Genomic DNA, 260,272 nt, shown 5'->3' on the forward strand with positions numbered 1-260,272 from the left:
CGTGATTTCCAACAGTAATATACACCTCCTGGTAAAATAAAATTATTTTATTATCCATTCTTCTTATGAACAGAAAATACAATTGTTTGAGCATAAAAGTGCTGACTACAAGTCTGGTTATATAACTTTCCGAGACTTATCTAACCGTCACATGGAAGATCATTAACCTCCAATGTGTGCATATATGGGAATCATGATCCACTGTAAGATTAGAAAAAAGTAATCGTGTAGAGAATTTCGTAAACTCTTTTGCGACAGAGTGTTAGACCTGTACTATTCGATGGCAACTGAGACTTATTGTGGTAATTATATCCAGAAAGGTATTTTCTGTCCTTCCCATCTACTTCAAGATATACTAATTTCGTCTGATACAGATCTAGACAACGTTGATCATAATCCAAGCAGTATATTAGAAATTAGAAAAAATTAGAAAATTCATTTCATGATACCAGTATGACTACGGACATCCATATCATGGTCCACCTATCATGCTTTATGGTTGTCAGATGGGCAGAAACTACTTGCAATGTCTGCCTTTCTATCTCTGTTACACTGTCAATCTATTGCAATGAGACGACATTCACTGGACATTTATCGAAAAGCAGTAAGAAAGCTAAATTGAGGTCAAACTCCCCTTAGGGCTTTGACCAACCATGTTTCAAAGTAGCAGCACTAATACAATGGAACTTGGCCTCGGATGTAGACGTTGGCTCGGATATACCATTTGTGGAAGACAAGTGTGTTTGTATATGCCCACGCTACATCACCCGGTACAGTAGATTCATTCTTGAGGACTTCTCAGTTTACAAAGTCATGTAGAGCACACCATGTTACAGCATGCACACTTTACCGTTTATTGTCAAACACTTACTGCCAGTACATATGTTCGTTGAGTGATGGTAAGAAGATCTAAGGTGGTGTTTGGAAAGATCTAAAGAATCTCAACATTTTACATGATTATGGTATGCTATCCTGCGATTTTAATTGGCAGTATTGGTATTTTTAAGGTTCCCACATGTGAGACTACCTTCTTTGTAAATATAGAACCTATCGCGAAAATTATGTCGTGATTCTTTGTTTTGAATCCCACCAACTATTCACCATGGTGTCAATTCATTAATGCGATGTTCTTTATCTATCGACATCGAATCTAGAAATTCATAAAGCGTTCCTTGACTGTAAACCAGACAGAGAAGAAGTTTAAACTTTTCTTGTATTGCTATTGAGGAAGCCCACCAAAAAGTTAAAGCGTGTGTTAAAACAGATGGTTGTGTTGTTGAATTAAAGCCAAATCCAGGAGCACTTGGTACATCTAAATAAATGTCTGCTAGAGCTTAAAGGAATGCGGTGGGAAATAATCATGAAATATTACTGATTTTTGGTGGATACTAACGAAACTTAGAAATGTGTTTTCAGAGACTTTACTGATATTTCAGTTCATTGATTATAACTTGCTCTATGAACATTGAAATAGAAAGACTGGTTGTGTCAGTTATTGTTTAGAAGGATATGAAATCAGCTTTGGAAACATGGTCCATATATTAAAAATCATTATAAGTACTTCTGAAGATTTTAAAATTCAAATAAAGTGGAAATATTAAATGTAATAAAAGTTAAAGAAGGGTATATTGTGCTTCTGTGTGGTCGGTCTAATTCATTTAATCAAGTGAGTGAATATACAAAAAATCATTCACACGTAAGACAAGAATAATTGACAATGTTCCTCCGACACGAGACGCACTACTATGACATAGGAAACGTGCAGCTTACCAAGTTAGTGATGTTTGAGGTTATTATTGAGTCGGAAATCCTGGTACGCCACCACCAAATTCATCTGGTTGGCATAACTTTATGATACATCAGTGTCATTCTGGTCAGTGCTTGCAAAAACTGCGATGAAATGGTAAGAATGAATCGACTGTACACATGATTGCGAAGGTCATGCAAATGCTTGTAAGTAGCATTAAAATGCAAAGCATTATGTAACCGCTCACCATATTTTGAGAGGGAAACCATTCTAAATTTGATTTCCTACATTTGAATCCTATTTGATCATCAATATTTTGAATGAGTTCTATAAAGTTGGTATACAAAATAATTATTTTTTTAATTTTCGCTCCCATCCATATATAATACTTGTCTTGTATCTTTGAAAGGTTTAAAACATATTTTTTATCGATACATTTTCGGAAGTCGTGTAAATATTAACTAAAACTGAATATTTAGAGCTTGTCAGAGACGCCATGATGTATGGTAGCGGTAATTTTTATAGTTTATGTCAACCTTACATACATATAATTATATATGCCTTGGTATGGGTACCCAAAAAAATCTTTTATTATCCATTGCATATGTTATTTGTGTATCAATCTATACCACATTATTACACACATTTTTCGGGGGGCATTATCCACAGCACCACTTTGAACTTTGTCGCCATTTTGAAAACATGATCTATGATCCCTGGTTAAATTGATTTACTGTAGGCACAAATCTGTTAACTTTCTATTTATCATTGATAGTGAATATATTAATACCTTTAAACTTTAACATTTTTCAAGGCGCCATTTTGAATTTAGACGCCATTTTGATTAATTGCGTATTTAATGAAGTTGAAAAAATATTTATTGACATGTCTTACATTATATTTGTGGTATCTACTGAACTCTTGCATATTGGTAGACTTCCTCAAATGTTTATAGTGTTGTAATCCCTGTACCTTATGTCAGCCATCTTCAATTTGGAAGTCATTTTTTGATTTTGTTCGTAGCTCCATATCTAAATTTTGTTTATACCCCCTAACCTTTCATTGTGCCAAGTTTCATGCTTTTACCATAAAATGATCATTAATTATCATTCTTATATCCGCTGGACCTCATATACATAATTTTAAATCACTCATACCAATCACCTCGTGTACAAGTTTGTGTCTGAAGAAAATATGAATGTTTTGTTTAAGAATTTACAGAAGATGTTTCTTGAAAACGAGAAAGTGCGGGAAAATTAAAGTACCCCGAAATACTGATTTAAAGCGATGAATGAAAAATGGAAGGACTAACTAGCCTGCATGCCTACTGAAAACCTTTTGGCGTTAACTTTAAAGGTTAGTGATCGATCAACATAACCGCGGAAAGTACAGGACACTTGTATGTTTACCTTGCCTGCAAGCCTTTGACTGTTTTTTTACATGCTTTGACGCTTGCAGACATGGAAAAACTACAATTGTCCTGTCCAGGGGCTGTTACTTACTTCCTTATCTTACTTGCAAATTGTAAGTGACTGCATGAGTGACTGTTCATAATGTGTTTTTAAAACAAAATGAAACTCGAATTAATCAATTCAACTAACAGAGAAATAAATTTTCGAATTAATTAAATCATTATATTTAATTTAGAAATTCTGGAGTAGTTGGCATCTAAAATCTATAAATACAATATAATGTAAAGGTTTGTATTATATAATTGTGGAATCCTCAGTGTTACACACATTCAGCATTCAATTTGTCTGAAGATCTCTGAAGTATATATACAGGTCTGTGTAAACTTTCTGAAGAATGCTGTACTACCATGACTACGATAATTGAATATTTTAAAACTATATAAATGTAATAAAGGCCTCGGATTAAGTTTTTATATTTTATATAATATCATATGGTTATATAAATATCAATCAAATCTCCAGTTTCACTTTTGACGAATCAATACTAACAGGAAGATGTTTATGGGTGTGTGATTACATATTTATATATCCAATAAGCTACGTAATGTTTTGATAAGATGTACAATAGTACATAAATATTGTATATATAAGAATATACATAATAAATCTTTGCAGTGGTACTTTGTCAATAGTGGTTTAAATATTTGCCAAACAAACAGGTCAACCTACACATGAATGTAAATTTGTCGATCTATTTTAATATCACATGTAAACATTGGTGTATTTAACATCTATTTATTGTTTTACAACAATACACAGTAAATACTTTAACATGCCATTCATTTATTTCTGTGTAACAATTGACCCATGAAGTTATCGTCTTTGATATTTACGGCGTGTGTCTTTGATTCAACAAATATTGTTCATGCCTGTGGGAAATTGTTTGTGACGTCATCAATATGTTATCGATCATGATGTCTGATAGGTGCAAACTCACAGTGCAATTAAACATCGAAATAAAGCAAATACACCAATTCCAGACTTTTAATCACCTCCCGCCATGTTTGTTTAACGCGTCAAGCGAAAATGAAGTACTTAGAAACATCTGTCAGTTGTATAAAATGTAACCACACCCAACCTTTTACATGAACAGATGACCTATATTTACACGTTAACTACACAATCATATGGTTATAAGTTAGGCCATGATATAGGATGTTATGCATTGAGAAAATTAAAACGGAAGATGAATAGTTGTGTGTGTGTTTATTATTGGGAATTACAATGTATTAAAGTATGGATTATTTAATAATTTCAAACGTGAAATTTTTGTGAAATCATTTTCCTGACGAAATGAATGGTATAAAGAAATCGTCAGGATGTAAGATTTCAAGATCAATGCCGTTTTTAAAATATAATGTGTTCAAATGTGTTAAGAACTAATTGGTTCAGTGCTAAGTTCTTATTCTCATTAATCACTATAGTAAACTGTGCGGTTTTGTGTAGTGGAATTTCACTTTCCGAACTCTACCCCTTCAATTCAACCTATGGAGACCAACTAACACCAACAATTGACGACGGTGGTTCCGATAAAGTTAAATTAAAAAGAACATTCAAATTCTTCGGAAAAAATTACACCAATCTTTACGTAAGTATTAGTATGTGTTTTTGAAGTGGTTGGCACCCACGGTTTTAGTATATTGCATTCTGAGATACACGTGTCAACGCACTGCACGTGGTGCATGATGCAAAATGCAGCATTATACACGAGCAATCTCTTTAGATTGCATATATATATAATGTTGCTCATCCAAGATTGATCCACCTTGCCTTTGAAGTTTATCATTATGGACAGTTATGGACACAACTTTTGTTTCATGGACAAGGAAGCACTTACTGAATATATAAACAAACACGAAACATGAGTCACACGAAATTAACATTTTACGTTATTAAACTGGTTCAATACATTAAAATTCCTCTTATTCAAACACACTATTTGCGTTAATAAAAACTCTTGTTAATAAATTTTCGCAAACAGTAGAACTTTTTTAAAGAATGAGTAGTACAATTTTTCCACAAACTTATGACGACAGGGCATCTTTATACCATAAATTTTGTATGTCCTTTGGAGCTTCCTCTGCTTGTTTAGCTCCTGTTTATCTCTAGAATACCAACCGGTCCAATTATTGGTATTGAATGATCAGACCGGAGCTGCCGAACAATGATTACTTAAAAGATCTTAAAATTGTAATGGAAACGGAGAAAGTTTACGACATGAGTTAAACAAAAGGCTTATTAATCATGGACTAATCACGATTTTAATGACTTTTTATACACGTCAAATACCCTACATACATTCCAGAAAAGGGACATCGTACTCGTGAGTTTGGAACGGTTTTGTTCTGTTTGAATAAATCATTAAAACATGCAACCTGAATGAAAATATTCATGAAACTAATGGAATACGTCAGTATTATTTTAATTGTTTAGAAGTAGTATAATAAACCAAAATAAAGTCACTTCGACCCAGATGTCTATTAATGTACCATTGCATGGTCTTTCGTATCGGACCATATAATGTTGTGAGATGACCGCCCCGAACTTTAAACTACCATATACATGTTCTTTAAGTACCATACATTAGCTGTTAAAACTTTTACTGTATTTATAAGAACGGAATTGTGAAGAGAATTGTGAACTATTTTTCTGGCATTGAAATGTCTGTAGTGTATAGTTATTATCGTCATTATACATTCCACCAGTCAATAACAATCAAATCTAACGTAGGTGTATTAATAATTGCCTACACCTACTAATTTATTTCCTGTCTCAACAATTAATTCATCATGAGTTATTACATGTATTAATAATATACTAAAATCAAATTTAGTGATTATCATAACATCGATTATTTTTTTTATGCTCTAAACCATGCATGTAACTTAATTACTTAAACGTAATGTCTGTCATTGTCTATAAAATGTCTATACATAGGAAATAAGAAAGTTCAAAACGTTGAAGAGCAAATCAAAATTGAAACAAGAAAATATCAAAAAAAGAAACCGATTGCAGATCAGTTCATCTTAGATTTTTTAAACGAATTTTACATAATTTGTAATCGAGCATCGAAATAAAATCATATAATTAGCGACGGAAAAACTGACCTATGATCCTATCTAACTAGTGAAAGAATTTCCTATCAAGCTTACATATATGCTTCCTTCTAAGACTTACTCTTGTAGAGTACCAGGCGTAACACAGACGACTGCATTTTCCGTTTCATCAACTTAATGTTAGTATGGGAACTTGTAATTTCATTATTTGTACACCAAAATGAAAACAAAGTTCCGCTTATGTCGAAAATCAAATGTTTATGATGCTATTGACCAGTCACCTAAGAAATAAGAAGGGAAGATATTTAAATATAAAGAGTCTCGTAAGTGGTGCTCTGAAACGAAACTTTGAAATCCGAAAGTATGGAATATTTGTTATACAATCTACCTAATAAAATGCCTGTACTAAGTCAGGAATATGACAGTTGTTATCCATTCCTTTGATGTGTGTGAGCTTTGGATTTTGCCATTTGATAATGGACTTTTCGTTTTAAATTTTCCTCGGAGTTCAGTATATTTTTGATTTTATTTTTTTTGATATTTTTAAATGATATTTTGTCAAATATTGTTCATTTTTGTAAGATAACGAAGTTAGGTTTTACCCCCTAGAATTTGTTTGAATGTTTGAATAACTGATTCTGAACAATTTCATGTATTTTCAAATTGAAATATTTTCGAAATCAATTTTTTTAAATTCGAAATATTGATTTTGTTACTTTATCCTGGTAAACATAAAAATCACATTGTCATGATTGTATTGTTTAGTAAAAAGTGTGTTCATTTTTTTATAAACTTGTTGAAGATAAAAGGCATACCAATTTGTACGCCAGACTCGTGTTTCGTCTATACAAAAGACTCGACAGTGAAGAACGAGAAGTAAGAAGTTAAAGAGCATTTAACACCTATATTTCCGAAAGGTTTTGCCGCCAAATACAGCTAATGCAGTGTATTGCTAGACTAGAAAATCATTTTTATTTCATTATGTATATTCTAAGCTTTGTAAATAGTTAATTTATAAGTATGACCATAGGCTATGATATACAGTATATGCATGTCAACACATAAGTACTGACTACTAGACAGCTTTCTTCAAGACATATAGCAAAGCAGTCTTCGGCACACTTGTCTTTGTTTACGTATGTATGGTCACAGAAAAGCTTGTCATACTTGACATAGGACAAAATCAAGTTTTGTCCCCCCACAACAACATACAAGACCTTGATGTCTGATTTGAATCAAACACGAGTTTGATAAATCATATGCAATTATGACTACTAAATGACTATTTTATGATGCTTTATTTAAAGAAGCGGGAAAAAGTCATACAAATCTCAATCTTATTAAAATAAGTTCTCATCACTTGCTCCTCGATTTTTTATATCTCACACGGCGACATATAAAAAAATCGAGGAGCAAGTGATGAGACCTTATTTTAATAAGATTGTACAAATCTCAACTTTATTTGAAATCTTTGCCAAAACACTATACTAAATTCCCGTTCGTTTGAAATGTACGGACACTACTGAAACAATATGTTTAAACATATCATTGTGCAAAACAACGACGAAAGGATCCGACACGAGTTTTTTTTTGTGAACGTTTGCAGCTTTATTTACACTATATATAATACCATCACATTTTATGGATATCCTATAGCCATGATAGCTATACATCCATCGTGTTAAACAATACAGTAAGTTCAAATTGATGAAAGACCCCCTCGTAATTTTTTGAAAATTTATCATTTTGTTTTAAGCCATTAACTGAAATATCATGGTGTGAGTTATAGATATCCTATCAGGCTAACTCTAAGGGGCGCATCTATAGTGTATGCTTAAAGATAAAGAAAAAAACATAAAAATTCCACGATACATAATACTACATGTACTAACAATAGTCCAGTGCACGCATGAATCCGGATTTTTTGTTTTGGATTGGTTTAGGCATGTTTCAATACGTCAAATGTTCAAAGTGTGTGGACATATTGGATTGATTGGTGCTTGCTTAAACGTCCAGTGGCAAATACATGTTGGAAGCATTAAAAAAAGAAGGACATCTAATTTTAGCATGGTTAGCTTTTAAATGCTTCGTTTTAAGTACATTTAGATAAGACTGACAATTAAATAATTATAGGGCATCTCATATCAATTATGATCAAACCGTTAAGTACGCTGCATGATACAAATTTCAACACGTGCATTTAAAAATACGCAAATGCAGGAAAAGTCGATTAAAATTACTCTTGCGCGTAATTTTTTACATTGAATTAAAATATTAGATCTTCATGTTCTGATACGTGTTTACAAAGCATCAAAATATGCAATGAAATATTATAAGGTGTATTAATGAATAATGTTGCATGTAAAAAAACAACATTCAAAGCTTTTCGTCTGTAAATGAACTCGTTTACCTTCAAACAAATTTAGTCATAACATATGTACTTTACGCAATTTTAAAGGGGTCATTAACAGTTACTCTTAGGCTTAACGCTGTATGGCTGTATTGTACAAATAGATGAAAACATCGTTATGTTTATTTTTTTATATTGCAATAATAACAGAACATCAACTACGAAATTTCCATCGACGTCATTCAATATTAAAGGGAAATCACACTATTGTTTATACGCATCGCTCTCGGCGCCGCTATAGTGTCGTGACTGTATTATGACGTCGCCGTTTTCGAGTCCGTCGCAAAGGCTGCTAATTTATAAAATAGTGAGCCGCTCAAAGGGACGTTCCACTAAAGCAGGAAAATGATAATGAACATATCATGTTTTTCACAACTGTGATAATTAGATTAAAAATACATTTCCATAAGGAAGGGTCTGATTGTATTGGGGTTTACGGAATACAGAATAATGGTTAATACTGCAGAATAAATTGCAAAAAAAAAGAAGAAAAGATAAGAGAATGATGAGGTGCTAAAATATAAAGAATAAAAAATATTGGTAACACAAACTAAATATTAATAAATGAATGACCCTCTATCCAGACCCTTATGATAAAAAGAACATATCAATTCAAAACACATAATCATCATGCATAATCAACACTAAGAACGTTGGAAATTCATAGCATATTCAATATAATTTAGTACCCTCTCGAACCATTTTCTCGAAAACAAAGTCGGTAACATATACTTTTTTTCGGCAGCGTATCGTCGCGATGCGGTATGTAGGGTTCAGTGTATATTTCCGGGGGGAGGGGAGGGGAGGGGAATATTAATAGATCAAGAGTAACAGCATGTTAGCGTATAGCTTCTGGAATCTGTAGTTTTCTTTTCATCAGAGTGTTGTAAAAAAGAACAATGAGTTTCGACTTTCATTTTTTTTCATATCACATGCCGGAAACGTCATAACTATAGTCTTCTATGCTACATGTATAAATAATTCATCCAAAATCTCATTTCATATTTGTATTTATCTGGCTCAGCCTATCGGGTAAATACAAAGCAGGGTCAAAATTAATATGTTCTAGTTCTGAATATGCATTAAACTTGCCACTGGACGTAAATTATGTTTGAAGTGCTATTTGAAATCGTTATTTATTTCACATGTGACGACAGAAATTATCAAAGTGTCTTCCATCGTTCCCAAATGTTCCTTTGACATCTTACGCCTCTTACTTTTTTTTCTTCTTTTTTTTGTGGGGGGGGGGGGGGAGGGGGAGCATGGAAATGAGTTATTCGTATCTATTAATCATGTCTATTGATATATTAAACGTTAATAAGATAACGCTAGTTGAAAATCATCCAAAACTTTACATCGGTTGCTGGCTGTCGAAGTCAAAGAAAATTTAGCACCGTATTATATTGTACATGTTGCTCAATCTTTCTTTAATGCTTAAAGTTTGTTCAGGCTAACGGCTAACATAATTTTGGCACAAAAATAAATCATATTTTGTTGTATTTCTTTAAACTGTCGTTGACGCACTGTAGGACCAGCAAGTTAAAAATAAGGCCGCTATAGACGTCAAATAATCTGGGAATATCAAACACTATGCCTAGTTTTATATTTTGGTACTATTGATTAACTACAACAACAATAAAATGCTTCACTGAGAGCAGCCTGATACGCCCGCAGATGTTGAACCATGAACAGTTTGGGCACGTTTGGACACAATATTCAAGCTTGATACTGTCTGAGTTTGGATTGTGATCATCAAATTTTTGACATAATAGAGGTTTCTGACACAAAATATATGTGGTCGAAGGTCATAAAAAACTATTGTGCGAAATATGACACCAAAGTTTCATGAGAACTGCTGAAAGCAATATTGAGTTGTTGTCCGAAAACGGAAAATCCCCCTTTTATAATGAATAAAACCCTATAACTCGGAAACATAAAATCTAAAATTCATAAAAAACGAAAGGGAGCTCACGTCAATAGATATAAACAATTCACCAAAGTTTTATGTCAATTGGTTAAAGCGTTCGACATGATGACGACGGACGGGCAGACGGACAACGATATACCATAATATGTCCCGTAAACGAGCGTATACAAATTTAACACGTACTATACATTTGGCTTTAAAAGTCTTAGACTACATCAATAGAAATATTTAACACACACACACACACACATGTATGGGGGGGGGGGGGGGGGGGGGCCATGTATTTATGTAGAGTTACACGTCTTAAGAGTACTGCTAAATAGTAACAAACACATTAATGGTCCGTCTGGTGAAAGAATATTCCACTCATATAGACAAATGTTTTGTGCTGATGTTTATGTAATATTTGCAACTGAAAGTTTGGCAAAATTCAAGAAAACAATGGAGAAAAAGAAAAACCCAAAACAAGTAATAATAGTTCAGATGTAGGTTCGTGTTCAGATCACTTGGCTGTAGACAGTGACACAGTGAGATTGTCGGATTCCGACCATGACTGAAAAGGTCAACCAGTTGTTTTAATACAAAGGTAGCTGATTAGCTCTTGATTCTTCGGTTCTTTTGAGAGAAAAAAAATGCCCAATATGATATAGCAGAGAGTGATTAAATTGGCACACAGATTCAATCAGTTATTTTTAAATTAACTATGATTAATCAGTATTGGCAAAAAAAAGTACATATACCGTAATAAAAGATAAATGTAATAAAAGAATATACATTTAAAGAAAAAGACGTGCACCCACAGAAAACTAGAAACTGCAATCTTAGTAATTTACTCTTAATTTCATCGGATCTCAAAATTTTAACTCTTACCAGAATTTTTACTCTATCTAACAGTATAACTCGGAAGTTTTTAAGTGTAAGTCGAGCTTTGATTAGAACTCGTACTGGAATAAATGTTCGAAATCAAAATAAAACTCGAACTTTAACTCAAAATTTCACTGAAAGTCGAACTTACGTTGGTGCGATTATGGAGCGTTATGTAATTACGGAAATGTTAACCAATTTTAAATTTCTTCCGAAAATGGTGTCGTTAAGGGCTTTTTTTAAAAGTGCCGAGTTTGTCGCTTTTTAATACAGCATTTCAGGTTTTATCTTGTGCGAATGGACAAGTTAGTGATTTTTTTCTGTTTGTAGTCTAAATGGAACGTGTTACTTTTCAGCCCGGATACCCTCAGTATTCTGAAGTAGAAGATTCTAAATCTGTAAATCCGGATCCGTAAATTATTTTTAATACGGCATGAGGCAGACATTCGTTTTCCCTATACAACAAATGCAATTAAAAAATTCAGATGACTTCAACTTTGACAATTACTTTATAATAGACTGTATGTAATGTTAAAACGTTTCATTAGATTGATAAAAATATCAATTAATAATCGAAATACCTTGAAAAAATGTTATTATATTTTGTAGTGAAAAGGTTTAAGTCAACCCAATAGTTCCAAGCATTGCAAGAAATGCTCCTATGTTAGCAACGTCGTTCTCTCAGCGTTTGTTATATAGTTCCCGCCAAAAATCGATAATAAGATTATTTCCGTTTTAGCGGATTTAAAACATCGGTGACCCCCCTTTTTTATTTATGCTTTTAAAATCTCCCCTGAAGCTGCAACTTATGCAGAAGTTTGAAGGAAAAAACATTAGTAGATTTTTTTTATTTCAAGAAAAATCTATAATAAATAGAAATTAAAAATGGCGGGAAATGTTCAAAGGCCTTGAAAAATAAGGAAACTGAGAAAAATAAATGTGCATAAGGTAAAAGTTACAATTGAATGTTTTAGTTTTACCAGTTAAAGATCGTTTTTCAATAATTTCGCCTTCAATTAGCAACTTAGAGCGCTATTTCTATATTTCGTTATAACGCGATTCTTTACTTTTTGATGACGTCATATCTCGATAACAACATCGGTGACCCCAAATTTTTTTCCGCCTAAAATGTTGTAATAAGTATGATCTGTCTGCATGCAAAATTTCAATAAATTATTATTAGTAGTATAAATAGTGTGATTTCCCTTTAAATATCTCTGTGCCAACATCGAAGATGTTTAGAAAGAATCTAAGTAATTGTATTTCCTTATTACCGCTTATTGACGTCAGGCTGCAGGTTCTGCTCCTGAACATAGTTAATAGGAAAATAATGTTACTGCGGAGACGCCCAGAATTAATAGTTACTTATCCGTGGAGAACGAAACAAATGTTTAAATGGTTTAATATGGTCGACCTCCGTAACATTCATATGAATATGAATTTTATGCGAAAAACAAAAAAAAAACAAAACTGATTTTTTAAACAGTAATAAACACTCAGAGTTTTATTAAACATTCAAAGCATGATCATGATGATGTAAAACTATTATAAAAAATTTCCAAAGACAAGTGTTTAAGAAAATGCATCTTCATGACTACATTTACGTAAATAGAAACCATTCATAATTATCAATCAATAAAAAGGGATATACATCAATATAAACACAAAGTGCAAACAATCTCCAAATAACATCACATGCAATCTAACTAACAAAGTGATTTTTAATGATTGAAAAAGGATTAAGAATAAATTTATAAGGGAGTGAGAACCGAATTAATTATGCACAATGGTGCCACAATAATGCTAAGCTGACTCTGTGATAACAGTTACTAAGAAACAAGTCCAGTACCTAGGCTACGAGTTCTAAGTCACTGATAAAAGTACATTTGTACCGACTTGAAAACTAGGTAAGAGTGCATTTCAATTGAAAAAAAAGTCTGAGGTACACTATGGAAGCGTATTTGATTGGCTTAATGTCCAGTGGAAAATAGTTCAAGCAAGCATAACTGATTCAAATTCTGTCGCCAATTACAAACTGGAAATGCATTATAAATGACGCAATTCATCCTCTTGACAACCACAAGATTGCCCTGATGGACTGAATACTCTGTACTTGGAGAAAACAATTTGTGCTCGAACCTTAAAACGAAGTATTTTGATTGGTTGATTTCTTTATCTTGAGAACGTGATCGTTCATTACAATAAAATCGTATCGAAAGAATGACTGGTACTGCTGATTCAGGGTTTTCATTCAAGGCTGCATCTAGTTAAAGACGTTCCAATAGTTTAAAATTTGTCATTTCGGGGTCTTTAATAGCCACCGGCTATGTGGTATAGGATTTGCGCATTGTTTAAGACCCTACTATGACCTACAGTTGTTAACTTCTGCCTCTGGGGGAGAGTTGTCTCATCAGCAATCATAACGCATTTGTATATATTTGTGCATTTTAACATTGATTAGTATCAGTCTGTCTACTTTTTCAAAACGAGCAACCACCTTTCTTAAGACATTTTTGTAACTGTTCACCTGAAATTGACCATCAGATACTATACACATATTTTGTAATTTACCCTGAAGCCGGACATGACAACCGCACTTCTTGACATAGGTGTAACTTCTTAATGCGACAGGAAGTCGGAAAAGGGTGTCATATCTTCGAATCAGTCAGACGGAAAAACTTATCATGCATGTTGTACAAATAAATTTGTGTTCAAGTAATGGGTGGAGTGTTAAAATTAATAAAAATTACAATTTCACATAGTTTTATAATCTTTTTTTGTTTAAAAGAGGGAGCAACTTTTAAATTTTACAAGATCGTTATCAGGGTTATTACAAACAAAATGGATAATTGTATGCTTTCAAATTTCTTGAAATTTTGTTTTACAAGGGTGTGAAAATGTTTGTTTTCATTAAAAAATAATAAAATGTGATTTTTAAGAAATAATCTAATCTTGTTCCTGCAAGCATGGCAAGCATTTATTTATTTTCTTTTTATTAAAGTTAAAACTAAACTATGCCTTCCTTCCACACACACACTCAAATTAAAGATGAATAGTTGGTGCATAACTTGAACTCCCGGAATTTGTGCAGCATTAAAGAAATGCAAATGATTCAAAGTGGACTAGAAGTCTTATAAAAATTACCCAACATGATAATGACAATGTATGATAAATACATAGCCACAACGAGTTAGACCAAATAAAAAAGTAGGCGTGGTTCCAGTTACATCTGAAAAAAAGTTAGGGTAGGTAGGTAGGGATTTTTTTTTCATTTTATGTTTTTTTTTTAACATTGAGTCTATGGGAGCAACATTCTGACTAACAGTGCTTAATGAAGAATGACAATAAAATCTTTAGGGTAGGCTATTTTTAAGCTGAAAAAGTAGGGACGGTAGGGTTACTGGAACCACACATATATTTTTATTTGGCCTTAATAAAGTAGGGCAACGTGTATACCATACTTTAAACTGTCCATAGACTATCATGCTAGTTGAAATAAATGCATTCCAGATTTACAACTAATGTCAATATTTAGAACTCTTTGAATATTAACAAAGAAACCTAAACTTGGTACAAGATAATCTTGATAACTTCTAAATGGTTATAATTAGAAGGCATGTAGGTTAATATTATGTTTTCACTTCAACACATCACAAAGAACTGTTTAAATATGATATAACATAATTAGAATGAATAAAAAGGATGAACATTGTAAATTTGAGCTTATTTTTTAAGCATGCTTTAAACAGCACCATATCCTTACCCATCTTTGACCTCCTTTCGTCAGAGGTTGAAGATTAACAAATTGACGTCGGAATTGCTCAAGGAAAGAACCAAAGCTGTACATATATATACCAAGACCAAAGAACGAGATTTTAAACAAAACGAGACTTTAAGGGACATCACAGAAAGCATATCAATTAAACAAAAAAATAAAAAACCTTTAAAAGCTGTGACGAAATTAGCAAGCAACATTCTATGCTTCGTGGCAAGGTTATTGTTTTCAAAGCATCATATAGATTTGTTTCTTTCGTGACATATGCGGGGTTACCTTTGACTGCTGTTCTTATTTATAGACGGCAGTGGCCCATGTAATAAGCAAATCAGTTCGATTATAATTTTCAATAAGAAGTGGCCTGTCTATTCAAAACTAAATTCACGAAAATATATACATGTCTAAACACTTTTGTAAAACAGATACTATATATATTACATTCATTCGATTACATACGTTGATATATGTCTGATTACACCCTGCCATTAAACATCAAAGATCAATACATAAAATATTCGTTTTGAAATTCTCCAATGTTGTTTTCTCATTATTAATTTATCAGATATTAAGTTGTTTCAACTGATAATGTTGGGCGTTGTCATGTTTGGTACACCTGCTAAGCCGTGCATTAAATACAAATCGATTTCGGGATGAATCCGACAAGCATTTCGTATTGATTAAAATGATCATGGTTTAGGTATATCCAATGATGATAATGATCATGCCATTGTAATATTTCAGAGATTTATTAAAAAATTTCACTCGAGTCATGTAATTTCCGCAGCTTAAAGGATTGTTTAGAATGTTTGTATAATATGATAATTAATCAAAACAGACAATAAATGTTTGAAGACGTACATGCTCCTGATCTGCCTCAAGGTCAACACAAGACGTCTGTACTAAGACATTTGGCGGGAAATCCAGGAAAAAATAAAAACTAATATCATTTGCAAAAACAGACATTTACCAAACTCTAAAATATTTTAGAATTGTAGTTTTCATTAACCAAGATGGCTCATGCGTATGATATTTTTTTGTTTGATTCAAAGCAAGATAAAAATAGATTGTTTATACTGTAATAATCAGAATGAATTCCTTAGTAAATGAAGACACCTGTTCTGCCGTGCTGTGTTCTTACCTTCTATTTTTGATGTTAATATTATGCAACAATACGCACAACAAAGTAGAAGATCTTATTTATAAATTAGGAATAAAAAGCCTGTTCTAAAATACATCCGTGGTATTTTGTTCTTTAAGTTTTAAATATGTTTTGAGAAATTTGACTTGCATTTCAACACTTGAGTAAAATAATTAAATATGTATTCGTCAAAAGTAAGGAGAAGGGAAATCCTATTTAAAGACTCCGCAATGAAGAACAATACAAAATTCGCAAAAATCTAAAAATCAACCATGGGTGTTGTTAAAAAATGCAACACGTTAGATATTAAGCTTCATTTGGTTAGTAATATGGATATGTTTTCCTAATATAAAAATAAGGTTCATTTGGAAAAAAAGTTTGCCTAGTAAAATAATGTGCAACAAATTAGAAATGTGTTAAAATTAAAAGTTTGCTCTAAGAATTTTGATGTCCATGTGTTGCTTCGGCTTAACCAATAGCTTAAGTCAATACAATAAAGTAAAATTTGCGATTCATGCAATATTTTCTTGTTGCACTCTTAGTATACGATCTGGCTATTTGTATTATTAACACATAAGGTGTACAAATTTTGTTTCCCTTCCCCTTATCAGTCTTCACGTTAAACCACAAGTCCTACGGCTTTGTAAAATTGCTCTCTTGCTTGTAAAATTGCACTCTTGCTTGTAAAATTCGACTCTTGCTTCTTCCCTACATGCCATCATAATCCAACTTCAGTTTTTAAATAATTGAGCGTCTGCTTTTTTGGACTCAAAAGTTAAACGTGAAGACTGCATTATGCTTGAATGCCCTGCATTATTATTGTTGATACATGTAAAACATAATTTTGCATGCTTAAGTTCTAATCCGTTACCTGCAGGCATAAAATGCAGAGAAATAATAATATCTCTTACATCATGCAAACTAGATTGAATTTGATAAACTCTAATTAGTTTCTGTCTGTCATTCCGATTATTTTATCAGAAAATAGATCGCGGAATGACTTCCTGTCGCACACGTTTTGTTTAAATTAATGCGACTAATTTGCTGCAAGCAAATGTAATGATTTCTTTGACATGTTAAAGTGACGGGTCAAATGCTACTGTTCTAATATCTATTTGTGTATTGGGCGTTACTCCATCCATAACTTAAAGCAAGTTTATTAATTACCGTATTAGGCGGTTAGTGACCTATAACATTGAGGTAGTAATATTTTCTATTTTGGCAGAATAGTAATTTACATGTTAAGTAATAATGGGTTTAAATGTTTGATAAATGAAAGATTTTTGAGGTAAATGGTATAAAAAGCAACGTTTATTGCAGATTAATGGGTATTATTATGGTGATGTTGATAGTCTTTTCCGATTAATAGGTTAAGGGTTGAATCAACTCACATTTCCTTGCTGAATGTTATACGAATCTAACGAGGAAGCATAAAACGACTAAAATCTTTTGAATGGTATTCAAATGTGACAAGATATATTATTCTAAAGACCTTAATGACATCATCGATTTCTTTTTTTTTTAAATAATATACATTGTAAATGTACGACATTTTAAGACATTAAAATTAAATTACATTTTTTTAGATAGGATATTTACTTCACGAGCAGCAGTGATATAAGTTATTCGACTACATTGAAGCTGTAATGAGAAGTCTGAAGGAGAATGTATTTACTTTTTATTGCTTGACTGTAAAAGATAGAGACCAAATTCCTCTTATAAGGACATTTTCAAAGGCTTCAGTCATTTCTAAGCCTCGCAGTTAAACAGTGTTTGTGTTCTCTAAGATTCTTACAGCATTTTGTGTACAGTATCATGTGTTCTTTAAGATTTTTACAGTATTATGGTCAAATTTTAAACGTCTAAAGACAACAGCCCGAGTCCGTGATTTGGATAGGATTTAGCTATTTCTAAGAAGTTCTGACAACAGACAATGTAAAAGATTATCTTTCTTGACCAGTTCAAAAATTGAATAGGCAATGTTTTGTCTTTTAGATACAAATTAATTATGGCAGACATATAATACAATTATTATATGTCTCTGATTACCATGGTTAACTATGATATGTCCTTGTATGATGATAAAAAAATTACAAAAATAATGTCTTCACCAATTGAATAGCATTTTGATATAAGAATTGTTAAAATCGAATATGATTTTATAAGACGATTTATTATTAAAATCATCCTGTGGAGCCCAATAACTAAGCATGCTACGTGAGTTAGACAAAAGTCATGGGATATATATTGGCTCTACCTCAGAATGAAAAAAACAAACCCCAACACACATTGAATGCGAATTCCACATAAAGTTTTGAATAAAATGAGTTGCGGCATATACTTCAATGATACAGCAACCCTACGAAACGTATATCAAAAAGATATATCTTGTGTTCATTGATTGGCTTGACAAACTAATTATTCAATTTGAAAAAGATATAAAATCCCCATATTAAAAAAAATCGAATATAATGGTTGTTCCTTTAGTATCAGTTTGATTAATTATGATTTAGTGTAGATCCATGTAGTTGAGACAATAAAATTTTAATTTCTTGTCGCTTTTGACATCTTAACTATGTGAAAGAATTTGTTATTTGACATCTCTATTTTTTATTTACCTTGTAGACATTTTATCTATCATATTGAATTGTTATACATCTATGATTTATCAAGTAGACTAAGTTATAATATATTTACTTATATAATTAATAAAGCAAATAAAAATTGGAATACAATGAAAAATATGAATTTTAGTAGTATATCACAAATGGATTTAGTACAGACAATGACCAAAGTCGAGGCTTAATTTATCAAAAGTTATATATGTGTTCATTTAATGAGAAAAGCCAAATAAAACTTGAAATACGATGAAGACTAGAATTTTCAGTAAATTTATATTACTAAAATTGGATCGCATATGGATTTTGTATCGAAGTCGAGGCTAAGTTACTCCACCCATGTTTACATGCGTCGAAGTGCCGTTCGATGTGACGGGCTGTATAGGTTAGATATTTACATAAGCTTGAAATGTAAACAGAAATATTTGGATTAACTGATAATGAGAAATATTACACCAATCAATAAGGTTCAAATACCCAAAATGTGTTAAGAGGTCTAATCTCGTATACCGATGACCTCATCATCTATATACTACACTCAAAAATTATTCAAACATGATAAAAAAAAATTAACAACATGTAATATTCTTAATTAATTATGTAGATGAACAAAGTGCTTGGCTTATTAATGAAATTAAGAATGAACACTTTCTAAAGCTTTTCATCTATTGAATTTATCAAACTGAACATTTTCCAAGTGACGTATTCTTATTATATATATGTGATCGCACAATGAATGAAATTAAAAATGAACAATTTGTACCATCCAAAAGCTTTGCTAATTTAAAATCTTTTCATCGAGATATCAAACAGTAAACATTTTCAGGGTGTCATTTACAGGATTTATTAAAGTGAATTTAAATTGCGTACGAACTATTTATAGATTAGACAATGCTTGGTCATGTTTTATGAAGATTTAAGCCCTAGGCGAAGTTCTAAATCATAACAGAATACTCCGGAACACTTGTGCTTTTATTCGTGTAGTTACTAAGTGAAATAAGATGTACACTAAGAATTTGAGTTTTTTGTTTGGATAAATTGTTATTACAGCTATTCATCGTTTATATCTTCAAAAGTGTTTATTATTCAATACAAATTAAACTTTAAAAATCATATGATAAGTAAATATGAATTTAAATGTACAATAAAATTGTAGAAGTCCATAAAAGTTAAACAAACATATTTAAAAGTAAAATGTTATTATACAGATGGACAGTTTATAGGTTGACTGTTAGACTTTGTATCACATATTTCTAGGTTAGTGTCTTGCTTTTAATTGACAATAAAATATGATTAAAAGGGACTGAGTTGAAAAATGGCCAAACAACACCAAATTGAGCTTATTTTTGTTAAATTTGTCATCCATAATTTTGTGTGTGCAAATTTTGCGTTATTTACTGCTTTCAAATTTTGAATTTGTTTTTGCCTATATGGCAATAAATGTTAGACTGACGGAAAGTTAAAAAATGAATGTTCGGTATCTTTGATAATTCACCTATTCCATACCCAAATTTTATAGAAAGGTAAATTTTAGAATTAGGGCCATTTAGACGAAGAATATAATATTTGAACTTGTGCGGAATTTTTTGAATGTACCACTTTCTGACCAAAGCAGCGTTAAACATCGTAAATATCATGTGTTCTAACACTAGGAGTAAACCATAAAATAGCAATAAATACAGGCGGATACATAACACGTGTTCCTTGTGATGTTTGATTTAGGGGATTACCTTATTTGGTTCACATAAGGGTAAACAAACACAGTGATATAAATGATAGACTGTTTCCGTGAAGAATTGAAATGAATTGTCCATGGGGATGTGGTCAAGGTCTTTAAATGCTTTGCTACATTTTGTTAAAGAATATCCGGTTTAAAATAAAGATAACGGTATTTACTTTTGTATTTCAACATGTTTATATTTCAAATTGAAATAAGTATGTCTTTATTAATGATAACCTTGTGATTCACATGCATTTGTAGTAAAAAAAAGAGGGAACAACAGAAATATGTCATACTAGTATAATCATATAAACCAGCGATACACATGTTTTTAGGATATTATATAAGATTTTGTTTATTTATAAATGTTTTATTTTATTCATATCGATAATATTCACACGTATCTGCACCTTCCTATTTTCGTTTCTATATTCGATAGATATGGAACCAATACTACTCAGAATTAAAAACGTCTTGTGCAGAGAGAAATTAAGACTTTCCATTCATATTTTATGTTCTTTGTAATGCTGTTAGTGCCATAATGACTTTCCCCCCGGTTTACATACTTTAAATTCCGGTTGACTTTTTAAGTAAAGGTCTTCAGTAGTCTAACCAAGCACTAAATACCATATACCAGTATGAAATTATAGCAAAAGGTCAGAATATAGAACGTCAAATTAACCTTTAACCTTGATCTAAATTTTAAGTTAAAAGTTCAAGAATCTCAAATTATAAAGTCACAAGTCCCAAAAATGCATGGTTTGGAAATCATCATTCCAAAAAGTAAAATAACAAAAATACAGACTCTGAGTAAATTCAAAACGGAAAGTCAATAATCAAATGTCAAAATCAAAAGCTCAAACACATCAAACGAATGGGTAACAAATGTCATACTATTATAACAGCTTATTTCAAATATTTAAGGGGAGAACAAAAACTAATATTTAAAGTCACCAGAGCACTTGAACCCAAATGTATTGACGTTGCGTCAGGTCGCAATGTACAATTTGACAAACACATTGTTTCAATAACGTTAATGGTTTCTGATGAGTTTCAAATTTTTAGTATTACCGTGTCCTTGACCTTGGATTTCATTTTCTGCTTCTGGTTCAAGAATCCCATCAAAAGATTCAAGGTCGCTATGATATTATTATATGCATTACACTAGTCCGAGATTACTGCCCAGCTTGTTTGTCAAAACAGACGTTGGAAGTCAGAGTAATCTCGAACTAGAGTTACACCGGCACACCATCTATGTTTTAACCTAGTACGAGATTGTTTTTATTTATGCTGGTCTTTTTGGCGACTTGTTGTCCCCTCCATGATTTTTCCTCATGTATTTTAAAACAAGCTAGGAACATCTAATTTTGTATTTCAGGTGAACAATAACGGAATACTTACTTTTAAAGACAAGTTGGATACATACAAACCACAACCTTTTCCTTCAAAAGAAAACCGATCTATCATTGCGCCATTTTGGGCGGATGTAGATACTGAACACATTGGTGGAACTGTATGGTTCAGAGAAACATTTGAACAAGCTTTTCTTGACAAAGCAACAGTAGAATTAAGAAGCTACTTCCGAGAACAACGTGCGTTTACAGCCAAGTGGATGTTTATCGTCACGTGGGAAAATGTAGGATATTACGGTGCCTCACGCCAGGGCAGAGAGAGAGTAAGTCAGTTTTAATAAGATATTCGGATTCATAAAAACCAAAATACCCAAAAAGTAAAATAAGTATTTCACGTAGCGCCAAATTAATTGTTGAAAGCCTCTGGTAAAATTAGCTTTATTGAAAACAGTGTACTTGGTTCAAATGATACCAATTAAATATATATATATTTATTTAGAAACTACCCCTTTACAACGGGGGCACTTGCAGACGAGGTATCCACAAATGCACCCAGCAACATATATGCAATGAATATATACAGACAAGTAACACACAATATACATAAAACATTTTCAGACTTAAAATTGGTACATTGTAAAATAAGACAACATCTTACATAAGAGAAATAAACATGATGTTACTTTACACTATAAACATATGATCTTAACTAAAAGTAGCGTAAAACAAAAAACATCTATTTATAAAATATAGTGCTAGCATCAAGCAGTGAGATGATACAACAGAATTCTACATTTATTTTGACAAGCAAATTAATACGATTTTGCAGTTTCTAAATTTTATCGAATTGCATTATCAAATACCCGTAAAAATGCGATGGCAGAGTTTTTATAAACTCCGTAAATATATTATTTTACAAGTAAGTGCTAGGCTTATTGTATGGAAATTGTGAAACCACATGTTTGTTAACCATAGTGTCTCTAAATCTATTTTACTGGTGTGTCGTTGGGCTGCTCTTTCTTCATGCTTATTGAACAATATACAAAAATGTAGCCCATATCTTGTTTAATTTATATACATGTACATGTATATGAAGCGAAAGCAATTGTTGTTATTTTTTTTTATTATAATAATCATTATGTTCTGACAAGATGTAAACACTGCGTACTCAAAAAGTCTTGGATGTATTTATTTTGGAAAATTGTGATTGAAAAAATTTGAGTACAATATTTGAAATTCGAACTTTAAAATTTTTGACAACGATTTGTTGCTTTAAAAGTAATTCCTTAGAATGTATGATGTTGAAAGTACAATTTGTATATACATGTAGAGGTCTAACATAGTTCGACACGCGATTATAAAAAAAATAATTATATTTGATAGTATGAACACACCCATTGACACTGGTTTTAGAGATTATATATTGAATAATAAAAGATTAATTATAAATAGTATTTGTGTTAAATGAAAAAAAAAAAAACAAAAAAAAAACCAAAGAAAACCTCGTTAATAATGTAAAAGTACATGACAATGATGACGGCGTCATGATAATATTTCTTTACAGTTAAGTACTATGAAATATGTTTTAATATTTCATATACATTTTTAACAGAAATGTCATTAATTTTACCCGAAAAAAAGAAACATAGTTCACAAACTTTAATGCTTGCTGCTTGTCAAGAGTGTAAATTATGTCACTAAGTTCAAAAGTTTAAAACATTTCTTTGAAATATAGTTTTATCATTCGAATATCATCTGAATAAAAAGCATATCATTATTTTTAAAGATAACAGATTGTCATGTATTAAAATTAATCAAATTATGAAAAACGACATAAGTCAATGTTCATGTTATTTTTTTTAAAAATGCATTAAATGATTTCACGCATTTAACCTCTAAATCAAATATCTAATAAATTAATCTTAATATTTTCTACGAATAAAAAAAATAAATGTGTTATTAAGTGACTTTTTTATGTTTTGATAATATGAAGTATAGATTCAAGGTTATCTGTTTTGACACTATACTATTCATTTATGCAACGTCTTGGTATTCCACATAGCGATAAAACCATATTAGGGGTGATTTGAATTGCATATACCATTTAAAATGTGTAATTTTATATTATAGTTTTAGAAAAATTACACACATCTTACTATAATTGTAATTATTATAACTATGTGACATAAAAAACTAATGTGACGAAGCTATAATAGAAAAAAATGTTTCAAGATTTTCATTTGAAAAACAAATATTTTTCAAAAGTTGTAAAAAAAAAATAGACCAGAAGTGATAATTTTTGCTTATCGTTGAAATGCAATTCAAAAGTAATTCAAATTTCATATGATTACAATAACAAATTATTATTGTAAATCTGATTGAAAAATCGACGAACTTCACACAGTATACATTCATTCCATTTAAAAGTTTGTTTTCGTGTATCGATCGATTGTTTAGATGTACTTATTTTATAGTCCAGTTGCAAGTATTTCATGCATTTTCTAGACAAGAACAAATAAGCTATGCAATATATACATGTACGCCAACATTAAGAGCGGAAAATGCAGACTTCTATTTGAAAATGACGGTATGAGTGATTAGAGTAGAAAGTGTGCTTGCATCAGACCACTAACACCCCACTCACATAGTTGTTGCAAGGGTTCATTAACGTTCAGAGAGCGTGTCACTCTTCCTTCACGAGGTATCACAATTAACATTTCCATTTCCACCGAATGAGATTGCACATTCATACATCTTGCACAGTTACACTCCATTAATAAGAAAGGGATTTTTATGTCTTTGGCCGGAAGAGAGAAGTGCAAGATATTAGTCGCGTTCTTTCATAACTAATGAAATGCAATGGAATTATTTTATTCAATTTATTTTCAGCGCAATACGTTTCAAGCTGTATTGGTAGCTGATGATATACACTCTTTCGTGATATTTAACTACAATAAAATACAGTGGACCACGGGTTCTAACAGTGGAGGGAATACTTTGACAGGACTAGGAGGACAGCCTGCTCAGGTAACGTACTAGAACATTTATGGGAAACTTTTTTGAGATACATCAGATAAGAGACTTATTAAGTAACATGTGATTTGAAATGTCAGGATAATGTGATTGCTTCCATTTGGTTTTACAACTACAAAAATGTACAAGGAATTAAACTACGATTTGATTTTGCTGAACACTTTTCCTTATTTCGATGTCCCTCCATCTGTTATAGTTTTTGCAAAAAAGTAGTGAAATTAGTCCTCCAAGGGCAATTACTCTTATAAGGCGTCGATTGACAAATCGACCATGTTGACCCATTTACAGACCTTATTCTTATGGTTATATTTACTGTTTAAGATTTCAAACTATATAAAAAGTTTTCAAGATAACTTAATAACCAAGCACTACGAAATTTTTTTAACATTGGCAATTCAGGGGCAAAAACTCCAAAATGTACTGAAAATATCGCCGGATCTAACCTACTGATATTTTTCACATAATCATTGATCGTGTCAAGTTTTAAAAAAAAAAAAAACCTGAAATGATACTCCTGTTTAACATAAAAAAAAAGAAATTTAATGTCGCTTCTGCTTTTTCTTTGAATTTATTATTCCCCCATTACCCCGTATTAAAATCAGTAATTTTTTTTATAATACATCATTGGCTTTTATTATGAGGTAATGCAATTCTTTTAAGGCTTAATAAATCCTATGTCGACGAGACCACACAGAACGGAAGTAAGCACTGGGTCAAGTTTATAAAAGTTGTCCGCCCTTACTGCATCCTTGCAACAATATAGTCATGATAGTGCATGCTATATGTATATTATACAGCTGTTCTTATGTTTAGCTATTTTTTTTTTATCAATTTATGTTTTATCTTGTATCGATTCTTATTTCATAAATATATATACATTCATGGCAATTATGCAATGCAACTTAAAGAAATCAAACATACGAAAGAGGTATCATGCGGCAAATTCCTAAACAAATATGTAAATATCGACGATAGAAAAGAACAAATTGTTATTTTCAACTCAGAATTTTCAATTAAATGAAAATGATAAAAAAAATAATATATTTTAAAATTTAGAAAGTGTTAATGAATAGACTTTATAAAACAGAAAGGGCGTTTCAAAATTAACACTCTTCCATCTCAATTGGCAATCAACAAAAGTTAACAACAATGCTCTTGTCACACAATAATATATCACTTAGGACATATTCATACATAATAATGAACTTTTTTTTAACAGTCTTCTTGTTTATCAAACTCTTTCAAAAGCAGTGTAAAGTACACGAACAATACAAGTATTTGTTAAAATGCTCTTTACTATGCAAATAAAACTTGTGCCAACGCCCTTACTAGTTTATGCAAGTCATTACGTCATTATCACGGGACATCTTACCTCCTAGCCTGGTGAATTATAATTTATCTGTTCGGAACAAATTAGTCCCGAACAAAAGCTCCAAGGAGGATCGAAGTAACACCCTTCTTATGTAACAATTCATTTCTTTTTTTAGAGAGTATCGAAATATATAAGTAGTTATTATGTTATCGTCTGGCGTAAAGGCGGGAACTGGAATAATGAGAGGGAATTTCACATTGTTACTATAAAATGATTTCTTCTGTCTATCTCAATTTCCCCTTTTCAAAAAAAGTGTTTGCTTACGTGTAGGTCAATTATGTTTAAAAACCGAACGAGAGTTTGCGGGCAGAATCTGGGAACATTAGTATAATAGTCCCAGGCAGAATACTATTCTTCAATTTGTTATTTATATTTTTTCATGCATTGTTTGTTCAGTACACATATAGCTGTAATTATTGCCAGAATCGGTTCTGTGCAAACACTATTATTTTAATATGTTGTTTCCCTTTGTTTAACATTTCGTTTTACGTACAATGAATGTAATTGAACTTTGTACTATTCATATGAAAAACGCCTTGTGAACATATTTCCGACAATGCTTAATGTTTACATCACATTTATTTTTAGGGAAACCGCATATTTCTTTTTACACTTTACTTGTAAATTCACCATCTTAGGTCATACGGTAAGGACATATTGAAAGCAAACGTTATTCCAGTATTACAAAATCAATTATATTGTCTAAGAAATATTGTAAATTAATCTATGGCAATACCATGCAGTAACAAGGAATAAAAAAAAAACCAAACATACCATACAAAAAAAAAAACCGCCCAAAAAGTACCAAACCCAACAGAATAAACTATGGATTAACAGGAAAAAGCAGTAATTTCGGTGTGTCTGAAACATTACACTTAAAAAGAGTTTTAGTGGAATAAAACTTACAAAATTAGAATTTGACATTGGCAATATTTTTTTCTTCAAATTTTGATATTTCTCTAAAAAAAAATTTTTTTACATTATAGGCTGGATTCAATGCTGGTGATCAGAAAAACTATTACTCGATAGAAGGTGCTCAGACCGATGCTGTTATTAATCTTACTTTAACAAGTAATGTTGGCATACAAGGGAAGTGGGTATTCCAAGTTGATGACGACATAGATGATAAAAAATGTAATAATGTTGGTAAGTGTATTCGATACAATTGCCAAAGTCAGGAAATAACATTGCTCTAATACTATTAGTTACATAGTGTGCTAGTGACCTAATACGGTATATATGAGGTCAGTAAATTCCATATGGGGTGAGAGCGAAGCTCGAATCCCCATATGGAATTTACTGACCCCATATATACCGTATTACGTCACTAGCACACTATGTAACGAATTTATCTTACCGACTATCTTAACGTGTGAAATTAAGACTAGTGATTCTCAAAACGAGCAAGTCTTCAATACTGTTAGCGCTAGGAAAATACTTCCATTAATCCTACAAAAACAGATGCCAACAATAACGACTTGTAAGGTTTAAATGTGTTTTATGAATTTGTTTCAATCTGAATCATCAATTTCTTCGTCTGTTGGAACTTTTAAGATTTTTTCTCAGTACCGTTTTGTTTTTTACAAAGGGACATAACACCATTACTAACCGTGTATTAAATAAGCCCCGCCCCCTTCTTACCTAATAAGGAATATAAAGGGACGTAACTCCACTACTAACCGTGTATGAGATAAACCCCGCCTCCCTACTAACCTAATATCAAATATACACGGTTTGCACGCGGACGCTTTTAACCAATCATATTCCTGGAAATGTATAGGAGGTAAGATAAATTCATTTGCCCTACTTTTCTTCATTCCATTGAATGAGTTGCTTTTACCTAATAACAAACTACATCCAAACATTGGTTACATATCATTTGGTGAATGTCTTAAACTCACAAGGAAACTTATTTTGAACTGAAACAGTCATTTTGATCTAAACTGCTTTTAAAAGTCTGAACAATTAAATGTCAAATTATGTACAATTTTCAGACTTAAGTCAATACGATTAATGCAGTACTGTTCAATATAAACTGTACTTTACCTATACCAAAAAAAGTTACCTTAAGTATTGAGAAAGCTTCTGAAAAGCACTTGTTTGTCTGACAGCCAAACTGTTTTATTCAAGAACGATCGTGCATCAATATATGTCGTTTTAACTAAACTTGAATTATGAAGTATTTTAAATTGTTGTGAACAATTCCATTACTATCAATGAAAACAAATGAATGTTTTTTTGTTATTGCAGAAGGCATTGTGTTATCACCGCCGTTTGGAAACATGCTTGGAGGAAACAAAGTTAACATTACTGGACCATGTGCTTATCAAGAATATAAACCTATGGCATATATTGTGGAAACAAACACTAATGTCACGTGCAAACATGTCTCTGATGATACTGTGGCATGCGTTTTTCCGCCAATATTTAGAACTGGCGAGATAACGATTCTTTATAACCCTTACGAAGAGGGTTGGAACTATTCTGCTTTGTACATGATAAGTAAGTTCGAAAGTAATTATTAGTTGTAAATAGAGTGGTCCGATACTTATGTATGTACTATAGATGTTATGGTTACTGGTTCTTAGAAAAAGAATGTTTGGAATAGGAAATAGCAAAAACCTACAATTCAGGGAAACGAACAAAATACATTAAATACATAAACTCAATTGGAAAACGTAGCTTTAGTTTTCTCGTTGGAATTGTTTTACCCTCCAAGTTTTCTTAAAATGTCCTATACCAAGTCAGAAATATAGCAGTTGCTACCTAATAGTTCGTTTATATGTATGTTGCATTGTTACTTGACTTTTGTTGCACTTCAATGTTCTGTTGTTTCGTTGTTTTTCTCTAGTATAGTTGATGTGTTTTCCTTGGTTTTGATTTGTTTTCTCTCAATCGATTATGTCTTTCGAACAATGGTATACTTCTGTTGACTTTATTTACATTTTTAATTTCGGGGCTCATTGTTGGCGACCGTACGGTGAACTATAATTGTTTATTTTGTAGAGAGTTGTCTCATTGGCAATCATACCACATTGACGAAATGACAAAATGTATAACAATTCAACGAGAAAACTAACGGCTTAATTTATGTACAAAATAATGAACGAAAAACACTTCTGTACAAAGTTACACAGCAACAACAACCGAATTACACACTCCTGACTTGGAAATGAACATACAGAATGTGGCGGGGTTGATCATGATAGCGAGCGCCTAACCCTCCCCTAACATGGGACAGTGGTGTAACTACATCATAGGAGCAAACTATTAAATCAGCTGAAAAAGGCTTAACTCATGTAACTTGTCTGATGAATACAAATAGAAATACATCTCACAAAAACACAGAGTAATCGTGGACGGGTTAATGTGCTTCCCTTTAACAAAAAAGGAACAGTTTCTCATAGTTACTGACAGCTGTAGTTCATGCTAATAACAACCTATGAAAATCATGTATCTCAGACTAAATTATCAATCCGTACACATCCAACATTGAGTGGATTTAGTTTGACGTCACAACCAGTTAAAGAACAAAAAATGACCTTGTGCAATGAAAATATACAGGTATAGACAGATTGTAGAGCCATGAATGTGCAGATGCATATGTGTATATAACAATAATATTGAGTATGCTTTTAATTAACAGATAACAAAATCAACAGTAAAAACAATGAAACAATATTCAAATGTTTATAATGTAGTTATGTCTCTTTCAGCTAACGTAATGAAAAAGCAAAATGATTTAATACGACGAAGTCCAGATGATTGGATTATTGGTGATAGTGTCAATTTATTTTGGAATTTTAGTTTAATTCCGTCCCGGTCTGCACAATTAGATGTTTTATATTATGTAAGTATCATTATACATGTTATAAATTGAAGGGGGTCTGAGAATGTCTTATTAATTGGAATATTCACACATGCATTTCAACCACAATCATACATTGTCATAAGAACTTTTGAATAATTAATTTTCCATTTACGTTCAATTCTACCATGGATATTCAAGTTTGTGCCAACTGTACATTTTGGAAATCTCGCTTACGGTCAGCAACATTTTCAGAGTATTTTGAGAATGATAACACTAATTTCTTTAAGTCGTTTTGCCTGAACACAGCAGAATGTGTTGTCATAACAACAGATTGAACAATAGCATGAATTTGTATTAATTAAACATGTTAAAATATTTTTTTACATTCTTCTACTTCAGTGCATTGTTCTTACAATAAATTTGATTTTGACTTATAACACCAGTACCAATGAAAACCGAAAAGATTATATATATGTACACATCAACAACTTCTCGATCAGTTGTGTATTCCTTAAAGAATGAATGTGTTGTTTTACAATGTGTAATGTAAGAAATAGTAAAGGAGCATGTACTATCTAATTCTACTGATACTGGGATCTAAACATTTAAATATAATGAACCAAAGCACACTAGTTTTGGGAATACAATTTATAGTTTTCAATGCTTTTTATCTTGAGAATTTCTTTGGCCTCAAATGAAGACAACAGTAGTTTACCGCTGTTCAGAAGTCATAAATCGATAGAGAGAAAACAAATCCAGATTACAAACTAAAACCGAGGGAAACAATGTAAAACAGCGATACAAGATGACACTGAAGTGCGACAAAAAAAATAAACAAACGAGAAAGCAATCCACATAGAAACGAACTATTAGATAACAGCTGTCATATTTCTGACTTGGTACAGGATATTTGAAAAAAAGAATGGTCGGTTGAACCTGGCTTTGTGGCTAGCCAAACCGCGCACCTTATGGCATGATAGATATACTGCCAAACTGACAACATTACATAACGGGAATACAGTAAAAAAAAAACATGAACACCCAAGGCAGAGAAATACAAAACTAAATAATATAATAGTACATTTCAACATGTTAACTACAGAATAACAACGAATAACTAAAATTAACTTAGGACAGTACACAAAACTGTTTTTTAATTCGACCAACGCCGAATGTCTTTTATAGAGCAAACACGAATCGTTCTTAATACAATCATACAGGTATAATTGATAAGTTTTATATAACATACATATATACAAATACAGTTTTGGTGCATGCATCACTTAAAAAACAAATGTTATATATTAATTATAGTTTCTACTTTATTCTGTTTCAGTCAAATGAATTTAAGCCAAGTTTGAATACAGTTCAATCTAATGTGATTTATACAAACGATGCCAGAAATGGTGAACATAACTTTGTTTTATCAGAGAGTTTGAGTGATCATTCTCTTGCTATTATTCGTCTTTCATGGAATGAAAGTTCTTCAAACGGACAATTGTAAGTATAAAATTTGCCAGAAAGTAATGGTAGAACTGAACTGCATCTTATTTTTAGCTATTAACTCATATACTAGTATCCTTCTGATGTTTCAAAGGTATGAGTCCATGTGCTCAATTTTAATATTGTGTGTAGGTTTGGTTGGAATGATGTTAGTTTCCCCCCATGTTTTTCTTTATGTCAACGTTGTCGCCTGTAATTCTGACTTATAAATTATTATTTCGCCACCTGAATTTCTTACCTTTTTTAAGAAGATCAATATTAATATTGCACAAAGATCATTTAGACTACACTATCAATAAACAATAAAGAAAGAAATAAAAAAAAGGAACAAGGTATATATTCCTCAATGGTATGATATTTGGAAACCAAGAACCTAGCTTATTACCCTATTTAACATATATTGTTTTTGCAGGATAACTCCTATGATCTGGTCCGACTTTTTCCCAGTACGATGGAAGAATTCTGGAAAGTCTGTATCGTGGTGTAACGCATGGTTAAATGATGAAAAGAAAAGACCAACTCTTACTGACATTTCATCTTCATGTCCGTGTACGTTAACTCAAGCAATGCGCGATGTGGGACGTTATCACGCTGATCCTTTGTGTAATTTAGACAATTTAGAAAGTGTTACAAACTGTATATATCATTCCAATGCTTCTCACTGTATTCGACGGAATTTTAACATGTAAGTTTTGTTATTGTATTAGCTTGGTTTGATAACAATACCATACAACTTATCCATGATAACCAATATATTAATCGCAGTAACCCAGACCAACGTGTGAAATTAAAAGTAAACACAAGATATGTTACTGCATGCAATTAGGCTATTTGATATGCCACTGTGTAAAACCAGAAATCAGCAACATGTTTTGAACAACTGCTAATAAGTTTTACCATCTTTGTTCGTACTGGCTTTGTTTGGTTTTAGAATTATACCCCTTTTGGAGAAAAGTGAATTTAAAACATGGATTCAAGAAACAAAACTTGTACAGTTGACAGAAAGAGGTACATGTGGAAAAAGCCTATTTTACATTTTTAACTAGAGTATGGTTTATAAGCCGAATGATTGCTCTTAAAATCAGATCTACAATTTTTACAATGTTGGAAAATACAATTGCATGTTATTGTAAACGATCTTTGGATATTTGATTCAGGTGAAGCTATTCGAGCTTTTGTTATTTCAAACAGTATATAAAGAAAGCGTCCGATACCGATTTTCGTTTTTGCAATAAGTGTTTTGTAGTACAAGTGGACTAAATAAATATATAAAAAAAAATATATAAAAAGAAAAAAAAAATATTGAACTCCAAGGAAAATTCAAATCGAAAAGTCCCTTAATACATGGCAATATAAAAAGTTCAGACACATCAAACGATTGGAAAACTATTGTCATATAAGTTTGATTAAATGCAATTGTATCGATTAAATGATGGTTGTAATTTATACTTGATCAATTGCCCGTTTGGTCAACAAATACATCTAACAAGTATTTTATTTCAAGTTTATTGTTTTTCAGTCATACATCTACAGGAGAACTGTGTTGCTATGATAAGGAAGGTGAACTATTAGACATTCGGGATAATCCGAGTGGTGGCACACACAATCGATACCACTATCAATCTCAGGGAGATAATATTGTGCCTTATTTTTCATTTTTTACCGAGGATGTGTTGCCTTACTTACATTGTTGCCAGTATTCTAAAAATTCACAAATGTGCCAAAACTTTCAGAAGTCACGACCTCCAACGACGTGTGAATCATACAATCCGCCTGCACCTGGTAAGTACATGTAAGGATATCAGACATGGCAATCTGAGAACAAGGAAAATGATAATTACTTCAAGGTTTTAAGTATTGTTAAGGCAAACGGACAACCTGAAAGCAATAAAAGACATGGTAAATGAGACAAACAACACCATCAATTTCTCCGTCTACTAAAAAAGAACGGAAACACTGAGCACCAGAGGACATCACATGAAACTTAGATAAGGAGTAAAATAAAAATCAGAAAATATGATCTCTATTCTTAAATCTGAGTATAATGAAACTACAGAAAATTTGACCTCAATTCTGGAATTTTTGCAAAAAATGACAAAAAGTAAAATTACAGGAATACTGAAATCTGTGGAAAATTTAAAACGTAACTATGCTAAGACAGAACCACTAAATCATATAATTTATTTGTGCATCAGGAAGTTGCCAATGCAGTATCGACAGAGTTGAAGATTATCTAAATTATTAATTGACAATGTACTGAAGGGTATTTAACCTGGGAACAGACAGTCAAATTGTGATTCAAACGATGAATAGGTCTCTGACTTGAAGAGTACACAGTCAATTGTGATACATAAAAAAAAAGCAGCAGACTCAGTTACATATGAATGAGCATAAGAAAGACAAAAATACGTCAAATAGACAATAACTTAAAAGAAAAGGAAACAAACAGGTCAGAAGGAAAATGGAGCATTGTCAGGTCATTGTCAGCGATCTTAATTATATTGTAAAATCTTCGACGTTACTGAATTTTTAGAGATTCGAACCAATGTTGACATGCACACACAATAAGATGATTTAAATGTGTTATTTTTGTTTTGACTTTTAACGTTTTCCATGTAATACTATCAGTACCCAACGATTATTGACACAAAAGAGCACAAAATTGTTTAAAAAAAAAAGTGAACAGGAAACTTGCTCAAAGGAATATAAATAAGACATAATATCATATTATAACTATCTAAATCAAATACACTTTATTCTTCACAATTACCATTCATCTTGCACAGTTTTGTATCTTTATTTTACCACTTATAATTCATGTTATATATCATGTTTGGTTCTTGTTTTTACAGCTAAAGCAGCTGGTGATCCACATTTAACAACGCTTGATGGATTAGATTATACATTTAATGGTATTAACGATTTTGTATTAGTTGAAGACACAAATGGCAGTGTTGTTATACAAGTGCGAGCTGTTCAAGCAAAAGACCCAAGTGGTAAGAACAGACAATAAAATCTAGGATACAAGACTCAAATAAAACCTTATAACAATAGTGTTGAAGTTCGAAAATAAATTAAGAATATACAAACCAAGAAAAAAACAAAAAACATAAGCGAAAAAACCCCAACAAAAAACATAGGCGAATTGTGTTAGCCATCGACGGAATGAGACCCTTTCTACAACAGAATCGAATGAATTTAGATTTAGAAAAGGGCGTGTTTACCAGGAACCGAGCACATCGGACAAATTATTTTTAACATTAAATATTTTATTTTGATGTGTTAACATACGATCACAAATGCCCTTTAATTAACACAAAATAAATATCTTAAACAGGTACACCACAAAATGCCACTGTGTTTTCTGCAGTAGCTTTTACTGTCCGTGATATGTCTGATAAAGTGGAAGTTTATCAAACAGAAACAGGAGAAGCCAGAATTCTTGTCAATGGTAAAACACACAAAATGGACATTGTATCTACCTCAGAATTAAAAGGTTAGTATTTTCAAAAGTATTGATTCTTATCTGAAACTCTTTCCTGCAGTCACTAGACAGTTATCATAAAAAGTGTAAACTATTTTCTTTACCTGTATTTATGAATACACACATCATAGCGCAGTGAAGTGAACGTTCCATATGAAGGTCATGTCAAGCAATTCATTTATAATATATATGCATACTTTCAATTTACGAAATAATGAGTTTGTGCACCATTATTATCAGGAAAAACATTAGATTAAATATTGCACACTTAACCTTTGAATGGAAACGGGGAATGAGACAAGGAGACAACAATTCGACCAAAGAGCAGAAAACAGCCTAGGACCATCAAATGGTCTTCAACCCACCGAAAATCTTTTGATAAAATTAAGTAAATGTTTTGACAAAGGAGTAGGTTCAGTAAGACCCCTTTTTGGCCCCAAAATATAACAGTTTTACAAAATTGTTAAAATGTAAACCTTTAGTTATTTATTGGACAGTAGAATGCTTCTGCTACATAAATATGGGCTGTTTTTGACAATACAATGGACATATATCCGGTACTAGCACCACTTAAGTCATGCTAAATTACTGAAATCCTCATAATTCTAGCATTTAAGTTAAATTTTAGACGGTTTTCGTGTAAAACGAGAGTGGCCGCATTCGTGTTCATCATTAATATTGAAATGTAGTTGTATTTTATGATAATACATAACATATATAAAGGTTGAGGATGAACACGGATGCGGCCACTTTCATTTTTACCAAAAACCATCTGAAAAGTGACATTTTTCGGCATATTAGGTAGATTTTTCATATTTGAGCTTAAATCGGATCGTTTTTAATGACTAAATCTGTTAAAATCTTTCACATAAACTAATTAATTCAAATAAAATAGACACTTAAGTGTTTAAAAATTGGTCAAAATCTTTCGTCAGATGAACCTGAAATTTGAGGCCAAAATCGGTCCTTACCGGACCTACTCCTTTGTGATATCGTAAACCCTAGCGTCGTGATTTTTTAATCTATCTGTAATTTGTTTAATAAACGACAAAGAGAGGTAACTCAATTCAAAATATTGGCTAAACAGGTTTTGTTGAACCATGCCTTGTAATTTTGATTTAATTTAGTCTAGTCAAAATAGATGAAAAATATGGCCAACCTAAAAAAAATTGCAACAGAATTATTTTTTGTATATTTCAAATCTAAAAGGCTTTCTTTGTAATATACTAAAAGTCTACCAAGATATCTGAGTGGGAAAATGGATTTTTTGGGTGAAAAATAGCAAAATTTGACAAAATAAGTGAAAAACTGGGAAAAGCTTGTTAAACATTCATTTTTGATGATAATAATTTCAAATCAAAAGTTTTACAACAGGTTAAACAGTGTTTATGAAATATTATAATAAAAAAATAGTTTTTGTTTGATAAACATGTAAATTTAGGTGAAAACATCCGATTTTTGTTGGAATTTGAGATCTTCAAAGCTTGCATTGATTACCAACAGGACTGGAAAAATATAAATATTGGTAATAGAGGTTCATTTGATAGTTCAAAAAAGACAAAATCCTTTATTCTAATCATTTTTAAACTTTACAGCAATTTTTGATAGGGTAAATGGTGATTTTGGGTAAAATATAGCAAAATCATCAAAAAATCGTTAAAAACTGGAAAAACACCAATATGGAATTTTAACTGTTTTTGAATCACTCCAAAAATAAAAAAATGCAAATCTTATTAGAATAATAATCAGATCAAACAAAATTCATTGTAAAACTAATTTGAAAATAACTGATTTTGTGTAAAAAAAAAAAAAAGAAGCAAAATTGGCCCAAAATTGACAAAACTAGAAAAAAATTACAAAACTCATAGTTTTTTTCAGAAATCAATTAAGATCTCAGATAACATTAATTTATATTCTTTATATGAAAAAGTGCAATGCTTAGATTCATACTATTTTAACCAACAAGAGATGTTAAGCGAAAATCATAGATGTGTTGACCATGCATAATGAGAGGTAAAAAGTATCATTGACCAAAACGGATGATTTAAAAGTAAATGACAAGATAAATGGAAACATTTTTTTTTAAAGATTATTCCATAGTTTTCTGTATACAACAAATATCTTTTCATCAGTAAAGTCAGATTCAGCAATGGGAACAGTATAAGAAAAACTCAAACCACAACATTCACCGCATCCTACCGACCATTTTGTCTACAGACACATCATTTGGTGTTGCAGTTTTGCTTACATTTGCATCTTACAATGTTAAAACTTTTATCAGTTGCAGGAGGAAGTTCAATCAAAATTGGACGAAGTTTTCCACGTGAAATTTACTAACCATTGTCTGCATGGTCTGTAGGATCTATGTCAACTTCTTCTTACATCCATTTTTGGCACCGATAATACATTCGAAAACTATGTAATTGCCCTGAATCAGATGCTTCTTCTCCTGCGTTGATGATATCTGCTTTAATAAAGCATTATTCATTAAAACTTGACATGCGTTTTCAGATATCCTTGCTGAAGTGTTTTTAAAACATGTCTTTACTTAATTACTTAGTCCTTACTATGCCTTACGGCACATAGGGCAAGGACAAGTTTCCTCCACTCTTCGGGGTTGTTTGCTTTTCTTTCCACTGTGTCCCAGGTATATTATCTTTCCTTTAGCTCATTTTCTATGGTGCGTCTTTATGTTGTTTGAGGTCGGCCTCGTTTTCTTTGTTCCTCTTGTGTCTATCTAAGGGCTAACTTGCGAATTGGTCATGTCATCAGATGTTTTGCATATAACATGACCAAGCCACCACTAGCTTTTTTATATCAGCAAAGTCTCCATGTCTTTGGTATTGGTCATCTCATGTAGGTCTTTGTTGGAGATTTTGTTTGGCCAGAATATTTTCATTATTTTCCTCAGACATTTGTTATAGTGTCTGGAGAGCCTGTTGATATCTTTCTCAGTCATTCTCCAGTACTCTGACCTATATAGGAGTACATAAAGTACACAGCTGTTATAGAGCCTGAGCTTGATCTTCTTTGAAAAGGCTGTTGTTTTCCAGATGTTGCATAGTCTAATGAATGCGGATCTAGCTTTTCCTATTCTGATCTTTATATCTCTTTCAGCACCACCTTCTGTGATTATACAACTGCCTAGATAATTAAATGAATCTACTGTTTCCAGCTGTTTTCCTTCTATAAATATGATAGGGTGTCTTTCTGTATTGAGGTACATTAGCTTTGTCTTTTTGGCATTGATCTCAAGTCCAATCATTTTAGCTGTTTCTTCTAGCTTTTTGGTCTTCTCCTTCATATGATCTTTGGTATGGGATAAAAGTGCTAAATCAACAGCATAGTCTGTGTCCTGTGGTCCATCTCAGTCCATTGTTACTTTCATCTGGGGTTGTTCTCATTACCCAATCAATAGCAATTATGAACAGCACAGATGACATAACACATCCTTGTCTTACTCCTGATTTTACAAGGAAACTAGTGTCAGCTTCAGAGTTGATGGTACTTGAGAAATTTGTATAGAACTGCTTGATGAGATGCTCTATCTTACCTGGTATTCCATAGTTTCTAAGAACTACCCTAAAGACTTTCCCGGAGTAAGCTGTCAAATGCTTTCTCGAAGTGCACAAAATTTACTAGAAGATTCATCTGCCACTCATGACACTGTTCTCAGTTGTTACGTAGGACCAATATGTGGTCTATGCAGCTTCTGCCTTTTCTGAAACCTGCTTGTTCTTGTCGTAGTTTCTTATCAACAGCCTCTATAATTCTTGATATTAAAATTATACAGAAGATCTTACTTGGAATCGAAAGTAAGGTGATTCCTCTCCAAATATTGCAGTAAGTTAAGTCTCCTTGTTTTGGTATTGTTATGATGTTGCCTTCAGACCAACTGTTAGGAATAACAGCTTGCTCCCATATTTTCAGGAATACTGGGTGTACAGAATCCGCTGCTAGCACTGTATCTATCTTAAAAAGTTCTGTATTTAGTTGGTCTATGCCAAGTGACTTTTTGTTTTTCAAGCTTTTAATGGCTGCCTGTATTTCTTGTTTTGAAGGTAGATCTGTGTCTATTTCAAGGTCTAAGGGTGCATCAGGAAACATTGCTAGATGATCTGGTTCTTTTGTATTAAGATCCTCTTGAAAATGTTCCTTCCATCTCAAATATTGATCTCGTTCTGTTGTTAGCATATTGTCGTTTTTGCCTTTAATTGGCATATCAATTTTAGCTTTTTTATCACTTAGTTGTTTAGTTACTGTGAATTCATTTATTTTCGTGGATTGCTGAAAACTTGCATTTTTGTGGATATTTGATTTCATGGTTTTGCTGGTTTCTGCATACAAAGCCCATTGGTATTATGCTATTCGTTGCAAATTTGAATTCGTGGTGCATATGTACCCACGAAACCCATGAAATTAGTTTTCAACGAATTATAATGAATCCACAGTACTTAATAAATCTGTCACATTCTCTGATTCACCCATTCCTCTGCCCCTGGTTAGGCCTCCACAAGATTTGACACTTCTCATCAATATTTTTTCTATAGTCAAATCTGTTGAAAGACCACTCCAAAAAAGGTCTGTTGTATGTAGTATTGATAAAGAAAAAAATCTATTATCCATTACTAAAAAGGAACTTTTCATGTCAAACAGTCAAAACAAACAAGCTCGTTGGTTTTCCCGTTTGAATGGTTTACACTTAGTCTAGTAATTTTGGGGCCCTTTATAGCTTGTTGTTCGGTGTGAGCCAAGGCTCCGTGTTGAAGGCCGTACATTGACCTATAATGGTTTACGTTTATAAATTGTTATTTGGATGGAGAGTTGTCTCATTGGCACTCACACCAGTGACACCACATCTTCCTATATCTTATTAACGTGCTTTGTGACGAGCTAAAAGATAATAACATTAGATGTAAGAATACGACTGGTGATGCAGATTGTGCAGACAGCTTTGGATTGTGCTTTGTCTTTAGTAGTCATAGTAAATGGTGAAGATACGGATCTATTAGTGTTACTTATTCATCATGTTAATCAGCAGTGCAAATGGGTTATTTTTAAATCTGAATAAATGACAATCAACCAAACAAATGAGAATATGGAACATAAAACAGTATTAAAGATTTCTTGTGGATGATGTTTGTAATTTGTTGCTCTTTTTGCTTCTATAACAGGTTGTGACTCATCATCTAAGCTTTTTGGATTAAGCAAAGGATTTCCATTAAGATCATGTTTTCATGCTTAAGGCTTCATTAAAGCAGTTATCATCAAAGCAGGAGAAGAAGTGCTCATATTTTTATATTGAGGACTTCCTCTAGAAGGACTTGACATTCTTCTCTGGAGAAAATTCAAATCTATAGTAATTACTGGAGACACATTGGTTCAGGTGAAAAGTTTACCACCAACATCAGATTCAGGGCAATTGTATAGCCTTCAAGTGTATTATCAGAAGAAGTTGACATAGATCCTACAGACCATGCAGACTATGGTTGGGAAATCAAACATGGAAAACTTTGTCCAATTTAATGGAACTTCCACCTGCTCCTGATAAGCTTCTTAACATTTAAATATTAGATGCAACTGTAAACACACTGTGACACCAAATGATGTGTCTGTTGAAAAAATGGTTTCTGAATAATATAAATAATTTTTTCCAGTTTTTTTCACCTAAAATCAGTTATTTTACTATTGTTTTAAAATAAATTTTGTTTGATCTGATTATAATTATATTAAGATTTCTGTTTTTCTCTTTTGGAGTGATTCAAAAACAGTTAAAACTCCAAATTGGTGTTTTTCCAGTTTTTAACGATTTTTGATTGATTTTACTATATTTTACCCAAAATCATCATTTACCCAATAAGGAAATGCTGTAAAGTTTATGAATGATTAAAATAAAGGTTTTTGTCGTTTTTAAAGAATAAAATTAACTTCTATTATCATTTTTTATATTTTCCTGTCTGTTTTGGTAAACAATTCACACTATGTGAATCTCAAATTCCAACAAAAATTGGACGTTTTCACCTAAAATTTCATGTTTATAAAAAAAAAACTATTTTTTTGCTATTTCATGTCATAACCACTGTATAAACTGTTGTAAAACTTTTGATTTGAAATAATTATCATCAAAAATGAATGGTTTACAAGCTTTTCCCAGTTTTTCGCTATTTTTGACAAATTTTGCTATTTTTCACCCAAAAAATCCATGTTCCCACTCAGATATCTTGGTAGACTTTTGGTATGTTATAAAGAAAGTCATTTTGAATAGAAAAATACCAAAACAAATTCTGTTGCAATTTTTTTTAGGTCAAATGCTATTTTGACTAGACTAATTGTAAAGTGCAATTGTAATTTTGATTTAATTTTAAAGTGCAAGATGAAAACATCGTTACGTCTTTTATGTTCGTTTTGGTCTCATAATAATGCAAGTTCTAAGTTCTTTTTATATCCTTCAGTTGGCTTTCAAAATTTATCGGTTTTACGGTTCCTGATATAATGTTACATGTATCTTAAAAAGCCTTACGAATTTCGGATGCATCAAATTTATGAGTGATTGTTTTATATACCAATAATAAACAGTATATTTTCAGCTGCTATTAAATATTTTACCAGTTCATATTTTGCCATGCAAACTTTTCGTCTCGGACGTTCTTATTGTTTGTTATTTTCGAAATTACCTGCAATTGGGAGCGTATTCAGAACGTTTTTAAAGCAACAAATACCATATACACACTCAGAGCCTATAACAAAATTACAATACTGGATCTATAGTTGTTTTCATTTTCCGACAATGTATATTGCTGAATTCAATACAAAAAATCAGTAAGATGAAAAAGGTATCATTAATGTGTGAATGTTTTATTTCTAGAATGATTCTATCTTTGTTTCAGATGTGACCATATCAAGAAATAAATCAAATGAAGATGTAGATACAATATTGATTGTGTCCGAGGTAATCAATCTGTCTATATCATTGGAAGTATCTGCTGATCTCATTAACATACTAGTCATGATGGGAGAGCAATCATTAAAAGGTAAACTTTATTCAAATTATGTCAGAAAAAAAATTTTTTTATATACTTTTTTCACATTGCTTTCGTTAATTTTCAAATTTTGATTAAAGCAACGAAAATGCAATTATCAAAATTCGATATTCATTTGCTTTTCATAATTTGTACTTCTTATTGGAATGGAATTATCTTGCATTTTATGTTATGTAAAAAAAATCTTTGATTGTAGGTGCGCTTAGAGGTTTATTGGGTAATTTTAATGGTAATTCATCCGACGATTTCATTGCAAGAAATGGATCTTTTATATCATCATCATCTCCAATGGATATTATTCATCATCAGTTTGGAATGACTTGTAAGTATATTGTTAATTGCCATTAAAATACGTTATATTTACCACGTGCACAAGTACAAAGAAATCTCCTTTGCCCTATTATAACAACTAGGACGTTGAAATAGATAAAAAAGATAGAAAATAAATTGAAATTATTAGTTCAAAAAGTGTGAGCAATCTTAGGCTAATCGTAAATGATATATATATAACAATAATAACTGCTACAGCATTACACTTTCCTAAAAGCAACGTTCAATCTTAGTTCTCTATTGAAAAAACTACAAACAGAGTAAGAACACGTACGTCGATAGAATAAACATATTCTTATATGTTTGCAAGAACCGTTGTACGAACTAAGTTACTCTTAAAAGCTATTATTAGAGCCGGGAACATGATCAAATTGAATACAAATCAAAAGCTAGTTTCAGAACCGGGAGCATAAAAAAATCGAATACAAAATCACTATTGAGAACATCTTACAGTATAAATCTGAAATTGTTATGAACTTCATGTAGTAAAATATGTATCAGTACAGAGCTCTATTGAAAATCTGTCTTTATTGTAAGTTTTTTTATGACTATTGAACAGAGGTACATGTATACTATTGTTGCCAATATGTATTGCCTGCATTTGACTTATCTTGCATGCTAAGTTATCATTTTGGTGGATAAAAGATCTGTACACTTGTTTATTTCTATAAATTAATGAGTTGACTTCTTCTTCTAGGGAGCGTAAAAGAAACGGAAAATTTATTTAGTGAGACAGCTCAAGTTCCAGTTACATATGAACCGGTTTTCACTGTAAATAAATCTGATCTAAGACCAGACACAGTAACAATTTGTAAAGACAATCAACAGTGTAAATTTGATCTTCAAGTTACTAATAACTCAAAACTAGCAGCTAGTACACTTGTTTTCGATGAAAAATTCAAACAGATTCAGCAGGATATTGAAAAAGGTAAGAAATTATTATGTTATCACACGATAATAATATGAATTTAATGTTAAAGAATGGTTAAAGTAATGTTCACATCAACCGGCATTAAAGAAATGTTTTTGATCCTGTCAAATCCGTTATCCATTTGTTTAACATTTCCCCCGATTTTCTGAGGCTATTAAATGCAAAGCAGTATGTTAAAAGTCTGTATGTGAATTGCATTCATTGTGTATCATTAGAGAAGTGAGTTAGGATGTCACTGTAATTGAGTTGACTGAAATATATTAACGGATTCATATATTCGTATTGTACCTAAATATGGTGAACCTAAAAATGGGTTGCCTTTTTGCTGTAGAATCCATTACTACAGCAAAACAATTAATTTAAAAATTGTGTTGCAGTTATCCGATGTCCATATCTAGCAACACCGGAGAATGGAAACAAATTAGTAAGCGGACACTCAGTTGGGGATAATGCTACATTTTGGTGTCTACCATCATTTCAAATGCTTTGTTCGTATGGTTACGAGTGTCAGCAGAGGATTTGCCAGGAAGATGGAACTTGGTCTAATGCTGTAATTGTCTGTGCTGAAAAAATCGGTAGGTGAATATTAAATAAGAATATAAACGTTTTGCGTCAAAAATGTATTGCTGGATTCGTTGTATACTTATTTATCTTAGATATAATGTATTCTAAGAAAGGTATTCCAGTCAATAAAGGAAGCAATTTATAGAACGACATAAATGACTATAAACAGAAGATATTTGTGATAGAACCCAACATTTCGTGCTTCTGTTGCATAAATATTACAGTGAGATGCCTATAGGTGTCACTGTAAAATTTTACCTATAGCTCAACCTGTTTTTAAAATTGTCAACACAATAGGGACATTTAAATTGACCAGTTGGTATTGTTAGATTTAAATCTACCTTGATGCTACCTGTAAAAAATTTTATTCACCTAACCAAAAGTTTCAGCATGCTTTTTTCCTGAACTTTTTTTTACCTAGGATTATTCTATTGAGAGATTTTTATTTTACTGTCATTCAAAATCTTATGAGTGATCAAGCCAAACAAGAATGACTATATCATACATGTTATTTTCTTGCAGTTTATTTAAAATTGCATGACCTGAAATGCACTACATTTCATCTAAATGTTTGCATAGCCACTACTAGCAGTGTTTAGTACCCTAAATAATCCAGTCGTAATATTTCACTCACTTTAATGAAACCTCAAAATCATATTTGAATAAACAATTTCATTTATTTTTTTACACTAATATTTGACATCTCATCCAGAATTCCAAAGATTTTAAATAATTCCCAATTTTATTCATTTCTCACTGCTTCACTAGATTTTTTTCTAAATCCATAGTATAAATTCTGATTAACTTCCAATGATATACATCCTAATTTAACAGGTGCAGAATCTATACATAATTCAGAATCATTTCCATTACTATATTCCAAATAGTTATCCTCACTTATATTTTGTAATATTTTATTTATATTTTTACTATATATCACATGATTTTAATATATAACAGGCTATTATTTGAACTTGGAATTATTTCTAATTATGGAATTTGCATAATTTCTTGTGTTTAAATTTTTTTGATCAATTCTATGTTTATTTGGTATTATAATTTTTTGAGTGGTTAATAACACTTTCCATACAATGTATTTTGGTTAGATAGTTTGGTGCGCGGCACAGTACATTCTATTGAAAATATACTATTTTCTTTGTAAAAGATAGTGTTGTGCGCAGCACAGAACATTTTATTACAGAATAAACATGGAATTTATTAAAAAATTCAATAACAAGAAATCAAGCAAATTCCATAATTAAAAATAATTCCAAGTTTAAATAATAGCCTGTTATATCCACAGTAAACATTTTATTTCATTTCCTATAATAAATTTCCAAATCAAACAATATTTGATTCAGAATTTTATAATGACTATTTCCAATTTCACATTCACTTAAAACATTTCCTCATGTTTGGAATATTTTAGAATATTTTACTTTCATTTTCACTTTATCACTAGATTAGACTATATCCACTGCATTACTTCAACATTTTATTTCATTTCCTATAATAATTTCCAAATTAAACAATATTTGATTCAGAATTTTATAATGACTATTTCCAATTTCACATTCACTTTTAAAAAATATTTCCTCACATTAGGAATATTTTAAAAATATTTTACTTTTATTTTTCACTTTATCACTAGATTAGACTATATCCACTGCATTACTTCAACATTTTATTTCATTTCCAAGATCCCATTTAAATAGGGAATCATCTGAAATTTGTAATAGATCCCAAAATTAATAATGAATATTTCAAAAATCACATTTAAAGCCACAGAAACATGTTGGATGAACTCACACTATATCTCCTACTTGAATTCCAGTTTTGAAATTTTTAAATCTTTAACATAAATAAATCCCATCGTATGAAAAATTGAATTTCCTTTAGTGAACACAGCATTTTATGCACAAAACTCCCACTAATATTATAATAGATTTCAAAGAAAAAACACAGCAAGGTATACTCCAAAATTATTTCGAATTTTATGTGTACAACATCATATGTAAGCCCCACAAAACGGTTTGAATTAATTATTTCCTCCTTGATGTCCTTCATGACAATAAAATCTTGAAAGAAACACATCACATTTTAAGAAGCAAAATTGCTATAAAAAGTCTGAGTAGTGAATTCAAATAAAATAAATCCAATATTGTATGCACAATGACACCAAGAGATTTAAAACATTGCAAATAATAATCCAAAATGAGAATCTTGAAGGGTCATGTGAAGAAAAGAACAACATATCCCTCTGAAAATTTAAACTGTAAACACCTGAGCAGCTATTTCTTGTTTCACTGGCAGCTGGACAATACTATGTATAAGGGTTAGAATTTTAAAGAAGCATTTTGGTGTAAAAACAGTTTAAATTTTCAAACATAGTAATACATATTTATTTTAATCTTTTACTGATTTAGAATTTTAGGTAAAAAATAGACAAATCATATATATCAGGGATTTAAAACAATGAAAACCAAAACTATTTTCTTCCCTATCAATTTTTAATAGAATAATCCTAGGTAAGAAAATCTTCAGGAAAAAAGCATGCTGAAACTTTGGGTTAGGTGAATAAAAATCTGTACAGGTAGAATCAAGGTATATTTAAATCTAACAATACCAACTGGTCAATTTAAATGTCCCCATTGTGTTGACAATATTTAAAACAGGTTGAGCTATAGGTAAAATTTTACAGTAACAGTAACAGGCAACTCACTGTAAAAGATACATTTACATGATATTAAATGCTAAACATACATGTATTACAATCTTCACGAGAAAGAAGACAATCGCTTAATTGTTTGAACATAAACGCACAATATAAAACAGTTGCAGAAATACTTTTAATAATGAATGATTGGAAATGAAAAGGTAAATGAAAAGTTACGTAAGTTATTAGAAGGTTCTCAAAAATATTTAGGTTTATGTAAAAATATATGTTTATACAGATATTTATGAAATATAAATTGCCCCTAAATTATCTCTTACATGGCCATATTTATAAATCAACTATTGACAAAACTTTGAATTTTTGAAAAACTAAGGCTTTTCTTCCTCAGGAATAGATTACTTTAGCTGTATTTGGCAAAACTCTTAGGAATTTTGGTCCTCAATGCTATTCAACTTCGTTCATCATTTGGCCTCTTTTACTTTTTTTTATTCAAGCGTCACTGATGAGTCAAATGGACACGTAACACGCGCATGGCGCAAATATTAATTTTCAATCCTGGTATCTAAGATGAGTTTATTTACTTGATTTTTATAGATACTGGAAAAGAACAGGAAATTTTGCCTGTTGCAGCTGGATCTGCAGGTGGAGCAGGAATTGTTCTTATATGTGTTGTAATATTTTGTTTATGTTATCGACGACGAAAGGTGCCAAACCGAGATGAAGAAATGTGAGTAGGATAAATATATTATTTGCTTTTTTATAATCAGTTACTTTATTGTCTTCTGTGATATGAATTGTCAGCTGGTCACTATTATAAAACACCATCAAATATAACATGCATAGCACTGAGATTGACAAACGTGTGTTTTGTGGCGGTCGAAACAAAAAAATGTTTCAATTCGAAGTTGCTGAAGAGTATGAAAAACCATCAATTCTAAAGATTAGCAAAATATGGTTAAGGTCATCCGTGTCTTTTGGTAGAACAATCTGAATTATGTCGAATGACTTCATCAGTTAATGGATACTAATTATACATAAAATACCGCATCAAAGATATTTCATTTTAGCTATATAGTATTGACAAGAGGTGGGTGGTATTATCGGACAGAAACTTGATACACAGTCGTATTCACCATGATGGTTTTTATTAGTCATCAAAGAACAACGGCTTATGGTTTAGCTCGCTTGAAACAAAACAAAATGTGAAACAAAATCATTTATAAAGTTATGTCCGTTTTTCCTGTGGAGTATATAAGCTCATCATAGTAAACAGGATTGAAATTTTGTATCTGCCAAATATGATTAAGCACATGGATTTTGAAATATCTTTTAATTTTTTTCTCTTTTCGGCAGCGCCGAAAAACTAATAGCAATATTACAATACTTATGTATTGATTAACTTCGCAACAGTTTCATTTTCATCATGAGGCTCACAAAGTTTGCACGTGTAATCCTCCACGAAATGATTCAAATGATTTGTTTTGCTTCCAGGTCAACAATGACAGATATTTTACCACTTCCAGACTTTGACATTCCTCCTTCAGATACATCTGTATTTGAAAACCAGGCTTTTATTGATAGGTACGTAATGTCAATTGACAAAAACAAATTATGCTATACAAAGTGTTTTTATTATACAAAAGTTTGAAGTATATACATTATCTTGAACATAATATTTATAAAAACATTTTCAAAAAGTAAGTGTATTTTATTGTTATAATATTCATTTATTCTGCCAATAGATAAATTATGAAATGAGATTTTCTTGAAATAATCAATTTATTTACAATTAAAAGTAAAAGTATATGTATATATCTTATTAAAATGACATTGAAATCATTTATTTTCGTTACAAACTGAAGTAAATATGCAATTGATCTATTAATTTGCCGATTTGGGGAAAATACAAGCACATTGACAAATATAATTTTTTTTATTTTTTTCAAAACTTATTTCATAAAAAAATTTATTTCAAAGGTCTTCAGGCTAATATTAAAAAAAAAAAGATTTCCACAACATTAAGTGGACAACACGCAATGCAAACTACGTCAAATCATTACGAAAAGAAACTCGGATTTGATTTTAAAATATCTTACACTCGAAGCAATGACGTCAGTACACAATAACTAGCGTTTGGGCGCTTAAACTCTTGAAGGACGAGGGGAGGGCTGTGTATGCGTTATTGCAATCTACAAGAAGTGATATAGGTTCAGTTAATATTTAAAATTACATCATAGGTTTTATGCGAGTCAAATTTCGTGGATACTAAAAAAAACCGTTCCATATCATATTTCTCAAGTCGGATTTGAAATGAGGTTATCGGCTAATTATTTATTATGTATTTATTATTATTTTTCAGTTTAAGGCATTTACATGTAGGAGGACCATACAGAATTCCTCGTCCGAATTTTGTGGATCCAGATTTATTTGACGAGTTTTTCTAGTCCGCGAAAGCTACAAAAGTGCTAAATATATGTAAAGAATAATTTTGTTAGATGTGTTGACTTTGAGGTGTGATTCTCATAATGAATGAATGGATTGCTAATTAAACGAATTGGAATTGGACGTGTGTGTGTGTGTGGTAGATGTAGCATTGACGTAAACATGTGTACATATGTGTGTAAATGTGTGTGTGTGTGTGTGTGTGTTTTGTAGATTTAACTGTGAATTTCTAGTCCTGTAATATTCATGAATTGGGATATGTCGTTGATTGAAAATGTGTGTCTTTCTACTATTTGTATATAATATAATGAGGGGATCCAAATTAAATTAAAGTATTTTTTACGTTTGTAATTTAAATATATGTAACTGTGATTCGAATAAACTGTAAATGTATATGATTATGAATATTAAGACTAGCTACAAACATTAGCCAAGAACAAAGAAATCACGTGCAATACATTCTTAGAGCTATGCATTTAGATTGGTGCTTAGGTGTACATCTGTAAGTCTACGTATATATATAAAATAAACAGTTCTAGAATTATATGATGTGTATTTTTGTGATTATAAATTAAAACGTCTACAAGAGTTCATATGACTGTCACATGACTGTAATATATGTTTGTAAAACGATGATACTGTAGTATTTGTTTGTAATTTCTCATCAACCATTTTTATTGAATTCGTTGAAAATAAATTTGATATGAAGATAGATATATAGTGTTTTAAAATCATTTTTCATTTTACAAGTTATTGCATATATGTTGAACCGTCAGAGAACAATGAAATACAGGCTTACACAAAGTAGCACAACTTACGTATGTGTTTTCATTTATTTATGTGGAAGATCACATTCAAGGAAAAAGTGACGTGATTGTGTTTACGTCCATTGGAAAACATCCGTCCTCATCTGTAAAAAAAGATATTCCATAATGGTCAACAAACCCATGATGGCGTCAGTAACGTTTTCTAAGGGATGATTTTTCAATTTCACCACTTGAAACTTTTGCTTCCTTGTAAGCATCGACCTTCTATAAACATGATAAAAGAAATCATAATAGGAAAAGCAAGCCCTGGAATTCGTTTGAACTGAGAGATATATACTCCATATGCATGTGCTGCTGGAATGTAACAACATATACATGGCATGGGAAGCTGACATCATCTGTTTTGTCGTTTGAAAAACACGTCATTTCAACGTAATATTTTATCAAGTAATAAATCAAGCATTTAAATAATGTCAGTTTAGATTACCTTTTGATTGAAACGGAATTTTTTCAAAGTACAATCATTTTGCGGGCCGTTGTTGTCTTAGTCGTGTCGAGTCCAAACGATGACATTTGGAATGACAAGTGTTTCTTTCCATCTGCAGCTTTTTTATTTTCAGTATTATAAACAAACAAAATGAGAAGGAGGTACTCGTTCTGCAAAACCTAACTAAAATTTGTTTAATGTTTTCTTATAATGGTATGCTGCGAAACTATGGAATTTGGTGTCGATATAAAATCAAGTACAACCACACATTGAGTAAATGGTTTGACCAACCATGGGAATATGTCAAATATGAAAAAAGAAGATGTGGTATGATTCAATGAGACAACTATCCACAAAAGACCAAAATGACACAGACATTATCAACAGTTTTAGTACTTTATATTCGCCACACATTTGTCTATAGCTATTTCATGGATAGCGGATGGTAGGACGGTCTATTTGATTATTCCCACTTTGGAACAAACATAACTTATTACCATGCAAAAATGGGTTCACACGTAAGACATGTTAGTGCCTATCTGAAATCCCTGTTGATCGACATGAGTGTACAGTTTACCCAGGCTTGAATTTCATATCATGATTTCCTTAATTGAGGATTGCTGCTCACAAGGAAGCTATTAAACCAAGAGTTCCAAATGGTGAAGTTTAAATCATTCCTTCATAAATTTTACGGACGCCATCACGAGTTGGTTGCCCGTTATGGAATAACTGTTTCACAGATATTGGACATGTTCCTTATGTCGTTACTACAATACCCTTCCCTTTTCACGAATGTGACCTACCGAATTAGACGATTTATCGGATTTGTAATAACATAAGCAACACGACGATAGCCACATGTGGTACAGGATCTGCCAACCCTTCCGGAGCACCTAAGATAACCCCCAGTTTGTGGTGGGGATCGTGTTGCATAGTCTTTAGTTTTCTAAGTTGTGTCCTCTGTTCTATTTATTTTTCTGTTTGTCTTTTTATTTCTTTCTAGTCATGGCGTTGTCAGATTATTTTCATTCTATGAGTTTGACTGTCCCTCTGGTATCTTTTGTCCCTCTTTGAAGACCGGACATAAGGAAAATATAACATCGGGGTATAACAGTACCCCATTTCAACATATATAAATTATTAATGTTGTTTAATCACACGGCTAACTGTATGAGCAAATTTTGTAATCTTATTTTGTAGTATATGATTACAAACCATAGTTGGAATTTTCGAATTTTACCGACTCCTGCGATGTATCACTTATCATGCGAATCAACACTTAGTCAAATCATCACATTAAGGAATATAAAACATTCGGAAAACAATGTAGTGTACGTGTGGACGTTTTCATTTTTTTGTAACAATATGTTGTTAAAACATCAGAGTATATATATAAAGTTGGCTTTGATAAAATTATTATTTTAGCAAACAATGAAATATGTTTCGAAATGATCTAGATATATGAATGCAGATTGAAATAACTTCTTAAATTTTGCTATGAATAAATAACAGTATGACTTAAATTAATTGTAGCAATTTAGAATGTAAGATGACTGCTACAGAGGGGTGCATGTACCTTCGCAAATTTACTGCCTGTCATCCTTTCAGAATTGTGTTGGAACATTATATTTATCAACGGTTGAAGACAAATCAGATTAACATGGTTAAAGGGAAAGTGGTGTCAAACAGTATAGAGGATTGTGTGGGACAGAAGCTGTGTTTATAACAAGTAAGACAAACTGTGATTTTCGGAAGTTTTTGACAAGTAGAAGAAGTCACTACTTTGTTGACTTCATGTGGTGATTTTTACTTTTTTAACATGACGCTTAAAAAAAATCACTATAAGACCCCCTTTTACATCCTTTGGTTACATTATCAGTACATTATGCTTTTAAATGTTAGATGTTTTTAAACTAAACAAAACAATGTATTTGTTATGTTTATATTTTATTCATGTGCAATTTTACGCTTTCCTGCAAAACTAGGTTTTCTGAAAATATGATAAAAATGTAAAATTAAGATATATCGTTAATATAAAGAAACCCATACTCAACAGGTTAAATCACAGTGGTTAGAAAACAAATGAAGCATCTGTTGGTCTTTTTTTAGCTATGCCGTCTTCAGTTTATTTTCTACTTATTATGTCCCTCTGTTATCTTTCGTCTCTCTTTTAAACTGTATTTAACTTTAACAAATACATATTTCTATTTGATATAAATGCGGCAGGATTTATTGACTTGAGTATTTGTTTACCAACCGTACCACAATGATTTTGTTTATACTTATAGTAATCTTGCTCTCTGTGATAACATTTTGTTTAGTTGTCTTGTAGCTGTCCTTTTTGGATAGATTATTGGTTGTGGTCTCATTAACGTCTAACCAACATCTCTTTTTGATAACATCATTTCGTGTGATGATTGTTTGTGTTATACAACTTATCATTTTATAACCCTCTGTGATAAATAGTTATACAAGATGCAATTTGATTTGTTTTAATTAACTGTACTTACCTTCCATACCAAAAACACCAGCACTCCCTATTTCTATGTCCCAAGCATTTTCCTTCAGTAAATCCCCAGTCTTTACAATACCAATTACATCTTCGAGGCCTATGAGGACAAAACTGGTCAAAACCATAATTGCCCATATGCGCCTTTTTAGCATTTAATCCTGAAAATATTGTTCGGTTGAATTGGTATACGTAGTATACAAGGTTGCAAAATTTAAAATACAAAAAATATACTTATAAAGTGGATACCTAAATTGTTAACTTGGGCGTAGAAACTGGATTGTTTTTATCCGGCATTAAAAGTCAATCTGATGGGTTGTCCGATTGGGAAGGCTATTGTATTTAAAAACACATAGTCATATGGTATGCATACGCAGCAGACTGCTTACTCTTTATGGCCGGCAATCAATTCCACCGACGGACCTTTTCCAACCCTTTTTTACACAGGGTATTAAGGGGACATTTATAGCGTACTTGACATAACAAAAAATAGAATACTGTACGTTTTCAACATTTATCAACGCATAGTTGTGAAACTATATTTTGCTAAAGGTAATCAGGTTTGGTTCAGCTTTGTCGAAATAAGCGTAAAAAGATCGGTAATGTATTTTTAATAGTTCAGCTGATTTTAATCTGCATTCATACACACTTTGGTGTTATCCTTAATTGGGAAGGGCTACGCATGGGATAGTTTAGTTACTAGTATAAGATAGCAAAGAATATAAACATTGAAAAGTAACAAGCTTTGCTGTTCATATCCAAATGGCTGTTTCCGATCGAATTTGGTTTCTTAAAACTGTTTAATTGTAATTTATATATCATTTTAGCTTAACGAACTTTCATTCTTGAATTGACTGCAAATTCGGGGCAATTATTTAATTTGGTTAACTTCTAAACTCCGTACCAGTTTTGTAAATTTTCATTGTCATTAATATTTAAATTATTTACCTGCTATGCAAAATGACAGTATCAACACAACGACCAAATACTTCATCTTCTTTGTGAAAACCAACTTTTAGTTAAAAAAAATCTAAAAATAATAATGCAATTTTGCAATTAAAATGTATCATAAATGTATTATCTACTTAAAGCTGTGTATAAGTATATTTATGTTTTCTACAGTTACATTTAACTGTAAGAACGTTTATTTGACGAAAGGTGAACTGAAATTTATGTATCACATGCACATTTCTCTGTTTAGAAATATTAGTACTTGTACTGTCAATTTCATATGAGCAACACTATGCTACTTATCACAAACAATTTTAATGTGGATTCCATTAACAAAAAAAAGTTACTAATCAAATCCGAAATAAGCGCATTCAAATGGAAGTTAAATACAGAGAACCACAATGTAACATTCCAAGCTAAGAGTACTCTCAGATACTCAAAGTACTTCAAATACCAATTAAAACTAATTAATACTAGTAAACGTTTTACAAGACAAACTGATTTATATCATTTTTTTTTAAAGATAGTAAAATCAGCTAGTCAGTATATATACAGCTGATTCAGACAAATTAAAACACACAGAAGGTTTCTTCAGATGACAAAACCGTAACAATCTCAAAACCTGATTAAACAAATCCAAACCTACAACACACCTTGGTGACTTCTTTGCTTGCCGGCAATGTAGATCTTTTTAAAAGAACTTTGACTTACATTCAACATAGTCGGGAAATGTTTTCAACATACGGCCACTTTAACATGAACATTCAAAAGCTTATTGCACATTAAATATACTTACAGTAGATTTGAAACTGTTAATACCTGGGAAGTTATGCTCCAGAAAAGTATTTATATACAGTAACTATAGTTTTTTTTCATGGATGCACAAAGGTTTTAATTGGTCATTCTAAATGATTAAAAATACAGTGCAGTTCGTCATGTGAATAAAGCGACTTTTTACAAAAATTCAAAAAAAAAATCTAATTATCATGGTACGCAATTAAAATGCATTAATCTTTTCATAAATTTATATTTTGAACAGAAGGGGAATTTATTCTTGTTTACGTATTTTCCTAAACCGCATTACATTTATTGTTAAAGTAGTAGCAACTACATATATATTCAAATTATGTATAATAAATATATATATATCTAACATACTTACACCGAGAATGGTTAACATGGCATTAGAAACCCATCATACATCAGGTTTTTCAATTCAATATATGATTAACAAACGCTGAAGAACCCCAACTTAATTATAATTGAAAAACTACCATGTATATTTTCAAACTCGTTCGTTACACTCTATGTGTCTATAGTGATAAGTAAGCGTTTGATGAACGTTATCTATATATATCTTGCAAATCATTGTCAAGGATTTTGGTACCTAAAACTTCTCAAATCTTTTTTTTATAGATAAAAAGATTTCGCTGAAATTTTTGCTGAACGGAAAACAAATTTTAAATGTTAAGGTATCGTTATAGAGCCCGTTTATCCAGATATTATTCACATCAACTTATTGATCCTTTAGATAAACGTTTACTCGCAGTTTTCAAAATAACACTGTAGTTATACATTTTAACATTGTCGCTGTCAGTAATTAAATTGATTTTGTGACTGATAGGTCAAAACATAAGTAAATTTATTATACCTTATGGCAAAATCAATGATTTTGATTGGATAATGCTCTATCTCATGGTTTAGCAGGAAACCATATTGTGAGTACAGACCTATCAAAAATAATCGACAATTGAAAGGACAATAAATACTTTGATATAACATATAAAATAGTATATCTTTATAACACATTTTTTCTGAAATTTTTCTGAAGTTTCCACTGGCCTCAACGACATGGAGGTTTATGTTTAACTGCAAATCGTGGTGAAATTGTTGAGACTCCTAATTTTTGGAATTCAATTATTGCAATGCTTATGTGTTGGTATCTTGTTTTGCCTACTATATGTAGGTTGCTTATGATGATACAGGGTACTCGGTTTTAAAAAACATTTATAATTCTACTATACATTCAAGTGGCAGGGACCATGAAGCAAGGTCCGGGTCCTTTAAAGTTCATATCTAATTTGTTATCGTGGTTGATGATAGACAAGTACATTTCCATAATTCTATTAAGATTCATGTAATGTCATAACAAATCAGTGTAGAAATACATGTAAAGCATACAAAATACAAATTGTCATTTGAATAATAATACTCTATGAGGACACGGTCAAAGTACATGTACATCAGTACAAGTTAAACCTATATGATTGTTACGCCTAGAGTACTTTTAGTCAACTGATAACAAACAAATATACATGTTCCTAAGTTCAAATATAAGTAAAAATAAAGATATTTAAGCGCTTGTTTGCTTTTTGAATTTGTACATTTTGTTTGTAATTTGCATCTTAGCAATTAAATAATTATATGATCAAATGATCAAGACATGTAAAGTATAAAACATAACAAAATATGTATTTTTTAGCTGAAAAACATGTTCTTAAAGCCAGGCTTTAGTAGCAATATAAAATATGATGGTGTATTCCATATTTTACAATAAATTGCGCAAATGAAGTTCGGCATGGTGTATGAAAACATTTACGATGAAACACTGCATGTTAAAAATGAACAATAGATATTTATACAAATAGTTAACAAATAATTAACCAACAACAAGGCCAGACTTACTAGTATAAAACAAAGGATAACTATTAACTTTGAATAATGAAGGACAATTATTTAAAACAAAGAGATTTCCAATGAGACAACTCTCCATCAGAGATCAAATGACGTGGCTAAAATCAACTATAGAATGTCGTACGGGATCAAGCAACGAGTAAAAACATATAGTATAGTAAGGTAATAATTTATACGAAAAAAACAAGTCAAGGTTATTATTAAATGCATATGTATGACGGATATCAAGTAATCAGACATTTACTTTGGACAGGCATTTACGTAATGTAACAGGCTTTTATAATTTACTAGCACACAATACTCTAGTAGCATAGACAGTTGTGTCACTGCACAACATACGAATGACAAGTATAAACAACTTAGCTTATCAAATCCAGGACATAAAACTAAACAGAAAGAACTAACATAAAGACCAAAATTATGAAGTTCAAGTATAAAACTACAATATTATTGAAAGTAAGTTCAATATCAATTCAAACTGCTGTTGCCATAATTTATTGTATCTAGTTTACTATTCAGGACTGTGTGCTGAACTCTAATAAGCTTGGTATATTTTGGGAGTTGCTGTCTCATTGAAGTATATCCTACAGCTGCGATATTTAGAAATGTCTATATATAAAATCTTTCAATGCAAACACATTCTATAGAATGTAATTCCTTGTGTTTGGAAGAAACAAAAATTCCAAAGGTTGCTCGTAATTGAAAGGCGACTAATTCAATTTTAATATGGTGAAGTGATACAAAATCATTTTAAACTACAAAATTATACCTCTGCTGGTGAACAATTAGTCCCCGAGGGTATCACCAGCTCAGTAATAGGTATTACTGTACTGACATGATTTATAACAAAATGTGAAAATGTATGTTTTTGAGTTTTTGAATTCAGTTATATAAAGAAAATATGGTTTCAAATCCAACAGAAAAATTGACCTTATACTAATTTGTTTATTTATTGAGGTCTGTTACGGTCATTTACATAATAAGCTCTTCAATTGTTTTCGTTTTAATACATCCCTGTTTCTAAAGTATTCGTCCTTTAGCGTTCCTTGAGAAAGTAAATCCAGTAAAGCGCTTGGGCCGCATCAAATTTATAACATGTTGTTTTTATGCTGCGTTCACACGTAATTCGAATTCAACTCGCATAAACTAATTCGAATAAGTTTAATTTGCATTCGAAACGTTTTACGTCCAAACGTAAATTCTAATTCAAATAGCAATGCACGTTAAATTTGCTTTACTGTCCGAACAATGTAAACTTCTATTTCATATTAACAAAAAACTATGTTTTGTATAAAAAGAAAGATAATTGGTTTGATTTACATACACACTTTATTCTTACTGTTGTTTTTGTGTAATGTATTAGTTTTTCTGTCCATTCTATCATTTTGACCTGTCACTCAAGAACCCACATTTTAGTTAAGGTCTGCTGCATGCTTTTACTTTTCCAACAAAATCGACACAGATGAACGAATTCAAACTAGAAACTTTGACACATTTGATGATTTCAACTTTTTAATCGTGAGATTTTCATTTCTAAGCAGTAACGTATTCGTAGTTCTTACGTTTAGCTTATAAATAATACAATTAATACGTAACACAAGAACTATTAAAACAGTATTATGTGGAAAAAATGACTGACACCAATGCTACAGAAGTTAATTTCAAAGTTGCAATCGTAGAAGATGCCAAGGACATTTTTTAAAACTTACAAGTCGAAGAGAATTGAGAAAGTAAAACATTCTGTAAAGGTACGGTAAGTCTGGTACGTACGAAATGATACACTATGATACAGTACAGTGTTGTACTGAAAGCACACGTGTGGCAAGGTACACAAAGGTGCAGTATAAAACGGTACGACATATTGTTGTACGGTACGAAATTTACAAGAAGTAAAATCACAAAGATATCAACAACGAGGAAAATTCAAATTTGAATGGCAAAATCAAAAGCATCAAACACATCAAACGAATGGAAAACAACTGTCATATTCCTGATATGTCTTATATAGTTACGGGAATTTAACAATTTGAATTAAGGCAATGTTCACATAGCATCCGGGGGGTTACTTTCTATATATGTTACTTCCTATATATTTTTAGTGGTATGAGTGTGCCACAAAACAGGGGATTTTTTTAACACGGGCGTAACAACCGTCATGGACCTAGAAGTTGGTGCCGACGGTATTTTATCTCCTATAATCCACACTACCTCTGAGGCTACACAATCGTCAAACGAAATTGAGTTATCTAGTACAACTATATGTCCACCAGAACTAGCATTATCAGCAATTGAATCCGCTTTGACACCTCGTATGAAGCGTAAATATGAGAATGCATTTTCCAGCAATACGATGGTTAAAGGTGACGTTGTATTTCATACCTGGAAAAACCTGAAGATCTCATGTACTATGTCTAGTTCTTCAAGCGATTCTAATTTGCCAATTAATGTGTCGAAAGTATAAATTCAATGTCGTCCACATCTCTCAATGTGCAACCATCCTACTGTCCTGAAACATCATCTCATCCTTTAGTTAAAGCTGGACTTATTCCAGACTATCTGGTTTCGGTCTTGGTCGTGCCAAAAACAAAAGATGTAAGTGGTAGAACCAAAAGGAGGAAAGGTGACGGAAAAGCGAGGATTTTATCAACAAAAGAGATTCAAGAAGAGCTCGACTCAAAGGAAAAAAAAAGAAAAAGGAAGACGAGAAAAACAAAATGAAACGAAAGGAGCTTCGAAAGAAAAGAAAAGCAGAGAAAATTATTGAGGAGGAAACAAAAAAGGCTAAACAGGAACAAATGAAAAGATTGAGAGAACTTAAACAAATTAAAAGTAAAACAGCAAAGAATGAGAAACAGTTGAAAAAATCGAAAACATGCGGTGACGTAATCCCATGTTTTGTGTGTCAACATATCGTCACTGAATCCAATGTTCCGTTTATGTGTTGTTTTTGCAGCCGTGTATTCCATGCCAGCTGCATACCAACTTATATCTCTACTGTATCGTGTCCATTTTGCTATTAACTGTTATTACTCAAATTATTGATACATATGACTTTTGACTTTTTATTTTATTTTTGTATTCCAGGACACCAAAATGAAACAGTTCACAATCAGACCATTGTTGGCAGTTGGTATGCATCATTACGGTAGACGGGAACTATCGGTTGGTAGTAATTACCATTTGGAGGCAGAGCCGTTAAACAAATATGACTCTAATGCAGTTGCAATTCATGGTGGCTCTAGAAAGGTTGGAAACTTAAAGAGAGAATATGCTGCAGCTATATCGTCAGTGATGAAACTCAGTCTGGCAAAGTCGCGCTATGTAATTAGACCAATAGAGTCGAGTGAAGTGAAATCAAGAAAAACAGGGCCACAGCAGCTGTGTCATCTAACTTTTAGAGGAGAGGATAACAGTGAGGATAAAATTAGAACAGTAGTCAAGTCCCATCAGTGCGCTTCTATAATTGCTTTATAATTAACTATGATTGTACTTTTTCATGAAAATTGTACTTACTTTGTGAAATATTTGCTTCAAAACTTATTTTGTGAATGATGAACAATAAGAAGAGTTCATTTGATTTTGTGTTGACTATTTTTTTTTAAAAAGAAATGAGTTGACGACCTAAAGACGGGCGGCTAATATTACATGACGACCAATGGACGTGATATGTGACGACTCATAGACGTGACCGTCCGGAAGTCATCTGGCTTTCCCCGGTGTAGTTTAGACGAAAGATAACCATATTTCCGAATGTTTGACGGCCTCATACTAAAGAGATATCGGATTCTGAATATTTTTTCTGTATGATTACCTATTTACATTGCGTCTTAATGTCGTCATGTCATTACTATGTATTAGAAAGTGCGGACCCATGACGACTTCGGGACGTTTTACGTTACAAAGTTGAAGAGCATAGAAGATTCAAAATTCCAAAAATTGTGCTAAATACGGCTAAGTTAATCAATGGCTGGGATAAGAAAATCCTTATTTTTGGAAAAACTAAAGTTTTGTAAACAGGAAATTTATTTTTAAAAAAATGACCACATTATTGATATTTATGTCATTACCGAAGTGTGGATTACTGGGCTGGTGATACCCTCGGGGACGAAACGTCCACCAGCAGTGGCATCGACCCAGTCGTGTAATTAGTTATCAAGGGTACCAGGATTATAATTTAGTACGCCAGACGCGCGTTTCGTCTATAAAAGACTCATCAGTGACGTTCATGTCAAAATATTTATAAAGCCAAACAAGTGCAAAGTTGAAGAGCATTGAGGATCCAAAATTCCATAAAGTTATGCCAAATAAGGCTTAGGTTTAATATGTCGTTTTCCCGAACATTTGTCTCAAACAACATCGTGGGTGTTCGTAACTCGCGTTACATAAACTACTGGATAAATTTATAGGTATTGACAATGCACTAAAACTGAAACTCAACATATACCCCACGACCCTACTGAAGAGGAAATTCTGGATAAGCATAGGTCTGTATATATTTCATTATACCTTGGCCTTTCTTTCCGCTATTTACATGGTCTCTCGCTCAATAATTCAAAATTTTGTAACTATGTTGAATGCATTTATTCCATCGAACTTTAAATAACGTATACAATAGATACAGTTAAGTCTGCCTCATATTTCGAATTACATCTAGAAATTGACAAAGAGGGTCGGTTGAAAACAAATCTTTACGACAAAAGAAATTATGTCAGCTTCCCGACTGTGAATATTCAATTCGTATGAAGCAACATTGTTGACTTACATCTGGAAGTTGACAATGAAATTCGGTTAAAAACAAAACTTAACAAAAGAAATGAGTTCAGCTTCCAAATTGTGAAGTTTCCATTTCTATGTAGCAACATTCCAGAAGTGCCTGCATACGGAATATATATCACCCAACTGATACAATATTCCGGGCTTTTATTATCTATCATGATTATTTTTATAGAGGGTTTTCTGTTTACGAGAAAGCAATCAAACCAAAATTTCCAAATGTTGAAGTCAAAATTATCCCTTCGTGAGTTTAACCGACGCCATCACTAGTTGGTTGGCCGTTATAGAAGATTCGTTCCACTGATAATAACAAATACGTTCCTCATGTCGTAACTACAATTCCGTCTAACTTTTTCGGAGTGTAACCTGTCGAATTAGACTTTTTGCCAGGTTTAAGCACACATTAGAAACACGATGGGTGGAAACTATGGACCAGGATCTGCGTTCCCTTTATGGGCAACTGAGATCAACCCAATGTTTGGTGGGGTTCGTGTTGATCAGTCTTCAGTTTTCTATGTTGTATTTTGTGTATAACTGTCTATTTATCTGTTACTTTTTAAACGATTGGGTTGTCGGTTTATTTTTAACTTATGAATTTGAATGTCCCTCTGATATCTATCGCTTCTTTTTTTTTACAGTGATCTGCATTTATAATTTGGTCAAATATTAGGAATTACAACATGATATGATACGAACATCAACGTTCACATTGTAAGCTTTGCTATTGTTAAGTTAACTTATGAATGGACGTGTTTTTATATATGGACCTGTTGTGAAATAAATTGTGACGACATGTTCTATGTGTTGTATTACTATCACGAATGAATAACTGTATGTACGTCATTCGAAGTTATGATTCCTACATCAGAATCAACTTTAAAATATGAGTGTCAGTTATACGTTGGTTAGCATTGAACAGGTAAATTTATCTATCAGCAACCCTCTTACAATAGTAAATATACATTTATGTTTGATTATGTTAAATTTTGTTTAATTATTTGAAATTTTTGAATTTTTATCCATGCGTTTTTAAATTAAATTCTATACCGTAAGTGACTTTTAATCTTTCTTTTCTATGTCATGTTTGCTTTGTACAGTTCAAATAATATCGATCAACAGTTTTAATTCTTGTAATATTAGAGACAATATGGAATTGATGTATGGAACAAATGTTTTTACAAGCAAACAAAATGTGTGCTTCTTTTGATTTTATTGATTTCGTTTCGACAAGAAATAATAGAAATATCTGGTGTATACTCCATCATTTAAATGTAGTTTCCCCGTTTCAGGATTTCTGATATATCAAAATATGAAATAAGAAATGTAAACATTCAGCAACGGAAAGTCCCTTAAGAAATGGTGAAATCAAAAACTCAAACACATCTTTTAATACTTTTCCTCAATTGTAGGATGTTTTGTGTTCACATTCTTTTATTTTCCAACTTTTCTTTTACCTGCAAGACTAGGCTTTCTGAAATCATACAAAAAACATTTTAATTAATAAAAGCTATTAACGCGAACGTGAACAATAAAAATAATGTATAGATAACTCATGTATAATCGTTGATGCATTTCTATCTATTCTGGTATCAATGGTTTATTCTACAGTATTGTAAAGAATAGTGTTAAGAAAAAAATACCCAAAAGACATTTACATTCGAAAATGGATGTAATAAATCAGATAATAATATATTTATTGTAATAGTCACACTGTGAACGTACTTAAACACAAGGGACTGACACAGAATCTACGTTTTTTTAATTCGGATTTGTCAAACGCGATCTGTCTTATGAATCACATATTAAAATAGATTGAATTCTGAATTTTGCAAAACAAAAATATATTCAATTATAGGACAGATACTTACCTCCCAACGAAATAACACCAGCAGTCGTTGTTTCCTGGTCCTGAGCACGCCCCGCTATCGAATCCCCAGGTCGTACATGCACAGTTACATATGTCACCAGAAAATGGACAAAACAGATCAAATCCCCAGCTACTCATCTTCTGACTTGCACCATGCAATCCTGTGTTATTTAATAAAGGATGTTGTTGATTAACCAGTTGAAGTCATTTGACCAATATTTACACATATATGTGACATTTTAGCAGGATCGTTTATAATCCTAATATTTATTGATATCAAATAGTTTTCCGTGTGACGAAATAATTCTTTCATTCAATGCTCTATGCTCATTTTGACAAGGGTAGGCATTCTATTTGTCAATATCTTTTTTACGTTTGCGTTATGCCTACCCAAGTTAAAATTCACAAAGAGCATGGCATAATCGAATTATTTCGATTATAATAGGGAGTTTTTGAACTTTTGTACTTCATGCTCGAAATGTCGCCATTTTTATTTGAAGATCCAAAATGTTCTAGAAAATCGACTGTTAAGAAAAAAGAACAGACACATTTAAACTTACTTTCATAATGATTTTATTTATAATTTCCTAGCTAGCAACACCAACTAAAATGACTACTTTGATCTTCGGCGTGGTTAAAAATTCATCTGAGGTTGAAATTTCAATTGTGACGTCGATCACGTGCAGCCCATGTTTTATGTAAATGTTTAATATTGAATTTTGGCTGAACTGTTAGGAACACTTATAAGCTACTCAGGTTACGAGTTGGTTTATGTTTTTGGCGAGAGATCCTTCGCAGTGTGATTAATTGTGTGGTTAAACCAATATGAGAGACTGTCAACAAGAGAGCAAAATTACATACAATAAAACCAAAGAATGGCATAAGAAGGCAGCACAAGGTCGACAACTGGACAAGTGTTAATACAACCAGTGAAACTTTTAATCATTCGAAGAGTAGACAAAAATAAACGCATGATAATTGTCCTTATTTCTTTACACTGTAAAAATAGTGCTTAGAATTTAAACGTGTTGCAAGACTTATGTGCTTAGGAAAGTGTTTAATTTCTAAGCATTAAAAACTAAACATGTTTTGGCTCTCAGCACTTCGCACTAAACATGTGTTGGCTCTCAGCACTTTGCAATAAACATGTTGTTGTGCTAAACATGTTTAGCTACATCGTCAAGTATATGAAGCTAAACGTGTTTAAATTCTAAGCACTTTCAATATTTAGACACTTTCCTAAACACGTTTAGAATTACAACACATTTAGGCCGAAGACGGCATGCATACCACGTGCTAATTTTTGAGCGGGAAGAAGAAACAAAGAACCCGAAGTCAAAGGCCACGCTGTTTACTTCTGACCATAACTGACCGTAACTTAACTGTTTCAGAAAGGTAAGGAGTTATAATTATACTGATTTTTATTTTGTACTGCCAATTTTAAATGATTATTGACAGTTATAAGTATTATGTACAAGTACACTACCGTATAGTCAATGCAGGAGAAGAAAAAGGGGGAACCATCACACGAAAGAAGTGCTTGTAAGAGATTTTAGTGTTTAAACTATCTTGTGTAAAGATAAGAGTTGTTTAATGTTCTATCATGCAAGCTAGCACTTATTATATATATATATATATATATATATATATATATATGTTCTTGGAAAGGAGTTCATGAGGACAATTTTCATTTGGTACTCCTCGGCAGATTATAATGGAACATGAAGGGGAAGCGGAATCTGCCGAGTGCATCATTCGTAAAACCAGTGTCATATCGAGTTCATTGTTTTAGTAAGCACTTCCTAAATGCACAATCAACATTTGCTCAAAATAAATAAAAAGATGCTTGTTTTTCTTCAATAGTTATAAGCCGTTGTACTTTCTTATATTTTTATTGATATGTATTGTTTTATTCTAGATGAGAGAAGTGCAGAGGAAATCATTTGTCTTGACATTCTAAAAGAGGAGATAATGCACAGTAGCAACTAAAAATGTATATTGCTAGGTAAGAATCCGAAGTGTATTTGATTTTAAAAAATGTCAATATATATTTGATGAAATGAATGATATTAAGCATGAAAAGAAGTTTTATATTAAAAATATCAATTTACTCATCAGTACATTTATGCTTTTATACCACGGTTCTAATGTTGTTATCTTGATCTTAAATCATGCATTTACTTTTTGGTGTTGTAGTTCGTATACTTATATTTTTAGATTAATTCTACTTAGTTGCTTATCAATATTTTTCTATCTTTCAGGCCAGTGACCAGCAGTTGGGTACTAAGAAAGGAGAAGCTCTTATTGACTTGTAAAATGAAAACAGGACATTTTCAAATTATTTTGATTGGTCAATATTATGTATATGTACGTTGCTATGAATTTATGATTTTATGAGTTTATATTTGATTGTGTTCAATGATTAACTGGAAATAAACAATTACATAAATTCCTTTGTTTCATATCTTGTAATTTTGTTTTTAATCCTAGAATTAGTATAATAATAATTTCATTTCAAAAGTTCTAGACTGTTTAATGAATATTTGAAATGAAGAAAAAATACAATAGTCGAATGTTGACAATTGAATTAAAGAAAATACTCATTCAGATTGAAAAGGTATTAGTCACAATCAATTTGAATTGGAAATTCAAGTTTCTTAGTTTGATGCGTTTCGTTCCTTTTGTGATGGTATGAACACATGTAGTATTGAAAGCTATCATACGTTTTACAGTCTAGCCTTCCGGAGTATTAGTTTATTTGGGGTCTAATGAAGTAACTGCTTATCGCACTAAAACGATAAACATGTTTCTTCACGACCCTTTATGGTCTAAACATGTTTACATTCAAAACACTTCACAGCTAAACATGTTTCCTGACAAAACACTTTAGAACTAAACATGTTTCCAGATACAACACTTTACAACTAAACATGTTTACAGTCTAAGCACATTTTAGCAAAACATGTTTCTAGTCTAAACACTTTACATCTAAACATGTTTACAGTGTAAGCACTTTATAGCTTGACACGTTTAGGCTGTTAGCACATTAAATATTAAACATGTTTAGATTTAAAACATGTCAAAAATCGGTTTCACAAATGTGTTTAGGAAAGTGTTTAGGCTCTAAACACAATTTTTAGAGTGTAGTTGATTTGTCATAACATGCTACGTTAATATAGTACTGAGTTTTGTTTTGTTTTATTGGTTTAATTTCTGATTCAATATTTTGATTAACTTGTATTACTGAGCTATTTTCTTATATTAACAAATAGTATTATTTAAAATTTGATAAAAAAAGCACTGACGAAGGCTATGTGTTCAGTCAAAATATTCAACACGATTACATAACATGCTCTTCGTATATTACAGACTGATATTAGAACTGCTACGCAAATAGTTGGACTTTTATCATATTTAATCTTATCTGCGCAGTATTCGAGACAATCTGGTACATTTTAAATTTGCTGGTTGTTCTTTATTTTAGAATTCACAGCAAGGTTTTTGCTTCACCAAAATTAACAGATCTGCCATGTTGGGCTGATATTTCTTGATAAGCCTTGTAAAACCACAACTGGTGCTCCGATGAATAAAATCTGTCGTAGAGTTGTCACTGGTTCAAACTTACTTATAATTATATGATTAATTCTGTGACTGCATCCTAAATTAAAGCTTTATTTTGTAGAGACATCCTGGTCAAGGTGTCTAGCGCGTCTGGCATAATGCAAGGCAATTTTGTACCACGATATCTCAGTAGCATGAGTTCAAATCCCAGCCAGGGAAGAACAAAATATATTCTAAAAAAAAACAAGATCTAACATTGTATGGCTGATATTTAAAGGAACTATCTATTTATATATAATGGCCAAAACGTATGGAAAATTGTGATACAGTTTTTATTATATACACATTAATATATATATTTACCTGCAATACAGAGTGATAGCACCAAAATAGCTGCGAAGTACTTCATGTTTTGTTGCTATAACAATGGTGAGTGACAAATACCTGGAATATAATATAATAATGAAATTATAAAAAAAAGAAGCAAACGCAGTATTCTGGGCCCAGTTTCACGAAGCTGTCTTAGGACTAAGACATGTCTTAGGACTAAGACATGTCTTAGGATGGTCTTACGACATATCTTAGTCCTAAGTGGGTTTCACAAAGCGGTCCTAAATTAGGACATCTCTTAAAGTTGGTCATAAAGTTAGGACAACACGAGAGGTGTCTTATGATGGTCTTAGGATAGTTATACGTTTATTTATATAAATTACACTTATTTTTTATATTAATTTTGAAAAAAAAAATCTTATTATTATCTAATTATCTATTTTCCTGTTCCTGCTTAAAACATATACATTGACGGATTATCAGGATTTGTCAACAATGAAAATTCGATGTATTGATATAAAAATGGCACGATTTTATCTCTTTACCTTTTATAACCAATAAAGTCGAAATTGAATTCAACTCACTTGTACCAAAACAATGTCATAATTTTATATTCTTTTTTCTTAATTTTGCATTGAAAATTTCATATTTATATTGATGTATTGTTTAAAGATAATAATTACTTTTATTTTTTTATATTTATTTTGCAAATCATGTCATTATATTAATCAATACGTTTAGAATAATTTATGGTAAGACATACTACATTAACATGATTTTTTTCCGTAGATCATATTTATATTTGAAAATTTAAAGAACTTGCGACAGGTTTAGGATGTCTTAGCTAAGATGATCCTAAGACAGCTTCGAGACGAGGCATTGAAAAGATGGTACCTCAAGTTTTCGACATGGTTTAGTGAATTGAGAGTAGATGACCGTGAAGAGGAACACTGTGGGATTATGAAATTAGTTTAGATTTAAAGGAAAATATTCACTGAATCGATTCATATAAGGTAGGGATTTTTAGCGTTAAGTTGAAGGGTAGAAAAAGCGTCCGAAGCGGAGGCTGTCGTGACCTAAAAAACAATTCGTTAGCCACCTTCTTCTATTTATATGGATAGTCGACCTTCCTATGGATAGAAACAAGTGCCTGTGGTTTAAAAAATTGCTGTTAAGGTCTGTTTGACTTTTAATTTTTGTTTTGTTTAAAAAACAGTTTTTGTTCTATAGGTACTGTCATTTACACGTATAAGATTATTCTCATAGAATTATACAATGCAATAGATGTACACATATACTGTCCAAAGTTACAGTATTTATTCAAATTTTTTTTCAATCATTTACATGTAGTTCTGAATTGTTTCTAATTTTTGTAATTATATTTTGTAGATTGTTCAGGCTGTTGATCATACTTCTCGTGAAGAGAGTGTGATAAGGACGTTTTTTGCGAAACGCCTGTCATTCTAAATTGTTGTTCACATGACTGTTGTTATTATGTTCCGAATGTATAAAATAATTATTAAAAGACTGGATGCTGCAAACCTACATCCCATAGTATATTTGTGTTTTGTGTATTAAGCCTTGTATAGAAAAGAAATGCTTTGTATTCGGTTGAACCCGTGAAAAAGAACATAAATCTAAAATAAGATTAATATAAATACGGTATTCCAAGGAAAATACTAAAGTGGTAATAGGTCCATTAAAAGTGACAAGGTCAAACGTTAAGCGTTCAACCAACAAAATAAATAACAAAAACGTTCTTACTCCTAACCTTTGAACAAACATTTTCTAAAAAATGGAGAATAAGCCTGGTTTTACCTATAGATAAGCATCCCACATCATGGCACATGTCTAAGAGTAGTTTATATACTAGTAACGTTCTTTAGAGTTGTTAAATGCATTAAAATAAGGAGAATATACAAAAGGAAAAAGTATATTTTGACAATAATAGGACACTCGTTAAATTTTGATAAGCAGTTTTCAGCAATGACTTTGGCATTGATGTTTTTTTATATACATTCTGTTAGAAGTTTAAACGATTAATATAAACAGATGAAAGTTTAAAATTCTTGAAATTGCTAATTAATGAAGCTAGATTACACCACGGAAAAATTTCAAGATTGATGAAAAGAAGATGATGCGAATTTAAAAAAAAACAAGTTATAGTTATTGACCAAGCAAGTCGGTATATGGGATTTAATCTGCACAGCACGAGATGACCCAATAACCCGAACGACGTAGGAGTTCGGGTTATTGGGTCATCTCGTGCTGTGCAGATTAAATTCCATATACCGATTTGATTGGCCAATAACTGTTTTAACACATGACGCAATCAATTTACGTGAACGTTTTAGAAATGTTGACGTCATTCCGCAATCCACGGATCCTAGGAAAATTTCTTGTAGGGTAAAGCAAGGCGAAAATACGACTTTGGTAAGTTTAAAATTTATAATTTTTTTCATATTTAGACTCATTCTAAAATTGGGATTTAATGGTATATTTTTTTTATCGTTTCCACAGGCGCTTGGGTATATGATAAAAAAAAATGTTTTGTTGATTAAAATATTTCCGTTAAATTTATTCCCCATTTTCATTTAATTGGTGACGATTAAGACTTTCACAAACTGTGTACTTTCGGTGTATGAATAAAAAAAAAAACATAACTGCAAGGGTTATTGAGTTTAAATCAGAATAATTGCTTTTGAATTTCTCAATGATATGCTTAGAGAGAAAAAGAAACGAGGAAGATATTATATTACCTAAATTTAAAATGTATAATAAACAGAAAATACGTTTCTCTTTCAAAACCTTTTACTCCCCGCAACCCCGTCCCCCCCCCCCCCCCCCCCCCAATCTCTTTTTATCTTCTGTATTGCTTTTTAAGACACGTCAGTCTAAATGAAGTCTGATTGATCTCCAGCTAATCCCCCTGTTTTAAAACAAACTGAAATATGGTCCTCATTAAATTCGATCCAAAAATAGTTCCTTTATATTCGGATATTCAAAAAGTCGTTATAAATTCCATTGAGTCTGAAACTAATCTAAATCAGATTGATTTATTTATATTCGGATATTCTTAGATACAATTCTTTTTGGGCAGAAATTAACAAAAAATATTTTAACTTTCTTTTTTACTTTAAAACACTGATATAGATTTACGTTGTACACAAAATATAATAAAATAGTTTATGTCCCAGCTTTAAGATAAAAAAAAATTGAAGGAATGAGAAACATTTCTTTTTCCTATTTTGAAACTACGATGTTTGCACGAAGTTTATCTTTGTCGTAATTTCAAGGCAGATGGCAGACTCGGGGGTGGGGGCGAACAGGTCGTTAACCCTTGGATTTGACAAAGTATCGTGTTTTAGCTTCAAAACGTCAATATTGTCTTTAGTCTCGCTACACTCTGGGATTTTTTTTTTAATTTGATAGAATAACGCCCCTTTCAAAATCCAAGAACCGCCCCTAAAGGTAAAAATAGATTTGAACTGTGCAGTTATCTGAGGTAGTTAATGCACACCTTAGCTGTGCATTATCCAGATTATACCACAGTAAGAACAAAGAGATTTTACTCTTGCCATGTGTTAACTCTTGATAATACATTAAAGCAAATGTAAGCAGTTACCAAATATCTTTTTAAACCTTATTACAGTTGTAGATGTACTTACAATAAAATTGAAATGGTTGATGCCTTTTAGATATTACTGAAATTCATAATCATTTAAATACCATTCTACTTATGTTTCCCAGGATGCACACACGTTTTTATTGGTCAATAACCAAATGAAGTAAAACGCAGTAGGAATTTTCAATGATAAATTATATTTTACAAAACATTTAAAAATGAAATTTATTTATTATGTTACATAACACAAAGCGATGAATTGCAATTATTATTTGAAAAATTAATATTTTTTTTACAAAAGGGGATTTTTATAATTGTTTACGTTTTTTCGCATCCTGTATTGTTTGTAAGGCCAAATATAAGTTACGAAAACAACCCTATAAGCTAATGTTTTAACATTATATTGGTGCATTTTGTATGGTTTAAATCAAATAGGATAGCGATGTTGTGAGCGGAGTATATTAAAGGCATAAGATACTACATGTAGTTGGAAAAAATGTTTCTGGTGAATATAAATTAGTGAACCAATATAATATGCATATATACAAAGTTACATCCTCTTTGCCAGTATAATACACTTATAAAACAATCTATGCATCCACACTATTTTATTAGGTTATTGTTAATTAAACAATGTTGCTGCTTATCAAGTTTTGATATTTGTTGTCGAGATTTACCGATCGTGACCTAAATAAAGAGTTTAACACAGAATCATGTAGCATGTTAAGAAATTTGGACATGGTAGAGCGATGTGTATCTGGTTTTATGTGGTACATTTTTATGCAGTTAATCTGCATTATGCGAGCACCCTAGATTTGTGGTCTACCCAAAAAATGCTGAAATACTTGCCATTGTTATTATCTAGCTGGCTACTATGTTATATATAACTAATTGAACACTTTTTTAATACTTTTTATTCTAGAATATAAAAAATATTACCATAAAAACGTTAAATGGTCGTCGATTTTCCCAAAAGTTTTGAAGTTGCACATAGGAAGTAGTGCTCATTAGGAATTCTTATGTAGTTTATTATCGCCTGTGCTTTTGGCTAAGATGTCAAAAAACAGTTGTACGAAATATTTAATCGCCGCCAATCTTTTAAGACAAGTAGTTAAGATTTCCCAAATGGCAAAAGTCGTAGGAATATTGTTTGTCGTCAATACGTAGTACAACTACGTCAGTAGTCTATTATATAATAAGTTCAACTGTTCATGCTGTTGGCGGCAATTTCAAATTAGAAGACGAAATTCGTATCTTTTCAATTTGGAGGCAGGGGTTCAAATTAGCGGTGGTCCGAGGTCCGCGACCTTCCACATTCGAATTGGTTACTAGCCACGCCCGACGGGCCTTCCACTCTGAGACAACTATATCACAGTTATAGTAGTCTCAGTTCTACTTGAAAGAAAATAAAAAATAGCTTTGCAAACCTTTTCGCCAAAGTCTCCAAATAAACGATCTCAAAACTTATTTTAAACATTATTATTCATGACAGCGATGTCAATTTTGTTCAATCGCTAGCTATATACAGCAAATCGCCGACAAACAATGTGTCAATACGAGTAAAATCGTATCTGACTGACAAAAACAACATTGGAACACAATGACAATGGCTGCCGTGAAAAAGACAATATTACAATTTCGGATCCGATTCCGGTAGCGGATAAGGATAATTCCGGGTTTTTGGCGAATCCAGGCAGGTGACAAAATACATCTATGCATGGTAAATGAATATAAACACTAGAATTGAAAACCAAAAGATATATGTAAAAGAAAGAAAAAGCAGAAAATATTTTAAACAGAAACTCAAAATTACTTTTGACAAATTTTAATGTCAAAATCTAATACAATGTGACAGCTGGGAACAGTATATCTAACAATCTATATGTTCCTGGTCACAGTTTAAATTTTCTTTATCAGTGATAAATGTTGATAATGCATGTAAGAAGCTTTTAAAGTGTAAACATATAACTGCAATTTTGAAGGGGTATTTTTTTTCTCTCTCAATTTTGAAGGATCAGTTAAAGTAACTGGAAGATTCTTACTTTATTTTCACAAATAACTACCTGAATGTAGGCAAATCATATGATATATAGGTGGCATCCTTTGGGCCACTCTACCCCTCCTGTTTGATAACTTGAAACGGACTAATCAAATGAAATATAAGGGGAGTCCATGGGGTGACCCACCCCCTCCTGTTTGGGAACTTACGAAACGGTCGAGATCCCCACCCTAAACAATATATATTCATGTATGGGTCAATATAACTAATTAAATGAAATATAGGGGGAGTCCCCCTACCCCCTCCTGTTTGAGAACTTGGAAACCGATGAGATCCCCACCCCTAAACCATATATATTCATGTATGGGACAATATAACAAATCAAATGAAATATAGGGGAAGTCCCTAGGGTCACCCTACCCCTTCCTGTTTGAGAACTTGAAAACCCTCGAGATCCCCACCCCTAAACCATATATATTCATGTATGGGACAATATAACAAATCATTTACATTTACTATGGGCAGGTCAGTCAGACCTCACCTTTGATCCTTGTAGTAGTGAACATTTGTCTGATTTGTGTTGCATAACTATTGTACTATAGAACACATACTCAGTTTTCTTTACAGGGAAACCAGTCCATTCATACGATTACATTTTCGTACTAAGTCAACACGTACTACTAACAGTCAACTGAACTAAAACCAACGTTAACTACCAATTAGAACAACTACAATCATTGCGAACTTGTACCACTGCAGACTCACCATAAAAAATATACATTTATATATTCATTGCTATTGAAACCTTGATAACATATAAATTATTTGCCTTAATAATAATTAATTCATTAGATAAACATAAATGTACAATATATGAATGTTTAATGCCACATCAGAGGCGGATTTAGAGGGTTTTTCAGTGCCCCCTTTCCATTTTTGAGAAAAAATTTGGTTGATTATATAGGGAATCACTGAAGCATGACTGGAGCAGGTCCCCTGTTAGGCAGTCAGTGGGCCCCCACTTATGAAAATTTCTGGATCCGCCACTGCACATAATTACGTTTGCCTGGTTTTTGGTTAACTGCCTTCAGCGCTTACAGCGCTTTGATTTTCATGCGTTATCACTTCATTATGCGTTATGCGTTCATTAATATAAAAAAAAGAAGATGTGGTATGATTGCCAATGACACAACTCTCCAAAAGAGACCAAATGACACAGAAATTAACATCTATAGATCACCATACGGTCTCCAACAATGAGCAAAGGCCTTACCGCATAGTAAGTTATAAAAGACCCCGAAATAAAAAATGTAAAACAATTCAAACGGCAAAAATTAACGGCCTAATTTATATACAACAAATGAAACAATTTATGAAAAACAAATATGTAACACACCAACAAACGACAACCACTCAATAACAGACTCCTGACCTAGGACAGTCACATACATACAGAATGTGGCTGAGTTAAACATGGTAGCGGGATCGTAAACTGTTTAATTTGTGTTAACGGTATTGATTATTCTTGATTTTTATATGATGAAAACATGAATTAGTAATCAGTGTCATTGAGGGTTGAAGCTGGCACGTCAGTAACTGCTAGTAGTCCTTTGGTAATGTATGTATAATTGTCATTTTGCTTAATTGCTTTTGTTACTTATTCTGACATCGGACTCGAACTTATGTTGAGCTGATTTTAACTGTGCGTATTGCTGTATGTTCGTTTACTCTAGTATAGAGGTATAGGGGGAGGGTTGACATTTCAAAAACAAGTTCAACCCCGCTGGATGTCTACGCCTTTCTCTAGTCAGGAACCTCTGGCATTTGTTAGTCTTGTATATATTTTGAATTGCAGTACATGTATATGTTTTGGAGTTTAATATGACGTCCATTTAAAAAAAATACTAGTACACATTTTGATAAGGTGACAACTGAAGCCCGCATCCGTGTGCAGGATTTCTCTCTCTGTGTTGAAGACCTACTGGTGGCTTTCAGCTGTTTTCTGTCCCTTTGTATAGTCATCTCTTTTACACATTCCCCATTTTCATTCTCAATTTCAATTTGTTCTTTTTGTCATTACAAAGTCTATGTACGCGTGTTAATAATTACATTTCAATATAACCAATTAAAATGTTCAAGTAAATAAAACATAGTCATATTTTATTTTCTAAATTTGAAGTATCCTATTACCCTAGAAGTTAAAAAGACAGTTAAAAACAATTAAATTGCATGTGAGATTTGAATAAAAACAAAACATGCAAGTTATACTGAAACTAATAGTAAATTAAAACACATGTAAGTATGTCCTTTAGGTCATATGTTAAAAGCGTTAAAGATTACTTAGTATTAAAACGTAGAATGGTCCTTAGGACTGATGCAATCTTCACAATACAATACAATTATTTTTTCTTTTTTGTGTAAAGCTTTATAATGCAGAAAAAAGGTAGAAGACCGGGGTGCTTCATACAGTTTATGCATATATCTTATGTTACTAAGTTTCCATCTGCCATATGTCCTCTGTTCTTGACCTTATTTTCATGGTTCGTTTAGCAACATTGTTTTGTAACATGGAGTGCTCACTTATTATGATATGAGTGTAATGATAACTAAATTTGGCATACCAATTCTGCAAGGGTCTCATGTATCAGTGATTAAAGTGATTTTGTTGCTAAGTCCGTATTATCGTATACCAAAGACTATAAGCAGTCATAGTTTAATTACATTTTGAGTATAGAATGATTGTACGTGCTATTTTTTTTTTATCTTACCTTGAACTTAAGTTCATGGTTCATTGATCAATATTTATTTATAGTGATTTGGTCTCTTTTTCGGGTACTGTAAGTGATAGGGCCACTATGTTTAAGTAAGTAAAGATGTAATAGTTATACACCGAGGGAAAAGTGTGTCTGGATAAGAAACCCCGTCGGCCGGAGGCCGGAACGGTTTCTGATCCAGACACGCCGTATACCGAGGTGTATGACTAACTTACACTCCATTCTCAACTCTATATTGTTAACATTGATTATTAAATGAAAAAAAAACAACAAAAACGATAGCATATATTTTATTGACAATATCAAACCATGATTTATACTGAAGATTTTTTTTTTATTACATGCAACACCACTAGTAACCTTTTTTGGTTGTCTTTTGTTCAAACTTTGACAAGTGAGTATATTTTACCAATGTCAAGGTTGTTTTGTATATTCCAAATAAATCCTTGTGTTATACCGCAGTCCTACTAGGCAACGATCGCACTACGATCTGTGAGAAAAATGCAAAATTTTGATGATCGTAGTGCGATCATGTAGATCGCAGTAAGGTCGTAATACGGTTCCAGGTGAGGTCTTCAAAATCGTTATAAGCGTGGCCAACTTTGAACATTTTTAAAACAATCGTGGTGCGGTCGTGACGAAATCAGGTCGTAGTAGAAGCGTAGTGAGAGCGTAGTAAGGTCGTGGTAAGATCGCAAAGGTCGCTGTACCATTGTAGCGAAAGCGTAGCGAAAGCGTGTTTCTATTTGTAGAGACTGCGCTACGGTCTCACAGCGCCATAACTACGACTTCACTACGACCATCACGTTCTCACTGCGACCAATCTACCTTCCACTACGACTATACGACGTTTACACCACACTAATCAATACCACAGTACGATTCTAGCACGCCCATGCCGTCCTCAGCACTCTCTTCCTTCGACCTGACTACGTTCATACTACGATCATAAAGCTAGGTTCACACTGCCAATCAGACCAACTCGATCAATCTCGATCAAGAAAAATTAAGCGATCGGGAGACTGGTCTGTCTCAATTGACAAGAGTGTTCGGGTTGGTCTACCTTGGTCGTCATCGATCTGACTTTCTACCCAAAAGTTTTTGACATGTCAAAACATTCGAGTAATGATCGAGAAGCCAGTCACTCGAGAAGAGATGGAGAAATCGTCGAGTAGCGTTCGAATTGATCGGAAAGGATCGTGTAGAGATGGAGTTTGGTCGGAATACAAATAGTTTACCGATCAGTACTCAATCATTTCGATCTTTGCTCGACTAATTTCCGATCAATTCCCGATCAACGACAACCTGTACGCTATGTGATAAAGCTTAAATGCCCGATTGCTTCATGATCACTGCGACTTCTATACATTTTTCATCCCAGATAAACTCGACCAATACCCGATCTCTACGCGACTACATTCGACCACTCTTCGATCTCTCCTCGGTCATACACGAGTATACATGACTGCTACACGATTCTCTAAAAATGTGTGCAGCTCTGATTAACTCTCATAACTTTGCTTCTGCAAATATATCTTGGTTCTATTTAATTTTAACTGTACACAAATTCCTCTATGTACTGTACGCGTCTGTACTTTTTTAAAAGTTTAAAAGAGAGAACACAAATACGAAAGTTACAATCAAACCGAAAGCTCAAACCGACACAGCGATAGTAAAAAACGAAAGCCGACGAGAAGACAAATAGAAGTGAACATCACACAACACAACACACACACACACACAAATAAGAACATAGCAACACGAAACCCAATAAAACCTGGGATGATATCAGGTGTTTTGGAAGGGAAGTATATTCTGCATGTTTGCCACAGAGGATTTTTCAAAATATGAAAGAACTCGAGCATTTAAATTCATTATTAGACAGCTGATGACTAATTTAGCCTTCGAAGTTAGTTTTTGGGCTAATCGGCTCTTTTTGTTTGATTGTTTCTATTTTCCGTATGTCCAGACATTTGTGTAGTACAAAAATAAGAAGATGTGGTATAATTTCCAATGAGACAACTCTCCACAACCATCGCACTTTAGAGTGAGACACCATCGTACTTTAGCGTAGACCATCGCACTTTCGCGTGACCATCGCACTTTAGAGTACCATCGCACTTTAGAGTCCTACAGATATATGTAAACTGTTTCAGAAAAGGTATCCTCAAGGGGATTGAAATTCTATTTTTGGTCAAATTTTGGGAAATATGTGACATCTTTGCCCCTGTTTTGCAATATTTTAAGTAGAAAAAAAAGGCAGATTGTTGCCAAGGATACACCAAATAGTTATCAAAAGTACCAGGATTATATTTTTATACGTCAGACGCGCTTTTCGTCTACATAAGACTCATCAGTGACGCTCAGATCAAAATAGTTAAAAAAAAAAAGCCAAATAAATACAAAGCTGAAGAGCATTGAGGACCCAAAATTCCAAAAAGTTGTGCCAAATACGGCTAAGGTAATCTACTCCTGGGGTAAGAAAATTCTTAGTTTTTCGAAAAATTCAAAGTTTTGTAAACAAAAATAGATATCTTGAACCATTCAACTACTGGGTATCCGATCTATGGAAAATTCTGATTACATACATATGCACATAAATGACACAAATAGTAGGCTTAATTTTTAAGAAAGCAAGGAAAAGGGGATGGTACTATTTATATATATTGCTATCTTACATCAGTACTTATCCAGTGACAAATCTCATTTTGAAGAAAAGAGCAGTAAAACTCCTATAACAAATCAGCGTCCCATACTACTTCCAGGAAGTTTTTATAACCATTGGGGTCCTCTTTGTTCAGCTCCTGCAATTCTTTCATACTTATGGTTTTGCCATTTGATTAAGGACTTTCCATTTTAAGTTTTTCCTCTGAGTTCAATATTTTTGTGATTACTTATAATACTGCTCACACAATGGTCGCCTTGCCAGCCACTGCATATCTGGATTTTTCGGCACCCTTTGCCGCCTACCCCTTTTTAATTGTTTTCTACGCTCTCTTCAAGCTCCGTCACAGCTATTAACCTGTCTATCTGAGCCCTAACCACCTGTCCATACAATCCAACTGCTTGATTTCCATATAGATAATTATTTTAAATGTAAAATTTTACTCAGACCTTCTGTGAATTACTGAATCTAACCAAATAAACGGGGAACGTGTCCATTGGACACATATAATGCCCCAGCTTGCATATAATGTTATAAAGAGTCAATACTCAAGAATGGTAAAAGTGACGCCACCCAAATTCGCACTTGATCTGTGTATTATGGTATTGCCTTTCATAAAATTTGGTTGAGGCAAAATAATATTGGAGAACGGAAACTATTTGTTGGAAGGTTCGTATCCGTACTCACGGACGGACAGGGGTAACACTTAATGCCTACTCCGCTGCAGTGCCCGGGGTGATATAAAACAAATTCAGATGTTTTTTATACTAAAATTGTACATACCCGTCCAATGCCCGACTATTTGTACGACCCCTACACGATCAAGTCGATCTAGTCTGGCCGAGATAGGATGAAATCGAGTATAGTCGATTTGGTCTAGCTAGTCGAGTAAAGATCGTGTAAAGATCGTAAATTGGTCGGAATTATCGAATATGCATTCAATTAGTGGTCGAGTTTGAGTGGTGATTGAGTCGTTAAGGGGTCGTAAATGGTCAGGTTAAGGTCGTGTACAGTTGGATAGCAGTCGGATAGAAGTTGTAAACAGGACAGACCAAGAATTTGGTCACGCTTGGTAGTGAAAATTTGGACAATCGGGATCATCGAGTTGATCTGATCTTCAGTGGGAACCTAGCTTTATGCTCATTGTCATTTTCACTTGAAATATATAGAAGCTTTCCCTGTTTTGTTTGTCTGTATGCAATTTGAACCTCTTGTCTTTTTTTTCTCCAACGGTTCAACCATTCTTGACACATCTGTGTCATACCTGCTTTCGTTTATTAAAACTTCGTCATTTGAGCTTGATGAACCAGCAGTAGGTTGTGATTCAGGTTGCAGTGGTCGTTCCAACATCTCTGCTAGATCAGGATTCGTTACTATTAGAGCTCCCTCTGCCTCTACATCTACTCCTACTACCAAGCCCACATGTTCTGGTAGATTGTGGTAGCATGACTGTGTTGTTTCCGAGAAATCTACGTATTAATCAGAAATAAAAGGAATGGAACAGTATTGATATGGAACACGATGTTGACGTTATTACTGAGAACGTAGTAAGATCATGGTATGAACGTAGTATAATCTTGGTAAGAACGTGCTTTAATCGCAGTAGAAGCGAAGTAAGATCGTGTTGCAATCGGATAACTCGTAGTATGGTCGTAGTGAGAACGTGATGAGCGCAGAAAGATCTTGATAATGCGGGGTTCACACATTGCAGATTATTGCTCCAGTTTGAAATCAGACAGCGATAAGACATGAATGGTGAAAAAGTCGGGTTACTATCCTCAATTATCTTGAATGTCCTATCATTGTCTGAACGCAGTCGTTTAAGTTCTTAACAGATTCATACGGGTCAAGAATGGTCTGGATAGTTCGGCGAAGCACCCCGACAGTTAGGTGCGCCCCGTAACATTCGGGGAAACTCAGCCGATTTTGTCTAGTCGGACTACAAGCGTGACTATGTCGTTACATATTCTGCTATATTGGATCAAAATTCTAACAATGTTCTGTATATTCTGGACGGTGTCCTGTGGAACAGGAATGACCTGGAGAAAATTTTCATTGCTGTTTTCTGACGATTGATTCCAGATTGCATTCAGATCTTGTCGATTGCGAACCGTTTTTGCAGAAACCGTTTTGGAACAGTCCTGTTAATAATACCAAATTCGTAAATGATACCCACGTCAGAGTCCCAACAATTACAGAATACAATACGAATGAGACCAGAAAAAGTCGTTTGCAATGCGATAGAGCGGACCATGATAGGATTACGTTCCGACAGTACCTGATCATTCCGAGTATGCCGACAGTTTTCAAACGGATAACTTCCGTCAGCGTCGGTTCACTGTCTGCTCACTGTCTGATCTCTGTCGGATTACATTCGGTAGAATCGGGACGCAGTCGTGACAGACTCGGTCGAATTTTACCATGCGAAAGATACAAATCGGATTAGAATCGACTGAGAACGGGATTAAAGGGACAAATTCGTTTGGAAACGGTTGAATATCGATGCTTCCTGAACAATATTTGATTGTTGTCGTTATTAAATATTTTGTTTTTTACAAATTTTGATTAAAGTTTGAATTTCCATCCACGATTCACAGGATCTTGATCAGACTTTTGACAAATGTTAATCGGGAATTGTCCTATTAATTATAAGACGGCAGTAAAAATCGTGAATGTGTGACCCCAGCTAAAGTGTACAGAAGTGAGGTCACAGAATAAGCGCGATGAGAACTTGGTCTAATCGTAGTGGGGTCGTTGTGGAAGCGTAATGAGGACGAAGTAGCATCGTAAAATCGACGAAATACATTTTTTATGTCGCTCATTCCGCGACCTCACCATGATATTTTTTTTATCTTACGGTTTTATAAAAAAAAGCCCCCCTCTTCTCGAGAATAAATAAACATTCATATTCGGATCTACAAAGGGATAAGTGTGTCTGCAATAGAAACCCGACTACCAGACACGCTCAGCATACAAATATACAAATTATTTTTCGTAACTCCCTCTTTTGGGGGGCAGGGGCTGATCCTGCTTTGGTTCCAACCCAACAGACAGGGGGTGGGGTTACAATCAGTCAAATACATTCATCTTTTAAATCGGGTCCAACCCGCGGAATCCATAACCCGGATCGGCCAATGGATAACGAAAGGGGTCCAAGATTGAGAATCCACCTTTTTTAAATAGAAACATATGATTGGATAAAAAATATTACTTTCAGCTAAGGAGTAATTAAAAGATTTTTTTGTATTCAAAATAGATGCTTAATTTTTTTTTCGCTATTGGAGTTTCTTCAAGTGAACACTTTTAGTAATTTCTTATGGTCATGCTATTTAAAGAATTATCAATTTCTATTGATGCGAATTAAAATCGACTTTGTATGCGGGATGTAGAAGCAGGGGTTTCCAGAAACCCCGCTTGTCACAGCGTGTGGTCAACTCTATTGTTATTCTTAACAGATCTATTCAACTTACACTTGTTTCAAGAATAGAAACTATGAAATATAACAATAGAACTGGGGTGTAATGTTAGGTGTACATATCCATTGGCAAATTTTATTTGATCTTGAGCTTATCTTTATTGTTCATGGGTCAATATCTAGTGTTTGTGTTATTTTTTTTTTTGTCCCTCTAGCATCTGATCATGATCGTGTTTTAAGTGCATTGATAATGTTGAGTTTGAGATATTTGTAATTTATCCTTCGTATAACAAATAATCAACGTTAATTTAATCATAAGTAAAGCATTCGAAATATTTCAATGCGCATTTTTATTTTCACTTTCAGAATAAATCCGGCCATGATAATTTTTCTTTCTTTTTTTGAGACTTTCAAATTTCGTAACCACTTTAATGCTTCTATATATTTTTGACTTTTCTCATTGAGAAAGCAGAACGATGACCTTTTGTAGTTTACATCCTTGTTTTTTTTTAATTTTATTTGTGTGGTCACAGAATCAATAATAACACTTTGCCTTATTGTTTTATCTTTATGAATTTGTTTCTTCTGGCCAGTTATTGATAATTGTTGCGCCGATATGAAATCAGGAATGATCATAGGTGCGTAGGTTTTTGTTATCCAAAGATATAAGATATTTCACCCAGTTAAGAATATAGGAACATGTATATCATGTTCCAGTTGGTTTTTCGTATAAAATTTCAAATAAAAAGTAAGGTTGGACAGGTAGATGATACCTGTTTTTCGGTGGTTGTCGTTTGTTGGTGTAGTTCATAGGAGTTTCCCTTTTTTTCATATAAATTTCCCTGATTACTTTTTTTGAACCAGTTATTGTGGGGACGTTTATAGCAGCTTGTTGATCGCTGTGAGCCAGTTAATCATCTTAATGCTCCGTGTTGAATATTTACTTTGACTTATAGTTGTAAATTTTGTATATATTGTGACTTGGATGGAAAGTAGTATAATTGACACTCATGCTACAACTTCTCATTTATAATAATAAATTTATATTTTCAATACTTTATTCATTTTATAAAGTGTCAATTTTTTTTGGCAATTGCTGACTTTCCTTGAAGACTAGGTTTTCTGTAAATAAAAATAATAATTTACTAAACCTATAAACATATAGCTGTAAAACTGAACGACATGTCATATGTAACCAAATTGAATAATTACTAGTATATTTGAAATCACAAAATACTGATTAATTCTGCAGTACTGTAACACTCTCTCATTATAAACCTCTTAGACGGAAAGAATGAGTTATTCAACAATATTTCATAGAAAATCTTAACCAATCTTATATATACTTGTCTTAATTTGGGAAAGGGAAACATACCTAGTAAAAAACTCAACCAAAATGGAAACTTGCATTATATATATTTATTTTAGTGATACAATTCTGTTATGTTTGAAGGATGAGTTTTATAACAATTCATTGGCATTCCCATGTAAACCAATTGTGCTCCTCGTCTTGCGGACTTGTTCCTTTGATCGTATTATGCAGACTTCATACAGGAATTTCTCAAGAGGAATGCACAGAAGATAGCGTATCCTTTAATTTCGCGTTTATTTCCGCTAACTGAATGATTAAGAGTTTCGTGACTGTGTTAATCGCATATGAAACCTAACATAAGTGTAATCTGCTTCAATATCTTTACTACCATATAGATTGAGAGCTTCACAAACAGGCGGTTAATTTTAAAGTTATCATTGTGAATTTTGCATTTCAATGTCACGAAATCCAAGCTACACCTGCATGTTAATTATATATCTCCAAGTTCATAACCTATTCCGGGATTTGTGTTTCCGTTCATTATTTCCGTTAATCATGTTAATACAAGGTTGTTGCTTTCAATGAAACTATTTAAGAAATGGCTCCTTATGATTATGTTAAAGTCACAAATGATCACAGATATGCTTTATTTGTCGTACCCACTATGCTGTTTTTTTACTCAACTGTATTCTTACCGAAATATCAGTGAATGTTTATTTGCCATCAGCGTCATGTGAGGTACCACTTGTATAGCAGGAATTGCCATACATCTCATCCCTTCCCGATTTTCCGTGTATTGTAATAAGTGTTTTTGACTGTCGTTTATCTAAAATTATTTGTAGTTTTGGGTAAAAAAAACATGTTATCAGTCATATCCTATCTATTTTTCATTACGTATGCACTACTTACGTTATATACCAGTAACACCAACACTGCCGACGTCGAAGGCCTTCACATCTTCCTTCATCAAAACCCCAGTCTAAACAAAACCTATGACAACTTTTTGGGTCAAGAGGACAAAACTGGTCAAAATTAAATCTGCCCATATGCTGCTTTTTAGCAGCATGCAATCCTGAAAATATGATTGTTTATTTAATTTCTTGGAAATTTGATATTATTGGAAAAAAGATAATTCGTTTGTTTTGCCTAAGGACAATTTTGAGAAAGAAATTTTGTGTAGGGTCTTTATTTTGATTTTATTGTATTGAAAATAGAGTAAGGAAAATTCCTTCATTATCGTTATTTTTATTTTAATGCATCACGGCCAGGAAGTTCATGTATTTTTAATAAAGAAAAAAAAATTAATAAGCTACGTATACATTGAAATCATTGTATCGATATAGAATGTACTAACATTTCATTTTACAATTTTAATTAATTTGATATAATCTATCGAAAATGCATGTTGAGGTTCGTCTTCAAACATGTATTTGATTACTTGAAAAAAAAACCCACGAAATCATGTTGTTCAAACCTCAAACCTCGAGCCAGTATACACTGAGAACAGATGTCGTTGTGTTTATTCCGACTTAAGTGGAGATTGAAATTTGCACCTCTTGAAAATTGTCCCTTTTTAGCTCACCTGGCCCGAAGTGCCAAGTGAGCTTTTCTTATCACTTTGCGTCCGTCGTCCGTCGTCGTCGTCGTCGTCGTCGTCGTCGTCTGTTAACATTTACAAAAACCTTCTCCTCTTAAACTGCTTGGCCAAATTAAACAAAACTTGGTTACAATCATCATTGGGGTATCTAGTTTAAAAACTGTGTCCGGTGACCCAGCCAACCAACCAAGATGGCCGCCATGGCTAAAAATAGAACATAGGGGTAAAATGCAGTTTTGGTTTATATCTCAAAAACCAAAACATTTAAAGCAAATCTGAAATGGGGTAAAATTGCTTATTAGGTCAAGTTCTATCTGCCCTGAAATTTTCAGATGAATCGGACAAACCGTTGTTAGGTTGCTGCCCCTGAATTGGTAATTTTAAGGAAATTTTGCCGTTTTAGGTTATTATCTTGAATATTATTATAGATAGAGATAAACTGTAAACAGCGATAATGTTCAGCAAAATAAGATTTACAAATAAGTCAACAAGATCAAAATGGTCAGTTGACCCCTTAAGGAGTTATTGCCCTTTATAGTCAATTTTTATCAATTTTTGTTAATCTTAGTAATCTTTTACAAAAATCTTCTCCTCTGAAACTAATGAACCAAACTTGGCTACAATCATCATTGTGGTATCTAGTTTAAAAAATGTGTCCAGTGATCTGGCCAACTAACCAAGATGGCCGCCATGACTTAAAATAGAACATAGGGGTAAAATGCAGTTTTATGGCTTATATCTCAAAAACCAAAGCATTTAGAGCAAATCTGACAAGGTATAGAATTGTTTATCAGGTCAATATCTATCTGCCCTGAAATTTGCAGATGAATCGTACAACCTGTTGTTAGGTTGCTGCCCCTGAATTGGTAATTTTAAAGAAATTTTGCCGTTTTTGGTTTTTATCTTGAATATTATTATAGATAAACTGTAAACAGCAATAATATACAGCAAAGTAAGACCTAAAAATAAGTCAACATGACCAAAATAGTCAATTGTCTCCCTAAGGAGTTATTGTCCTTTATAGTCAATTTTTAACAATTTTCATAAAATTTGTAAATTTTTATAACTTTTTCCACTGTAACTACTTGGCCAAGTTTATTATAGAAAGAGATAATTGTAAGCAGCAAGAATGTTCAGTAAAGTAAGATCTACAAACACATCACCATCACCAAAACACAATTTTGTCATGAATCCATCTGTGTCCTTTGTGTAATATTCACATAGACCAAGGTGAGCGACACAGGCTCTTTAGATCCTTTCGAGGAACTTCACCTCCTTTTTATGACTAGATTTAACATTTCGAAAATTAGTCATAACTTCATGTTTTAAAATGTGTTAAAAAAATTACGGAGATGTGGTTTGGTATCAAATAAGACAACTATGCACTAAAGATGAAAGAATGTAAATTTACTGGGCACTATTTCGCCCTAACTATGAGCATATATATATATATATATAGAAAAGGTGATCGGCGTTACATAATGTTCAAAACTTGAAATAAAACAACGACATATACATGATAAAAACTGAAGAAAACAAAACCACAAAAACCATCAAATAAAACAGACAACACCCAATAACGGGCGCTGAATTACATGACCCAGCATTGCAACAGACACGCATAAATGTTTAACATGTTGTAAGCACTAAACACCCCCTTTCTGGGACAGTGTGCTGAAATCACATCAAACGAAAGAATGTTAAAATCAATAAACTGGAGAAGACTCGACTTTTCAGATCGGCACTGAAAACAAACAAAAACTCGAAAAAGAGGGACGAAAGATACCAGAGGGACAGTCAAACTCATAAATGGAAAATAAACTGACAACGCCATGGCTAAAAATGAAAAGGACAAACAGACAAACAAAAGTAAAAAAAACTAAAGAATTAACAACACGAACCCCACCAAAAACTAGGGGTGATCTCAGGTGCTCCGGAAGGGTAAGCAGATCCTGCTCCACAGGTGGCACCCGTCGTGTTGCTTATGAGATAACAAATCCGGTAAGTAGTCTAATTCGGTTATGAAAGGGAAGAGGGAAAAGGTTTGATCTCTAATTTCAACTAATTTTAAAACTATTTTTTGTATTTGAAATGTATCTGTGTAAACAAATGAACATTGAAGTACACATGTTAAAAGCCTTCATCATCACTAATTTGTGCAGAAGTACTCTAGTATATCAGTACCGTACACACGCAAGCTCATTTGAAGTAAAAACTGTATTTGAACAGCAAAATAATTGATATCTAAACATTTTACCTGCAATGCAGAGTGAAAGTACCAATACAGCGAAGAAATACTTCATGTTATTTGTTATAACCAGGGATTAATGATAAATATCTGAAAAATAAAAAAAATAAATTCTTACTTACAAAAATTGATAAAAAATAATTTAGTTCGCTCTAAATGCAGCTTCCAGTGTATAGCTCTCTATTCATTACTCTTTTTTTTCAGCAGGGTATTTTCCAGAAGCAGTAATGGAAACACAATACAACAATATAAGTCCATTTCTTTGTCAAAATGAATTATTTTCATAGTGACAAATTTCGTACAATTACACAACACTATTGGCTTGTTTACATTGTGAATAACTATCGTAAAAATAAAGATACAATGACCGTATGAATGCATCCATAAACAAAGATGAGACATACTCAAAATTTCACAGCGGCTCAATGATAATCTTGCAAAGAACGCATCTATTGAATGTATTGACATTTGTTCTGGAAAATATGATTATCATTTTCTTTGATATTATAGATATTTAAAAATTAAGATATAGATCTAAACTTCAAAGTATACTATATTGTAATATTTGTTTACTTTTTTGGTGTTCACGTGAACTACAGTAATTAATATAGAAAAGTTCTATCTAGCTATCGGCATAAGTATTTCAAAATTTAACTTTCATTTAAGTCAGCTGTGGATGGATGTATTGTGTTTCCAAAACGTCTTGCAATGTATGATACTTCACGTGAAATGTTCCATTTTATACCGGCATCATCCAATCTGTTTCTAGCTACGATTGAATTGTTTTTCTATAAACGATATCCTTTGCACGAGATATGTTACTGTCCTTTACTGGAAAATTTGTCAACTATGCGTTCCTTTATAACACCACTTACCAGATAGAGGGGATCGTCTGTATATCTGCACTATTAAAATTTATCAAGCGTCCTTGTTATTGCATTATGCAGGACAAAGAAGAGCTAATGTTTGTTCCGTAGCTTCTTAAAGGTACGAATGATGTTCATTATAAAAAAAAAGTACGGGATTGCTACGAACTCAAAAATGGTATATTTGTCTTTCCTAGTTTTCCATTTAAAATTTTGGTGTTCAGTACCAGGAAAATGGGTCTGCTAAGATTTTAGTTAATATTCAACCTAGCAATTGCTTAGAGTTGAAATCTTATTTTCAATTCTTTAGTTTAAGTATACTTACAGTTGATTTGACAAATTAACTCTCCTTAAGTTTCCTGCACAGCAGAACAGTATTTATATACTCTCACTGTTGTATTCTCAATGACGCAAAATCATTTTGATTGGCCATTGAAAATGTTTTAATTAATAAAACGCAATAAAATTTCGCAATATCAACCGACATAAAAAAAAACTACTCATCTAAACATTAAATTCTGATTTTTTTCTATACATACATACATGTACATGTATTATGAATTTAAAGACTGTTACGCGACCGGATGCGGTCTTTGTTTGATATATAACGTAACTGTATTTCCTGTAATGTTAAATTGTATCTTTCAAAGTAGTTACCTTTACAATAATAAGAAAGTCAGCGGATCAGTTAGTATGTGACGAATGCAATTGTACCCAAATTTTATATCCAATTGAGCATTGTATGCTATATTTAACCAAAAGCCTAAAAAACAATATAATTTGATAAACTTGTTTCTTAGTAAGATTTTGTCAAAATGAAAAAAAGATCGGTTAGCATCCTTCAGTTTTTTTGGTTTCAACTGAACAACATTTCGTTTTATAAATATGTCAAAACAGGTTTTCCATAACTTTGGACATAACATCTTATGTGTGTCACCATACATTAAGAATATTTCATGAAGCTAAAGTGTGCAATGAATTTGTTAAAATAATTTCAACCGATTATTGGTTTAATGAGTTTACAAAAGTGATTCGTTAAGTCTTTGGTGCACGGATACATGGGACTGCACTGTCAATATTTTCACCACGTACATGTACTGGTTATACCATTTTACTTGTCCTACTGCTCTGTTACTAAACAAGAGGATCTCAAAAGCTTGGATTGCTCACCTGTTATTTTTGCTTTTCAATATTTATTAATGAATGGCTTAAGAATGCCATTTAAATGTTCATTGTATCTGTCATATTTTTTTCAAACGCAAAAAAATGCATTTCACCCATGTGTTTCATTTTAGCCATAGTGTCTATGTTTCTTCACGTACAAGGAAATGAAATACAAAATGTATACTAGATTCATTTTGGTCATATAAAAATGTTTTTGAAGATCTTACTTTGCTGAACATTTTTGCTTTTTACAGTTTGTCTTTATCTTCAATAATATTTACGATATTAATCAAAAACTGCAAAATGTCCTTAAAATAATCCATTAAGTGGCAGCAACACAACAATGGATTTTTCTGTTTGTCTGAAAATGTTAGAGCTGATAGATCTTGAACTTTTGAGCATGTCAGATTTGCTCTAAATGCTTTAGTTTTTGACATATGAGCCACAAACTGCAAATGACCCCCAAGTTCTATTTTTAGCCATAGTGGCCATGTTTGTTGATGGATAAAAAAAATTCGGATACAATTCATAAACTAGATTCTCATAAGGAATATTTAGTTAATGTTTGAAGGTATTTGGCCCAGAAGTTTCAGAGGAGAAGATTTTTGAAATAGTTTACGACGACAGACAACGACAGACGACGGAAGACGAAGGACGCGAAGTGATGGCATAAGCTCAAATAAGGCCCTTCGGACCTACTTGAGCTAAAACGTGAAAAATATCTCAGTCAAAAATGTTAAGCATGGACAGAGGACAAAAGCAATTAAAAAGTGATACCAGATTTCAGATATCTTTTTCATCGCTAATAAATAATCATCATTTTGATTTAACATGAAATTTTGATAGTCCAATGAGACCACAACGTAACAATACAAAACATAGAATTGAGAATGGAAATGGGGAATGTGCCAAAGAGACAACAACCCGACCATAGAAAAAAACAACCTTTTATATAAGACATATTTTATTTTATTTGTATCTGTAGTTTAATTTTTATTTAGTTAACTGTACAATTTCTATTGTATAAATTTTGCTTCTGTGTTATCTTGTCCACTTAAAGTATGCTTTTATATTCAAATGAAAAGAATAGAAGTATTTTGTCCTAATGTTAGCTGAACTTAAACAAAATATTACCTCACACAAACATTTGTATTTCTGTTTATGATGCATATATATTAAATTGTACTTTAATTTTGTAAAGAACCTTTTTTCGACCTTACATGATGAATTAATTGTATCCGTAGTACAAGTATAAGTTTTTCCTTGAAACGAAAAAATAACTTACATCACAAAAAATCCCCTTTATTAATGGAGCACGTGAGCGGGTTAAAGGCACAAGGACGACAGCTGTTAGCACTAAGAGATAACTAAATGCACCTAACGTGAAAGAGGCATTATGTGTATGCTGTCTACATATCTTACATGTTTTAAATTATCAAAGAAACAACCCACCTTTGACATGTTTGTACTTGTTTTAATCTCTGTTTGCTATATGTTGGTACAATTTCGTTGGGAATACATAATATCCCCCAAAACATTCATTGCAGGATGAAACAACGTCTTTCTTTTCACTAGATATTTGTTCTGCTGTCTACAGTTTTGTACTGTGTACCGATCTGATGAGTTAAGTCATTTTCAACTGATTGTTATGCCCTTCCTAGGGGCATTATGGTCTGACTTCCGTTCGGTCGTCACTTCGTCCGTCTGTTCGTCTGTTTGTCCGTCTGTCCCGCTTCAGGTTAAAGTTTTGTCAAGGTAGTTTTTGATAAAGTGGAAGTTCAATCAACTTGAAAACTTAGTACACATGTTCCTTATGATACGAACATAGAAACTGATAGAACGAGTGGGGCATCCGTTTACTAATGAATACGCTCTTGTTATAGTTTAATTGTTCTTATGTTGTGCTATAACGCCACTGTACCAGGTTAGGGAATGGGTGATCGCTTGCAAACATGTTTAACCCTTCCACATTCTTTATGTGCCTGTTCGAAGTTGGGAGCCTCTAGGTTGTCGTTGATTCATGTACATGTATGTCTTATTTATATTTTCGTATTTTTTTTAAATTTGTTTCAAATTTGATCGTTTGTTTTCTCAATTGAATTGTTTTATATTTTTTTCTTATTTGTATCTTTTATAGCAGACTCTACGGTATGTCAATATTGGAGGGCAAACGGTTGCCTATGATTGCTTACATCCAAGTCATTTGACCCTTAGTCGGTAGTGTCTTATCCGAAAAGTCCCATTTTAAGACCGTTTCAGTGTACATGCATAATGCCTTTATTCTGGTAACGATGACTGGTTTCTGATGAATGCTTTTTTATGGGTTTTAAAAATTAATATCAAAAGTCTCTTTTCAATGAAAATGTTTTTATCTTTACAGCCCTTGGATGGTGTAAACTTCCATAAAAATGTATATGGTGAAATGGTGTATGGCATACGGTGCAATGGTAGAAGGTTGATAGTGATATGTAGTAATGGTGTTACGTGCGATCGGGAATGATGTGCATAAATGGTGTTAGACATTTAAAACTATGCAAAATATTGATTTTCAATTTTATATATTGATTAATATTGTGATCAAAATTCGTTTTTTTGAATTCATGAATAATTTTGTAGTCGTACTCTTTCTTTGAAATTAAATTGCATTATGGTTTTATGTTTAAGGTGTATGGTGCAAAGGTGTAACTAGTTATCAAAGGTACCAGGATTATAGTTTAGTAACGTGTATGGTGTAATGGCACAGGGTGTACGGTGTAAAGGCGTTTTGTGAATGGTGTAATGGTGTACGGTGTAGATGGAAGTTTACACCATCCAAAGACTGTATAACAAGTTTTATTTAATATAATATTTTATTTTTGCGCAAATGAAATAACAATTGGCGCGAAAGCAAAGCATCGATTCAATCCATATCATAAGTTCTGATAGGTAAGCTCGTTTCCTTTAAACAAAAAAACTGAGGAAAAAGGATTCATAGAAATTTACTAAAATATTTTATTTTGATTTTTTGTATGCTTTGTCTCATGCTATAGTTGTAGTATATTGTTACATTATATAGATTTGAATTTGAATTTAAATTGAAACATGTATACTTTTTTTTATTATTGATCTTTTTGTTGTTCAAACTACAGTGCATACATACATTATCACAATACATAAGTGAATAACATGATATTTTTTATGGCATTGTTATACTATTGATATTTTACGAATAAGACATAGTAAAAATTTACAAGTAAATGATGTGAATACTCAGTATATGATACCTCTTAAGAATACTTTGGAATACATTAAATATATATGATCATATCAAAAATAAATTTAATTAAATAACTTCCATAAATCCACCCCCCCTCATCTGTCGACAAATGACTCGTGTTTGTCTTTAGAAAGATATAAATATTCTAATATCTCCAGCCTCCTTTTCAAAAATTTAAGAAACGCTTGCACAGATATTAACAGTCTGTCTAATTGTGTGTTCTTAGCACAGTTGATGTAATACTTTGCCTGTAGAATACCATAATTTAAAATTAAGTTATCAGAATTCAATACACCGAAAATTACACTGTCTTTATTCAAAAATATTTTTACTCCAAAAACTAAATAAAAATTCTCTCCAAAATTGTTTTATTTCTGTACATTCAAAAAATTTATGCTCTATGGTTTCTAGTATAAAACATGTATATACTACATGTATCGTAATTTTCAATGTTTGTTCAGATCATTACTATATGACATGATTCAAAACTTTCAAGTACTTAACTTTTTCTTTTATATTTTTTGTATAATGACTAAGATATTCAATTACTATGCAACCCGTGATCTTATCTATATTTTTTTTTCGAAGAAAATTAAAGTGTCCCTAAAAATCCCGTTTTGCACTACGTGTGTTTCTTCTATTAATTATTCTGATAGATAAAACAAATCCCTTAAAGGTAACATTATTGAAGCTGTTGTCCTGTTGTTGTAGTGATGTAGTGGTAGATAATTTATTGTAACAGAATGCCCAGTAGATAGTCTTCGTAACGATTAATAAAAACTGAAAATTGAGCATTACGAACCCTATTTAAAACTGGGGAGATTTGTGGTAATCCAGAAAGGTTAAAGTATACCGATTTATACGGTACACCCTTCGTGCTACTCCTAAAATACATTAATTAGTAGTTTTATTAATTGATAAACAATCATATAATCGCAGATTGTAATTCATTTTCCAAGTTGATGAGATATTATAAGGCTTGCATTTCCTCTATCATGACTTTTTTTGGTAGATGTTAGCTGCTCACAAGGAAGCAATTAAACTAGAAGTCGCATATAGGAAGTTAAAATCATCCATTCGATTAATTAAAAAACGCTATTACGATTTGATAAACGCTGTTTAATATATTTTCAAACATGCCAAACACGACAACGGATATGTTCCAATCGTCAAAAGCACAATACCATCATCATCTATCCACAATTTAGACTTATCATCGAGGTTGTACTTGCATCTGTTACATGTTGGGTGCCAAATGTAGATCATGATCTGTTTGCATATCCAGAGCATGTGGAATCTTCCCCGGGTGTTTAGGTAGGGTTAGTGTGGTACAGTCTTTATCTTTATTTGTTTTGTATCCATTTGTTTGTCATTGTGTTGTCAAATTGAAACATGAGTCCTCTCAAATGCATTTAAAAGACATAATATACTAGTTGCCTTGGGTTTGTAAAAATAGCAAAAACGTAAATGGTCATGATACACCTTCACATTCATTTCTGAATAGTAAAATGAAATTACTTCAGCTAACTGTGAATGTAGAATTTTTGGCTGTGTGAGAGTGGTGAAAATTCTTAAAAGGCTATCATTATCCTTTATTGACCAGGAAATACTACCGTGCCACCTACACTATTGTTGCCTTCATTAACAGGTCAGAACATTTCTTACATTTTGATCGAATAAAGGATTTTGTATCAACACAAAGTCTATGTATGCGTGTTAATAATTACATTATAACATAAACATTCAACAATCGTTTATTTATTCGAATTGGACTTAAATAAAAAAAAAAAAATCTTTTTTACAACTTATCAAATAAACGTTTGCTTTTTGTTCAATTGAAATCATTTCCGGCATTTAAGGACAAGAATAAATTAACAATTAAATAAATTCGGGTGGTTTTGCAAATCACATATATCAACAAGGTTTAAAAGCGGAAATTTGTAATTGCTCCTCCTCTTTTACGAAAAAAATGATACACCTGATATCTACGTGCACTGATTAAACTACGTCCATGCTGCAGTATTGACCTTTCATTAAGCACTGCACATACTGTCTTGCATTTCTAAACCCTTTAAATGGTAAGGGGATGAGAAGTGCATGATATCTAAATTTGCTTGTACACACACAGCATAGCAACGGACGATGCCGATAATCACATCATGGTGAATTAAACAGTTTGTAGTGTAATGTGTCTTTACAGTTGAATCACTGTGTCCGCGCGGCAATTGCTATTGCGAATTACATGAGTTTTGAATATCCGTAAATGTAACACAAATATAAAAGTGTTTGTACTTGTTTGAGGCAAACCGATGGCCAGAAATGAATAAAATTTATTAGTTCAACCATATTGAACCATTTTCTATTAAAAAAATAGATTATTTGATAACAGTTCATTTGTTTCAAACTAAATTATATTTCGTAGTATAAAATCTGTCTAAACAGGATTTCCATAACTTTGGAAAGAACACCTCAATCAATGGTTTTATGAATTTACCAATGCAAAGTGAAGCATTTAGTGTTTGCTGCATCGTATATTTGTCAAATCATAATTGTCATATCCATTTACTTTTCTTTAAGCTCTGTAACTAAACAAAAGAAAAAGATACATGTAACTCGGTCAAATAAGTTAAAAAGGAACCGAAATCAAAGACAATCAAAATGTATTAACTAATGACAGATATGTTTTAATATTTTTTTTTTTATCATATAAAGGGGATTAGGGTGTATAACTAACGGAACACTTTATCTAAGGCCGTCAGTGTCTTCGTAAACCTAATTTTGAATATCTGGTCATGCTGTTACAGAGATAAGAAACTTAATTGGCTTATTTCAATACATTTTTTTAATTCTGAACTGTTAGTTGATCATTCAGTTATTGTCTTTCTGTGGTTTTTCTATTTGTTATGTTGGTGTTTTTAGTCGACTTATGAATGACTGCTCCTTTGGTATCTTGTCCACCTATTGTATGCTTTCGTATTAAAATAAAAAGAATAGACATACTTTGTCTTGATGCCTGCTGAACATAATAATTGTTTTCTTCATACAAGATGTATTTTATTTTATGATGCATATATATTAAATTGTACTTACATGTTGTAAACAACTTTGTTTTAGACCTTACATGATAATTAATTGTATCCGTAGTAAAAGTATAAGTTTTTCCTGGTAATGAAAATATAACTTACATCACAAATAAACCCTTAAGTTTGTTAATTGAGCACGTGAGCAGGCTAAATGCACAAGGACGACAGCTGTAAGCACTAAGAGATAACTAAATGCACATAACGTGACAGAGTGATTATGTGTATGTTGTCTACATATTTTAATGTTGGTACAATTTCGTTGGGAATAAGTACTTAAAAAAATAACCCCCAAAAACATGATCTCAGGATGGAACAACGACTTTTCACTAGATATTTTTTCTGCTGTGTACATTTTTCTGCTGTGTATATTTTTCTGCTGTGTACCGATCTGATGAGTTAAGTCATTTTCAACTACTTTTCATGCCCTACCTAGGGGCATAATGGTGTGTATATCCGTTCGTCCGTCACTTCATCCGTTTGTCCAACTTCAGGTTAAAGTTATTTTGTCAAGGTAGTTTTTGATGAACTGGAAGTTCAATCAATTTGAAACTTAGTACACATGTTCTTTATGATACGATCTTTCTAATTCAAATGAGAAATTCGAGTTTTTACCATAATTTCACGGTTCACTGAACATAAAAAATGATAGAACGAGTGGGGCATCCGTTTACTATGGACACGTTCTTGTTATAGTTTAATTGTTTTTATGTTGTGAAAAAGGGTTCATGGAATTTACTTAAATATTGTATATTGATTTTCTTTATGCTTTGTCACATGCTTTAGTTGTAGCATGTTATTACAATACAGATTTGAAATTAAATTGAAACATGTATAAATATACTGTCGTAATTATGTATATTTATTTTGTTCATTACTATCGGACATGATACGAAACTGAAACGTAATTAATTTTTCTTTAATTTTTGTATTATGACTAAGATATACAATTACTATGCAACCCGTGATCCTATTTATAATTAATTTTCTAAAAAAGGAAAACCAAAGTGTCCCTTAAAATCCCGTTTTGTAACACGTGCGTTTCCTTTATTAATTAATCTGATAGACAAGATCTTTTGTACAACAAGTCCTTTAAAGGACACATAACTGAAGATGTTGTCCTGATGTAGTATCGCAGTGGTAGACAATTATTGTAACAGAATGATGACGTCTTAACAAAAGCTATACGTTGGAAAAAGTTTAATGTTGATGATCATTAGTGTAGTGTAACACACACATGTCTGTCTTACAGAGAACCCAGCCCCTCCACTTGGTTCCTTTCTTTTTTCTTTATAGTGTGTAGTGCGCTGTCAAAAAGAAATGGACGATACAAATAGGAGAATCAAAATTCATAGACCGACTGAATCATGACAAGAATGAAAAACAAAAAAAACGAAAAAACACTAACAGTCTTCGAAAGGCTGCATAACAACTAAAAACAAATTGAGCATTACGAATCCTATTTAAAACTGGGATGATTGCTGGTGCTCCAGAAAAGGTTAAAGTATACGGATTAATACAGTACATCCTTCGATCTACTCCTAAAATACGTTAATAAGTAGTTTTATTAATTGATAAAATATCATATAATCGTAGATTGTAATTCATTCTTATATATGTATCTCCAAGTTGCTGAGATATTCCAAAGCTTATATTTCCTATATCATGACTTTTTAGTTAGATGTTAGCTGCTAACAAGGAGGCAATTAAACTAAAAGTCACATGTAGGAAGTTAAAATCATCCGTTTGAAAATTAAAAAAACGATATTACGATCTTATCAAATAAGGGCCGACATACAAAAACATAGAAACATGTTTGTTCCAAAGCTGTCATCAGTACTCGTTAGAAAAGGTCTGTTATAGGTAAAACAAACTCTCCGGCAGTTTCAGCTCCGATCCGCATATTGTTCTACACTAATCACTGCCTTAGACTAGTTCGCAACCCGCCCTTCAAGATGTTTGACCCGAATTGACCTTTCGTTGCTACTAAACCCAATATGGCTGAAAACTTGAGAATGAGCTTCAACTGAGACCAGTTGTTTTAACAAAACAATAATTGTAAACTAAAACCAAAAATCCATAAAAATCAAAATAATATAAATAACTGTTTATTTTATAGGAAAAAGTTCTTCTTCACGGTTTGCAGTAAAAAAATCATATTTTTTGGTGTTGACTTTTGTCGTCGGCACGTATCGTATGTGCAGCTATCAATATCAATCATATACACGGAAACCGTGATTATTGCATATTGAACATAAACATACAGACAATTTAACTGTCTTCACGATTGACCTAAAACGTTGCCCAAAAAAGTGGCAGACACAGTCTTTGGTCCTTACTGTTATTAGTATTACTGGTAGTAAAAATGCCGTGATAGATTAAATTTACTGAAAAGAGCTTTAGAAAACTATAAAAAAAAATGATTTGAAAATATTTTGTAAAAGACTTATTTCCATTATCGAAAGACAAAACTGCACTTCGGGAATATTGTTGTTAATTATCAAAGGGGTTGGGAGCAAATATTTATGTCACAACAAATGGCTTCAAATATTAATGTCACAGCATATGGCCACAATGCCATGGTTGTAACGAACAAAAAAGAATGTATTCCTGCAATAGAATATGTACTTTAAATCCACCAGTTATGCATTGAATTGTTTTCATACAATAGATGATGGCGAAACAGTAAGAAGGACAATATCACATATAAGTGAGGAATAGCTGAAAAGGGAAAAATTAAATTCATTAAATAAAACAAAATATAGGTATAAGAGTTTTAAAATATTGTCAGATATAAAATACATTATTTGTCTCTGATATTGTTAGTGTTATTTGCATGAATTAATTTCTTTGTCAAATTATTAATAAAATGCTATTAAATGTATCTCAACTTGCTGTTGAAATAAAATAAACAAAATGCACAATATTCATAAATTGCATTATGAAGGAAAAGCAATCATGCCAATATGTGTTCTTATACTTTTTGAAGTCAATCAAAAATTTAACAGTTTATAAATAAATGTGACACAAAAACACTCGAAATATGTCATTATTTTTTTTATATTTGAAGAAATCTGATAGATGTGTGTGAAAGATGACTTGCTTTTGACACTGAATGCAACACTTTTATATTACGTCATATTTCAAATGTTCACTAACATATACCCCTCTTTTGAATTTTCAGAACATTATTACATATCAAAAAATAATATATTGGTTTTATTTCAACACAAAAATTTATTATTAATTATATACTCATCTTTATTTCATTACAACGTTCGGCTGCATCTACCAGGGGAACTCAATAACTTAGCTTCATATAAAATCATTGATTTAGTTGCTTTATGGATTTTAACACCTATTGATAAAACTTGAGATAAGATTGACACTTTCAGAAATTAAGATATATATCGTTAGAATTCATCAAATGATGTCCATGATTTATACATCAAACATTATCAAGTGTAAGTATCTTTACTATGAAAATAAAAATTGATTTGTATACAGTATAACAAATGAATCATGCCAGTTTTACATGATTTTATTTTTGTGACACTGAAAATTAATTTTAAATGGCTATAATGTGTATGTTCCAGACCATATGAGTATTTGGACCGTACGCGTACGGTCCGGACTTTATATGTATAATCGTACGGTCCGACCATACGCGTACGGTCGGACCGTATGAGTATACGCGTATGGTCCAATAAGAGCTGACCATACATGTTATTAGATCATATGGGTTAAATTTAATCAAATAAACATTAATCACAATCTTTATTTTTAGTTTTACTAATTGATAAAATGAACAAATGAACCATTGAAATTAAATATTTGTTTATTGTATGTCATGATCCTAATTTTGGTACTCTCAATCAATGTTACACTTGCTACCACAAGTAACGTACTAATATTTTTTACATTTACAGTTTTGCAGTTCGTGTATATGTTCCTTAGCATTTGCATTTTTTTGAAAAGTTGTTAAATATTCTAAAACAATTGTCCTCCCACATTATATTTACTTCCGATATTTTCAATTCTAGTGATCATAATTCAATTATTTTACTGAGTGATCGACATGCTAAACACAAGAGAGTACCAGATTCAATTAGCGTGACATTTTTAAATCATTAGAATATAAAGTTTTTTTCAATTACAATTAAACTTTTTTATATCAATTTGAGAATTAAGTTATATTGATCTGTTATATGTATCTAATTAACTTTGACAACTTCTTAATATTAGTCAGACCGTATTATTGTTTTGAAAAATTACGCATACGGTCCAGACCGTACGCGTACGGTCCAAATACTCATACGGTCTGGAACATGTATATATATGGAATATATTTTACTAAAATAAATTAAAAAAAAAACACAACTCAAAATTGTTCTGCTTAACACAAATATGGTCATATTGATTTCACAATCAGATCGTATTAATGCAAAATTTGGAAGGTAAACGCTAAATTTACTAAAGGAGGGACGAAAGATACCAGAGGGACAGTCAAACTCATAAATCGAAAATAAACTGACAACGCCATGGCTAAAAATGAAAAGGACAAACAGACAAATAATAGTACACATGAAACAACATAGAAAACTAAAGAATAAACAACACGAACCCCACCAAAAACAAGAGATGATCTTATGTGATCCGGAGGCGTAAGCAGATCATGCTCCACATATGGCACCCGTCGTGTTGCTTATGAGATAACAAATCCGGTAAATAGTCTAATTCGGTAGGTCACATTTATGAAAGGGAAGAGGATTGTAGTTACGACGTAAGGGACATATCCGATATCATTTGTGAAACGGTTATTCCATGTTTATATTTTTATATATTTTAACTTCATTCTTTATCAAGTACTTTTCTTTAAATTTTAAAACAAACTTTTTCCTATCTTTTCTTTTGATATTATCAAAGCATTTTGACAAAAACTATCTTCTCGTTATATAATTGCAGAAACATGAGAAACCAATTGGAGTAATACATCACTATCAGCTGAAGGAAAACAAAATATTGTCAATAGGATAAAAATGACGAACAGGCAAACAATCTATAACACTTACTACAATACTACACGAAAAACTAAAAATTTAGCTAGTAACTACAAACCGCCTCCCTCGGTAATATCCACCGTGGTAATCTTATTTAAATAAAAAATATACCTTTCGTCACACGGATTACACATATTCTACAATGGTCATTCAAACAACGATAAAGGCTGTAAAACTTTCGAAGGGAAGACATGTCTTTATTACCATTACCATTTATAACACCTGACGCAATAGCTTGCTTATAATCAGTTATTTTTAATCAAGAATATGACAAATAAATTCATCATATATACAGGAATTAAAAGTTTGTTTTGCGCCAGGCGTACGTTTCGTCTACAAAAGAGTCATCAGTGACGCTCGAAGCGAAAAAAGTTTACAGAAATATTAATTGAATAAGTATTTCATACATTTTTGGATTAATGGGAGCACATTTCGCTTCTACCTTTTTTAGTTATCATCTTTTATTATTTGTGGCGTACAAGAAGCAATAAATCGCTCGGTGTTCACATTGATTCTGTCAGTCAGAAGATGCACGAGTCACTTTTTTGAGATGCCAAAGAAAAATCATGTAACAAAATATTTTTCATCGAAATATCGACTATAGACTTGAACATGCTGAATGATTTGTTTATACTGAATCAACATACACTACTGGACGAAAAAACGTCTGTCCATACCAGTAACAGTCGTTCTAAGACTGATAATGTTTGTTAAAGTTGTAACAGTTGTTAAATTTCACTGCTGCAGTTTTTTTGTAACTGTCCCAACTTTAAAAGTGTTTGTCTACAACATAAATCGACTGTAACAACGCAAGAAATAACTGTCACCGTTATTAAAGGACTGATACAACTATTTCAAAGTTGTAACAGTTGATTTACAACTGTCCCAACTCGAAAAACGTTGCAACAGTCATAAATAAACTGATTAAACGCCTAAAGGGTTGTCACAGTCGTAATAAAACTGATGCAACCATTTGAAAGTTGTAACAGTCATTTAATTACTGTACCAACACGGAAAACGTTGAAACAGTCATAAATAAACTGTTTAAACGCAGAAAAGGTTGTAACAGTTAAAATATGATAGCTACAACCATTGTATAGGCATAGCTAATTTATAAGCGTAGCAACTTCCAAACATTGATCTTCATGTACACTTAAAATCAAGGATACAAAATGTCTAACAGTCAGGGATATAGGTTCAATTATTTGTAAAAAAAAATTTACTGTGTGAAATATAAGGTTGTGACAAAGAGAAACAACTATCACTCCAATGTAATACATTAATTTTAGATAGATATTGATTTAAAAAGAAAAGTATTTTGAAATATTTGCCGCTGAACACATTTTTGTATTCCTCGGTTATTTAGTGAATGTGCTGAATTTATATATTTTTTTAACACTTCCTCGCCCTTATCTCTTCGAACCAATAAAATCAGAACCAGCACAAGATACCTGCAATTTCACTAGATAAAAGATATATCTACTAACAGAAAAATCGAAAAACGTTACGCAATATATTTGTTACCAAATGTATCTTTATAACTGAATTAAAAGTTGACAATTTTTATATCATCTAAATAACAATTTAATTATTTTTCTATTAAATAAGTTAGGTGTAAAATCATTCATGCATACACGGTTGTTTTCAATACCCGTAGTTTTACGAATCACATCACTTCATAATAACGCTGAATATACAGGATATACTCTAAACCTAGCGGGGAACTCCTAATACACGCACTTGTTAAACTTATCCCCACATAAAACTGCTTTATATTTTCTTGAGGGCTTATTTCACACACTAATTTTTGGGGGCTACATTTCTTGTAAAATTATAAATATTGCCGTAAAATCATTTTGATTTCTATACATGTAAAAAAAAATCAGACATTTAAGACATCTTTTGCAGCTATGGAAAACAAATCTTAAATCTATCTGAATTTAATTTATTTTATTTTACCGTATTTTATTTTTGAATAGGTCAATATTAACTCGACTTTGTATTGTACATTGTACGGAATGGTCTATTTGAAGTTCAATTGTAATTGATACACATGATACAGGTAAATAGCACGTCAGCATTCATGATTGAGGTAAAAAAATATTATCACTCGCGAGAAAAATTCATATTTTCACCGGATTTTTCGCAAAGAATTTACCATACATAATTTATGTAAATACTAGTAGATGGACGTACTGTTCAAGACCCGACAAAATAACTAGCGCAAGTGAAAGTTCAAATGTTCAAACCATGAAAACTCGCATTGTTTAAGACAGGGAAATCAAATCTTAATTCTTTTATTTTTTTCACATCACTTTTTAGAACTTGATGTATTCTTTAGACTCCGGTCTTATTAAATTCTAAAGACTGACGTGTGGTTTCAGTTGATCAGATGTACTAACGTTTATCCTAAATATTTTCCCATTTCAATTGTTCAAATTCAAATAATTTAATCCCATAAATGCTTGTACAATAATGACATATTATTCAATCAGTAAAGAAAACTAACAATGTTACTAGATAGATAGATAGATAATTATGTACAGACAATATTTTGGGTCCCTTTATATTTTTAGCTCACCTGGCCCGAAGGGCCAAGTGAGCTTTTCTCATCACTTGGCGTCCGTCGTCCGTCGTCGTCCGTCGTCGTCGTCCGTCGTCGTTAACTTTTACAAAAATCTTCTCCTCTGAAACTACTGGGCCAAATCAAACCAAACTTGGCCACAATCATCATTGGGGTATCTAGTTTAAAAAATGTGTGGCGTGACCCGGTCAACCAACCAAGATGGCCGCCACGGCTAAAAATAGAACATAGGGGTAAAATGCAGTTTTTGGCTTATAACTCAAAAACCAAAGCATTTAGAGCAAATCTGACATGGGGTAAAAATGTTTATCAGGTCAAGATCTATCTGCCCTGAAATTTTCAGATGAATCGGTCAATCGGTTGTTGGGTTGCTGCCCCTGAATTGGTAATTTTGAAGAAATTTTGCTGTTTTTGGTTATTATCTTGAATATTATTATAGTTAGAGATAAACTGTAAACAGCAATAATGTTCAGCAAAGTAAGATCTACAAATAAGTCAACATGACCAAAATGGTCAGTTGACCCGTTTAGGAGTTATTGCCCTTTATAGTCAATTTTTAACCATTTTTCGTTAATTAAAGTAATCTTTTACAAAAATCTTCTCCTCTGAAACTACTTGGCCAAATTAATCCAAACTTGGCCACAATCATCTTTGGGGTATCTAGTTTAAAAAATGTGTGGCGTGACCCGGTCAACCAACCAAGATGGCCGCCACCGCTAAAAATAGAACATAGGGGTAAAATGCAGTTTTTGGCTTATAACTCAAAAACCAAAGCATTTTGAGGAAATCTGACATGGGATAAAAATGTTTATCAGGTCAAGATCTATCTGCCCTGAAATTTTCAGATGAATCGGTCAATCGGTTGTTGGGTTGCTGCCCCTGAATTGGTAATTTTGAGGAAATTTTGCTGTTTTTGGTTATTATCTTGAATATTATTATAGATAGAGATAAATTGTAAACAGCAATAATGTTCAGCAAAGTAAGATCTACAAATAAGTCAACATGACCAAAATGGTCAGTTGACCCCTTTAGGAGTTATTGCCCTTTATAGTCAATCTTTAACCATTTTTCATAAATCTAAGTAATCTTTTACAAAATCTCCACTGAAACTACTAGGCCACAATCATCTTTGGGGTATCTAGTTTGAAAAATGTGTCCGATGACCTGGCCATTCAACCAAGATGGCCGCCACGGCTAAAAATAGAACATAGGGGTAAAATGCAGTTTTTTGCTTATAACTATGAAACCAAAGCATCTAGAGCAAATCTGACAAGAAGTTAAATTGTTAATCAAGTCAATATCTATCTGCCCTGAATTTTTCAGATGAATTGGACAACTGGTTGTTGGGTTGCTGCCCTCCAATTGGTAATTTTTAAAGAAATTTTGCCGTTTTTGGTTATCTTGAATACTATTATAGATAGCGATAAACTGTAAACAGCAATAATGTTCAGCAAAGTAAGATCTACAAATAAGTCAACATGACCTAAATGGTCAATTGACCCCTTAAGGAGTTATTGCCCTTTATAGTCAATTTTTAACAATTTTCATTAATTTGGTAAATTTATGTAAATTTTTACCAAATATAGTTCTCTGTTACTAATGGGCAAAGTTCATGATAGATATAATTGTAAGAAGCAAAATCGTTCAAAAACTTCAAACACATCACCATCACCAAAATACAATTTTGTCATGAATCCATTTGTGTCCTTTGTTTAATATGCACATAGACCAAGGTGAGCGACACAGGCTCTTTAGAGCCTCTAGTTTTGTTCGGTGTGAGCCGAGGCTCCATGTTGAAGACCAAGGAGCGGATCCAGCCATTTTAAAAAGGAGTTGTTACTAACCCAGGACAAAGGGGGGTTCCAATTACATGTACCCATTCAAATGCCTTGATCGTCCAAAAAAGGGGGGTTCAAACCCCCGGAACCCCCCTCCCCTGGATCCGCGCCTGAGGCTATACATTGACCTATAATGGTTTAGTGCGTTATACATGTATGACTTTGTAATGCTTATTGTGTTTATGGAAAACAATGGAAAAATGTTGCTTAACATCTTGGGATATATATTAAGAAGGCATTTATTCAAAAGCAGATAGAATTAATTTGTAGAAAAACATGAATATTAAAGGGCAGATGATCAACTATTATAGTACAAGTCTTTGATTAACCACAATATTATATTTGTCATCACTGACGTATCAATGTTGCTTTTGTATACATGGTATAAAATTCAAACTTGGGTTTCTCATCTGAACTTGTTCACACGGTGTTACATTATCTAATATAGCTTTGCCTGTTATAGGTTTTTCATTATCACACTTATGGGGAACTGATTTTGCTCATTGTTGAAGGATGTACAGTTACTAACAATTACATCACTTCACTTGAAGTTCCTCCATCGTTCAATTTTCATCCATGGAGATCCCTGTCTTGGTTTACGGTTGATGGTTGTCTTATTGAAATTCATACCACATCTCCTTATTCTGGTTATCATACAGTATACATGTTATACCAATGTCCCAGGTTAGTGGGAGGGTTGGGAACTCGCTAACATGTTTAACCCCGCCACATTATTTATGTATGTGCCTGTCCCAAGTCTGTAGCCTGTAATTCAGTGGTTGTCGTTTGTTTATGTGTTACATATTTGTTTTTCGTTCATTTTTTAAAATAAATAAGGCCGTTAGTTTTCTCGTTTGAATTGTTTTACATTGTCTTATCAGGGCCTTTTATAGCTGACTATGTGGTATGGGCTTTCCTCATTGTTGAAGGCCGTACGGTTACCTTAAATTGTTAATGTTTGTGTCATTTTGGTCTTTTGTGGATAGTTGTCTCATTGGCAATCATACCACATCTTCTTTTTTATATGTTATACAAGACTAAAATACCTAGTATTATCAAATGAATTATAACAATTGTTAATAGTTGTCAGACTTTTGTTATCAAAAAGCAGCTACTGTACGTGTATAATCAAGATGTAGACATGATCACTGGTGTCAGATGTAAACAAGAGTGACTGTGCAAATGCTGAAATGTCATCTCTGCTTTGCCTACATGTATGAAGGTTTTACTACATGTACAAGTATCACATAAACTTTCAATTTTCATTAACCTTTGAAAATGAAGTTGCAGTCAAATTAACCAAGCCAGACAGCTAGATGATGTACACCCTACAAACTGACATTCCATACCCATGATACCCAAAATTTAGTGATTTATACTGTCTGTGAAATAGACTTAACATTCTTAACATCCAAACCATGAAAACTAACTTATGAATATCCAATAATATGCCCAAAATAGTGATCCTATACATGTCATGCATGTACATGTAGTTTATACTGTAGCATCTGAGAAACATTTGGAAATAGATCAAACCACAAAAACTAAGCATTGTTCAATGAACCATGACATTTTCATTGGGGTCAAAGTCTGATGTAAGTCTTGCAATTAGACATATTCACCTTACACTCGTTTCATAAACCAAATATAGTTGACCTACTTTTCCTACTGCTTGTAGTATTTTTAAACATGTGTGAGAAACAAACTTGACAAATTACATGTAACTGAAGTAACCTTAATCACTGATCCATGAAATGAAGTCAGGATCAGGCTAACCCTGCCTGACAGACACTGAGACATGTACACCTTTCAAGATACCATAACAATTAATCCAGTAACTCAATTAATATACATAAGTTATACATTTTAGACTTCAAGTGTATTTCACTGTGACTGTTCAAACAGTAATATTTTTTGTAAACAGTTACATGTTACAATCAATCAATAACAGAAACTTCATAACATTTTAAAGGAAGTATCCAGGCATTTCAGCTTCTAAAATGTATCTGGTGAAGCTTAAATACAAAACGGTACGCTGTAGCCACTGCCAGATTGTAATACATATTTCTTGGCTTGCATGCATGTACTTCAACTTTTGTTGCAGGAGGGATAATAAAATTATACTTTAATGTACGTGCATGGTATATTTGTTTCAAAAACCATGAACACTTGGCCACTAACATGACTAATCATGCTTATTAAGATTTTTATTTAATTCTAATTCAGACTTTAATAATTTAAGTACAGCAAGCAGTCATTTGACTCTATAGATAAACAATTGACACGGACTGCACGAGACCCTCATAGTTGGTTAAGATCTTTTTACACACCCTGGACATGCTGGCGGTAGTTAACAATTGCAATGCCAACATAAACTTCAGATGTGATATACATGTACTGTTTTGTTAATTTCACTGAAACTAGAAATTCACATTATCCATATTGTTATTATATTAAAATGACTGATTATCCACTAATTAAAAGTATTCATGAATTCAGATATGATGCACTATTATTAGTAGTATTCACTGAAACTATGTATTTTCATTATTCCAAATTGCTATTTCAAATGAATAGTTATCCTTGGTATTCATGGAATTCAGAAATAATGTACATGTATGATTGCACTATTAATATTCACTGCAACTACGAAATTTTGTTATTCCAAATTCACAATTGATCATGATAATCCAAGGTTATTAGTCCTCCAGTAATATGGTCCTAGGTCTCCTTTAATACAATTTGTAATTTTCCTATTTGTACAAGGCACAATTTTCTTCTTGTCCAATTTAATCAGAACATCACATTATCATCATGGAATAATGCTGCACGCCATATTCATAATTTCCAAAAACAATAGATAACTAGCATTAAATAATGAATTAATCCATTGTTTCACAATTTGCAGCTATACAGCGACTCAGTGACATCTATATTTTCTATGCATCAAAGTGTACATGTACTAGCAGGTGTCATATTCTATTAAAGTGGGAATCATGGTCAAACCAATACATATTCAGTATGATTCTACAAAATAAAATATACATTTAGACTCAAGTACAGTAAATGTTTAACTAATAATAAATATATAATACTACATGTATATACATTGTGCAATAATAAGAAAGTTAATTACAATAACTGTATTTACCTAGATAAAACTAGCGCTTCTCATTTGATTGACCAAAAAATTCTAGCACTAATACAATTCTATTTTCAAGTCCCTATTAACAAGAAAAATAAATCTTTTAAGGGGGTCTAAATTCTATATAGTGTTGTCTTTTTTCCTACATTAATGATTTGTTAATTGTGATTGTGTACTTTCATTGAAGGGTTACTGTCTCATTGAGGCTCACACCATACTTTTTTTCATCAATTCTTTAAAGTCAGACATCATGGACATAGTTATTCCTCTCTAAAACACAACAGGTTATTTCTTTTGTTTATTTTAATTATGTTTATGATTTAATATGAAATATATTGATACTACAAACATGACAAAGAAAAGTTTAAGGAACGAAAAAATAAAATAAATAAATGCCCTGTTACTATATACATAAAAAAAGGTCCTACCGATGATACAAAAATATTCTAAATCAAGAGTTTCCCCATACATTATAGCGTTAAATGTTGAAAAAAAATTGATTACCAGCATCGAAAAAAAAAACGGAATAAAACGTTTGCGCGGAAAAATTTCTGGCTCAGATTAATTAACAAAATACCCCTCCCTTTTTTAAAGTTAAGTGGTTGCTTCTTTATGAAAGCCATTTTGATGATTTGCAGTAGTTAAAAATAATAAAGATGTCTCGATTAAGCATTAGAAAACGTAGGCTGCAGCAGCGTGCTTACAGGTGAAAAAAATATATATTTTATTCTCATAAAGCCAATGCATTACATCGGTACAGAGATTGAAGGAGAAGAGGAAATGATATATTAGGGATCACCATATTATTCCTATCTTTTCTGTTTGTTTCAAATGGTATTTCTTCTCCAAGGAGTATTTGACAAAGGGAGGGGGTAATGTTTTTTTTTTTAGTTTTAAGGGTAATTTAACGGATCCGAGATACATGTACTAGACAAACAATACATTTACCTCACACTTTTTAAGTAATGCATTTATGAGTGAATCGTTGTTTCAGTAAAGACCAGTGGCAAACATTTCTGTGCAAGTCAAGTCGATTCGGAAAGACCTTAATTTTCAAATGAATTATGTGTTCGGCAATGATGCTGCTTTGAGTCTTGATAAGGGCTTCAATAAAGCTACGTTAAGTTTAAAAAAAAACCAAATAAATATATCAAGTTTAGACAAATATTTCTGTAAAGAACTTTATTAATAATTGTTATAAATATCAATTTTATTCAAAAATTGTTTCTTCCTTAAATATACACGGTGAAACTAATGTTTTAAATGCCTAGTTCTGTGTACACTTAATCTACACAAGGCCTACATCGAGTATCGACTGCATGTAGACAAAACATGTTTTACACTACATCTAAACATTGAATTTTATCAATGGGAACGTAATTTTGTTTAGTTTACGTGTGAGTTACACTTACACAACACCGAGTTTAGGTCAATGTGAACACGGCCTTAGATAACATGTATGGCACAAATGAATTTTGAAAAACAATGCTAACAGGGCACAATTTATATAAAAATTTCACATGAAAATATATAGTTAAGGTTCAAAGTATTAACAAATTATAGTGATTTAATATAAATTCTATGTTAAATCTAAAAAGAATAAAATTATGATGCTAGCTTTGCTCTTTTAATATGTGTTTTTTAAACAATGTAGTACATGATAAAACAATTACTAATTGAATTAGCACAATTTGTTTAATCAACTGTGTTTAAATGGCAACTGTTTATGACTCTGTGCCTTGTTTCAGGAACATTAATTTAATAATATTGTTTTATTTTGATGATTAATGCTATTTTAAACCATTTTTAAAATATTTATTCACTTTCAATGCCTGGCATATGCATGCTATTATCAAATATATTAATGTTTTGTTGTCCATGATTTGAGAATTATTTAAAATCTAAATGAAAATGGACACTTGCTAAATAAGTCACTATTTAATCTTAAAGTTAATAATTTTCTTAACATTTTATGATCAAATCATATGTGTTTGTACTATATATATATATGCATGTTTTTTTTTATCGAAATCGTGACGTCACAATGCATTCTAAATAGAACAAAAACTATCAGCTGATAAAGCAAAACTAGGGAAATACTAGTAATCCAGCATAAGCATGATAAGAAACACATTTATATGGATACGTACATGTACATGTAAAGATCAGTTGGTTGTTGGTTATAAAATGTCCAGTGACAAGTATTTCATGCAAATTTATGACCCGAGTTAGCAATACATTAACATACAATATGTACACTACATGATGTATAGGTCAGCATGGTCAGTGGCAGATCCAGAACTTTTCATAAGGGACAGGGCCCCTGACTGCCCTTAGGGACACGGATCCAGTCATGCTTGAGTGATTCCCTATATAATCGACCAAATTATTCCCACTAATCCTTTAATTATTAATAAAATTTATCAAACCTCATAATTGCCCATCATAATATTCTATTCCAGTTAAATCAGTCATCATTTTATTTTCAAAATTTCCCAACCGCCTACAATTGGCATTTCTTTATCGTATTATCATGATTATTGTCATTTGAATACAATCAGTCACCCCGGACAATTTCCATCATAATTTCAATTAATACACCACCAACTGTAAATCTATATCATTGACCATGGACATATAACTAATGTACTTTCTTTTTTGAAAGATAAAACATTAAAATTCAAATAGTTAAAAATGTGTTCACGTTCATTCGGATAAGAATTATATTTTCCCGATAAATCAATTGTAAAAGGACCTTCTGGAGCCTCAATACGATTGCACAAAAATGTCGTTCTGCAACTTTAGAAACCTTGAATGGGCTTTCCCACGGTCGGCCAGAAAGGTCACCTGAGTTTACTAGTACGCGATATTTTTTCCCGCCCTTTAAAAAACTCGTGCTGTGGATAACATTGATGTTAACTATTTTTAGCATTTAACATTGTTAAGTAAGTCAAGTTCAAGTTCAACCCAAACTGTTGATAACTGAGATGTGTATCGTGGAATTGTCTTCGCACGGCAAATAATTGTTTTTAAAATCTTTTGTTGAAAATACACAAATTTACATTCATTGTGCGAAAGTTAATATTAAACAAAGACGAATTAATGCAGCTGGAAGTATTCCTGTTGTAACGGAAATGTATTATTATTCTGCTGTACCGCCAACAAATCGTAAAACGAAAATGCCGTAATTGTTAAGCATAACGAATGGTGAATAATATTTTCCTTTTTACTTGAATATACAAAACTTTCAAACACGCTAATTTTATTTAACTGCTCAGATTAATTTAGCGAAAGTTTCCGGTTATTTTTACACAAGTATGCTCTTTTCGTAAATAAAATATTAATTTACTGGTGAAGACATCGAGGTCAAAATTAAGTAGTTTTCATTTTTTATAAAACTTAAATACAATTGAAAGAATTAACAACAACATTTTGCTTTTAAATCTTTTATTCATTCCAGCAATTAGATAATCGTAAAAAGAAAATGCCGTAGATTTACACAATTAATACGGGGCAATCATTTTGTCTAATGAATGGTGAATAAATTTTCCTTTTTACTTGCATATATAAAACTTTTAGACTTATAATTTTTAAATAAAGACTAACTTTGAAGTAGAATATTTTGTTTTTCACATATTCCGCTATATTTTATAATCGTTTTTTTTTAAAGCAAGTACATTAAGGTTAAGATATTTTTAGATGGGCTAACAAAAAATACGAAAATATTTTGACTTTAGTTTTTATTACCACAAATGAAATTTAATTAGTATAAAAGACATTTAAAATTATACACCTGTTTGACACTTAAACTGGTACAGTAGACCGGAAATATAACTCTTTATTACTTCAACCTTTACCTGTCAGGTAATCCAATTACCCATTCAGTCTTGTGCCGGTATAGATCAAAGTATGATAAGGGCAATTAATTCCTCGGTGTAGAGTGTGAGCTCGTTATCACAATAAACATTTACCTGATTTTGGGAGAGATTACTCCCAAATTCCTCCCAACATTTTGGGAGGAATATCGGAGTTTGTCGGAGTGGCTCCGACATTTTCCTCGGTGTAGGGTGTGGGAGAGTTGGTACTCTTGAACTGTACTGTAGATTCCGTAGGATCAGTCGCGGATCCAGCCATTCTAAAAAGGGGGGGGGGGGGTTCCAGCCCAGAACGAAACAGGGGGAGGGGGGGTCCAACTATATGTCCCCATTTAAATGCATTAAACAAAGGAGGTTCGAACCCTTGGACCCCCCCCCCCCCCCACAAGTCCTTTGAATCCGCCAATGAAAACACATTGTAAGGTCTGTAAGCCGACAAATGTGCACATTTTCCCTTCAAAATTATGAATCCATGATTATTCGATAGACATGCTTTAAAATATTGATAATTTCTACTCACCGATTGTATTTTCCAGCTCAGATTATTGAACATGTGGTCTAACATCTGTAGTTACCTGTGTAAAAATATAGTTTGCCGACCTGACGTCCCGGTTTTTTTGTTTTTTTGCCGACAAAAAATTAAAGTGGATAAATCGTTTACGGTGAAGAATTGTTTTCCGTTTTTAATGAAACTTGACAGATTTTACTAATTATTTTTTTAATCATCGGAAATGTCCCTCTTGGTGTAATTCGAATTAAAACGGGTTTATTATGATGTAAAATATTGGTAACTTAGTCATAATCTTTAAATTTATTTCAGGTACACCCTTAATTTTGTACATTTTTCTATTGCGCAGAATTTATCAAATATGAATTTTAATGAATCCATCATCTTCTCATTCTTCGGCAATAATATTAAAACTCTATTTTAAACGAAAGCTTCTGGTTTTTAAAACCAGTTATGAACGAAAATGTTATAACACAGATATTATAAAATAAAAAGTAAGGATATCAAAAGGATTATTTAAAGTCAAACGCACATGACTGTAAAAAATGATTGGACAATGCTACGGCAATAAATGGAAAACGACAAAAGACAAACAACGATCGCAAAATAAGTGAATAAACAGCAAAACAAGTTTACAATCGCACGATAGACGTTAATAGTATAAGTAATGGACTATTTCACAACAAAATCAAATCTTGAGAGCCGGGTGAGACGTGATTTTTTTTTACACTGATGGACTACCGTAACGCTAAAATATTTGTATTAAAACATTTACCGACTGTATCAACCTATGAAGTGTTTGTTTTAAACATTTAACGACTGTGTCAACCTTTTATAAGTTGTAATAAACATTTAATGACTGTGCCAACCTTTAGAAAGTTGTAACAAACATTTAACGACTGTCCCAACTCTAAAAACGTTGTGACAAACATTTTTTGACTGCATCGACGTCTGAAAAGTTGACACAAACAAATTTTAACTGTCCCAACTATTAAAAGGTTGGGACGGACATTATGCAACTGCCACAACTATTAGAAAGACTGTAATAAATAGATTTTGACTGTGACAACACCGTAAACCACTACAACAGGTCTGAAATGACTGATGGTAGCATTTTTTGACTTTCACAACCCGTAGAAAAGTTGGGACAGACATAAATGAACTGTTGCAACGAAATATGACAGATTTGACAGTCATTACTTGTCTTTTACAGACTAAGACAGTCGTTGTACGACTGTTACTGGTATGGACAGTTGTTTTTTCGTCCAGTAGTGATAGGGATCGTTGTATGAAAAGCTTTGCAGACTTTCATCGGTAGTTTTACTGTTGTGGATGTCGGTTTACCTGTTTCAACTACTCATCATCAGGTGCACTCAATTCACCACAGAATTCAATACAAACATTGGTTTTAGCTGAACAAAGGTTAGATAAAAGATTTGTATGATAAAACACAGACAATGTTCATCCCGCCAATACCTTAAGACACAAAATAAGAAGATTTTTTTAATGATAAGTGGAACATATTAATTGTCAACTGTAATGCTGTATATCAAAATGGTTAACTTAATTACGGTGGTGTCTGTACAAACTCATCTAAATTGATATACCTGGCTTAATTCCGACTACATAAGACTTATTAGCGACACTCGAATCACAGCATGCAAAATTTATGCTTTATTTGATATTCTGTTTATTCTGTTTATTGGGATGCCATTTAGGACAAAAGATAGCTTTCATATGGTACACATATATCTTCGAATTCAAGTATTTACATGATATTTCCTCAATTCCCTCTCTTTCTCTCGTGTGCGATGCTACGTGGCTGGATTTTTTTTTTTATAAAATAACTGATTAACATGTTATTATTTTCTTGAAATGTTACCCGAAACAACAAAGTCATGCATTGCACTCTACTCTATAGTTACTGTCTTTGAGATATTTTTGTGTCTTGGAGACACAATAATGCTCCAATTGGTTCTAAGGTTTATTTTAGATTATCAAAGTTTAGTATGTGAGCAAACAATTCAAAAGTTCAGATCAAATTGTAGCTTCAAAAATGACAAAGTTAAACTATCTCCCCCAAAAAGCAAATATTAATAAAAATCAAAACCCTGACCACATGCACACCTTAAATATATATACAAACAGACATCCAAGTGAACATTTCCTATGATTCAAACAGTAGGAGGTGTTATGAAGAATAAGTATAAACCCATTATGGGACAGACGGACGGACAGACTGACGGACGACAGGGGTAAAACAATATCCTCCTAATTTTAGGGCATAACAAAACATGGAAGATTATATATATATCCTACTTTTCATTTAAAACAAGCATGATTAATTTTTACTTAGTTCGACACGTTCTTTTAGTAAACTGTTTGCTCTCTAGGTAGTTTAGCCTTGGTTAATTTTCTCTGTACTTTGTTTTTTACTAGATTATTGTATTTCTTCTTATTACTTTCTTTTATGTAAAATCCTGTTATTTGAATATCAAGACAACAAAGACTTGTATCTTTCATTAAAGCCCCATCTGCTGTGATATGAAACGAAGTTTTACATTTCAATGAATCCAAGAATGTCCGCAATTCTACTTGTCTTTTTGTAAACGCATATACGTAACTAAGGCAAGTTTTGCTGGATAATTTCTTTTCACATGGAAATAATTTCGTTTAAGCCGCACTAAAGAGAACAAAGACATTTTTTTTTAATAAAAACTATTATTTGATGGAGAATTATTTGCATTATAAACGCATTTCGATAATTAAATTTGAGGTGAATACACAGGAGATTATGTATATATGGTATTTTCCTCATCAGAAACGATACCCAGTGAGTACCAGGTGCTAACATTTCAATATATCCCGTTTATAACGTACAGAAGGTAAGCAAAATTAAAATTCGGGATACTAAAAATAAATTTTTACATTAAGTGAAATCCACTAAGTTGACTTATTAGATTCCATTAGGTTTCAGTGTTTTCCGTAAACTTTATAGTATATAATACAGTGTTTGCTATGTAGTATGCTGCTTGTGAGCTGCGTTTGTGGTGAACTGTTTAATGCATATGAGAAATATTATGTGTTTGTTTGCTCAATTACGGTGTCCAGTTTTTATCTGGGAGCCACAATTCCCTGAGAGAACAACCGAACTTCGGTGGGACTACTATACTCATTACATTGGTTGTAATAACGGAAAAGAAACCCTGAATCACTTTTGTTCACAAATTTATCCCCAAACTAACCAATATGATTAATCAATGTTAGAACATTTGTGAGCGCTCTCACATTACCATCCACCCACATTTTAAAACAAAAGCCTACCAGATTCCTAAGCCAAAAGTCTCATAACTCTTCAATGAGTCAACAGATTTTTTTAAGTCGATATGCACATATTGTGTCCTAATTATCTGCTAAGTGTCATAGAGCTATCTTTGGTGGTATCAGAGTTTTGTCGATGACAAACTGTTGCAGTAGATTATTTAGGCTAAAATTCGAAGGGACACAACTCCTATAAGAAAAAATAGTTTTCCTGTAGATATATGCACAACTATGTAGCAGTTCTTATTATTTACAACGTTTCAGCCGTGGTGTAGTGGTTAGTGCATCGGACTACTATCACAAAGGTTCCTGGTTTGATTCCCGTTTGGGATGAAAATTTTAGGGACTGAATTTTCGGCTCTCCCTTGACACCATTTGCGAGTTTGGTCTTGAGGCAACGATGATAGTCCGTCGGAAGGGGACGATAAATGGCTGACCCGTGTTAAGAGAGAGCCATATCTCTTGCACGTTGTAGATTTCGAAAAAGAGTAAACTAATGCCGCTACAAGGCAGCACTCGCACTCGCAAAGTGGAAAGGGATTAATATAAGTTGCAAAACTTGTTTCCCAATCCACTATAAACAAATATACTACAAAGTTTCATGGATTTCTCTTGTGTGGTTTCAGATGAGTTGTGATCATATGCTGTTAAAGAAGTATATTTAGTGATAAACTCAAATGACATCAAATACTAAAAAAATCCTATTCTTTCTGTCGATATGTTGTTCTATAAAAAGATTGTCCTTATTATGTACAAAGTTTTATGACATTATGAAAGTTGTGTGGTTTTTAGAGAAGTTGATATGACCATCACAGGACTGACAGACTGACGGACATATAGATCAAAACATAATACCGTACGGAAAATTTTGCATACTAAACTACACGTTGTATACTTCCTTAGGGGTCGATAGACATGTTGATTGATTTGATCTTTAAGATGATGGAGAAGCAACACTCAAACAAATCTTCGAATTCAGTACTATATATTCAGAACAGGTTACTTTGAATTTTGTGAGAAATCAATATTTAGCAGAATCTCCATGAACAGCTAATCTAAAATGGTTCTCTGAAAAATAACAACTAGTAAAATGAAGCCTTAGAGCGGAAAAAATAAATTTAGATTTTAAAACGGAATTCTGCTAGAAATCATACATATAATCCCATAAGGGAATAAAATGTTGGCGTGTAACATCAATTGAAAAAGGGAAACGAGGAAATATACTGCGACATGAATAAATTTGTTCAATTTGTGCAATTGGTAATTGGAATGCTTCACAATAAAAATGTAAAATTTTTAAGAATATATTAAAATATTTAAGGCAGTCGTTCATACTTCTTTAATTCCACATGTTGATTAAAAAAAACTATAGTATAAAAAAAAGCTGTTAATAAAAAAAAAGAATCTAAAACAAAAAAATCCTCATTATCGAAATAAACTGTAATCAGCAGAACTATGATCATCCGAACAAAATTTTCAAATAAGTAATACGTCGTGTGTATCCTTATATGAACATTTATATATTTTCCTTACATTTAAGGCACAAAAACGATCCAAACTAAATTAATAAATGTCTCTTAACAACTAATACATCAGTTCATTATACATATTTATTTATATTTAACAGGGCAAGATGATACGTTTGAAGCTGTTAAAAATTATTTTCCTCATAGGAAATGCACAGATTATATCATCACATACGTTTAGCCTCTTTGGTCGCCAGGGGTTAGGTGGCCAATTGCAAGGAGGTGGCCCAATTCAGTCAAATAGCCCTTTTCCATTAGGTCAACTGAAAGAAGGACACGTCGTTGTAATCGGGACAGAGCAACCATTTCTCACAGGTAGCCAATCGTTATTAGGATCATTGTTAAGTGGAGTGGATATTACCAATCAGCCACCTGTAATATCACCAGTTTTACCTCTATTTAGGTAAGTCTTGCATGATAGTTGTCTAACCTGTAATTTAGCCGATTGACTCAATACCGATTGTAGCTTTTTGTGTGCTTTCAAATGCGGTTCATGAAAGCAAAGATGCTAACGAAGCAATTTATATTAGGTCCAGTGTCTAGTTGAGGTCCAAGTTGATCAAGTTATTTTTTTTATCCAGCATGACACAGTTTGATGCAAAATATCAATAATATTTGACTATGACAAACAAAAAGACCCTTATGTATTGCAAATGTGACATAAAGCCAGTGCATGGATGTTATGTATATTAAATCTGAAGACTGGTCTGCTCGATAGTGATTCGTAGTTGAATTATGTCTTATAGGCTAGCAAACAGAAAAACGGGAATCGAAAATTGAAATACCTTTGATTAAAACACTGAATTATCTCATTTTCATTCAAAATAGTAATGTCAAACGTAACATTTTGTCTGTAAAATATCAGAGTTCTGTGTTTTTCGTAGCATAGCGGTTTATTTTTTGTTCACGTTGTTCAAGAGTAGAAAATTCACTCAAACCACCTTTGAAAGATAGGAAATGATTTGAACGTTGCCTATTCTAATAAATTGATGAGAAAATCATTTAGTCGCAACATAATTTAAAAGAGTAAAAAACAGTTCAAAATTATTGTAAAACCATAGTTTTTAAGTTCAAACAAAACTGAAAACATCGAACATGAAAGACAAAGTTTTGATGCCATGTGTCAGTATTCAAGTGAAGAATTTATAATATTGGGATTTAAATTTAAAACAGTTGTAGAACTGCCAAACAAACATTAAAATATCCGTATGATGTGGACTTTATTTACAGTACCCCCTTTCATATGTCGGTTCATTTAGATATCTATACAGAATATTTCTAAAATAAAATAAAATCACAAAATACTGAACTCAGAGGAAAATTCAAAACGGAGAGTCCCTACTCAAATTGCAAATCAAAAGCTTAAACAAATCAAACAAATGGAAAACAACTGTCATATTCCTGACTTTGTACATGCATTTTTCTTATGTAGATAACGATGGATTTAATATATCTTGTTCCTAATAAAAACAGTATATTTGTAATAGAAGTTCATTGACATTAAATATGGTTTTTAAACACAGCATTTGATTTAGTTTCATCATGTTCATATTTTTTTTTAATTTAATTGATAAAATTGATATCGACAAAACTAATGGTACACCATAAATTTTACTGCCTCTGACACAAATTTCAAAAATTAATATCTGTAAATCGGTAAATATCTCGACAAAGAAATAAGAAATAAGAACAGTGTAACGACACAATACAGTGGTTAACAAGATTTAAATCAACTCATTATATATACCAGGAATTAAATTGTGTACGCCACACGCGCGTTTTGTCTACAATGAAATCAGTGACGTACAATTTAAAAGGTCAAATAAAGTACGAATTCGAAAGAGCCTAAGAGTTATTTTACGACTGAAGCAGGCACATAAGAGAAAGAACAATGAAATATAGAACAGTATAAGGTTGCACAACCTGAAACATTCTATGACCTTAAATGTCTAGATCAACAAAAATGAAGTTTAATTCAATTTTAATATTTTAGGAAAAAACCTTAATATATATATATAAGCCCCAAAGAGAGTTATTCCGCGATTTGTATGGTATCTGCGTAATATCGAATTCCTCAAATCAAGTTAGATCTGTTAGAATAATTGACGATTTACATGATTTATAATTGACGTATGCAACATCTATAAAGTCTCTTTCTTTCTAAAAGACAATAACTTATAATAATAGGATGAAATAAACTTTTATTTTGAGTAATCTTTGTTTCAGTGTTTTGTCTGGTGGCGATTCCGGTGGGGAAAGCGGTGGATATGGTGGATTTGGTGGATATCTCGAAGATGAATTTGGTTGGCGCAATCAACTTGGCGGTGGATATGGCGGTGGATTTGGTGGCTACGGTCGTGGATATGGCGGTGGATTTGGTGGCTACGGTCGTGGATATGGCGGTGGGTACAGTGGACTTGGCGGTAGATATGGTGGGTACGCTGGATATGGCGGTGGATATGGTGTTGGATATGGTGGCTTTGGTCGTGGATATGGCGGTGGATATGGCCGTGGGTACCGTGGGTATGGCGGTGGATACGATGGATATGGCGGTGGGTACAGTGGACTTGGCGGTGGATATGGCGGTGGGTACGGTGGGTACGGTCGATATGGCGGTCGGTACGGTGGGTACGGTGGATATGGCGGTGGATATGGTGGCGAGTACGGTGGATATGGCGGTGGGTACAGTAGATTTGGCGGTGGATATGGTGGGTACGGTGGATATGGCGTTTATGGTACATATCGTGGATTTGATGATGGAAAAGGGCGGTAAATATGGTGGATACCGTAGATATAGTGGAAATCGCGGTGGATATAGTGGATATGGTGGATATGGTAGTAAAAATGGTGGATATGGCGGTCATAATAACAATAGTACCGATAATAATAATGGATAGAAATATCTGTGTCTCCATATATTCTTTATTGTTAAAATTTTGAAATATATTTTGAGCAATTAATGCATTGAAACGGCTAGTTACATGTAGAATCATTCTTTAAGAACAATATATTACATCTATAATTAAATTAATTGTGATAAAAACTTATTATTATAGCACATTTGCCTCTTTATAATAAAAACATAATATTGTGAAGTTTTGATTATTCGTTAGATAATCATTTGGGTAAAGGTGAATCGTTTTCATTGGGCTTGTTTGCAAACTTAAGGAAATCAAATACCAACATGGGTACATTTGTTTGCTCGACCATAAAAAATTAAATAAACCCATAGTTTGACAAACTATCTTGAAGTGATAAAAGGACGATACTAAAACTATTGATGATAAAACATACATTGAAAATATATACAACTTGCTGGAGAAAATTTGTCGGTCAAAATAATTAGATACATACTGAAACGTCGCATATTTAAATTTGAATATTTTGTCAAAATAAATTGGAATATTTTGTCCAAATCAGGATTTTAACCTTGTTCCTGAGTATGTATTGAAATTGTGGTTGAAGGATGCATAGCAAGAGATGTAAAAGATTTAAACGTTTGTAAATAATATTGCTGCCTTAATCTACAATTAGAAAGAAGTTGATAGCTACGACATGTGCACTAAGTATATTTGGTTTATTTTACCGAGCTATTTAACCCTTCTCATGTTTGTGTGAGTAAATTGAGACCACCCCTAGTTTTTGGCGGGGTTCGTATTGCTTAGTTGATAGTTTTCGATGGTGTGTCCTGTGTACTACTATTTGTCTGTTTGTCTTTTTCTTTTTAGCCATGACTTTGTCAGTTTGTTTTCGATCTATGAGTTTGAATGTTCCTTTGGTATCTTTCGTCTCTCTTTTGCGAGCGATATGCATAATTTCACGGAAAAACAGTATGTCATGAACCTCTTCAGTAAATGTCAGTAAATGTAAGTTGTTTCGTTTGATTTGGTTGTTTAAACTGTCCTGCTATCATTTGTATATACTTCTCTGGTAAAAACGTTATTGTTACATATATGATTTAATGAAAGAATACGAAAGGTCAGTCGACATAAAGTTTAACACAAGAAGGCTTAGTAAAAGTTAAATAACTGCTATACTTTCTCGTTTGTTTCATATGCAAACCTTTTTAGCAAGTTACACCATCAATTTACAAATGACATGTCACCATTTGTGCATGTTTACCGTGTTTTTTCCTTCAATTCTTTGAAAAATCAAAGATCTGCATTTCGTCAAGTTGAAAAACCTCATAATAGGTAGAATAAATTAAATAGAATTTAAAGAGTAACCATAAATCAACATTGAACTCGATCAAACTAGAACTGTGTATACCTCCTGTCACAAACAACTCTGAGACTAAGACGTGTCAGACTATACTATGTCCAATACCTTTATAAGATAACTCTAGAAGTTTACCAAACTCTAAAATATAATATGTTATTATATTATGTACAGTAACACATTTAAGAATAATCAGCAAACTATTAAAGGAATGGCTGTAATATCGTGTTTTACTATGACACAAAAACATCAACAATGTGGTACACACAGCACACAGAATAATCGCGTAACGAGTTACTTAAAACTGTTCACCATGTTACTTAATTATTGTGTTAAAAGAAATTAAAACAACAAGAGCATACAATTGATGCCCTGATGGCGGCAGTAATGTTTTGCTTATGTTCCTGAATAAATAGCACACTTATATTTAACCGTTTATGTATTCGACTTGGACTTAAAATAAAAAACCTAAATTCAAAAAAACTACAACTTATTAAATAAACGTTTGCTTTTTGTTCTATGGAAATCATTTCAGGCATTTTAGGACGAGAATAAATTAACAATTTAATAAGTTTGGGTGGTTTTACAAAGTTCATATATCAACAAGGTTTAAAAGAAGAAATTTGTAATTGCTCCTCCTCTTTTCCCAAAAAAAAATTGATACACCTGAAATATATTTATACGTGCACGGATTGAACTACGTCCATGCTGCAGCATTGAGCTTTCAAAAAGGACTGCACATACTGTCTTGCATTTCTTAACCCTTAAAATATTAGGGAGATGAAAAGTTCATGAGATCTAAATTTGCTTGTACACACACACCATAGCAACGGACGATGTCGCTAATCACATCTTGGTGAATTTAACAATGTGTATTGAAATGTGTGTTTACAGTTGAATCCGTGTGTGCGCACGGCAAGTGATATTACATGAGTTTTGAATATCCGTAAATGTAACACAAATATAACAGTGTTTGTACTTGTTTGAGTGAAACCGATTGCCAGAAATGAATAAAAATTATTAATTCAAGCATGAATTCATAACTGCGATGCCATATATAACCATTTTCTATTAGAACAATAAACTATTGATAACATATATTTCTTCCCAAGTCAGATTTTATCAAAATGAAAAACAAATTTATTCGTATTCTGCAGTTCGTTTGTTTCAAACTAAACTATATTTCGTAGTACATGTATAAAATCTGTCTAAACAGGATTTCCATAACTTTTGAAAGAACAACTCAATCAATGGTTTAATGAGTGTACCAATGCAAAGTGGAGCATAAAGTCTTTGTTGCAACGTATATTTTTCAAATAATTCTTGTCATATTCATTTACTTGTCTTGAAGCTCTGTAACTAAACAAAAGTAAAAGATACATGTAACTCGGCCAAAACAAATTAAAAAGGAACAGACATCAAAGGCAATCAAAATGTGTTACCTGATGACAGATTTGTTTTAACATTTCTGTTTATCATATATAGGGAAGTATTACTAACGGAGCACTTTATCTAAGGCCGTCAATGTCTTCGTAAACCCAATTTAAAATTTCTGGCCATGTTGTAACAGAGATAAAAAAAATTAATTGGCTTATTCTAATACATTTTTAATTCTGCACTGTTGATAGTTGCTTACTCAGTTATTGTCTTTCTGTAGTTTTTCTCTTTGTTGCAATCATAACGTTGGCGTTTTTAGTCGACTTATGGATTTTTACTGCTTCTTTAGTATCTTGTCCACCTATTGTATGCTTTACTTTATGATGTATATATATTAAATTGCACTTAGATGACGAGAACAACTTTGTTGTAGACCTTACATGGTTAATAAATTGTATCTGAAGTACATATATAAGTCTTTCCTGGAAAACTTACATCACAAAAAATTCCCTTGATTAATTGAGCACGTGAGTGCGTTGAAGACACAAGGACGATAACTGTTTGCACTAAGAGGTACCTAAATGCACCTATCGTGACAGAGACATCATTTGTATGTTGTCTACAAATCTTACATGTTTTAAATTATAGAAAAAAAAACACATTTGAAATGTTTGTTCTTATTTTAAACTCTGTATGCTATATGTTGGTACAATTTCGTTGGGAATAAATTATGAAAAAACCACCCCAAAAACATGCATCTCAGGATGAAACAACGTCTGTCTGTTCACTAGATATATTTTTCTGTTGTGTACCAATCTGATGAGTTGTGTCACTTTCAACTGATTTTTATGCCCTACCCATGTGTATTATGGTCTGTTCGTCTGTCCTGCTTCAGGTTAAAGTTTTTGTTCAACGTAGTGTTTGATTAAGTGAAGGTTTAATCAACTTAAAATTTAGTACGCATTTTTTTATGATAAGATCTTTCTAAATCTAATTAGAGTTTTGACCAACATTTCCAGGGCCACTCAATTTAGAAAATAATAGAACGAGTAGGGCATTCGTTTACTATGGATCCTTTTTTGTTATAGATTATTGTTGTGCTGTAACACCACTGTGCCAGGTTAGGGAGGATTGATCACTCGCAAACATGTTTAACCCCGCCAAATTATTTATGTGCCTGTCGAAAGACGAGAGTCTGTAGTTCAGTTGTTGTGGTTGGTTCATGTATGTCTGCTTTGCTTTTTCTTAAATTGTGTTATTTTAAATTTGACCGTTAGTTTTCTCAGATCTATTGTTTTATATTTTTCCTATTTGTATCTTTCATAGTAGACTCTACAGTTTATCATTGTTGAAGGGAAAAAGGTTGATTATAATTGCTTCAATCCACGTCATTTGACCCTTAATTGGAAGTGTCTTATCGGAAAAGTCTCATTTTAAGAACGTTTCATACAATATAATGCCTTTATTCTGGTTACGATGACCGGTTTCTGATGAATGATTTGTTATTATATGTTTTAAAATCAATATTAAAAGTCTCTTTTGATTGAAACTATTTTGTTAAACTTATTACCATTATTATTCAATAAAACGTTTTATTTTGGCACAAATGAAATAACAATTGGCACTAAAGCAAAGCATCGACTCAATCCATATAACAAATTCTGATAGGTAAGCTTGCTTCCGTTTAAAAACTGAGGACAAAATCACGAAATTGTTTGTCACATGCTATAGTTGTAGCGTATTGTTACAATACAGATTTGAATTTGAATTTAAATTGACACATGTTTTATAAATATACTGCCGTAATTTTTTTTATATTTGACATGATTAGAAACTTAAACGTAATCAACTTTTCTTTAATTTTTGTATTATGACTAAGATATTCAATTACTATGCAACCCTAGATCCTATTTTAATATAAAAAAAAAAGAAAACTAAAGTTTCCCACAAAAATTCCGCTTTGCAATTCGTGCGTTTCCGTTATTAATTAATCTGACATCTTTTGTACAAGTCCTTTTAAGGTTACATAATTAAGGTTGTAGTCCTGGTGTAGTGACGTAGTGATAGACAATTATTGTGACAGAATGATCTAACGTCTCCACAAAATCTATACATTGGAAAAGGTTTAATGTCGCTTATCATTAGTGTATTGGAGCACACATTTGTCTATATTTCAGAGAACCCAGCTCATTCCCTTTGTTTCCTGTTTCTTCTATATAGTGTTAGTGCTGTCAAAAAGAGATAGATGATACAAATAGGAGAATCAAAATTCGTACATCGACCGAATGATGACAAGAAAAAAAGGATTAAAATTTTGTATTTACGCCAGACACGCGTTTCGTCTACAAAAAAAACTTATTAGTGCTGCTCGAAACCCAAAAAGTTTAAAAGGCCAAATAAAGTAAATAAAAGGAAATTCATGGAATATCGTATTAACTGGAGAAAATATAATCTAAATGCAAGTGGTGCTGGCATGTTGCTACACAGAACTTTAAAGTTGGAAATTAAAACCATTTTGTTTGTTGTTGTTTTACATCGAAGCTCATTGTCAATTTCTAAGTTTATTCCATTTTTTGTGTAAACAATTTAGCTTTTACATCTAATAACAAAGGGAAGCAGACGCTTTTAATTTCTACCGTTACCAAATTTGCACGGTTATCTGGTTATTTTTCACATAAGATATAAATACAACCTTTCTGAAACACAATTTGCCTTTCTGACGCACTTATCTTTCATATCGATGATTTTGGGTCAAAAATTGGTCTCTTGGTCCTATTAAAATATCATTTTCCTCAAAAACTTGAAGGTAGACAGATATAAATAGATAGAAACTTGAGAGTTAATTAAGATTTGGACTTATAATGCGTAACCCAAAACACTTACATAATTTCAGAGGCATTACTTAAACAAAATTTCAGATACTTATACAAGTAATTTTCGTTTTTTTTAAATTAGAAAATTACTCATAAGAGCTATTTTAAATTTCAATTGAAGCATGGACGAAATATAATTTAAAAAATTTCTACATCGTTGTTTTATAACATAAAAAGCAGAATATTTAGATTTTAGAGGAGTATAGTATTAAAGGATTACTTTAAAAATAGTAACAAAAATAGTAATTGAATAAGTTATTTATACAATTTTGAAAGAATAAAAACACATTTGGCTTCTAACTTTTTGCTATGTTTATACTTTTACGGTATGAGGCGTACAAGAAGCCATCAATCGCTCGGTGTTTACATTAATTCCGTCAAAAGATGCATGAGGTCACTTCTTTGAGATGCCAAAGAAATATCATGTCACAAAATATTTTTCATCGAAATATCGACTAGAGTTGAACATATTGAATGATTTGTTTTTTTTAATCAAAATGTAAAGCTCTGCTGATGTTCATCGGTAGTTTTACTATTGTAGATATCAGTTTACCTCTTTCCACAACTCATCATCAGGTAATGCAATAAAAGAATTTTATCTGAACAAGGGTTAATAGATAAAAGATTTGTATGATCAAACACAGGCAATTTTCATATTCAAACCTATAAACTAGCAAAACTCTTTAAACCAATACTGAAAAATTACTCATTTGTAACAGAATCCCGCCAATACCCACCGATGATTAGCTCAATTAATTCGATTATAAGTCACAAAAAACGACGATTGTTTTTAATGATAAGTGGAACAAATTAACTGTCATCAGTTATGCTGCATTTCAAATTGATTACCTTATTATGGTGGGGTCTGTAAAAACTCATCCAAGTTGATATACCTGGCTTAATTCCGACAACATAAGACTTATAAGCGGCGATTCACAGCATGCATAATTTATGCTTTATTTGAGATTATGTTTATTTGGATGTTATTTAAGACAAAAAAATAACTTTAATATGGTACAAATATTTCATCGAATTCAAGTATTAACATGATGTTTCCTTAATTCCCCCTCTCTCTCGTGTGTGATGCTACGTGGCTGGGTTATGATGTTTCTTTTTTTTAATAAATGATTAACATGTCAGTATTTCTTGAAATATTACTCGAGACAACAAAGTCATGCATTGCACTCCTCTCTGTAGTAACTGTTTTTGAGATATTTTTTGTCTTGGAAACGCAATTGATGTTCCCGGTGATCCAAATTGTTATTTTAAATGATTAAATTTTAGTATGGGAGCACAAAATTCAAAGGTTCAGATTAAATTGTAGCTCCAAAAAACTACAAAATAAATTATCTCCCAAAAGGGAAAATATTATTCAATGTTAAAACCCTGACCACACACACACCTGAAATATATATATACAAAAAGACAGCAAAGTGAACAATTCCTATGATTCCTAGGAGGGGTTATGCGGAATTACTATATACCAATAATGGGACAGACGGACGGACAGGGGTAAAACAATATCCCCCCAATTTTGAGTTGCAGGGGCATAATAAAACATCGAGGATATTATATATACTGCTATTCATTGAGAACAAGCATGCTTAAATTTTACTTAATAAGACACGTTCCTTTCGTAAACATTTTGCACCTCACGTAGTTTAGCCTTTGCTAATCATCGCTGGTATTTCATTTTTACTAGAGTATTGCATTCTTTTAAATACTTTCTTTTATGTAAAATCCTATTATTTGAAGGTTAAGACAACAAAGACTTTAAATTTTTTTTATTAAAGCCCCATCTGCTGCGATATGAAACAAAGATTTACATTTCAATGAGTTAAAGAATGTCCGGAATTTCTATTTGTTCTTTTTTGTAAACGCATACAAGTAACTAAGGCAAATTTTGCTGGATAATTTCTTTTCCACATGGAATTAATTTCGTTTAAGCCGCACTTAAAAGAACAAAGACATTTTTTTAATAAAAACTATGATTTTATGGAGAGTGAACTATTTGCATTATAAACGCATTTCGATAATTAAGTTGGAGGTGAATGCACAGGAGACTATGTATATATATATAGTATTTTCCTCATCAGAAACAATACCAACAACACAGTGAGTACCAGTGCTAACATCTCAACATATATTCAGCATATCACGTACAAAAGGTAAGCAAAATTAAAAATCGGGATACTAAAACTATTTTATACAAGTTGACTTATTAGATTCCATTAGGTTTCAGTGTTTTCCGTAAACTTTATTGTATATAATACAGTGATTGCTATGTAACATGCTCTTTGTGAGCTGCGTTTGTGGTAAACTGTTTAATGCATATGAGAAATATTATTTGTTTGTTTGATCCATTACGGCTCTATCACGATATCCAGTTTTTATCTGGAAACCACAATTCCCTGAGAGAACAACCGATCATCGGTGGGATTACTTTAAGCATGAAATTAATGACGGAAAAGAAACCCTTAATCACTTTTGTTAACAAATTTATCCCCAAACTAACGGAACATGATTAATCAATCATAGAACTTTTGTGAGCGCTCTCACAATTCCATCAACCCACATTGTAAAACAAAAGCCTACCAGATTCCTAAGCCCAAAGTCTCATAGCTCTTCCATGAGTCAACAGAGTTTTTTTAAGCCGATATGCACAATTACATATTGTGTGCTAAGTATCTGCTAAGTTTCATGGAGTCATGTTTAGTGGTATCAATGTTTTGGCAATGACAAACTGTTGCAGTAGATTATTAAGGCTAAAATTCCAAGGAACACAACTCCTATTAGAAAACATAAGACATAGTTTTGCGGTCGATATATGCACAACTATGTAGCAGTTCTTATTATCTACAAAGTTTCGTGAATGTCTCTTGTGAGGTTTCAGAGGAGTTGGGATGATAAGCTGTTAAAGTAGTATATTTAGTCATAAACTCAAAGGACAACAAAAACTAGAAAAATAACTGAAATCATATTCTTTCTGTCGATATGTTATTCTATAAAAAAGATTGTCCTTATTTTCAAAGTTTTATAACATTATGAAAGTTGTGTGGTGTTTAGAGAAGTTGACATAACCATCCATCATAGGACTGACAGACTGACGGGCATATATATACGGATAAAAAAATTATACCATACGGAACTTTTTGTATAATAAACTACACGTTGCATACTTCCTAAGTAGTAGTTTGAACTTGAAGACGACAGAGAAGCAACACACAAAGAGATTTTCTCATTCAGTACTATATATTCAGAACAGATTACTGAATTTTGAGAGAAATCAATATCAAGCAGAATCTCCACAAAACAGCTTATCAAAAATGGTTCTCGGAAAAAGTACAAATTGTAAAATGGAGCCTTAGAGGGAAAAGGATGAATTTGAATTTCAAAATGGTATTCTGCCAGAAATCATACATAATCCCATAAGGGAAATGAATGTGTGCGTGTAACATCGATTTAAAAAAGAAAAATGAGGAAATGTACTGCGACATGAACACATTTGTTCAATTTGTGCAATTGGTATTCGGAATGCTTAAAATATATAAAAATATATATTCCTCAATTCCGCATGTTGGTCAAAAACTATAGTGTAAAAGAACTGTTAATATAAAAAAGAATCTGAAACAAACAAAAAATCACCATTACCGAAATTAACTGTAATCAGAAGAACTATGATCATCCGAACAAAATTTAGAAATAAGTCACATTTACCCAAATTTTTCAACCAACTATTCAGAGGAGTTTATACGTCGTGTGTACCCTCATATGAAGATGTATATCTTTTCCTTACATTTAAATCACAAAAACGATCTAAAAACAGTTCATAAATATCTCCTAACAACTGATACATCAGTTCATTTTTCATATTTATTGTTATTTTACAGGGCAAGATGATACGTTTGAAGCTGTTAAACATTTTTTTCCTCGTAGGAAATGCACAGATTATATCATCACAAAGGTTTAGACTCTTTGTCCCCCCGGGGTTACGTGGCCAATTGCAAGGAGGTGGCCCAATTCAGTCAAATGGCATTTTTCCATTAGGTCAACTGAAAGAAGGACACGTCGTTGGAATCGGGACAGAGCAACCATTAAGCCAATCGTTATTAGGATCATTGTTAAGTGGAGAGGAGATTACCAATCAGCCACCTGTAATATCACCAGTTTTACCTCCATTAAGGTTAGTCTTGCATGATAGTTGTCTAACCTGTTATTTTGCCGATTGACTCAATACCGATTGTAGCATTTTGTGTGCTTTCAAATGCGGTTCATGAAAGCAAAGATGTTAACTATGCAATTTATATTAGGTCCAGTGTCTAGTTTAGGTCCAAGTTGATCAAGTTTTTTTTTGTTATCTAGCATGACACAGTTTGATGCAAAATATTAATAATATTTGACTATGACAAACAAAAAGACCCTTGTGTATTGCAAATGTGAAATAAAGCCAGTGCATGGATGTTACGTACGATGTTGGTACGATTTTCCTTTTGCAATATATTATCATAATATTAAATCTGAAGACTGGTCTACTCGATAGTGATTCGTAGTCTTATAGGCTAGAAAACAGAAAAACGGGAATCGAAAATTAAAATACCTTTGATTAAAACGCTGAATTATCTCATTTTCATTCAAAATAGTAATGTCCAACGTAACATTTTGTCTGTAAAATATCAGAGTTCTGTGTTTTTCGTAGCATAGCGGTTTATTTTTTGTTCACGTTGTTCGAGAGTAGAAAATTCACTCAAACCACCTTTGAAAGATAGGAAATGATTTGAACGTTGCCTATTCTAATAAATTGATGAGAAAATCATTTAGTCACAACATAATTTAAAAAGGAATTAAAAGCAGTTCAAAATTATTTTGAAACCATAGTTTCAAACAGTTTTAGGTTCAAACAAAACTGAAAACATCGAACTTGAAAGACAAAGTTTTGATGCCATGTGTCAGTATTTAAGTGAAGAATTTATAATATTGTGGTTTAAATTTAAAACAGTTGTAGAACTGCCAAACAAACATTAAAATATCCGCATGATGTGGACTTTATTTACAGTACCCCTTTCATAAGTATGTCGGTTCATTTAGATATCTATACAGAATATTTCTAAAAATAAAATAAAATCACAAAAATACTGAACTCAGAGGAAAATTCAAAACGGAGAATCCCTACTCAAACGGCAAATCAAAAGCTTAAACAAATCAAACAAACGGAAAACAACTGTTATATTCCTGACTTCGTACATGCATTTTTTTAAGTAGATAACGATGGATTGAATATATCTTGTTCCTAATAAAACAGTATGTTTGTAGTAGAAGTTCGTTGACATTAACTTTAGTTTTTAAGCACAGCATTGGATTTAGTTTCATCATGTTCATATTTTCTTTATTTAATCTATAAAATTGATATCGACAAAACTATTGGTACACCATAAATTTTACTGCATCTGACACAAATTTCAAAAATTAATATCTGTAAATCGGTAAATATCTCGACAAAGAAATAAGAAATAAGAACAGTGTAACGACACAATACAGTGGTTAACAAGATTTAAATCAACTCATTATATATACCAGGAATTAATTGTGTACGCCACATGCGCGTTTTGTCTACAATGAAATCAGTGACGTTCAAATAAAAGGTCAAATAAAGTACGAATTCGAAAGAGCCTAAGAGTTATTTAACGACTGAAGCAGGCACATAAGAGAAAGAACAATGAAATAGAGAACAGTATAAGACTGCACAATCTGACACATTCTATGACTTTAAATGTCTAGATCAACAAAAATGAAGTTTAGTTCAATTTTAATATTTTAGGAAAAATCCCTTAAAATATACATATATATAAGCCCCAAAGAGAGTCATTCCGCGATTTGTATGATATCTGCAGAATATCGAATTCAACAAATCTCGTTAGATCTGTTAGAATAATTGACGATTTTCATCATTTATAATTGACGGATGCAACATCTATAAAGTCTCTTTCTTTCTAAAAGACAATAATTCATAATAATATGATGAAATAAACATTTATTTTGAGTAATCTTTGTTTCAGTGTTTTGTCTAGTGGTGATTCGGGTGGAGAAAGCGGTGGATATGGTGGATATGGCGATAATATTGGTGGATATGGTGGATATGGTGGTGGAAACGGTGGATATGGTGGATATCCCGAGGGATATAATAGGTTTGTTGGATACGGTGGACATGGTGGATATGGCGGTGGATATGGTGGTGGATATGGCGGTGGATATGGCGATGGATTTGTAGGGTACGGTGGACTTGGCGGTGGATATGGTAGGTTAGGTGGATATGGCGGTGGATATGGTGGCTTCGGTCGTGGATATGGCGATGGATTTAGTGCGTACGGTGGACTTGGCGGTGGATATGGTGGGTTAGGTGGATATGGCGGTGGATATGGTAGGTTAGGTGGATATGGCGGTGGATATGGTGGCTTCGGTCGTGGATATGGCGATGGATTTAGTGCGTACGGTGGACTTGGCGGTGGATATGGTGGGTTAGGTGGATATGGCGGTGGATATGGTGGCTTCGGTCGTGGATATGGCGGTGGATTTGGTGAGTACGGTGGACTTGGCGGTGGATATGGTGGGTTAGGTGGATATGGCGGTGGATTTGGTGGGTACGGTGGACTTGGCGGTGGATATGGTGGGTTAGGTGGATATGGCGGTGGATATGGTGGTTTCGGTCGTGGATATGGCGGTGGATTTGGTGGGTACGGTGGACTTGGCGGTGGATATGGTGGGTACGGTGGATATGGCGGTGGATATGGTGGCTTCGGTCGTGGATATGGCGGTGGATTTGGTGGGTACGGTGGACTTGGCGGTGGATATGGTGGGTACGGTGGATATGGTGGCTACGGTCGTGGATATGGCGGTGGATATGATGGGTACCATGGGTATGGCGATGGAAACGATGGATATGGCGGTAGCTACAGTGGAGTTGGCGGTGGATATGGCGGTGGGTACGGTGGATATCGCGGTGGATATGGTGGTGGGTATGGTGGATATGGCGGTGGGTACAGTGGACTTGGCGGTGGATATGGCGTTTATCGTAGATATCGTGGAAATCGCGGTGGATATGGTGGATATCATGGATATGGTAGTAAAAATGGTGGATATGGCGGTCATTATAACAATAGTACAGATAATAATAATGGATAAAAATATCTGTGTCTTCATATATTCTTTATTTTAGTCAAAATGAAGAAATTAAAATTTTGAAATATATTTTGAACAATAAATTCATTGAAACGGCTAGTTAAAAGTAGAATCATTCTTTAAGAACAATATATTACATCTATAATTATATTTATTGTTATTAAAACTAAAAATTTATTATTATAGCACGGTTGCCTCTTTATAATAAAAACATAATATTGTGGAGTTTTGATTATTCATTAGATAATCAATTGGGTAAAGGTGAATCGTTTTCTTTGGGCTTGTTTACAAACTTTAGGAAATCAACATGAATACATTTGTTTGCTCGACCAAAAAAAATTAAATAAACCCATAGTTTGGCAAAATATTTTGAAGTGATAAAAGGACGATACTAATATTATTGCTGATAACACATACATTGTAGATATATACAATTTGCTGGAGAAACTTTGACGGTCAAAATAATAATAATGTTTTTGTAGTCAGAAATCATTAGATACATGCTGAAACGTCGCATATTTAAATTTGAATATTTTGTTCAAATCATGATTTTAACCTTGCTACTGAGTAGATATTGAAATGGTGGTCGAAGGATGCATAGCAAGAGATGTAAAAGATTTAAACGTTTGTAAAAAATATTGTTGCCTTAATCTACAATAAGAAAGAAGTTGATAGCTACGACATGTGCACTATTATATTTGGTTTATTTTACCGAGCTATTTAACCCTTATCATGTTTGTGTGAGTAAATTGAGACAACCCCTAGTTTTTGGCGGAGTTCGTGTTTCTTAGTTGATAGTTTTCGATGGTGTGTCCTGTGTACTATTATTTGTCTGTTTGTCTTTTTTATTTTTAGCCATGGCTTTGTCAGTTTGTTTTCGATCTATGAGTTTGAATGTCCCTTTGGTATCTTTCGTCTCTCTTTTGCGAGCGATATACATAATTTCACGGGAAAACAGTATGCCATGAACCTCTTCAGTAAATGTCAGTAAATGTCAGTGTTTCGTTTGATTTGGTTGTTTAAACTGTCCTGCTATCATTTGTATATACTTCTGTGGTAAAAACGTTATTGTTACATATATAATTTAATGAAAGAATACGAAAGGTCAGTCGACATAACGTTTAACACAAGAAGGCTTAGTAAAAGTTAAAAAACTGCTATACTTTTTCGTTTGTTTCCTATGCAAACCTTTTTAGCAAGTCACTCCATCAATTTACAAATGGCATGTCACCATTTGTGCATGTTTACCGTGTTTTTTCCTTCAATTCTTTGAAAAATCAAAGATCTGCATTTTGTCAAGTTGAAAATCCTCATAATAGGTAGAATAAATTAAATAGAACTTAAAGGGTAACCATAAATAAACATTGAACTCGATCAAACTAGAACTGTGTATACCTCCTGTCACAAACAACTCTGAGACTGAGACGTGTCAGACCATACTATGTCCAATACCTTTATAAGATAACTCTAGAAGTTTACCAAACTCTAAAATGTAATATGTTATTATATTATGTACAGTAATACATTTAAGAATAATCAGCAAACTATTGAAGGAATAGCTGTAATATCGTGTTTTACTATGACACAAAAACATCAACAATGTGGTACACACAGCACATAGAATAACCGCGTAACGAGTTACTTAAAACTGTTCACCAGATATTTGATTTTTTTCTTAGAAAAGACAGAAAAAACATTCCCTGACAATTTAATTATAAATTTCATATTGAAGGCGTACATCATGACTAAATGACATGTAGTCACCTTTAATTTTTTTCATAACATTTTCAAATCAACTCATATTTTCATCAAACTTTAATTTTGCAGCTATCTCAATTATTTATTTATCTAACAGAATTCCAGATTGTTTAGTTGTTTGGTGTATTGCTGTCAAATAATTTTTTTTTATAGATAGGTCAAATAAACTAGAATTTTCAGTGCTGAAATAAAAAAGTAAACTGCAGAAAATAACAATACACTAAATTAATTATAGTCTAGTGAAAAGTGGTATTGAATTATAATTGTTTGATAGATTGTTCTCTGTTTGATCCAGAACCGGAGCATATTATTTCTGCATGTTCAGGACGATAAACAATAAAGTGAACATGTATTTTCTTTTGAGTGAGTCGATCGGGATGGCGTTCCGAAATTTATACGTGCACTGGAAAATATAGGTATATAGGAAAGAAGTAAATGTTTAGCCTTACAACAGGTTCTGGATTGATATTAGTTTACGGGATCTTCATCCTCCTAATAATGGCTTTCTATACTAGTAATCATTCTAAAATTACTTGTATTAGGAGCTTTTGTAGTAACTTAATGTTTCGAAATCTGTTTATATATATGTTGAGATGTAGCATGATTTCAAAAACTGTCCACTAGAGAACAAACGACGATGATATAAACAACCAAAGGGCACTAATTCACCTTCAACGATGAATAAATAAAATGATAAAAGAAACAGTAGTAGGTATTCAGTATTGTATACAGTGACAGACTCGTCATGACACAAAACGAAATAATTTAAAAAGCAAAAAAATCAAATAACGATGCTTATTTAAGTAACCGCACAAACCCACGCACGTTAGATAAAGGTCTGATTGTATATGTACAGCATATAATTTGATATCTTAAGATTTTACCTGCAACGTAGAGTGGAAGTTCCAATATAATACAATGAAGAAATACTTCATGTCTTGATAATACTAAGGGAACAGTGATTAATATTTGAAAAAAAATAGAAATCAAAATAACAATTATTTAAGTTAAAATAATTTAGATCTTTCTTAACACAGCATCCACAGGGTAGCTCGCTTTTTAATTTCTTGTTTTTCAACCAGAATATTATTTTTGTAAATAGTAAGTCACTTGTAATGTTACGAAATTTTGCTTTTAATCGTTAACATGATGTTATTTCTTTCTTGCATTATGTTCCATTTTTTGTGTGTCTAAGATATCAATCTGAACTTCAACGTTCATACGACACTGGTCATATTTTGTGCATAGTGACTACCGTCTTTAATTTGGAACTGTTTAAGCTAGCGTTCAGTAAAGCATATATTTATATAATTATATTTGAATTTATAAGGTGAATGAATTTATTATTTCATATTGGCAGTTGGAAATATTCATTTACAAAAACGCGTTAAAACATCGCAGTAAATAAACAAATAAATCAAACTCTATAACAAGCAATTCTGATCTTCTTTTATAAATGAATATGTAAGTTGTTAATTTTTGTGTCATTTTGGTCTCTTGTGGACAGTTTTCGCATGGACAATCATACCACATCTTCTTTTTTATATGTAGTATGCATTTAAAAATATTAGGTGATTGAGTGCGGTCAATGTTTGGTATAAACCATTACTGCATTTTCCTAAAGGGTACAATGGTATAATAAAAGCAGTTACTCTTACCATACATAGTTCTATAGCCAGACGAACAAATATGTTACAAAACCAAATGTATCAAAATCTGTTATACCTTTGGGTACCAAATTAAAATAATGTTTTATATATTTGTACTCTATACTTAGGATTGTTGTCGAGGCTAAATATACGTAAAAAAACTTTTTAACGAAATAAAAAAAACAACCGCATTCAATCGAATACCACGATGTTGGCAGTGCAGTTTTGTTTTGTTTCTAAATAAAATACTTTTAATCTATCGGATCCATATTAAGTCGACAACACAGTATATTCGAAATACAAAATCCACTTCTTAATGATTAACGTTTGCTTTATGTTCAGCGAAAACGGTGTAGATAATTCAGGACGAGAACAATTTTCAGTAAAAGTTAATTCACAGTGTAGATACTATTCTGTACGCTATCCGGAAGTCGCAAATTCCGTTGCGAGAACTTCTTCGCCCACACTTTAAATTTGAAGGATATACTGAGATTTTCAAGTGCATCACCAAGGAAAATCAGTCGGTGAACCTAAAAGCAATCTTTTCACCCTCTTAGTGTACAAATTATCGTAATTAGCTAAATGAAGTATATTTCAAGTGGTGATAACAGTTTCAACCAGATCTTTGGAGCAAGAAATAAGAAAATTACACTTGTTTGAATTTCCTACTGTATGATCAGTCTCTCTTGTATATTTTGAAACTGTATGATCAGCCCTCATTTCACTGTATTCTAGTGGTGATTTCAAAGTTACTTACGATACATTACGAGGTGGCATTTTTCTAATTAACACAAATATTTCAATAAATTCACATCCTGATAACTTATGAAACATGTTTCAGCTTGATAGGGTGTACTCGACTTACTACATTAAATATGAGAATGTTTAAATGTTGCTAAAATAAGAGGAAGGTTTGTTGTATATATAAGTTTCAGAAAAGTCCTCCGTTATACTTAAAATTGTACAAACACACAGATTTAATTGTTATATAAAAATGCATGTATTTACCAACATTCGAGGCCGTACTGTAGCCTATAATTGATCACAGTTCCTTCACTTTGTTTTGGATGTAGAGCTGTCTCTTTGACACTCAATTGTATACCACTTTGTAAAGCGGGTGTTTATAGCGATAATGGAGTCCGTTTTTCCGTTCGTCCGTTGGACCGGTACAATATGTTTCGCCGGTTTTGTAAGCGCATCTCCTCATAAACTACTTAAAAGAGGGACGAAAGATACGAAAGGGACAGTCAAACTCATAAATCTAAAACAAACTGACAACGCCATGGCTAAAAATGAAAAAGATAAACAGAAAAACAATAGTACACATGACACAACATAGAAAACTAAAGAATAAACAACACGAACCCCACCAAAAACTAGGGGTGATCTCAGGTGCTCCGGAAGGGTAAGCAGATCCTGCTCCACATGTGGCACCCGTCGTGTTGCTTATGTGATTACAAATCCGGTAAATAGTCTAATTCGGTAGGTCACATTCATGAAAGGGAAGGGGATTGTAGTTACGACGTAAGGAACATATCCGATATCATTTGTGAAACGGTTATTCCATAACGGTCAACCAACTCGTGATGGCGTCCGTAAAATTTACGAAGGGATGATTTCAACTTCACCATTTGGAACTCTTGGTTTAATAGCTTCCTTGTGAGCAGTAACCCTCTATCAAGAAAATCATGATAGGAAATGCAAGCACGGGAATATCGTATCAATTGGGAGATATATACCCCGTATGCAGGTGCTGCTGGAATGTTGCTACTTAGAAATGGAAAGTTCACAATTGGAAAGCTGAAATCATCTCTTTTGTCGTAAAGTTTTGTTTTCAACCGACCCTCATTGTCAATTTCTAGATGTAAGTCAAGATATGAAGCCGACTTAACTGTATCTGTAGTATCCTTTATCTCCAATTCGATGGGATAGATGCGTTCCACATAATCACCAAATTTTGAATTGTTTAGTGAAAGAACGTCATCTATATAGCGGAAAGTAGAGTTAAAGGATATTGCTAACTTCTTATCTTTCTTCCTAAGAAGTTCCTGCATGAAGTCAGCCTCATAATAATAAAGAAACAAGTCGGCAAGTAGAGGGGCACAGTTTGTTCCCATTGGGATGCAGACAGTCTGTTGAAAAACACGTCCTCCGAACGTTACAAATATGTTGTCAATCAAGAAATCAAGCATCTTGATAATATCGGTTTCAGAGAAGTTTTTGTTTGAATCAGAGTGATTCTTTACAAAGTATGATTTATCCCTCCCTAAGACAAGATACTTGTATCTACGTTGGCCATTCTTTTTTATGAAGCAAAGTAATACCAACTCTTTCAATTTGTCTTTTAGTTTGGAATGTGCAATACTTGTGTACAGAGTAGAAAAAGTCAAATGTTTTAATACTGTTACAAGATGAAAGAGAGTTAGATTGTATGTACTCTAAAAGATCTTTGGAATTTTTAAGTATCCACATCTGATTCACGCCACCTCTAGAATAGGCAGTTTCACAATAACTTTGAAGCCCGTCTTTGATTGGTGATAAAATAGATGTTAATAATTTAGAAAGAGGTTTCGTGGAGCACTTGGAAGACCCAGCAATATACCGTTGTTTGTAAGGACACTTATGTAGTTTAGGTATCCAATACAGTGATGGAAGATCCAGTTCTTCATCTTTGGTTGAAATACCAAAGGAACAAAGAACAGACCTATGATTATCCAGGATTTCCTCTTTGGTAAGTGTCGTGAGGGTATATGTTGAGTTTCCAAGTGAATTGTCTATAACTAATTCGTTTATCAAGCAATTAATGTAGTGATTTTACAGACAAAAACGATGTTATTTAGGGCTTTGTCTGCGGGGACAACAACATATTTATCATGGAGGTCGGATAAGTGTTTAGCAACATTTGGGTCTTTAAAGATTGACGTAGCATGGGCATTGATGGACCCATTCAGTTTCTTAATCCTGATTTGTATTAACGACCTCACTGCCTTAATCCACTACTTAATATACATTGGGGGTTTCAACCATTTTTAAATGGAGAGGTATACAAAAGAGGGACGAAAGATACCAAAGGGACAGTCAAACTCATAAATCTAAAACAAACTGACAACGCCATGGCTAACAATGAAAAAGACAAACAAACAACAGCACACATGACACAACATAGAAAACTAAAGAATAAACAATACAGGAGAAAAGGGGATTCCAAATATATGTTCCCATACAAATGCATTGACAGTTCAAAAAGGGTTTCAAGCTCCTATAATATACAGAGACTCTCTGTATTCTGTCTACTTTTTTCTGAAATATTTACTGTCTAAGTTGTCATACCAGTTGCATATATATTGAAGTAAGTAAAACATCTGGAAACAAGAATATGTCCATAGTATACGGATGCCTCATCGGCACTATCCTTTTCTATGTTTAGTGGACCGTGAAATGGGTAAAATCTCCAATTTCGCATTAAAATTAGAAAGATCATATCATAGGCAACTTATTTATTAAGTTTCGAGTTGGTTGGATGTCAAATTCATCAAAAACTACCTTAACAAAAACTTTAACCTGAAGCGGGACAGACGGACGAACGAACGAACGGATGAACAGACTAGAAAACATGATTCCCATAAATGGGGCATAAAAATGTATTGTTGTAAGTAAAAACTTTAACCTGAAACCGGACAAGAACACGGACAATGAACAAATGGACGAACAGACTAGAAAACATAATTCCCATAAATGGGAAATAAAAATTTATTGTTGAAAGTGAAAGTAGTGATTTGGCCGAAATGAAAGTAGGGTAGAGATAAGAGGGAGGCAGGACTTATTCGGGACGTCGGGATCGGGTGTTTTTAAGCTCGGGATTTCGGGATTGATCATAACAGGATGCGGGAATATTATTTTTTTAAAATTTTTGGATGTCGGGATATGAATTTCATTCAAATACGCACCTCAGGATTTCATGTTTTTAAGCCCAGGATTTCGGGATCAGGACCGCTCAGACCACCCCACAAATGAGCCTTACTGAGTCATTTATACGAGATTCAAATCCTACTATAGACATGTTAATAGGGCTCTCGGAAGGAAAAGCACTGATGAATTGTCCCAGAAGCACATTTTATTAGAATAATTTTGGTTTATAAGCAGTTTCGTTTATTTCATGTTTGAAGCGGTACACATTTTTAATTTAATTGGACTGCATTGTAGCAAAAGGAAAAAAATAATTGTCACAGTGGTATAAGGCCAGAAACTTGAAAATAATTGAATTTAACAAAAAGGAAACACATGTATAATGGACTTTGAAAAAAAAGGGAGAGGGCTTTTCATACCGTAAATGATATTCTCCAGTCATCATATCGTTTACAAAAATTCATCCTACAACAGTTTACAAGCTGTACATGCCCTCGATTTCGCGGGTGTGTTCTAGTATGTTATTAAGTTAAGAAAAATTAGTGGCAATGTTTCTTTTTTTTAAATTTATGAATTAAAGTCTCAGAATGATTTCGAATGTCAAAATCAAGATTAGCAAACATCCTTACTATCTTTGTAAGATGTTACAGGTTCAGCAGACAAACTACAAATGTATTTCTATTACTTCACTTCAACCTAAATAATATTGATGATACCACGTAAACCAACGAAAGACTGACAAACGTGACAGACGAATTATATTTATTTTGTTCGTGCAGCTCTTTCATATACATGTTACATTTTTACAATTCGTATCCAGCGAAAAATCCAACCTTTAAACTGTTAAATTGTTTGTTTAGTTGTACTCTGTTTGCCCTATATTAAGTAAATTTGCTCAGGAATAATCATTATTTTCAATGATACATGCAGCTTTGTAAATATCGTTTTGAAGGTTCAATGTACAGAGACTCTCGTAAAGCTTCCACCTTAATACAGGAAAAAACAATATACTTTAGATTGTGTCGAAATCATAATGATAACATTTATTTGCTAGTTGTATGAGCTTTTGAAGGCACATAAATTGTTCATTGTGTTTTTTAACCCTGCTATTTATATCTTAACCAACACCTGCAATTAACAGTCGTCTACCAAATTTCTCTTCATAAATCTAGAAAATAGATGAACTGGAAGTTATTAAGACGAAACATACATAACTGAGACACAAAAGAAAGGAAAAACAATTCAAATGAATTAACGAACAGATATAAATTATTCATCCCCAAAATTCAAAATTATAACTAAAATAAACAACAACTGAGCACACACAACAAAAACTTAATATCAAAACACACAACACAAAAATTGAAGTTCAAAGCATACAAAGCAAAAACCTAGTATCAAAGCACACAAACATAAAAAATAATTTAAGAGCATACAAAACAAAAACGTAAAATCAAAGCACACAAAACAAGATTTAAGTTCAGACCATACAAAACAAAACTTAATATCAGAGCACCTTAATAAGAATATTTGTAACAGATAGTAACATTTTCTGACGGGCTCTCGTTTCATTAATATTCCAAAATTTGTTTTGTAGAAATCTAATGTCGTGCAATTTATCACCGGTATTTACATAAATGTAAATATCTTATTTCGAAAACAGTGTTGTTTCAGACGAAATGTGATAAAACTTTGTATTACGAAAACGAATGATTGAAAAGAAAATGTGCTCGAACTCGTCATATTTCACTTTAAACTATTACCATCCAGTCCGCTTGCTGTCAGTTAAGTACTTTTAAAATAATTCAGTATTTTACGGATGGGCACTGGCAAATAATACTGAAATGCCTGAATATACATGGAACATATCTGCATTGTCTGCAAGTAAATAGTCAGAACTGTATACCGCAATGGATACGTCAGAATTACCTGAAAAACTGAAAATGACGTTATTATGTATTGTTTAGTCTTTAGATCAACATTACAGTTGCAGATGTAAGTTGAATTACAAGTGGATTCACTAGTGTTACCAATCGTGACACATGTGGAGCAGGATCTGCTTACCCTTCCGGAGCACCTGAGATCACCCCTAGTTTTTGGAGGGGTTCGTGTTGTTTATTCTTAAGTTTTCTATGTTGTGTCATGTGTACTATTGTTTTCTGTTTGTCTTTTTCATTTTTAGCCATGGCGTTGTCAGTTTGTTTTAGATTTATGAGTTTGACTGTCCCTTTGGTATCTTTCGTCCCTCTTTCATTGTTATGAAAAGTAAGTTTCACTCGGTATTGTAGCAAAAACAATTGGAAAATATCTATCGTTCAAACAAATTACAATGGCGGCTGTAAATTTCTATTGGTTGTCTCCAACGTCATTTCGACTTATAACCCTTGATGCATTAACGTTAGTGTTATTGTTAGGAGTTATCCGTTATCACGGAAATCATACTAGAAAAAGCACAAAGTACCGTATCAACTGCAGATCTATATAGTCGATAATTATGCAGGGTCCAATGGAACATTGCAATATAAACATTGAATGATACAGCTGTAAAATTAAATTATGCCTGTCATCTTATGTTTTACACTGAAACTCACTATCAATTTTCTAGCACCTGCTATTACCACGGGGTTTTAGTCGAATTCGTGTTGCTCATTCATTAGTTTTCTATGTTGTGATTTGTATACTAATGTTTGAATAATTTCTGAATCTATTGTATATTTTGCCTCTCTTTCTGAAAGTCATTCAAGCCTTGAAGCAGATGAACTGTCAGAGCTTACCGAATGCGAATGTATGCGATAATCCTATTTGTTTTCTCGAAACAAAGAAAAGATAAAATTTTCGTCTAAAACAGAAAATTTTCATCACTTAACACCAAAGACTTGCAAATACAACACAAACCTCTTTAAGGCAATATCATGCGTGAACTCATTTACCTTAAAAAAAAAAACAATTATCGGTACATTCTCAATAAAGGGCTGCCCTTTAGCGCATGATACGCCCGTTGCTCTTTTAAATTGTCTTTTATGCTTTAAATGAATTTATATGATTAACTAGAAATATATATACAAATCAAAAGGGATGTTAATATATTCACCAAAGTTTCATAAAATCCCCCTTTTTTAAGTATAAAAATTCATTACTTAAGAAAACGTAAAATCTAGAATTTATAAAAATGGAAAGGGAGCTTATGTCAATAGATATAAATAATTTATCGAAGTTGCATAAAATTTTGTGAAAGTGTTAGTTATTGTCCCAAAATTGGAAAATCCCCCCTTTTTTAAGCATAAAAATTCATAACACGGAAATGTACAATCTAAAATTTATAAAAATTGAAAGGGAGCTTACATCAATAGATATAAACAATTAACCAAAGTTTCATGGACATTGGTGAAAGCCTTTTTGAGATAATTGTCCGAAGTGTTGAAAATCCCCCTTTTTTTTATGAATAAAGCCCCATAAATCCAAAACTTAAAATCTGAAATTTATAAAAATTGAAAGGGAGCTTACATCAATAGATATAAACAATTCACCAAAGTTTCATGGACATTGGTGAAAGCCTTTTTGAGTTATTGTCCGAAGTGTTGAAAATCCCCCCTTTTTTTTATGAATAAAGCCCTATAAATCCAAAACTTAAAATCTGAAATTAAAAAAAAACGAACGGAGCTTACGTCAATAGATATAAACAATTCACTTAAGTTTTATGGAAATTGGTGAAAGTGTTTTTGAGTTATTGTCCGAAGTGTGGACGACGGACGGACGGACAGACGGACGGACAACGGTATACCATAATACGTCCCTTCTAAAAGACTACGGGCGTATAAAAACGGTATACGCCGTGATGAACAAATGTTTAAAATTATTATAAATTAAGGAATGTATCTCCCTCTTAAAGCTCTTATTCCTTTCACGGATTTGGCTATACTTTTTGGAACTTTTGAAATATAGCTCTACATCTTTTATATAAGCTTTGGATTTTACATATTTTGGCAACGAGCATCACTGAAGAGACATTATTTGTCGAAATGCGCATCGTGAAAAAACGGAATTTCAGTATTTTTGTAATCTTACTTTTGGCCAAGTTTATCAGTAAGACGCATGTTGATTTTTACGTGATTTTATGCCCTATTTAAGTTTTTGAAAGTCCAATTATTTTACATCAAGTCAGCAAAATGTAAGTCCTGTATCAAGTCAGGAATATGACAGTTGTTTTTCATTCGTTTAATGTGTTTTAGCTTTTGCTTTTTCCATTTGATTACAGACTTTCCGTTTTGAATTTTCCTGAAGTTCGGTATTTTTGGTTATTTTACTTTTTGTTGGAAGGGAAAGATACTCTATTGTATGTAACATAGATGATTCATTGAATTCAATTATTAGAAGTATGATATTTGAGAACTTCTATGTTTGTGCAAATTGTACAACCCTCACTTCATTATCGACGTAATTCGTTCTTGTCTAGATTATGTTTGTTTAAATGTTGATACATATTTAATTGTGTTCTTAAAATATCAATCAAGACAAAAAAATGATGCATTTGTCTTGTTAATAAAAAAAAAAAACCAACAACGACCGTGGCGTTATATGTAGCATACATTTCATAAATAACAAGTATGATTAAATTCTACTCAATTAGATGCGTGATCCCGTTCGGTAATATTTACAACTGATGCAAGTAACTAACCTTTGCTAAATTTCGTTGTAATGTGTTTTTACTATAGATTTTTGTTGTAATACTTTTTTTTTCTTTTATATATAATCCTGTAATCATAATGCCAAGACAACAAAGAGTAGTATCTTTGATGAGAACAACATCTGCTGTAATAAAAAGTTAAACTTTTCAATGAATTCAATTTAAGAATGTCCGAAATTATACTTGTCCTTTTGTGAACGCAAACAGAAAACTAGGGAATGTTTTTTAAGATTATTACTTTTCCACATGGAATTATTATCGTTTAAGCCGCACTTAAGAGAACAAAGACATTTTTTTTTTTAATAAAACATAATTTAATGGAGAATGAATTCGTGGTATTATAAATTCATTTTAATAATTATGTTTGAGGTGAATGCACACATAGTTTATGTATATACAGTAACTTCATCAGAAACGATACCGGCAACTCAGTGAGTACCAGGTGCTAACATTTCAACCTATATATTCCGCATATAACGTACAAAAGGTAAGCACAAATACAATTCGGCAATGTAAAATAGCATTATTTTCAAAAAATTGTTTCTACGTAAAGGATAATCCACTTAGCCTTGTTTTATTTATTATCTGAACTCAATTTTCGGCTTTCCCTTGACATCATTTGCGAGTATGGTCTTGAGGAAACGATGATAATCCGTCGGAAGGGGACGATAAATTGCTGACCCGCGTTAAGAGAGAGACATATCTCTTGCACGTTAAAGACACCCTTGTAGATTACGAAAAAGAGCAGGCATATGCCGCTACAAGGCAGCACTCGCACCCGCAAAATGGAAAGGGATTAATATAAGTTGCAAAACTTGTTTCCCAATCCACTATAAATAAATATGTTTAAACTATTTATTATCTTCAATTATATACATATAATTGTAAATAATATTGCGATTGCTATATAGGTCTGTCTCTCTAATGTTGCTTTATATTGTTCAATAGTCTTAGATTTCTCTGACGTCCAACGTCTGTTTTACCCGATAAGATGAGGCTGTGGGACGTCAGAGCGTTTTCCATATCAAAAAGTCGATAATTGCCCGATCAAACTTTGTTTTTATCTGTAAAACTGGCCAAATATGAAAAAATAAAGAGTGGTAGGGTTTAAACTTAAATAATTGAAGAAATAAATGAAAAATAATCAAGCTGAGTACCAATTTATCTGGACTTCAGAAGAAACGAAGATGGGTATCAATCTTCGACGGGATAATAACATATTTTTTAAATAGGACGAGCTCTGACGTCCAATGGCCTCAGTTTTTTCTGGCAATACAGCCTTTTGGCGTCAGAGTAATCTCAGACAAACTGTTTAATAATAGAATATTGATGAAGTTTGGTTTATCGTGGCTATATCACGAAAACCAGAACTTATCTGGAGGCAACAGTACTCGTCCAGAACACCCGACTTTCGATGGAAATATTATCAATCCTTAAGAATTAAGAATTGCGTCAAACAAACTTCTCAACGAGCGGGTTACGAATGCGTTAATTCAAAATGAAATGGAACATATATCTCATTGAGCAGGTTTCGATATCATGACCTGAGTTGTTTTTCCATCGATCACTCCAGATGAACTAGATATACCACTCGGCAACAAATCCCAATAATCAATTTATCATTATAAAATATAGAAAAGAGCCTTCTTTTGTTGCGATTTAACACAACTGTTCCTGGTTAGGAAGAGGATTCTGGGTCAACAACGACCATAAAAACAAAATTTATTGAAAATTATAAACAAAAAAATGAAAATGTTGGATGATTGCTAATGAGACAACTCTTCACAAGAGACCAAATGATACAAAAATCCTTAATTATAGTTACCATACGACTTTCTACAATTAGAAAAGCCTATACAGCATAGTCAGCTATAACCGACCCCGAAATGAAAAATGTAAAGCAATTTAAACGAGTAAACGGCCTAATTAATGTAAAAAAAATGAACGAAAAACATATATGCGTCATAGCAACAAACGACATCCCTTAATCATAGACTCCTGACTTGGGACAAACACATGCATATTGCATTTAGAGGGGTTAAAAATTGGGCGAACCAAACCCTGAACCAGAATAGTGTTGTCCAACTATAACATAAAAATGTTTCAAAACGAAACTATACAAAGAGCGTCATTAAAATTGTCAGCCAACTCTTTAAAGAAGTTGTTTCATCTATATATTGTCCTAATTACATTTGGGTAAAAAATAGATCTAAACAAAAGTCAATAAGCGCTTAATCAACAATTGATACATCAGTACATTATGCATATTAAGGTATATGTTACAGATCAAGATGAAAAGTTTGAAGCTATTAACAACCATTGTACTCATAGTTAACGCACAGATTATCTTTACACAAATTGTTCAGCTTCTGCCTGGAACACTTAGATTACAAATGTAAGTCTTTTTTATGATAGTTGTACAATCTGTTATTTAACCGTTTGTGTCATATTCCGTATTCATTGTGCCAATTTGTGTGGATTCGAAGGCAAGCGGCGGTCAATGAAAGCATAGATAAAGGAAACAGTAGTATACCGCTGTTCAAAACTCATAAATCGATAGAGAATAAACAAATCCGGGTTACAAACTAAAACTGAGGGAAACGCATCAAATATAGGAGAACAACGACACAACAGAAAAACAACATATAAATTTAACACACACAGAAACGAACTATAATATAACGACGGCAATTTTACTGACTTCGCACAGGACATTTTAAGAAAAAAAATGGTGGGTTGAACCTGGTTTTATGGCATGCTAAACATCCCACCTTAATGGCAATGTTAGATATAACATTAAAATGACAACATTACATGACAGGACTACAATACAAATAAATGAGAGAACATATAGGATAGAGAAACACACGAATAAATGCTAACAAAAGGTACCAAATTTTAAATTTAATATGTCAGACGTGCGCCTCGTCCACACAAGACTAACCAGTGACACTCAGATGGAAAAAGTTTGAAAGCCAAAACAAGTACAAAGCTGAAGAGCACTTAGCACAAACAGTTCCAAAAAGCCGTGCCTAATACGGCCAGGGTTTTCTGCCTGGGACAAGAACATCCTTATTATTAAGAATAATTCATACTTTTGCAAACAGTAAATTTTAAAAATGACTATATAAAAGACTACCTCTTTAAACGTTTTTGATAATGCTGTATATTGATATCTCTCCACAGTAAAGTTTTCAACTGTTAACGTTGTTTTGCTTTTCGATATCTGTCTATATTTATCTTGTTTTAAGGAGCTTCCTGGCATAAACATACTTATTGTGGTTTTCTTTTTCAGTCTCAGTTCATTCATGAAAAGAAGGTAAACTGTATAAATAATGTAGAAGTGAGAAAAATTTGATCTTGAATAGTTTTGTAATACGTGTGATGTAGAAAAAACACACATTGATAGCTTGTTTTTCAAAGTCATGTGAAATTATACATCAGAGGAACTCTATTCTGTCATATGATTCCAAAAAAGGTCAGTCGTAGAAATGAGAACTTTTTTATATTTCTGATGCGTTTTTATAATCTTTTGGGATTTAACGTATAAGATGATTTGGGTAAATGTTCATATCGAGCGATAAAGGTTTAACCGGTCAGTCTTCAAAACAACCATGTGTCTTTACAATATCTATTGTTGTAAGCCGTCCAAACTCTATAAGGTTTGAAAATAAAGTAAATAAAACCAAACAAAGGGGTATATAACTTTTGCCTTTATAAGATCTTGTAATAACACATTCTTAAAGTTTGGTTGTTATATACTTTCATCAATTGATCTCAATCGTCGGTTTTCACCATTAAAGAAGAAACTGTTGACTCTCGAAAGCATGATGTTGTTGAATCTTTTTTTATGCTTCGTTATTACTGTTTTTTCTTTTCGGCGTATGTTGCGTTTTTCCATAGTTATAATGTATGCCCTTCTTTGTGATTTATTCTTGTTAAAAAAAAACAAGGATTTAATTTATTACCACTTTGGAGAGATTTTCGTTTTTTCAAAGGGATTTTATCAAAGCAAAAAAAGTATTTCTTTCTTTTTGAAACTTTATTTTGTTTTTGGTATTTGAGTTTTAAAAAAGATAAATGGTTGCAAAACAGTAAACATTTTTCGACAGCCCTTCGTACCTTAAAAGCATGTGACTGTTTTGCTTGATATAGTCAGTTAAGATATTTCTTTTCGTTTGGGGCACTAGGTACTACTATTTATCTTATAGTTTAATCTTGAAAGTAAATAAATTATTCTTTTTATATGATAATGTACTCATGGTCATCAAGAAAGGTTATTTTTACCTGATGGTATTACATCTTGGGGATGCATTCTTATTTTATTAACTCGTTTATGGTCTATATTCAACAGACCCTGACAACGACATTTTTGGTTATATATGAAGCTATTATTTTCTGCCATTAGGCTTTAATTTTTATCTGCTTTTATTATCAGTTAGAGCGTCCTTAGGGGTGGAGTATTGACCTAAAATACTTACATGTCCTAATAAACAAGTGAGAAACTTAATTGGTCGCACAATAATTCTTTATTTATTTAAAGATGTACTAAAAGCAGTCAAAAATATTTTTTGAAACTGTTGTTTAAAACAAATTCAGGTTCAAACAAAACTAAAAAATTAAAACATCGAACTGAAATGCAAGTATTGACACAATGTATCATCATTCAGGTGAATAATTTGTTATACTATTATAAATTTCAAAGTAAAACTGTTGAAAAAATGCAAAACAAACATAACGTTCACAGTATCAAGCGGACTATATTTTCAATACCCCTTTTTATATATAGATTCGTTCAGATAGGTAAATGAACTAGTCCTAACCCTACCTTCTTTGTCCCGTCTACAAAGGATTTATCAGTGACGCTAAAATAAAAAAGCTAAAATGCCAAAAAGAAGTACGAAGCAAAAGCGTAATTTATCGACTGAAGCAGGCATATAAGAGAAGGGACAATGAAATAAAAAATATGAGTAGAATCACAATCCCATGATTTAAAAATATCTAACAAGTGAAACACAATTAATTTTAGATTACTTGCATATATGTATACATGTCATCATTGTGAGAATTATAAGGTTTCATGATAAAAAAAGACTAAATTCGTTTTGACAAAAATTTCGGAAAACTGTTCAATTACAATATTTTTATCCTTGTAAATCTGTACAACGTAGACTTCATCTCATATATATCAATGTACTTCATAGAAGGGACATTTTCTCTATGTCTGTGATATCTATAAGTTTCTTGAGTTATAATTGATGGACACAACATTTATTAAGTTTTGTTCTTGCTCTAATGGAATGAAATAAAACAAACAGTCATTTGTTTTAGTCTTCAGTGATCTTTTTTTGCGTTTCATGCCTAGACTTATGCCTAGACTACCGTTCAGAGGTGTAAATGGCGTTGGATATGGCGGTGGATATCAACGATATAGGAGTTATCGTGGATATGGCGGATATGGAGGTGAATATCGTGGATATGTCGGATTTTGAGGTGAATATCGTGGATATGGCGGTTTTTAATTGTTCAAAACCGAGACAACTCATACTTTGGATGTATTTTTAAATATGACCAATAGTACCGATAGAATGAATGAATGAATGAATAGAATAACATAATTTTTTTTCAATATCTATCCTTTGTCTTCAGTCGAAATCATGAAATTTAAATTTTGAAATATACATTTTGTGAAATAAATAGATTTGAAAAGGTACATCAATGTTGACATATTCAATAACAAGAGGCTGTCACAACGACAGCAAACCGGATTTATTAACATTTATTTGTGTCCTGGCTATATCACAAGAACCATTACTGATGAATGGTGAAAGTGAAAATCGTCAATATCAAATTTGACCTCCATTTTGTCATCAGTATCAACATATTAAAATTTGAAAAGCTTAGATTGAATGGTTCATGAGTAAATGCAACAACCTGAATGGAAACGCCATTTTACGATCTTTCAAGAACCATAACTCCTGAACGGTAAAAGTCAAAATCGTCATTATTGAACTTGACCTCTATGTTGTCATCAGTAACAACATATTAAAATTTCAAAAGCTTTGGTTGAATGGTTCATGAGAAAATGCACGGACACGACTGGAAACTCCATTTTTCAATCTTTCAAGAACCATAACTCCTGAACGGTAAATGTCAAATTAGTCATTATTGAACTTGACCTCCATTCTTTCTTTAGTAACAACATATTAAAATTTGGGAAGCTTTGGTAGAACAGTTCATGCGTAAATGCACGGACAACTCCATTTTTCAATCTTTCACGAACCATAACTCCTGAACGGTAAAAGTCAAAATCGCCATTATTGAACTTGACCTTTGTATAGTTGTCAGTAATAACATATTAAAATTTTAAAAGCTTTGGTTGAACGGTTCATGAGTTAATGAACGGACAACATTTGATTGCCGCCCGCCCGCCCGCCGTACATCCTCAAATCAATAACCGACATTTTTGTCACAAAAATCCGGTTAAAAATTGTACATGTACATTACAAATACAATTATATTGTATGTCATCAGAACCACATAAACTTATTATTTTAGAATAGTTGCCTCTTTAAATTATATAAAGATGTTATACAGATATTGTGGCTTTTTTTGCTTATGTAGGGATATGTGTAAAAAATGTAAAATCACAAAAGACATAACTCCGTTGAAAATTCTAAAAGGAAAGTCCCTAATCAAATGGCAATATCGAAAGCTCAAACACATCAAACGAATGGATTACAACTGTCATGTTCCTGAATTTCTTAAAAAGGTTATTCAGAAGATACCAAGACCTTGTTCATATATTTGCACTCAATAATGACGACTTCGGTAGATTTATCCTGCCGAAATGACTAAAATAAAGCTAATACTTACAATGAACACTGCTCTTTCCTGGATCTTAATATCTATATCTTTAACGGGAAGCTTAATAACAAAATTGATGATGACACAGTTGACTTTTCATTTCTATTGTTAATTATTAATTTTTAGATGGTTACATTCCCTTTTTACCATCTTATGGTGACGTGTACTTGTCTCCTTCTAATGGTGTAAACATTAACTAAATTTTATCATCGGTACATGGAATTTATTCAAAAACTTAAATCAACATGCAAACATCTTATACGTTCAGATATTTCACATCCAATCTGTTATGGTGATATTCTTTACAAAGCTAAAAAAAGTCGTCATTTTCAGCAAATTTAAAAAAGAAGATGTGGTATGATTGACAATGAGACAACCTTCCACAATAGACCAAAACGACACAGATATTAGCAACTATAGGTCACCGTACGACCTTCTACAATGAGCAAAGCTCATACCGCATAGTCAGCTATAAAATGGCCCCGAAATGACAATGTAAAAAAATTCAAACGAGAAATCTAACGGCCTTATTTATATAAAAAAAATTAACGAAAAACAAATATGTAACACATAAACAAACGACAACCACTGAATTACAGGCTCCTGATTTTGGACAGGCACAGACATACATAATGTGGCGGGGTTAAACATGTTAGTGGGATCCCAACCCTACCCTAACCTGGGACAGTGGTATAACAGTACAACGAACTATTAAAATCAATTGAAAAAGGCTTAGTTCATTAGATGGACAAAAATTCAAGTGGGCGTGGCCGGGTACTTGTACATCTCGACAACAAAACGACACTAGGACAGACCTGAGAGTACTCGCAGTTATCTGACAGATAGTTCAAAGCCACTAAAAACTAATAAAAAAAACATGCATCTTAGTCTACACTTTCAATCCGTACACATCCAACATCTAATGGATTTAGAGTAAAGACGTCATAAACAGTCAGAGAAAAACATGACCTTGTGCAATGATAAGTTACACATATCGACAGATTGTAGATCCATGAATGTGTATATGTATATAACATACTAGTAATATTTAGTTTGCTTTCAATTTACTGATAACAAATTCAATATTTATTCCAATAAAAACAATATTCAAAGATATTATTACAGTGTTAAATTGGTAACCTTTCAATTTTACAAGGATCATTTCTAAATTTCCTGGCACGGTTAACAACATATCCGTACAAATGAGGTTTGCTATCCCGTTTGAAATAAGTTTTCTACAGGTATAACAAAATTTAGGTACAACCAAAAGCTAATCAAACCTTTAAACAGACTGATTAAGAAGGGATATAGTTACGATACTGTTGTCAGGTAATTAAAGATGGCATATTTAATATTAATATTAATTCATTCAGAGGATAATTATAAAACCAGTTGTTGGCATGAAAAGGGTTCTGTTCTTCTCATAAATTTATGATGATATGAAACTAAACTGTCTTGATTTTCATATGATGAAGTCATACTCTTTCATTCAGTTTAATTAAGGTCTGGAGGTAGCATTTCAGTATCTGCTAGTAGCCCCTTCTTAATGTATCTATCATTAATATTTTGCTTAGTATCTTTTATTACCTATTTTGACTTCGGAATCGGACTATTTTGAACAGATTTTTTCTGTGCGTATTGTTCGGTGCCTCTTTATTTTACATTGGCTAGATGTATAAGGGGAACGCTGAATTCTCACATAACATGTTTAACCCCACCGCAGTTTGCGCCTGACCCACGTCAGTAACCGTTAGTTTTTATTAGGCTAGTACTTTTTTTTTTATTTTAAATTTTAGTTTATTTATTAGTATATGTTTTGGAGTTAAGTATGACATTCATTTTCACTGAACTAGTACATATGTTTTGTTAAAGGCCCATTTCCAATTCCATTCTCAATTTTACTAAACTTGTTCCACCATTCTAGAAACAACCGAAGTAGAACATGGGTCTATGCTAATACTGCACGAACTTAAGAAATCCGTCATCAAATGATAGGGTGACTGTTCTTGCAGCAGTTGACTTGTTTTAATCATTTTTATCTTGGAGTTGATGTTACTTTCTTCGTCGTCTAGTTGTTAATTCCCCATTGGTACCTTCTTCCTCCATTTTACCATTCAAATTCAGTCAGAAGAGATGACGCTCAGATCAAAATAGTTATAAAGACAAACGATTACCAAGTTGAAAAGCATTGAGGACCAAAATTCCAAAAAATGTGAATCTGAGATGAAAAAAAAACCTGTTTCTTTCGATTATTTGATAATATTTGATTATGCTTCATTATTTTTATGTCATTGTCGATGTTATTTAAAAAAACATTTTTTCTTCTTTAGTATATTCGCTCCATTATCCCATCCTTTTCTCTTTTATCACACCCTTCTACTTCATACCAATTCCTATATCACCTCTTATATCTAATTGTCTCTCCTTATCCGGTCCTCCCCAAGAGGTGACTGGGGAATACAAACATCATCTTTTGACGAGCAGTAAATCGTTTTCTGCAGTTGGCTGTCCGTTTGGCTGTGCTGGATTTATCAAGTACACATTCACGTCATGTCAAGTTAAGGATGTTAAATCCGATTCCGCGTGTGGAGAAAGAGCCACGATCTCTATTACATGTTGATAACTTTCATAACAACTCTTTCAGAGGTCCGTTGTCTGTTGCAAGTCGAAATTCCGATTTATCTAATACATATACCTACATTTTCCAGAAGCTATCCCAATTACCCGACCTTCATACGGGACGGTATCTAATGGACCTACATGTACGTATTATATGTTTTTTAAAATATTTTCTCCGTTCATAACATGCATAAAATATTTCCCAATGAATGTTAAGCAACCAACAATCAATAAATTGATTCTGCAGTATAAATAAAAAAAAACAATCCGCATGATCTTCGACAATACAAATATGCATAGTTTATTGCACTGCATCCACTTCTCATCACGAAATCGCTGCAAAATCTATAAATATCAGAACAAGCTGTAAGAGAAATATATGTATTCTTATAGTTTCCCCCCTAAAAATTCTGTTTGCAAATCGTTATTTTATTCTTCTTTAAAACGGGCCGACACTGTAAAAAGTGTTGTAACGCATGAGTGTGTTATTCTGAGTAATTGATACATATTTTTATAGTTCAGCTACAAATAACTTTATGCATAAATTGTTTCACTTTATATACTATTGCCTAATCTTATTACCACCCATTGATCATTTTGCTGACTCGCTGTATGTCTTTTTAGTAAATGGTTGTATGCTTAGTGAGTAATCAGAGTTACTTTGTAAAAATCATTTGTTGTCATAAGATTGTGTTTGCTAAGAGTTTCAAAAGTATATGCTTCTAAAACAGAGGTTCGATTTGTAAACCGGTATGAAGTTAAAACCACTTACAAAGAAAAATCAACTTTAAATATAACTAATATTTGACGATGGTCTTCATCTAAAATTACAATGTTCCAGACTTTTTTTTTTTTGTTTTCCTCATGACTACTGTTACCAATATAATCAACAAGTTTCGGGTCAAATCAGATACCTACACTAATAGTTAATGTGTTTATAAAAAGATGTAATATGATTGCCAATGAGACAACCCTTTACCAAATACCAAATGCATATAGATAACACCTATCAGTTATCGTCACCCTAATTTAGTAGGAGAACCACCATACCATTGCTGATGTTGTAAAATGTCAAGGGTGTGTTCTAGTTTTAATATATACATTACTTTGTTATTCAAGTTTCGACCAACCCTTATTATTGATTAAATAACATAATTATGCACTTCTTGGATGTTAAACATTTGTTATATTGGTTTAAACGGAACATTAATGCCAATTCTATTCTTTTTTGTACATTTGTAAATACAAATAGGAAAAGGGTATCAATACAAACGCTTCATTGGTAGATAATTAAAATAATAATAGTCTGTGAGTGCTTAATTTGAGGTACACATCTAGTTAAACAGTTCCTAGTTTCGCGATTAGAACCACTGCATGCACCAGTGAATTCTCTTTGACGAAGACTAATTCCATAACCACAAGTCGAGGTACATTCTGACCATGTTCACCATTCGTTCCAGATTCCGATATCTATAAATAAATTCCATATATGAATAATTGATACAGTATGTTTTTCTTCTTTTGAATATACAATGCAATTAATTGCGATTTAACACAACTGTACAGTATCATGTGTATATACCAAACTCTGTGTTTTTGGTGAGACGGTTTCGCCAATTGAACGTTCAGTTTCTTTTTCTGATCGAAAAAAATGTTTTCAAATAAGCGACATGCTAAAATAATTCATTGTTTTATAAACACGAATGTGTAATTGTTTATTATAATAACGAACAAAAGACGCAAATATATAAAAGAAGAAAACAAAAGCCAACACCATGACAAAACACTGATTGGACTAATCCTCACACTTTGTTTGAAAACTACAGAAGTATCCTATCGGTATTGCATCATCTCCATATTTGATATGACACGAATAGTTGAATTTGCGAGCCAAGTAAATTTGAAATATTCGATATGTTTATCCTTTGATCAATTAGAATTTTCTTGGTACAAGATTACATTATTGCTATTAACAGAAAAAGAAATATTTAATTATTTTCAATAACACTTGCGTTAAATTGATCACCTTAACTGCAGTTACGGTTATCCAAACATGGTGGAGCCCAATACAGGTGAAATTGTCTTTTTGTAATATCTCCATGTACAAGCATTGTTTTAATTAATAACTCAGGTTGCTATGTACGGTATTGTTGTATGTGTGTGTTCTTATTTCGATAATATCATATGTGCCCTTGTTACCGAAATGATAGCCATTAAAAATTTACGGAAGATCATCGTAACTTCAAAAGAAGATAGTCATATTAACTTGCGGACAAATAACTTGACAGATAATCGTAACTGTATAAAATATGTCTATGATCATGATAGTAACTGATTTTGTCAAAAACGTCTGCTATATAAACGGATTATTTAATTAAAAAATGTTGTGTAAAGATACAACAAACGCGTAAACAACATTCGTGATCGAAATAATTTTTCAACATAAGGCGCGCAAGTTTGCAAGTTTTCCTGATCTTTTATACGAATATTGGTATACTATTCGGAACCACATGTCGACAATATTATGAATGGAATGCATCCTAATGTTAAAACTATACTAAATTATAGTTTGAAATTCCGTTATATTTCAACTGGAGACGGTTCGACCTTAGTATATTTTCTTTCACAAAATAATTCAAAATTTGGTGACTATGTTGAACGCATCTATCCTATCGAACTAGAGATAAGGGATACAACAGATACAGTTAAGTCGGCCTCATATCTTGATTTACATCTAGAAATTGACAATGAGGGTCGGTTGAAAACAAAACTTTACGACAAAAGAGATGATTTCAGCTTCCCGACTGTAAACTTTTCATTTCTAAGTAGCAACATTACAGCTGCACCTGCATACGTATATATATATATATCCAAATTGATACGATATTCCCGTGCTGACATTTGCTATCATTATTTTCTTGATAGAGGGTAACTACTCACAAGGAAGTTATTAAACCAAGAGTTCCAATGGTGAATTTAAAATCATTCCTTCGTAAATTTTACCGACGCCATCATGAGTTGGTTGACCGTTATGGAACAACCGTTTCACAAATGATATCGGGTATGTTCCTTACGTCGTAACTACAATTCCCTTCCCTTTCATGAATGTGACCTACCGAATTAGACTATTTACCGGATTTGTTATAACATGGGCATAACGACGGGTGCCACATGTGGAGCAGGATCTGCTTACCCTTCCGGAGCACCTGAAATCACCCCTAGTTTTTGGTAGGGTTCGGGTTGCTTATTCTTTGGTTTTCTGTGTTGTGTCATGTGTACTCTTGTTTTTGTCTTTTTCTTTTTTAGCCATGACGTTGTCAGTTTATTTTCGATTTATGAGTTTGACTGTCTCTCTGGTATCTTTTGTCCCTCTGCTATGAAGGGGCTGATGGGTTATTTTCGTCCCTCATGATCGAGGTATTTTGCTTGCCGTGATTCGTTTTTGCGTTGATTTATTGCCCACGACTCGTGCTCAGTGCTTGGGGAATCACTACTGATAGGTCAATGATATTTGGTATGCAGTTGTTTAAGCATTGGCACATCTCATTTCAATGGACATTATTTGACCCCGCCCCCTCAGTTATGGTTTATTGACTTTGAAAACAGTTTATCTTTATATTCTTTTAAATAATTAAAAAACAAAATGCAAATGACTCCCAAAGAACGCTAGTAATTTCTTAAACACAAATCTACTTGATATTTTCGACTTTGAATTGACTGTAAACCGTCTGTTAACCTCATATAAAGGTTCGAACCAATGGGCCCTGAGTCTCCATGGCTGAAGAGATTGAGATTTGAATTGCAATAATAATATGAAGTACCAAAGTCAACAATATACACATAAAACATAGCACTCAAGTAAGTCTATCAAAATATTTCATTGTAGAATAAAGTAAAAGTTCTTATGAAAAAAGAAAGATGAATGGCTTCTTACCAAACAGAATTCTACCATTACCACCCTAAACTGTTTTACTTTATCGTAATCTCATTAAATATTAAATTCAAAACACCGAAATACAGAAACTCTCTTACTCAATTATTACTAGAGCACGCTGTGGAATTAGACTGTATATTTAGAGGGGGACTTCAGATAAAACAGGACAAAACAAGTGAAACTGCGAGCTACTGCGAGCTGATGATACCCCCGCCGCAAGTGGATAATATTAATAGTGTAAAAATATGCAAGTGTTCGGTAAACAGGAAGTTGTCGAGTGATGAATCTGAAAACTCATCACACGGTATACGTATAGCTGACGTATATAAATCCTTAAACCAAATTTCAGAAATCCTTGTATTGTAGTTCCTGAGAAAAATGTGACGAAAATTTTTAACTTGGCTATCATGTGTAAAATCATACAAGTGTTCGGTAAACAGGAAGTTGTCGAGTGAACAATCTGAAAACGCATCACACGGTATAGCTGACTTAGATCAACCCTGAGACCAAATTTCAGAAATCCTTGTATTGTAGTTCCTGAGAAAAATGCGACGAAAAATATTCATGGGACGGACGGACTGACTGACGGACTGACGGACTGACGGAAGGACAGACAGAGGTAAAACAGTATACTCCACTTTTTTTTTTTAAAGCGGGGGTATAATAAAGTAACGAAGATCACCCTGAGAAATAAAGTATATCGGTTTTACTCAAACCAAGTTGCAGTGTCTTATTCAGACATCGGGGTATAATAAACCCATGAGCCCTTAATAATATAAATAAACCACGGCGGTTTTATTCAAACCAAAATGTCGATTATGTCTTATACAGATCTTGGCATTGTACGATCAAGCGGCCGAAATAATAAAATATCTACTTTATATATACTAATTATAATACTAATTTTTGCGCCTGTCCCAAGTCAGGAGCCTCTGGCCTTTGTTAGTCTTGTATTATTTTAATTTTAGTTTCTTGTGTACAATTTGGAAATTAGTATGGCGTTCATTATCACTGGACTAGTATATATTTGTTTAGGGGCAAGCTGAGGGACGCCTCCGGGTGCGGGAATTTCTCGCTACATTGAAGACCTGTTGGTGACCCTCTGCTGTGGTTTTTTATTTGGTCGGGTTGTTGTCTATTTGACACATTCTCCATTTCCATTCTCAATTTTATGAATTATAAGGTAAAGAAATAACAACTTTAATCAACCGCGTACTTCGACACAAACTTGCATATAAAGGTGCACTCGAAAATACTTTAATCTAAACATCTTTTGATTACTACCGAGAAGAAAAGAAAAGCTTTTAATCATTTATCTTATGTAAAACACCGAGAGTCCTTACTGATTAACCAATAAAAATCAACTGCTCTTTTTGATTTACTATAGATACGAACATGTAAGCAAATAAAAACGATGAAAATAAATTGGAAATAGAAACAAGCCATCCTACACATAATTTGAATATAAAAAGAACAATCCGCCACAATATCTTTATTAAACACTGTCAGTAACTTCATTTTTTCGTAGGTTATATGCTCTATATGTGTTCTTTTAATGGTTAGTGCATACGCAGTTTTGGCGCACATCTTAACTACCCACACCAAAGGAACTAATACAACATTCAGATTACGAAAAAATGTGTTTTAAAAGGAATGAGTTTCACATAAAAATAAGATGCCGTTACCTAAGGTAGCAATAAACAGTTAGGAAAAAATATTAAAATTTGCCCTTATAAATTTTACCATCCCCTTTTTATTTCTTTCTTGCAATATCAAGCTTACTGTTTGTGTCATATATGGGCATATGTATGTAATCAGAATCTTCCATAGATTTTCTATCCAGTATATAAAATGGTAAAATATAATTTCTTTTGGGTGTATCCATGGCAACAATCTGCATTTTTTTGTTATAAAATATTGCAAAAAGGGGGGAAAAGATGTCACATATTTCCCAAAAATTTGGCTAAAAGTAGAATTTCAGTCGCTTGAAGTTATACGTTTTCTAAAACTGTGACATATATCATTCAGCAAATCCAATGAAAATCATATGTCTTTCATCTCATTTTTTTGTAAAATTGCGTCAAAAACTTCGTGTAGAAAAAAACGTGTTTATAAACATTACATTAATTTCTGGACCGATGGCCGGTCTAGCTATGAAAACACGGATTGTCAAACAGAAAACAGCCGATAAAACATGTCAAAAATAATCTTGATGCTCTTATAAACCATCTTTGAAGGCTAAATTAGCACTCAGCTGTCTAAAAATGAAATTTATTACACAATAACTTCCCTATTTGAAAAATCCACAGGGGCCAAAATGCGAATCTAAACTCCTAACTGTGTATTGCTACCTAAAGCATATCGTTACTTGAAAACCAATGCAATTTAAACATTATAATTTCCGATAATAATGTGTGAACATGGAAAATGCTGAACATTTACCGTAAACTATGACTTGTAAAATATAAAGACTATACCTTCGAAGCAAAAAGTAAATTATTAAATTATTCACTAGTTATTAAACATTCAAACGCTAGTTATATATAGTTGCCGATCAGCATATAGAGAAAGTTACGATCATCACTTACAAGTTACTATGATCATGTAGAAGTTACGACTATCTAATAATCAAGTTACCACTATCACAACAAACAAAATTCTTGCAGTTACGATGATTTTCCGTAAATGTTCAATGGCTATTATTTCGGTAACAATGTCACATAGGATATTAAGAACACACACATACAACAATACCGTATATATCAACCTAGCGGCTGGTGTAATTCTTTAAAACAATGCGTGTACACAGAGAAATTACAAAAAGACGATTTCACCTGGTTCGGGCTCCGCCATGTAGGGATAATCGTCACTGCAGTTACGGTGATCAGTTTGACACCAGTGAATAAGGAAAGCATAACAAAAAAAAATCATATCATCATTTTATCATTTACAGAAATAAACTTTTTACTTAATGGTTAAACCTTTATAAAGGACATATCTTTCTCTGTATATATATATTTAAAAAAATATGGTAGACAAAAATTATGATTGAAAATGGGTCACATACCAATTAGTAAACAATAGATGTTCAACGAGTTTGATACAATTTCTTTTCTAAAAAGGCACAATCGCAGATATTCAAAAAGAGAGAGGGTGGATTGATAGACCAAGAGTTTTCTGTTTGTTTTCTATACCCTTTCACTAAGTCAGGAATATGACAGTTCTTGTCCATTCGTTTGATGTATTTTATTGTTTGATTTTGTCATTTGATTATGGACTTTCCGTTTTGAATTTTTCGCGAAATTCAGTATTTTTGTGATTCAACTTATTATTACACCAATTGATACGAGATGGAAATATAGATAGCTTTGTTATTTTGATATGTTTCTTCTGGTACTTACTGCTCTAGACATTTCACAGGTATGTCCACATCCGTTGTCACAACATTTTTGGTGTCTGGAACACTCGCTGTCGGAAGAACACTGTTCAACAAACCTGGTTGTTAAAAGAGACGGCGATTGACAGGCATCGGATCCAATACCTGAAAAATATAACACTAATGTTATACACGATATTACCTGACTTTGAACAGAACTAACCCATAAATGAGTTCAACATCATTAAAACACTAAAATATGTTGAACAATTATTTTATATTATCGTTACTTTTTTTGATTATTTATTAATACTCATTGTTTTTTTACATTGCCAGTTTATGTCTTTATTTTGTCAATCATTTCTTGGAACCGTTGTGTCAGGTTTATCAAAAATAATCAATCTGATATTACGAAACCACATAACGTTATGATTACAATATATCATAGTTTTCAATGTGATAAAACTTAGAAATAAAAATATTTCGTGTTGTTCATTGTTTACCGGTCATAAAACTGTCAGTGCTTCTCGAACTTTATAAACGTCGCTCAATGAGAATACTGAGGATTCATTAAAATTCATTGGTACCAATTTTCATGGAGGGATAAAAATGGTTTTCCTGAACATTTGACTGTATAGTTTTGCCAATATTGCATAAATGCGTAAAAAAATTTGTTCGTCTTTGAGCATTTAATTTCGTGGTTAATTAAGATTAGACGAAAATTGGTATTCTTCCAAAAAAAAATGTTTTTCTAATTTTGACAAAAATTACGAAGATATAAGAAGTAAAAGGTTTCTGCTGCTAACTTCCATTATTTTTAATATTAAATACGTTTCCTAGTATCTTAAATTTACCTTACAAGGGAATGCAAATGCATGTGACTTCTTTTTTATTTGTGCATGTACTGATTTTGTCTCATTGAAATATACCCCATATCCTTTGTTTTTCTATTCTGGGAAATTTCCCCCTAGAATTTGGTCTAGTATATCCCAGAGCAGAACTTTTCCGGGGTAGATTTGTCTTGATGAATTTAGAAAAAGTCTATGACATAATTCTGACAGTTCTGATAAAAAATCCAAGTTATCATGATTGTGTTGCTTCAGTGGTTTTCCTTGCTCAATCTTTGGCTTTCTTTTCCCTTTTTTTCTTGTCTTTCATCTTTCGTTATTTGCACGGCTTATGAGGACACAAGTAGAACTTAACTTATAAGAAATTTCAAGGTCATGATAAATTCAATTCCTTTGTGAGAAAAGTTGTATTCTTACCAATAGTGAATGGGATGACCTGAAATAGTATGAAAAACTATGAATGTTGTATGGTTCATTTGAAAAGCGTCGCATTTTATCCATTCATCAGTATAATGTAAAATTAAGTTTCATCAATATATGCTGACTTTCTAAATCATAAATCTTAATCAAAACACAGATAATACCAAACTGCACGCAAAAGGTTACTTATGTATGCATCTAAATTTAAACAAACACATAAAGCCGCTGTGGTTATCACAGCGATTCAGATTTCGCCTTTGTTTAGTGTCAACTTTTTTAATCGTCTTATCCAAAATCTATCCCGAGTCATTATGTACGCCTTAGATCGAGTAGTATTGGGGTCAATAATGTTTAAAGTTAGTCGACTATTTTCTGGTAAGCATTGTGCTCAGACTTAAAGCACATCGAGTAATGACAAAACCATATTGAGTAATGACAAAACTATATCAAGTCAATACGAAACCATATCGTGTAATATCGTTATTGAGTAATGACAAAACTATATCAAGTCAATACGAAACCATATCGTGTAATATCGAAATATCATTAATTATTAATTAACTACACTGTTATTGGACTTAATATGACGAAAACTGCCTATGCAATATAAGGTGTAAACTAGGCCAATATAGAATAACTAGGCCAATATAGATTTTTTTCTGTATTGGCCTAATTATTCTGTATTGGCCGAGTTGACACAAGTGCAGGATTTCGGAACGTCTCTAGTTTTTACATCGAAAGTCACGATAAACACGAAATGAACGTAAACAGTTGTTTAGAAGACGCAGTTTGTCATTTAGTCATCTTAAACATGCTTAAAATGTCATTATTGCATACAATTCAGGCTAAAAAGACGGTCATATTCATTTAAAAAGTATTTTGAAAGCAGACGATAGAACTATTTCAGGTTTGGGGAACGAGTAGACTATCACAAAGTACGTTTCTTGACGACCTCATAATTTCACGATCATGACGATGGGGTCGTAGCTCTCTTATATTTGATACAGTTTCCTCAGTTTGAGTTTGTAACCCCTTATTTGTTTTTTTTCTATCGATTTATGAATTTTGAACAGCGGTATACTATTGTTGCCTTTATAGTTGTCTAGTAATTGTCATACCGTGATGACTTTTAAGTAAATGAGTACAAAACCTAAAATTGCTTATTTGTACGATAACAATATTTTCAAAATTGAAGGATTCAGAACACATTATATAAAATATGTTTAATGTCAGATTTTAAAATCTAAATATACTGGTTATGACAATCATTAAACGGGAAAGATGTAAATTGTATAAATAAACATTTTATTTTTTTAATTTAATAAATCCATGCATTTTCCCTTTGTTTGAATATTTTGAAGTATCTTAATTACTATCTATCTATTTAGAACTATGTTACTAGTATTTTTTTTCATATAGATAAGACCGTTGGTTTTCCAGTTTGAATGGTTTTACACTAATAATTTTGGGGCCCTTTATAGCTTTGTGTTCGGTGTGAGCCACGGCTCCGTGTTGAAGGCCGTACATTGACCTTTAATGGTTTACTTTTTATAAATTGTTTTTGGATGGAGAGTTGTCTCATTGGCATTCACACCACATCTTCCTTTATCTAATTCATATAAAAATAAAAATATTTCTGTTTGGAACTATATTTATCCTATTTAAATACTAATATTTCTATTTGGAGCTACTAGTATGTTAAATAGTCTGTAAATAGTAATGATTCTGTTTAGTTTTATTTAAATATGGAGATTTGGTAAAGTAATTGCCAAAGAAACAACTGTCCACCAAAATTTAAATTAAGTGTATGTTAGCTATAGTAGTCAACCGTACAGTCTTCAACAATGTTACAATTTACAAAAAAATATATGAAAGACATGACGAACGTCCTGTCAATTTTTAGAACTGAAGATACGTTTTCTTATCCGGATAATGGAAATTTTCTCCCGTACTTTACACACAAAAATTTTTGAGAAATCTTTTATCTGTAGAATCGGTTTAAGTTTAACAATGAAATGATATTGTAAGAGAATTTTTTTTTTAACCAGAAGTAGCAAATATTTCACTCATTTCAGACAAAATTACATGGAAACTATTATTTGTGATCAGTTTAAAAACACCTATTATTGGACGGCAATAGTACCGAATAATAAGAAAACTGACAGTAGTTTCTCTTAATGCGCGTCTGGCGTATTAAATTATAATCCTGGTACCTTTGATAACTGTTTACACCACTGGGTCGATGCCACTGCTGGTGGACGTTTCGTCCCCGAGGGTATCACCAACCCAGTAGTCAGCACTTCGGTGTTGACATGAATATCAATTATATGGTCATTTTTATAAATTTTCTGTTTACAAAACTTTGAATTTTTCAAAAACTAAGGATTTTCTTACGCCCAGGAGTAGATTACCTTAGCCGTATTTGGCACAACGTTTTGGAATTTTGGGTCCTCAATGCTCTTCAACTTTGTATTTGTTTGGCTTTTTAACTGTTTTGATCTGAGCGTCACTGATGAGTCTTATGTAGACGAAACGCGCGTCTGGCGTATTAAATTATAATCCTGGTACCTTTGATAACTGTTTACACCACTGGGTCGATGCCACTGCTGGTGGACGTTTCGTCCCCGATGGTATCACCAACCCAGTAGTCAGCACTTCGGTGTTGACATGAATATCAATTATATGGTCATTTTTATAAATTTTCTGTTTACAAAACTTTGAATTTTTCAAAAACTAAGGATTTTCTTACGCCCAGGAGTAGATTACCTTAGCCGTATTTGGCACAACTTTTTGGAATTTTGAGTCCTCAATGCTCTTCAACTTTGTATTTGTTTGGCTTTTTAACTGTTTTGATCTGAGCGTCACTGATGAGTCTTATGTAGACGAAACGCGCGTCTGGCGTATTAAATTATAATCCTGGTACCTTTGATAACTGTTTACACCACTGGGTCGATGCCACTGCTGGTGGACGTTTCGTCCCCGAGGGTATCACCAACCCAGTAGTCAGCACTTCGGTGTTGACATGAATATCAATTATATGGTCATTTTTATAAATTTTCTGTTTACAAAACTTTGAATTTTTCAAAAACTAAGGATTTTCTTACGCCCAGGAGTAGATTACCTTAGCCGTATTTGGCACAACTTTTTGGAATTTTGGGTCCTCAATGCTCTTCAACTTTCTATTTGTTTGGCTTTTTAACTGTTTTGATCTGAGCATCACTGATGAGTCTTATGTAGACGAAACGCGCGTCTGGCGTATTAAATTATAATCCTGGTACCTTTGATAACTGTTTACACCACTGGGTCGATGCCACTGCTGGTGGACGTTTCGTCCCCGAGGGTATCACCAACCCAGTAGTCAGCACTTCGGTGTTGACATGAATATCAATTATATGGTCATTTTTATAAATTTTCTGTTTACAAAACTTTAAATATTTCAAAAACTAAGGATTTTCTTACGCCCAGGAGTAGATTACCATAGCCGTATATGGCACAACTTTTTGGAATTTTGGGTCCTCAATGCTCTTCAACTTTGTATTTGTTTGGCTTTTTAACTGTTTTGATCTGAGCGTCACTGATGAGTCTTATGTAGACGAAACGCGCGTCTGGCGTATTAAATTATAATCCTGGTACCTTTGATAACTGTTTACACCACTGGGTCGATGCCACTGCTGGTGGACGTTTCGTCCCCGAGGGTATCACCAACCCAGTAGTCAGCACTTCGGTGTTGACATGAATATCAATTATATGGTCATTTTTATAAATTTTCTGTTTACAAAACTTTGAATTTTTCAAAAACTAAGGATTTTCTTACGCCCAGGAGTAGATTACCTTAGCCGTATTTGGCACAACTTTTTGGAATTTTGGGTCCTCAATGCTCTTCAACTTTGTATTTGTTTGGCTTTTTAACTGTTTTGATCTGAGCGTCACTGATGAGTCTTATGTAGACGAAACGCGCGTCTGGCGTATTAAATTATAATCCTGGTACCTTTGATAACTGTGTGTTCTCCCAATTATATTGAATTTACATGTGGAAAGATCTAAATTATTATCTGAACAATAAAGATTTTTTAAATAAATTATAGGTTTATAGTTTTGTGTTAACATGTATATCTAACTGATGTTATTTAGAATTGAGGTTGCATCTTAAGATGAAAACGAACCACTGCTACAACAGCAATTTAAAAGTAGTACGTGCAGAATCGTTTATTTAAGATTAAAGAGCTCGTTCAGTTGACTTAGATGTATTTTAGGAATATGCCTTACAATATCGAAAACTTTATAACGACAACACAAACAAAAAGTGTTAAAGTAACAAAATGCAATATTTAAAGGTAGTGGAAAATACAAAAGTGAGATAGGTCAACTTTTTGGAAAAAACAAACCCTTGTGTGTAATATATTTATTATATATAAATTCCACTACCTTTAACTGTTTTTTATAAGTAATAACAATAAAAAGTCTTATCTATATAAAGGCACCTTTCGAAAAGAGAGTCAGAAAAAACTAACAGGATATTTAAATCCGTAAATCGAAAAGCAAAATAAAAAGTTCGAAAATACTCAAAACACAAACACCACCGATAAACCGGCGTTGATCACAAGTGCTTATGGAGGGTATGCAATTTCTGCTCTTCATTTGACTCCGTATTTTTTAAGCCGGTATAGTCCATTATCTACACTGGTCCTGTTTCTCGTTTTTTTTCTAATAGAGGAAGATACCAATGTTTTTGAAATATTCAAGTAAAGATATAGCTAGACAAACATTTAAGTTAAAACAATATCATGATTAGCAGCGATGAGGACCACTAGTGGAACAGTATATGATCAGCCTCACCATCAGACCATCTGCATTTTGGTTGGGTTCGTATTGCTTTTACTTTTGGTATCTATAGGTTATTGTAAACTGTTAAATGTCTTTTCGAACTTGTTTTTGGCACGTGGTTTTTGGTACATGTTTGTGTTGTTTTGTCTACAACTTAATAAGCTAGTTATCCTGTTGGTAACTTTTATCATTTTGTCGCAATCGCCTGAAGTTTAAAGGGACAAGGACTTGAAGCATCAACAAGTTAACCATTTCTTACAAATTAAATCAGCCACAATAGGATTTAAATTAAAAAACATAGTAAAACCTTTTTTGTAAATCTTTTGTTTTTGTTTTTGAAGGACGTATTGAGACCTGCAGTTGTAAACTTTCTTTTACTCTTATAGAAGATATGTTGACCATATATGTTATTTCATCTGATATAACTCAAGGATACTACCGTAAATATAAATTCTGTTTCATATGTTTATCTTTTATAAAATAAACAACATCACACGAATGACTACGGGTTTAATTACATACTAGTATAATCGTCTTTACTGTAATTTGACCGATTGTGAACTTATGACCTAATGAAGCTTTGTATAGTTGTTAAGACAAGATATACTTACCCTGTCGTTTTGATTTGCGATATTTAAACATCAGTAAAATAATGTTGCTTATAAATCCTTTTGTTACCAGCAACGATTCCGTAAGGAGTTTGCTAATCATTTTTGCTTTTACTCGTTTTTATCTATATATATCTTAAGTTGTCGATAATAAGCAGAAACACGAAAACTATCTTAATATCATATAAGTGCAGGAAATAATATTTTGTTGTGTTAGATATTGGCATTCTGAGCAATTTTTTAAGGTTGTAATAAATCTGTTATAATTTCCAGTTATAAGGTAATCAATTTAAATGTCGTTTAAGAAACTAAAGGCCTATGATTAAAATCAATTTTCTTGAAATCTTTATGTTCAAGCAATGGATTTTTGGCCAATGACTTTACGTTATCTTGTTTTTTAGCCAATCAAAATATTTTATGTATATTTCATCCACAACACATTAGATTCTGAAACGACTTTGGTCAATGATTGACCATGTTTACTGGCAAAAGCGTTGAAAAGACATACGAGTCACAACAATTAGTCAAATATCGTAATTCACTGCTTTTAAATTCTAAAGAGTCAACCAATTGTTTCAGTTTAGTTTTTGTAGATTTTGTATTACGTATTCGTTGTGAAGTTTTCAGTTTCTACCCATCTTTTAGTTGGGTTGATGCCACTGCTGGTGGACGTTTTGTCCCCGAGGGTATCACCAGCCCAGTAGTCAGCACTTCGGTGTTGACATGAATATCAATTATATGGTCATTTTTATAAATTTTTGTTACAAAACTTTGAATGTTTCTAAAAACTTAGGATTTTCTTATCCCAGGAATAGATGACCTTAGCCGTATTTGGCACAACTTTTTGGAATTTTGAGTCCTCATTGCTCTTCAACTTTGTACTTGTTTGGCTTTATAACTATTTTTGTCTGAGCGTCACTGATGAGTCTTATGTAGACGAAACGCGCGTCTGGAATATTAAATTATAATCCTGGTACCTTTGATAACGTTTATGAACTGACAAAATACTCAAATAGTAAAACATCTGTGTTTAGTAATACCACTTTAAGGAGTCTTCTAATGAGTTCAAGTATTTTGCATTTTTACAAATCATGCATTGATCTACATGTTTGCCTCAACAGTTTTGACCTATCTCGTATATCGTTTTCGAGATAACAGACAGAAACATAAAAAGAAGCTAACACTTATTATTAAAGGGCAGTATTTGCTCAAGGAATCACTGGGCAACGTTCGGTTAATATGAAGTATGTAGATCTCAAGACGTTATCGATTTAATTCTGTTCTACTATTTCTTTTGTAGATATCTTTTATTTCTGATCATTTTTGCTATTAACATATACTAAAAAATCTATAATAAAAATTTATTCTTAGTGTTTGAAAATCATTCATTGAAATGTTTAAGTTGTTGCACGGTTACAATGAAGTAATTAATTGCATAGTCGACAATGGTAGCATAACTTTATTCCGTCTTTTTGACCCAACCAAAACTTTGAATAACTGTCAAATTGCGAACTTTCATCACATCAGGTTGTTAAATAATCTCTAAAACACAGCTACGTGAACTAAAGTTTGTTTTCAAAATTGAAAATGACAGTTGACGAACACTGTGCAGAATCATGAAGAACATCCTTACGTTTGATAAATGTTGAACATCCAATTTGGTCATTACAAAGAGTTTCCTACAAGTTTCTCCCTTATTCGATGCCATCAGCCACTATTTCTGTTCCAATTAAGAGAGCATGCAGTATGAATGTTCATCTTGGTATAAAAACTAGGTGGCGCTCTTTATCTTTTTTTTTACTTTCTTTTGATTCGTTGCATTCACATTTATACATACCTTCATTTGAAACATTTCAAATGTAGGAATATCGACTGTGACATGTGTGATTCAGTACGATACTTCAAAACACATGGATTCTAACAAACGATTTTACAACAACACAATAACCTTCAACTTAACAAAAATATACTTTCTTTGTAATAAAAAAATATCAAACAAGTCGACCGAAACAAAAAACCGATCCTTAAAAATTGTGATCCCTCTCCTAAAGAAAAATAATGGGAAAAAAATTAACTAAACGATACGAAAAAAAAACACATAACAAAAGAGAAGATCAATAAAAAAAAATCTAGAAAATCATTGATTTCGTGAATTTTTAAACAGACAATCCATGGCCATGATATAAGACAAGTTATTTTTTAGACCTCTCTTACATAATCAAACTTTGAAAATACTCATACATATATATCCAAAAGAATATAAGTATGGATTTCGAGATATTAAAGTAACAACAGCACCAGATGTGAATCAGCTGGTTTTATATAACTTAATAGATTTATAGTACCAGAAAAATACTTTGATTTGTGTACTTAACATTTTTGTTTTGTGAATTCATAGCGATGCTGAAGTTGCTATTAATTTAAGTCAAATTGATTAACAATTGTTATTTTTCATTCTACTATTTGCTTCTCCGATCTTCATGTTTAACCCAGTCAAATAAGACACTGATTAGGATTTCCCTGACTAACTGAAACAATATCAAACCAAATAAGGTTCAAAAACAATATTATGATATAATATGATTGTTTTTGGTTCCGTCATCAATGAAAATAAAAAAATGCATATACAACAATTCGCTTTTAGTAGCCAGTATTTTTCAATTTGGTCAAAATAAGCTAAACAAACATCGTTTTATTGAATAATCACTTTAAAGTGAATAATTTGACCTCATTGATTTTTTTAATTCAACCTTTAGCTAGAGAGGGATTACGCAAGACTTATACGTACTTAGTTATTAAAAAAAAATGAATGTCAACATTAAAAGATAATCATTGACTGATTCGATCCACAAAATCTCATTCTTATACAGGTGAAAACGATGATTTACGTATGTTTTTATCCTAAAATATGAAATTAAACAGATTAGAAAAATTCAGTTGCACGAGTTCGTTGTTTATTTATTGATATATCGCTTATTTGACCATCGGCTGTCTTCGGAGGTCAACTTGATAGTGATGTGATAGCGTGTGAATACCACACACATGAAATGATGATAAATATTATCGAATCCGTGCTATGTTAATTGTTTATTTTTGACTTTTTTTTAATTTGGATATTCGTTTTAGGGTGTTTTGAATCGAATATGAGAATTTGAGTCAAATCGATGAACATGAATTTGAATAACAATATTCCCTTAAATATGTTGATTATGCCTCTTGATATGATTTGCAGATATCGAAATGCTGACAGCCAAACACACAAATAGTCGTAGGGCGGCGTATATTCTGTTGTAAAACGATTATTCCTTAATCGTAACTAGGCTAAAACGTCATCCGAACACATAAATTCAAATTTCAAGGTTTGATCAATTGCCATGTAATTTTAATTGTTATGGATGAACATATTAGTATTTTATTTCAGTAACGAACGAAAGTATCTCTCTCGTAGCAATTTATATATAAATTCGGAACACGAAGTGTGCGTAGTTTGAGAAAGTCATATATAAGCGCTTTTGTAATTACATGGTCCATTTGGTATTCAAATGATAGTAGGTACTGAAAAGAATTTTACCGCACGCAAGGACCTATGTTTTTTTAGAGACATGAATATCTAATTCGTTTTGGTTAAGCTTGTCATATACTTGATTCTTTGCAAAGGAAATTTCCCTTTTTTACCTGTTTTTGTACCACATACATTTTTCTTACATGTATTAACAAAACTGAATTGCGATTTTTTACGCTTTCTTTAGTAAAATCATTGAAAATAAATGTTTGATTGCAAGATCTCTATCTGCCTATTGTATATTTGTGTCATCGGATTGCTATAGCATTGACGTATAACTTGTATGCCCATTTATTCTTACCATTATACTGTTAATTTATTGTAATCAAATTTAATTTATAACTAGTAGTACATAAATGTTATTACAATGTAATTTGTTTACTGAGGAATATACTTGTACTTGATTCTAGATCTATTTTTGGCATGTATTCGCTGTTTGGTTTTAGTATTGTCTTATATGGATCTGTATCGTCCGTATATTTTAAACAAATATCTGATGGCAGGATTTATATAAAGTCAACTAAAACCCATCTTTTATCAAATTGTTTTTTTTTTCAATAAAAAACTACAACTAAACACAAATTCTGCATGTTTTTTTACAATAATTCCTCACATAGGGTTTACATCCTCCGACATTTTTGACGTAAGAATCGCAGCCATGAAACACATCAATGCAAACTGAAAGTTAAACAATAAAGAACTGAATCATGTAATTCTATATAAAATAATTTGAAAACATACATTATTTTCACAAAATAGCAACCACTTATTTTGTTTTCAACTTTTAAGGCAATGTATAGAAAATATGACATTTTTAATACATTGTGTTTTGACCCTATTTCAAAGATTTCGGTGTTTTAAGCATTCTAATTCTGAATTAGTGTAAATCTAACAAAAAGGAAAAAGAAAAGACTTAATAATTGGTCGAACAATTGACGCTTTATATAAAACTATAATCCGGGTATCTATGATGAGTTCCATTTTGTCAAAACTGTTTAATTTTCAACGAAACAATTTTTTAACTTAACAATTCATTATTTATAGAATATATATACCTTGCTCAGGCGTAGTTCTGACTGTTCGTGTTGTTTGATCTATGAATAATTAAATAATGCATCTACGTAACTTCAGATCTAATTATAATTTGTATATGATTAAAATTTCTGCTACACCAAGATCATATAGTATTGATTATTTGAATGCAACAAACTTTTTCAAAGTTGACCATCTCCATACAATGGTATGAATTAAATTGGTTAGTGAAACATGACTTATAAGAAATTACTGTAATATATTTTCTGTCTATGAAGAAATAACATCAACTATGTGGTGCAAACTGAATAACCTGCGTAGCGGTTTATTTTAAAGTCTGCACCACATTTGTTATGTTATTTTAAAAGTGCATACAAAGTATTACAGTCATTTCTTGTAATTTAATTCTTAATTCTATTTTAAAACGGAGAAATTCATGAAAAAAAATTGATAGCTTCGTATTCACATGACAAAAGTATATCTATGACCTGACAAACAGAACAAGGTCAGCCAATCAGAAGACGCGTTACCTCCAAAATTGAATTATCGAGGAATATCAATATGTTGAACAGAAGACCAGTTCATAATGGTGTATATAACTTATTGATGGTAGACAAATTATCAAGAGATTCTTTTTAGTAAGAAATTAGATTAAAAATTACTTCATTCGATCACCGAAACAAATTAAGTGTTAACTAAACGGTACAGTATATATAAAATGTACACCTTACTCATGCGTAGCTTTAAAGGTTTGTGTTGTTTTATCTACAAACTATTTATACTTAAATATAACATAATCATGACAGAAATTAATATCATTTTTTATAATTATATTTTTTTTTTCAAAAGCAAGATCAAACTGATTCATAACAATTAATTTTTTGAATGAATGAACTAAATAACAAACTTGAAAGAATCAAACATCTTTTTAATCGATGTAGAATTTTAAGCTTTTACGGAATCGTCAAGATATGGCCTTTTTTTTACTTATTTACTCCATTCCATCATACCTTCTGATTTGTTTGAACCGGATAATTTCTTTTATTATCACATACAGTATTATAACAAACATCAAATATAGACTAAGCTACGCATGTCGACAATTCGCCGGTGTATGTTTTTCGTATTTGCTAATTTTGAAAGAGCTTTAAAAGGTTTTTGAAATAAGTCGTTTTAGCATTTATCTTAAAATGTATAATTTGGCATTGCATCACATAATAAATTTTATATCAAGACTTTTCAAATTGAACATAAATGCAACAAGTTCATCGTTTAGTATTTGTTTTTAATATATAACTTTATACTGGAGCAAGTGTAGTATCGATAAAGGAGTTTGCTCCCATCGAAGGAAATCTATAAAACTATGTAAACACAGAATAATTGAACTCGCATCTCCGGATTATAATATTTTGATTTTATCATTTACTGGGTAAATTACGAGCAGTGAAATAATTAATAATGAATTTGCGATTAGAGAAACCAGATTATATGCGATTTTGAAAAAATAGGGCAGAGGATCTGGTTTATGCTATGAATTGTGTACTCAACTTATTACTGGTAAAACATATAAATTCATCATCTTTCAAAAAATAGAAGTTTTGAAAAGCATAACATCGTTTGATCAAATAAACAGTTTTAAGTATACTTCTTTAGACGTAATTCATCTCTTAGTTGATGAGATATTCCAGGGAGTGTAATTCCTATCATGATTTGGAGCATTTGACATCATCCCTTCGTTAATTTTACGGACGCCGTTACGAGTTTGTTCAACTTTATTGAATGTCCGTTTCACAGACGAAAGAGGATATGCTCGTAGGGTCGTAACTACAATTTAGTCTACTTTCACAAAATTTACCTTCCGAATTAGGCTTATTACCGGATGTGTACTAACATGATTAACACGACTAGTGCCATATGTTGAGTATGATCTGTTCACCCTTCCGGAGTACCTAAGATCACTCTCTTGATTTCGTGTTGCTCGATTAATTTTAGTTTTATACTAGTTGCTGGTAGAAATCATAATTCATCATTAAAAAAAACATTGCACCTTTCGTATATATACAACAGTTTCTTCGAAATTCATTATAATAAAGTTATAAAATATTTACCTTGCTCAGTCGATTTTCTTACAGTTTGTGACGTTTGATCTACATATAAAAAATGATGATAATATATAACCTTTAGTTCACGACAGAATTAAATTGTCTCTTTTAATCTGTAAAATTCAAATTTCGGATGCATCAAGCTCATGCTGTTTATATACTTTTGGTAACTTAAACGAATATAACACACTTTCACATTATAATTTTTCGTTTCTGGTGCTGAATTTTACTTTAAAGTTTTACGAAATCAAACAAACACAGCATCGTGTGCATTTTAATTTTTTTTTATGTAACATTATACTTTCCGATTTATATGCTGATGTATATATACCTGCGATTTTTGTTAGCATTATATATATAAACATTAATAATAATAATAACAATTACTTAAATGAAATAAAGCTACGCATGTCGAAAGTTGACCAATGGATGGTTTTTCTTATATACTAAAATTATAATAGGTGTCAACAGCTCGTTATCATTTCTTTCTCAGACTTTAACATAACACCAATTATAAAGTAATAAACCAAAATCTTACAGAATAAATATAAGTTTGTCAACAAATGTCAAACTGTTGATTTAGTCATGAATGTCAGAAAGATGAACAAACAAATATGTTTACGTTTTTTTATCCGATTTGTAACAGTTATTGTATTTTCAACGTATTAGCATCTCGTCAGAGTACAACTATAAAACATTATATTTCTAATTCTGCATTCTTATTTTGCAAATTTCAACATGCTTAAGTACCTGGGGTTTTTAAAGATTTTTTCACATACGTGTTCATGTTAATATATCTAAAATTTGAAGATTACAGTGAGGTATTAAATCATATGTAAACATATTTCAAATTTATCATGAACATGATGATCGTAAGCGAGGTAAAAACTTATTTATCGTTTTGTATCCATTGTGTTATAGTATGAAATACAAATGCAGGAAAGAGTTGTATTTTACCTTCTTCAGGCGGAATCTATTTCTGTTTTTTTATCTACACAAAAAAAAACGATGATGCGATAAAACAGTTTACTTACAGCATAACTGTGTTGCATTTATCGTAGTTATATGAATTGTTTATATGCTATAGCCATACCATACTCTGAATATAAATTATTGATATCCGAATGCAATATACTATATCTAATCTTGTGGTCTCCAACAATGATTGAGGCTTATCCGTTTCTGAATTTCTCTAATTAAGTTCAGATTTTTATTTACATTATTGTAATGATACTTGGTCAATAAAGAACTATTATTTTTTTCTGATATTTTGTGTACAGATCAATATAGAGAGGCAAAAGAAGCCAAAAGGATACTTAATCTTATCTGGCGAAAAAGACTTTGTTATACCACGTCAAGAAACAAAAATTAGTAAAACAAACATAGCATAGTAAAATAAAGACTGAAAAACACAAAATTGATAAAAATGAGGCTGATGTCAAGTGGTGCAGAGGGTTAGGCATAATATTAAATAATGGACAGTTAGTAAAGGGTGAACAATAAATCAATAAAGCTCTTCTGATAATAGAATGCATACGTTGGATGTGTCAAAGTTAGAACAACCTGAACTCAGACTATAAAACAACCCATTGTCACCAATTGGTCTTAGACGCAGCCCAACAAGATCACAGAGCATTAATTATGTGTTTAAAGTATGCAATAGTGAGATTTAGTCATTGATGGTTAAAAACAAATTAATGTGATAATTAAAAAACAAAATATCATTACAAATAAGCACCGAAAATAATTTGGGTAACTCAACGGTAAAATATTTATAAAATATAACATTTCTTAAGTATAATTCTGTCTGTTTGTGTTGTTAAATCTACAAATAAAATTGAAGCTTAGATAAAACAATTAAGTAAATATTTAATAAATTGCCAAAACGTTTTGTGGTGTCACACAAGCGACCATACGTGGACTTTCTGTGATTAATAAACCTATTAAAATTTCACATCATATTAGAATTTAATTCAATAATAATTAAATTCGGTTATTGTAATTATATAACTTGGTATGATTTTAATTGACGATGTGTTCGATTCATTTTTAACTGGTCACTTTCATATGCTAATTAGTTTAGCCCGCGAATTGTTAGTCCGTGCAATTTAACCGTGTGGTTTGGTCATTTGGATTCAAACGTTACACGGAGCTTGACCAAAGTTTTAGAATTTAAAACACAGAGGAAAAGATGAGTATCTTTTTTTAGTTTAAGAATTAAGCAATGTTTTATAAAAAAAAAAAATAGTAGTTTAATATAATTTAAACTTGTTTTTCTTTGTTAAATAATTTTAACTTTGCTTTAAAAAGTAGTAAACTTTTTTTGTTGTTATATAATTGAATTGAAATTCTGTTTATAGTGCGTAAACTGTCGATAATCTTTTCTTAGATATTATTTTATATTTCTAGTTGAAAATTGAGTATCTAGTTATACTTATAGTGCGAGTTGTTATATTTAATTGTTTAATACGCTGATGAACATTTCCCATGTTATTAATTTTTAATCCAAATCCAAATATTGCAGAACTAAGTAACCGGTGAGTAACCATTATACTTTCCGATTTATATGCTGATGTATATGTTCCTGCGCTTTTTATTAGCATTATATATATATACATTAATAATAATAATAACAATTACTTAAATGAAATAAAGCTACGCATGTCGAAAGTTGACCGATGGATGGTTTTTTCTTATATACTAAAATTATAATAGGTGTCAACAGCTCGTTAGCATTTCTTTTTCAGACTTTAACATTTTAAATTCTGTTATTGCGTAAAATGTCTTATAATAAATAATTTTATATTTCTAGTTGAAAATTGAGTATCTAGTTATACTTATAGTGCGAGTTGTTATATCTAATTGTTTAATAAGCTAATGAACATTTCCCATGTTATTTATTTTTAATCCAAATCCAAATATTGCAGTACTAAGTAACCGGTGAGTAACCATATATTAATTTCTACATAAATGTATATATAAACAATTTCGACCTCAATATGCATGAAATATGTGCCACTGGATGTTAAGATACAATCTTTGAATTATTAATTTTTGTAAACCATTGCGAGTCATCAAGGATGTTAGTGGATTAATTAAAATATAATTGTTTCATAGTTTTCATGTTTTATAGCCGATTATAGGGTATGAATATTTCTCATTGACGAAGGCCACTTCAATTGATATTTGGTGGATAATTCAATTATGTCTTTCTTAACTTTCGCTATCAAAATGATATTATCATTATGAATATACTTGAAATATCTACCACTGGACATTGACAGCTATAATCAAGCTTTTCGTGTTTTCTTCTTTGGTTATTGACATTGTATCTTAATACTAATTAGTCAAGTAGCATATTGAAATATTTGTTTTTCCATATTGATTCAAATGTTTAATTTAGGGGTGTTACATTGACAAATTATATAATATTTTACTAATGCATTGACCAACAATGTAATTATTTGTTAAAACCAGTATGCCTTGGGAAAAGGGAAGAGGGTGTTTGCAAACCGTGCTGCGAGTAGATAGGAAAATCAAGTACAGCTACCGGTAAACAGAAGGCTTCGCCCAAGGATAGCTGAAATTATTGCCACCACAACAGCCGTTAATGCCACTACAACAGACATAAATACCGCCACAACAGCCATTAATACCACAACAACAATTATTAATACTACAATAACAGCCATGAATACCACCACCACAACAGCCATTAATGCCTACACAACAGCCAATTATACCACCACAACAGGTTGGAACTCCAAACTGCCCTCATCAGCCCGTTGAACAACTTTAGTTATACCTACTGGTAAAGATGTTGATGTGTTTGTACCACAAACAATTATAAGCCAAATTTGGAATTTAGAACATGTTGATTTGGCCCAATTACTGTACAAAAACGTTGTTTCAAATATTGATCACCCGAAAAAAAATTAATTGAAAGAAAAAAATATTCAGAAGTGAAATCATTATCCAACATAGGTGAGTGGACTTTAAAATTATATGAAAATTTTATTGCAAAGATTCCCGGATTAGGCAAATGAATTGATTAGCTACATGACGATTATTAGGGGGCTAGTGTACCTTTTGAGAACATTTATAAATATGACAAGCAATTTCGACTTAGAAAAGCTCGAAATCATATGCGTGCATGTGACGTCAATGATGGGCAGCTATGGCTTTAGTTTATTGCAGTAAGCATAAATCATGTCCCACAGACATCTTCTTTTACTTCTTACACAGTTAACAGTCCTTGCTACGATTATAATTTTAAGGGCGTTTGTACTCGTATGAATTATGTATACAGCCATTCATGTATAAGATGTAGCCAGTCCCATCCTTTGATATACTGTACACATTATTCATATAACAAGAATAATCCTCGAAGTTCTGTAACTTCGAACTATTCTGCTCCTAGGTATCAAAATTACCCTGGGGCACCTGCTACACAAATTTCGCACCAATGTATCAGTCCAGTGCTAGATTTACAACACAGTCAATTAGGTTTTTGAATCCACATAGAAATTTTAACCAAAATACTGCTTTTTTCTATTAATAATTATAGATTTCCTGGTCACCAGGCAATCGCCCCTAGGATGCAATTTTGATAATTTCAAATTTTATATTTTTTTACAGCTTGCAATCAACAGTGTGATATTTTGTTTTATTTAGTTTTAACATATTTTATTTGCTGAATTAAAGCAAAACGGATTAGACACAAGTAAATCATACTTATGAAGTCTTCTCCATAAAAATTAATGGAGGACCCGGGCTAAAATTGAAGATTGGTATTTCATAGAGAAATCGTTGCCCATGGGGTATCGGTGCCCTGTATTCATTTTAATCGATTTTTTTCATTTTTGCAATTTGCCGTAGAAAAAAAATCGGGGTTTAGTGAAATTGATCACTATGTAGATGATTTTTATTTGCTGGAATGGAAAAAACCGACAACTGTCAGAAATTAATGAGCACGTTTTGCCATGAATGTGTTGAATTAGGGGTGCCGTTAACTGTTGACAAAACTGAAGGGCCAAGAAACAGGAATAACATATCTAGGTATAACAGTTAACACAGAAAAAATGAAAATTCATATTCCAGAAAACAAAATAATTCAAATGCTTCAAAAGTTGAAAGAAACAAGTATGTTTTATTCATTATAAGGGAAGACAAAACAATGAGGAAATGTAAAGTAAATTTACAAAGCTCCTTTCGTATGATTTAGGAATACAAGTTTATCATTGCCGATGTAGGAAAGATGCATCCCATGTTACTAAAAAGACCAACAAATTTATCCTCAAAAACTGTATGTTTTACAACGTATCCTCCTATTATCAACAAATATGAACGCACCCCCTCATTATTTTCCGTAAAGTAGTTTCCATAGCTTCAGTTTTATTGGAGAACCACCATTAGAATCTAGGTTAAATACTTGACCACACTAATGCAGTGTCAGGTGATATCTTTGAGAGAACGGCTATGGTTAACTTCATATGATAGAGTAATTCACCACATGGTGTGTCCCGAATTTCATTACCCCAACAGTGAATAATCACAGCAAACTATTCCCCAATTAATAATACTGTGTACCAAACTAACCAAATTCTGTCATTTCATACCCGAAAATCCGATCCAAACTAACTGACATCTAACGTTCTCTAATCCAAGCGATGCACCTATAGGCCAAATATGAGCGTGATCACTTGCTCCTGTAACAATTGAAGATTACCAAAATATATTTCTGGTACCCTGAAATTAAGTGTTTTAGTAATATACGAGGTTTGTTCTTATATAACCTTTGTAAGCAGTCGATTTCAATCGACCTTTCAATTTAATACTAAAAGAAAAGACTGTGTGGCAGCTCTAATACTTAAAGAATATGTATTAAATTCAGAAAGATTGTAACCTAGGAGAGCAAGGGTTTTCTCTAAAATATTTGAAAAATGGTACCTTGTTAGGGGTTTTTCTTTTGCATAACCAAATAAATTTCCATCATCTTTGTGTCTCATGGCAATATAGTCCGATATCAACTGAACAGAACAAATGGAACTAGTTTTATTCCTTTCCAGTATGATCGTGTCTGAATCAGTTTTAGAAGAAGGAACTATTATATAAAGTGACCCTGAATTAGCATAGATTGTTATATTGGATCGTTTTGCAACATGATTTTCGTTAAAATTTGATTTTGCAATTTCTCCAACACGAAGAAACCAAAACAATGCAACTGAAAATAAAGCTTTAAATAAATAAGTTTCATATACCGAATAACAAACTAGCTTCAGTGCATTTAAAAGTCTAGTTGATATATCATAATCAATAGTCATAGGCTTACGACATTCGTGTCGCTTATCTAAACGAAACATGTCACGGAAAATCTTTTGAACAATAAAACAATGAGTGTTGTCCATCAAACCATTAATCTGATGATAAAAACTAATACCTTTCACAGTGGAATACGAATATTCGTCTTTAAACATACAAGCAACTAGAACACACCCGTGATATCGCGGGTCCGTGACTGAATTAAAGTATATAACTATGCGCAAGCCTTATCTTAGTATTAGTACTGTCATCTGATAAAGTCATGCCGATTATAAGATACACAATTTTCTCTGTTTTCAAATCTTTCTGTTTGAACCCGTCGAACTGGAACTTATCAATTATTGGTAATATTAATTATTTGGAAAACAAAAGGTCCTGGAATGGACTATTTTTTAATCAACAGCATTGTCCTATATTAGTTATAAATAAAGTTGAATTCTTTGATTCGCTGTTTTACGTCATGCCCGCTAACAAATTGAAACTTATCTTTAGTCCAGATTTTTAGTATTCGTATTGTTATCTTAGAAAGTCTTACGGATTAAAATACTACAATAGGTAACAATTTGACAATTTAGTAGTGTCAACCCTGTGATTATGACCCGTGTATATAGCATATTAATCCTGAATACACCGTTTGGTGGTGCGCCTGTCAGATGCGGAACGTACAGATAAGGTAATAGGTAACAGGTGATTACACTATTGGTATCGGTATCGGACTCGACACGGAACTTCCTAATTATTGGCAATATTAATTACGTGGAAAACAAAAGGGCCTGGAGTAGTGTAATTTTTAATCTACACCTTTGTACTATATTAATTGTATATAAAGTTGAATTCTTTGATTCGTCGTTTTTACGTGATGACGGCTGACAAATTGGACCTCGTAATTTTAGTATTATAGATATAACTAAATGTGAAACAGGGCATGGTCATACGTCATACAGGTTTAGTTTATGTTAAAACTTTTGAAATGAATTTAGTCCACTTTGATACGTTAGCCCAGTTTTTGAAGAATTTGAGGCTTCTATTAGGCTCAACAATTCTGGTCTAAAATTGGTCAAAATTCCGCTTGATTTTCCACTGGAGATTAAATCAGCAAAAAACATTTTTACAACCAGGATTTGAACGGTTTTGATGTGAAAACTACCCAGCAAGGACCGCAAAATGATATGTCTAACAAGTGACATAACACGAGATGATTTTGAAGATCAGGAATTAATTATTTTTACAACAGACTCGTTATCTGAATGAAACCTGATTTTCCTTGTAAATATATGTTGACATTATTGAATTTAAGTTGATGTTAGTCTTGATATATCATTTTAAAAAACTAATGACCTCTACAGTATTGAATTTAAGTTGATGTTGATAATGTTGTTTATGTTTAAATTGATTATAATGTTGATGTTGATGTTGATGTTACTTCAAATTTGTTGATTCTTTCTGTTTAATTTGTCATTGCGGATTACCAGTTGCGCAACTAATTACTTAACTAGTAATTTTGCCCGAATTTACTTTAAGCTGCCATGTATTACCCAGTTGTCTATGATATATCTTTGTTACTGCTGGGTCGTTCTTCAGTAATTCAATAGTCATCAAGTTTTGATTGACAAGTTGGTGTGTTTCTTTATTGCAATAAATGCCATGACAAATTTACAGCCAAATAAATTATGTATTTGTTAGACTCATTACATCATGAGGTCAAACAATGAGAATACAAATTTTAACAATACAAGTACACTTACATTTTATCTAGGCCCCCATTTAAATCTTTGTGTGTGTATTTATACAGTTTGGTGCAGACCAAGCATTACATAAAGTTATCGCATGTTAACGCCACGTGCACATATTTCGTTAGTTAACTTTCAATTTTCGCGTTTACTAGTAAACGCATGTTTACTATAATTATGTTAATGCGTTCAAAATGGAAATTTCTTATGTCTACCCGAGGGAACAGGCGTTTACACTGTGTCCGCTTAGTCAGCAGAAAACGGGCGTTTACTTCAGATTTCACAAGTTTATTTTTACGTGCACTTAAAAAAAAACAGGCGCTTACTACAGATTTCACAAGTGTATTTTAACGTGCACTTGAAAGTAAACACGAGTTTACTTTTCGAGTTAACTGATTGTAAAAACTAAAAAATAAACTGTTTGTTCATTTGTACATTTAATTTATTAAAACGACGTAATATTTTACAAATTGTTTCAAACCAGGACGATTCAAAAACACTTTTAATTCGAAATATAAACGTTTATTAATTACATAAAATCCGTTCCAATAACTTTACTGAGTAGAAGATTTGCTTTTTTTTCTTTTAAAAAAATTACATGTACAAATATCGACGCCGATAGATAGGTTATCCAAAACATTGGACAAATATTTTATATGATGGGAAATAAATATCATGTATGTGTAACGAAAGGGTCGGTGACGACACCTCCCGGGACGTGTAGTAGCTAGTACTCGTTCCTATTCGACCATCTGGATACCTGATCTCGGATTATGACTGAACAACAGAAAATAAATCAAAAGAAACTATATTTATTCACAAATGTACAATAAATACATGTATTTTACAAATTCGGATTAAACAAGAGTATAAATTTTTCAAAATGAAGTTCAAAATAAAGAAATGCAAAGGTTAATTGAAAAATAAAGTGTGCCCAGAATAAGTCTTAAGTAAAGTAAATTTGCTTCGCGTTGTGTTTTAAAATGGAATAACTTGCACCAAAAAGGGGTGACTAATTCTGGTAAACTGCACCGAAGTGGTGGCTAACTCTAGCCTCAAGTGGGATGATATATCCCCGAGAGTATTTGGAGGCATGTGCTAGGCCGCCTACGATTGTATATAAAATGAGATGCCTAATTTTGTCATTTATCAGGCTAAATTTAACAGAAAAGGTACTAAAGAAAAGTTGAATAAAGGAATATTCTTTAAACAGTATAGAAAAATCAAAGTTAAATACTAAAACAGTAAAATTAACAATCCTTACTTGTATCTTGATATGTTTAAATCAAAGTAAACTTAAAATAAACATTGGATTAATAAATAAATGATCTGTTGATATCAAAGGGAATTATCACATCTATTACATTCCTCCCCACCTAGGACAAATATTAACGAAATTAATATTTTCCAACAGAAATGTAAAAAAGGGATGTACTGAAAACAATCAACAACAATATAATTCAATTCATATAAATTGTTACAAAATGTCACAAAAATGTCACGTAAGCACACTGTACAACCATCGGAAAGTTCCACACAGCAGAAACGTCAAGGAATAGTCAGTAAACACATTTTATAAAGTACGATAATCCAAAAAATATATAGCACAACAGTAAACGGACAAAGTTATATACAGCATTCAATAAAATAGTCTTTCAAACGGAAACGGACTGTAAATTTCAGATATCTGCAAGGTTTAAGTTGTACCAGGTAAATTCCACCAATTGGTGTTCTCACAAAACACTTTAAACGTGTGTTTTCGTGTTCTAAAAAGTCCATCGTCGTACCAAGTTAAGTCCTCCATTGTAAATCTCACGGTATCACATTGAACTTGTGATTCCGGGTTCAAGATGATTAAACGTTATAAAAAGTAAGAAAATTGTTCTTGATTCAAGATCGGCTTACTTTATCAGCTGGTTGCCTTCACTCAAACTTACTGCCACTCAATAAATTTCTGCCATTTCCAGCCCAAAATGGTACACCACCACGAAACTAAACAGATTCAAAACAATAAAACTTGTTCAGAAAAGGTTAAAAAAATCTAAATAAATGAGGAAACTCATAAATAAACCTATTCAAACAAGAAACTTATTAAGACAACAATCAAAACAAACCAACATGTTTTTAATATCTAAAGTTTAAGAGGGTTGTTTCGATAGCAAAGCCGGCGCAAAAACGTGACAAAGAAAAACAACAAATCCTATCAAAACTATACATTGTACCTACTAAACAATATAAACTGACAAAATAAGTAAAATTCTCAATGTACATATTAATAAAATTAACGGTACCAATTTTCCTGCACCAGATGCGCATTTCGACAACACATGTCTCTTCAGTGATGCTCGTGACCAAAATATTTGAAATCCGAAGCTTATATAAAAGATGAGGAGCTATAATCCAAAAGGTCCAAAAAGTATAGCCAAATCCGTGAAAGGAATCAGAGCTTTGCATGAGGGAGATACATTCCTTAATTAAAATGCACAAAACATACTATATCCTAACATTAATTGGCTTATCCACCAAACAAGAACAATCATTAACTCTTGTAATCAAATAAACAGATAAACAGCTATGTAGATCAGATGGAATTAACTTTGAACTCTGTTGACAACTTTGCATTATTTTTTGACAGCCTTATTAACTGAAGAAACTGTTTTTTCTGGTTTTACAACTTGTTCAACAACAAGAACAGAATTGACACTTTTGCAAATCTTATTGGGACAATTAGCTCTGATACTGCCAACTTCCGAACAATTGAAACATTTTTTAACTTTAAATTTCCTATTAACCAGCTTTTTAAGAACTTTTACAATTTCATTAAAACCAGACTTCAAGCAACTCAAATCTAAGTTTCCTTCACTTTCCTTAATTTCACATTCAACAGGTTCAATTGTTGAATTGAAAAACCCAAACTCTAGATCTGTAGCCAACAAAATAGCATCATCAGCAGTTTTCGGATGCTTAAAATGGACAAATTTTCCCATTTCCTTCTCTTATTTGCAAATAAAAAGGTCCATAAAATATGATTCCATACTTCGAAAATGATCTGGATATGCACGATGACATAAAAGTTTGAATCTATGTCCAAAATCAAACACAGATTCATGTGGCAAAATTGCACAATTTTTCAGTAGAAATTTATAAAAAAAAAGCTATCCTTTCCTTAGGATTAAAGCATTGCAATAGTACACTTTAAACAAATGTGTCGCTATGAATTTGCAACTGAGCAGGAGTAAGAAGACGTAAAAAAAGGGGAAATAAACTAGGCACATCTATTACATATGTATGTTTGTATGTACGTAGATTCCTCCGTTTACGGAGCACCCTTGAGAGCTGCGAGGGTACAGTGGAATCCGTGTACACTACCTATCGGGATAAATGGAGATTTGCCACTAACGTATTTACAATGTTTTAATATTTAAAAGGACAATCTCCACCCTAACACAAGGGAATGTTAGGACACCGGGCAGAGTTGTTTAAGTATGTACATTTGTACCATCTCATCAATTTATACAGATTTATCCATAACGATTATAAATGATATTTGGGACGTCCGAAAAATATAGTCGGTCTGAACATGAATAAAATATTTTGCCCCTGGACATAAGGCTACAAAGTCAATAAACCGAAATAATATATTAACAGTACACTATTCCAAAAAAAGACATTCTCATACTTTTCATTATAAATTACATGAATCAGTCATGTAGGTGTTGGATGATACCGTTATATAGTTGTGTTTTAAATACAAAAAGATTTACATAAAACAAAGAGCAGATAAGGTCAGTTTTTGTTGAAACAGAACATGCTGACACTATAAATTGATGCGAACCAAATTGTGTATTCATTGTGGTCCAATATTGCTGTCATTGTCAAAACTGTTTGTATCATACAGTCCCTTTTGACCTAAATATATAACTGAATTACTATGCAGTTATATAGATTTACTTGATGAAGTGCAAATATGGTTAGTCTTGGTTAATGAGGTCAAACAATTTTGTTTTACGAGTCATCCCGCGTCAGACAGTCTGAGATGTAAAAACTACTGAATTTTGGTAATGATTTAATTATTTGAATAAAAAAAGGACATGCTTGAACTGTTTATTTGTGCAGGAAAGAAATTTACTATGATTAATTTTCAATTAAGCGAAGAGGTGTAATAACAATAATAACTAACTGTAAATGGCAATATGTCAATCTAAAATGAACAGTTGGTCACTTAATTTTGGTGTACTTTATCATATGATATTTCAGGTCAGTGTATCCATGATACGATTACAAATTGCGTTAACGCGCGTTTACTACAAACAGTTAACGTGCGTTTACTTTTGACAAAATTAGAAGCTGCGCCTTTTCACGTAAACGCGACAGTAAACGTAAAAAAAAAATAATCCGAAGGAACAGAATTCGTCTTAAAATCAGGACATTTTTTTCAAAATCAAGAACAATTTTACATGTGCATTGGAAATTTTCCTATACATAATCATTTGCAGGGGTTGTCAAGAAAATTTATTGGATAAACCGGCAACACCGTTAGAAAACACAGTACATAGACAGCAAATTCGAGTCCCGAACACAAGTACAATCCCGCGAACATATCGATAGATACGCTGGATCCAATCATCAAAATTTCTTCAGTTTCCCGTTTTATCAGTTTGCAGATAATACAACGGAACCAATGAAAATTTATAAAGAAAATTATTTTATTAGGAAATACCGCCTAAAATAAAATAGATGAAACGAGAATCTGGAAGGTTTTCATTTTGATTATGTACTTGTCGCTTTCGTTTTATACAGTACCTACGTTGTACTATGTTATGACGTTAAGGACTAAATATTAATGTCGCTAATAGACGTTACCCCTGACGACGTCACCGAAAACAATATCCTGGAATATCTGTTAAACAGTGACACTGGTAGGATACTCTGGGGGATACTATAGAGAACAATATTAACAATTTTATATTGTAATAGACAAAATGTAAATACTCATATTGAATTTTAATGTTTGGTGCATTTTCAACGTTATTGTTTTTCCTATTTTGTGAACAGCGTGGGCTAACTTATTTTAAAACTTTAAATATATTATATAAACAATAGTCAAATAAACGGTAATAAAGTTATAAAAATGTTTACCTTGTGTAGTCGTAATTCTGACAGTTCGTGTAGTTTGATCTATAAACAATAGTAATGATGATTATGTATAACTTTTAGTTTACGACATAACTCAATTGTCTGTTGTACAATTATATAATTCAAATTTCTAATGAAACAAGCCCATACTGATTATATATTATTGATTACTACAATGAATATAACACACTTATACATCCTACAAAATGTCGAGCATTGCTTGTTCCGTATCTGGTGCTAAATATCACTTTAATGTTTTCATGAAATCGATCAAACGTAGCTATGTGTGCCTTATTAATCCTGTTTATGGCAAAATCATTATTTCTTACGCTTTCTGTACCTGTGTTTTTATTTTATCATTAAATACAGATATATCAACGGTTACTAAAATTAAATTAAGCTAAGCATGTCGAAAGTTAGACAATGGATGAAATTTATTATTTCCTAATATTATCTAAAGAGATATATCACCATCTCTTTAGCATTTGTTCTTTGGACTGGAACTTAACACCAATCATCAAGTATTGAATTAAAATCTTAATGATTTGATTAACAATTTTTAATGAATGTAAACTATTTGAATTGATCATCAACGTAAGAAAATTATATCATTTGTATTTGTTTTGTTTTGCATTCATTTCGTTAAAGTTAAATATTTACATGAACAGCAGATTATACTTTAATTATAATAAAACTATTAAACTATCCAAAAATATTATATGTCCATATCTGCATCTCTGTATATGTATCTTCTGGTTTTTTTCAAAGTAGGTAGATTGTATAACTCAGAGTGTGGACAAATTCATTTGAGCAAAAAGACAAACACGATGACTAAGGATTTTCATCTATAAATCAGATTTTTTTTTATAATAAAACAAAAAAGGCTACTGAAAACTTAATTAGGTCATCCAATTAAAAAAAGAAAATATTGCTATAAAAAGTATGACATCATTCGATCAATTTAACCGTTTTCACCTTAAAAGTAATTACCTCAACGGAACATAATATATAAAAAGTATACCTTGCTCAGATGTAGTTCCAACTGTTTGTGTTTTTTGATCTACGAATAAAACAGATTATTAAATAAAACTTATGTAACGACAGACCACTGAAATTGCATTTTTCATTATTATATAATTTAAAGTTCTTTTACAGTAAGATCAAACTGATAATATATTACCATCCGTAATGCGTTAAACAGTGCTAGTTGTGTATCTGTTTTAATTCCATTGCAATTTCATAATACATAACATGATAATGTTCAAATTCTTCTTAAACAACAATCTCAGAATATATCAAATCCAGACATAATAAAAATCATCAAAATAGAATAAAGTTACCAAGCATATTGTTAGTCTATGTTTGTTTCGTTTTTTTATTTGCTTTTTTTTTCTTAACCTTGTTCAACAGCTTTAAGCACTCCTTCCTCGTACTTGTATCTAAAATTCCAAGAATATAGAAAGTAATTAAACAAATGTAAAACTTTTTTAAATTGATACTGAAGTTAGCAGGGTGAAATCTTATTTATCGTTTTGTATCCGTTGTGTTACAGTGTAGAAGACAAATGACCGATTATACCTTGCTCAGTCGGAGTTCGATCTGTTTCAGTTGTTTGATCTACAAAACATAAATGATGATTAGATAAATCATTTAACCCACGACATAACTATAATTATATAATTCGTTTATATTCTACAGCCAGCTCATACTGATCATAATGTATTCATTATTAGAATGCAACATGCTACGTACACTGTGGTTTTATTATTATTCGTTGGATACCCTTTTTCGTGGGTCAGGTGAACCACAAACTTATATAATCAACAAATAACAAATTTTCTATAGGCTTTGTAAGCAGAGATTGGATAAACCACACAATCAAATATCCACGAAAATTCAATTTTACCTCAATCCACAAAAATAAATAAAACCATAGTATTTCAAATCTTGAGGAGTCCACCATTGTTTGTTTCGCATCCTCTTTTGAATTTCTCTAATTGAAAACAGACTGAATTTCCGTTATTTTAATGATACTCGGTTTATAAAATTTCCTTCTTTTTCTGATATTTTGAATATTCAGGCTTAGATAGAGAAGCGAAAGAAACAAAGAGAATAGTCAATCTAAACTGGCGAAATTGGCTTTACTTAACTCTGTCAAGAAACATAAATTAGGGAAAGCAAGCAATATAACATAGAAAACAAAAGATTGAGCATCTCAAAACCGGTGGCGATATCAAGTGATCCAGAAGGGTAAGCATAACATGGGCAGTTACAAAAGAGAGAATAATAAGTCATTAGAGCATGAGAATAATAGATCAGAGAATTAATATGTTGTGTGTGTCAAAGAGACAACAACCCGAACACTTAGGACAAAACGAGTCAATGACAATAATTGGATTCAAGCGCGTCGAGAAATTGTCGCAACCAGAGAAATGATGATTTGACGAGCCCACGTGAAACACGATCATTAGCATAATTAGTTCAGTAGATCTGCTTGAGAGAATGCAATTGCATAATTTACATATGAATTAGAATGTCGGCTGAGGTGAGGTTCTTATTGTTTGTGTTGGAAGATAAGATAAAGACTATTAAGTTACTTTTTGATAAACCACCCACACTTTTCATGGTTCACAAAATTGACGATACTGTTTGTGGTCTTTATGTGTTTTATTAACCCTATATAATGTAACATCATACATTACGATTATATGAAAATATTTCTTACTTTTATCATCTAAAACAGAAATCAGTAATGTAATTAACAGCTTTACAACTAACGATGAAATGACTTATTTAATGGTCAAATATAACAATATTATTACGAATTTTACTGAAGATCTGTTTTATGCCGATACACATTTTTCAACTACATAAACAGTTTTCATTAACACTTTTTAACTCAACGGTACAACATTTTAAAAAAGAATACCTTGTGTAGGTATAGTTCTAACTGTGAGTGGTGTTTGATCTACAACTCAAAATGATGATGATATGAAACATTTAATGTTTTTTGGCTATCTTGGTTTGTTAAACAGCAGAAAATAATCGGTCTAGATCTTTTAATCATTCCTTAATAAATAAATTTGGTGTATTTACTATCTTCTGATTGGTAAAAAGAATTAGCTTTATTTTCAATGTTATCAATTTTTATGAAGACACGCCCACTCTAACGTTGTGTATTTATACGCAAACATCTGTGTACGTTGTTATTCGTATCAATATATATCTTTGAGCCTAATTTTTGATAGAAATTTATTTATAATGAATGGCAATATTTATTTTTAATTTATTGAACCATAAAATAATTTTTTTACTTTTCACATTTAACATAATCCGCTTCGCGGATTATTCAATGTGAAGAGTCCAAAATTAATTTTATGGTTCAATAAATTCAAAATAAATAACAGCCATTCATTAAGTATACATGTAGAACGAATAGTGAAATAAAAAATATGTTCGTCAAATGTAACAAAATTATTTATGATTTAACCATATTGAGCTGAGGTTCTGTTTCTATAGTTTAAGATCATGTGCTACAATGTATATCACTCATAGCTGGTACAAAGAAAATATTACTATTTATTAAGCATTACTCATATAAACAATTTTTACCGAAAAAACACTTAAACATTCATAGAATGAAATTCAAAACAGTGTGGCTGTGGCCATTGATTGACACATTAAATTCATCCATTGACTGGGACAATTTAGGTGAACGTTTGTATGTAACGACCACTGCTCACTATGTACTTTTTAAAGACACTTCAACTATGGGGTCCCAAAGGTTCTCAACACCTTAATAAAGTAATTCAAAAAAATAATCAGAAATAACACGATGTTTTGATTTATACCAATTATATAAATCAAAACATAAGGGTTATTCCTGATTAATTTTCGAATTATTTTATAATTAAAGGCGTTAAGAAACCTTTTGTGACCCCACAGTTTAAATGTCTATCGTAGGTACCTCGTGAATAGTGGTCGTTGCAGACAAACGTTCACGTAAATTGTCCCAGTGAATGGATGAATTTAATGTGTCAATCAATGGCCACAGCCACACTGTTTTGAATTTCATTCTAAATTGTATACCTTGCCGAGTCGTAATTCTAATGGTTTGTGTTGTTTGATCTACAAAAAATGATAATTAGATAAATCATTTAAGAAACGACAAAAAATAAGTTCAATTTTTCATAATTTTATACTTTGAATTCTTTATGAGTCGTTGGCTACCAATTCTTTAAAGGTTTCGTGGGAACAGGTGAACCGAACTTCAAATGAGTGAATTGCAAACTGCATGTAGGCTTCTGCATGCAGACATACAAATGCAGAGATTGGCATACCAATGAAATCAAATATCCTCAAACATATAAGTTTTCTTCATTTCACGAAAATATTTTTTCTTACAATAAAAAAATTGTGTTACATAATTTTAGTAAAACATCAAATTTGAAAAACATATTACCTCATATAATACACAGGTTAAAAAAATATTTGTTGTAAAGTATACTTTATCTTCTGTCTAAATAGTTTTCGTGTAGGAATACCAAGAAATGTCTTGCATGTAAATAAAACTAATCTAAAACATGGTAAATGTGGGGTGAATATAAACAACAAAACTATACAATTGGTGCGCGATAAAAGTTCGTGTTCCCTATGTACAGCTTCAGGAACATTATTCAAGGAGAAGGGAAATAATTTTTATGTTCATAGTACGAACAAGTGTCAATTTATAGTAATTCCAAAAAACCACAGCTGGATTGACTGAAAATGATTAATAGGGCTAGTATATTGTTTAATTTGGTATAGATGTTCAGATAAAAAAAACTAGTTCAGATAAAAATTAGTTTTATAGTGATTAAATTATGTGTATTACATCTAGCTGGTAGAAAAATATTAAAGTGACATTGGCAAAAAGAAAGACAAATAAAATACTTTTAGAAAAATAACATCATTCCATTCTACATTCACATACCCTGAAACAAAAAGTTTACTCAATGGTAAAATATATTTTGAATGTTTACCTTGCTCAGGCGTAGTTCTGGCTGTTTGGGGTGTTTGAACTAAAAAAAAATATAATTGCATTAATAATATAAATCTTTTAAATAACCACTGAACTTACTTGTTTATTTAATCGTTTCAAGATTGCCTATATCAATATATTGCAAATAGTTTATTATAGATTTTTTGAATGCACCACAATATAACAAAGATATATTCCAACTATTAGTTTTGTACGATGTTAAGAAAATAACTTATAAGGTACAGATTTTTATTGACATAACCGTTATGAAACTTAGTCAGGAACGTTTCATACATTTTCAGATGTTTCATGTACAGAGCAACCAATCAAAGAGGCAAAATACCGAAGGAATAATCAAACGCAAACGGCAACAACATAATTACAATGCTCTGAAAAATGAATATCTACGCCATGAGTGCATTTTACGCACGTCTTTTTTTCAACGGACAAAGTTCCAAAACTCATTAAAATCATTTCAGAAAATGATACACAGTAGAAAGGAACTCATTTATAGAAATAAACCTGCCAAAATGTCATGAATACTGCTAAAAAAATGTTTGATGTATGTCCGGAAACGACAAAAATCCCTCCTTTATATTGAATAATTCTCAGAAAGGATGAATCTTAAAATCGAAACAGGGCTTCCGTGAGTACATATCTACATTTTACCAAAGTTTCATGAAATTGGTTCAAGCGTTCTTGAGGTGTTTTCTAATCTGTTGGCGATGAACGGACAAACAACGATATACCATTCTATTTCACGTTAATGACGTAATAGAACGAAAAACGACAAAAGGAAAAACGGACACACACCATAACATAGAAAACGAAAGATAGAGTAACCAAAATCCAACAAAATAACGAGGATGATCACAGATGATCCGGTAGAGTAGGCAGATGTATATATTTTTCGACAACTATTATCTGACATTTTTGTCCAGTTGTCGGTAATTTGCACTGAGCAATTCACTTTAAAATTCATAGAAATGAACATTCCGAATTGTTACCAAAATGACTTGTTTCTGGTATATATAGCGGATATTTGTTTTCTTTAAATGAATATATCTTATAGAAACACCGTACTGTTGTTCTTTATTTATTAATTAAAAAAAAAAAATTTCAACAGCTTTACTAATATTTATGATATTTCTTTCCGGATTTGATACAGTTTTGGCAGTTTTTTTTTTTACATGTATCCTTCCTGGTATTTATATGAAGACAAGAGATAATGGGAAGGTGAGGGTCGATCAAGACACTCGTTTTCAAATCCCCATATATAAGTGTTGGTAAGATATAGCTGCATGTGTGGTTTTCCGTAATTTTATATTCTGTTTTCACAATATTGGTATATAAAGAATAAAAATTTGCGGGTTAAGTGGAACAATAACAAAAAAGGAGTTTCAGTCATAAATCAGAATTTTTTTCTGTAGTATAAAAACTTGTATGTAACGTTTTCTTTTTCGAAAAATTATGTAGTCGCTATTTCCTAAATTAGATATTTAAATCACAAGCACTGCATTATTTGGATATATGTACAGTTTTAACAGAAACATAGCTGAAAATTTTAATAAAATACCTTGCTTAGGCGAAGTTCTGACTGATTGTGTTGTTCGATCTACAAAATGATGTTAGATATAACATTAAAATCACAACACAACTAGAATGTATTTTTCACAATGATATCATTCACATTTCGAAATACAGGAAGATTATACTGATTACAAATTATTGATAATTAAAATAAATAAAACACACTCACACAAATTTGAATCATTCTTACATTGATAGATATAACATTAAATTAACTACAGAACTTGAGTATTTGTTTACTCTCGTTTTCATTTGAAACCAACAGTGATTTGATGAATTTCATGATAAACTTCTTTTTAAGGACTTGAATTAATTGAGTATAACAATGTTTTCTATTGTATAAGATCCTGTCTATAAATTAATGCTGGTAAAGGTTATAACGTCATCATTCAAAACGGTAATATTACTATGCAAAGCATAACATCATTCGATCATAGAAAAAGTTTTCACCGAAGCACAGGTTTTACTTAAGAGTGAAATATGTATGAAATGTTTACCTGTTTTAGGTGTATTTATGACTGTTCGTAGTGTCGGTTCTCTGACTAGAAATTATAGATTTTAAATAAATATAATTATTGATATAATAAACATAATTGCAGAGGAATTGAAACAAAAGTAAGATTCATATACGCAGATCGACTTTAATTCAGTACACTTAACGGCAAACTCTGCAATCTAACTTTCGCAAAATGCCTTTTTTGAACGACCTTAATTATTTATGTATGTGCCTGTCCCATGTCAGGAACCTGTAATTCAGTGGTTGTCGTTTGTTTATGTGTTCCATATATGTTTTTCGTTCATTTTCTTTTATATAAATAAGGCCGTTAATTTTCTCGTTTGAATTGTTTTATCGGGGCCTTTTATAGCTGACTATGCGGTATGGGCTTTGCTCATTGTTGAAGGCCGTACGGTGACCTATAATTTGTAATGTCTGTGTCATTTTGGTCTCTTGTGGACAGTTGTCCCATTGGCAATCATACCACATCTTCTCTTTTATACTTAATGCATCCGTTTTACATACGGTTTCAGTATATATCATACGGAAGCTAATCATCTGTACTTTTTGTTCTGTCTGAAGGTCGATAATTCGTACGGTGACATTAACGTTAAACCAAGATCAAAATGAAATATTCTTGGTAAATAACAGCATGGTAGAACAGTTTGTGAGTAGTTCAAAATTTTCATTTTCATTTGCTGAAAAAAAACATTGCCTTTTTTAAACTGAACTTATCAATTAAACCTTTTCCGATTTTGCCAGATAGTTCTTATGTTGTGTTGGGCCATCATTGAAGTTTTCACAGAAGCAAATGTTTTATTCATTGTAAAATATGTATAAAATGTTTACCTTGTTTAGGCGTTGTTATGGCTGTTCGTAGTGTTGGTTCTATGGCTAGAAATTATAGATTTTAAATAAATACAATTATTAATATAATAAACACAATTGTATTTGAGATTGAAACAAAAATCAGATTCATATACGCATTTAGACTTTAATTTAGTACACTTAACTCCAAACTCTGCAATCACAATTAGTAAAATGAAAATTGAAACTAACTAAAGACGAAAGTCATTTTTCAAAAAACTGCTCTTTTTAACGACATTCATGCATCCGTTTAACATACAGCTACAGTATATATCATTCGGAAGCTAATCATCTGTACTTTCTGTTCTGTCTGAAGGTCGATAATTGGTCGGTGACTTTCTATAGTTCAGTATGACGTTTAAAAAAAATTAAGCCTTCTCCTTAGGCATCTACATGAAATCATATTGTTTACAAATGGCACTACCTTACAAGTGAGAGGTGTAGCGCTATAAAATCAGGTTCAATCCACCATTTTCTACATTTTAAAATGCCTGTACCATGTCAGGAATATGACAGTTGTTGTCAATTCGTTTGATGTGTTTTATCATTTAATTTTGCCATTTGATTAGGGACTTTCCGTTTTGAATTTTTCTCGGTTTTGAGTTTTTTGTGATTTTACTTTTTAATGATATTCATATCTATTTGCATATATTTAGTACCTAAAAGTAAGGCTGTTTAACTCAACCACTGTGTATAATAGTACGCGTGTGCTGCTACTATGTGCAGTTTATATTTCCCTGGTACTTACATTCTCTAGACATTTCACATGTATGTCCACATCCATTGTAACAACATTTTTGTCTAACAGAACAATCTCTGTCATGAGAACACTGTTCAACACATCTACTTGTTAGATGAGACGAAGATTGACATTCGTCAGTTCTACTCCCTGAAAATATACAAAATTAATGCTATACACCATGTCAACATTTTCAACGAAACTAGCATTCCCATATATCAGCAAAATCAGTTTACGTAATTGTAGGATGAGTTGTATGTGGTGTGAACTTTTTCGATTTTTAGGTAAACATTTTAATACAAGAATTAAGTCGTAATACGGAAAACAACATGACACAGTATAATAATTTAAAATTCAAACTTTAACCTTTATGCAAATAAGAAAATGAAATATAACTAAAATGCATTAATTTTTAGTGAGTACATACCTGATTCTGACGAAGTTGCGTTATCTGGTGTCACATCAACTGTGGAAAAATGTTTAAAATGTTTAAGAAAAATATAAAACAACACGTTTAATAATTTATTGCGTCCGAAGCGCTTTTCTGGATTTACCTTCATCAGGAACGCTCAAAGCCAAACATTTGAAATCCGAAGATGTATAAGTACCGAAAACCGTTGAAGAGCTATATGTTAAAAATACTTAAAATAAATAGCCAAATTCATCTAAAGCCAACTTTGCCTGAGGGAGTTGAAACCTTAGTTTCATAATAATTTCAAAATTTATAAACGGACAATTTTAGTAAAGTTTCTTTAATCATGTCAGTACCGAAGCACTGACTACTGAGCTGATAAGTCTTGTTGTCAGGTCACTTTTGTGATGAGATTAGTTTTTGAAGACAGAGAGACGACAAAAAAATATATGCAATAAATTTTTATCGGCAAAGATCTTAAATACAGGCAGCAGTAGTATACCGCTGATCAAAATTCATAAATTGATTGAGAAGAAATAATCCGGGTTATAAACTTAAACTGAGGGAAACACATCAAATATGAGAGGAGAACTGAAATGCATCACACACACAGAAATGAACTATAAGTTAATAATAGCCATTTTCCAGACTTGGTACAGGACTCTTTAAAAAAAATGGTGGTGTGAACTTGGTTTTTGTGATTAGCCAAACCCCTCGCTTACAAAATATGCAATGAACAACCAGTATATCTGTATTAAACAATGTGATACCTTAAGAAAAGTTTCTACGCTAGTGAGGTTTGATTGTTCTAAACTATTGCCGTTTTGGACATTTCTGACCAGTTTTGAAAGTTTTACCAAAGACTTTATCCAAACAGTTCTAACTGCTCTGAATTAAGAATACTGTTGAAATGTTGTACCCTAGATCATATTTTTACCCTTGCCCCTTACAACAGATTCAGCAATTCCACCTTAAATCAATTTTGTAAAGTGCTTCCTAAAAATTGAGAACTGATACCGGCAAATTCTAAGGACAGAACTGAAGTATAGAAGACCTCTTTCGACGCAGTTCAAACCATGTGTCAAAATTACCCTATGTAACCACATTACTATAAGTTTGTACATTTGCATAATGTCTAAATGTCCAGCCAAATAACATCAGGAAGAAAATAAAATGGCAATGTGTTGTCTATACTTTTACCTATTGTTTGCAACACTTCGTTGTTGACATGAATATCAATTGTGCGGCCATTTTATAAATTTCCTGATAACAAAAGTATTAATTTTTGGAAATACTAAGGATTTTCTTATTTCAGGAATAGATTACCTAAGCCGTATTCGGCGCAAATTTGTAATTTTTGGTCCTTATTACTCTTCAACTTTATACTAGTTTGGCTTAATAACTATAGTGATCTGAGCGTCACTGATGAGTCTTCTGTAGACGAAACGCGTGTCTGGCGTATTAAATTATAATTCTGGTACATGTACCCTTGATAACTTTTTACAACATCAGTGCTTCTGGAACTGTGTATTTGTCCTCCAAAAAAGAATGATGTTTTTTTTTTAATAAGAGTCACATAATTTTCTTCAGCTTCGTTACCGTTATTCTATACAGATACCGTTGTCAATTGACTGTTATTTTCTGATAAAGAGTTAAAAACTTAACCCAATGGATGCATTGTTCGAGACAAATTGACTACCTCATTGATCTATAGATAATAGAACAAGTGTTCTCCGGATCGAAAAGGAAAAAGAAAGGCACCGTTTTTAACAATGTGAACGACTTTCCTGAAAGATATTTATATATGTAATCATGAAGATTTACGCTGATCTTTAAACAGTTGTTTTATTAACGAATGAATTTACTGTCTTGACTTACAACTAAAATTTCCCGGAACATTGTAGACTTTTTTATAATAACAATTAAAATATGAGCGTGTAAAAAAAAATATTGCATGATTTACTTTAAATTTTCGTTTGATATTAATTCCACATTTGACGATCAATGTTCACAAACTCAGTATAAGTTAAATTTTGTATTTGGTTGAGCTTTTAACACAAAAAAAAGTCATATATTAGATATATATTGATATAGTTTTTGTAACAAACGGTGACCCGTAGCCTTCGTCATTTAATTGTTTCTTTCCTGAATTACGAGCCAGTATGATAACCTTAACTTACCATGTGGTATATATTCTAGACATTCATTATTGTCGCATGAAACTGTCATGAAATTATTTCCTATACAATATCTTGAATTTTTGCGGTCGTTGCATCTTCTAGTTCGGGTTTTATTTTCTGGTCCACATGAATCCGTGCACTCTGACCATTCGGACCATCCTGTCCAATTTATGGGAACTAAAACAGAAAACGACAACTTCACATTTTTATCTTTGTTTTAGAAAACGGTGTCAACATAATTAAAATGTCTTTTCAAAAATGTATATATGTTAGACTCAGATCGACGTCCGGTCTCTAATGAGCGTCCGATCCTCAAATCGACGTCCAAACCTGATGTCACGTTCTTCTTATATGTTAACCCTCTCATCGACTTCTGATTGATGTATGCCTTCTTTCATCTTGATTTCAATGCAACATATTTCATTAAATTATTTATTTTTTAGATTGATCTTTGTTCATATTGTCTTTATCATTTTGCCTTTTTGTGAAGTTGTTTATAGAAACATCCGTCTTCTAAATTTGGTATCAATATAAATATAAAAAGACAACACTCTTGATTTTAAAATTCTGATTCGACGTCAATTGCTTTGGACTTTTCTATTTCTTAAACAAATTTCATGTAATAGACAACACGGTTATAATTTTTTAGGTAACTATATGTCTATAACCGATATCATATAACTGTTATATGTTTAGCATTTTATACATACAAATAAATGTGGGTTCACATTGCACCACAATGAGACAACAAACTAAATACAAAGATAATCGTAAACGATTTTAACAGAACCAAACAATAGAAAGAATAACAACGTTCTTCTAATTGTGGAAATGTACTATGGTTTGGTCTTCTATTTTTCAACAACTTTTGAGTTTTAAATCAACCAGTCCTTAAAGAAAAATGTGTTTTCACTGCAAGTCCATAAATCAGACGTAATTAGTAAGACAAATAACTATTGGACGTCGATTTGGAAAGTTATTTTATGACTTTAGTTGCTAGTAACTAAGCTTTTCTAATAATAGGATTGCACAATTTTATCTTTTTTCTAAAACATGTGCGTTCTTATGGATTTTTCGTCTACAAGGCTGTATTAATCCTGACGGTAGCTGCTTTTTATTTTCAACCTTAACCCGATTATACTCTATTCTATAAAAACACTTAATGTGAACTGACCACGATATTTGATAAAGAAAAGTTGTTCAAACTGATATGAGTAGGTGTCCTTCAAAACCTCGCATCAACCATTATCGTTTGAATTCAACACAATGAATCCGATTATGAAACTTCTAACCTTGGGCTGATCACCTGTTATGCTGATCTTTTAAACAAATAAGTTGAGTTTTCTTACTTAATTTCTGTGGAACATACGTTGAATTTTCATTACTTGATTATGCTTTTTCGAAATGATGTGTGGGCAATTCTTGCCATTGTATATACTGTTATACTCAAATGCATCATTTCAGTATTCCAAAATATGTAATACATATACAACCGATACTTGTTTTTACTTGCAACTAAAAACAATAAGCTAAAATGCGAAAACATTAGATTTTATCATATTGTTCTTTTGTACGTTCCACTTGTGATAGTTTTTTCCTAAATACCGACGTTTTGTCTATGTACATATCATGAGATGAATTTTCCCTGGCGATTAAAAAAAAATAACTGTCTTTTTCTCTTACCTTGGAGGGCAGGAGGTAATGTTGAGGTTTTTTCACTGCTATATCCATGAATCAAAAGTCGTGCTGATTTTACAGTACCTTTACCTAAAATGTTAAAGGTAATTTTAATTTGAATTGAATGAACATAAGAAAAATATACTTTTTATCAGAAAAACAGTACTCTGTATCTATTATTTCAAAGGCACTAGAGGAAATGATGTTTAGGAAAACCATCCTATTCTGTGAGCCTTAAGTTGATAACATGAGAAAATAAGACATTCAATATTAAAAGCGTATGTCGTTTTGCTCTTCATAAATCTTAGGTTTCGGTTGTTTTAATCATTATTAACTCCATAAAGAAAACGGTGCATGGCTTTTATTTGTTTGGTTTTTTTCTTCAATTTAGAGATATTTTTTCAGCTTGCCAACATGCTAATCAATGACTTTGTTATAAATTTCAATTGTTTCGAAGACAACAAGAAGTAAGTGTCTGCTCAAAATTAAACGTAGAAGAAGACAAGGGTAAACGAAATACAAATTTATTGGAAATTCGCTTTATACACAAATATATCAAAATATATTTGTTACACTTTTTTCTAAATTATAGTATTTAAACATTTGCCAAAAATTTGCTTAGAATCAGTGTTGTTCAAAGTCATGAAAGTCTAAAATTGTTTGTAGTATAATATAACACGTCTAGGTCGGAGAACCAAATTTGTCATTTTTAGGATGATTATCCATTCGTGTCTTTTATCATGTTTATGACAAATAACATATCTAAACATAAAGGTATATCTGGGGACATCTGATTTCCAGATGACTACATCAATGGTGGGGTTTGTTTCGGATCTTTCTATGCTGGGCGATGTCCTAGTGAAATTTCTTAAAACACGACAGAAACCGCCAAGTTTATATCTGATACTTTAAGTCTTCCTTAAAACACAATGTATTGTTTGAATTTCGTAAGAAATATTTACAGACATTATCATTTTGATTTGATCATTATAATACAATTTTAAACAAATTCATTCATTTAGCCTGACAGTGTGAAACATGACCTTTTCCTCCTTGATCGAATATATGCGACGTGGATGTGTCACCATCCATACACAATTCATCGGGGAAGCCTACGTGTCGTTTATACATTGTATGAATTAAATAATTTTTGTGATTTTTTGGGGTTTTGGCGTTTTGAATAAATTTGCTTATTTTGTAAACTATTATCATTTGATTACCATAATAACTGTGGAAAATAATTATGTTTTCGATTTATGGCTATGAATGAATACGTTTGTATTAAAATTAGTTGAAAATATGGAATTTTCATACGAAACATTTATAACATATTGTAATTCAAATAAAAATTACCCAAAGATTCACGAAACGCAGGTTTGGGTTCCAATTTCCAATATCCTTTGGAATTTTCTCCCCACATTTGAACGGTTAAAACTGTTAATTTCATTGTTGTCGTCTGATCGAGAATTCTGCCGGGAATGATTGTAGACTTTGTTTTATACGGCGATATCAGACTCCACTGTATTTGCCCTGCATATTGATGGTTGACAATTAATGATACTTCAACATGTTCTACATAAGTAACATTGCATCCACTGACCTTAAGCACTAGATATTTGTAGCCGTCGCCCATTCTAAAAGAGAAAAAAAAACTATTGATCACTATTTGCATCAAATTGAAATACATTTTATGTATATTTACTTTCTGTTCGAATGTTTCACAATAAATAACACCTATACACATTTACATAAAAGTAACTGAAGCTTTATTGTTTTGAACTAGTAAAATGATTAAAAAACATATACCAGACTTTTAGTCAGAGAACGTTGTTGATTAAAAAAAACGTGCATTCAATTTTAGGCAATTTAACCAGATAAACATATGTCATTTATAATATAACATAAAACTCATACAACGCAATACGGGTATTAAAGAGAAAATAAAATGTCATGCTTTCCTTATGTGTAGTTTATAATAATAAAATGTGATCGTAATTTTCCAACAACAATTATTACTTTTATTAAAGTTTTTGTTCTCGGTGGTATTGTTGTTCATTTTTAATACCTGTTATATGGCTTAAGCTTATCTTTAATGTTATTCGGAAGTTTGTTAATGGTATATGTCTATACACAAGGTGACAAATGTGTTGCCATTGCATTGCTGTTCTTTTCTGAATGATATTACTGTATATATTTTAAATATGTATACTGTAACTTACGGATTGTCAACAATTTCTGTTGAATGACAACTTTGTCTGTCAGGAACTAGTTCCCAGCTTTTACTTCTTTCAACAAGGGCGCCAATATCAAGTAATCCAAATCCGAAGTATGATGATACTGAATTAGAAATTTCAGTCGAAATTAATGTTAAAAACTTTCAACTTGCTTATGCCCGTAACATTTTTGTTATTGATCAATAATTGTTGTTCAAATGTTTTACGTTGCAAATGACGGACAAATATACCAGAGGGACATTCAAACTCATAAATCGAAAAAAAAACTGACAACACAATGGCTAAAAAAAAAAAGACAAACAAACAAACAATAGTTCATAAAACACAAAATAGAAAAATAAGTCTTAGCAACACAAAATCAATCATAACTGGGAATTATTTCAGGTGCTCCGGAAGGGTAAGCAGATCCTGCTCCACATGTTAAAAACACTTGTAAAAATGGCACAAATATATTGGTTATAAAATGAAATGTTCTTATAATTCTTTTTTTTTTTATTTTTGATCCATTATGTGTATCAACTATTTTCATTTTCTTAATACTTACCTTTAAATCCAGCAGCATTTGTAATAAACTTCTTTTTGTTTTTATTGTTTAGGAGATCACCACTTGCAGTGTTTACCAGCAAATGCATAATGTCCCGATACGTTAAAAATGGACTGTAAAAAAATATAATCCATCAAAATCAAATATGAATCCGGATGTAAATAATTATGACAAGGCAGAAGTATATTAATGGGTCTGGTTTTATATTTGTTATTGATTTTCGTTGGTTTGTTTATTTATCTAAATTTGCTTTATCTTGAATTCGAATTGTAATGATTCAGGGTTTTAAACACAAATCCAGTATAAATAAGAATATACCTCAACTATTAAGTTTTTGATTGTCTGCCAGTGTTTTGTCTATCGTCTCAAAAACATAATTTTGTCATTAACGTTTTTTAATGAATAACTCCGACTTAAAATGGATTTAGAATTAAATCATTAGGAACGACTGTTAAATTTTTTTTCCGTTTGGGTGTATTTTGAATGTTGAATTTTGTTCTAATCATTAATCATACTTTGGTAATTTTTCATCAGTTATTCAAAATCAAAAGTATATACATCATATCATGTTTTGAAAATGATTTTTATAAAATTGACGGATAAATTAATGGTACGGCGATTTACAGATTAAAACGATAGTTGTTTAAGCTTTTGATTATGTCATTTAATAATTAGGGTCTTTCCGTTGAATAGTCATCAGAATTCAGTACTTTTGTTAATTTGCTTTTTAACGATGTTCAAATCTTGCTAATCGATACATTAAGAGACTAATCAATGTAACACTGCTGTTTTTCATGTGCTCTAGATCGTCTCTTGCTGGGCATTTTGAACCTTGTCAATTTAACTAAATCGGGAATAGGATATAATTATTGATGGAACAGATCAGAGTAGTACATTTATTCGGGTATATTAAGTCATCACTCACGAAAACGTGTTGCCAGTGAGTTTAGTATCGGTAAACATTTTTATTTTGACCGTTAAACATGTGCAGTGTCATTTTCAGTCGTTTAATCTCAATTCTCTATTATAGAACTTTTTAAGTGTGTAAAGAGCACTTGTCTGTGAATGAAGTCCTTATTATAGACACATGAACGAGTTTAACGTATTAATAACGGACGCCTTAACACCAAGCGTCTTGTACTGGTAAGAATTAGTTTCATGTAATGGACGCTGATTTAATATCAAATGTGTTATCATCGTTACATCGGAGCATATCCGTCGTCGAGCCTGGAACAGATATTTTCCAACGTTTAAACAATTCTTGTAGGCGTCCGTAAATATTATCGACAGAATAATTTCAGCTTCTTTTTTGAAACCTTGATTTATTAATTTCTATCGTGAAAGTAAATGCAAGCTTAAAAATAATGTATCAACAGTGAGATATTCATTCAGTATAATATAATAGGGTCCATGTATGTATCGTTCCTTTTAAAATATCTTAAATGTTAGTTTTCAAACTATTGTGCTATAGTTCCTATAAAATCGATACACAGTATGTCAATACCTATATTGTTCATTAGGTTTTCAGAAAATTCCTGATGTCAATGTTAATACATACAAGTAAAAACTAATTGCCAGTCTGATTACATATCTAAATCAAAAGCCCGCAAATGCTTTCTCAATTCTCAACTGTATTTTTTTTCTATAGTGAATACTTCGAAAATTGTATATACCTAAGATAATGAAAGATGATACATTATTGTGTCTTTCAAGAACTGTTAAAATCAATTGTTTAAGTGTGTTTTAGTTCAAATTGAATTTATCAGTGAAACAACTTCTTGCCTTATTGTATTATCAAAACTATATTAATTTATAATGCTTAAGATGTGAATGTGGTACTCGTTGTACATGGAATAGACCTTTTGTTATTGACTAATTACTTTGCACTCAGAGCAAGAGCTACTGCACCGGATACCATAGGTGCTGCTGCGGAATTCTGGTTAAAATGCAATGTCGTTTTGTTGCCAATATCTGTTGTTGTTATCTGAAAAACACAATTTCTTTAAAGATATAATTGCTCAGGTAGATGTTGATGTTTATATGCAAGTTCTTTGTTAGTCGTGTTTATTAAATCAAAATTTATTTTGTTAACAACTAACGATGTACATAAAAAAAAGTGTGGATGAAATTTCAATTTTCATTTGAAGACAGCATTTCATTCAAAAAATAGGACTATTTTGAGCGACATCAGTTTTATTTTAAGTAAACTGTTGCTTAAGTTTTTATCACCAGGTTAAGTACCTATATAGTAAAAGTCAATGTAAAGCCAACAAGAGTTTATTTATCCTTAACTTTGTATCTATACTGAGAGTCATACAATACAAATTATTAGTTCATCGATAATTCAACCAGTATAAGGGATTAAAAGATACGAACCACTTTAGCTCCACGATTTTTCTTTACACCTGGTTTTGTAGTAAAAGCTGCAATCATCATAGCACTGCAAGCTTCTCCGTTAGGAAGTTTTCTAAGATTGTGCTGAATACCTACCAAATATAAATATCATAGTTTCTGTTTTCAAAACATACGTTAAATTCAAATCAATACTTAGACAGAACGTTCTAGACATTTAACCTTTGCTATAAATTAAAAAAAATGGTTCATTTCAAATTTATTTTGTATTAAACATTAATTTGGAAGGTATACTGGTATGACATTGTAAAACACAAAAAAAAAAAAATTTGTAAACCGGAAGAAGCCATTTTGTATTATGTTATGTAAAATTACCGGCATACTGTATACTTTTTACTCAGTGTGAAGTTGTATATCATATGAACCGGATGTAGCATGTTATCTCTCTAAGGAAGCTACTATTTGATTGTTATTTGGAAGGGGAGGGGAGCTAGGAAAATTTAAAAAAGTACTGCATTTTTTATTCATAATAAGGGCAGGATAAGCACCTTCGTATGTAAAATGCAGGATAAACTAATAAAAAAGGCAGGACAGAGATTGCAAAAAAGAAAATGCAGAGCAAAATATTACATCATAGGTTTCCCCCACCCAAAACAAAAAATCAAATTGGTTGCTCCCTTATTTCAAGCCAATTGTTTTTTACTTTTTTTTTACTTATCTTGAATATTATAAAGCTATGACATGGATGAAACAATATATGTAGAAATGTATAAATGAGTACCTGCCACTGAAACAACGTATCTATTGGTTACTAATCTGTCATAAGCACAGCTATCACGGAAAAGGTTCGTTCTCTTTCCACCACTATTTCCTGTAGCAAAAACATACACTGAACCACGACCTTGCCTACCCTGATTATAAAAAAAGTAAAGCATTTATAACAATCGCCAAAATAGCTTGATGTGAAAAAAGGAAAATAATAAACATTCAAATGACAATACATATAACAATTTGTAATCAATAAATCTTAAACATATCTTATATAATCTAAAAGGAACTTTCATATCTCGTATAGATTCTTTTAGTTGAAAAGAAATATATAAAACGTAACACATAGCTTGTAGATGGTCTCCAAATAAGACAGGAACAATTAACTATAATATTTACAAAAGGGAAATATATAATGGCGATTCCAACATGTTTATATATGATTTCAACATCATATGAAGAGCATTTTTGGTGGGAAGTGGTTTACTGACGGGAAGACGAAAACTAGCTGTAGCGATTCTTAAAAATACTAGTTTGCAATGATTGGTTAAAATAGGCTGCGTGATTTCAGAGGAGATGAAAAAGTATTTTCACCCGAACAGAACCAAATGTTTACTTCGGATCTTCCATACATAGTACCCGAAAAACTCTAACCAGGTGTGTTAAACAAGATAAAAGTATATAAGTGTGTGGACGATAGACGACGACGAGCAACGCCAAATGATAGGCTTTTTTTCTAGAAGCATGTCTTTAACAGGAAACATGATATGAGATTTATTATTCAACCTGCCCGTTTTTGATACACAATCTCTTTTTAAGAATTTTTTTAATTAAAGTTGAAGTCTAAATTTTAGAAATGTAAGGTTCCTATTCTGATACTTTAAATAATTGCCTCATGTATCATTTAAACAATGCCTGTACCAAGTCAGGAATATGACAGTTGCTGTCCATTCGTTTGAGGATTTTGAGATTTTGATTTTGCCATTTGGTTAGGGACTTTCCTGTTTGAATTTTCCTCGAAGTTCAGTATTTTTGTGATATTAATTATTTATTATCAATCCAATATTAAACTTTTATTTTTGAATAATAAGGTTTAACACGCGCTAATTGTGTTTTTTGTTTTACTATAGGACTTTTGATTTATTTTTTTAATCCTTTAATATAAAAATTTTGTCTAATTTTAGAGGCCGATATTTCAACAGCTATCAAAAAAGCTGTACGGACATTCCTGTCTTATGCCTCTTAGATATATGTATATTGAGGGTTAAGAGTCTGATCTGTTATTTAAAACCGTTTCAAAATATAATGCATAAAATCATATGCAAGTATTTTCAACGCTTTTGGGAAGTCTAAAATGACCGAATACCGCTATTAATAATGATACAGCATGATTTATAATATCCTGAATTTGTCTTGAGACATACCCAACATATCGATTTGCATTATGTTCATTTCGATCCGCACTATGAAACAAATGGTATAGTATTTCAATTCCTTGTTTATGCAATTAGCTTGTTTATGTTAATAGCTTTGTATCGACAGTTGGCATAGTATTTGTCTGTAATTTTCTAAAAGAAAAGGAATCCTTTATATAAATAAGAAAGATAATCTTCAGTTTTTGTGATTTTTATAAGATCCCTTTTTTCATAAAATTTGTCAAATTATATAGTGCAAAGTATGTTGTGTGACCCAAAAAGGTTTGATAAAATGCATACATAGACCGCCTAACGCTTGAGAATGGTTTATTTTCATAAAACAAATGTTGACGTGTGTTCTTTATTCGTGTTGTGCATCTAAAATTATCTTAACATCTGCGATATAATCTTTAATTCATTCAAGTTTTAGATTAGAAGTATATTCAAATAACGCATTATGATACCCCATTATTAGCCAAAAAATAAACACAACAGTTGTTTTGTTTTCAATTTTTTTAATTTTTTTTATATCATCAAATTATAGATGTATATTAGTATTATTTTCTAATTTTGAAGATTCACTAAGAGTGACACAAATAAAGTAAAAACTTAACCTGTTTGATAAAAAGAAATAAAATCCGCGATTCATCAAAAAGAAAATGACTGTGAATTTAATTAATGACAGCGAAACTCTATTCTCACATAAACACACTGTTTTGTTTCGTCTACTTAATTTAATGTTGCTTAAAAAATCACTTTGCAGAAAACAGTGAATGGTGATATATAGCAATCAATAGATAATGAAAGGTTACTACATAATTACATAAGTTGTTCCTTCTTGGAAAGCCTTTTCCTGATTTGCAGTCAACGGATATGTTTTGGTACCAGTATGGAAGTTGGCAAAACTACAGCTGTATACATCTATAACATCGGATTGATGTGTCAGTAAACTCGCATTGAATGTCTCAAAAACAGAAGTTGATGCTATTCTTACATCTATCAAAAATAAATAAAACATAAATTATTAGCTACTTGGTAATTAGGTATAATAAACTATACCAGTACCAAAATTCCACGAAAATTACATGTACTGATATAAAGTTGTAGCTAATCAGTTGCTTTTATTGTCCTGAACACACACTTGTCGTCTTTAAAAGAGCATTAAACAAAAAAACACAAACATCGAACTCCAAGTTAAATTCAAATGTACCTGGAAAGTACCTGAACAAATGGTAAAATCAAAAGCACAAACACATCAAACGAAAGCAACTGTATAATTCCTTACTTAGGTACCAGTATTTCCTTATTTACAATATGAGGGATTGAAAACCTGGTTTTATAGCTAGCTTTGCCTCTCCCTTATATGATAGTCGCATAAAATTCAATGATATTGACAAGAATGTGTGAGCCAAACAAACAGTCATGACAGGTAAAAATGACAAAAAGTTAATGGGTTATTAAGAATTTTTTATATTTATCACTAACTAGCTTAGCTTAAAACATGTAAATAGTTATCAAAGGTACCAGGATTATAATTTTGTAAACATTTTAAAACACTTTAAAACATGTAAAAGTATATGGTGGGTAAGGACAATCGTTATGCTTTATTTTGTTAATAAAGTAATTAAACGGTACTATTTGTAAACAAAACATGTTTAACCAGCTACCGAAATTAACGAAAGAAAGAAAAAAATATTAGTTGCAATACAATGGAAATGGATTCGTAAAATATGATGATTTTGTCTTGAACGATTCTTCTTAACCTCAAATATTTTTCACATCGTAATAAACTTTAAAATCCAAATATGTTTTTTTACGCTCTTTATTCTTCCCCTGATGCTATTCTGAATCAAAATGATGTAATTAGTTATTTGGAAAGTATTAATTAAATTAGACGAATAAAAGACGAATATAAATATGAGTGATTTATATTGATCGATAACATATTTGTGTATGTCATAAGAGAAGACAAGAAGCAAATATTATCCTTTAACTTTATGTTCCGTCTTGTTACTAAATAATGCAAAGTTTGGTGACTGTTGATCGAGTCTATCCCATCGAGGCCAACGGTCGAAGTGAATATCAATTTTTCAAAAGTCAATTTAACCATATATTTACCGAAAAACAAGACAGTCATTGTTTTATTCCATATTCCGAGAGAAATGTATGTAATGGCAAATATTTACCTAAACCAATGGTACATTAAACGTTTTTTACCAAAATTATGCGCGTTAAAGCACGCGACGATTTGCGCGGTGAATATGCTTATTCAATCAAAATCCAATTCATATTGGAAAACCTACTAAAATTTAATCAATATGGAATAAAGTATATAATTATATGTAACTTAAGGTAGATTCATGGTATACCGCCATCTTGGATTGTACAATCACAGTACAAAATCGGTCTAGCTATTTTTCCAAATCAGCAAATTTGGGAACAGATTTGCAATTTAATGGTTAGACTGTTTATTTATATAAAGAAAACTTGTTGATTTATTGTATTATTCAAAATATTTTAACAAATATCAACCTTTTTGGTTTTTAAATTCATTTTTTTCAAATGAGCCATTTAAGGGGAGATAACTCTTTTAGTACAAAATTTATACTGGGCTAATAGGGAAATTTTTTATTTTTACTTGTGGCAAGAAAACAAGTTCGGTGACACCATGTTTTCTTTTTGTTTTCTTAAAGCATGTTATGAAACCTATCTTCTCACAATTTATTTCAAAATTCTATCTCATAGAATTTTTTTTATGCACTCTTATGTGTTTTTTCATGAACAAACTAACCAAATTTAGGCAATTTTCAACGACTCATAGCTTGAAAAATAGCACGGTGACCCATACTTTTTATTATATTTTTGAAAAAAGCATAGTAAAATCTTCATTTTGGCAAATTATAAGAAAATTCTGTCTCAAAAAACATTTACTTATGATCTACCTTAAGAAGTATATCTTTCTAATTATTCAGTTACATTTAAATCTTTTATAGAACAAAATAATAGTGGTTAAGGACAAAATCTTGAAAGGATGGTACAAAAATGTTTCAAAACGAAGCGAATATCTTGTAAGAATTTAAAACTGTACATATGTAGTCCAACATTTTGACACTCTATGTGATTCTCATGTCAGAAAATAATATAATACATCAACTTGCCAACAAGTGTAGCTCCAAATGCAATTCCAATTATGCCCTGGCCATTCTTCTTCGCTGCCACAATGCCGGCTACTCGTGTACCATGCCTTAAAAAATTATCAGAAACAAGCAAAAATTAGTATTAGATAAAACAAGTCAGTGCCAAAGTAATTCATTTTTATATAGTAGTAAATTGCTTGATACCTTCAAAGTAATCAGTAAAACCCGGGTGATAGTTTAACAAGGTTCCATCAATAAAATACTGTAAAAAGATAGCAACAAGTTTGTACAACCTCCTTTATATTTACGAGTTATATTTAAAACTAATTATGTGATGCAGATGGTGTCAACCTTCAAAAGAAATATCACTGAAGTGTAAGGACTATGTAAACAGAAGATATCTTCAAAATTTTGTCAATAGATTACAAATCCTTTAAAAAGCATAGTTTAATGACTCATCCGAGAAATTGGTCATGTCACTTTTGGTCTGAAATTCTCAATTACAAATCTACACATGGTGCAACATTTCAACTCAACATATGTTTGGTGTCAATTAAATTTATGACTAAAAATAAGTCAAAATATTTTCAGAAGGTAAATTGTTAACTTTTTCCTTATTTTTTTCACTTTCACATTTTAAAGAAATATAATTGGGTCACCAAGAGAAGAATACCTCGTGATGTATTCTATTACAAACTGTATAAGTGGAGGAAGCATGTCACGAGTAGAAGTTTCACATGTTATTGGTTTTAGAGTTTTAATATGTATTTGAATATATATAGTGGATATGCATGATAATGCTCACAAGGAATCTAATAAACTAAGAGTTTTAAATATTGAAGTTAAAATCATCCCTTCGTATATTTTACGGACGCCGTCACGAGTTGGTTGGCCGTTATTGAATAATCTTTTGTATTAATATTTATCTGTTTGTCTTTTTAATTTTTAGCCATTGCATTGTCAGTTTATTTTCAAGCTATAAGTTTAACTGCCCCTCTGGTATCTTTTGTCCCTCTTTTGTTAAACAAACAACATAAAGGCTGTGTGTTTTCCGCTTCTCATTTTATAAAAAATATATAAATTAAATACAAAGTTGATTTAATGTCGAATTTCCGCAGAATAACTAAGTAAATTCAACTTTCTATGAACAAAATAATAGTTAATGTTTACTGTAGATACACATAAAATTGTCATTGATTATTTTAAACAAACAGTATACCTTTATTAACAACGCGGTATATCATAAATAGTGATATCACATTTGATAAGTTTTTTGGGGATTTTGTATAATGATTATTATTCAACACTGATATATTTTTGCAGTGTTATTTTTGAAAATCAGAAGCTACGTGACAAAATATTTATTACAAACTTAAATGTATGTTCGAAATGATATAAACAACGTATTTACTTACTTAAGTGATGCTTGATATTGTATTTTCCGTGTAGCAGCAGGTATGGGTCTAGTCTTAAAGAAGAAAATAATTATGTATTGATACTTAATTTAACGGCAATTAATTCTCATGGAAATAAGAGCCTAAGGATAACAAAAGGATATTCAATCTCATGAGTGGAAAATACATTGACATCGCCATGAATTAAAACGAAAAAGACAAACAGACAAACAATAGTACACAAAACACAAAACAGAACACTAAAGAATGAGCAACACGAAGAGTCAGTTAAGCATAGAGTGAAATAAAAATAAATCAGTTGCAGATGGACAACTACTGCAACTAATTAATTGTATCATTGTCTACATTAGTTTGATAACAATATTTGAGAACTCACCATAACACCATCATGATGCATAAAAACTTGCAAACTGTAATTAATCGCAGACTTTATAGCTTGACTTGAAAAAGTTTGGAACCAAATGAGATGCATGGAATATTGATCTTGTTTTTTTTTTAGTTTAATCTGTTTCATCGCATTTGAACATACATTGATATGTTCATAAAATTGAGAATGGAAATGGGGAATGTGTCAAAAAGACAACAACCCGACCATAGAAAAAACAACAGCAGAAGGTCACTAACAGGTCTTCAATGTAGCGAGACATTCCCGCACCTGGAGGCGTCCTTCAGCTGGCCCCTAAACAAATATATACTAGTTCAGTGATAATGACCGCCATACTAATTTCCGAATTGTACACAAGAAACTAAAATTTAAAAAATACAAGACTTACAAAGGCCAGAGGCTCCTGACTTGGGACAGGCGGGAAAATGCGGCGGGGTTAAACATGTTTATGAGATCTCAACCCTCCCTCTATACCTCTAGCCAATGTAGAAAAGTAAATGCATAACAATACGCACATTTAAAATTCAATTCAAGAGAAGTCCGAGTCTGATGTCAGAAGATGTAACTAAAGAAAATAAACAAAATGACAATAATACATAAATAACAACAGACTACTAGTAGTTAACTGACATGCCAGCTCCAGACTTCAATTAAACTGATTGAAAGATTATGATTTCATCATATGAATATCAGGCACAATCCGTCCCGTTAGGGGTTTAGTATCATACCATCATAACATATATGAGAAGAACATAACCCGTGTCATGCCAACAACTGGTTTTTTAATACATGTGTTTAGTTCCGATGCAAAGACCCTATAAGTGAATCAATATTAACGCCAAAATAAGCAATCTTTAGTGACCTGACAACAGTATCGTAACTATATCCGTTCTTGATAAGTCTATTTAAAGGTTTTGTTAGTTTCTGAGGTGAATACTGACATTTTTGTGCTTTATAAAGAATATTTCCATAAAAAATTGGATGTGAAATACCTGAACGTATAAGAAGTCTGCAAGTTGAGCTATATTTACGAATGATGTCCTTATACCGATGATAAAATTTAGTAAATGTTTTGACTAGTTTGTGATATCGAAAACCCTGGTGTAATAATTTTTCAGTAATACATAAATTTCTCTCGTTAAAATCTAAAACATTGTGATATACACGTGCGAATCGTACAAGTTGAGATATATAAACACCGTAAGATGGTGACAATGGAACGTCACCATTTAAAAATGGATAATTAACGATAGGAAATGAAAAATCATCTCTTTTATCAAAATTTTAGTATTAAGCTTTCCGTTAGTGATATAGATATCAAGATCGAGGGAAGGGCAGTGGTCATTGTTAGTATAAGCTTTATTTAAAGTAAGTTCAACAGGATATATTTCTTTAGTATACATACTGAAGTCGTCATTATTGAGAGCCAAAATGTCATCCAAATATCTAAAAAGTATTATAATGAGATGTTGTTTCGATAAGTCTTTGCTGAATTTTGTCATAAATTGTAACTCATAGCAATACAAAAACAGGTCGGAAATAAGTGGTGCACAGTTAGTCCCCATTGGAATTCCAATAACCTGACGATATACGGAATCTCCAAAGCGAAACAAAATGTTATCTAGTAAAAATTCAAGGGCATATATAGTATCAAAGCATGTCCTATTGACATAGTTTTTTTTGTTTATTGCTACTAAAAAAATGACCTAAAAGAGTTTGAACATATATATTCACATTCTGACTTTTTAAATGCCCATTTAATTAGGTGGGTGAATTTTTTCTTAATGAGAATGTGAGGCAATGTGGTATACAGGGTAGAAAAATCAAAACTTTGAACAGATTCAAAATCACCAATATAAGCATGCAGTTTATCAAGTACTTCCAACGAGTTCTTGACACTCCAAAAGTAATTAATTCCACTATTTTCGAAGGCCTTATTTGAACAATTTATTATCAGGTTTTTGATTGTACCAAGTGTACTGGTAAGAAGAATAGACAATTTAGTAGTGGAACAATGGCTTGAAGACGAAATAAATCTATATTTGTAAGGTGTTTTGTGTAGCTTTTGAAGCCAATACATAGTAGGGACTTTCATTGTATTCGGTTCTGCTTGTATAGCGGTAGCTAAAAGTTTATGTTTGTTACAGATGTCGATTTCTGAAAATGGAGTCAGTTGGAATTTTGGTGAATTGGTAATTTCTTTTTTCAGAACCTCAATGTAAAATTTACGTCAAACAATAATAATATATATTACGGATTACAAATGTGTCGAGGTTTGTGATTGGATAACAACAGAGAGATGTCAGTATATATTCAGGAAACTGACGGGGTATATACGACGTTTTTATCCCCAATTGGAACCTCAAAACGTCATCATAACACTGGTTACTATGTGACGTAGTCCAAAGCTATCAGACTGTCAGAGGCTCACAGAGGGAAAATAACAACGTGATTCAGTCAATGATACATGTTTGATACAAAATCATGAATTTACGCTTTTAATACTTAAATCTAATGTTAAAAGTGTTATTATAGATTATAACATACACGATAAAATTATGTTCACAGCAAATTAGAAAATCCTTCACGTATGCCGAACATATCAGTTTGGGGTTTTTAATATATATGTGTTGTCAACAAATACCTGCACTAAAAAATAACATTAAGTCAGGGGTAATCCGTAATATATGTGTTATTCAGGTCTCAGAAAGGGAGGCCTGAATAACATATAATATGTTTTCTCGATACTAGTTAGACGTTTGAAGATTTTTATGGCAATGGTTGAAGTAATATTATTAAGACTGTTCAAATTCTTAAACCAATGTAATTACTTGAGATAAACTTTGAATGCTTACCCATGACTGTCGTGACCTGAAACAAATGCAAACATATTATGATTAGTCACAAAGGACGCATTTTATTTACCAGATATCTACCTTTCATCATGATAAAAAAAAAATACAGCACTTTTGTCATACCAGTACCATTTTACTTAATGTTTATCGTTTTACTCACAAACTTTCCAACGTCTCATATCTAACTATTTCTTATTCAAACAAATAAAACTTAGTCACAAACTTTGTTATCAACTATTCACTGTTTTTACTGTAGTAGCAATCTTGTTTATTCTAGCTCAAATGCCTGTTGACTTACCGAGTGGGATTCCCTTGTTTACTTTTGTTTGTATAACCAGCATTCATATTTCTATCCTAAAAAGGGAATTATAGTGTGAAAGTGATAAAAACGGAACCAACTATATATATTGTATCAGATGGTATAATATAAGAATAATTCTGCAGAAAGTATGCTTATGATCAAAACACGATATTCTTCATATATTTACGACACGTTATAAGATGCCATTATTGTTGAGCCTGCTTCTTTTATTGGGCAAGGTAGACTGCCATCAATAAGACATTCGCAGTGACAAATATCAAATATATTTTTTTTCTTTTTCGCGTGGAAGTGTCATCCTCCCTCTTATGATTAAGAATCGAATGGCTACGGATAACTTAAGTATTAGATTGTTTGTAAAATTGTAGTCTCGTTCTGAATGACTATGATATATTTTCCTGTAGTTGTTATGCAAATGGTAATACATCAATGGATATATACGTGTAGGTTTTATTTGAAATACCATCAGAGTGACACTGAATTTGTCTATATGCCCTTTTGTGTTTCTTCTATACATAATCACGTGGCTCTTTTTTTAAGAAAAAAATAATCAATAAGCATAAAGACAAACGGCAAGTAGGAAAGGTTAACTTCTAAACTATATTCTGCAGAAGGTAAGCCTAAAAAGAACTATTGACAATATTCTTTCATAATTTGAACGACAAAATTATTTTTATATCTCTACCTGTGTGACGTTTACATTCTGACGTCAAACTCGCGGTTTTGCGTCGGAGTCAGTGTTGGACAGACCATTTGGTCCCAGGACTTAAAATCCATCAATCGTTTATGGATAGATTTAACATTTACTAATACAATTGAAGAATAAGGAAGCAATGAATGAGGTTTTTGAATGTGATATGCCTTTTTATGCTTCTTTGTTATTTTGTTTTTGTTTTTACTGTGATTAAGATACTTGTTGTTTTTGTACATCCTATCATTATGTTATTGTGTATGATATTATCCTACTCTTGTCTTTCGTGTTTATCTATATGCCTTTGGTGTTACGTCGATACCTATAGCGTGGCTCTGTACTTATACTTCCCGTTATTGTGCTATTGTAAAACATGTGTGTATACGTGTCGTTCATTTTTGCTACGTGCTTTGTCTATACGCCTTTTTATGTTTCTTTGATACATGTTTGTGTACATATATGACGTGGCTGTGTACGTATGCATCTTGTCATTGTGTAATTGTACTATAGTAAATATGTGTATTCTTGTCTTTAATTGTTGATAATAGGCATGGTCTATTGGCCATTTCGTGCTTCTTTTTCACATATTTGTTTGTTTTATAGTGATTAAGATTATAACACAATGCTGACTGCTGTACCCTTATTTTTGACAATTTTACCTAATATGCCAGTTTGTTATGTTCAACCATCGTTGTCAATGTAGTGGAATTTGATGCGACTGTCATACAAGTGAGAGGTTTAGCTAGCTATAAAACCAGGATTAATCCATCATTTTCTACATAAGAAAATGCCTGTACTAATTCAGAAATATGACAGTTGCTATCCATTCGTTTGATGTGTTTTATCTTTAGATTTTTACATTTGATTAAGGACTTTCCGTTTTGATGTTTCCTCGGAGTTCACTATTTTTGTGATTTAACTTTTTATGCATCCCAATTTTGTGGAATGTTCACAATAAAGGCAACAGTAGTATACCGCTGTTCAAAACTCATAAATCCATGGACAAAAAAAAATAAAAAAATCGGGGTAACAAACTAAAACTGAGGGAAACGCATTAAATATAAGAGGAGAACAAAGACACAACATTAAAATGTAACACACACAGAAACGGACTAAGCATTTGACAAAATCATATGAGAATAAAAAATATAACATCAAAACCAAATACATGAATTTGGGATAGATAAGTACCGTGACACGTCTTATAGTAACATGAGTAATGTTAATTCACACTAAAAAATAAGAGAAAACAAACGACACAACGGAAACACAACGTTAAAATTTAACACACACAAAAACGAACTATAATATAACAATGGCCATATTCCTGACTTGGTACATGACATTTTTAAAGGAAAAAATGGTGGGTTGAACCTGGTTTTGTGGCATGCCAAACCTAAAACAAAAGAGAGGACAAAATGTGCTCTTAATGATATGATGATTTCGTGTAATATTAATAAAACGACATAGACAATACCTTCAGCAGTAAATAGATAACAGGTAAATCTACTCACAATATTAAGGTCAGCGTGGTCCTGTATGCCATTGTCAACTACACCCACAGTCACGCCAGTACCGTTTGCACAGCTTTCCCAAGCTGTTAATACGTTCATGTCATATTTATTTGTATTAGGATTGTTCTAAAAGATAGTGGTAAGCCGTTAGAAAGAAATAATAAGTAATAAAATTCCTCTGAATTTCTGTTAACGCTCAAGTAAAAAAAAAAAAGATTAAAAAGAAAACATGACACAGTTTATCAAAGTATAGCTTATCTATTAGTTCAAGTCGAAGTTTTCGTTTGATGTGTACCCCATTTATGTTTAAGTGACAATGTCGTCAAGAAATAAAACAATCAGTAATGAAAAGATATACACCAATTTGTATTCTTCAAATGCTGTAGGCTTTTTTCATGATTTGAACCAATAATCGAATTTCCATTTCCAACCGTTAATCTTGTGTTACGTTTTGTACAATCAACTGCCTTAACAAAAAAATTTAAATTTAAAAATCGTGCGGCAAGGAACCGTTTGAAAATCACCAGAACCTGAATTTTAAACATGATCTTGAAATAAATAAATTTACACAGTTCGAAAATATCAAATTGATATCAGAAATAATGTTTAAAAAACCCGTATGTTTATAGATAATTTTTACACATATATCATAAATGCAAATAAATGACAGTACACATTTTGATAAAATGGGAAGCTTTATTGGGCTTAAGTTATAGTATTGAATTGATAAATTCAGGGATTTCTTCAAGTATTGAATTTCAAACCTAGAACAACTGTGTATAGCATTGTAAATAATATACAAGTGTTAAATGACAATTTTCTTTCTGGTCTACTTACAAGATACCACATGTTCTTCCATTCAGGATCGTCAATGCTAAAGGTGCATTTTTGACTTTCTGCAAACTTGAAAACAAAATCAAAAGTGTGTAATTCATACTGCAGTTGATAGTTTGTGTAAGGAAAAATTAATATGATTTTAAACGATGAGACTTCTATCTTACATCTTATAATATATATCGATATGACGACATTATTGCCCAGAGGTTTTTCTTTTTTTTTTGTTGTTTTTTTTTTTGTGGCTGGTGTGGGTGAAATTAATACATTCAATAAAACTAGTTCGCATTAAGACACACTGGCCTATTTCCTTGTGTAAACTGTATATAATACATTGTAATGTTGTTTTCTTTTAAATAGAAATGATTTATTGCTAAGAGTCAAATAGTACTTTGGGTTTACGTTTTTTTTAGTTCTATAAGGAGTGTGCAGCTCTCAAAGTATTTACTAGGGTTTGAATGAAAAATTGCAAATCGAATTTATCTTACACTCTGTTGCATTGATTAATCGTCAAACGTTCGATTTTAGCAGATCAGAAATGAATTCATGAGAAAACTGTTTCATACATTGTCTTATGTAGTTGTGTGTACGTTTTATGTATTGTTAGAATACAGTACTCGGGTTGGGAAAGAGGTGTCATAATTACTTCGAATTCTTGTATCCAATTTTTTATAATGAGTTACGAACAGGTACAAAACCTATGTTTTGAGTTGAATTAGAATCTGGTATAAGTGTTCTAATTTCTTACCAAATCAAACTTGAAGACCCTGAAAAATATTTGACAGTATATACTACTACGACAATAAAACCATATTATAATGAAAAATAAGCAAATGTATAATAAAAGGTGCAAACAACTCAAAAGCCTTCTTCAAACATCGAAGACACCATTTTAATGCTTTTTAAACCGATAAATTACTTTCCAAAATATCATCAACTATTAAAGAAATTCGAACATTTCGATTCAACAACGATAAAAATCAAAATTCAAAACACGTGAAAAACTTTTGATTTAAAAAAAAATATATTTACTAGAAATATGCAATAAAGTGAGTATCATATAAACTATATATTACAGATATTCCAAATTCCGACATCAGTGTTTATAGTCTAATTCTCTCACATCTTTACTGTTTCTTTTCTTGTCTTTGTGATCTTGTCTGATGAATTAAACCCTTTTTTACCGATTTTAATAAGTTTGTTCTTATGTTTTGCTTTTATACCACTGCCACAGGTAAGAGGATGGTTGAGCGCCTGCAAACTTTTTAAATCCTGCGGCATTCTATAGGTTCAGTCTAGAGTCGGAAGTCTGTTATTCAGTAGTGGTCGTTTCCTTCATATCTTTTTTTTTTCTTTTCCATTTTATTTTTATAAAGATATAAGAAGATGTGGTATGTGTGCCAATAAGACAACATAAATCGGGCTGATAGTTCCCTCGTGTTGTTTTGTTTCTTCACCAGTCACAAGCCTTACAAAGAATGTTATATCTTCATGCATAAACAGCTTAATTTTATATGAGTAAACTCATTGATTTTTTACAGCTCTTCAACTAGTCTCTCGATTTGTTTAGATTTGAGCGCCACTGATGTGTCTTGTGTAGACACACGCTCTATTGCGTCCTTAAATTTTAAGCCTCGTGTCTGTAATATATTTTGGTAATTCGATTGATACCAGTACCTGCTGAGGCGATGTTTGCACACATAACTATTTCCGAAACTTACCAAATCAAAGTGATTCCAAACAATTGTTTGCAGTTCATTTTTGAAGAAAGGAACAGTATCTAAAATAACAAGGACATTGATATACTATTGTTAAATGTTAAACAATGTTTGCATAAATCCTTAATGGGTTTAGATTTAGAATATGTATTGGACATTATTAGGAAGTTAATTATCTTTTCCGATCATCTGCTTCTTTTATAACATTTCTAGCTTTCCCACTTCTAGTAAAACGACTGTCTACTTTCACGTTTTAGTCAATAAGAAAAAGGAATTGCATAATAACAGGGAATTATTTGAATCTGGAATATTTTGAATTCTGGAATATTTATTAAAAATGAATGATGAAAACTGCCCAAGCTATGGCTATGGTTAATTTTACTTTTACTATCATTTTAGGTTGAACTTACTAACCCCACTAAGCCATGCGTGCATTGCTAATCCTATTTAGTTGGGTCAGTTTACACAATGAATTTTTCATGAATTTTCCAGAATTCAAAATTATTCCAGATCCAAATAATTCCTTTTTAAAGATTATTTCAAGTTTTATATCAGGTAGAGTCCGTTGAACGCTGACGTGGTGCTAATATGGAACGCAAACAAAGTAACAAAAACAAGTTGGTTAAAACATAATATTATCAACCAAACCATAAGTTTACGTTTGTAACGATGGACAGAAAATCTCGAAAAACGTGATAAGTATCTTACTGGTATAAGAAATGTTAATTTTATCCCCTGTTTAAAACTATGCTATGATAACCACAATAGTATAACGGTTCAGTTGAACACATAACAAAACGCATCCAAATCACGACATTTTTCTAACCCTCTTTGTTTACACAGCTACTTTTATATAGGTACTATATTTGTACTAAAAATATGTAGTACTGGAAATTTACTTTTAATATTCAGTACTATTTTGTTACTTTAAAATTATTGTAATATTTAGGTACCTGTATTTTACAGTACTTGATTTGTACTTGAAATTTAGGTACTACAGTTTTTTGGTTACTACCGTTACATTTTCAGCATTTTGAAAGTTTTTCTATTCCAAATCTCTTAAAATTATGATTTCAAACATGGAATATTGTACTATTTCTGTACCAAAATATTTAGTACAAATCAAGTACTGTAAAATACAAGTACCTAAATATTACAATAATTTTAAAGTAAAGAAATAGTACTAAATATTAAAAATTAAATTTCAAGTACTACATATTTCTAGTACAGAAATAGTACCTAGTATGCAAAAGTAGCTGTTTAAGATATGGAACAGGTAAAACGATATAGTCCTAGAGTTAAAACCTCTGTACCCAAAAACAAAATACTAAAATAAACACAACACCAGCGATCAAACGCGTTAAATACAAAGGAAAAAAAAACACAATGTCAATGAGACAGGTGCATCACTTCATATGTATATGTTTTGACAAAAGTCATTGATTAACGCTTTATGAGTTCAACTATTAATTGTTGTATATAACCAATCGTAGTCCAGCGGTATCGTGAATGGACAGAAAACTGTTGTGATTATTGTATAAAACACTAACCAGAAAGCTTAGATAAAAAGATAATAGCTCATACAAGTCATGTTCTGGTTGATTTATAATTGAATTGTCCTCTTAAATGAGTGACATAATCCTTCATAAAACAACAACAAAAATAACATAAAATACCGAACTCCGAAGAAAATTCAAAACGGAATGAAAGTAATTAAATGAAAAAATAAAAAAAACTCAAACACCTCAAACATGTGGATCACAACTGTCATGTTCATGAATCTGATTAGTATAACATATGTTATTACGGTGTTACGATGACAAGGCATATATTTAAAAAAAAAATTATAGTAAAGAATGTGATATAATATGAGCTAAAACAATTTGTAGAATTCAATAATTGAATACAATTAGTGCATAGAAAGTGAAGTTAAATAGTCAATGATAAACGAACTTACTTGTCAGCAGACAGTTCATATAAACAAATTTACGATACTGATTTTGTTTCATACCATAAGTGTTCCGGGAATAAAGTGATCTGTTTCGCTTTAACTACTTCAACATTATAAACAAAATTAAGTCATCAAGTGAATTTTTGTTATACTGTTATTTCTTTTGATCAATCCCATGTTCTTCCTTTATTTATATGTTTAAAGTTAACATGCTTAAATACCTTTAGAATATTGTGTAATTTGTATTAGATTTCAGAATTATTGTAGATTTGGATAAGATCGTTGAGAAATTATAAAATGAATTATCATTTTTTAAAACAATTTGGTTTCAAAATGTTTTATTAATATCGTTTGCTATTTTTGTAGGAAATGCAAATAAGTTTTATTTAAAAGTTTTGATCAATGTCATCGGTGAAAAACAATTAACATGTAACAGTTAAAGGTACATTTTAAACCTTATTGAATCGGTTCCAAAGAAAGATAAAATTAGGGATCTCTATGGATGAGATTTACAGTTTTTTCTATTTCCATAGAACGCTGGCTTTGGGATTTTTTTTTTATGTTATTGATTAATCGTTTATTAACAAAAAGATATAAGATATAATTGTACCAATTGAAAACAATTGATCCTCAACAATGTATTTATTAGAATTATTGTTCGATGATGTTCAAATGAAAGAAAGAAGAATTCAAGATTATATATTGAATAAATGCCCTGTCTAATATTTTATTACAAGTATCATTAAGAGGAGTATCTTATTGTCGTTCACCAGATATTAAGAAACGGAAGTGTGGAGGATAAACCTATCCTTGGACACACTTCATAAAATGATTCCTGGTATGAACTTTGATTTTCATTAATAACTAAAACAAACAGTGTCATAATTATCTTTCTTTCTAATTTGACTTTACATGGGAAATGTAATTTCGTGGAAAAGAATGATTTGTTCGACCCCATAGTCTTTAGTTTGAATTACGTGTCACTATAGCAGACAAAAACGATATGAGATTATATATTACTAAATAATAGTTATTAAATCAAACAACTAATACATGCAGTATACATACGAATTGATATTTTTATAAATTGTTTCAAATTATCAGATATTTACAATTATCCTGATAATTCTTTTCTGCATATTGTAAATGATTTCAGTGTCAGTGTTCGCAGCATTCTATGATTATTAAAGTATCTTCATTGACGAATTAAATAACATCATACTATTTGCCACTAACATCAATACTGGGGATTCATTTATTTTCGTGGGTAGCAATTTTCGTGGATTGATGAAAACCAGCATTTTCGAGGGTATTTGATTTCGTAGTTTTGTTAATCTCTGCATACAAAGCGTGTTTCCCTATATTTTCGACATTCGCACGTGATCATGTTATAGGTGCTTTTTGATTGGATGAAGCTGGTTATGACTGCAATTAATGAAAATCATTACCATATGACTCCGAAATTCTCTCTCAATTCGCCAAAGGTGGATAGGAGAATATACCATAATCCTTGGATAGCGAAGATGTAGCTTTAATGCAGTATGAAGTGTGTTCTTATATCTTGATACCGTGCAATACACATGGTTGCTAACATCTACCGTAACGTCAGTTTATCGTAAGTGGCCCTTGCTTTCCCTGGCAATGTTAATGTATCTCCTTGAACAAAAGCAAGATTTTTTAAATTTTTTTTATGTTACAAGATTGTTTATATAAATATACAGTGTTAATTTCCATTGTTTAACGCAAGCGTACATTTAAGATAAATAAATTGAATGAAAACTACGGTTCCATTGAGTTTAGTTATATGTCTTGTGTTTCTGTTTCTGACCTAGGTTTTCTGTATTTGGCACGTGTAGTGCATCATGACATAATACATTGTTATGTGTACCATGTTGAACTTTCGTGCAGGACTGCTGTGTGTATTTTTGACATGGGACTATGACTTTTTGACTCTTGACCTATGTACGTTGGGTGTGTCATCATGATACAGTATGTTGCTTGGTATATTACCTTGACCTCAACATATAATTTTCAATTGACATTAATTTTCTTCTGAATATGTGGCATGTAGATGCATTGTCATAAGATGGTGAGTCTAGTGGCACGATAAACTTTATGTGAGCTTGACCTTTGTCCTCAATGTACAACTTGTATATTTGGTTTGAATTAAATGGAGAATTGTTTGATTGGCACTCATACCACATTTTCTATATATCTATATATATATATTAGTTATAAAGATATATGTGTTAGTTTTGTGTACCAAGATGACTCTTTTCCACAAAATCTGATTTGTGTTTTTTTGACAAGGAACTCTTGACCAGACAATGACTTTTTGACTCTTGACCTTTGCATATTGGGTGTGTTTCTTGATATGATTACCTTGACGTCAAGTCAGGAGTCTCTGGCTTTTGTTAGTCTTGTATTTTTTAATTGTAAGTTCAGTTTTATGTTTTGGAGTATGAACTGGTACACATTTTGTTTAAGGGCTTTATGAAGCCAGCCTCCGGGTGAGGGATTTTCTCGCTTTGTTGAAGACCCATTGGTGGCCTTCGACTGCTTTCTGCTCTTTTGTCATGTTACTGTCTCTTTTACGCATTCCACAGTTCCATTCTCAATTTTGTAACGAGATCCTTTAATTTCCATGAAATTTTAGAGAGAACATGTACTGCCTCAGTAGCACCATGTGCTGCCAGTTGTGATATATAACTTAAAATGTTTCCATCATTTTACCTTAGATTTCATTTCATGTGTAGATACTGGTAGTCTGTTTTTACATCTTATAATTTCACACAGAATGTATACGCATATCAATAAACTGAACTCAGTGCAAAACACCTTTAAAGTACACGTAGACAGAAGGCTCAATCTAGTGACACACTTTGTTATGCTGGTCACATGTAACTTTAAATTTCACTGTATGTTACCAAACTGCACCGTGATCCTGAAAAAAATATGCAAGTTACTTCTATTAGAAGTAGAATTCAATGGAAGTAAATAAGTTTTTACTAAAATAAATGTAGAATATGTCTCTGGGCCGCAGATGCCCCTGCTTGTCAAAAAACATGAGTAAACTTCCACATATAGATGCAGGATTCACGTAATTTTTACCGTTTTGTGACCATTAGCATTGTGTTTAAGTTTCAGTACATTTGGTTGAGGCAAACTAAAGTTATAAAGAACGGAAACAACAGATTTAGCATGTTTTCTATCTCAAGGCTCCGTGTTGACATTTGTATCATTGGTACTCGTACCAAATCTTCTTACATCTAATTATAAATGACTGATGAACAGTGACGCCACCCAATATCGAACTTGATAGGTTTGTTTGTGTTATGGCGTAATAAGCATTGCGTATAAGGTTTATAATATTTGATTGAGTCAAACTTATTTAAGAGAACGGAAACGATAAGCATTATTCCAGGTCAGGGGGATGGTGGGATCCCGCTAATATGTTCAAACCCGCCTTATTCGGTATGTATGTGCCTGTGCCAAGTCAGGAGCCTTTAAATTAGTGGTTGTCGTTTGTTTATGTGTTGCATACATTTGTATTTGTTTTTCGTTCATTTTTATACATAAATTTGTCTGTTTCTTTTCTCGTTTGAATTGTTTTCAATTGTCGTTTCGGTGCCTTTTATAGCTGACTATGCTGTATCAACTTTGCTTATTGTTGAAGGCTTATTGTGACCTTTAGTTGTTAACTTCTGTGTCATTTCGTCTCTTGTGCATGGAGAGATCTCATTGGCACTCATGTCACATCTTCTTTTTTATATTGTGTATAAGTTTTGTAGTATTTGGTTGAGGCAAACTAAAGTTAGGTGAACGGCACTCATTTTTTGGGACGTTAGGGACGGACGGACTAGGGTAACACTTTATTCCCCTCCACCATGGCGCCAACACAGAAGTTCTGACTATTGTGCTGGTGATACTCATCCCACAAGCACTGTCATGAACACACACACACACACAATTTTGTTTTGGACCGAATGATTATATGCATGCCCTTCACAAGGAGTATCAAATTTGACAATACATATATTTTGTAATATTGTATAGCTTATTTTTAAACTAATTAAAGCTTACAAACTGAAATTGATCATCACTTTCTTTTTATATGTCTTTAAATTTTCTGTTTTGAACAAAATTATTGTTTGCATGAATATACTTCACATGTATTTCTATCAAATCTGACATTATTACAAAGATCTACAAAGCCAATTAAATGAAATTCAGTCGAACTGGAAAATAAATGTGCAATCAAATATATATGCAAGTCGTCAACTGGTTAAGTGGCTAGATGCACATATCGTTGGCCAATTGAACGACATGACCTAATTGGGTGGTTTTAAAACGAGATATATTACGGAAACAAGGGATGAGTAAAGGAAAATAAATGAAAACAGAACGACTGAAATAAATAAAAGGATGTTCAATATATTGTATATTTCGGTTTATTTTTAAAATCTATACGATGCTTTATTTTTATCTAGTTTCCTAATCAAAATAATTAAAATGAGAAGATGAATACCTTACAGCTTCCTTTACCGTTGATTGTGAAATGTTTAATGATATAAAATGCTGTTTGCGTCATTGACCTACTTGATCTCTTTTTTTCGGATACTTGCGGTTATCTTCTCCAAGTTCAACGGAAACATTAGAATGATCTAGAATAGAACCCAGATGGAACCAAGAAGTTGGGTTGCTATAACCAAACAACCCGGATGTTGAACCAGTTACCATGGCTTCGAACCAAAGAACCCGGATAGAACAAAGGTTCAGAACCAAAAAAACACCAGATGGAACTAAAGTTTAGAACCAGAGTGCCCGGATAGAACCTAATTGCATTCGGAATTCTCATGACTTTTTATACCTTCAATGTATTTTCAAAATCATTTATTTATTTAGTATATTTATATATAATTGGTTAATCGTTTATTAACAAAACGATATAAGATATAATTGTACCAATTGAAAACAATTGATACTCAACGATGTATTTATTAGAATTATTGTTCGATGATGTTCAAATGAAAGAAAGAAGAATTCAAGATTATATATTGAGTAAATGCCCTGTCTAATATTTTATTACAAGTATCATTAAGAGGAGTATCTTATTGTCGTTCACCAGATATTAAGAAACGGAAGTGTGGAGGATAAACCTATCCTTGGACACACTTCAGAAAATGATTCCTGGTATGAACTTTGATTTTCATTAATAACTAAAACAAACAGTGTCATAATTATCTTTCTTTCTAATTTGACTTTACATGGGAAATGTCATTTCGTAGAAAAGGATGATTTGTTCGACCCCATAGTCTTTAGTTTGAATTACGTGTCACTATAGCAGACAAAAACGATATGAGATTATATATTACTAAATAATAGTTATTAAATCAAACAACTAATACATGCAGTGTACATACAAATTGACATTTTTATAAATTGTTTCAAATTATCAGATATTTACAATTATCCTGATAATTCTTTTCTGCATATTGTAAATGATTTCAGTGTCAGTGTTTGCAACCTTCTATGATTATTAAAGTATCTTCATTGACGAATTAAATAACAAAATATAATTTGCAACTAACATCAATACTGTGGATTCATTTATTTTCGTGGGTAGCAATTTTCGTGGATTGATGAAAACCAGCATTTTCGAGGGTTTTTGATTTCGTAGTTTTGACAATCTCTGCATACAAAGCGTATAGAAATGTGAAATTCGTTTAATTTTTGAAGTCGTGGTTCACCTGTAATCACGAAAACCACGAAAATTGGTATCCAAAGAAAAATAATGAATTCATAGTATATCATTTTTAAAGCTCGATGGTCGCAACCTTTTAAGATTATAATATTCTCTTCATTGGCGACTCAAATAACACCATTTGAATTGCTTTACTAAAATCAATATATCTTATTGTTTTGGCTGTTTACACTGACCATTGCAACCGTTAAATAGAAAAGGTATTTTTTCCCTATATGCCTTTACATATTAATACAAATATCGGTTTGAAGATAGTATATCAAATTTTGAAATTCACTAAGGCCACTCTTTCTGCCCATAAATACGAAACTCAGTGTTGTATATTGCTGTCTACCCTATGATATGATATACTGCAACAAACGACAACCACTGAATAATATAAGTTTAACATTATCATCGAGAAATCGGAAATGTTCTTAAGTGTTCTTAAGGGCTAATACGATAGAATGAATTATACTACGAATACTTGAAATTGATTATCCGTCAAGTGTTTCTTAAAACCTGTTTGAATTTAACGTAAAAAGGAGAGGTGTAAAGCCTTGTTTTTTGTTTTAATTTTTAATTGTGGAGGATATATTAATTACAATTAATAAATACCTTTATCAATTCGTGTTTCCGTGTACACTGCGTTTGACAAGTATAAAAGTAACGAGAAAGATAAATGTCAGAAACAAACTATAAAAGCTTCTTTTTTCATTATAATTACGTGGTAATTGAACAAGTTATAGCAACTGTAAAACCCAAAGGATTTGAAACTAATAATAGTCATGATAGGTGTAAAACCTGATTAGCAGTCAATTTCCATATTATTCTTATTCTCAACCAAGAAACAATACAATTTTAAAAGACAAATTGTCGATAAAAAGAATAATACCATTTATTTTTTTGTTGGTACTGACTTCATCAGTAGCGGGCTGGCTTGACATTCTAGCTGATGTCAGTCTCAAAATCAAAATCCCCACTGCGTTGTGTTTGAGTAGTCTGTAATCTAACAGAAAGGTCAGTAGAGACGGGATAATGGTCTAAGGTATTATGGCTTTCTCTTAAGATTGTTACCTGCATATATTCAGGCTTTGTTATAATGTAATCTATCCGTGATTTTGAATCACCTTGATGGTATGTATGGTCTATGTTGGTAGTTAGATGGTAGCACTGTTTGATTGTCCTTACAAAAGTTTTTAAATAGTTCATCTTGGGTGTTCTTGTATTGTCTATGAAATGAAGCATTAAAATCGCCGGCAATTATAATCGAACGAGTTCTTTAATATTTAAGTAATGATTCTTTCAAGATTACCAAAGCGGCTCTAAATGCATCATGCCCTTTATCGTTACCTCGTGAGGGGAGATGTTCATTTATAAGACATATTTGGTCTTTTGTAGTTAAAATTTCGATAGCTTGTAGGGAATTGACATAGACTTTCTATACAAAACTGCAATACCTCCATGTCCCCTTGGTCTACTGATTAGGAACAAGGTTTCATTTTCAATAATTTGTCTTGAAAAGGTTATAAAATCTGAATCATGTTGTTTCAATAATTCTGTTTCATAGTTGAAAAAAGCAAATTTTCTTGTATCAGTACAATATCATGTTTATCAAGAAGTTGATTTTGGTAGTTTTTATTGGAATTGAAGCCTTTAATGTTGAAAGAGACAATTTGGAGCGGACTTGATTTTCCCAAGGTTACATCATTCTTGTCACAAGGGGTGCTATATATGGGTCCAGGACGAATGTGTGTCCTTTGTCTTAAAAAAGATTGTACATTTGTTGTACATTCTTTTGGTGACCATCGTAATGTGTCCGAGTAATTGTCTGGAACCTTTGTCTCCCTATTTGATCAATAGCAAAACAGTGTTTTTCCTATTAGAGTTGGTTAAATTAGGTAGGGTCTTGGTATCAGAATTTTGAGGATAGACATATGATTTTGCGTCACTCTAGGATGACAACTTTGTGAAGAATCATTTAGGTTTGTTTTCATTCCATTTCCGTCTCTTTTTTAAACATAGCATCAAAATATGTCCATGTGATTCAATGAAATACAGGTAGGCTATTACGAGTTTACTACCTATTGATTGGTTGGCTGGGTCACCGCACACATTTTTTAAACTAAATACCCTAATAATGATTGTGGATAAATTTGGTTAAATTTGACCCAAGTAGTTTCAGAGGAGAAATTTTTGTAAAAGATTACAAAAATTTACGAAAAATTGGTAAAAAATGACTATAAAGGGCAATAACTCCTATTTTGGTCATGTTGAGATATTTGTAGCTCTTACTTTGCTCAACAATATTGCTGTATACAATTTATCTCTATCTATAACAATATACAAGATGATAACCAAAAACTGCAAATTTCCATAAAATAAACAATTCAGGGGCAGCCCCCCAAAAACTGTTTGTCTGATTCGTCTAAAAGTTGCAAAGTAGATAGACCTCGACCTGCGAAATAGAGTTAACCCTATTTCAGTATTGCTCTGAAGGCTTCAGTTTCAGATATATAAGTCAAACATTGCATTTCATCCCTATGTTCAATGTTAAGCCATGTCGGCATGTTGGTTGGCAGGCTGGGTCATGGGAAACGTTTTTTTTACTAGATACCCTAGGGATGATTGTTGCTACGTTTTGTTAAATTTGACCCAGTACTTTCAGAGGAAAAGATTTTTGTAAACCTTAACGACGACGGACGACAGACGCCAAGTGATGAGAAAATCTCACTTTGCCTTCGGGTCAGGTGAGCTAAAAACTAGTCTACTAAGTTTTGTTTCGATATCTAAATGAAGTAAGAAAAAAAGAAAGGAAATAGGAATAGGGATTGCATATCTGTAAAAAGCTTATCTAAAGGTGTAATATATGTATTCAATCGTTTGAAGAAACTGAATTAGGTTAAAATAAGTTTTTTCTAGTTATCTGCCATTATACCGTTATTCGTTTTCCCGTGATTCACGGGATATAACCATTCGGCAAGATAGTGCCGACTCGAAAAGATGTTTTTCAATAGCAAACATTGATTCCGATACACCATCTGAAGAAATATTTTTGCTAGATATTTAGACACAGGAAATCTTCAAAAGCAGGATAAAAATTATTGAAGTTGTAGTGGACACCAAAATCAGCAGAACGATAAATAGTTTGCTCCACGACATCCATGGCACAAACCAATGTATAAAGTATGGAGAGAGCATTATATGATGTGCCTGTTGCTCAATTCTTTTCATATCTAAATGAATAAAATATGTTCTAAAATTTTTTTAAATGTATGAAGTCCCCAGTCAAGAAGTTGAAGTCGGACTCCAAGTATAAATGGCGTTCTGTTCAATTATAAAACCAAACATTTGGAAGATTTAACCCAAGATTTTGGGCTATTGACAATTGGAAAATTGAGACATTATTATATATGTACTGAGAGCCTTACACATAGAAACAAGTTAAGAAATATCGCGGATACTTCTGATGAGAAACGGATACCGCTTACCAGTACGAGACAAACTTAGTTGCTAGCAATTCTGAAGATGAATCCAACATCATCAGAATTAAAAACAGGATCATTAGGAAGGAAAAGGTAAGGACCAAACCAGCAGCGAAACAACAGCAAATTCCGGCCACCTTCCTGCAATCCTGAACAGGCCTCTAGATTGGGCCACTTGTTTTGGTATGTAGGTTTCTCGTATGCCAAAAAGCACTCCCATGGAAATTCTCAACTGGGAATATGCTTCAACTAGTATTGTGGTTCATACAAGCACTGGAAAGATAACTGCTGCATAAAAACAATAAGTTAGCAGCACCACAGATAAGAAACAAGTTTTGTTTAAGATTAGTATAATTTTAACACAAGTTCTTCAAACAATTAATTTGACTGAACCAACTTTTACACATAATTATGTCGAATATGAGCAAGATGTTACTGATATTATGGTATTTGATAGGTTGAAGGAAATAATTCAATTATGGAGAAATATTGGTGCTTGTTATATATACTTGACAAATACGAGATGGTTATAAGATATCCTTTTATTATATTCCTCCGTGGTCGTATGTATATAACAATTTATCTATATTCAGGATTTATCACATAGAGGTTTGATAGTTCAGTGTGACAAGCGAACTTTTATTGTTGATTCTCTTACTTTATCTGTTCAATATAAATCAAAGAAAAGATTGATTTTGATTAGAGAGCGATAAATAAACACGTTAAATTTGAGAAATAAGAATTGTTCAACAGCATATAAAATATTATTAGAACAAAACCGCGAAATCGCGGGCATTTAGACCTGGGTTAAAAGTATGAAAACTGTTGTAGTAAGAATTTTTGTAAAAACAATTATGACTGGAGGATTTCAGGAAAGGTATCAAAAGTCAAAGGTACCTACTAGGTGACAAAGCAATATATTTTTGCCCTCCAAATCCGTTATTTTTTTTATTTTCTATTAATTTTTCATATACGTTGAACACACATATATAATAATCTCTATACACATGCAATAGGCGAAGATATTTTATTTTCCCATTATGGGCCCCAAAGGGCATAAACATTACAGCATCAATATTTTTCATAACAATACAAACAATGAGATAAAAAATAATAGGATTAATGAGAACTATTTAAGTTATTAAAGAATATGTAGATAAAAAATCTATAATATAATATTTATAAATATCTAATGCATTTTAATGCAAGTGTGTTTATATAGGTAACATAATAACAGCCCAAAGAGAGAGAACACAAATGTATATTCATATGTGTATAGTAGTTAGGAAAACAATTACGTGATTCGTCAAAATCAGTCGATGTTTTTATCGTCTAAAATAAAGTGTACCTATTGGTTATTTGTGTCGTCGGATAGCTGTTGAATTGACGTTAACCCTGAATTCCAAATTCATTCATTCCATTATACTATCAAAAGATTGTAGTTAAGTTCAATCAATTACTAGTAGTATGTAATTGAAATGTAATGTATCACTGCCGAATGTAATTGAAACTAGGTCATTTTGCTACATGTATCTACTGTTTGTGTTCAGTATTGTGATTACTTGTATATAGATCTGTATCGTCCGTTAATTGGTTACGTAATTTAATGTTTGCCAGAATTTCTCTGAAACAAATACTTAACTTCCGTTAGTCATAAGACAAACACACTTAACGGCATGTTTCATACGAGTTCAAATAAAGCCATGTTTTATCAATTTAATTTTAATTACAAACTTCAACTAATTACAAAGTCTACATGTTTTTTCACAATACTTCATTATATAGGGTCTGCATCTACCATAATTCCTGATGTAATCACTGCATTCCAAAAACTGATCAGTACAAACTGAAAAACAAATTGTTAAGACGTTAATTTAGAATTTAAAAAAAATAAAACTTACCTGCACAATAAGTACAGAAAAATGATATACAATATATATCATTCGATAGCTAATCATCTGTACTTTCTGTTCTGTCTGGAGGTCAATAATTCGAACGGTAAAAATTATGTTAAGGTAGATCATAAGTATATAATTTTAAGATATAGTTTTTTTATACTTCGCCATATTACTATGGTGTTTTTTTCAAAAGTATGATAAAAGTATGGGTCACCGTGCTATTTTCAAGCTATCAGTCGTAGAAAAATTGCCAAATTTACGTAGATTGTTCATGAAAGAAAAACATTTGTGTGTATACAAACAATCTATGAGATAAAATTTTGAAATAAATTGCGAGAAGATAGGTTTTATAATATATTTTAAGAAAATAAAAAATGGTGTCACCGAACTTGTTTTTTTTTTTGCTACAAGTGAAAAATGAAAAATTTCCCTATCAGTCCAGTATAAATTGTTTACTAAAAGCGTTATCTCCCCTTAAATTGCTCATATAAAAAAATAATCATAAAAAAATAATAAATATAATTGTTTAAATATTTTGGATGATATAACAAATTACTAATTCTGTAAATAAACAGTCTAACCATTAAATTGCAAATCTGTCTCTAAATTTGCAGATTTTGGCACATAACTAGACCGTTTTTTTAATGCGATTGTACAATCCAAGATGGCAGTATACCATGAATCTACATTAAACCAAGGTCAAAATGAAATATTCTTGGTAATTAACAGCGTGGTAGAACAGTTTATGAGAAGTTCAAAATTTTCATTTGCTGAAGAAAAAAAATCTTTTATTAACTGAGCTAACCAATTCAATCCTTTCCAATTGATTTTTTCTGCTAGTTCTAATGTTGTGTAAGACCACCATTGAATGTCAATAAGACGATTAGGTGATCAATCACGTTTAAAGTCCGCAATAGTTGTTAGCGCTGGAACACATCCATAAGACTGTTATACAGTAATTGACGTAGGTTGCTGTCTGTCTTTATTATTTTTCATTAATTGTTGTTTAATCAAAACAAGGAAAATATCCAGGCGTTGCGCAAATCTGTTTGTTTCGGTGATACTCCTTATCACAAGTTAACTAGTGTATATGTGATACAAGCATCCACGAAAATGTTATACACTGAGTGAAAGGACATCATCAAAATAATAAACAGACCGCCCAAAGCCAAAACCGCGAAAGCTAGATACACAAATAACATGCCAATTCAAAAACCAATATAGAAGTGCAAAGACAAATAAAGGGAAGATCAGTGAACGTAAATTGTTGGATGAATCTAATCTTTGAATAAACTTTTAACTTCAGGGAAAGAAATTCCACGTTGCATGAAAAACGTGACATAATATAATAATCATTTTTTTGTTTTCGAATTAAACTGGAACCTTTAAAAAGATTATATTACATGTAATTTATTTGAAAATTGGATAATCAAATATAAACATTTAGCATCAATTCTATACATTTGTGCATACATAATGGCATTCTCATTTGTTATCGAGAACATACCTGCACCTGACAAAGTGTCGTTATCTGGTGTTCCTTATACTGTAAAAAAAACAAATCAAATGTTTAACAATAAAATCGTATTTTTAACTAACTTTTGCAGTAATGTTAGTTTATGAAGACAGAGACGCGAAAATAAAATATTGCAATGATAGTTTGGGAAAACTTCTAAGTATTGTTAAAATATGCCGGAAAATACAAGGAGATCTGTATTCAACAGTCTCTCAATATGATACATAAAAAAATAAACTCATCATAATTACTAGGATCGAACTTTTGTATCTGCGTCAGACGCGCGTGTCGTCTACAATAGACTCATAAAAGAGGGGGAAAGATATCAGAGGAGTAGTCAAACTCGTTGATCAAAAACAAAACTGACAACGCCATGGCTAACAAAGAAAAAGACAAACTGACAAATAATAGCACACGTGGCACAACAAAGAAAACTAAATAATAAGCAACACGAACCCGACCAAGTAATGGTTCGGGGTAAGCAGATTCTGCTCCACATGTGGCACCCGTCGTGTTGCTCATGGTATTCGGTAGGTCACATTCGTGAAAAGGAAAGGAATTGTAGTTACGTGATGGATGAACTTATCAGATATCATCTGTGAAACGTTTATTCCATAAAGGTCAACAAATTTATGATGGCGTCTGTAAAATTTCCGAAGGGATGATTTTAACTTCGCCATTTTGAACTCTTTGTTTTATAGTTCAACAAACCTTTATGAAGGAAAGCATGATAGGAAATGACGCTATAAATTAAACATCTAGAAAAAATATCTGAGAGAAGCAGTTATTCGCTAGAAATGTTTGATTGTTCTTAAACATATCCGTTTCGCCGATTTCCTAACAGTTTGGAAAGTTTTACCCAAAAATATATCCAAACAGTTCTTTCATTAATGAGGAAACAGGTTTTTATATTTATACTGTTATTTTCATGTCATTAACTAATTTTTTGTTGATTTAATTTATTTGTTCTTCTGTTTAGAAAGAATTAGAAATAAGAAAATGTGATATGGTTGTCATTACGACAACTATCCACAACATACACAGGAGACCAAATGACAAAAAAAATAACAACATAGATCCCTCTACGGCCCTCAACAATGAGTAGACATCGTACCGACTTTTCGGTCAAAATTATTGCCAATATGACAGAAGTGAATCAATTCAAACGTGAAACACCTGAAAGGCTGATTTATGAACAAAATAATGATCAAAAAATAAAAAAAAGATTTACAGCAACCATCGACAACCAGTAAATTACAGGCAGGATTTAAATAGTTATTACAATATCCCCTCCCTTGGTGAGTTCTGTAACGGCAAAATAGGAACCAAATAAACGAAAATAGCAAATACTGGTATGAGAAACAGCAGAAAACGACTAACACTCAATTACGATATCCTGTTAGGATTTATAGATTAAATTTTATGCATTTTGAGACAAATTGATTACCGGACGACTTTCTATAGATGAGTGTTACTTTTAAAAACAAATATATATATATGCGTTATCCTTAGACATGCATGTACATGTACGCATATATTGTTAACAAATGTCAAAACCTTTTTAAATGATACTCATATATATTATAAGAATATATTTAGTACAAAAAGTAGGTCTATGTTCATCTCAACCACTGTGGAAAATAGTACTTGCGGCCTTCTATTATTTTCAGTTTATTATTTTTTCTGATACTTACATTCTCTAGACGTCTCACATGTATGTCCACATTCATTGTAACAACATTTCTGGTATCTGGAACAATCGCTGTCATGAGAACACTGTTCAACACACCTGCTTACTACTTGAGACGGCGATGGACATTCGTCTGTTCTTCTTTCTGTAAATATACAAAATTAAAGCTAGACACGATGTCTACAAGGTTTCAACAAGTTCATCGAAACTGGTAGAGCCATATATCAGCAAGATCAGTTCACGGAATTGTGGGAACAAATGTATATTGTGTGCACTTTTTCGAATTTTAGATATTAATCATTTGAATACAAGAATTTAAAAGTCGTAACACGGAGAACGACGTGACACAATATTATAATTGAATTTAAGTTTCAACTCAAACTAAAACTTTTAAGAAATTTACTGTAACCTATATATGCAAATAAAATAATCAAATGTAAACAAATTGCATTATTTTTTTATATTTGGGACTGACATTTTTATCGAGTACATATCTGCAATTGCGTTATCTGTTGTCACATTAACTGTGAAAAAATATTTTTTGAAAGTTTAATCAGTCTTGTTGTCAGGTTACTTATGTGATGAATATAATTTTGAAGACATAGACACAAAAAAATTGCAATAACAGTTCGATCGGGAAAGATCTTAAATAGAGCAACAGTAGTATACCGCTGTTTAAAATTCATAAATCGATTCAGAAGATTCTACCTTTAATCAGTTTTGAAAGTGCTTCCTTAAAACGTAGAAATACGATACTGGCAGATTCTACGGACAGGACTGATGTATAGTAGACCTGTTTTGACGCAGTTCAAATCATGTGTCAAAATTACACTATTTAACTACATTTTTGTAAGAACGTATATTTGCACAATGTCTAAATGTTCAGTCCGAGACCACTAGGAAAAAAAATGGCAATGTGTTGTCCATATTTTTACCAATTGTTACGACAAAACTCGCGTCTTGCGTACCAAGTTATAGCCTTGGTACCTTTGATAACTATTTACACCACTGGGTCGATGCCACTGCTGGTGGACGTTTTGTCCCGAGGGTAATACCATCACAGTAGCTAAGTGTTGACTTGAATATCAATAATGTGGTAATTTTTATAAATTTCCTGTTTACAAAATTTAGAATTTTTCGAAAAAATTTAGCATTTTCTTATCCCAGGCATAGATTACCTTAGTCGTATTTGGAACAACTTTTTGAAATTTTTGATCCTCAATAATCTTCAAATTTGTTCTTGCTTGAACTGTATATTTGTCCTCCAAAGGAGTATGATTTTTTTTTAATAAGAGTCACATAAGTAATTTTCTCCTGCTTCGTTAACGTTATTCTATACAGATACCGTTGTTTATTGACTGATTATGTTCTTTAAAGGGCAATAACTCCTTCAGATATCAATTGACAATGTTGGTCTTTATTAATATTCAAAATAATAACCCAAAACTGCAAAATTTCCTGAAAATAACCAATTAAGTGGCAGCAACCCAACAATGAATTGTTCGGTTTGTCTGAAAAGATCTTGATCTTATAAACATGTCTACCTTCATGTAAGATTTGGTCTTAATGCTTTAGTTCCTGAAATATAAGTCAAAAACTGCATTTTACTCCTCTGTTCTATTTTTAGCCATGGCGGCCATGTTTTTTTATGGATACAAAATTTGAATACAGTTCAGAAACTATATTCTTAAGAGACCATTCATTCAAAGTGAAGATATATTAGATACAATAGCTTCAGAGGAGAAGATTTTTAAATGTTGGCAAACTTGATGAACAAATTGTGTAAAATTGTCTTTTAAGAGCAATAACTCCTTAAGGTGTACATTTTTGCCATGGCGGCCATGTTTGTTTTTTTTTATTTTTTTATCTAAAATCTGATTTATTGCACTATTGCTGTTATAATAAATACCATGTCTTCAGCATTTGACAGGGCACCCCTGTAGTGTTAGTTTTACTGAACAAACAGGGAGATTGTTCAGTAAATTAATGATAATGATAAATGGAAACAATATTATGTATACAGATTACTACAGAAATTAATTTCTTGAAAAATTACATTCGTGAACCGCTTTGACTCTGCATATATGCTAGTTGACCTGGTCATGACCTATTGATCAAGGATCACATGATGGAGGCAAGTTAGCAGGCGAAGCAGTTTGTATATACATTAATTATGTAGGTGTACATACTTTGTTGCGAATTGAAGTACATTATATTAGAAGGATGCTTCAAGGATAGTAGGGGTTACATCTTTTATCTCTGACCACAACACGTGGTTTTAAGATTAAATAATGTTGAGACACATGTATTGCTGAATAAATATAGCATATAACATATATGCAAGAATAATTATATGTACAGGCTTACTTCTTTCAAAATTTTACCATGTTTACCACCTGAAAGTGTCGAAATATTTAAGTTGTTCAAAAAAACTTTTTTTTAACAGGGCATATACATCAAAATTTGTAGTTTTATCATTTGAACTGTGGGTGCACTTGTGGATAGAAAATATAATAAGTGTCACCAAAAGATTTATATCATAATAACTGATATCACAGATTTTATATCCTATAATGAGATTTCTGTAATTTAGGATATGATGACCTATTTTAACTTTATTTGATAGTATTTTGAACTTTTCCCAAAAAGTTTTAAAGTATTGACATTCTAGAAAAAATGTTTATAATCTTCTGTTACATTTCATAAGTCACATTTACTGTCTTCTTTGATCTTCCATTGAAAAAGCAGTTGTTTACAAGGAAGGATATTGTAGCGGGCAGGGGCTTGAAATGCTTCGACCCAAGAGTTTTTACTCAAATTTTATGAGTAGTGTGTAAATAACAAAGTCAGTATGACAAGATATGAGCTGGTCAGTATAATATAGGCATTTGCTAAAAGTCACGTAAATAAGTTTCTATCTTTTATTCATTTCTAGAATCATATATTTTCATTTATATTCAAGATAAACAACAATTTTAACTAGTAATATACTTAAACTATAGACTTGATATGACAAGAATCTATTCAGTATGATACATGTACAAAGTTATCTCTACACTCAAGAGATATTCATTAACTTATCTCTAAACTCAAGAGATATTTATTAACTTATCTCTACACTCAAGAGATAATATGTTGGTGTGTCAGAAAAATACATAAAAAGGCTGAGTCCTGCTATCCTAATAATAAAATAAATTACCCTAAGAGAAAATCCTAACTTGAAGTGAATTTAGTCAGAAGACCTCTTTCTGACATATTTATATATAGTTGTAACTGATGCCTCACCAGTTACATAAAACATGTTTATTATTATTAGTTATATACAGAACCTTTCCTGAATAACTAACAATGAAATACAATTTATACCATACATAAACTGTATTGTTTATTATAATTTCCAGACCTTTAGGAAATTATCCCTTACTTGTCAAATGTTTTCCTATTTAATCCTATTTATTACAAAATGACAAACATTAACAGTAAATATAAACTTCAATGAACAATTCCAATAATCCTAACTTTAAAAGATAAACTAGAAATAAAACTTCAAAAAGTCCGTTAAAATGAAATATTCCTTTTAAACTTTGAAAACGCTAACTTTACTATTTTCCTTTACAATTTAACCTTTAAATAAATGAAGTTTCTAAGAAAATTTAACCATTTTTACTGAAATAATTTACGAGCAAATAAAATACTAGCTGTAAGAACCAAAAGTTTTAGCAGAACTGACGACCAAGCGTCGAAATTACGTCAATGTTGGATTGTTGGATTGTTGGATGGTTGGATGGTTGGATGGTTGGATTGTTGGATCGCGCGCTTGCCGTCCAACCAAATATTCGAATTCTTAAATAAATTACAAAAACCATAATTATACACAATTTTAGTAACCTTTATATAATAAACAAAGTTTGCATGGTACTAGATAAATTTCTATAGTAACTAAAAATACAACAATATATACAGCGCCACCGGAAGTCACAATACGTAAACAACATTGCAAAAAGTTATGTGTGTCACCGGCGGACCAAAATGACAAATATCAAGGATAGTGAGCATTAACATCTGCAAAACATTGAAGACGTTGACTACAAATACTAAAAGGAATTACAAGGAGTATGTGAAAACAGTTGCCAACACGTAAAAATAGTGTTTTTATTGAACAATCGTCCCAAGTGACACATGGGTTCTACTGCGCATGTCAATACATTTCATTCATAAAATTCAAGCACAGGTGCGTGGAATTTACTACGATTTACTACAGTTTCTACAATTGGATCTTCACAAAAATACAAGACATACAGTTGGATTATTCAGTGGATTATTACTATGAACTGGTAAATTATTACATGAACTTCAACTGGTTTATCAAATATATACAAATGACAGTAATTCAATATTTCTACAGGAATCATAATATTGTAATTGTTCCAACTTTACTTTAGTAAATGTTAATAAAACTTATTTGCCTCAATTATCATATGTTCCAGACTACAAGCATTACAAGTAGTATAATACAAGTTATTTCACACAGTTACTGTTTCCTACATAATAACTTTCATAAAAAATACAGAATATTAAACAGTATGCTTTATAAATACCAATTTAAAACATACATCAAAAATATCTTACATGTCTATCACACGTCATAATAAAATACATGAAAATATATGTACCCTAGTTGTCGTACTCTACAATATGATGCAGCAATTTCCATTTAAATATTTTTAATCTGTTATCTTTTAAATAAGTAAATACAAAGTTTAGCATTGATTTGATTGGGATAAAAGAATCTAAATTTAGTACACGTTTCCATTCAAAGAAACCTGAAGGCGTGTCTTCATTTCCATTTTAATGTGTGTGTATATCTGTCTTGTTTCCATTACTTGTAAACTTATCATCTTATTTTATTCTTTTGTATTAATGCAAAAATTAAGTTTATTTTTTTTCCGACGTAGTCGATATAGTTTCGGTTTGTGCCCTTTGAACTTAATGACGCTTGACTATGGCAACATAATACGCATGCTGAAAAAAATCCTTTCTGTGATTGGACAAAATGCTGTCATGGTGGGTGATTTGGTTGTGTTTGAAAAAACGTCTCGTTAATTATATCGTGATGGAAAGCAAGTGAAAAACTATAAATATTTGAACTAGATCTTACAAAGGTTTATATTTTTATTACAATAATTGTTTCTCCAATAGCTCTTTGCATCCGTGACAGCTGTTTATTCGGGACAATTATATAATTTTTATTGTAAACTTTGTTGTACGAACGTACATGACTTTTAGAACACACCTACGCATGTGAGATTTCCGCGGGGTTTTGGTGAATGTAAACAGAAAGATACGAGGACCGAGAATACTGATCACAAACAGAGAAAACGTTATCTAAATGGTATCTTTGTGCTTCTGAAGGTTATCGAAATGATAGTTTTTAACATATACTCAAATTTAAATACGTCGGATATCTTTTTTAAAGATAGTTCTTATTACTTTTGATTTTATTGATTTTTCTGATTTAAGAACCTTGAGCCATTAATTTGGTTTAGCATATTTATTTAAGTTTTGAAATTTCAAACATTAAATTGGATTTTGAGGATATTTTATTAGATATTTTTTCTTGAGAGATATTACCATTTTGGTTATACATTATCATTAACGTATATAATACCTTCTTTTATCCATTTTATAAAAACTCAACACTTTCCTTGAAATTTTATTAGTTTGTTTCCCCATAAGATTTGTTATCTAAAGTTTTTAAAATTCATATTGAGTTTGGTATTATTTAAATTTTGTATTTTGAACCAAGACTTTACAATTTCTAAGTAGAATTTTGGTAAAGTTTTATGTAGGTTTTGTATAGAGCAAATGTTGTCTGGATTCATGTAAAGTATCATGAAATTAGCACCAAATTTATTAAAGTAAAATGTCGGAATTACTTTCCAGTTAGCAAAATCATCTGCAGTAAGTCTGTTGATCCATGCTATTTGTTATATAATTTTCTATATCTGTCATCTTAAGCCGTCCATTAGTAGTATCTTTGCTTAGTGTGGTTCGTTTGACTTTTTGTTGTTTACCATCCCATATAAAATTGTAGATAAGAGTTTTAAACTGTTGAATGCATTCATGTGGTAGGTTTGTGACTGAAGCTAAATATGTAAGGTTTCATATAAGAATAGATTTTACAACTGTTATTTTACCTATCATTGTAAGATTTCATTTTTTTCAATTACTTATTAATTTGTCACATTTCTGTATTATTTTTCCAGTATTCAGCTTATCACATTCAGCTCGATCTGTTCCAAAAGTAAACTCCTTTTAATTGGTCCTTTATTCCATGTTATATTTTCAAACTTATCTTTACAATGTTTTAATTTTCCTAACCAAATGCCCTCTGTTTTTGATCTATTTAATTTTAGACCTGATAGTGTTCCAAAGATTTCAATAATATTAAGAGTGTGAAGCACTGCATCTTTTGATTTTAGAAAAAGTGTTGTGTCGTTAGCTAATTGATAAATCTTTAAACTATGTGTTTTAGTTTAGCTTAATTTGAAAACCTTTGATGTTGTTGTCTTGTCTTATTCTGCAGGACAAAATTTCTACGGCAATAACAAAAATCAGGGAACTTAACGGGCAGGCTTTTCCTAATACCGCGTTTAATGTTATATGGTGATGAGACCCACCCATTGTTTAACATACAACCGGTTATATCTTTGCACAGAGTTTTCACCCATTTAATAAAAGGATTTTGAAGGCCAAATTTCTTGAGTGCTTCATACATAAATTGCCATTCCAATGAGTGAAAGGCCTTGCAAAAATCTATGATGGCGGCTATGTTTGTCGATGGATCAAAACTTCGGATACAATATTATAAAATAGATACCACAAGGACCATTTAGTTAAAGTTTGAAGGTATTTGGCCTGGCAGTTTCAGAGGAGAAGATTTGTTTAAAAGTTTACGACGAACGACGAAAGAAGCCAAATAATGACATAAGCTCACATTGGACCCTTCGTGTCCCGGTGAGCTAAAAATAGTGCATGATCCACTTTTTGTTTGATATAAATTCCATATCTTACGATGAATGTTTACAAACTCAGTATAATTTCTAATCTGTTTTTGTTCGAGCTTAACACACAAAAAAGTCATATGTTAGATATATATTGATATAGTGTCTGTTACAAACGTTGTAGCTTTCGTCATTTTAAGTTGGTTTATTGCTTTTCTGAATTATGCGCCAGTATAATTAGCCTAACTTACCATATGGTATAGTATCTGGACATGTTTTATTGTCGCATGAAACTGTCAGAAAATTATTTCCTCTACAATATCTTGAATTTCTGCGGTCGTTGCATCATCTAGTTCGGGTTTTATTTCCTGCTCCACATGAACACGTGCACTCTGACCATTTGAACCATCCTGTCCAATTTGCGGGACCTAAAAGCAGAAACTGATCTTGTTTTTAAAAGTATGTATGTTGGATTCATATCGACGTCCGGTGTCTAATTAACGTCAGATCCCATTCTGGCGTCACGTTCTAAAATCAGTGTCAATATGTTAACCCTCTTATCAACATCTAATTGGTGTATGCCTCCATTCATCTCGATTTCAACACATGTTATTGAATTTGTCTTTTTATATTGTTTATATTATCTGTATCATTTTGTCTTTTTGTGAAGAGGTTTACAAAAACATCTGTTTTCTAACATTGGTATCAATATAAATATAAAAAGACTACAAGACTATAAAAGAGGGACGAAAGATACCAAAGGGACAGTCAAACTCATAAATCTAAATCAAACTGACAACGTCATGGCTAAAAATGAAAAAAAAACAAAACAAACAACGGCACACACGACACAACATACACAACTAAAGAATACACAACACGAACCCCACCAAAAAACTAGAATCTGATCTCAGGTGCTCCGGAAGGGTAAGCAGATCCTGCTCCACATGTGGCACCCGTCGTGTTGCTTATGTGATAACAAATCCGGTAAATAGTATAATTCGGTAGGTCAAATTCATGAAAGGAAAGGGGATTGTAGTTACGACGTAAGGAACATATCTGATATCATTTGTGAAACGGTTATTCCATAACGGTCAACCAATTCATGATGGCGTCCGTAAAATTTACGATGGGATGATTTCAACTTCACCATTTGGAACTCTTGGTTTAATAGCTTCCTTGTGAGCAGCAACCCTCTATCAAGAAAATCATGATAGGAAATGCAAGCACGGGAATATCGTATCAATTGGGAGATATATACCCCGTATGCAGGTGCTGCTGGAATGTTGCTACTTAGAAATGGAAAGTTCACAATTGGAAAGCTGAAATCATCTCTTTTGTCGTAAAGTTTTGTTTTCAACCGACCCTCAATGTCAATTTCTAGATGTAAGACAAGATATGAGGCCGACTTAACTGTGTCTGTAGTATCCTTTATCTCTAGCTCGATTGGATAGATGCGTTTAACATAGTCACCAAATTTTGAATTATTTAATGAAAGAACATCATCTATATAGCGAAAAGTAGAGTTAAAGGATATTGCTAACTTTTTATCTTTCTTCCTAGGAAGTTCCTGCATGAAGTCAGTCTCATATTAATAAAGAAATGAGTCGTTAAGTAGAGGGGCACAGTTTGTTCCAATTGGAATGCCGACAGTCTGTTAAAAAACACGTCCTCCGAACGTAACAAATATGTTGTCAATCAAGAAATCAAGCATCTTGATAATATCAGTTTCAGAAAATGGTTTGTTGGAATCAGAGTGATCCTTTACAAAGTAGGATTTATCCCTCCCTAAGACAAGATACTTGTATCTGCGTTGGCCATTCTTTTTTACGAAGCAAAGCAATACCAACTCTTTCAATTTGTCTTTTAGTTTGGAATGTGGAATACTAGTGTAAAGAGTAGAAAAGTCAAATGTTTTAATACTGTTACAAGATGAAAGAGAGTTAGATTGTTTGTACTCTAAAAGATCTTTGGAATTTTTAAGTATCAACATCTGATTCACGCCCCCTCTAGAATAGGCAGTTTCACAATACTTTGAAGCCCGTCTTTGATTGCTGATAAAATAGATGTTAATAATTTAGAAAGAGGTTTCGAGGAGAACTTGGAAGACCCAGCAATATACCGTTGTTTGTAAGGACACTTATGTAGTTTAGGTATCCAATAAAGTGATGGCAGATCCAGTTCTTCATCTTTGGTTGAAATTCCAAAGGAACACAGAACAGACCTATGATTAGCAGGATTTCCTCTTTGGTAAGTGTCGTGAGGGTATATGTTGAGTTTCCACGTGAATTGCCAATATCTAATTCGTATATCAAGCAGTTAGTGTAATGAGTTTTACACACAAAAACGATGTTGTTTTGGGCTTTATCTGCGGGGACAACAACATTTTTGTCATGGAGGTAGGATAGGTGTTTTGCAACATTAGGGTCTTTAAAGATTGACGTAGCATGGGCATTGATAGACCCATTCAGTTTCTTAATTCTGATTTGTATCAACGACCTCACTGCCTTAATCCATTCTGAAAGAGTGTCAACGTCTTCCTTCTCGCGCTTAGCCCATTGCCTGGCATAATCTTCAACTGAATCCATCAAAATTTTAAAGTTGTATTTCCAATTGATGGATTGAGGCTCACGATATTTCGGACCTTTCGATAACACATTTCGTAGAGAAGTGTTATTCACAATATTGATGTCACCGGTAATAACGTGGCCTGAAGGATTATATGTAAATTGGGAACTAGCACAAGTGCAATCAGGAGGTTTAGACTTGAAGTCGTCAATATCGAGATCCTGCAAAACGTGTTTGTAATTGAAAATTTTAGTTGCAAGAGGTTTGGTATAGGTATAAGAAATGATTGGTACTACCTATCATATCATATTACTGTTACATGTTCATGCATATTTTAACGTATGTGTGATACATGTTAATATTCCTGGCCTACGTTGTCGTTTTCCTTTCTAGTTTCTTTCATACATACAAATAAATGTGGGTTTACATTGTATAACAATGAGACAACAAACTAAAGACAAAGATAATCGTAAACGATGGTAACAGAACCAAACATTAGAAAGAATAAAAACGTTCTTCTAATTGTTGAAATGTAGTATGGTCTTTCTATTTTGCAACAACTGAATAAGTGGGTGCATTTTTTGCAAGGCTGTATTTATTCTGACGGTAGCAGTTTTTCAGTTTCAAGCTAAACCCGATTATACTCCATTTTAAATGAACACTTGATGTCAAATGACCACGAAATTTGATAAAATGTATTACACTGAGATGAGTCGGTGTCCGTAAAAACATTGCATCAACCATGATCATATTATGCTGGAAGTTGAACATGACAACTGCGTATATGATTGAGCACAATATTTGACGGAAAAAGCAGTTTAAATTCAACATGCTAAATTCGAATATGAAACCTTTTAACCGGAGCTCGTCACCTATTGTGCCAATGTTTTTTTTTAACATATTAGTTATATTTTTGTACTTATTTTCCCACGAACTTATGCTAAATCTACATAGCTTGATGATGCCTTTTTACGAAATGATTTTTGAAAAACAATTATCACTATATTTACTGTAAAACGCAAATGTGTCATTTTAATCTGTCAAATATCTGAAGACGCAATGCAAATAGTCAATTACGAATTACGTCCCTTTTGATTGTTCAAACGCTATTTTAATGAAACATTCAAGTTGATCTACCTTTAACCAGAGGAATTAATAAAAATTGATATTTGTGACTTTTACAAAACAGTTATTTGTTCTAACGTACAGTATAGCTAAAACGTTAAACTAAATGCAAAAACATTTGTGCTTCTGTTTGTTCCATTTATTCTTCAAAACCGATGGGTTTTTTTCTGTGGCTATCATGAGATGACTTTTCCTGAGATTCAACAAAATATTGAGTGAAAAAGAAAGAATAAAAATGATTGATAGTCCCTAGTTTTTGGTGGTGTTCGTGTTGCTTATTCTTTAGTTTTCTGTGTTGTGTCATGTGTAATAGTGTTTGTCTTATTGTCTTTTTTCATTTTTAGCCATGGCGTTGTCAGTTTATTTATATCTTTCGTCCCTCTTTTAATTGTCGTAACCACAATCATCTCTTCCCTCGATTATGACAGTTCATAAAATGCAGGTTTTTTTTATCGTATTTGCCTTGCAAATAGTAAAACATATCGAATTCATATATTAGAACAGGCCTATATTTTCGTCGTTTTTCTTCGGTCATGATATTGTTTGATCCTGTTAATTTTATTGTACTTATAGTGTTTAATCTCTCTTTATCTCATACCTTGATGCGTAGGGGGTAATGTAGAGCTATTTCCACTGCTATATCCATGAATCAAAAGTCGTACTGATTTTACAATGCCTTTGTCTGAAATGTTAAAGGTAATTTAATTCGAAATGTACTTTTATCCGAAAAACAGTACCCTTTATCTATAATTGCTAGGGAACGATAGGATGGGATGTTAAGAAAAAATTGCAATCTGTGAACGTTCAGTTAATAACATAAGTTTATAAGATATGAGATATTGATTGTTGTATGTTTTTTTTTGTTTTTATAAATCTAAAAATATGAGTTGTTCTGATTTATTCAACAACAAAAAAAAAACACGTTGCAAGGCTTGTTTTTGTTTGTTATTCCGTATGTTACAGATGTATATTTATATTCAACATGTTTATCGATCACTTGGTTAATAATTTCAAATGTTTCGAAGACAACATAAGGTATGTGATCAAAACTAAACGTAGAAGAGGAGAATTTTTTTTTTATAAAATCATTCACTCGGCCTGCCAGTGTGTAACATACTCTTTTCCTTCTTGATCGACATTAAGTGACGTGGATGTTTCACCATCCATACAAAAATCATCGGAGAAGCTAACATGTCGATCATTCTCTGTAAGAGTTAATTTAGTTCTTTGAAATTTTGTGGTTAATGCTGTCCTGAAAGAAAGTATCTGCTTATTTTGGGGAATAATATCAGCTGATAAGCACAATAACTGTGGACAATACATTATGTTGTCGATTTATTGCTATGAACTAATACGTTTGTTTTTGGTATTTAATAGTATTTTTTAACATTAATTGACCTATGGAGTTTTCATGCATAACATTTATCATATATTGTAATGCGAACAGTTAAAATTTACCCAGAGTTTTACCAAACATAGGTTTGGGTTCCAATTTCCAGTATCCTTCAGGATTTTCTCCCCACATTTGAACCGCTAAAACAGTTAGGTTTATTGTTTTCGTCTGATCGAGAATTCTGCCGGGAAGGATTGAAGAACTTGTTCGATACCAGAATCCAATTTATCTGTCCTGCATTTTGATGGTTGACAATTAATGATACTTCAACGTGTTCTAAATAAGAAACATTGCATCCACTGACCTTAACCACCAAATATTAAGAGCGGTGTTTGAGTCTAAAAGTAAAAAAAACAAATCTTGACCACTATTTGCGTCAAATGGACAAACATTTTCATATATATATACTTAAGTTTACAGTTATCATCATATATTACATCTATACACTTTTACAAAAAAGTGTCTAGTCTTCTCTCAGTTGTAATAGTCGACAATGTTTTTGCATAAAAAAAACATTCATACAATTTAACCAGATAAACATATATCATTTATAATAGTACGTAACAAACGTATAATGCAATAGGGTAGTAAGGAGAAAATAAAATGTAATGAATTCCTTATGTTTAGTTTAAAATATAAAAATGTGATTGTCATTTGTAAGAAAACACAATTATCAAAATGTACTACCGTTGGTTTTCCCGTTTGAATGGTTTTATACTTGTAATTTTGGGGCCCTTTATAGCTTGTTGTTCGGTGTGAGCCAAGGCTCCGTGTTCAAGGCCGTACTTTAACCTATAATGGTTTACTTTTTTTAATTGTTATTTGGATGGAGAGTTGTCTCATTGGCACTCACACCACATCTGCCTTTATCTATTGTTTAAATTCTGTTTTTATATAAATAAATGCATCTTTTTCAATTTCCGTAGTTCTGATGTTCATTCAGCAACTGTTATATGGAAATGGTTTATATTTAATGTTATTTTAGTTTTTGCTCAGGTTGTATTTGTTTGTAAACCAGTTAACGAATTTGTTGTCAATGACCTGTCATTCTTTTTAGAAGTAATATTTCTGTATTTATATTATTCGTGTATATTATTACTTACGGATTGTCAATAGTTTCTGTTGAATGACAACTTTGTCTGTGAGATACTTTTTTCCAGGTTTTACTTCTTTCGACAAGAGCGCCAATATCAAGTAATCCAAAACCAAAATATGAGATACTGCATTCGAAAGATTTTCAACCAATTAATAAAAGTTAAAAGCTTTCAGGCTGCTTGTGCCCGAAACACTTCAATCCTTCATTTATTGATAGATAATTGTTGTTCACTAAGGCCAAAGTTGCAAAAGAGGGGCGAAAAAAATCAAATGGACATTCAAACTCATAAAACCGAAAATAATCTGACAACGCCAAGACTACAAAAAGTAAAAGACTAACAGTTAAACAATAGTAAATAAACCACAAACTAGAAAAATCAAGACTAAGCAACAACAAACCAACTAGAAACTTGGGGTGATCTCAGGTGCTTAGAAATGGTTATGCTTAAGATGTGGCAAGAATTTAGTACCGACATTGCAAACACAAACTAATAATTTAAAAAAGAACAGATTATCTACCTTATCTTTGCATTTGAATAAACATTCTAGTTGACTAGACCGGCTTTGTATTTCTAAATCCCACACAACCAATTGTCTGATTTAGGAACTCCGTGTGATATTTCTTTACAAAAGCCAATCCTAGGAGTTTTATGTTATATAACAGGTAAATTTCTAAATAAAGATTAGATTTATTTTTATTTTTGAAACGTTCTCAGATATAAGATTTGGATTGAGTTGAAAGTGCCAACCCTGCTCCTAACCTGGGATAGTGGCATAACGACATAACACAGGAATAAACTATGCAAAGCACTGTAAATCAGATTCGAGAAACAGTAAAAAAAGATAACCACTCAATCATAGGTTATTGAGTTCGAACAGGAACATAAACATGGTCTAGAATGTGTTTTGGTGAAACAAGTTTGGAAAACGGCGGTAATATACTGGTTTACTGATAAAGTAGTTATCAAAGGTACCAGGATTATAATTTAGTACGCCAGACGCGCGTTTCGTCTACATAAAACTCATCAGTGACGCTCATATCAAAATAGTTATAAACCAAACAAATACAAAGTTGAAGAGCATTGAGAATCCAAAATTCCAAAAAGTTGTACCTTATACGGCTAAGGTAATCTATGCCTGGGATAAGACAATCCTTAGTTTTTTCGAAAAATTCAAAGTTTTGTAAACAGGAAATTCATAAAAATGACCACATAATTGATATGCATGTCAACACCGAAGTGCTGACTACTGGGCTGGTGATACCCTCGAGGACGAAACGTCCACCAGCAGAGGCAAAGAATATTTCTCGAATATTAACTTGACGTGAAAAAATGCCTTTTTTTCCAAATTTTATATAAAATGTATCAATAAATTGGAAAAACTTTATTGTAGCAGTCTCTGCATTACAATTTCTCGGTGTATATAATGGTCATTTATGTTGGACACAGTGTAGATAGTAAAGACAATACAGAATCCTTGTCTGACTAAAAAGACTTGTCAAACTAGCACATATATATTTGTTTTAAAACAAAAGCACTTATAGTTTATTTGTCATTTTCGATCCATTATGTTTATCAACTATTTTTATTTTTTAAATACCTACCGAAATATCCAGCAGTATTTTTAAGGAACTTCTTTTTGTTTCTATTACCAGTAAATGCATAATGTCTCGATATGTTAAAGATGGACTGAAACAAATATTAATTACAATCAATCAAATTCAAATGGAATAGCTCTTTAGGTAAATATTTATTACAAAACATATGTAACTGATTCCATTTCTAAAAGGGAAAATCCATTTTTTTTCCTTTTTTATCTTTGTAAACCAATTTAAGATTAATTTAATACATTAAATGCTTTTTTTAATAATTTATTACTAACTTAAGTATTAGATTTTTCATATTGGCTATAGAACTTTTACAAATTTTACAATATCTTGTAAATTTATTATGAAATGTTTCCTTCAATATACTAGTCCAAAGACCATTTTTAACATGTACTCATAGCATAAAATTTGCTATCTGGTCGTTAGACCAAAACTGGAGAAGTGATTTTTTATTGTTGTAAAAAAAAAACATCAATACAAACTTAATAAATAACAAATGTTTAATCCACAAATGTTTTGAATAAATATTGTGGTCTTTCAACCAAAAAGAATGTTGTCAAACGATATTGTATTATTCTGGTCTATAGACCAAATATTCATGTATTTTCTTATTCATATAGAAAAAACAACCAAACAATTAAACCAATCTATAGGTTGTTTGATAATCATAAACTGGTCTTTAAACTAAAAAAAAAAGAAAAGAAGAAGAAAATGATTCGGTAGAATGTTTAGTATTAATTATTTGGGTCTCTCACATGTTATCAATAAGTTACTACTAAGATATTTTGGAGAATAAAACAACTTTTATTAATGAAATATTTAAAATGTGTTCGAAACTTGTAATTACAACTGACAACTTTCTGAATAATATATAAGTTGGTTTGAAATAGAAGGATAGATATGTGATGTAACAATTCTTTCCCAAAGACTTAGGAATATTTTGAGGTAAAATATCAACACTAAATGCAAATATTCGTCTATCAAACAATACATGAACAATGATTCTAAAAGAAAATATATCGCTAAGCATAATCTATGTTTTTGGTAATAACTTTTAGTTTTAAAAAAATAAATATATGAAGAGTAAATTTTTCTGGAAATTTCTTTAACATTCTTCTTTCTTTTCTTTGCTTGGCATGTTTTCTCTGAAATAGAAGAAACGATATATTTACATAAATTTGCTTGATAAAATTGAGAATGGAAATGGGGAATGTCCCAAAGAGACAACAACCCGACCGTAGAAAAAAACAACAGCAGAAGGTCACCAACAGGTCTTCAATGTAGCGAGAAATTCCCGCACCCGGAGGCGTCCTTCAACTGGCCCCTTAACAAATATATACTAGTTCAGTGATAATGAACGCCATACTAATTTCCAAATTGTACACAAGAAACTTAAATTAAAATAATACAAGACTAACTAAGGCCAGAGGCTCCTGACTTGGGACAGGCGCAAAAATGCGGCGGGGTAAAACATGTTTGTGAGATCTCCCCTCCCGTAAATTCAGGTGGGCAACAAGACTAAACAGTAAACTAATTTCATCGTCATCTTCTTCATAAATTGCTTCATGAGTAAGATAATTGATACATCCCTCAGACCCACCACACGATCCAATATTTTGACAAACCGACCTCTCTGTGTTGCATACACAACATTTATTTCAAGCTCTGCCCTTGGATGTAAAAAAAACAAGGTCTTAGAGGAAACATTATGACATAGGTCTCTCGAAGAAAACAGGTATGTGTTCGTAAAGTATGATTTTTATAAACAGTAAAGAAATCGTCAATGCCTATGTTTTTGGCTAAGTCAAACAATGTACTTCGACAGTTAGGGAACGCCGTCGATACATTAAATAAACTGTTATCACAGAGATATATCTCGCCTTTTTTGTAATTTGGATATGCAAATGTTGAAATTAGAATGGCAATGCTTTAACGTCTTACATACGTTATGTACATAATTTATGTAAATATTCAAAGTCAATGAACCATGACTGAGGTGCATGGAGAAACAATCTCCATGGAATTGAGATGTGCCAATGCTATTACAACTGCATACAAAATAAAATTTACTTATTATAAGTTGTTCCCTAAAAAAACCATAAACACAAACATGAACTTGTAAACTATATGTAAACTAGGGACAGTCAAACTCATAGATTAAAAAGAAACTGACAACAACATGGCTTAAAAAGGAAAGAGACAAACAGACAAATAATAGAACACAACACACAACATAGAAAACTAAGGACTAAGCAACACGAACCTCACCAAAAACTTAGGGTTGGGTGACCTCATGTGCTCCGGAAGGGTAAGCAGATTCTGAACCACATGTGGCACGATAATTTCTGAATTACAGTATTACGTTTTGTTTGAAACAAGTAAGATTAATATCCTTGTTTAGGTTGTTGATTGGTAAGCATGTCATAAGGTTGGTATTAGATCTAGAGTCATCCAACATCAAAGATTTGTTTAGTTCAAGTCAATTTTTAAGGGATAAAATTGAGAAAGGAAATGGGGAATGTGTCAATGTGGGAATTTATTATAGCGTTTGAAATGTATGTTTTCTACTGAAAGATATCAATAAAGTTGGAGAGAAAATTATTTACCATCACTTATCTCAACATTGTTGTCTATATAACTAACAACCTTTTTCAGATGCAGCAAAACCATAAGGTAAATATAAAATATTTATATTCATCTCACGTATATATGATAATGTCCCTTTATTGTAGCGGTAAATTAACAAAACTTCACAATTTTTTTTTCGAAAGTCACAAAGTTAAAATGCGCTTCGATTACGATTTTTGTATTTCAGTCTAATATACGGAGGAAAGGATTGTTTCTCCCTTAAATCTCTCAAAGTTAGAACATTGAAAAAAAATCCCAATTGTCAACAACAAACTATCAAACGAATTTAGTGTTGAAGTTTACATTTTATAGTATGTAAAATGTGAGTAAGTGACAATTTCTTGAGTAACGAAAGGGGTAGATATAAAAGAGAAAATAGAATAAGTAAATATTGTAATATTACTGAGGTTGAAACCCATTAAAACAAATAAATCTTCACGAAAACAGCTAGAAGAGACAAAAATAATATGTGTCCAGAATTTTTGAAATTTTATGAAAAAAGATTACAACTACTTCTATCTTCTATCTTCATTTGATATTATGCACTGCAGATTAAATTGTTCCGCCAGTTTATAGTTAAAAAGTCATTTGCACTGAAGAAAGTGCATGGACATAACTTCTGCCGATAAATCTTTTTAACCACTAATTGACGTTGTAAAAAAATAGCTATCGTTTAAAACATTGATGGTAAACTAGTATATCAGTTCCCTCCTGTAGCTATAATGATCAACTATTAAAAATCATAATCAATTCTTACTGAATACAATCTGACAGCTTTTTTAATAACCCATATTAGTGTAGAGACTGAGCCAGCAAATTTTCAACTTTAATGGACCACAGCTAATTGCAGGCAAAATTTTGAATTTCGGTTTACAGAAATGATTAAATATTAACTTTTGCTTGGTCGAAGAGTCAATAAATTGCTTCATGAGTAAGATAATTTTTACATCCCGCAGACCCACCACAAGATCCAATACTTTGACAAACTGACCTCGCTGTGTTGCATACACAGCTTTTATTTCAAGCTCTTAGCCCTTGGATGTAAAAAAAGCAAGGTCTTAGAGGAAGTATTATGACATAGGTCTTTCGAGGAAAACCAGTATGTGATCGTTATTCTTCCGTAAAGTATGATATTTATAAACAGTAAAGAAATCGTCAATGCCGATGTTTTAGCTAAGTCAAACATAGAACTTTGACAGACAAGGAACACCGTCCATAAATTGAAAATGTTTCTAATAAAGGAGCCATAAGATTATCATAGGGCAGTATTAATTCTAGGACACTACAATTAAAACGTTTGCAAATATAAATATGCTTACTGTTTTGCGAGCATAACCTCTAGAGTTAACACATATGTCATATAAACCAGTTGAAGCTAGTTAATAACTGACAAACTGCTGTTATAAAAAAAAAAAAAAAGCCTAATATACATTCTCATATTCTTATAATGTGGGATTATAAAACGTCTGCCATTGACAATATTGTTTTATCAGCATGCAATTGCTGGTCAATCAGCTCTTTTTAGAACAAATCCAAACATTATTGCATGATTGTTGGTGTTTTATTACCACTTTTAATCGCCACGTTTGAGCTAGTTCGTGATGGTCAACTTTTATGATTGGATGAAGCAGGAGTGCCCTGAGAAAACAACCGATCTTTGATAGGAAAACTGACTGGTATATAAAATATACGGTTGTTATGTTTGATGTATATGACAGGAGTATAAGACAGATAAAGGCAACAGTAGTATACCGCTGTTCGAAATTCATAAATCGATAGAGAAAAAACAAAATTCGAGTTACAAACTAAAACTGAGGGAAACGCATCAAATATAAGAGAACTACGACACAACAGAAACACAACATCAAAATGTAATTAACACACACAAAAACGAACTATAATATAAAAACGGCCATTTCCCTGACTTGGTACAGGGCATTTTAAGATATAAATGGTCGAATGAACCTGAAACATATATACAATTTTCAATCGTATTGCTTTTTGTAAAAGCTAGTCCGAATCGGGGGAATTGTTGTCAGTGTTTGCTGCAGACATTTAGAAATATTTGTTTGCATTTATAATTGTGATTTTGTTATTTCAGACTAAAATGCAATTTTAATTTATACGATATTAAGAATAATCCTGTTTAATTCATATAAAAAAAATAAGCAAATGCGAGTTTAAATAATTGCAATTATAAGCTTGTTACATTTTTTCCGATCATTTCTGAATTACAGCATTGGATAAAAATTTAGTTTGAAACAAGTTGGATACATATCTGTGTTGATTGGTAAGCATGTCATTAGTTTATAGTTAATAGAATCATCAAACGTCAAAGATCTTTCTGGCTCAAGTTAAATTTTAAAGGGAACTTATAACGTTTGAAGCGTGTGTTGTCTACTGAAAGACATCCATAAGTTTAGAGTAAAAAATATGTATCCACTTTTCATTGAATTAGACGAAATTCGGCCCAACAAATGATAAATCTATATAAATGACATAGAAATAAAGTCACTCCAATTTCATAAGAGTTCAAAACCAAGGTCCTTTACAACACAGCTTGTTCTATTAATTTTTCAAAATAAAAATTTGATTTATAACAATTAAGGTGGTATGGGTGTCTTCCTCCATCTTGGATTGTAAAAAACAGAGAATCAAAGGTCCAGATTTTCCATCAAGTTGGCAAAATTTGATGCAGGAATGCAGATGTTTAATGTACATTTTCATTTAAAAGTACCAATTTATAAGAATATAACTACTAAATATTGATATTTTTGCAAATGTTAATTATTTTTGTTTGTTTTTATCTTTTTTTTTAAATTGACATTTTAAGGGGAGGTAACTCTAAAAAAGTGTATTTTCTGAAGGATTCTGTATGGAATTTTCCTATTTTGTATTTTAGCCGGAAAAAACGTACGGTGACCATATCTTTTCTTTTGATATTCTCAAAGCAGTGTCTGAAAGCTATCTTTTCCTGAAATATTTAACAATTCTATCATTTTGTTTAGTTTCTAATCACAAAATGGTGTTTTTTTCCTGTATAATCAATACAAAATGTGTCATTTTGTCCCGTCCTGTAGCTTGAGAAAATGCGCGGTGACCTATCATTTTTATTATATTTTTCAACATGTATCAATAGATACAACGTTTTGGCAAAGTATGAACAAATTCTTTCATTTTTATTTTAGACTCCCATACCACCTTAATTGAATGTTTAACATGTACGAGAAAACTGCTCGTTGCCTGTTTGGTGTTATCTTTATAGTCTTACCCTGTGCACAAAAAAAACTTTGTCTTTAAATTTGGTAAAATACTGATCAATACTGATAATTCCTAATTTATGAATTAAAAACAAAGTAAGATTCAGCCAAACAGTAAAAGTTTGAAAAATTAACCGTTATACGGAAACAAAAAGAGCTGTAATAATCAAGTGTTAGGTTTGTTATTACCAAAGCCCTTTGAGCAGCTAACTATGTAAAATGCTGACAAAAATTGAAACTGAAATTGGGACACTAACTAACAATGAAGACCAAAAAAAAAAATAGGAATGGAAATATGTCAAAGAGGCAACAACCCGAACAAAGAACAGATAACAACAAAACGCCACCAATATGTCTCTAACGCAGCAAAAATATCCGCACCGGAGGTGGGCCTCAGCTGGCCCCTTACTAAAAATGTGTACCAGTTCATTGAAACTGGACGTCATACTAACTCAATAGCATATAAATGTACTAAAATTTGAAAAAAAAACATACAAAACTATTAAAGGTCGAAGGCTACTAACTTGGGACAGGTTCAACATGCGGCGGGTTTAACATGTTTTGTGAGATCTCAACCCTATCCCTATACCTGTAGCCAATGTGGAACGAAGAAGCACCCAGCAGGACGCACAGTAAAACACAATTGAAAAAAGTCCGATGTCAGAATAAGTAACAAAAAACCTAAGTAAAATGACAATGATACACAAATTAACAAAGGACTTCTAGCAGTGACTGACATGCCAGCTCAAGATCTCAATTAAACTGATTGAACGATTTTGTTTTCATCATCATATGAAAATCAAGGACATTCTCTCCCTGTAAGGGTTTAATAGCCTACCATCATGAAATATACGAGAAGAACATAACCCGTGTCATGCCAAAAACTGGTTTTAGAATAAATGTGTTTATTTCCGATCCAAAGACCGTATAAGTGAATCAATATTAAAACCAAAATATGCCATCCTGAATGACCTGACAACAGTATCGTAACTATATCCCTTCTGAATTAGCCTCTTTTAGGGTTTGGTTTGCTTTTGATGTGAAAGGTCGGATGTAAAATACCTCAACGTATAAGATGTCTGCATGTTGACGTAAATATTTTGACCATTTCGTGTTATCGAAATAATTTTTCAGTAATACCAATATTTTTTTTCGTTAAAATTAAATACGTTGTTACATACACGAAAATGCTGAGATTTATAAACACCATAAGATGGCGACAAGGGAACGTCATCATTTAAAATGTTAAACTTACTATGTAACGTATGGCCTGATCGGTTAACAAATTAATAAACAAACAAATTTTACAGCAACAAATGACAACAAGGGAATAACAGCCTGGCGATTTGGGGCAGTATATACTAAATTAAGTCCTAGTTTCTATAATGAGTTTATTTATGAAGTAGACACACTTGAAAATATTTTTTTCTTTGTATAAATCGAGATTTTCATTAATAACTAAAATAAAGTGTCATCTTTATCTAGCTTGTTAAGGTCATTTTACATGGGAAATGTAGGTTCATGGAAAATTATGAAAATGCGCTCCCATCGTAAGTTTTTATTTGATATGTTAATATACATATTTATTTTACTTAGTTGTGGTCATTCGATCATTCTATGTGTACAAACTGACTGACTGCCTAAAATTTTGAGTTATTTGCAAAACTTGTGAATCATCCGTATATAAAAAATAATTATATGTTAACAAGTATTGTCGTTTGTTTATGTAATTTATACGTGTTTCTCGTTTCTCGTTTTTTTTTAGATAGATTAGACCGTTGGTTTTCCCGTTTGAATGGTTTTACACTAGTAATTTTGGGGCCCTTTATAGCTTGTTGTTCGGTGTGAGCCAAGGCTCCGTGTTGAAGGACGTACATTGAACTATAATGGATTACTTTTATAAATTGTTATTTGTCTCGTTGGCACACACACCACATATTCCTATATCTATATGATGTTCCTTAAGCCCTTCAACTATAAGCAAAAAGTAAAATACCGATCTTCGGGGGGAATTCTGAACGGAAAGTCCCGAAGTTCATGGCAAAATCAAAAGCTCAAACATATCAAA

At 32.0% G+C, this 260,272-nt stretch overlaps 7 protein-coding genes across 8 annotated transcripts; 3 read left to right on the top strand and 4 right to left on the bottom strand.

The window, feature by feature from the left end:
* Positions 1-3,832: 3,832 nt before the first annotated feature.
* Positions 3,833-49,980, top strand: LOC139511576 (sushi domain-containing protein 2-like). Its single transcript, XM_071298420.1, has 18 exons — positions 3,833-4,807; positions 22,106-22,402; positions 24,969-25,106; positions 27,471-27,630; positions 28,735-28,986; positions 30,201-30,334; positions 31,632-31,795; positions 32,211-32,483; positions 33,318-33,580; positions 34,651-34,794; positions 35,136-35,294; positions 42,170-42,313; positions 42,519-42,644; positions 43,350-43,580; positions 43,961-44,158; positions 47,419-47,551; positions 48,316-48,405; positions 49,184-49,980. Exons 1-18 carry the CDS (start codon positions 4,577-4,579, stop codon positions 49,266-49,268), a joined length of 3,222 nt encoding a protein of 1,073 aa, XP_071154521.1. The 5' UTR covers positions 3,833-4,576; the 3' UTR covers positions 49,269-49,980.
* A 2,470-nt stretch (positions 49,981-52,450) lies between these two features.
* Positions 52,451-218,828, bottom strand: LOC139511578 (uncharacterized). Of its 2 annotated transcripts, XM_071298423.1 has the most exons (4): positions 218,817-218,828; positions 53,978-54,048; positions 53,031-53,190; positions 52,451-52,510 (listed from the first exon to the last, which is right to left on the bottom strand). In XM_071298423.1, exons 2-4 carry the CDS (start codon positions 54,021-54,023, stop codon positions 52,468-52,470), a joined length of 249 nt encoding a protein of 82 aa, XP_071154524.1. In that variant the 5' UTR covers positions 54,024-54,048; positions 218,817-218,828; the 3' UTR covers positions 52,451-52,467. The 2 variants fall into 2 exon arrangements, with proteins under 2 accessions (XP_071154524.1, XP_071154523.1); XM_071298422.1 differs by lacking the exon at positions 218,817-218,828 and having other exon boundaries at positions 53,978-54,060.
* On the bottom strand, positions 62,636-70,988 carry LOC139510503 (uncharacterized). Its single transcript, XM_071297078.1, has 4 exons — positions 70,874-70,988; positions 67,239-67,319; positions 63,316-63,475; positions 62,636-62,918 (listed from the first exon to the last, which is right to left on the bottom strand). Exons 2-4 carry the CDS (start codon positions 67,282-67,284, stop codon positions 62,879-62,881), a joined length of 246 nt encoding a protein of 81 aa, XP_071153179.1. The 5' UTR covers positions 67,285-67,319; positions 70,874-70,988; the 3' UTR covers positions 62,636-62,878.
* Positions 82,724-88,202, bottom strand: LOC139510504 (uncharacterized). Its single transcript, XM_071297080.1, has 4 exons — positions 88,032-88,202; positions 86,850-86,930; positions 83,905-84,067; positions 82,724-82,805 (listed from the first exon to the last, which is right to left on the bottom strand). Exons 2-4 carry the CDS (start codon positions 86,893-86,895, stop codon positions 82,760-82,762), a joined length of 255 nt encoding a protein of 84 aa, XP_071153181.1. The 5' UTR covers positions 86,896-86,930; positions 88,032-88,202; the 3' UTR covers positions 82,724-82,759.
* LOC139510743 (uncharacterized) lies at positions 117,171-119,836 on the top strand. Its single transcript, XM_071297269.1, has 2 exons — positions 117,171-117,466; positions 119,290-119,836. The coding sequence occupies exons 1-2, from the start codon at positions 117,171-117,173 to the stop codon at positions 119,834-119,836; spliced, it is 843 nt and encodes a 280-aa protein (XP_071153370.1).
* LOC139510745 (uncharacterized) lies at positions 119,839-132,707 on the top strand. The gene is made up of 3 exons (XM_071297270.1): positions 119,839-119,898; positions 129,422-129,714; positions 131,585-132,707. Exons 1-3 carry the CDS (start codon positions 119,839-119,841, stop codon positions 132,705-132,707), a joined length of 1,476 nt encoding a protein of 491 aa, XP_071153371.1.
* On the bottom strand, positions 172,292-223,312 carry LOC139511577 (neuroendocrine convertase 2-like). The gene is made up of 31 exons (XM_071298421.1): positions 223,200-223,312; positions 221,246-221,304; positions 220,273-220,291; positions 219,528-219,593; positions 218,691-218,816; positions 216,465-216,520; positions 216,167-216,182; positions 212,927-212,979; positions 211,533-211,618; positions 209,198-209,370; positions 206,973-207,102; positions 206,216-206,325; positions 205,720-205,823; positions 203,840-203,952; positions 203,281-203,398; positions 202,415-202,695; positions 201,068-201,151; positions 199,385-199,561; positions 197,220-197,258; positions 196,802-196,942; positions 196,036-196,080; positions 195,188-195,232; positions 194,677-194,715; positions 193,102-193,140; positions 192,170-192,208; positions 189,659-189,697; positions 189,102-189,140; positions 188,084-188,122; positions 174,900-174,938; positions 172,815-172,853; positions 172,292-172,437 (listed from the first exon to the last, which is right to left on the bottom strand). Exons 2-31 carry the CDS (start codon positions 221,281-221,283, stop codon positions 172,331-172,333), a joined length of 2,439 nt encoding a protein of 812 aa, XP_071154522.1. The 5' UTR covers positions 221,284-221,304; positions 223,200-223,312; the 3' UTR covers positions 172,292-172,330.
* Positions 223,313-260,272: the final 36,960 nt, after the last annotated feature.

This window comes from Mytilus edulis, chromosome 2 (assembly GCF_963676685.1).
Source record: "Mytilus edulis chromosome 2, xbMytEdul2.2, whole genome shotgun sequence".
NCBI lineage: Eukaryota > Metazoa > Mollusca > Bivalvia > Mytilida > Mytilidae > Mytilus > Mytilus edulis.

Excerpts from the sequence above, each read along its gene's own strand:
- LOC139510503 (XM_071297078.1), bottom strand. The coding sequence starts at position 67,284 with ATGAAGTACTTCGCAGCTATTTTGGTGCTATCACTCTGTATTGCAG. Across the intron at positions 63,476-67,238 it reads GCTATCACTCTGTATTGCAG|GATTGCATGGTGCAAGTCAG; the intron begins GTAAATATATAT and ends TAAATAACACAG. Across the intron at positions 62,919-63,315 it reads TGGTGTTATTTCGTTGGGAG|AAAGCCTAGTCTTGCAGGTA; the intron begins GTAAGTATCTGT and ends GTATGATTTCAG.
- LOC139511577 (XM_071298421.1), bottom strand. The coding sequence starts at position 221,283 with ATGAACTGCAAACAATTGTTTGGAATCACTTTGATTTG. Across the intron at positions 209,371-211,532 it reads ATTTGGAGCTACACTTGTTG|ATGTAAGAATAGCATCAACT; the intron begins GCAAGTTGATGT and ends TATTTTTGATAG. Across the intron at positions 192,209-193,101 it reads CAGAACTACGCCTGAGCAAG|ATCAAACAACACAAACCATT; the intron begins GTAAACATTCAA and ends CATTTTTTGTAG.
- LOC139510743 (XM_071297269.1), top strand. The coding sequence starts at position 117,171 with ATGATACGTTTGAAGCTGTTAAAAATTATTTTCCTCATAGGAAATGCA. Across the intron at positions 117,467-119,289 it reads CCAGTTTTACCTCTATTTAG|TGTTTTGTCTGGTGGCGATT; the intron begins GTAAGTCTTGCA and ends TCTTTGTTTCAG.
- LOC139510745 (XM_071297270.1), top strand. The coding sequence starts at position 119,839 with ATGGTGGATACCGTAGATATAGTGGAAATCGCGGTGGATATAGTGGAT. Across the intron at positions 119,899-129,421 it reads TAGTGGATATGGTGGATATG|GGCAAGATGATACGTTTGAA; the intron begins GTAGTAAAAATG and ends GTTATTTTACAG. Across the intron at positions 129,715-131,584 it reads CCAGTTTTACCTCCATTAAG|TGTTTTGTCTAGTGGTGATT; the intron begins GTTAGTCTTGCA and ends TCTTTGTTTCAG.
- LOC139511578 (XM_071298423.1), bottom strand. The coding sequence starts at position 54,023 with ATGAAGTATTTGGTCGTTGTGTTGATACTGTCATTTTGCATAGCAG. Across the intron at positions 53,191-53,977 it reads ACTGTCATTTTGCATAGCAG|GATTAAATGCTAAAAAGGCG; the intron begins GTAAATAATTTA and ends CAATATTTTCAG. Across the intron at positions 52,511-53,030 it reads TGGTGTTTTTGGTATGGAAG|AAAACCTAGTTTTGCAGGAA; the intron begins GTAAGTACAGTT and ends TCATATTTTCAG.
- LOC139510504 (XM_071297080.1), bottom strand. The coding sequence starts at position 86,895 with ATGAAGTATTTCTTCGCTGTATTGGTACTTTCACTCTGCATTGCAG. Across the intron at positions 84,068-86,849 it reads ACTTTCACTCTGCATTGCAG|GATTGCATGCTGCTAAAAAG; the intron begins GTAAAATGTTTA and ends TCATATTTTCAG. Across the intron at positions 82,806-83,904 it reads TGGTGTTACTGGTATATAAC|AAAACCTAGTCTTCAAGGAA; the intron begins GTAAGTAGTGCA and ends TTTTATTTACAG.
- LOC139511576 (XM_071298420.1), top strand. The coding sequence starts at position 4,577 with ATGTGTTCAAATGTGTTAAGAACTAATTGGTTCAGTGCTAAGTTCTTA. Across the intron at positions 22,403-24,968 it reads CACGCCAGGGCAGAGAGAGA|CGCAATACGTTTCAAGCTGT; the intron begins GTAAGTCAGTTT and ends ATTTATTTTCAG. Across the intron at positions 43,581-43,960 it reads TCAGCAGGATATTGAAAAAG|TTATCCGATGTCCATATCTA; the intron begins GTAAGAAATTAT and ends ATTGTGTTGCAG.